The 288,358-nt window shown below is 42.7% G+C and overlaps 1 protein-coding gene across 1 annotated transcript; it reads left to right on the forward strand.

The window, feature by feature from the left end:
- The first annotated feature begins 102,838 nt into the window (after positions 1-102,838).
- On the forward strand, positions 102,839-226,361 carry SDC2 (syndecan 2). The gene is made up of 5 exons (XM_055431713.2): positions 102,839-103,399; positions 206,875-206,986; positions 215,562-215,698; positions 222,688-222,823; positions 223,948-226,361. Exons 1-5 carry the CDS (start codon positions 103,340-103,342, stop codon positions 224,109-224,111), a joined length of 609 nt encoding a protein of 202 aa, XP_055287688.1. The 5' UTR covers positions 102,839-103,339; the 3' UTR covers positions 224,112-226,361.
- Positions 226,362-288,358: the final 61,997 nt, after the last annotated feature.

The raw sequence follows: 288,358 nt of genomic DNA on the forward strand, positions 1-288,358 counted from the left end.
GGTCACGTTTTCTCATCGTGCTCGGGACCACTGAGGAGGAGGGGCCGTGTGGCAGCCCTTGATTGTTGGTGGCGCCTCTGGTTCCATCAGCCTGCCTTTGAGTGATGCTGGTGAGACACCGTCCTGTTCTCCCTCTCTGCTGTTAGGTGGGGATTATAGAAATGGCAGCGTCTCACACTCTTCTTTTCTCCGCCCTGCAGCCCTGATCAGGACTCTTGCCACATGTGCCTGGAAATACTGTTAATGTTTGTGAAATGATTATCATGTGCCTGGTTGTGGGCTAAATAGGGCTTTTCAGGGGGCGCTAGTGGTAAAGAACCCACTTGCCAATGCAGGAGACATAAGAGAGGCAGGTTGGATCCCTGGATCTGAAAGATCCCCTGGAGGAGGGTGTGGCAATCCACTCCGGCATTCTTGCCTGGAGAATCCCATGGACAGGGGAGCCTGGAGGGCTACAGTCCATGGGGTCAAACCAAGTCAGACACTACTAAATCGACTTAGCATGCACACATGTGCGCTAAATTCTAAACTTTAATCCTCCCAAGAACCCCTCGAGGCGGTTCCAAGGAAGGTCAAACACAGGTCAGGGAGTTTAAGTGACACGACCAGGTCTCACCTTCCCTTAGACACTTCATATTCAGCTCGGAACTGGCTTGACTCTTGCACCTTATCTGTTCAGGGGCCTCTTAGATGTTGAGGGAGGGTGTGGCTCTGGTCCTCCTCTCTTCCATCTGGGTTTCCTGAAAGCACATAAAGCGTCTAACTCAGGGCTGAGTATCGAGTAAGCTGTTAACGGAAGGTAGCTATTATTATTACATAATATGTATTGAATTTGCTGTATTAGGCCCTGTAAGTGGGCCAAGAAAACAGGACACAATTCCTGTCTTCCAAGTGCTTACGATCTATGTGGGGTGGGTGAGTTGGGGAAAAGACCCTGGTACCAGAGTAAATTGCAGATGCTTTTGGTAACTGCTGAAAGGCAGCCGAAGGAGAGATACGCCTGGACTGAGGTCATTCGGGAGACATCTTAGAGGAGGAGGAATGATGGAGAAGATTTCAGAAAGAACAGAGGTTGTCTAGAACAGGATGGAGAGACTCCATTCACAGAACCTCAGCAAGACAAGGGTCAGCGTGCGGACGGTCTTAAAGGTTTGGAACTCGCCCCTGTGATCAGAATCACTGGGTGTCCTGGCCTGCTGATGACAGGACGCAACGTGTGGCTGTGCCAGGAGCAGGACTGGAAGTCTGCCTGCGCAGTGGTGTCCAATGGCTACATTTCATCATGCAGAAGTTTCAGAGTTTATTTAACCGTTCATTTATTGTTAGGCTTTTAGGTTGTTTCTCAATTTCCCACTATTATAAATAAGGCAGAGGCAAGATGGTAATAGACACGGAACTGATCACCAAAGAGGTGTGTGTTTGAATTCTTTCTCTGCCACTTATAACCAATGTGACCACAGGCAAGTTACCTAATCTCTTGAAGCCTCAGGGTCATTATCTATAACATTAAAATGATAATGCTACCTAACTCACTGTGTTGCCATGAATCTGGGAAAACCACATTTAAGTGACAGATACTATCTGTATGTATTTGACTGCTTATCATGCGATTATTAGGTGCCTGACTCTGTTCTTAATAAGGCAGTTGTGAGGGCCCTATGCCTTTTTAAGAAGGCCCTGTCACTAACATCCTGGTGCTCGATATAAACGAAACCAGCAGGGGCTTATCCAAGTTCACAAGGCAGAAGGAGGACGGTACTGAAAGTTGATAATCACATGCCAGGGGCTTTCCGGGGGCACTGGTGGTAAAGAAGCTTCCTGCCAATTCAGGAGACACAAGAGATGCAGGTTTGATGCTCGGCTCAAGAAGATCCCCTGGAGGAGGGCACGGCAACTCACTCCAGTATTCTTGCCTGGCGGGCTCCTGTCCGTAGGGTTGCAAAGAGTCGGACAGAACTGAAGTGACTTAGCACGCACGCACACATGCACTCATGTGGCAGAGCCCACTTCTGCACCACCCCTCTGCTCTCCTGCTCAGTAAGTGCTAGCTGGTACTGTGTTTATCATCATCATGCTGCTGTTGGCATTGTAATGGATTTGGGGGAGGCTGAGGGAGGCTTTCAGTCACTTTCAGATTTTTAAGCTCCTGGTAGAAATGAGAAAAATGCCCAAACAGGGCTTTCTAACATGTGGCGTATTTTAGGTGTTTATGTTTCACACATTCACAGTAGTAAATGTTTATTAAAAAAAAAAAGTGTAAAAATGCAGCAATAGACCTAAGAGATAAGCCCTCGACTGAGTTTCCCTCCAAGGATGCACTGAAGCTTCAGTGTCCCTGACACCCACCCCAGAATCTCCCCCCAGAGAAGCAGTGTTGGGGTCAGGAACTGGGAGGCTGGGGCTGCTAACCTTAGAGCTAGGGGAGATGACCCCCACCATCGCTGCCACTGAACAGTCTTCTGCAAGGCTGGTTTGTGGTGAAGATGAACAGGAAAGTGACTGGAGGGGACTCGGCATGCAAAGTAAATGCTAAACATTTGTTGTGTAAATGTTAACATTTTAGGATCCTGGAAATAATGCCATCCATTTATTTACAAATACCCACTTTCGTAGCAGGCAGTTATGTCAGATTCCAAGCAGCTTTTCTAAATTTTTTTGAGCAATTGCCATCCTGTTTGTTCTTAGGGACCAATGCTGAAACCGCTACCTCATCCCCCTCCTTCCTTCCAAATGAGAGTATAGACTAGAACTCAGTATTTATTAAACAAATGCTATTTGCAAAGTCCTGTGCTTGGAGTTGTAACAGCAGCAGTGACATTAACCGCGGCATTTACTGAGCTCATAGTCGGCTAGGGCCCAGACTCCGTGCTTCCCACACGTGGGTTTTACTTAATCCTCAGGACAGCCTTATGAGGTCAGTGTGTTATCATCATTATTTTTCAGATGAGGAAAAGGAGCCTCAACGAGGAGGTCTATCAGATTGTACGTCTGTTGGCTTATTGTTGGGACTCTGCTCTTACTGAAAGGCCCAAGTGACAGGTCAGACTGTCCCTTTGCAATTAAGTTTTGACATCTGTAAAATTGGACTAGATTATTTCTAAGATTACTTCAAAATTCTAGCTTTCTGTAAGATAGTAGACAGTTCATATAATCTGGACGTTTTTCTTTCAAATTGTACTTTCCTGTGGATTTTTTCTTATTTTTCTAACTTTTATTTTAAACTTGTAAGCTACAGAGAGAAAAATGTATACATCTTGATGAATGAACAGAATGAAAACCCACGTGTAACCAGCACCTAGGAAAGAATCATAGGCTTCTATTTCAATTCCAGAGATCTTTATGTCACTAATTCACTCATCTAGTTAACATTCACTGAGCACCTACACTGTGCTAAAAAGGTGATGCAGAGTCAAGAGAATGAGAAGGCATGCCACAAACCGGGAGAAAATATTTGCAAAAGACACATCTGATCAAGCACTGGTGTCCAAAATATAAAAAGAACTCTTAAAACTCAATAAGAAAACAAACAGCTTGACTAAAAGATGAGTCAAAAGCCTCAAGAGCTACCTCATCAATGAATATATGATGCCCCACATCCTATGTCATCAGGGAAAAGAAACTAACACAATGAGATATCACCACACACCTATTAGAATGGAAAAGATCCAGAACACTATCAGTGCCAGATGCTGGTGGGGATGTGGAATAACAGGGATTCTCACCCACTGCTGGTGGAAATGCAAAAAGGTACAGTCACTGTGTAAGACAATTTGGCAGTTTCTCACAAAACTAAGCATCTGCTCCTACCATACAAGCCAGCACAACATTCCCAGGTATTTACCCAAAGGAGCTGAAAACTTAGGTCTACATGAAAGCTTCCACACAGATATTTATAGCAACTTTATTCATCATTTTCAAAACATGGAAGAAACCAAGATGTCTTTCAGTAGGTGAATGGATAAACTGAATTCAGACAATTCAGCGCTAAAAAGAAAGGAACAAAACAGCCATGAATAGACATGGAGGAACTTTAAATGCATATTACTAAGTGAAAGAAGCCCATCTGAAAAGCTACATACTGTTTGATTTCAATTATGTGACATTCTGAAAAAAGGCAAAACTATGGAGACAGTGGAAAAAAAATCAGTGATTGTCAGGGAGGTGGATAAACAGGTGGAACACAAAGGTTTTGGGGGCAATTAAACTATTCAGCGTGATGCTGTAAGGGAGAATGCATGTCACTATATTTTCCTTACAACACAGAATAAACAGGGCCAAGACTGATTCTGATTGTGAACTGTGGACTTTGGCTCCTGGTGATGTGTCAGGGTGGGTTCATGGATGGTCACGGATGTACCGCTCTGCTGCTGGATGTTGATAATGACAGGGGATTGGGGCCAGGGCACATGGAACTCTCTCCTCTCCTGGCTCTGTTTTGCTGTGAACCTGAAACTGCTCTACAAAATAAAGTCTATTTTTAAAAATCACACAGAGTGGAAATTGTCATGAGGAGCCCCTAGTTTTAGCCTTGCCACTATAAAACCTGGGACAGACTATTCAATCCTTTCTGGAAAATAAAGAAACAAGATTTGATAAGATGAATGCCCCCCTTTAACTCTAGATCTTGTATCAGAAAAATTATATTTAAGAACTTAAATCACTCCACAAAGCATTTTGGTTTTGCTTGAATTGAATCCCTCTTCATATTTAATTTTCTCCTGTGACTCTATCAAGAACAATTAATCAGAGGATGCTGTGTGCTGTGCTTAGTCGCTCAGTCGTGTCTGACTCTTTGTGATCCCATGGACTCTAGTCCTCCAGGCTCTTCCGTCTATGGGGATTCTCCAGGAAAGAATACTGGAATGGGTTGCCCTGCCCTCTTCCAGGGGATCTTCCCATACCAGGGATATTCCCAGGTCTCCCACATTGTGGCCGGATTCTTTGCCAGCTGAGCCACCAGAGAAGCCCAAGAATACTGGAGTGGGTAGTCTATCCCTTCTCCAGGGGATCTTCCAGAGCCAGGAATTGAAAGAGGGCCTCCTGCCTTGCAGGTGGATTCTTTACCAGCTGAGCTACCAGGGAAGGTAATCATATCTAAAACCTTCCTACATTTGTTGATAGTACACAGAGCACAGACTGCAAACAGAACAGTGAAGAAAACAAGCCTCCTGTTGCTGCCCCTCAGCTCCCCTTCCCCTCTCTTCCATCTCCCTGGAGCCTAGGTTCCTTGGGCTTTTCTTCCCACTTTAGAGAGACCTACTGTCAGGAAGGGCCCTCTGTAGTTCTCCCTGACATGGTTACTTCTCCTGGTCCATGAGGAATCACCGTGGCTCCTTCAGTTGTGCCCTGAGGCCTCAGACCCAGATCTGTGATAGCCTCAGAGGTGCGGGCCTCTGTTTCCACACCCAACTCCCTGACAGGACTCTAAGCCTCATGACGATAAGAGCCATCTCTTTCTCAGAGCACAGGCTCAGTTTTTATGTGTGAAAAAAGTCCCTTCCCCTCAAACTTGACACTGCTGAGAAAGTCTACTTTGCCCACCCACTATGGGGATACATTTTCTTCTCATAGTTCGCGGATCCTGTGTTTTCAAGTTTTCCCACTCACTGCAATGTGTTTGTAAGCTTACTCGTGTGTCTGTGGTCATTCAAGGACACGTGCAGAACAAAGAGGCACACCTGTGTCGGATGGTCTTCATTCAGGAGTGAGCTTCAGTACTGTTGGCTGTGAGTTCAACATTAATGAAGCAACACTATATGCTCAGTAAGGTGTCAACAGTATTTATCTATAAGGTTATGTATAGTCAGTTCATGAAAAAGTGACCAGAGCCCACAGGAACCTAACCCTCCTTTTCCCCTAGGAGCTCACATCAGTATTTGCTAATTCAGCACTTATGGTGACTTTATAGAATTACTTTACAGAACTACTATGAATAATGACAATCAAATGTGTTTGCTTTTTTTTTTACAGGTAGAAAAGGATTGACTTTCTTTATGGGAATCCTCTGACCATCACAAACAAGTGAGTTTATTTGGCCAACAAACAAGGTGGAGGGCATGACCAGTCCCCAGGTCCCTGAACTCATGGTCCTCCACTGAATACACATGATTTACAACATTCTGTCCATTTGTCCCTAGAACATTTTCCAGAGAAGTAAAAAAAGCAATCAAATGTCTTGCTGCTCCCTTTCCAGCATGTGATTTCACTGTGGGAAATCTAGACTTTGCAGTAAAGGAAAGGCCAATTGTTTTCACCACTCAACTCTATTAGAAACATCATTAATAAATAATCAGCTTTTTAAACAACTTACCATGAGAAAAACAAAATATAAATTCTTACCCAGTCCTCAGATCTGCAACACTCTAAATTCAGATTCTTTATTAAAGATTAAAAGACAATTTAAGTATTAAAATATGAATTGTACTGAAGCTCTGCACTGAAGATTAATATTGAGCAAAACAACTTTTTACTGCTCAGTAAATGTGAAGAAAAAAGTATCAAAATTTGCCACTTAGAACTTGAATCTTGGGTCCACTAATTTCAAAAGCTTTTTTTTCCCCTCAAAAGGCATAATGAATGAAGGCAATAGCTTTAAAAACAAATAGGAAAAATAAAAATTATAAACACAGATATTGTAATCATTCAACCAAACAGTTAAGTTTCCCGGGGCTGCTGTAAACACAACTTGGTGGCTTAAAATAACTTAGTAGAGAGAAATTTATTCTCTCTCAGTCCTAGATGCCAGAAATCCAAAGCAGACTCCGTTCCGTTCCGTTCAGTCGCTCAGTCGTGTCCGACTGTTTGCGACCCCGTGGACTGTAGCCTACCAGGCTTCTCCGTCCATGGGATTCTCCAGGCAAGAATACTGGAGTGGGTTACCGTTTCCTTCTCCAGGGGATCTTCCCGACCCAGGGATCGAACCCGGGTCTCCCGCATTGGAGGCAGACGCTTTAACCTCTGAGCCACCGGACTGAAATCAGAGTGTCAATAGGACCATACTCCCTCTAGAGGAGAAGTTGTTCTTTGTCTCTTCCAGCTTCTGATGACCAATGCATTCCTTAGCTTTTGACCTCATCTCTCTGGGGTCACCTTGTTTTCTTCTTTTATGTGTGTGTCAAATCTCATCCTATCTTTTTATTATCAGGATTTATTGCATATTGGTCCATCCAGATAATCCCAGATTTTATCTCCATCTCAAATTCTTTAAGTTAATCAAAACTACAAAGTTTGTTTTTTTTTTTTCCCTATATAAAATGACATCCACAGGTTCCAGGGATTAGGGGATTAGGACATATGTATCTCTTGGGATGGGGCATTACTTAGCTTGCCACAAGCAGTGAACCTAATAATTCTATCTGTGTACTTGTGACAGAGAGGTGCCTGTGAGAACACCCCCTCTGTTCCTGAGACCCCCATACTTCATAGTCAGTTGAGATTTTTTATGATAACAATGATGAAAACTTTATCAAGCACCAGCCATGTGCCTACTCCTGCTCTAAGTATCCAAGCCTTGTCCCACAGAATCCTCACAATGACCTTACATGATAGGACCGCCATGTTTTCACATTTTACAGGTGTGGAAATGGAGGAGGCTAAATCCATCAAAACAAGACTCAGTTTCCCCCTCAGTCAGTCTCTTCCATCAGGAAGCTTCCATAAGCCTCTTATCCGTATCAGTCAGAGGACCAGCAGAATGAAAACCACAGTCACAGAAAACTAATCGAACTGATCACATGGACCACAGCCTTGTCGAACTCAACTGGGTGTTGCTTTTGCTTTGGCTCTGTCACCTTATTCTTTCTAGGGTTATTTCTCCACTGATCTCCAGTAGCATATTGGGCACCTACCGACCTGGGGAATTAATCTTTCAGTGTCCTATATTTTTGCCTTTCATATTGTTCATGGGATTCTCAAGGCAAGAATATTGAAGTGGTTTGCCATTCCCTTCTCCAGTGGACCACGTTTTGTCAGAGCTCTCCACCATGACCCATCCGTCTTGGGTGGCCCCACACCTGTGTAGCAAAAACAACACCCAGTTGTGGATATGACTGGTGATAGAAGCAAGGTCCGATGTTGTAAAGAGCAATATTGCATAGGAACCTGGAATGTTAGGTCCATGCATCAGGGCAAATTGGAAGTGGTCAAACAGGAGATAGCAAGAGTGAATGTTAACATTTTAGGAATCAGCGAACTAAAATGGACTGGAATGGGTGAATTTAACTCAAATGACCATTGTATCTACTACTGTGGGCAAGAATCCCTTAGAAGAAATGAAGTAGCCATCATAGTCAACAAAAGAGTCCAAAATGCAGTACTTGGATGCAATCTCAAAAACGACAGAATGATCTCTGTTCATTTCCAAGGCAAACCATTCACTATTACGGTAATCCAAGTCTATGCCCCAACCAGTAATGCTGATGAAGCTGAAGTTGAATGGTTCTATGAAGACCTACAAGTCCTTTTAGAATTAACACCTGAAAAAGATGTCTTTTTCATTATAGGGGACTGGAATGCAAAAGTAGGAAGTCAAGAAACACCTGGAGTAACAGGCAAATTTGGCCTTGGAGCACGGAATGAAGCAGGGCAAAGGCTAATACAGATTTGCCAAGAGAATGCATTGGTCATAGCAAACACCCTCCTCCAACAACACAAGAGAAGACTCTACACATGGACATTCCCAGATGGTCAACATTGAAATCAGACTGATTTTATTCTTTGCAGCCAAAAATGGAGAAGCTCTATAAAGTCAGCAAAAACAAGACCAGGAGCTGATTGTGGCTCAGATCATGAACTCCTTATTGCCAAATTCAGACTTAAATTGGAGAAAGTAGGGAAAACCACTAGACCATTCAAGTATGACTTAAATCAAATCCCTTTTGATTATACAGTGGAAGTGAGAAATAGATTTAAGGGACTAGATCTGATAGACAGAGTGCCTGATGAACTATGGATGGAGGTTCATGACATTGTACAGGAGACAGGGATCAAGACCATCCCCAAGAAAAAGAAATGCAAAAAAGCAAAATGGTTGTCTGAAGAGTCCTTAAAAATAGCTGTGAAAAGAAGAGAAGCCAAAAACAAAGGAGAAAAGGAAAGATATATCCATTTGAATGCAGAGTTCCAAAGAATAGCAAGGAGAGATAAAAAAGCCTTCCTCAGGGATCAGGGCAAAGAAATAGAGGAAAACAAGAGAATGGGAAAGACAAGAGATCTCGTCAAGAAAATTAGAGATACCAAGGGAACATTTCATGCAAAGATGGGCTCGATAAAGGACAGAAATGGTATGGACCTAATAGAAGCAGAAGATATTAAGAAGAGGTGGCAAGAATACACAGAAGAACTGTACAAAAAAGATCTTCACGACCAAGATAATCACAAAGGTGTGATCTCTCACCTAGAGCCAGACATCTTGGAATGTGAAGTCAAGTGGGCCTTAGAAAGCATCACTACGAACAAAGCTAGTGGTGGTGATGGAATTCCAGTTGAGCTATTTCAAATCCTAAAAGATGATGCGGTCAAAGTGCTGCACTCAATATGCCAGCAAATTTGGAAAACTCAGCAGTGGCCACAGGACTGGAAAAGGTCAGTTTTCATTCCAATCCCTAAGAAAGGCAATGCCAAAGAATGTTCAAACTATCGCACAATTGCACTCATCTTTCAGTTCAGTTCAGTTCAGTTCAGTCGCTCAGTCGTGTCTGACTCTTTGCGACCCCATGAATCACAGCACGCCAGGCCTCCCTGTCCATCACCAGCTCCCGGAGTTTACTCAAACTCATGTCCATCAAGTTGGTGATGCCATCCATCCATCTCATTCTCTGTCGTCCCCGTCTCTCCCGCCCCCAATCCCTCACTTCTCCTAATAGCTCAGTTGGTAAATCATCTGCCTGCAATGCAGGAGACCCAGGTTCAGTTCCTGGTTCAAGAAGATCCTCTGGAGAAGGAAACGGCAACCCACTCCAGTATTCTTGTCTGGAGAATTCCATGGACAGAGAAGCCTAACAGGCTACAGTCCATGGGATCTCAAGAGGCGGACACAACTTAGCCACTAAACCACCACTACACGCTAGTAAAGTAATGCTCAAAATTCTCCAGGCCAGGTTTCAACAATATATGAACCATGAAATTCCAGATGTTCAAGCTGGTTTTAGACAAGGTAGAGGAACCAGAGGTCAAATAGCCAACATCCACTGGATCATCAAATAAGCAAGAGAGTTCCAGAAAAACATCTACTTCTGCTTTACTGACTATGCCAAAGCCTTTGACTGTGTGGATCACAATAAACTGTGGAACATTCTGAAAGAGATGGGAATACCAGACCACCTGACCTGCCTCTTGAGAAACCTGTATGCAGGTCAGGAAGCAACAGTTAGAACTGAACATGGGACAACAGACTGGTTCCAAATAAGAAAAGCAGTACGTCAAGGCTGTATATGGTCACCCTGCTTATTTAACTTATATGCAGAGTACAGCATGAGAAACACTGGGCTGGAATAAGCACAAGCTGGAATCAAGGTTGCCGGGAGAAATATCAATAACCTCAGATATGCAGATGACGCTACCCTTATGGCCGAAAGTGGAGAAGAATTAAAGAGTACATTGTGTATCTTCCACTATAAGTTCCTGACACAAGAGTTAGAGCCCTTAAGTATATAATGCATATAAAAAGAAGGAAAACAATAAAAACTTTAAAAAAATTGGCATAGATTATATCAACGTCAATCTCTTGGTTGTGATACTATACAAAAATCACCTAAAATATTATCATTGGAAGACATTAAGTGAAGGGTATTATTATCACTATTATTTCTCACAACAGTATGTGAATCTACAAAAATCTCAGAATAAAAGTTTTTTTAAAGGCACACACATACAAAAATAAAGTCAAAGAGATCTTCTTGGGAAGGAAAATACTAATATAGTAAAACAGCACATGGAACTGCTGGTAGCTTCTGAACACCAATGAGAGCAACCCACCCAGGGGAGCTTTGGATGTGACTAAAGGTTCAGCTGTGGGTCTGTAACCCACATTTTCACTGCAAAAAACAAAAAACAAAACCCTGAGAATGCTTAGAGCATTGATACACAAAGGAAAAAATGGAATGACTCAGATGGCGATGAAATTCTAAGAAAAGTAAGATTGTGAGGTTAGGGGAAGAGGTGGCTGCTGGACTATGATTCATAAGGGGTTTTAGATATCCCTAACACCCAGCTTACTAGCAAATAAATTTATGTTCTTTCATTGGCTATTGTAGGATACAGTGCTCTCCAGTGGCTTCCTTGCCTGCAGAAGCTTCCAGTGACGTTTCTAGCAATGTTCCTTGGATTCTAATGAATACGTGATATAAACTGCATAGCGAAATTAAACCCAGATATAGAGTAGGTCATGCTCAGGTCCTGATACTCAACTCATGACGAAACATGCCATCACAAACAAGTTAGAACTTACCAGCCTCTTGAAAGGTTTTTAACAATAGGACTAATGTAATCACATGTGTCATCTAGAAGATCTCTTTGGAAGCAGGATAGACAATTTATTTGGGAGGGGGTTGAAAGTTCAAAGGAGAAATAGTACGGACATCCACTAAAGGGGGAGTGGCAATAGAGAGGAGATAGATTCCAGAATTATTTAGGAAGCAAAAAACAGCTATCTTAATCATAAGAAATTCCCATTAGAGGTTGGCTCTTGAGTCTGCTGGGATCAAATTTGGCTGTAAAGCAGAATGTTCGATCGTAGTGGTTTAAACAGGATAGATGTTTATTTCTCTCATAAAAAGAAGTCTGGAGACTTCAGTTCAGATGTGATCTGGTGGCTCCAGAGTCATCAGGGTGTCAAGTTCCTTCTCTTCTGTTCTGCATTGCTAGTACATAGCTTCTGTCTTTAAAGTTACCTTTTGGTCCAAGATGGCTGCCAGAGCCCATCTAACTGGTCCACGTCACTGCTGGTGGAAAGGGGAGAGGGAGAAAACTGAGCCATCAACCTCCACAGAGCCTTCCCAGGACTTCCACATACATCAGTGTTTACATCTCACTGGGCAAAGCCAATGGCTACACCTACGAAAGGGGACGACAGGGAAATATATTCTAGCCCTGCTATGATTAGACTCTACACATGGACATCACCAGATGGTCAACACCAAAATCAGATTGATTATATTCTTTGCAACCAAAGATGGAGAAGCTCTATACAGTTAGCAAAAACAAGACCAGGAACTGACTGTGGCTCAGATCATGAACTCCTTATTGCCAAATTCAGACTTAAATTGAAGAAAGTAGGGAAAACCACTAGACCATTCAGATATGACCTAAATCAAATCCCTTATGATTATACAGTGGAAGTGAGAAATAGATTTAAGGGACTAGATCTGATAGATAGAGTGCCTGATGAACTCTGGACGGAGGTTGGTGACATTGTACAGGAGACAGGGACCAAGACCATCCCCATGGAAAAGAAATGCAAAAAAGCAAAATGGCTGTCTGAGGAGGCCTTACAAATAGCTGTGAGAAGAAGAGAAGCGAAAAGCAAAGGAGCAAAGGAAAGATATAAGCATCTGAATGCAGAGTGCCAAAGAATAGCAAGGAGAGATAAGAAAGCCTTCCTCAGTGATCAATGCAAAGAAATAGAGGAAAACAACAGAATAGGAAAAACAAGAGATCTCTTCAAGAAAATTAGAGATACCAAGGGAACATTTCATGCAAAGATGGGCTCGATAAAGGACAGAAATGGTATGGACCTAACAGAAGCAGAAGATATTAAAAAGAGGTGGCAAGAATACACAGAAGAACTGTACAAAAAAGATCTTCACGACCAAGATAGTCATGATAACGTGATCACTAACCTAGAGCCAGACATCTTGGAATGTGAAGTCAAGTGGGCCTTAGAAAGCATCACCACGAACAAAGCTAGTGGAGGTGATGGAATTCCAGTTGAGCTATTTCAAATCTTAAAAGATGATGCTGTGAAAGTGCTGCACTCAATATGCCAGCAAATTTGGAAAACTCAGCAGTGGCCACAGGACTGGAAAAGGTCAGTCTTCATTCCAATCCCAAAGAAAGGCAATGCCAAAGAATGCTCAAACTACCGCACAATTGCACTCATCTCACATGCTAGTAAAGTCATGCTCAAAATTCTCCAAGCCAGGCTTCAGCAATATGTGAACCGTGAACTCCAAGATGTTCAAGCAGGTTTTAGAAAGGGCAGAGGCACCAGAGATCCAATTGCCAACATCCGCTGGATCATGGAGAAAGCAAGAGAGTTCCAGAAAAACATCTATTTCTGCTTCATTGACTATGCCAAAGCCTTTGACTGTGTGGATCACAATAAACTGTGGAACATTCTGAAAGAGATGGGAATACCAGACCACCTGACCTGCCTCTTGAGAAACCTGTATGCAGGTCAGGAAGCAACAGTCAGAACTATACATGGAGCAACAGACTGGTTCCAAATAGGAAAAGGAGTACGTCAAGGCTGTATATTGTCACCTTGCTTATTTAACTTATAAGCAGAGTACATCATGAGGAACGCTGGGCTGGAAGAAGCACAAGCTGGAATCAAGATTGCTGGGAGAAATATCAATAACCTCAGATATGCAGATGACACTACCCTTATGGCAGAAAGTGAAGAGGAACTCAAAAGCCTCTTGATGAAAGTGTAAGAGGAGAGTGAAAAGGTTGGCTTGAAGCTCAGCATTCAGAAAACAAAGATCATGGCATCTGGTCCCGTCACTTCATGGGAAATAGATGGAAAAACAGTGGAAATAGTGTCAGATTTTATTTTTTTGGGCTCCAAAATCACTGCAGATGGTGATCGCAGCCATGAAATTAAAAGACGCTTACTCCTTGGAAGGAAAGTTATGACCAACCTTGATAGTATATTAAAAAGCAGAGACATTACTTTGCCAACAAAGGTCCATCTAGTCAAGGCTATGGTTTTTCCCGTGGTCGTGTATGGATGTGAGAGTTGGACTGTGAAGAAAGCTGATCGCTGAATAATTGATGCTTTTGAACTGTGGTGTTGGAGAAGACTCTTGAGAGCCCTTGGACTGCAAGGAGATCCAACCAGTCCATTCTAAAGGAGATCAATCCTGGGTGTTCATTGGAAGGACTGATGCTAAAGCTGAAACTCCAATACTTTGGCCACCTCATGCGACGAGTTGACTCACTGGAAAAGACTCTGATGCTAGGAAAGGCTGGGGGCAGGAGGAGAAGGGGACGACGGAGAATGAGATGGCTGGATGGCATCACCGACTCTGTGGACATGAGTTTGTGTGAACTCCGGGAGTTGGTGATGGACAGGGAGGCCTGGCGTGTTGTGATTCATGGGGTCGCGGAGAGTCGGACATGACTGAGCGACTGAACTGAACTGAACTGAAATGATGGAAGGGATATTTGATGAATACTTAGCGTCTCTGTCATGGCCATCAATTAAGTGAGACGCAGAGGAGGTGAGGATCCCCTGGTCCTCCAGGGGATGAGTCACAGAGCTTGGTGGACACTGTGCTATGGCTCCCAGGTCTCTTTCCAAGAAGCACTTGCCTCAACTGCATGGAGCATTGTTGACAGAGAGCTTTCATCTGTCAGACCCTTCTGAGAGCCTTTGCACCCAAGGAGCCGAGACAGCCTACACAGAATGACCATTGATACAGGAATATAAAGGCACGTCCACCTTCATCCAACTGAGAACAACTCAGAGGGACTATGCTAGCTCCACATCCTTCCTTGGAGTTGGCCAAGGCTATCATTGAGTTCCACGGTAGCGTGAATTTTCAAGCTAGAATCAAAACTCCTCAAAGAAATGACAAAGTTCCCTTTTCTTGCCACCTCTCTTTTCCCCCAAGAAGGGACTCCTACTTTCTTGCCCTCCCTTCCACAGCATGGAGGCCATGTTCACTCTTTAATAAACATCCTCTGTGCCAAGCTCTATATCAGAGTCTGCTTCCCAGGCAAGTCAATGAGGCAAGGAGGGAGGGTATATCTACTGACGGTGTCAGAAACTCTAGAAGGAGGCGAAACATTCACATTTATTGAAAGCAGGATGGGCTGGAGAGATGCAGACATGCTGCTGTGCACACATCCCTTTGTTCTGTTTCCTACTTGCCTTTCATGGCTGTCAATGTACATGTCTATTGCATCTTCTACATCCTTTCCAGTGTGTAACTATCCATCTAGGTTTCGATAACCAGATCCTCAAACTTGTTAAAACTGTGCGTTAAGAAAGGAAAATGGCTGGTGGGTGAGAGCTGAGTCTCCCTGGAAAGGAAGTGTCTGAGCGGACTTATGGTGGCACTTCCACCATTATTAGTAACGCTTAGAACCCTTTTCTTTTTTCATTCTTGGATCTTGGCTAGGCTCCAGAAAAGTGACATGGGACTCAAAATGCAATAAATAAGACAGGGAAAAATTACTCTAATTTTGAGGCATTTTTCTCTCTAACTCAGAAGCCAACTTTCCTTGCTCTATCTGGGAGTTTACAGAATTTGGCCTAAAACAGCCTGTAATTATAGACACACCTTCCCCTGGGCTTCCCTGGTGGCTGAGATGGTAAAGAATCCACTTGCAAAGCAGGAGACCTGGGTTCGATCCCTGGGTAGGGAAGATACCTTGGAGAAGGGACAGGCTACCCACTCCAGTATTCTTGCCTGGAGAATTCCATGGCCAGAGGAGTCTGGTCATCGGGTTGCAGAGTCGGACAGAAGTGAGTGACTAACACTTTCACTTTCCTCACTTTCTCTGGGGTTCTGTCTGCCCATTTGTGAAAGCTGGTCTGCACAAATGTTCACTTAGGATAGGAAGAGACCACCTGAGCACCCAGTCGTGTGTGAGGGGTGCTCATGACACAAGGAGAAAAATCACAGAGGGGCCAGAACCACGTCATCACCCAGCTCTCAGGCAGGTGGTCCTTCCCGCAAAGCCCCGCCTCCTCACCGATGAGGACCTATAGATATTACATATGCACCTAAAACTCCTTGGTTAGAAATGCTTTTCCATTTTCATGCCTCTGAGCAAACATTACTCACATCGTGCCTCTAAATACACCCACTTCTTGAAAAAAAGAGAAACTTGCATCAAGAAAAGGAAACTTTGCCATCGTTTCTTCCTGGAGTTTAGATTCTGGGTTAGGAAGTAGCAGCTGCTAGAAGCACAAGCCTGCGTGCCATGTGGCTTTGAGGTTTGCATAGGCAACAGGTCTGTCTGTCTCTTCCCATTTGTCTCTGTCAACAACTGACACTGCGGTCTTTATTCAAATTCTGAATTTGAGATAGCACCTTTTCTCACAAAAGCACTGCTCAGGACAGGGTGAGCAAGTAGTCCACAGCAGTTTTCTCCTGGTTTTTCATTTTCAAATTTTTTTAAAACATTGGGCTTTTTTGTTGTATTAATTTATTTATGGCTGCATTGAGTCTTAGTTGTGGCATGCAGGCTTACTCGCCCCACGTCACAGCGAATCTTTGTTCCCAGACCAGGAATCGAACCCACATCCTCTGCATTGGAAGGCAGATTTTTAACCACTGGACCACCAGGGAAGTCCCTCTTGGGGTTTATTTTAGAGAAAGGTGCAAGGAAAAGATCCTCTCTGTTTGAAAAAATCCTAAGTCAACTCACACAAATCTGTAAATATGTTTTCTTAGGAACTTTTATTCATTTAAAAATCTTCTAGGGCCTGCCACTTGGAGTATGGGAGACATGGTCGTTTCTTGCATGAATACGTGACAGAATGAAGGGAAGAGGTAAGGAAATGAACGACAATTAGTGAGTGAATATATGGAAGTGAGCTCAAGGAGCCTGCTGCTGGGAGGATAGATTCAGTTCATAAACGTGTGACACAGAAAAGACGGAATGCCGGGAGCAGGTGGAGGGGGCGGGCTCATCGGGTGAGATCCGTGACCCTCACACTGGCTGTATCTGGCAGAGTCGCCAGGAGGGTTCACAAATCCTGGAGCCCACCCTGTTAAATCAGAGTCTTTGGGGGTGGACTCAGGCAATGGTGCTTTTAAAAGCTCCTTAGGAAATGGCAACCCACTCCAGTGTTCTTACTTGGAGAATCCCAGGGACGGCGGAGCCTGGTTGGCTGCCGTCTATGGGGTCGCACAGAGTCGGACACGACTAAAGCGACTTAGCTGCAGCAGCAGCAGCAGCAGCAGCAGGAGATGCCAATGTTCAGCCAGAATTGAGAACACTGGGACAGGAGTATCAGAAAAGGATTCACCAAGGAAATGGTTTTTGAAAACGACCTTTAAGGATGGAGAGAGATTATTTTTTACTTTTTGTTTTCTATCGGGGTATAGCCAATGAACAATGTTGTGATAGTTTCAGGTGAACAGCGAAAGGACTCAGCCATAAATATGTATCCACAGGATACATGTACCCCAACCCCAGCCATACATGTATCCATTCTCCCCCAAACACCCCTCCCATCCAGGCTGCCACATAACATTGAGCAGAGTTCCATGTGATATACATTAGGTCCTTGATGGTCATCCATTTTAAATACAGCAGTGTATACATGTCCACCTCAAACTCCCTAGCTATCACTTCCCCAAGGATGGATGGAGTTTTGACTTGTAAAAATGAGCAGGAACCGGGGAAGATGTCCTGACCTCCTTTCCCTCCCAACTGCAGTTTTAGACAGTCTAACTGAATCGTCTAATCCAGACAGATGTTGGCAACTGGTAATGGTCACCTGGGCAGTGAAATGGCTTTCTCCCCTCTGGACCATCTAAGAACCTGGTCACTAGGGTCTGAGGGACTCAGGGGAGGGTCTGAGCATTGAGTATCCTGGCCTGAGGGATCTCCCATCCCAGGGAATGTCTGTTCAGTTCAGTTCAGTTGCTCAGTCATGTCCGACTCTTTGCAACCCCATGAATCACAGCACGCCAGGCCTCCCTGTCCATCACCAACTCCGTAGTTCACTCAAACTCATGTCCACAGAGTCGGTGATGCCATCCAGCCATCTCATTCTCTGTCGTCCCCTTCTCCTCCCACCCCCAATCCTTCCCAGCATCAGAGTCTTTTCCAGTGAGTCAACTCATTGCATGAGGTGGCCAAAGTATTGGAGTTTCAGCTTTAGCATCAGTCCTTCCAATGAACACCCAGGATTGATCTCCTTTAGAATGGACTGGTTGGATCTCTGTATCCACTGGTAAATCCCAACTCAAGAGCTGTATAGGGAGATTGAGGCCATTTCATCCTTGAGGTTGGTGTCTCATGAAAAGATAGGAAATGCAAAGCGTTCCTTCCTGAGGTGCCTTCACAGGGATGGGACAACCCATCACTGGTTCCGCTGCCAGCTCCTGTGGCAGGGACCCAGAATGCCTATCACTTCTCTTGAAAGTAATGCTACAGAAGGTTCTTAGAAGCTATACCCAAGCCCCAACGGGTAAACAAAGAAAAATAATACATTAAGGCTAACAGCTAGGGAGAGAGAAAGAATACACAAAGCAATCAGAATATAAAAAATAAAGACATAAAATGTTAGGGCTACTGGAGAAGATAGTCTACAAACTATACACAAATATAATAATAATAAGAGAAGCTGCAGAGACTTAAGAAAAACCTTCAGAAGACAGCCTGGCTTGGAAGCAGACAAATGTCATTTTTCAGATCGAAACAAACTGAACTAAGGAGAGAGTAGTTGAGATTCACCTTAGGGCCTGGAGGATCAAATAGAAGAAACAACCCAAACCACAGAAACGATGGCTTCTGTCAGGGAAAACAGCAACTCCAGCTGGAGAAGGAGGAACAGCTGGAGACGAGGCAACAATTAAACAATGATGCAAGAAAATTTCCTACAGATGAAGAAAGATCCATACCTGTCTTGCAAGTTTTCACCAGATTCTACACCCACGTGTATCTTGGTCAATTTCCAAATTCCAAAGGTAAAGCAGTCAGTCTTTCAGTTCACGGGTAAAAAGAATAAGAAGGGAGAATCACATTGGTGCTCAACTTTGCTGCACTAAAAACTAGGAGAAGAACATTTATAGACTTTGGAGAAAGAAAGGATTGCCACCTAGGATCCTATGCTAGCCAAGTTAGTCTTTATCGATCATCAAGAAAGAAAGATATTTGGGGTCTGCAAGAATTCAGAGAATGTATTATTCCCATAGCCTTTCTGGAGGAAATACTAAAGAAAGGGCTCTAATTAAAAAACAAATGAATCATAACAGAGAACTCAAGATCAGGAAAAACGGGTGAGTAAAAGGAAAGAGTAGTGAGCTATGAGCTATGGAGAAGGAAATGGCAAGCCACCCCAGGGACGGCGGAGCCTGGTCGGCTGCCGTCTGTGGGGTCGCACAGAGTCGGACACGACTGAAGTGACTTAGCAGCAGTAGCAGTGAGCTATGATGCTTGCTATTTGTATAAATATATGTAATATGTCCATCTATCACTGTAGGTTGCCTGAGGATGTGTAATATAAACTCCAAATAAGGACTCTTGAAATAGGCAATGAATGTTCCAAGGAAATTCTAATAATAATAATAATCTGGAATGAAGAGTTCTTCTGTATCTTAGCAAAACCTAGAAGTGGGAGAAGGATGGAGCAGCAAAGCAAAAACACTTATTATATCTCCTTTGGAGAGGGAAGGGGAGGGAGAGAGGAAGATTTAAGCCTTCTAAAGGAGAACCAGTAAACATGAAAGATGAGTGAACTAAATAGGAAAGAAAATCACATAAGATACTATTGATTAAATCCAAAGGCTTGTTCATACAAAGTTCAGTGGAACTGATAAATCCTTCCCTAGTCTCTTTAAAGAAAGACAGAACAAAGACATAAACAAGAACACCTGAAACTCGCATAATGGTATGTCAATTACACCTCAATTAAAAAAAAACAGACAAAATTGAGTGAAAAAAAGTCATCATACAGATACAGAAGAGATTAAAATAATTTTAAGAATGCATTACATGCTATTCTATGACAATAAATTGGAAGATCTAGAAGAAATTACCAAAATTAATCCAAGTAAAAACTTGAATAACAATTTTAGTGGGAGAGAAGAGAAAGGTTGTTAAAGATTAGCCATTAACAAGGGTATCAGGACAGATGATTTAACAGCTCAGTTTTCTAATCTTCAAAGAATAGATAGTATCAGTAATAATTAATTTATTCTAGACCATGGAAAAATTGAAAGCTTCTCAATTTATTTTATGAAACAAACATGATTTTAATGCTAAAATCTGATAAAGATAGTTCAAAAAAGGAAACTGTAGGCCAATCTTATTTCTAAATAAATATTAACAAATAGAATTTAGCAATCTGGTAAAAAAATAGCACACTGTAACAAAGCAGATTTATTCTAGGATTGCAAAGCACAACATCAAGAAATCTATCAACATGAATATTTTCATCAATAAATTAAAAATGAAAAACCATATCCTATCAATAGTTCCTGAGAGGCATTTGATAAAATTGAGCAGCCATCCTTATTAAAACTTTAAGGAAAGTAAGAATGAAATGGTCGTTGTTGGATATAATTGTCTCTTTATCAAAAATCAGTGGTCCATATTGTTCTTATTGGCCAAATACCAAAAGCATTTCAAAAAATCAAAACCAAACAAAAATGCCCACTGTTGCCAATTGTAACTCAACATTTTCTTTGAGATTCAGAGATTCAAACGAAGTGTGATAAGGTAAGAAAGTGAAGGACTGATGATGGAGCTCTAATATTTTGACCACCTGATGCAAAGATCCAGCTCATTGGAAAAGACTCTGATGCTGGGAAAGATTGAGGGCAGTAGGAGAAGGGCACAACAAAGGCTGAGATGGTTGGATGGCATCACCAACTCAATGGACATGAGTTGAACAAACTCTGGGACCTGGTAGAGGAACGGGAAACCTGGCAAGCTGCAGTGCACAGGGTCACAGAGAGTCGGACGTGACTGAACGACAGCAAAGACAATGAAGAGATTAGCACAAGCATGTAGAAGGGGAACTACGCATTGGAGTGTTTCTTTTTGGTCATGATTCTATCTCTGCATTTCAAATTTATGCCTGCTACTAGTGTTCCTGTTTAACATTGCCTTGAAGGTTTTTAAAAATAAAATAAGAACATAAAATAACTATAACCACCAGCACCCCATCCTCCCCCCTCCTAGGCTCCTCCAACGCAAAGGTGGAAACCATCTATTATCTTGACTAATACCATACTTTGCCTTCAATAGGTTTGGTTTTCAGTTGAATAAAATGTGCTTAGAATTTACATGGACAATAAATGTCCAGAAGATAAGAAAAATAGGGGAAAAAGTAACAATAAGAGACACCTAAGCTTAGGGGATATCAGAGCACTTCAAAAAGCCATTGTAATCAAACCACTGTCTGCAGGAAGGGACCAACAGTGAGAGGGACAGAAAAATCAATCCTGATGCATGTGAGCATCTAATACATGACAAGGTTGATGAGTCAAGTCAGCAGGGAAAGAATAGATAGTTTAATACATGATACTAGTCCAGCTTGCTAGAACAAGTTAAATCCCTTCTTATGCCATATCCATAAACAAATTTTAGACGTACACAGAACTTATTATATTTCTATGAAATAAAACAATAAATAGCTTAGAAGAAAATCTAGGTAAATGCATGGGTTGGGGAATCTTATCTGGACAGGAAACTCAGAACATCTGGAAGAAAGACATATTTGACTTATTTAATTGAAAATGCTGCTAAGATAATAGATTTGGAGGGGAAAAGTTTTACAGATAACTTGATAAATGATAAATAATGTCACTATATAAAGAGCTCCTACAAATTGCCCAATTAAACAAATTGGCAAAGAATATGATAGATAATTCACAGAAAAGCAAATCCAAATTCTCAATAAACTTGAAAAGATACTCAAGCTCACCAGTAGTCCACAGACTGCAAATTAAGTTTACAGCGAAATATCACTTTACGACGATCTGAATGGAAAGCACTGAAACAAGAGTGACAGAGACTGCTGCTAGTAGGGGTGTGGGTATTCTCCATACTGCACTGCTGAAAATATGATGGCCTTTTTGAAAGCAATCTGGAAATACATGATAAATTTTAAAATACACATGCTTTTCAAACCTGGAATCTATCTTGTAGAAGCAAGAACGTCAGCACATAAAGATACATGCATAATAATATTTATTGCTTCACTGTTTGTAGGGACAGAAACTTAAAACAAAAATATCTTATCAAGAGAAAGATAAATAATGGATAAATTATGAAAGAGTATCATCAAGGATTATTATGTAGCCAATAAAAAAAATGAATTAGAACCAGAAGACAGGGGGATGTCCACAAGGTATTTTTGAATGAGAATTGGAATATGTACAAAACCCATGACCTAATTTTTCCAGAGAAAGCAATGAACTACCCAAAATCCTACATAGAGATTCTATCCATTTATCATCCATCTATCTGTCTATCTATCTATCTAATCTATGTATTGTGTATATATTAGATACACAATATATGATACGACAATGTAGAAAGTTAAAAGGTTATTAGCACCTGGTCATCTGGGGGCAGGGGATTGGGGCACAGAGTTGGTGGGGTGAATACTTGAGAGGACTAAGAAGCGGGACATTGCAGGGAATCTATGGATGGGAGTGAATAGTTGCATTCATCTCTCAAAGGGATTTCAAGGGTTCTGGGTATACCCAAAGCTCAAACTCCAAGGATGCTGGTGGGGGGCTCTCTTGGGGGATACTACGGCCAGACTCTCCTCGGAGCATGTGGGTGCAGAACGTATCACAGAGCAAGTCTCTTGTCCTTCCTGACACCTGACCTGGTGAGATCACAACAGGATCACACCAAGCACACCCTGGGGCACCCCTGGTCTGGGATGTGCTGTGTTCAGGGTGAATGCTCCTGCAGGCCTCCTGCCTCGGGGCACCCTGGTAACTAACCATGGGATCCCTGTGTGTACAGAACCCAACAGCCCCGGGGCCCTTAGGACCCAGTCTGGTTAGGTCAAACTCCTATCGAAGTCCACAACTGCTACTTATTAAAAATAAACCCTAATTTTCACTTACATCTCATAAAAAAATATTCAGGGATCCAATCCCTATTCCATATCAACCATCTCAAACTACCCTATCTCGGGGTTTTACTTTGAGATGATAAAAATGTTGCAAAGCTAGGGAAGGTGGTGATTCCACAGCAGGGTGAATGTAACTAAATGCCACTTAATTTTTCACTTGAAAAGACTTAACTTTATGTTATGCGAATTTCACCTCAATAAATCATTTAAGGGGGAAAAAAATGCCCTTTCTCTCCCAGCCGAAAATTGCTGTTGTTATGTTACTCTCAGCTCCACCAAAAACATTCCTCAAAACCCAGTCCACAAACCCCTCCAATTCGTCCCCTTCTCTCTTCCCTCCTGTTTCTAGTTCTGTTTGCATTCATCCCCCATCCTCTATCTCAAAATCCCAAGAGACAGGCTGGAAAACATGGAATTCGGCACCCTGGTTGAGGAAAGAGGGGAGCTGAGGGGAAAAAGACACATTTTCTTTTAACAGGTGGTGGGAAGGCGAGGCAGGGCTGGTGTTACTCACTGGTGTCAGTGAGTGTGCCTCTTTCACATATGGGAGCTTAAGGTAATTTGGGAAGCAGCCACCCTCAGCAGCTTGCCTTCCCCACACCCTGAGTCACTGCCCCTGCCTGTCACGACAGCTGTTCTCGGACCCCTCTGTAACTGGGTGCCCCCATCTAAAAGTTACTTTTGGAAGGGGATGGGGAACCTCCCTTCTTCGGTGGGAGGGAGTCAGGTTGGGAGAGCTCCAGTGGGCAGCACGCAGTCTTGCAAAATAGGTAGCTTTGTTTACTTTTCTCCATGTCATTTGCAAAGCTGTACCCTTTACGAAAACAGCCTTGGGACTCAAGCACAACAAGGACAGGCACAGTGAGACGGCATTTCATTAAAATACAGAAATACAAGCAGTCAGAATCACGATGGAGCTGCAGAAATCGCCGCAAAACAAACATCCAAGCAGCCACTGCCATCTGGCTGCTCAGCCACTGGGAGGACAGGAGACGGGCGTGTCCGGCTCAGCCCTTCACCCTGCTCATCCCAGGCAGGGTGGAAAGGCAGGCCAGTCTGCAGGGTCTGGGCCTCCAAGGCTTCAAAATGCACCCCTCCAGCCCCTGCCTCAAATGAAGGTGGGTTTCCTGTGCTTTTATGGGTTAACTGTGGTTTTAGGGAATCAATCTGTTCATATTACTAATATCAAAAAACACTTTGAAAGTCATTACGGTACAACAGAAAGAGCTTCTACTCCCACTCTACCCTCCCCACATTATTTTATTTTTTTTAAGTTAAATTAAGTGTGAAGTGACAGTTACTCAGTCATGTCCGACCCCATGGTGTATACAGTCCATGGAATGCTCCAGGCCAGAATACTGGAGTGGGTAGCCATTCCCTTCTCCAGGGGATCTTCCCAACCCAGGGATTTCAAATCCTGGCTCTGTCCCTTACCAGCTGTGTTGAACTTGTACAAATCATGCCAATTCTGGAGGCTTCTGTTTGCTCATCTCTGGGGCAAGGTCAGAGTGATATCACTGGTTTACTAGGAGTCTCAGTTCAGTGGGGTCATAAACATGAAACGGTTTATTTTTCCTGAAATTGCTTCCAAACTCTCCATGCTACCCCTACCGCCCCCCGTTGACATTTCTCACTGGGTAGCATCTCCTCTGAATGACGAGTCAGCCCAGTTCCATGTGTTTCAGTCGCTTTTTATTATTAAGGGGTTATATTCAGTCCTTAAGATTCTGCTTTGTTTTAAAATTTCAGTCTTCTATCCATTTCAAATATTTTCCCTTCCCTCTTAAAATTGCCAGATGAGATGCAGAATGCCCGTGAAATTAAGAGTTTTAGATAAATAAGTTTTTAATATAAATACTTCTCATTTCACTTGTTAAATCTGGAAACCCTCCCCCAAGCACAGGCTTTAGGAAGGTGGTTCCCAACCCAGGCCATTCATTAAAAATTTCAATGCCTGTGTTCCATTCCAGATCAGTTAAGTAGGCATATCTGGGCATACGAAGGGGGTTGTTTTTTTTTTTTCTAAGTTTCCCTAAGGTTGAAACTATTCCAGGGTTTTGCAGGGTGGTCTGGCTTCCTCTGGCTCTACCAACATCTCCCACTTCCCAGCATGCTTTGCTTTGGTTTTTAGGTGCAGAGACAGGTGAGGCCAGTCTCATTTTATTAGACCACCGATTGTAAACTAGCAACCCTCTCCACTGGTCACCACGGTGCTTCCATTGACACCAACAGGCTATTTGTTCCCAGTGCGTGGTGGGAGTCCAAATATGGGCTCTCCTGTGAAGTGCATTTTGTTGGTTCTCTGTCAGGCCTGTGTGTGTGGGGGTCTTCCTTCTGAGTGCCCCCTGGTGTACTGGTGGTGGCGGTTTAGTGTCTGAGACATGCTGACTCTTCTGGGAGCCCGTGGACAGTAGCCTGCCAGGCTCCTCTGTCCATGGGATTTCCTAGGGAAGAACACTGGAGTGGGCCGCCATTTTCTTCTCTGCTCCCTGGTATAGAGAGCAGGCTTTATTTACCTCTCTGAATCAGCTCTCTGCTGGAAGTAACTTCCACCCCCAATAATTTCTTGCTGCTTGCTGCCCTCTTCCTGGTAGGCACCTTTCCGAGGGGAGGATACTGGCAACATAGCTTAAGCCACAGGGCCTTGTGCAGGGCCCAGTCCACCCACAGGGCTCCTCTCAGCAAGCCTGCACTGGCTGACACGGGGCACCTGCTATTCTCAGCCGAGGGTTCTAGTTCCCAGCTCCAGTACTCCGTCTGCACCCACCACCATGTCTGGCTCACGATAACTCAGGCTTGTCGAGGTTTTCAATGTGCCCTGCCCTGTGCTCACCTATTTCGAATGTTATCTTGCCTTAATACTAGAAACAGGGTGGATTCCCCACTTTTCAGAGAAGTAAATATTAACTAGCAGAGTTTAAGTAATTTGCTGAAGGTCATACAGCTAATAAAAATCAGAGTTCAAACTTGGCTCCAATACCTTGCCTTTACCACTGTAATTTATAAACACTCCTAGTGTAATGCAATTTATTAAGCTTATCTTGCTGTCTAGTACACAGCAGGCACTCAGTAGATAGTAGGTCTCTTCCTAGATAACCTCATACTGGAATCCATCATCATCGAGTACAATTTTATACCTTTCAGTCCAAGTTACTTGGAAACAATTTAAAGCTTTGTTTCATCATCCCCATGTATTAATCTGTTAACTAAGTTACTTTTTTAAAACATATAGTGTATGTCAGGTTCTGTGCTAGCACCAAGATACAGAGTAAGAAAACTTGAGCATTCGTTTCTTGTGGCTGCTGCTACAAATTACGACAAACTTGGTCACTTAACAGAAGTTTATTCTCTCACAGTTCTGGAAGCTGAGAGACTGAAATCAAGATGTCAGCAGGACCACACACCCTCTGAAGATTCTAAGGGACCATCTCCTCGCCTCTTGCAGTTTATGGTGAATCAAGGGATTCCTTGGATTGTGGCTGCATCACCCAATCTCTACTTTGGTCTTCACATGACCTTCTCCCTGTGTTAATGTCTACACTTGTCATTGTTTCTAGGATCTACCCACACAATCCAGGATGATTTCACACACCCTAACGGCAGAAAGTGAAGAGGGATTAAAGTCCCTCTTAATGAAGGTGAAAGAGGAGAGTAAAAAAGCTGGCTTAAAACTCAATGTTGAAAAAACTAAGATTCATGGCATCTGGAAGAGAAGGTAATGGCAACCCACTCCAGTACGCTTGCCTAGAAAATCCCATGGATGGAGGAGCCTGGTAGGCTGCAGTCCATGGGGTCCCTAAGAGTCAGACACGACTGAGTGACTTCACTTTCACTTTTCCCTTTCATGCATTGGAGAAGGAAATGGAAACCTACTCCAGTGTTCTTGCCTGGCGAACCCCAGGGACGGGGGAGCCTGGTGGGCTGCCGTCTATGGGGTCGCGCAGAGTTGGACATGACTGAAGCGACTTAGCAGCAGCAGCAGCAGCATGGCATTTGGTCCCATCCCTTACTGGCAAATAGAAGGGGAAAAAATGGAAACAGTGGCAGACTTTATTTTCTTGAGCTCCAAAATCACTGCAGATGGTGACTGCAGCCATAAAATTAAAAGACTCTTGCTCCTTGGAAGAAAAGCTATGACAAACCTAGACAGCATATTAAAAAGCAGATACATCACTTTGCCAACAAAGGTCCATATAGTCAAAGCTATGGCTTTTCCAGTAGTCATGTACTGATGTGAGAGTTGGGCCATAAAGAAGGCTGAATGCCAAAGAACTGATGCTTTTGAACTGTGGTGTTGGAGACTCTTGAGTGTCCCTTGGACTGCAAAGAGGTCAAACCAGTCAACCCTAAAGGAAATCAGTCCTGAATATTCACTGAAAGGACTGATGCTGAAGCTGAAGCTCCGATACTTCAGCCACCTAATGACAAGAGCAGACTCCTTGGAAAAGTCCCTGATGCTGAGAAAGATTGAGGGCAGGAAGAGAAGGGAATGACAGAAAATGAGATGATTTGATGGCATCATTGACTCAATGGACATGAGTTCTAGCAAGCTCCGGGAGATGGTGAAGGACAGGGAAACCTGTTGTGCTGCAGTTCATGGGGTTGCAAAGGGTCAGACAAGATTTAGTGACTGACCAACAACAACTCATCTCAAGGTCCTTAATTTAATTACATCTGCAAAGACTCTTTTTCAAAAAAGGTCATTCACAGCTTCCATGAATTAGGATGTAGCCGTATTTTTGGCAGGTGGAGTGTACTATTTAACAATACGAAATTATAATGTGGCTTCCCAAGTGGTGCTAGTGATAAAGAACCTGCCTGCCAATGGAGGAGACTTAAGAGATGTGGGTTTGATGCCTAGGTCAGGAAGATCCCCTGGAGGAGGGCACGGCAATCTCCAGTATTCTTGCCTGGAGAATCCCACAGACAGAGGAGCCTGGAGGGCTACAGTCCACAGGGTTGCAAAGAGTTGGACATGACTAAAGTGACTTAGCACACACAGCACAAATTATAATGTGGGGTGTTGGAAAGAACTTGAGTTTGGTCTCTGGAGTGAAAAATACATATATCAGATTCCACCCAAGGCATTAACTCAGGCACATTATTCATATTTTCTAACATGCCAGTTCAGGTCTTCTGAGAAACAGTCGGAATTAGATGTGCAAGAGGCTTGTTGGAGGACATCCCTGTGGGATTCCTCAGGGATCCTCACTTGTAGTTTCACCAGATAGACTGTTCTGCAATATTATATCTAGCTGCAAGGGAGTCTAGGAAGAATATATTGACTTCCCTGTCTTTATTGTACAGACAGGCAAGAGGGAGGGGGATTTTGAGTATCTGATACGTAACACCTAGATAATACAATGCCTCAGTAATACAATATTGGTGTCCACAGTGCCTGTGGCATGGCATTTGGAAGCTTCAGTTCCTATCATGGAAGCAAAGTGCCTAAATTGGCCTAAATCTTTGTCTGAGGAGGAGGGGAGGGTCACCATGGTGATGTTTGGACGTGTACTGGTTTGCCAGATGAATGAGGACATTTCAGGAAGAAGATGTGTGTATGCAAAGATGCAGATCTGTGGGTCAGAAAGGCCTGCTGAAGAAACGGCCAGCAGTTTGGGAAAGTTAGACCATAGATAATGAGGTAGAGAGTGTTGAAAACTGATGAAAAGCACATCTCACGTCTAGAAATGTGGACTTTATCCCGTGACACAGGATCGCCAGCATTTTGATTGTGTCATTTTAGTCATTAAAAGTCTTTTTGGCATGTACATCCCTTGTGTACATTTATTTATTTACCTGTAATTGCTGTACACCTGTACTACGATAATATGCCAGGTGGGATACAAGCTGTATACTAGAGGATAATCTCCCTGAGGGTGGGGATTTATCTTATTCACCACCTATCTCCAGAGCCTAGACGGCCCCTGGCATGGAAAGATACTTAATCCATACTTGTTAATAATGGAATGAAAATGTAAAAGAACTGTAGTTCTAGATTTCTTCTTGCACCCCATGGATCATCTTGCGACACTTGGCACGCATGCAGTCCTCCCCTGGATTTCACCAGTGTGGGTATAAGAGTTTCTGAAGGGTTTGAAAGAGTAATATGATAAGATCTCAGACATACCATTCTGAGTGTATGCAGGAGACAGAGAGCAAGTTAGCAGCTAGACTAAAACCGTAGTTCTTGAGCTTGTAGGATTTCATGGAACAAAATAAAGTTTACTGTCTTAACCATTGTCAAGTTTAGAGTTCTGTGGCCTTAAGTATATCCGCATTGTTCTGTGACAGCACCCCCACCCATCTCCAGAACTTGGTCGTCTTCCTTAACTGAAAATCTATGCTTTAAACACTGACTCTTCATTCTCCTAACCCTTTGCTCCTGGCAACAACCACTCTATTTTCTGTCTCTATGTCTGACTCTCCTAAGTACCGCATCCAAATGGAAACATATAACTTCTGTCCTGTAGGGACTGGTTTACTTCATTCAGCACATAATGTCCTCAAAGTTCATCTGTGTTGTAGCATGTATCCGAATTTCCACCTTTTGTAAGGCTGAATAATATTCCATTTGTGCATATTCTACATTTTATTTATCCACTTTTCTGCCAATGGACAGGTCTTTCCCACTTTTAACTATTGTTAATAATGCTGCTATGAACATGAATTTACCAATACCTGTTTGAATCCTTGCTTTCAGTTCTTTATGGTATATACTTAGAAGTGGAATTGCTGGATCATATGATAATTATACGCTTAGTATGTCGAGGAACTGCCATACTGTTGTCCACAGTGGCTGCACAGTTTTACATTCCTACCAGCAGTGCACAAGGATACTTTCCTCATACCAGCACTTGATATTTTCTGTTTTTTTAAAATATATAATTGCCATTTGTATGAGTATGAAGTGATATCTCATTGTGGTTTTAATTTGAATTTCTCTCATGATTAGTGATGCTGAGAATCTTTTTATGCATTTATTGGCCACTTGTACATTTTCTTTAGAAAAATGTCTGTTCAAATCCTTGCCCATTTTTTAATCTAATTGTTTTGTTGTTGGATTGCAAGACTTCTTTATATATTCTGGATATTAATCTCTTATCAGATTGATAATTTGCAAATATGTTTTTCCCATTCCATGGGTTATCTTTTACTCTGTTGATACTGTCTTTTGATTCAAAAAAGCTTTATATTTGGATGAAGTCCAATTTTTAATTGCTTTTTTCCCTTGCTGTCTATGTGCTTAGCAACACACCCAAGAAATCATCACTAAATCTAAAGTCATGAAATCTAAATCCCTATGTTTTCTTCAAAGAATTTTCTAGTTTTAGTTCTTATACTTAGGACCTTGATCCATTTTGAATTAATTTTATATATGTTGTAAGATAAGAGCCCAACTTCATATTTTAAGAGTGGACTATCAAGTTTTGAGCACTTTATTTTAAATAAATTTAGATATATGGAGAAACTCACTGCAATGTCTTTAATTTTGCTTTGCCCTGAAGATTGGTGCAAACTTCATCAGAGTCTGTGGGATGACATTCGGAAACCATAGTCTAAAGGTGATGGCCTGAACCGGAGCTGCAGAGTGGTGTTGATGGAGGGGCCCAGTGTGGGAGATGCAGAATCAACAGAGTATCATGATCTTTGTTGATAATGTTTGGGCATTTTTCAAACATCCTAATTTCCAAATATAAACTTCAATATATTCATGGAAACAAGCTATAGTTGTTCAAATTCCAGTTCTGCCCTTACTATAGGACTCCTTATCCATAAAATGACGTTAACAGTAATACCTCTTTCTAAGATTGGCAGGAGGATTAAGTCACTGAATATCTGTAAAACCCTTAGAAGAGTGCCTGACACATGGTAAGTGCTGCTTAAATAAAAAACTACAAACTAGAAGTTTCTGGGGTCCCCGATGGACCACTACATTTTATCACCTTTCCAGACACACGTCTGCCTCCTTCCTCTCCCGACCCAAGGCAGAGTCTGCTGGGCAGGCAGTCAGTTGACTCTCCCTTACTTCCACAGCATAGACTCATCTCTGGGGACCAAGAATAAATAGTTGGTCTGTTATTGATTAGACCTTGAGGTCACTCACTATTGATCTCTTTAGAACGCTATGCAGTCACTGATTTACAGAACAGCGTCCTGAGCACGCAGAGGAAGACACCCCGCCTAGAATGGCAAAGTTAATGGAACATTGCTCCGGCTGGGCAGAATCCTTCAGGGGATGCCAGCATTTAAAATCATACAAGGATCTATCTTAAATGCGGAGTCATTGTCTTTTTCTTAATGATACACTCAGACAACAATTCAATGTATCATGATGTTTATTAAATTGTAATTTAGAGCAATGAAAAATTGGAAATGGTTTATATGTCCAACACCAGGGGACTGGTAAATAAATTAAAGGCAGCCACGTGACAAATCTCAACAGATAAGATCTACGTTCCCACCAGCAGGATCCCTGGGCCGCCCTGGATTCTGTTCACACTGCATCCTGGTTATCAACTCTGCTTCAGTTTTGAGTGATCACCTTGTCTCTATCCAGTCATGTCCCCCCTGTGCTTAAGAAGGAAGAGCTAGTTTCTGTTGCCTGTAAATAAAAGGACTTTAATTAGTACCATTCCCTAATTGCTTTAGGGACATACAGCTTATATCTTCAAGTAAACGTTAGCGCTTCGGTGCTAAGGACTCTGTTTTCTCCGTACCTCTCAGAGTTGTAGAATAACAGGAAGGCAAACACTGTGGATTTCCCTCAAGCAGGTGGGAGGCCTGAGGGGGGAACCTAACAAACCACTCCTGGATGGTCGCCCGGTCACTGGGAGGCTTAATGTGTGGGGAAGATGACAGGAAATAAGGGCCACCTCCCGTCTAATCAGCTCTTTTCAAGAACAGAGCTAGCTTTTAAGAGGAGAAAAAGTCTGCTATATAAAAACATTCTCTTCACTGCTAGTCCTTAACCCGCAGGCCCAGCTCATGGAGAGGGTGATCAGCCCCTCAGGTCTTGAGCTGAATCCCATGCCATCTAATTAGAGAGGGTCCTGGGGACATTTCAAGGGGCCTTTCTGAAGTCAGGCTTATACATGCTTCCAAACTGAACCCTCCCAATCAGGTTTTCCTTTTCTTTGTTTTGTTTTTTTTTTTTTAATTATTTTGATGTGGACCATTTTAAAATACTGAATTTGTCACGGTATTGTTTCTGTTTTATGTTTTGGTTTTTTGGCCTCGAGGCATGTAGGGTCTTAGCTCCCCAACCAGGGATCCCCAACCACAGGCCCTGCATTGGAAGGCAAATTAGCCATTGGACCACCAGGTAAGTTCCTTTCATCTTTCGTTTTTTGGGAAGAAAACAATTTCATAGATGATATCTTCTGCACAATGAAGTTTTTGTACAGTAATATCCCTCCTCAAAAGAAGTACGTTTAGACTGGTAAACCTCACAGCCGCTAGCCTGAGCTAGGCAGCCTGCCCCTCCTGTGCGCCTATCTCTGTCCCTTTTGGTCCCTGATTTCCTCTTGGGTCTCGACTCCGCTCCCTTTGGCAGGAATGACAGGGCTCAGATTCCTTCCTGGCATCACCAGCCTAACACTCACCTGTTCTTCTGCTTAGATGCATGTCCCCCAGAAAGCCTTCTTGGATCCCACTCCAACCCCCACCTGCCTTCTCCCCTCCCCCATCTCTAAGCCTCCCCCCCACCCCCGGGTAACACACTGCTCCTGTTCACACGCTTCCCAGCACTTTCATACTGAAGAGCAGCGGTCTGCTTGTCCGTCTCCCCGCTGAACTGCATGAGAACTGCATGAGGCCAGGCACTGGGTCTTACCCCCGCTGCAGTCACCGCATTGGCGCTTGGTACAGAGTTCACTCATTCGCTCAGCAATGAAGACTGCAGCCTGTGTGCCACGCACTGGGAGCAAATGATGAACTGAAACAATGCCTGTGCTTATGGAACTGCCCTTCTAGCTCAGAAGACAGAGGTGAATCAAAAAGACACAGTAAATACTATGAAACATCTCTGAGGTGCTAAGCTCTGTGCTAGGTACCGGGACGCAACTGTGCACTGTGATCAGAGTGCAAAAATACATTTGTGATACAACAGAGAAAGGCACAGTGCCGCAAGGCTCATGACAGGGGACTTGACCTTGTCCAGGTGGGTGGTCGGGGAGGGATCTCCTGAGGAAATGACCATCTTAACGTCTTAGACCTGTGCTTGAGACACAGTAGGAGGGATGCTTATTGTGTGTGTGTGTCTAGATCTCCATGCCAATCTAGATATAAAACCAGAGCTAGAACTGGAGATGATAGAGGGATGTTCTGAGATGGGTGGGTGAGCAGCAGGTGGCTAGGCAAAGAGGAAGGAGCCTTCGTGGAGTGTGAACAGCAGGTTCAAAGGCTCCGAGGTGGAAGGGACTGCGAGGTGTCTGAGGCCCTGGCCGGCATGTAGCCCACAGTACAGACACGGAGGCAGATGGGCTGCAGAGACCGGAAGTCAGTAAGTCTGCGTTGGACGGCCAACGCAGAGCAGCGTGTTCACCTGCCACACTGGTTGGGGTGGTTCCTCTTTCAAGCAGGTGTAACCTCCCTGCTCTCAGCCTTTGCTTCCCCTTCCAGCTTGCTGATTAGCTGCTGATTTATTCCAGTTGGTTCATGGATATGGCCTCTCAGGGTTCAGGCCCACCCGTACGGACTCATTGGTACTTCCTACGTACATAGCTCTCTCCTCACACCCTGCTTTCTACTGCCTCCTGAATCCCCTTGTCACACAATCTGCTGTGCAGAGTGACATCAGGGAGCCAGACTCTGTTATAAAGGTACTGTGAAAAGGCATGCAGGTGGCTTAAGCCACACTCCTTAATCAGCAAAAAAATAAAGAGGCTGAATCATTTTCTAATTTTGCTCTTAAAATTTTCACTCCTACCTTATGTAAAGCTGAAGAAATCTTTAAGATGATAACTTGAATTTCCTTGAAGGAGTTAATGTAAGGCTTCTAAAGTTATCTGTGCTGTTATCTAAAGATTCCCTTTAGTTTGTTTTTCTCTTTTCACGTGTCTCTTTGACAGATCAAATAATATCCAGATGTTGGAGTGTGCTAAGTTGCTTCAGTTGTGTCTGACTCTTTGTGACTCTAGGGACTGTAGCCCACCAGGCTCCTCTGTTCATGGGGATTCTCCAGGCAAGAATACTGGAGTGGGTTGCCGTGCCCTCCTCCAGGGGATCTTGCCAACCCAAAGATGGAATCCATGCCTCTTATGTCTCCTGCATTGGCAGGCAGATTCTTTCCCGCTGCTGCTGCTAAGTCACTTCAGTGTGTGACCCCATAGACGGAAGCCCACCAAGCTCCCCCATCCCTGGGATTCTCCAGGCAAGAACACTGGAGTGGGTTGCCATTTCCTTCTCCAGTGTGTGAAAGTGAAAAGTGAAAGTGAAGGCGCTCAGTCGTGTCCGACTCTTAGCGACCCCATGGACTGCAGCCCACCAGGCTCCTCCATCCATGGGATTTTCCAGGCAGGAGTGCTGGAGTGGCTTGCCATTGCCTTCTCCGATCTTTCCCGCTGCTGCTGCTGATGCTGCTAAGTCGCTTCAGTCGTGTCCGACTCTGTGCGACCCCATAGACGGCTGCCCACCAGGCTCCGCCATCCCTGGGATTCTCCAGGCAAGAACACTGGAGTGGGTTGCCATTTCCCACTAGCACCACCTAATTGGCTCTAATTACTCTTTGCTTTTCCTTTGCAACTCATGGGCTCCTGGGACAATTCATTAAGATTTTGTGTATGAGCGCACTCCCCACCCCTCACCATGTAGGAAGCTCAGGAAGAGACAGCACAAAGAGTGAAAGCCCTCCATGACAGAAGTTGCTCGTCAAAAGGAAACCGGACCACTCGCCTTGGGGTGTCGGAAGGCTTATTTCCACTCTAGGTCCCCCCGGGGGACAGTGATCAAGTGATGGCTGGGCAAAGATGAGATGGCTTCAGTCTAGGATGAGTTTGCCAGCAGAGACAGGGCAACCATGGCCATCTTCAGCCGGGGAATGAAGACACAGGATGATGACAGGAGAGAACGGGACTTCTCCAAGCCGGAGGCATCACGAAGCAGGTGGCCGCCTAAGGATTTCTTGAAGGTGTCTTGGATCTTTAAGAAGATATTTTGTTTACATAAGTTCACCCCGGGTTTACATAAGTTCCCCCTCCTGAACCCCCCTCCCACCTCCCTCCTCCCTTTATCCTCCCTCTGGGTCATCCCCGCATGCCAGCCCCGAGCATCCTATAACATGCATCAACCCTGAACTAGTGATTCGTTTCACATATGACAACATACGTGTTTCAATGCCATTCTCCCAAATCATCCCACCCTCACCCTCTCCCACAGAGTCCCAAAGACTGTTCTATACATCTGTGTCTCTTTTGCTGTCTCGTATACAGGGTTATCACTTGCATCTTTCTAAATTCCATATATATGCGTTAGTATACTGTATTGGTGTTTTTCTTTCTGGCTTACTTCACTCTGTATAATAGGCTCCAGTTTCATCCACCTCATTAGAACTGATTCAAATGAATTCTTTTTAATGGCTGAATAATACTCCATTGTGTATATGTACCAAAGCTTTCTTATCCATTCGTCTGCAGATGGACATCTAGGTTGCTTCCATATCCTGGCTATTATAAACAGTGCTGCGATGAACATTGGAGTACATGTGTTTCTTTCAATTCTGGTTTCCTCGGTGTGTATGCCCAGGAGTGCGATTGCTGGATCACATGGCAATTCTATTTCCAGTTTTTTGAGGAATCTCCACACTGTTCTCCATAGTGGCTGTACTAGTTTGCATTCCCACCAACAGTGTAAGAGGGTTCCTTTCTCTTCACATCCTCTCCAGCATTTATTGCATGTAGACTTTTGGATAGCCGCCATTCTGACTGGTGTGAAATGGTATCTCATTGTGGTTTTGATTTGCATCTCTCTGATTATGAGGGATGTTGAGCATTTTTTCATGTGTTTGTTAGCCATGTTTGTGTCTTCTTTGGAGAAATGTCTGTTTAGTTCTTTGGCCCATTTTTTGATTGGGTCATTTATTTTTCTGGAATTGAGCTGCAGGAGCTGCTTGTATATTTTGGAGATTAATCCTTTATCAGTTGCTTCATTTGCTATTATTTTCTCCCATTCTGAAGGCTGTCTTTTCACCTTACTTATAGTTTCCTTTGCTGTGCAGAAGCTTTTGATTTTAATTAGGTCCCATTTGTTTATTTTTGCTTTTATTTCCAATATTCTGGGAGGTGGGTCATGGAGGATCCTGCTGTGATTTATGTCGGAGAGTGTTTTGCCTACGTTCTCCTCTAGGAGTTTTATAGTTTCTGGTCTTACATTTAGCTCTTTAATCCATTTTGAGTTTATTTTTGTGTATGGTGTTAGGAAGTGTTCTAGTTTCATTCTTTTACAAGTGGCTGACCAGTTTTCCCAGCACCACTTGTTAAAGAGACTGTCTTTTCTCCATTTTATATTCTTGCCTCCTTTGTCAAAGATAAGGTGTCCATAGGTGCGTGGATTTATCTCTGGGCTTTCTATTTTGTTCCATTGATCTATATTTCTGTCTTTATGCCAGTACCATACTATCTTGATGACTGTGGCTTTGTAGTAGAGCCTGAAGTCCGGCAGGTTAATTCCCCCAGTTCCATTTTTCTTCCTCAAGATTGCTTTGGCTATTCAAGGTTTTTTGTATTTCCATACAAATTGTGAGATTATTTGTTCTAGTTCTGTGAAAAATATTGTTGGTAGCTTGATAGGGATTGCATTGAATGTATAAATTACTTTGGGTAGTATACTCATTTTTACAATATTTATTCTTCCAATCCATGAACTTATGTAAACCCGGGGCGAATTCATGTCAATGTATGACAAAACCAACCAATATAATATTGTAAAATAATTTGCCTCCAATAAAAAATAAATTAATTACTTAAAGAAATAAAATAAAATTAAAGACCGTTAAAAAAAAAAAACAAACGCCCTGGGAAAGCGCAAAGAGATTCTTCCTCCTTCCAGCATGACATCCTAGATGAAGGAGCTGCACCCCTCAGAAGGACAGGCAGCCAAGTCCCAGAAGCTAAGAAATCTTTTCCTGAGCCATCCGGGGGGGGTCTTCCTTCCACCTCTGGACCCAAACATTTCTCATTTTTCTTTTTTTGCATGCTTCTGAGACTACAGTTCCCAGCATGCACTGAACAGAAGGCCGAGCAGGAGATTCAGAGATGAGTGTGTCCTGAACTGTTTATTTACAGGAGGACAAACTTTGGAAGACAGGATGGCAAGGTGAGACCCTTCGGGATAAGCTAGGCTGGGCATGGGGGTAGGAGAAAGTACGTTGGGAGATAGAGAAGTATCTGAGTCAATCTCTGACTGTATTTTACCGAAGGGGAGAGTAGGCCATGAAGCAGGTAATCGCTCTTCTAATTAGTGAACACTTGAACTCTTCATTTAAGGATAATTAATCTGAAAACTAATTTTTTTAAACTTTAACATAAAAGATAAAATGTTTCAGAAATGTATATATCTAAATAAAATCTACAATCCATAATGAAATTTAGAAAAAAAAAAAGAACATATTTTTAATTAGAGGCCAGGCTAAAATGACACCCCTGAACAGACTGGTATCTTCATTTTTCTTGTCGATGTATTTTTCTGTCATAAAAAGTGGCATATACAGAGGAAAAGCATAGACACAAATAATGTAATCCCATCACCCATAGCCTGTGGATCTTTCCCTAAAGCCTGTGTTAATCTGTGCATGTAAAAGTACCCTCAAACTTTCCCCCCAAATTAGGAAATCTCATGGCATATTTTATATTCTAACTTGCTCTTTCTTGCTTAAAAATGTTTAACGATGTTGTTCCATATCAATCCATGTAGATTTGTATGACTTTTTATGATAAAATAGTACCCAATTATATAAATTTTGAGCAATTTAATTCCCTCCAGCTTAGAAATTTGTCTTTTTGTGTTTTTTAATCATTATAAACAATGTTACAATGAAGTCTTTGCCAATGAAACTCAGTACATAGCCATGATGATTATCTCAGGGTAAATTCCTACAAGTAGAATTGCTGGAACAAATGGCATATTTTTAAAGAATTTGAATAGGATTACAGAGTACCCTTATAAAGATCATGCCAATGTATATTCCTAGGTCCTACTGGCAATGTAAAAGCATTCCCATTTTCTCCCATTCTCAGTAAAGTGTATCTTACAAGATGTTAATTCAGGAGAACGCTGGCAATACTAATTAGGCAGACTTGAAGAGAAGCAAGCATCAAAACTTTTTCATCCCAGTCCCCTTCCATCGTGAGCTTCCTCACACTCCTCTATTCTGTCTCCTTGTTTTCTCCTTGGTATGATTTGGGTCCCCATCTCTCTCCTGCATTAAGTCTTAACAGGTTTGAAGGTACGGAACATGTCTGATTCAATTTATATTTTTCTGTACTCTTAGGGCCTAGCACAGAGTTTTGTTGGTAACAGATTTGTTAAATATTTGTTTAATAAGGTAGGTTAATTGAATTAAAATGCATGATTTTGATCCAAAATAGCTCAAGAGACAAAGTGCCACAGTGTAGAAAAATAGCATTTGGGAAAATGAAAAGAGTGAAAATGAGTGTTTTATCTTGACATCCAAAAGCTGCTTAGCAAGAATCTGTACTCTTGGGTTCCTAGAAGAATCCCTGCCAGCGCCGCCCACAATCAACGGGCTCATTTACTTATTCGCTCATTTATTCAGTTACTAGGGGCCTGTCAAGCACCAAGCACATCAGTGAAATGAACCCAGCGGCTGCACTCAGGGATTTTGCTATGGAGCTGGAGAGCTGAAACATACACATTGATTCCACGAGAGATGCTGAGTACCCATGACGTGCCAGGCCCCAGGGATATAGAAATAAATAATATCTCAACCATGACCTCTAAGAGCTTATGATCCCGTAGAGCAGAGAAACTGTAGAGAAATCATTTCACCATGGTGTGATGAGGGCTCTGCATGTCGTAGCACTGCACCAGCGTGTGGAAGGAAAAGAATGAGCTTCAGGATCGGGCAGAGCTACATTTGAATTTATAATCTGCTTTCTAGTTCTGGGAACCTGGGCAAGCCACTTCCAGCTTCGGTTTCCTTATACCAGGTTTTCTAGGAAATAATGTGTGTGAAAGGCCTTCAGTATCTGTAGGTGGTTAGCAGGATGAGGGCAGGGAGTCACAGAGGAGCGGGTGCTAGGATTGGACCAGCAGGGGAGAAAGGGACATTCCTGGGCACAAAACATGGAGAAGAACATTTCAAGGAGAGGGAACAGCTTGTGCAAAGTGGAAGCATAAAAACCACTTGTCCATTTGGAAAATCGTGGTTGTTTAGTGATGTTGTACCAAACAATACAGAACAAGGAAGGGTAAGAAGTAAGGAGCAGTAACTGAGCAAGAGACAGATCACCGCACGGCTCCATGTGTCACAGTGAGACGCATGGATGGTACCTTCTATAGCTGATATGTCCAGCCCAGCAGCCACTAGCCCCGTGTGACCATGTCACTGTACGTGAGTGACAGACATAGAAAGCAGACTTACAGTTACCAGAGGGAAAAGTGGGGGGAGGGATAAACGAGCAGCTGGGGATGAGCAGATACAAACTACTCCATATAACATAGATAACCAACAAGGACATACTGTAGAGCACAGGGAACGATACTAAATAACTTGTAGACCCTTATGTGAAAGTATATGTAGCACCTTACATAAAAAAGAATATAGTTTGTTCCAGAACACACAATGAAGCTCCCAGCTGGAGGTCTGAAGCAAGCTAGGCAGCCACCACAAATGGGCTGGCATTGGCAGACGAGATCACAACGGCCCTGCAATAGCACGCAGGGTGGAGACTGGCACCAGCAGCTGCAGTGGAAAAAAATAACAGCCTGGAAGAATATATGATCCACCCTGTGCAAGGACTCAAGACCCCAGAAGTTCTGTTCCTGAAGGTGTTTTCTGCACAGAATGGGCAAATTGCAATCACCATTGATGAATAATTGAAGAAATGAAGCTTTTGACAGAGGATGAGATGGTTGGATGGCGTCACCAACTCGATGGACATGAGTCTGAGCAAACTCCGGGAGACGGTGAAGGTCAGGGAAGCCTGGGATGCTGCAGTCCATGGGGTCTCAAAGAGTCAGACGTGACTGAGCAACTGAACAATAACAAAGCTTTTGACATTCAGAGTTTTTACAAAAGTGCCAATATCTGAGATGCAGAATTCTTGGCTTCTTTAAAGTTAGCAATACAGACAAAATAGAACTCTCTATTTTTTTTGTCTGTATTTTGTCAGGCAATATAGACCAAGAAAAAAGAACTCTAATCTTCCAATTAAAAAAATTTCACATTGGGCTTCCCTGGTGGCTCAGTGATTAAAAAGAGATTTGTCTGCCAATGCAGGAGACATGGGTTTGATCCCTGATCCGGAAAGACCCCACATGCTGCAGAGCAACTGAGCCCGTGGGCCGTAACTACTGAACCTATGCTCTAGTGCCCAGGAGCCTCAACCACTGAGCCCATGTGCCACAACTACCGAGGCCCACATGCCCTAGAGCCCATGCTCCACAACCAGAGAAGCCACCGCAATAAGCCTGTGCACTGCAGCTAGAGAGTAGCCCCGCTCTGCAGCTAGAGAAAGCCCGTACAGCAGCAAAGACCTGGCATGGCCAAAAATAAATAAATAATTATTAGAAAGAATATATATAACTGAATTCCTTTGCTGTGTACCAGAAACTAAAACAACACTATAAATCAACTATACTTTAGTCAGACTGTGAATCAACTATTCAGTTCAGTTCAGTTGCTCAGTCGTGTCAGACTCTTTGCAACCCCATGGAATGCAGCATGCCTGGCCTCCCTGTCCATCACCAACTCCCAGAGCTTACTCTAACTCATGTCCATTGAGTTGGTGATGACATCCAACCATCTCATCCTCTGTCATCCCCTTCTCCTACCACCTTCAATCTTTCCCAGCATCAGGGTCTTTTCCAGTGAGTCAGTTCTTCATATCAGGGGGCTAAAGTATTGGAGTTTCAGCTTCAGCATGCCCTTCCAATGAATATTCAGGACTGATTTTCTTTAGGATGGACTGGTTGGATCTCCCTGCAGTCTAAGGGACTTACAGTTCAAAAGCATCAATTCTTTGGCACTCAGCTTTCTTTATAGTCCAACTCTCACATCCATGAATTTAAAAAATGAACCAAAATAAATAAATGTAAGTGATTAAATGAAATAAAATATAAAATTCAGTTCCTCAGTCACACAAGTTACCTGCAATATTCACACTTTATCCCAACATTCACATAAAGCTAGTGGCCATCATATTAGACAGTTCAGATAGAGAACATTTCCATCATCATAGACATTCATATTGGACAGTGTTTCTCTAGAACCCAAGTGGTCAGCAGACCAGAAGCATTGGTCTCATCTGGGAGCTTGTTAGAAATGCAGAGTCTCAGATCCCCACACCAAGTAAACTGGAATCTGCATTTAACAAGATGCACCCTGTCCCCTACCCCAACTCAGGTGATTTATATTGCACATAGAAGTTTAAGACACACGCTGTCTAGAATGCAGAGCCACTGAATGGGTTAAGAAGAAACGACATGGTCACACTCACATTGTTTTTCTTTATACTTTCTATTCAACATCCCCCCATGTCCCCCACCCCCACCCCTCCAGCAACCACCATTCTGCTCTCTGCCTCTGTGAATAGAGACAGAATTGTCCTTCTGTGCCCATAACACAGCAGGCTCATCCCTGTTGTGGCAAATGGCAGGATTTTCTTCTTTTTTAAGGATTTTTTAAAAGTATTTTCTTGTCTTCTTTTTTCTGTATACATATCTCTCACTTTTTCTTTATCCATTCAGCCGACGGATGCTTGGTTTGCTTCCATTCTTGGCTATTGTGAACAATGATATAGTGAACGTGGAAATGCAGGAACCTCTTTGAGATACTAATTTTATTCCCTTTGGATGTATGATACTTAGAAGGGAGTTTGTGGATCATACATTGGCTATATTTTTAGTTCTTCGAGGTACCTCCATACCACTTTCCATAATGGTGAACCAGTGTACATTCCCACACATTGTACAGGTATTCCTGTTTCTCCACATCCTCTCCAGTACTTATCTTTGGTGTTTTGATAACAGCCATTCTAACAGGTCTGAGATGATATGTCATTGTGGTTTGAATTTGCATTTCCTTGATGATTAGTGATGTTGAGCATCTTTTCATATATCTGTTAGCCATTGGTATGTCATCTCTGGAAAAATGTCTGGTCAGGTCCTTTGCTCATTTTTTTAAATAGGGTTATGTGTTTTCTTGCTATTGGTTATTCCTTGTACATTTTGGATATTAACCTTTTATAAGATATATGGTTGGCAAATATTTTTCCTATTTCCATAGGTTGTCTCTTTACTCTATTCATTGTTCCCTTTGCTATGCAGAAGCTTTTTGCTTGATGAAATCCCATTTGTCTATTTTTGCTTTTGTTTTCTATGCTTTTGGGGTCATCTTAAAAAAAAATATTGTCCAGACCAATGTCAAGAAACTTTTCTCCTACATTTCCTTCTAGCAGTTTTACAGTTTCAGGTCTTAATTTAAGTTTTTAACTCATTCTTGAGTTGACTTTTGTATATGGAGAGAGATGAGAGTCCAACTTCATTTTTCTACATATTGATATCCAGTTTCCCCAGGATGATTTACTGAAGAGACTGTCCTTTCCACATTGTGTATTCTTGGCACCATCATTGAAGATTGTCTGGTCATATATATGAGGGTTTATTTCTAGGTTCTCTTTTTCTGTTCCATTGGTATATATGTCTTTTTAATGTCAGAAACCATACTGTTTTGATTACTGTAGGTTTGTAAAATAATTTAAAACCAGAAGGTGTGATGCCTCCAGCTTTGTTCTTCTTTCTCAAAATTGCTTCACCTATTCAGGGTCTTTTGCGATTCTCTGTGAATTTTAGAATTTTTTTTTTCCATTTCTGTGAAAAATAACACTGGAGTTTTGATGGGAATTGCATTGAATCTGTAGATTACTTTGGGTAGTATGGGCAGTTTAACAATATTAATTCTTCCAGTTCATGAACACAGAATATCTTTCCAATGATGTGTGTCTTCAGTTACTCTCATCAATGTTTTCAAACCTCCATTTTAGAAGTTTATTCTCGAATGAGGATAATGAAAAGAAGGCAAGGCCAGCGGAACAGAGACTGGCTCGGAGACACTAGTAACAGAGCTGCTGTTGCCGCTTTTGAGTAGATTTTTAAAAGGCAATTTTTCTTCATAGAGGCAGCCTAGACAGGCCTGGTGAGCAGAGTGCAGGCTACATTTAAGCCTTGCTTCGGCCCAGGCATCCTTGTGCAATGAGCCAAGTGCGTGATCATATGAGGAAGCATCTTGGCAGTTGTCCAGGTGAGTGATGAGGGAGGTCTGAAGTTCTTAGCTTTAGGATATCGATCAACAGCAACAAGCACCACTATACGTAGCACTGCTTTGTAACCAGCCATGTGTGCTTTGCACATACAAAGCCAAGGCAGTGGCAGCTGTGAGAAAGTAAGAATCTGCACCACAAGGACCAGTCAGAAGGGCTGGCCTCTTCACATCATGTGCTAATGGGCAGTCCTGCCCTGTGGAGTGCCTGTTTAATTTCACATCAGGAAAGTGATTAAACTAATCTCCTCAGACCAATGCCGGTATTTCATGTGTATAATACCCATAATTTGAGGTTTGAACACAATTGCAGTAAATTATACTAATCACAGAAAAACTTCATTAAACTAATATAGGTTTATTCAAAAGAGTGTCGTTTTAAGCAATCAGTATCCTCAAGTTGAAATGTGCCTGCTTGTTTTATAATAAAGGAGATCGTATACTTCAACACTTTGTTCATAGGAAGCCTGGTTTTTCTAAAATAATCGGAGTTTTTACAAAATGTTAACTCATTTGGAGAATCATCACCTTTTAAATTGTGGGACATAATGCTGAAAGAGATTAAAACAAACAAGCAAACAAACAAACCTACAAGTAGCCTGAAGTGGAAAAAATCTTTAAAACAGTTCTCTGTAGTCTGAATACGTCTCAGACGAGGCAAAGTTTTCTTTATGCACTTTTCAATGACTTTATATAACATGAGTTGAGGCAGAGAAAGTGTCTACCATTTGCTACACAGTGTTGTACACACACACACACACACACACACACGCATAATTATATTGGTCAGAGTTCCTGCAGGCATTTGATTGGCACACTCAGCCAGGTTATTGGAGGAGTGTTGAATAAAAGGATCATTCACAGCTGTGTAGGTGGGCTGAAGGGAATCAGTGGGGACCGCAGCAGCACACTGCGTCTAGCAAAAGCTGAGAGCTGTTACCAACCTAGGCTGGAAGAGGGAAAGGGAGAAGGTATTGTTTGAAACTCTGCCAGCGAAGGCTGACCATAAGGAGCCTTGGCCTTTGATAGAAAGATGCAACTAACTTACTCAACCGGGCAGGAAGGAAAATGAGGGAATAAATGTCCCAGCCTCACACATCTCTCTCCCTCCCTTCTCCAGGCACTACCTGTTGGCCAAACCTAAGAGGAAGCCAAATGGTAAGAGAGTCTAATGCTGCAGTCCCTTCAGGAAAGCCTCCCCAAACAAAAAGCGATGTGGAGAAGGGTGAAGAATGAACAATACCCAGCACTCACTTCAAAAACACAGACACAGTTAAACACTTATTTTACATGTTCCTAACACCTTATGTATGGATGTAAGAGTTGGACTGTGAAGAAAGCTGATCACCGAAGAATTGATGCTTTTGAACTGTGGTGTTGGAGAAGACTCGTGAGAGTCCCTTGGACTGCAAGGAGATCCAATCAGTCCATTCTAAAGGAGATTGATCCTGGGTGTTCATTGGAAGGACTGATGCTAAAGCTGAAACTCCAGTACTTTGGCCACCTCATGCGACGAGTTGACTCACTGGAAAAGACTCTGATGCTGGGAGGGATTGGGGGTGGGAGGAGAAGGGGACGACCGAGAATGAGATGGCTGGATGGCATCGCCAACTCTGTGGACATGAGTTTGAGTGAACTCAGGGAGTTGGTGATGGACAGGGAGGCCTGGCGTGCTGTGATTCATGGGGTCGCAAAGAGTCAAACACGACTGAGTGACTGAACTGAACTGAACTGAACACCTTATGGTTAGCAAGGAATTTCAAATATCCTTCAAACATGTACCTCAGAGCAAATACTCCATATATATTTATTAAGTCAATGAGATATATTATTTTCAATTGATCTAATTTTTTTCTTATCCCAATAATTAGGTTTCTTTATATATTTTTATTATGGAAAAATATTCATAATTGACCATTTTAGCTATTTTAAGTGGCCTTATGTACATTCATGATGTTGTATAACCACGATTATTATCCAGTGCCAAAAGTTTTTCTTATCCCAAATGGACCCTGGTGGCTCAGAGATTAAAGCGTCTGCCTCCAATGCGGGAGACCCGGGTTCGATCCCTGGGTCGGGAAGATCCCCTGGAGAAGGAAACGGTAACCCACTCCAGTATTCTTGCCTGGAGAAGCCTGGTAGGCTACAGTCCACGGGGTTGCAAAGAGTCGGACACGACTGAGCGACGGAACGGAAATGGAAACCCCACGCTACAAGTTTATTTTTAAAGTGACAGACTTCTGGGCAAAAATTTGTGGAAGATAATTTGTATATAAGAGCTATTAAATGGTGTGACAATTTTCCTGTTAGGAAAGGATAAAGGATAAAATACTAACCCAAGTTTCAATATGGCTCTGTCTATAGATCCGTAGTGAAATACATGGAGTTACTACGTTGGTACAGATGTAATTGCAGTTTTGGACCATGAATTTTAAATCATTAAACTTGACTCAAATATATCTTTATTAATCAAAATAGTAACCGTTACAATAACACATTTTTGCCAATGAGAAATAAGCTTATCCCTGAAGCATGAAAATCCATGCTTTGGGATTCAACAACTCTTAGAAAGCATTTTCTGCCTCCTGCTGATTGTGGAAGCGTTTTCCCTACAGAAAGGTATCGAGATGCTTGAGGAAGTGGTAGTTGCTTGGTGAGAGGTCAGGGGAGTATGGTGGATGAAGCAAAACTTCGTAGCCTGATTCGTTCAACTTTCAAAGTGTTGGTTGTGTGACGTGCAGTAGGGCGTTGTCGTGGAGAAGAATTGGGCCCTTTCTGTTGAGGAATGCTGACTGCAGGCGTTGCAGTTTACAGGGCATCTCATTGATTTGCTGAGCATACTTTTCAGATGGAATAGTTTCACCGGAATTCAGAAAGCTTTAGTGCATCAGACCGGAAACAGAGCAATGACCGCTGACCTTTTCTTCGTACAAGATTGGCTTCGCTAAGTGCTTTGGAGCTTTTTCGCAGCCCAGCAACTGAGCTGGTCATTGCCGGTTGTTGTATAAAATCCACTTTTTGTTGCATATCACAACCCAATCGAGAAACAGTTCATTGTTGTTGCACTGAATAAGAGAAGAGGACTTGCTAAAATGATGTTTTTTCCTGATTTTGTCGGCTCATACGGCACCCACTTATCGAGCTTTATTCACCTTTCCAACTTGCTTCAAATGCCGAGTGACTGTAGAAAGGTCAACGCTGAGTTCTTCGGTAACCGCTCCTGTAGTTGTAAGAGGACCTGTCTCGATGATCCTCTCAGTTGGTCGTTGTCAACTGCTGACGGCTGGCCACTGCGCTCCTCACCATCAAGGCTCTCGTCTCCTTTGCAAAACCCCTTGAACCACCACTGCACTGTTTGTTCTTTAGCAGCTTCTGAGCCAAATGTGTTGTTGATGTTGCAAGTTGTCTCCACTGATTCACGACCCATTTTGAACTCAAATAAGAAAATCACTCAAATTTGCTTTTTGTCTAACATTTCCCTAGTCTAAAATAAGTACAAAATTAGTAGCAAGCTGAAACTGCAATACTTTGGCCACCTCATGCGACGAGTTGACTCACTGGAAAAGACTCTGATGCTGGGAAAGGTTGGGGGCGGGAGGAGAAGGGGACGACAGAGAATGAGATGGCTGGATGGCATCACTGACTCTGTGGACATGAATTTGAGTGAACTCCGGGAGTTGGTGATGGACAGGGAGGCCTGGTGTGCTGTGATTCATGGGGTCGTGGAGAGTTGGACACGACTGAGCCACTGAACTGAACTGAACTGAATAAGTCATTAGCAAAAATAAAGCAAGAAACGTGCATTAAAATAATGTATAACATAACCACATTTATTTAAAAAATGTATTCAATGTCAAAGGCAAATTAAAACAATGTGAAAACTGCAATTACTTTTGTACCAACCTAATACACAGAAATATTGGGCTTCTCTCATAGCTTAGCTGGTAAAGAATCTGCCTGTAATGCAGGAGACCTGGGTTCGATTCCTGGGCCGGGAAGATCCCCTGGAGAAGGACATGGCAACCCACTCCAGTATTCTTGCCTGGAGAATCCATGGACAGAGGAACCTGGCAGGCTACAGTCCATGGGGTTGCAAGAGTCAGAGATGACTTAGCAACTAAACCACCACTGATACACAAAATTGACACATCGACTGTAGTTAATTCAAATATAGGACTGGATATTTAAGGAAATAACTTCCTGTTGACCACCTTTATGACCAAATTGGCCAGAAAGTCGATCAGTGTGACTGTTCAGATGTTAATGCCTTCTGAGAGCCCTGCCTTCTTCCTTTTCCAAAGAGGAAATAGCCATATTCGATTCTCAAAACTTGTCAATGAGGCCAAAACAAATTCCCGAAGGAGTTTTGAGCAAGTGTAATTTCACAGTCGCAGCTGGCCTGTTAGTGGCAGGTGCGAGGTCCAATCATACGTCGGCCATTGACTAGCTGCGCATTGCAGAGCTCGCCCACCTCGCCTCCCTTATCTGTAAAACAGCAGGGCTGGACTTTGAGCCCTAAAGCACCTTGTGACTCCAGCCTCTGTCCAAAAACTTCTGAAGCTTTCACTGAAAAAGTCTTGCAGTCTAAAGACAGCAAATATCTAAACACAGGGTATTTATCCTTGTGATGAAATAGCCAATGTGGAATTTGACCCTTCTGACAAATCATGGAGGTGAAAGTCAACATTCTGTGCATGGAAAGCCAGTGGAGAAACAAGTAAGCCAGATTCACTGACTAACGTACTTTTTAATGGGTATTTTAACGACAAGGAGAAGCTAGTTCTGACCTTTTATCTGCAGCACCGTTCTCCCAATGGTGCTGGCAGACTGGCACTGATCCATCCCCACCTGGTCTCCTTGGTAACTAAGGGCCTAGATCTGTGAGATGCTTGCAGGACATCTGGCCAGGATTAAGGCGCAGACAACCATGATAAGAGATCAAGCCAGTAGCCCCGGCCTTTGAAGACCCCTTGCTAATTAGGGCTGGGATGTGGAGCAGCGAACACCGCTGGGAGTCAGGTTGATACATTGGTTGAGAAGGTAGGAATCAGACTGCTAGGACTAAATACCGCCCTGTCTCTCACTGATGGTGGAACCTTGGGCTAGTTTTAATTTGCCTCTCTGGGCCTCCATTTTCTCACTTGTAAAAGGAGTTTACTGAAAGTACCTTCTTCATGTGGTTGTCAGTATTAAACACATTTAAATACTGAAAGTTTCTAAGCAAGGGCTCAACATGAATTAGCCAGCAGTAGTAACAGTGAGGAGCTTCCCTGGTGGCTCAGATGGTAAAGACTCTGCCTGCAGTGCGAGAGGTCTGTGTTCAATCCCTGTGTTGGGAAGAGCCCCTGGAGATGGCAACCCACTCCAGTATTTATGCCTGGAGAATCCCATGGACAGAGAAGCCTGGCAAGCTACAGTCCGTGGGGTTGCAAAGAATCGGATATGACTGAGAAGCTAAGACACACATATTAACAATGAGACTGTTATATGACACTGATGAGAAAAACAGAGCTTTTTTGAGATGGCCACATCCAGTACTGTTTTAGGGAGATCCTAGCAAAGGTAGTGGGACTATAAAAAGACAGCTGGAAAACCCTCTGGTCTGTTCCTTAACAAATACACAAAGTTAGATTGGGCTTCCCTGGTGGCTCATTGGTAAAGAATCCACCTGCCAAAGCAGGAGACATGAGTTCGATCCCTGGGTTGGGAAGATTCCCTGAAGGAGGAAATAGCAACCCACTCCAGTATTCTTGTCTGAGAAATCTCTTGGACAGAGGAGCCTGGTGGGCTACAGTTCATGGGGTCTCAAAGATATGACTGAGCATGCGTGCACACACACACACACACACACACATACACATATGCACGCAAGGTTAGACTATCAGGGCAGGGTTATTTGAACAGCAGGAGAAGATTGTGAAGGTTGAAATCGATGGCTTTGGCAACAGACAGATCTAAGTTAGGATCCTAGCTCTGCAGATTACTAGCTGTGTAAATTTAACTTAATCTGACCCTTACTCTCCTCAAACATACAATGGGCAGAACCTACCTCAGAGGGTGTGTTGATGATGAAATGGATAAAGTGTGAAAAGTGCTCAGCACCCTTCCTGGGACATAGCAAGTGGTCAATAAATATTAATGTCTGTTATTACTAGGTCCCATCCTGCTCCATCTAGTCCAGTGGTCTCCCATATCACTAAGGTCATACACTTATTCATTCATTTCATCTGTCAAACAATTCCTAAGACTAGCTTTGCGTCTATTACCAAACCTGACCCCAGGAATTCAAAAATGATTCTGAGATGAGGTTCATGCTTCTGAATATCTAAACAGCATAAATATCCTCCTAAATATCCTGATGTCCCAATCTCATCTGGAAATGATCCGCCCAGTCACAGGAAAGCCACCTCAGAGCGCCCCATGTACTGGTGCGAGATCGAGAGGAGGAGCCATCAGGAGAGGGTGAGGGGGCCAGGACCAAAGGAGATGGCTGGAAGGTCTTGATGGCTGAGGAGACGTGGTGTGGTCTCGGGGTGAGGGGTGTAGGCCCGTTTCAGAGGCTGCCTTCAGCATCCCCGATCTCCTCCCATGAGCTCACACAACATAAGTGAAGTCGCTTCATCCCTCCCTGGCTCAGAATCCTGGGGTGTAAATGAAGCTTCCTCAGCTGTAAAATGGTGAAGTGATAATACGGTAAAGAATCTGCCTGCAATGCAGGAGACCCAGGTTCAATCCCTGGATCGGGTAGATCCCTTGGAGAAGGAAATGGCTACCCACTCCAGCATTCTTGCCTGCAGAATTCCTTGGACAGAGGAACCTAGTGATCTACAGTCTATGGGGTCTCAAAGAGGTGGACTAACACTTTCACTTTCAAGAATTAAATGAGTTGAAACTTGATGAAGCATGCAGCTTTTATTAAAAATTATTGTTATGGTGTGAGTGAGGGACAGGGAGAATTGTTCATGTACATAAGGTATCAGAAGCTTTGCTTTGTTTGTTTTTTAAATCTAGACATTGTCCACATAATGCTGTCACTGCGCCCCTTGAAGTTGAGAAAGGTGGATCCTCTTAGTTTATCCCCAAAGAAACCAGTCTTACTTGTGGCTTTTCAGAAACAATGGGGCTCCCAGAGGCCTGGGTGCATGTGTGAGTGCTAAGTTGCTTCAGTCATGACCAACTCTGTGTGACCCTATAGACTGTATAGTGCAGGCTCCTCTGTCCATGGAATTTTCCAGGCGGATTGTCATGCCCTCCTCTAGGGGATCATCCAGACCCAGGGATCAAACCTGCATCTCCCGCAGTTCCTACATCGGCTTTACCACTAGCGCTACCTGGGAAGCCCAAAGGCCCGGGGAACATACTTATTTACCTGCACTTGGGGCCACTTTGCAGTAAGAGCTGGCTCATTATTATGTGGGAACCTGGAAACCCCTGCTCTTTGGTCACCTACCCTCCCACAACCGCTTTCATCTCCCTAGGGTCCCGGCTTCATCCTGTCATTGGCCCTGAGTGGGAGCTAGTGAATGTCATCTCTCAGGGCTCCCCTCAGGTCCATGACTGAGATCCTGTTTGCCTATGTTTTAAAATTCTTCAGGAAGGGCACCCACTACATAAGTCAGACTCTTTCTTTTTAAAAACTATTTATTTATATTATTTCTTTGGCTGCACCAGGCCTCAGTGGTGGCACACAGCATCTTTGATCTTCATTGCGGCATGCAGGGTCTTTAGTTGTGGCGGGCAGGATCTATCTAGTTCCTTGACCAGGGACCGAACCCCAGACCCTCTGCATTGGGAGCAGGGAGTCTTAGCCAATGAACCGCCAGGGAAGTGCAAGTCAGGCTCTTTCAAGCTAAAACCAATCTCTTCCCAGAGGATAATCTGTATTTTATACTAAAGACCTCTTCCCTGCTAAGGGAGAACGGGAGGGACAATGGGAGTGAAAGCATTGACCCTACATAAAATATTAAAGTCCCTACTCGATCCTCCACACTGAAGTCTGGCAGAGAGACCGTTTTGTGGCTTGCTGTAATTATAAATTCACCCAATGCCAAGCTTAAGCCCCCAAGGTCTAATTTAGGAGGGTTAAGGGTTTAGTGGAGGCTTTGTATTGCTGAAGAGCAGCTGGAGAGGAGCATTGCCTTGGCCCCAGCTAGGATTCTGCTTTCCAGCAGCATCCAAAGAAAGTCCCATCGTCCCAGAGACTCAGTGGGCAGCGCGGGCTCAGTGTGTCACCACGAAGTTCATCACCGGATGCATTTGACTTCTCCGACCAAGTTCGGAAGAGCACTCTTATCGTTTGATGGTCTGGAGACAATTAAGGCTGTCTTGACCTTCTGTGCTGCTGGCTCATTTCTGTTTGGGAAGAGCAGACGCAGATAGGGCTTCCCTTGCCCTTGACAGCGGTGAAGGAGCCCTGTGGACTGATCCTTCCCATCATAGACAGGTAAGGACCAGTAGTTTAGAAGCGTTTAAACAGCAAGCAGCATTTCTTGAACAACTAATGCACATACTGCAAATGGCTTGGTCCAGTGAGGGGAGAAAGATGAGGAGAACACCAATCACAGTAAAAGGAGAAAAGACCAGAGGGAAAAGGTGTGTGGGAGGCCCTGGAGCTGAGAGAGCAAGAAACAGCTTCCCCAAAACACGCAAACTGTCTCAGAAGTAAGGTATAATTCATAGAGCATCTGTTTTGGATATTGCACTTATTTCAATTAATCCTCTCACCAGTGTCGCAGAGCCAATAAGTACCGAAACCAGGGTTTGAATCTAGGTTGGTTTGAACCCAAACCCATTTCGCTGCATCCTGCTGTCAAGGAACCAGAGAGGCCTGGGTAGGTGGCTTGGGCAATGGGACCTCAGGCCAAGAGAATCACCTCCCCAGGAGAGGGAAATCTTTGTGGGGTTGAAGTCAGACTGAAAAGGCCTGTGCAGAAATCCCTTCCTAGGTCTGAGGCAGGCACATGGCACTGCTTGTTGCTGGCCCCTACTGGTAAGGGACCTTAGAATTCCTCCTCAGCGGCACATAGCAGGGCCACTGTGGATCAGATGTGAAACATATTTGCCACATAGAAGAAGAGAATGGATCCGGAGGAGACAGAGATGTTCTAAAGGAACCTCACAGAGCCAGAGGCTCAGGAAGGATGACTTGAATTTTCTCAAGTTTCCAGTTGCCTTAGGGGGGGAAAAGTTAATAAAATTCCACTGTAAAAAGTTGAGGCTAATGCTTACTCAAGGAAAAGGACGCGAGGTCAGGATGATTTCTTTCTTTTTTTTTTTTCCTCTAGTCTCATGCTGAAATTTCACCAATACTACTGGTAAATACTTGTTGACTACCCCCAAATTCAGACTCCAGAATGGTACTGAAAGCTTCGGAGGAGTGCCCCAAACTGGGCCTGGGCATAGAAAACTTAACAGCAGAACAGATTCATACCAGCTGCTTGCTTGGCTTTCTCTAATTAAAGCACTCTCCAGTTAAGGAGAAATGTTAAAGACTACCCAGCTTTGGCTGAAACATGTATGTTGGACTGAACTAACCTGAGACATTACTCTGACTCAGCCAGACTTTGATTAAAAACCTACATCATTTTATGCCTCAAGTTTCTGAGCACTAGGTTGATGTCTGATACCCAAAAAAGGTTAATCTCCACACTCCATTAAGAGGAACAATGATTTCTCAGGTAGGTTTTTTTCTTTTTTTTCTGCCTGCAATATCTTTGTAATATTCTTCCAAGGGCTCCTGTGGGTTTAATATATACGACATTCAAAAAATAATAGTAAATGAATTTCTATCCATTTCACCGAGGGAGTTTTTCCCTCCATTTGTAATCGTTTTTTTTATGATTGTCTTTGCCTTGCAGGAAACAGAAGTAGAGGTGATTGGGGGCCATCTGTGTAATTCCGGGATCAGCTCTCTGTGATCAAAATGGAAACAAATCCCAGATGAGAGCTCCAACTGTTTCAGAAGAACATAGCAAAGCCCGGTGTTCCTGACCAAGTTGTCACACACAGAGCAGAACTGTGGATGAGAGCGGTACTACATCTGTTGCCTGGGTAACCATCCATCCACTGCGCCAGCCCTGAGTCATAAGTGGTGTGGGGAGGACGTCTGCTAGGACAGAGAGCAGTGCCAACTCTTCTCTTCCTTCCCCACCTCCATACATGGCCTAAGGACACTCTACAAGGTTAATAGGAAGCTGTCTTTGTGTGTGCTCAGTCACTAAGTCGTGTCTGATTCTGTGATCCCATGGACTGTAGCCTGCCAAGCGCCTCTGTCCATGGGATTTCCCAGGCCGGAGTGGGTTGCCATTCCCTTCTCCAGGGGATCTTCCTGATGTAGCTCCAGCGTTTCCTGCATTGGCAGGCAGATTCTTCACCACTGAACCGCCCGGGAAGCCCCCGTAGAAACATTCTAGATCTATATCCCTGAAGACCTAAAGACCCATCTTTCCCTAACCCTCATTCAAAGACTCATGGACCTCCATTAGTCCCATCATGAAAGCTCTCCAGATTCTTTTTTTAAAAATAATATATATTTTTTAAATTTTATTTTTAACAGCAAAACATTTTGTATTGGGATAAAGTCAATTAACACTGTTGTGATAGTTTCAGGTGAACAATAAGGGGACTGAGCCACACATATACATATATCCTTCCCCCCCACAACCCCTCTTCCATCCAGGCTGACATAGAACATTGAAAAGCTCCCCAGACTCTTATCATGCTAGTGCATTGTCAGTGCTAAGAAACACTGCTCACGACGCTGGTCCATGACTGGTGCTGCATCGTTCACACACCAGCATTTGGCTCCCAGGCTGCATTCTGAGTAGCACTTGAGCACCGATGCCTTAGAAGCACTATAGCAGTCCACCAGAGCTCACACACTGACCTGCAGGGACGGGAAAACCTACCATGTGGGTTTCCTTCCATGCATTTCATCACATCCTTGAGACTACACACAAATTTAGAGAGAAAAATGAATAAATGTGCCTTTGCTGAGTAATTAGTTCCGGTTTTCTAAAAACACCCATAAGTATATTCCCCAAAGAATTGAAAATAGGTATTCAAACAAAAACTTGTACACAAATGTTCATAGCAGCACTATTCACCATAGCCAAAAGTTGGAAACAATTGAAATATCCATTAATAGCTGAAGGGATAAACAAAGTGTGGTATATCCACACAATGAAATATTATTCAACCATAAAAAGGAATGAAGTACTGATATATATTATGACATGGATGAACCTGGAAAGGGTTTCCCTGGTGGCTCAGTGGTAAAGAATCTACCAGCCAATGCAGGAGCTGGAGGAGACATGGGTTTGATCCTTGGGTCAAGAAGATCCCCTTGAGGAGGAATTGGCAACCCACTCCAGTATTCTTGCTGAGAAAATTCAAAGGACAGAGGAACCAGGCAGACTCCATGGGGTTGCAAAGACTCATACATGACTTAGCAACTGAGCACGCATGTACAAACCTTGACAATATTATACTAAGTGAAAAACTGGGCACAAAAGGTCACATATTGTATGATTTCATTTATATGAAATATCCGGAAAGGTAAATACATAGAGATAGAAAGTAGGTCAGTGGTTGCCAGAGACTGAGATGTCATGTGAATTTTACCTCAATTAAAAAGGAGTGTGTATAAAAGAAAGGTGGAAAGAAAACGGATAAAAGAGAAAAAGACAAAGTACTCCCCAGAGTTGCACCACCCAAAATCAAACACTCTTCTCGCCTTGTTCCAGTTTATGTTCCACAGTAATAATTCATATTGCATTTATCATTTACGTTTTGTTTTCAAATTTAATGTTATTTCCAAAGTATTGCCTATGGTCTATATAGGCAATATAGAGCTTAAATACTGGGTAAAGCTCTTTGATACTTATTTTTAAATTGCTTCTTAATATTATTGTATTATTTATCTACAGATATCTGCAGTATATGAAAATATATATAGTCTCCTAAAAGATAAGAAAAGGGAATAGTGTATGGTTGTTTTAATACTATTTCATTTGCTTGTTAGTAAGGTTGTCATCCTACATTTTTCTTTTACAAATAATAAATGTTTAGTAGTGACTTCTTTAGCTTTGTCTTTGTCAGAGTAGAAGATAGCTAATTATTATTGTTTAGGGGAGAAGTTAATAGTAAAGGCTTTAAAAGATTGGAGTAGACTAAACTAGACATAGTTGTCCCTAAAGAAGGAACTAAAAAATTGAAACATTGATATGATCAAAACACCTGGAATTCAAGACTGAACACAGAGAGAAAATATGCAAGATAAGAACATACAAGATAAAAGTTTACAATCCTGGTGAAAATCAAGTAGGTTAGATCTGTGAAGGATCTGACCCTGCGTGATCGAGGAAGGCAGATAAACACTCTGCAAGACTACTGTCTTCCAGAATGATGCTGGAAGAGCTACGTTCAGCCCTGAGAGGTGCTGACAGAGAGTCACAGAAAGAACACAGATGAGCGTCAGGACAGACCCTGAGATGCGGGCTGTCCAGTCTCACACGTGCTCACCTGGTTATACCTCAAGGCGTGGAGTGGGGATAGTGCCAACAAGAGCTGTGAGTGTGCAGGCCACGTAGTCTGTCTTTTCCAGGAATTAATAGATACTAAATTCCAGGCCTGAAACTAACAAATAACAGCAATATAAAAATTTTAATGTAATCTGGAGCTTTATAGTATTGAGATGCTACTCACATGGAAATGTGGCAAAAAGCCACCAGGGTCACACTAAATTACTGAGCCTTGTTAATGAGTAGCTGAGGATGGGACATAGGCCACCATGTCACTGACTGGCTTTGGACCCTCGCCCAGAGCCTTGCCGATCCTTAGCTTTGTCTCCTTCCTAAGCCTCAGCTTGGTCTCCTTGCTAAGCATCCCTTTTCAGAAATGCAAAGAATAGCTGAAAAGAACAGAAATTTTAGCATTACAATGAACACTGCCCAACATTAGTCTTGTCTCTGCTATTCGTTAGTAAATCCAGGGGAGAATCTCACAGATTAACAAGGACCACTGTGGTGTTGGAGAAGACTCCTGAGTGTCCCTTGGACTACAAGGAGATCCAACCAGTCCATCCTAAAGGAGATCAGTCCTGGGTGTTCACTGGAAGGACTGATGCTAAAGCTGAAACTCCAATACTTTGGCCACCTCATGCGAAGAGTTGACTCACTGGAAAAGACTCTGATGCTTGGAGGGATTGGGGGCAGGAGGAGAAGGGGACGACAGAGGATGAGATGGCTGGATGGCATCACCGACTCTAAAGATGTGAGTTTGAGTGAACTCTGGGAGTTGGTGATGGACAGGGAAGCCTGGCGTGCTGTGATTCATGGGGTCCCAAAGAGTCAGAGACAGATGAGTGATTGAACTGAACTGAAGTGAGGGTGGTGGTCTGTCAAGATGTGGAAAAGATGACCCTCTCTTTTCCATTTTTGAGTAAAAATAATAGAAGCAGCTTTAGCATCAGTCCTTCTAATGAACACCCAGGATTGATCTCCTTTAGAATGGACTGGTTGGATCTCCTTGCAGTCCAAGGGACTCTCAGGAGTCTTCTCCAGCACCACAGTTCAAAAGCATCAATTCTTCGGTGATCAGCTTTCTTCACAGTCCAACTCTCACATCCATACATGACTACTGGAAAAACCATAGCCTTGACTATTTGGCCACCTCATGCAAAGAGTTGACTCACTGGAAAAGACTCCAATGCTGGGAGGGATTGGGGGTAGGAGGAGACGGGGATGACAGAGAATGAGATGGATGGATGGCATCACCAACTCGATGGACATGAGTTTGAGTGAACTCCAGGAGTTGGTGATGGACAGGGAGGCCTGGCGTGCTGTGATTCATGCAGTCGCGAAGAGTCGGACACGACTGAGCAACTGAACTGAACTGAACTGAACAGAAGCAGAAGATATTAAGAAGAGGTGGCAAGAATACACAGAACTGTACAAAAAAGATCTCCACGACCAGGATAATCACGATGGTGTGATCACTCACCTAGAGCCAGACATCTTGGAATGTGAAGTCAAGTAGGCCTTAGAAAGAGTCACTATGAACAAAGCTAGTGGAGGTGATGGAATTCCAGTTGAACTATTTCAAATCCTGAAGATGATGCTGTGAAAGTGCTGCACTCAATATGTCAGCAAATTTGGAAAACTCAGCAGTGGCCACAGAACTGGAAAAGGTCAGTTTTCATTCCAATCCCAAAGAAAGGCAATGCCAAAGAATGCTCAAACTACTGCACAATTACACTCATCTCACACACTAGTGAAGTCATGTTCAAAATTCTCCAAGCCAGGATTCAGCAATACATGAACTGTGAACTTCCAGATGTTCAAACTCGTTTTAGAAAAGGCAGAGGAACCAGAGATCAAATTGAAAACATCCGCTGGATCATGGAAAGTTTTCAGGAGAGCTCCAGAAAAACATCTATTTCTGCTTTATTGACTACGCCAAAGCCTTTGACTGTGTGGATCACAACAAACTGTGGAAAATTCTGAGAGATGGGAATACCAGACCACCTGACCTGCCTCTTGAGAAACCTGTATCTAGGTCAGGAAGCAACAATTAGAACTGGACATGGAACAAGAGACTGGTTCCAAATAGGAAAAGGAGTACGTCAAGGCTGTATATCGTCACCCTGCTTATTTAACTTATATGCAGAGTACATCATGAGGAATGCTGGGCTGGAAGAAGCACAAGCTGGAATCAAGATTGCTGGGAGAAATATCAATAACCTCAGATAGGCAGGTGACACCACCCTTATGGCAGAAAGTGAAGAGGAACTCAAAAGCCTCTTGATGAAAGTGAAAGAGGAGAGTGAAAAAGTTGGCTTAAAGCTCAACATTCAGAAAACTAAGATCATGGTATCCGGTCCCACCATTTCATAGCAAATAGATGGGAAACAATGGAAAAAGTGTCAGACTTTATTTTGGGGGGGGGCTCCAAAATCACTGCAGATGCTGATTGCAGCCAGGCAATTAAAAGATGCTTACTCCTTGGAAGGAAAGCTTTGACCAACCTAGACAGCATATTAAAAAGCAGAGACATTACTTTGCCAACAAAGGTCCGTCTAGTCAAGGCTATGGTTTTTCCAGGGGTCATGTATGGATGTGAGAGTTGGACTGTGAAGAAAGCTGAGCACCGAAGAATTGATGCTTTTGAACTGTGGTGTTGGAGAAGACTCTTGAGAGTCCCTTGGACTTCAAGGAGATCCAACCAGTCCATTCTAAAGGAGATCAATCCTGGGTGTTCGTTGGAAGGACTGATGCTAAAGCTGAAACTCCAGTACTTCAGCACCTCATGTGGAAAGTTGACTCACTGGAAAAGACTCTGATGCTGGGAGGGATTGGGGGCAGGAAGAGAAAGGGACTACAGAGAATGAGATGGCTAGATGGCATCACTGACTCGATGGACATGAGTTTGAGTGAACTCTGGGAGTTGGTGATGGACAGGGAGGCCTGGTGTGCTGCGATTCATGGGGTCGCAAAGAGTCGGACACAACTGAGCGACTGAACTGAACTGAACTGAACAGGAAAAATGGGTTTAACTTTAGTGTGCCCAAGGAGAAACTGTGATTGAACGTGACAAAATCTGTTGGAATAATGAATGCACGACAGAGGAGCGTCACCTTTGGTGAGAAGAAAGTATGTCCTCATTGGCTGTGTCTCAGTCCCTTGAGGACGAATTGTTGCGTACAGAAGTAGTTTCTCACTTTCTGTCACTCAGAGCGTGATATCCTGCAAGCCAGTCCTGTCTTTCAACCAGAGCAACTCTGTTCAAAATCATTTATATATTGGAATTGTATTAAGATACTGCTTGAAAACATAGTCCTACTTAAACTCAAAATCTTTTGCACAGCAAAGAAAGCAATAAACAAAACAAAAAGACAATCCACAGATAGGGAGAAAATATCTGCAAATTATGTGACCATAAGGGATTAGTCTCCAAAATTTACAAATAGCTTAGGCCAATAACAGCATCAAACAGCCCACTCAACAAATGGGCAGAAGACCTGAACAGACATTTTTCCAAAGAAGGCATACATATGGCCAACAGGCACATGAAAAGATGTTCAAAATCAGTAGCTATTAGAGAAATGCAAATCAGATCTACAATGAGATACCACCGCACACCAGTCAGAAAGGCTATCATCAAAAAATCAACAAACAACAAATACTGGAGAGGGTGTGGAGAGAAGGGAACCTTCCTACACTGTTGGAGGGAATGTAAACTGGTACAGCCACTGTGGAGAATGCTATGGAAGTTCCTTAAAAAAACTAAAAATAGAGCTAACATATGACCCTGCAATCCCACTCCTGGGCATTTATCCAGAGAAAAACATGATCTGAAAGGATACGTGCACCCCCGTGTTCACTGCAGCACCGTTTATGATAACCAAGACACGGAAGCCACCTAAATGTCTATCGACAGAGAAATGGATACAGAAGACGTGGTGCATACAGACAATGGCATATTACTCAGCCGTTAAAAAGAATGAAATGATGCCATTTGCAGCAACATGGATGGACTTAGAGAGTGTCATAGTGAAGTCAGATAGAGAAGGAGAAATATCGTATGACATTCCTTATAGGTGGAATCTAAAAAGGAATGACACAAATGAACGTACTTACAAAACAGAAAGAGACAAACAGACTTAGAAAACAAATTTATGGTTGCTGGGGGTGGGGAAGGGATAGTTAGGGAGTTTGGGAAGATCATGGACACACTGCTATATTTAAAATGGATAACCGACAAGGACATGAAACTCTACTCAATGTTATGTGCCAGCCTCGATGGGAGGGAGATTTGGGGGAGAATGGATACGTGTATATGCATGGCTGAGACCCTTTGTTGTTTATCTGAAACTACCATAACATTGTTAATTGGCTATACCCCAATACAAATTAAAAAATTTAAGGTTTGGGGAAAAAAATGATTCAATTAGAAAATTTAGTTAAGTAAATCTTGGGAAAGAAAGAAACACAATGGCATAGGTAAGTTAAAAATAAAAAGATGGGCAAAGTAGACCATGCTAACACTAATGCAAAGAGAGCTAGAATGGCTTCATTAATAACAGACAAAGTAAATTTCAGAGCAATGAAAGTTACCAGGGATAAAGATACACACTACACCACAATAAAAGTGTCAATTCACAAGGTAGACTCAAGCCTAAATGTGCACGCAACTAGCAATAGTTTCAAAAAACACTGAAACAAAAGCATATAGTACTAAAAGGAGAAATGGAAAAATCCACAGTTACAGCTTTAATATTCTTCTCTCAGGACTTGATAGAATAAATAGAAAATCCTCAAGGATATATGAACTGAACAATCAACCAACCAAATTGATGTAACATCAATTTGATGTAGTTGGCTTCCAACCACAAAAGCATGCAAATGTCTTTCAAGGAATTGAATATTCATCAACACAGACCATATTCTGGGTTCTAATGCAAACCTTAACACATTTGAAATAATTAAAATCATATAAGTTCTCTGGCCACAATGGAATTATATATCAATAACAAAAATATAACTGAAAATATTCAAATAGTTGGAAAGTCAAGAATATTCTACTAAATAATCCATGGATCAAATAGCAAGTCTCAAGAGAAATTAGAAAATATTCTGAACTGAATGAAAATAAATCTACATTTCAAAATTTGTGAGATAAAAATACTAAATTGTGTCAATAAATCATGATTCTCAATTTTGATTCACATTTGAACCACCTGGAGAGCTCTAAGAAATACTGATCCCTGGGCCCCACCCCAGACCAATGACATCAAAATCTCTAGAGGGTGAAGTCCATGCAAGGGTATTTTTGCAAAGCAACCTCAGTGCTTTTGCTGTCAGCCACCATTGAGAACTACTCTTTGAAGTACTGAAAACGTGATAGAAAATTATCTGGGGGCACAGATGAATTGCCAGGGCCCTGGCTTCAAGGAGGGTGTCACTGGGTTTGAAGAATATGCTTGAATTTATCTTGTGGGAAAGGATTAGGAGGAAAGGACTTCAGGCTTGGGAACAACATGCACCAAGCCACAGAGATATGAAAGGGTATTTAGGGAATGAAGTATAAAGTATCTCTATTGTGCCACCTTACACACACACACACACACACATGCTTGTATATATACATGCATGTATCAGTTCAGTTCAGTTCAGTCACTCAGTCATGTCCGACTCTTTGCGACCCCATGAATCACAGCATGCCAGGCCTCCCTGTCTATCACCAACTCCCAGAGTTCACTCAAACTCATGTCCATCGAGTCGGTGATGCCATTCAGCCATCTCATTCTCTGTCGTCCCCTTCTCCTCCTGCCCCCAATCCTTCCCAGCATCGGAGTCTTTTCCAGTGAGTCAACTCGTCGCATGAGGTGGCCAAAATATTGGAGTTTCAGCTTTAGCATCAGTCCTTCCAATGAACACCCAGGACTGATCTCCTTTAGAATGGACTGGTTGGATCTCCTTGCAGTCCAAGGGACTCTCAAGAGTCTTCTCCAGCACCACAGTTCAAAAGCATCAATTCTTCGGCGATCAGCTTTCTTCACAGTCCAACTCTCACATCCATACATGACCATGGGAAAAACCATAGCCTTGACTAGGCGGACCTTGGTTGGCAAAGTAATGTCTTTGCTTTTTAATATGCTATCTAGGTTGGTCATAACTTTCCTTGTATACTGTAATTCAAATGCTTATTTCCTACTGTTAGGGTGAAACTTACAAATGACCTAAACTTTCACAAAGCTCTACATGGAGAAGGGATAGAAAATATTTGAAGATAGGTTCTCACTGCGTAGGAGAAATTTGGGGAGTAAAAATTGCTAAAAAAACATTTGTTTGTATCTCAATTTACATACAAGGATTTAAATATTGTATGAAATTGTGGTAGACTAAAACACTCAATCCATAAGTGAAAGTGAAAGTCGTTCAGTCATGTCCGACTGTTTGCAACCCCGTGGACTGTAGACTGTCAGGAGCCTCTGTCCATGGAATTCTCCAGGCCAGAATACTGGAGTGGGTAGCCGTTCCCTTCTCCAGGGGATCTTACCAACCGAGGGATGGAACCCAGGTCTCCTGCATTGCAGGCAGATTCTTTACCCTCTGAGCCACCAGGGAAGCCCTAAATCCATAAAGCCCACCAGAATAGAATGTTTTGTGTTCAGCCTGGGTGGGTTTGGTTTTTCCTTTTGTTCCCTCTCTAGCTCTCTAGTCTCACTTCTGGCTAGTCTCCCTCTGCCTCCCATACCACCTTGTAGTTTATTCTTTAACAGTAGAAAGAACACTGGACAGAGTCACCTCCATACTTCTTGCTTCTGTGCCTTTGCTTATGTCATGCTCCTTGCCAGGAGGGTCTCACTCTCTGCCCCCCAGCCCACCCTGGTTAACCCTCTACTCTTCAACTCAGGTATCACCTCTTCCAGGAAAACTTCCCTGAATGGAAGTGCTTTGGTTGGGTCTTAAAGATCCTTTAAGATCTTTGTTTGTAAATTCAGAATACTTTGCATTTTTCTGCATTGTCTTTGGATATGCAGTAAAGTTTTATAATTTTATTTCTTAATTTTGAAGCACAGATCTGAAGGAGGTTCAAAAAGCTTATGTCATTTCTGAGTCTCAGGGGAGCAGCTGGAATCCTTCATTGTGGTTATTTTGCAAGAAGCAGATTTGAAAGATTGTAGCAAACAGACATTTGTTTGTCTTGGATATTCCAGAAAACATTGAGGAGGGCCTTAGAAAACAAAACTCTAAGCTGTGGCAGGTGGTGTTATTTCAGAGAAGAAATTAGGCATTAATAAGGTTGGTAACACTAGACCCTGATGACTATCTCCTCTTCATGTTGGGAAGTTGCTGGAAGGATGCCAGAATGCTCCATGGACACATTCTAGGCTTTCTAAGAAACATAGAATTGAATCCCCAGAGGCCCTTTAATGTAGGGTGAGGTTTGTCAGCTGTAAAGTTTTTTAACCAGAAGTGAAAACCCCAGGTAAACATTCATTCTCCCTCTCCCTGTGGCAGTGGACAGAAAGAGAGCACGAAAGTCTTAACAGAGTAAGGAAATTAACCTGGCAGCGGAACAGCCATGGTGATGAGAGTTTTTATGATGGGACATTATAACTATCATTTGTGATGCTAAAGCTGAAACTGCAATACTTTGGCCACCTCATGCGACGAGTTGACTCACTGGAAAAGACTCTGATGCTGGGAAAGGTTGAGGGCGGGAGGAGAAGGGGACGACGGAGAAGGAGATGGATGGATGGCATCACCGACTCTGTGGACATGAGTTTGAGTGAACTCCGGGAGTTGGTGATGGACAGGGAGGCCTGGCGTGCTGTGATTCATGGGGTCGCGGAGAGTCGGACACGACTGAGCGACTGAACTGAACTGAACTGTGACAGAACTGCATACTACCCTGCTTACATGATGTGACTGTGTAAGAACAAGACTCTGTTTGATAAGATGTTACGTGAAAATAAAAGCTACAGAATACTACGTGAAGAGCCGACTCATTGGAAAAGACCCTAATGCTCGGAAAAGACTGAAGGCAGGAGGAGAAGGGGATGACAGGATGAGATGGTTAATTAGGGTTTCCCTTGTAGCTCAGTTGGTAAAGAATCTGCCTGCAGTTCAGGATACCCAGGTTCGATCCCTGGGTCGGGAAGATCCCCTGGAGAAGGAAATAGCAATCCACTCCAGTATTCCTGACTGGAAAATCTCATGGACAGAGAAGCCTGGTGGGCTGCAGTCTTATGGGGTCGCAGAATCGGCCACAACTGAGCAACTAACACACACACAAATCAATGGACATGAGATTGAGCAAGCTCCTGGAGATGGTGAAGGACAGGGAAGTCTGGCTTTCTGCAGTCCATGGGGTCACAAAGAGCTGAACACGACTTAGCAAGTGAACAACAGACTACTAAGGTCTTCCTGGGTGACTCAGTGGTAAAGAATCCACCTGCCAGAGCAGGAGATGCAGGTTCAATTCCTGGGTCGGGAAGATCCCCTAGAGAAGGAAATGGCAACCCACTCCGGTATTCTTACCTGGGAAATCCCACCGACAGAGGAGCCTAGTGGGCTACAGTCCATGGGGTCGCACAAGAGTTAGACATGACTGAGTGACAAACAACAGCAGCAGATTATTCTACTTGGTGTTGTCCTAACTCTGTTTAAAAACAGGAACACAGGTGCCTTACAAAATCAACTGTGGAGAATGTCATCAACTTTTCAATAGTGATCGTCTATGGCTCTTGAGACTACAGGTGATTTTAAAGTCTTTTCCATTATGGTTTATTATATATAGTGAATAAAGTTCTCTATACTATGCAGTGGGACCTTGTTGTGTGTCCCTTCTTCATAAAACAGCTTACATCTGCCTGCCCCAACTTCCCACTCCATCCCTCCTCCAACCGCCTCCCCCTGGGGAACCACAAATCTGTTCTCTACAGGTAATTGTTTTTGCTTGCTTACAGTTTTTGGAATTTTATCTATTTTCTGTACTGAGCACATATTGTGTTTATAGTACAGAAGCAGAGAGCGTTATCCAATAATAGTAAATAAATAATAGTAAATTAAAATATGAGACTATGTGCAGGAAGAGGGCACAAGCTGGACCTAAGAATTAGATCAATCAAGCCATGAACTTGCAGAGGGAAGATGTGGACATGGTCGTTGCTTATTCTTTGCCAATTTGACAAATGAAAAAGGTAATAACTCAGTGTTGTTAATTTTTCTTATTTTAACACCAGTATTATTGAACACTTCTCTTTTGGAAAAAACACTGAGAAGGCACTGTGGGAGTCTGCCACATGGTATAATAGCATCAAAGGGGCACCCACAGTATTCTCTGTATACACAAAATTCACATTTCTATCATCAGGGAGTTTGCCTCTAAAATTGGCTGAGCTTCCAATGAGCGCATAAATAAGGTTTGTAGAATTCTATGTTGCACCAGGGAATCTGTGAGCCTCATGGAGAAAATCCAAATTCAGAGTGGGCCCACGGGTGGTAGATGAGGTGGGTGGGCTTTGGAGAAAAACTGACATACAAAGAGGAGAAGGCATTCCAGTGGCTACACTTTTCATACACAACTGGTGCCCAGGTACCTCCATGCCAGCATTTATGTTCCACCACTGGGCTAGGGCCAACCATCTGCCATCTGGACACTGTCCACCTATCAGAAGCGGGGTCAGTGACTTACAAAGAGTCAGGGCTTGATTAGAAAGTGACAAGCAAAAAGGAGGTGAATCAAACCTCACAGGTACTTCTGTGGCTCCTCCTCTCTGTTGCAGACCCATTGAGAGTTTGTCCAGGAAGCCAAAAGCTCATTCGGTTTCTTAGAATCACAGTGATGTGTCACTCCGGGGATTCCTCTGAAAGTCCTCGCCTCATTTTGAGCCACAACTTGTTGACGTTCATGCCTCTGGAAAGAGTTAATGTTAATATCGGTTAGGATCTCTCTACGTATACGAGCCACTGAGAAAATGATCCTGAGCTTCGGGATGCTGTTATCACACCTGGTATCATCATTACTAACTTCCACTAAATCGATTGTGTAATCTTCATAGCATTTGATGACTATCCTTGGCTGAATCAATTTTCTGAACAAAATCTTCCTAGTCTGACTGTGGAACTGGGTGAGGTTTTAGAACACAGCAAGCATGAGCTTGATGGCCACTACAGCAGGGTGTGGGAAATGAGAAACAGGAATACTTACAATTAGACAATGCCCAGTGACAACAATCATTTACATAACAAACACTCAGTGATACCAATAGCATTAATGACTACCATTTGAATTAATTCTATGTTTTAAATTCTCATGTAGTGAAATCAGCTGTGTGTGTTTCCAGCGCTATGCATTTCAATATCTGTAGGGATTCTCCCATCCACCAGCACATCAGGGTGCAGAACAAATCGATCACCTCAGAAAAGTCCCTATGTTGCTCCTCTGTAGTCACACTCTCCCCATCCTTACCCCTGGATACCGATCTGTTCCGTATAACTACAGTATTGTCCCTTGCGCTAAGTTGCTTCAGTCGTGTCTGACTCTGCGATGTGATGGGACTGTAGCCTGCTGGGCTCCTCTGTCCATGGGATTTTCCAGGCAAGAATACTGTGTGCTATGTCGCTCAGTTGTGTCCAATTCTTGTGACCCCATAGAATGTAGCTTGTCAGGCTCCTCTGTTCATGGAATCCTCCAGGCAAGAATACTGTAGGGGGTTGCCATTTCCTCCTCCAGGGGATCTTCTGGACCCAGGGATGGAACCCACGTCTCTTATGTCTCCTGCATTGGCAGGTGAGTTCTTTACCAGCAGTGCCACCTGGGAAGGTCTTATGGTCTTTTAGAGACTGTCATATAAGTGGAATCATACAGTATATAACCTTTTGAGATTTTCATTCAGATTAATGCTTTTGAGATTCATGAAAGTCATTGCATGTATTAGTAGCTGGCTCATTTTTGTTGCTTAGTAGTATTCCACTGCATGCCTGTATCACAGTTTATGCATCATTTGTGGAAGGACATTTGGGTTGTTTCCAGTTAGGGGAAATTAAGAATAGAGCTTCTCTAAATATTTGTGTACAGATTTTTGTATGAACACAAGTTTTTATTTCTCTAAGGTAAATGCTCAGGAGTGAGACTGCTGGGTCATATGGTCTATATTTAAAATTACAGGAAAGTTTCAGAGTAGTTGTACTATTTTGCATTTCCATCAGCTATGAATGAGAGTTCCAGCTGTTCCACATCCTTAGCAGCACTCTGAGTTGTCAGCAATTACTACTAGGCATCTACTGATATCTCACTGTGACCTCAGTTTGCATTTCCGTGATGGTTAATAATATTGAACATCTTTCCTCATGCTTTCTTGTCATCCTTGTATCCTCTTTAGTGAAGTATCTGTTCATCTTTTATCTGTATTTTAATTGGTTTGTTTATTTTCTTACTGTTGAGTTTTTTTTAAAATATATTCTGGATATAAATCATTTGTAGAAAATTTAATTAACCAATATTTACTCCCAGTTTGTTAGCTCCTCTTTTCATCCTCTTAATAAACAGTATATCTCACAGACAAAAAGGTTTTAATTTTGATGAACTTTAACTTATGGTTGCATTCTTTTATGAATCATGCTTTTGTGTCATCTCTAAGAACTAACCTCAAGTTAAATATTTTCTCCTGTGTTTGCTTCTAAAAGTTTTATAGTCTTAGATCTATGATCTATTTTGAGTTAAGTTTTGTATAAGGTGTGATGTTAGGTCAAATTTCTCTTTTTTTGCCTATGGATGTCCAAATGTTCCAACAAATTTGTTGAAAAGACCACCCTTTCTCCATTGAACTGCTTTTGGGCCTTTGTCAAAAATCAATTGACTGTATTTGTGTGGGTCTATTTCTGGGTTCTTTATTCTCTTCCATTGACCCATGTGTCTATATCCCTTTACCAATACCTCCACTGTCTTGATATCTAGAGCTTTATAGTAAGTCTTAAAATCAAGTAGTGTGATTCCTCCAACTTTATTCTTCTTTCTCAAAATTTCATCAGCAGGTTTTCAATGAGATTTGCTATGACTCCAACACCGTGCCAAGCACCTTATGTGAATGACCTCATTTAAGCTTCAGAAAAAACCTTTGAGGCTCTGCGTCGGTTCAAGTTTGCCAAGAAGCAGATGTCAAGGTGGATTAAAAGTTAAAAAGATTTATTGGGGGCAATTTCTATAGAGGGTGAAGGGGTGAGGAAGCAGGGGCAACAGGAAAAGGTTTCAGGTCATGATGCTGTGAAAGGTCCGACACTGTGGAAGGAACAGATCAGTTAGGAGACTCAAGCAGGAGGAGACTCAGACTGTAGCACAGCGTGGAGAAAACCTCAGCCAAGCTTACAGGGGACAATCTAGATCAAAACTTTCCCACTAGAGGAGCCCCACTTTGAGCAGTAATCTCCAGGCCCTTGTACCCGACCCCTACCCCATGTGCTAAGCTGTCGGTTGGAAGCAGCCTGAGGAATGTCTGACCTCTCTATAAATGCTGCAGAGGAGTTAAAACTCAGAGAGATCTGATTCTCTTATTATTTTCCCAAATGCAAATTTCATCTCACGATTAAATTTAATTGTAATATAACAAACAAATAAAATAATTTGAACCCCACCCCACCCACCCCCACCCCCAGCTCAAAAATGAAGATCTCATTGTTAAAAGAGTTAGAAATTCTATGACATTTTTCTACTCTGACGAGATCCAAATATTAGTAGAACTCAATATAGTGCATTTCTAATGGCTTTTAGATCCATTTCCCTGGCCACAAACACAGAACTGGACCTGGAATCTATTTCTTGCCCTGGTTCCTCATTAATTTATGTCTTTTTTTTTCCTTAATAACGTTACTCCTTCCTCTTCTTCCTTTCTTATCTCTCCGTGTAAATTTCTTCAAAGATCAATGTCAACATCCACTCATGTCCTCCTATCTGGTCAACAGAAGCCAGCTGTCTTCTGTTTTATTAAAAACTACATTCAGAATCTCTTTAATCAATATGCTCATTTAACATTTGTAATAAAATGCTAAAACATAAAAAGCTTCTGTACAATGTTTATCATTGACTGGCAAAACTTTCACTGCACTTTGATACTTTAGGGTACCCTGTTAAAGCATTCAAGATATTTCCATTTGTACAAGACAATTTTAGTGATATTTAAATGTGTATACTGACCAGCATCTGGCAAATCAATACTTTTTCTCCACTGATTTTTCACCAATCTTTCTATTCCTTAGGAAAAGAAACAGAAATGTAAAAGGTGTTTTAAGTAACAGCCATGATAACATCAATGTAATTCCCATTTTACAGATGAGCAAAGTGTGGACCAGAAAGTTAAAGTGACAACTAAAGCAGAGATTGTGATGAAAATCCAAGTTTTATGACTCAAAATATGTGCTCTCTTCTCTATACATGAATGTCTGTATATAGCATCATAATTTGTAAACAGAGAAGACAAACAAACCTTTAAAAAGTAAACAGTTTACAGAAGGTTTGGAGTGTTTGTGAGCATGGAACATGCTAGGCATCGCATGTTTATGTAGGAGCTCAACCACTCACGCTAATGAGAGACTAACCTCAAGAAGCTTCAGAAACAGTTGGATGAATGAACGAATGAATGAGGGCCTTCCCCAAACCCGGGCAAAGCCGCCACTGCCAGCATCAGGGTCCAGAGGGTGGCCTCGGAGTCCCACCTGTGTCAGGTCATCGCTTCTGTTCATGAAGTCACATTTTCCTCCTAGTTGCCTTAAAGGCCCTCCAGGCAGCCTCTGCTAAGAGGCAGTGAATGGAGAGGGTTTTCCCCCAGCCCTGGACAAAACGCACTTTCACCCTCTGGGAAGGCATGGGAATGAGGGGTCGACCTTTCCAGAGAGCATATCTATGTGAATTAAGTTCATCCAGAGCACCCTCCTTCTGCCCTGCTCCCTGTGACCACTGCCCCATCACTGAACTCACCACATTGTCTATGTGTTTGCCTCCTTCATCATTGAGTGAGCAATGTGATTTCAGAAGCACGCTCAACCATCTTTATTCCCTACAGCACCCATCACAATGGACTTCCCTGGTAGCTCAGCTGGTAAAGAATCCGCCTGCTGAGACAACCCGGTTCTATCCCTGGGTGGGGAAGATTCCCCTGGAGAAGGGATAGGGGAATACCACTCCAGTATTCTTGCCTAGAGAATCCCCATGGACAGAGGAGCCTGGCGGGCTACAGTCCATAGGGTTGCAAAGAGTTGGACACGACTGAGCAACTCACAGCACAGAGTGCCCATCACAGCTCCTGATATAGTTGACACTCCTTAAGCAATGGTCCAAATGAAGGAATGAGAAATAAATGATCAGTATTAGGGCTAGGTTTTCTAGTACTCTGATGAGGAAGAGGAGGACGATAAAATGATGATGATAACAATAATGACATCAGTTAACATTTATCAGCACTTTTTATATACCAGGCACTCTGCCACATGTTTCACACACACAATCTAATCTAATTCTCAAATCAACCTTTCAGTTCAGTTCAGTTCAGTCGCTCAGTCATGTCCGACTCTCCGCGACCCCATGAATCACAGCACGCCAGGCCTCCCTGTCCATCACCAACTCCCGGAGTACACTCAAACTCATGTCCATTGAGTCGGTGATGCTATCCAGCCATCGCATTCTCTGTCGTCCCCGTCTCCTCCCACCCCCAATCCCTCCCAGCATCAGAGTCTTTTCCAGTGAGTCAACTCGTCGCATGAGGTGGCCAAAGTATTGCAGTTTCAGCTTTAGCATCAATCCTTCCAATGAACACCCAGGATCGATCTCCCTCAGAATGGACTGGTTGGATCTCCTTGCAGTCCAAGGGACTCTCAAGAGTCTTCTCCAGCACCACAGTTCAAAAGCATCAATTCTTCGGCGATCAGTTTTCTTCACAGTCTAACTCGCACATCCATACATGACTATGGGAAAAGGTAGCAATTTCCACTGATCACATACACATCCTAGGAAGCTGGGGCTTATTAGGGTTGAATAATCTGCTCAGGGGGCTTCCCTGGTGGCTCAGAGGTTAAAAGCGTCTGCCTCCAATGCGGGAGACCCGGGTTCGATCCCTGGGTCGGGAAGATCCCCTGGAGAAGGAAACGGTAACCCACTCCAGTATTCTTGCCTGGAGAATCCCATGGACGGAGAAGCCTGGTAGGCTACAGTCCATGGGGTTGCAAAGAGTCGGACACGACTGAGCGACGGAACGGAACGGAATCTGCTCAGGACCACAAAATGAGTATATGGCAGAATTATGTCTGTTGGACTCCAGGGAGAGTAGCCTTAACATCTATGTAATTCTGCTGGTCATACTGTCCAATCCAGAAATGAATGCATGTTCCCAACCATGGTCTTTCAAAGAGGACAGGAAAGATTCCCTGAAAGATCTGGAAACCAAGTCACCTCAGCGGAGAGGAAAAAAAAAATTTAGTAGAAGTTAGGGCTCCATCTTCAAGGAGCTTACAACCATAATAAGGAGATGAGATCAACATGCATATTATATTAATGAGATAGTGACCCAGACACGTGAAACTGACTGTCTAGATATCCACCCATTTATCTAGACAGCCATACCTCTACCAGTCGGTATGTGCATCCTATATGCCCCACACTATGCTAAATGCTTTACATGAGTGCTTGTGTGCTTAGTCGCTTCAGTCGTGTCCGACTCTCTTCGACCCCACGGACCATGGCCTGCCAGGATCCTCTGTCCACGGGATTCTCCAGGCAAGAACACTGGAGTGGGTTGCCATTTCCTTCTCCAAATCTTTACATCTACTTTAAAACAATCCTTCCAACAACTTTTAGAAAGTAGATATTATCTTCAATTATAGATGAAGACATTCTGGTTAGGAAAAGTAAGCAATTTGTGCTAGACCACAGAACTAAGAACAAGTAGCGGATTTGAGTTTCTGAGCAAGGTCACGGTCACAAGACTGCAGACCCAAGATGACAAACCACAACCTCCAAGTACTCTGAACCAGGAATGGTAGAGATCTGGCAGTTACGCCATTAAAGGAGAATGTGTTTCCAAAATGGAGACATCTGATGAAAAATGAGGATTCTTAGCAAAGACTTGTAGATCTTGTATAAACAGTTCTTTTCCAGATTGGCTAATAATTCAGTCAGGATCTTATGTATGTAGGGAGCAGATAGATAATTTTATCTTCTGCCCAAAGGTGATAGACCTGGATAAGGGCCGCATGAGGCATCCTGAGTGATGGGGTGATGGAACATGAAGGGGGATAGAAGTCCTACAGCCCAAGGACTCTGGAAGCCTGCAGAGCAGCAGGGCTGCAGTTAATGAGGGAATGATGAAGGCCAAGTCCACAGTTTCACCAGGGACTGGCTCTGTTTAGGGACGTGGAAGAATCATGTCATGGAGACTTATTCTTGGAGGTTATTCTGCTTATTTTGTTATTCTGCTTACATAAGCAGAATATTGTCTAGTAAAAGAACTAACATTTTGGAGCCCTTAATATATGTGCCAGCGTTCTAAGCAAGTTTTACATGATTTCTAATTAAGTTTTGCATGAATTATACCTCATTAAATTCTCACAACTAGCTATTAGGCAGTTGGCTCTCAAGAAAATAAAAAAGGATTGAATAAATGAATACTATGTGTATTAATCTGTGCCTTGTGTTAATTTAACTTAATCTGTTTGGAGCTATTTCCAGATGAGCACACAATGATCTACTATGTTCTTTTAAATGGATACCCATGTCAATGTATGGCAAAACCAACCAATATAATATTGTAAAATAATTCAGTTCAGTTCAGTCGCTCAGTCGTGTCCGACTCTCCACGACCCCATGAATCACAACACACCAGGCCTCCCTGTCCATCACCAACTCCTGGAGTCAAACTCATGTCCACAGAGTTGGTGATACCATCCAGCCATCTCATTCTCTGTCGTCCCCATCTCCTCCCGCCGCCAACCTTTCCCAGCATCAGAGTCTTTTCCAGTGAGTCAACTCGTCGCATGAGGTGGCCAAAGTATTGCAGTTTCAGCTTTAGCATCAGTCCTTCCAATGAACACCCAGGATCGATCTCCTTTAGAATGGACTGGTTGGATCTCCTTGAAGTACAAGGGACTCTCAAGAGTCTTCTCCAACACCACAGTTCAAAAGCATCAATTCTTCGGCGATCAGCTTTCTTCACAGTCCAACTTTCACATCCATACATGACCACAGATAAAACCATTGCCTTGACTAGACGAACCTTTGTTGGCAAAGTAAGTCTCTGCTTTTTAATATACTATCAAGATTGGTCATAACTTTCCTTCCAAGGAGTAAGCATGTTTTAATTTCATGGCTGTGATCAGCCTCCAATAAAAAAAATAAAAATAAATAAATAAATGGATACCCATTGTTCTATAGTATTGATGTACCATGATTTATAGAACTATTCTCTTGTCGTTGGATGTTTATGACATTTCTGTTCTCTTTATACAAGCAACAATCCAATGAATGTTTTTGTTCATACAACCGTGTATACATTGCCAACATTTCCATGGGATAGACATCATCGTAGAATGTCACTATCCTTTTTTAAAAACTAAATACACAAACTTTATTCGTTGTTGAGTTGAAGAAACAGCTCTAACTTCTGACCTAAATTGGCTTTTGAAAGATTCTTTTTCTGTTTTAATATAAAGTTGAAAAACATTTTTTTAAAGATAGGAGGCATAAATTATAGGCCTTCTATTTTGGATAATAGACCAAAAAGCTACCCATAATCATAAAAGAGCTCTAAAATTCTATTCTGTGCTTCAGCATGAGGTAAATAGAAATTTTCAGAATAATGAATATAATTTGGGGTGTTTTGATGTCAAGTTTAGGCTTTACATCTTATAGTAATGCTTTCCATTAGTCCTATTTTCAAGCTTTTTTTGTAGTTTTGTTCTCTTATACATGGGATAACAACATATGCAGAGATATGTACAGTGACTCCTCACGTACTTTTTAAAAAAAACATATTTTGCCTCTGTACATACTTTGATTCAGCATCCCTTCCTAAATCCCCGAATTTGTCGTTTCAGAATTGGAATGCAGCAGTAGCAGCAGTGGAGTGGGAGGTATAAACCATTGGGTATAACACAGGTTCAAAGATGTATTGTATGAAACAGGGAATATAACCCCTATTTGTAATAACTGTACCTGGAGAGTAACATTTAAAAATTGTATACAAATAAAAAAATTAAATAAAGATGAGGAAAAGAAAAAGGAATGCAGTTGGTGACTAGAATCTGTAGGAGGTGAAGAAATAAGCCAAATGTAGCCTGTGGGGTCCTCCTCCTGTAAAGATGGCTCCTCCACCCTGAAAGCATTACAGATAAGCTACTCAAATGTGCATCAGCAGATGAATGGATAAACAAAGTGAAATATATACTCACAGTGGAATATTATTCAGTCTTAAAAAGGAAGGAGAGTCTGACACATGCTGCAACCTGAATGAACCTGTAAGACATTTTGTTAATTAAAATAAACCAGTCACAAAAATATACATGTGCTATGATTCCACTTACATGAGGCATCTAGAGTAGTTAGAATCAGAATCAGAATGTAGAATGGCGGCTGCCAGGGGCGGAGTGCAGAGGAAATGGACAGCGATTGTTGAATGGGTGTAGAGTTTCGGTTCTGTGAGATGAAAAAGTTCTGGAGGTCTCTTTCACAACAATGTGAATATACTCAACACTACTGAGCCGTATGCACACTTAAAAATGATGAAGATGGTAACTTTTATGTGTATTTTATCACAATTAAAAAAATTATAGATGGGGACTTCCCTGGTGGTCCAGTGGTTGGGAACCTGCCTTGCAGGGCAGGGGGTGCAGGTCTGAACCCTGGTCGGGAAACTAAGATCCCACATGCTGCGGAGCAGCTAAACTCGAGTGCTGCAACTGGAGAGTTTGTGCGCTGCAAGGAAACATCCTGCCTGACGCAACAAAGATCCTCTGCTCCTCAACTAAGACCGGAGACAGCCAAATAAATAAATATTTAAAATTTAAAAAATAAAAGACTTAAAAAAATTACAATGATTTAATCCAAATAACAAGGCATCTGCTAGACTCTGAGGCACCTACCCTCTAGTGTTCACATTTAAAGTTGCATTTTTAAGCTTAGTTATAGTAGTTGGTGTGTCGGGAAGATCCCCTGGAGAAGGAAATGGTAACCCACTCCAGTATTCTTGCCTGGAGAATCCCATGGACGGAGAAGCCTGGTAGGCTACAGCCCACGGGGTCGCAAAGAGTCGGACACGAATGAGCGACTGAACGGAACGGAACGGAGACCCCAACAAGTTGACGTCAAAAATGTCAAGTGGCTAAAACATAAAAGATCATTTGTCTCACAAAACAGTCACTGGCAGGCGGTAAGCAAACGTTAGTTAAATGAATGAATGAATGTGGCTGATGTGTATTAAAGTGAAAGTGGCTCAGCTGTGTCTGACTCTTCGTGACCCCATGGACTATACCATCCATGGAATTCTCCAGGAAAGAATACTGGAGTGGGTAGTCTATCCCTTCTCCAGGGGATTTTCCCAACCCAGGAATCAAACCAGGGTCTCCTGCATCGCAGGCGGATTCTTTACCAGCTGAGCTACCAGGAATAAGAAGTGTATACAAGCCCCAATACCAAGTATGAATCTCAGTTTATCAACTCAGATGTGAAAGAAATGAGAGCTTCTTCTTCCAGAGTTAAAACTGCTTGCTTGCTTAATCAGTTGTGTCCGACTCTTGGTGACCCTGTGACTGCAACCTGCCAAGCTGCTCTGCCCATAAGATTTCCCAGGCAAGAATATTGGAGTGGGCTGCCATTTCCTCCTCCAGGGGATCTTCCTGACCCAGAGATAGAACTCGCGTCTCCTGCATTGGCAGACGAATTCTTTACCAGTGAGCCACCTATAATTAAAATTAAAATATATTAAATCTTCCTTCTGCTAGGCTGCTGCTGCTGCTGTTGCTGCTAAGTCGCTTCAGTCGTGTCCGACTCTGTGCAACCCCATAGACGTGGCCAAAAATAAATCTGAGACTGATCTTTGTTACACTGTGGCAGTATGCTTGTGCTCAGCTACTAAATCGTGTTCGACAATTTTGTGACCCCGTGGACTGCAGCCCCCCAGGCCCTTCTGTCCATGGGATTTTCCAGGCAAGAATATCGGAGTAGGTTACCAGTTCCTTCTCCAGGGGTAGGCAGAATAGTGGCCCTAAAAGACGTCCACACCCTAATCCCCAGAATGTATGAATATGCTACTTCAGCAAAAAGTACTTTGCAGAAACGATGAAATAAGGGAAGACTATCCTGGATTATCTGGGTGGCCAAATGTAGCCACTAAGGGTTCTTACAATTGAAAGAGGGAGGCTGGAGAGTCAGAGTGAGAGAGAGTTGTGCCGATGCTACTCTGACGGCTTTGAAGAAAGAGGAAGGGGCCACGAACCAGGGGGCGTAGGAGCCTTCTAGAAGCTGGACAAGGCCAAGAAGCAGATTCTCCCCAGGTCCTCCAGGAGGAACTCGGGCCAGCTGATACCTTGATTTTAGTCCCATGAAATCCATTTCAAACTTCTGATCTCCCAACTATAAAATCATAAACGTGTGTTGTTTTAAGCCACTAAGTTCATGATAAGTTGTTTCAGTGGCAATAGGAAACTCATGCACACCATCCTCACTTTGCTGGCATGGCAGCTAAATTCTGGAAAGGGGAGGCACCAGTATGCAGAAAGGTCCTACAGAGCGCAAGGGCTGAGTAGAACTGTCTGGATTCAAAACTCAGGTCAGCCACCTCTTTGGTTTATAACCTGAGTGAAGTTACATAACTTTTCCAAGAATGGCTATGTCCTTACCTGTAAATTAATATTCTCCTCTGTAAACTGGGAATAAGATCAGTACCGATTTCTTTGGGCTATTGCAAAGAATAAATGTGTTCATTTAGGTACAGGACACAGGGTCTGGCATGCAATAAACGCTGTATCACTATTAGCTGTTATTGCGATTATTCTATTATCATTTGGTCTTGGGCCTTGACTGGTCCATGCTGGTTCCTGCCAAGGGAACCCTAGACCCAGGTCTGTCTGTGTTTCAGTTAATTCTCTTCCAGAATGTTCTGCCCACTCTGGAAACATGATGCTGATTCCCATAGCAATTTGAAACAGGTAAGGGACCCTCACCCAGACCCCTTGGAGTCCCTTTTATCTGCTGGTTGGTGTGCTTGTCCCCCTTGCTTCTGCTCGGGCTCCGACTAAACCCTCTACCCTGCAACCTTGTCCAGAGGATTGCCCTTGGGCAATGGAAGTCACCTTGCCCAAAGTGAAGATGCCCTCATCCAAGGTCAGAGCTCAGGGGAGGGGTATAAAGTCTTGCTCACCTGTTTGAAGGCAGGACAGACTCTGCAATACACATTATGCTCCAAAGCTTGAAGAGGACTGGATGGAACCCACCTCCTTCCTCTTCAGATCCCACTGCACCCCCCACCCTACAGACACGTCCCGAGAGAACTCCTTCACTCTATCACCTGCACGTGAAGTGCATCTTTGGCTCTGTTTCTAGGAAACCTCATCTGAAATGTGGCCTAAGTTCTCGAGACACTTAATAGGGGCTGTTTAGGGCACATGATAGGTGACCTGAGTGAGAGATGATAATAAGAGGCTGTGGGACCGCAGCGGAAGGAAAGATTTGGGCCTGAGGAGCAAGGAAGGAGATCCAACCAGTCCATCTGAAAGGGAATCAGTCCTGAATATCCATTGGAAGGACTGATGCTGAAGCTGAAGCTCCAATACTTTGGCTACTTGATGCGAAGAGCTGACTCATTGGCAAAGACCCTGCTGCTGGGAAAGATTGAAGGCAGGAGGAGAAGGGGACGACAGAGGATGAGATGGTTGGATGGCATCTCAGGTCAACGGACATGAGTCTGAACAAGCTCCGGGAGTTGGTGATGGACAGGGAGGCCAGGTGTGCTGCAGTCCATGAAGTCGCAAAGAGTCAGACATGACTGAGTGACTGAACTGAACTGAGCAAGGAAGGTGTCACAGGTGGCCTGGGCCAACATTGCAGCTGTACGTATCTCATCAAAAAAGCATCCTTTTAGACTGGGCTTTGTTCTGTCGGCCACCTTCAGAGGTCACTCTGTCCTATGCACACAGAATGTGTAATGCTATTTTCAACTCAACCTTAGTTGTCACAGAGTCATTTTTTTTCCCTCAAAAGTAATGATGCTTCTACCCTTTAAGTTTCTCCTTAAGTCCTCTATGTTAAAAGTAAGACTTAAAAGCTCAAATAATTTTTGTACCTGGAAACCAAATACAAAGCTTCTAAGACAAGTAAAATTATGTTTGTAGTTTTTCCTGAATAGATTTTTAAAAAACCAAATAAACCATTAAACTTTGAAACTTTCACCAATTCACACTATGATCTTGTTATCATCCCTTTAGGTGAGATACTTCTTAATAACTAAGCATTTATTGCCATTGTGTCTCAGAACTTCAGGATTTTACGTCGTTACATTTTCTGGGGTTTGCATGTTTCTGTTCCTTCCTGACATTCCCCACTACCCAAGACAACTCCTGCCCCCATTTCAACTCTTCTCTCTCACACTTGCCATACAAATGCTTCTCACGTGTATGCTAAGTCACTTCAGTTGTGTTTGACTCTTTGCCAGCCTACAGACTGTAACCTGCCAGGCTCCTCTGTCCAAGGGATTTTCTAGGCAAAAATATTGCAGTGGTTTGCCATGCTCTCCTCCAGGGGATCTTCCAGACCCACGGATTGAATGCACATCTCTTGTGTTTCCTGCATTGGCAGGTGGGTTCTTTACCACTAGTGCCATCTGGGAAGCCCCTGACATAAGCCTTTGTAAAGTTTTTAAACAGAAGAACAGTGGCCAATGGCAAGCCATTCTGGGAGTGATAAGAATATCATATGAATTCCCTGAGAAAGACACTGACTATATGTTCCATTGGAGGCACAGATAACAAACCTAAAGGACAGTGAACAACAAGGTCCTGCTATAGCACAGAGAACTATATTCAGTATCTCATGATAAACCATAATGGAAAAATATTATTTAAAAAAAGGATGTATATACATAAACATATATAACGGAAACATTTTGCTGTGCAGCAGAAATGAATACAACATTATAAACCTTACTCAATAAAAAAATCTAAATTAAAAATTTTAATTAAAAATCTATATTAAAAAGTCTGAAGGACAGTGTATTTCCCAACACATTAAAGTGTTCACTGAAAGGAAAAATCAACAATGGCCAATCACCCACCACTGAACAGGACAAGAAAAATGGTAAATAGTGACTCTCCACCACCCATCTGCTTCTTTGTCCCCTTCTTTCTTATGCATCGGCACCTTATATTTTCTGGACCGTTGCCAGGAACCAAACACGAACCAAACTGAATGGTGGGAACCGGCTCTGAGCTGATTCATTTTGGGAACACAACCCCTCCTCCAGTCCTGCTGGGGACCCCTTGGAGAGCGGCGGAAAGGCCACATGTCCTCCCCTGGACCAGACGTGTTGGCCCGTGAAAGGGGGACTCAGAAGGGCCTCCTTAGCTTCCCTTCTCTGTCTATTTCTCACTCAGAAACACACTCACAGGTATGCTTGCACACTTTCACATGGAGAGTCTCCATGTAATTCTTTGGTCTTTGCTTGAATGACAAAAACGATGCTTTTACTTCTCCCCATTTCTTTCTTTAAAATATACGTTAACATATGCTTTGGGGCTTTTGTATAGTCTTTTTTTTTAGTAGGTCTTTGCTTTCCTGTTTTTAGTTCTAAACCAAGAATGGAGATAGACCAGGATCCAGATGCCTTCTGAATCACTTCAAGGGCAAATAAGGAATTGCACTCATAAACATAGCATGTAGTAGTTAATCATACTGAAGTATTTTTATTTCTAACAAAACCCTTGTAAAATGTCATCTCCATTTAATATAGTAACAAAAGCAGATGAAAAATAGAATGATTTGTTCAAAACTCATCAGATTATGGCAGAGGCAAAGCAAGAAACCAAGAACTCTTTGATCCGAACCCAAAGAGCTTGTGTAACTTCCAGTTTAATGGGGCAAAAGTTGTGAGTACACATCTTTGAACATAAAACAAAAACAGAAATATAACTTCTAGCTCATTTACTAAGTCTCAGAGAATGCAGCCTCCAGTTTTAGAGTTTTAAAGTCTATTTCAGCATTTGAATGGTTTTAGCACCAACTTCAATTAGGGCTTTCTTTAGATTGCTATTAGCAGCATTCCTTTATAAGATACTTTTCTAAATAAAAGGAAATTAATGCTAACATATCATCCCCCTATCCCCACCCCTAAATGTGTATTTCTGTTTCCTTTTGTCCATAAAAGCAGTAAAGCTATCATCAACAACTTCCACCTTTATGACTCACTCCTTGGGTACCTGTCTTGAGAACACTAAAGCTGTGTGGAAGAACCATAACTCAAACGGTCCCTTAGAAAGAAGTACTATCTTTCAGTCTATGACAAAGAATCTGCAGTGAGAATGTTAAATGCAAGCAAATTGAGAGGTATTAAGAAGAAAACATCACCAAGGAAGAACACGAGAAAACAGCAGAAAGAGATGAAATAATTTATGACCTTCCTCAAAATTATCAAGTTGGGGTAAGTTTGTTGGATTTTAGCCATTTCTTTACAAATATGAAGATACTTATGACTTTTATTATTAGGTAAAATATCTATCCAAGAGTATGATCTTGTATTTGAATTGTAAGAAGGGCTTTCTTACTCTATTTTCTGCACATGATTGGCTAAAATAGAACTATTGCCTACTTAATTATTTCTGCCTCTTGTTTCCCTGTTATTTAAAGAAGTTCCAAGATTTGAGAATTAGCTTTAAACTCGTAGTTTGCAATTCACTTTTTGGCATTTGCTGGTGCTGTTATTGTGTAAAACAATTATTATTTCTAACTCTATTCATGTATTTATTCCCTCCCTTTGGAGGGCAAAAATAAATTGAGTTAGACTTAAATAAAATTAAATGGGTGCAGTATTTTTCAGGGCTTCCCTAGTGGCTCAGACAGTAAAGAACCTGCCAGCAATGCAGGAGAACGGGGTTTGGTCCATGGGTTGGGAAGATCCCCTGGAGGGCTATAGTTCATGGGGTCACAAAGAGTTGAACATGACTGAGTAACTAACACTTTTACTGCTTCTCAATATTTTTCAATTAAAAAAAGATAAATATTCTCTATGCTATTAATGATCCCTGCCATCACCGCATCAGTGCTCTGACTCTTATTGTCCAAAAGGGAAGCAAATGTTTTATAGGTCAGTGAAAGTTTTAATGGACAAGTGTTCAAAACCTTTATCTATAATTCTAATTTAAACTAATTTGAGTTTATGATCTTTAGGGAGATTTGTGATCCATGTGCAGATTATTATTACAATAAATTATTTTCCAGTAGTGTTCAATACAAAGGAAATGAGCATGATTCTATGACTAGGCAGAGGAGAAATTTTCTAAGAAAAACACCCAAGGGTTGGAATGAGAAATTTTTTCCCAGAGATATCTTAAAATGTGAGTCAGATACTAATTTGTCCTGGGTGATTTAGTTGAAGCATCTCTGGGGTCTGAGTGATGAATTATATGACTCTGAAGGCTCTTTCCATTCCTGCAATGTGATGATAAATTTGGGCACTGCATTAGATTTGTGTTCTTTCAAATGGGTGACATGGATTTCTCTTCTTTGAATCCAATGAGAAAAATATCTGCTGTGAGATTTTTCTTCTTAGGCTTTCTGTCACTTTCCCTATTTGAAAACAATGAAGACAGATACAATTATCTATTAAAGGAAACAAAGTGAAATTGAATCCCTACCTCATACCAAATAAAAAAATCAGTTATACATGGATTAAAGATTATTTGTCAAATGCAAAACTTTAAAACATTTTGAGTTTGCTAGGTGACTGACCATAGATCTTTTAAATACATCAACCTGTAATGGCTGTCAAATAAAAGCCTGAGATATTCACTACATTAAAACAAAGAACTTTGGCTCATCAAAAAGACTTCAGAAGTGAAAAGATAAGACTGAGGGAAGGTATCTGAAACATATATAACAGACAATATTGTTATTAAGGTATACACAGAACTCCTTCAAGTTAACAAGAAAATGACAATCCAATAGAAACGCAGGGAAAAGAAATGAAGAGTCACTTCACAGAGGAGGTAACATACACGACCAATGCGAATCAAGACTGTGAGATAGCATTTTATACCCATTTAATTGGCAAAAATTTAGAAATCTGACGATGCCAAATATTGGAAAGGATATGACTCAACAGAATCACCTCTACATTGCAAACAGAAATGTAAATCACTACATCTATTCTGGAAAACAGTCTGGCATCATCTTGTAAAGTCACGTCTCATGACCCTGCAATTCTACTCCTAGGTATATACTTGTGCAACTACCCAAACACTCATATTTTGGGGAATTAAAAAAAGGATACTCACAGGAGCCAAATAGATAAATTATTCTGTGACACAGTCATCCAGTAGAATGAATGAACTACACCCATGACAACATGGGTGAATTTTAGTTACGTAATACTGAGTGAGAAAAGTAAGTCTGAGATATTAAAAAAACAGAGCAAAATGAAACAACATGTTGTTTAAAAATAACATTAAAAGTAATAAATAAAATTTAGGATAATTGTTTCTGGAGTTGAGGAAGATAGCACATAGGTAGGTTTAACTTAGGGATCACTGTAGATCTTACATTGAATGGCAGGTTCTTAGATTTTCATTAAATAATTGTTAATAAAAAAATAACTGAGAAGAAAAGATAGTTATGCTCAAAGAGGAGAGTGTGAACCAAGTATTATGATTAACTAAGTTATATATATATATAAGGTCTCCCTAAGCTTCCAAAAGAAACAAAAATAAGACTAATGTTTTCACTATTTGATTATTTGTGCTTTTTTTTGTATATCAAGTCTTATAAAATACCTATGAACCTCCATTCATAGATTCTATACTACTTAACCATATGTACATCCACCTTCTCCCACTTTATTTCTTCTTAGTGTTTCCTTTTTGGGGTACAGTTGAAAAAACGGGCCAAAAAAATGCTTAAATGTTTTTCTCAAAAATTGGTGAGCCTAGAAAAATGACTTTCTAGACTTTTATCTCTACACCCAACAGCACATGAGTGCACCTCTCCCCTAATTAACAGCAGTGACTTCATAGTTCTCTGAGTTTTTCACTTTTGCCTACAGGGCCACTTTTTTCTTAATCAGTGTTGCTAGGGGGTAGTACTTTTATCAATCTTTTCAAAGAACTGACTTTTAAATTTATTTTCTTTACGGTTTGTCTACTTTCTATGTTGTTAATCCTGACTTTACTATTTTCCTTCTTTCTACCCATTTGAGTTTATTTTGCTTCTCAAGTTGAAAATTTAGGGAGTTGATTTGAAACCTTTCTTTGTTTCTAGTATAAGTATTTAAAGTTATACACTTCTTGGGACTTCCCTGGTAGTCCAGTGGTTATGAAACCACACTTCCACTGTAGATGTCATAGTTTCAATCCCTGGCATGGGAACTAAGATCTCTGCCTGCCGCATGGCACAGACAAAAAATAGAAAAAAAAAACAAAAACTTAAGTTATACATTTCTCTGTAAATGCTGTTTAGTTATATTTTAAAAACTTTCTCATTCACTCAAAAAATCTTTCTACTGTATCTTATGATTTCTTCTTTGACCTATCGGTTATTTAAAATTACAGTTTAGTTTCCAAATGTTTGGGCCTTTTCTAAGTATCTTATTGTTATTACTTTAAAATTTGTTATTAGCTTCTAATTCAGAGAAGGCAATGGCAAGCCACTCCAGTACTCTTGCCTAGAAAATCCCATGGATGGAGAAGCCTGGTAGGCTGCAGTCCATGCGGTCGCTACGATTCAGACATGACTGAGTGACTTCACTTTCCCTTTTGACTTTCACACATTGGAGAAGGAAATGGCAACCCACTCCAGAGTTCTTGCCTGGAGAATCCCAGGTACGGGGGAGCCTGATGGGCTGCCGTCCATGGGGTCACACAGAGTCGGACACGACTGAAGTGACTTAGCAGCAGCAGCAGCTTCTAATTAGTTTCTACTGTGGCCAGAGTACATATTCTGCATGATTTAAATTGCTTCTGAAACTTATAGATGCTAATTTTGTGTGACAGATTATGGTGTACCTTGGTGGATATAGCTTGAGAAGAATGTACATTCTGCAGGGGTTGGGTATGGTGTTCTGTAAATGTTAACAAGGTTAAGTTGAGAGAGAGGCTTGTTCATATCTTCCATGTCCTTATTGATTTTTAAAATCTATTTATCCTGTCAATTGCTGAGAGCATTAAATACCCAGCTATGATTGTCTTCCTTAGTTCTGGCAGTTTCACTTCATGCCTTTTGAAGCTCTGGTGCTAGTTGCATACATATTCAGGATTATATGTTTTCCTGGTGAATTGACCCTTTAACAGTATGAAAAGTCTTTTTTTTTTCTTTTATTTATTTTTTATTTTTTTATTAATTAATTTATTTTTTATTGGAGGCTAATTATTTTACAATATTATATTGGTTGGTTTTGCCATAAATTGACAGGAATCCACCCCGGGTGTACATGAGTTCCCCCTCCTGAACCCCCCTCCCACCTCCCTCCTCCCTTTATCCTCCCTCTGGGTCATCCCCGCATGCCAGCCCTGAGTATCCTGTAACATGCATCGACCCTGAACTGCTGATTCGTTTCACATATGACAACATACGTGTTTCAATGCCATTCTCTCAAATCATCCCACCCTCTCCCTCTCCCACAGAGTCCCAAAGACTGTTCGATACAACTGTGTGTCTTTTGCTGTCTCCTATACAGGGTTATATTTCCATCTTTCTAAATTCCATATATATGTGTTAGTATACTGTATTGGTGTGTTTCTTTCTGGCTGACTTCACTCTGTATAATAGGCTCCAGTTTCATCCACCTCATTAGAACTGATTCAAATGCATTCTTTTTAATGGCTGAGTAATACTCCATTGTGTATATGTACCAAAGCTTTCTTATCCATTCGTCTGCAGATGGACATCTAGGTTGCTTCCATGTCCTGGCTATTATAAACAGTGCTGCAATGAACATTGGAGTACATGTGTCTCTTTCAATTCTGGTTTCCTCGGTGTGTATGCCCAGGAGTGCGATTGCTGGATCATATGGCAGTTCTATTTCCAGTTTTTTGAGGAATCTCCACACTGTTCTCCATAGTGGCTGTACTAGTTTGCATTCCCACCAACAGTGTAAGAGGGTTCCCTTCTCTCCACACCCTCTCCAGCATTTATTGCATGTAGACTTTTGGATAGCAGCCATTCTGACTGGTGTGAAATGGTATCTCATTGTGGTTTTGATTTGCATTTCTCTGATTATGAGGGATGTTGAGCATTTTTTCATGTGTTTGTTAGCCATGTTTGTGTCTTCTTTGGAGAAATGTCTGTTTAGTTCTTTGGCCCATTTTTTGATTGGGTCATTTATTTTTCTGGAATTGAGCTGCAGGAGCTGCTTGTATATTTTGGAGATTAATCCTTTATCAGTTGCTTCATTTGCTATTATTTTCTCCCATTCTGAAGGCTGTCTTTTCACCTTACTTATAGTTTCCTTTGCTGTGCAGAAGCTTTTGATTTTAATTAGGTCCCATTTGTTTATTTTTGCTTTTATTGGAAATGAAAAGTCTTTTTAAATCCTTTGTAATATTTTTTGTCTTGACGTCTACTTTGCCTGGTATTAATACTGCTACGTTTGATTTCTTAGGCTTACTGTTTACCAGGAATGTTTTTTCCATTTTTAAAATTACAACCTATTTGGGGCTATATGTCTATAAATGCAACCCACTCCAGTGTTCTTGCCTGGAGAATCCCAGGGACGACGGAGCCTGGTGGGTGGCCGTCTATGGGGTCGCACAGAGTCGGACACTACTGATGTGACTTAGCAGCAGCAGCAGCATCTATAAATGCATTTCTTATTAACTTCCCATAGTTAAGCCTTATTTTATTTTTCATAAAACAGTCTGCTGCTGCTGCTGCTGCTAAGTCACTTCAGTCGTGTCCGACTCTGTGTGACCCCATAGACGGAAGCCCACCAGGCTCTCCCGCCCCTGGGATTCTCCAGGCAAGACCCACGGACTGCAGCCTACCAGGCTCCTCCATCCATGGGATTTTCCAGGCAAGAGTACTACTTTATTTGTTTATGGCCATGTCATGGGGCATGTGGAATCTTACTTCCTGGACCAGGTATCAAACCCATGCCATCTGCAGTGGAAGCAAGAAGTCTTAACCACTGCACCACCAGGAAAGCCCCAAGTGTTACTTTTTCTTCCAGGCTGATTTCTGCTTTTAAGTGATATGTGTAGTCAATCTGCATTTAATACAGGTATTGCTACAACTGGGTTTAAATGTACCATCTTGCCCATTTTATTTCATTTGCCTCAAATGTGAGATAAGGTGACTAAACATTCTGGAAAAAAACTCAGTTCCAGGCACACCATAAAAGTTTGCTTACCCTCAGGTCATGATATGGATCCTTACCTTATCAATATCAAATTCTAATTAATATTCTAACACTTCATATAAAAAGTCAGAGCCTTAGTTTGCATGCCATTCTTTTTGCTATTTCTCTCATGGATTTTACTAACACTAACAACACATTATAGATTCTAGACTAGAATTGTAATTTTTTTTTTACTATAAACAATCAAATGTTTTTTAAAAAATTAAGAGAAAAATAGGTTTAAAAGTGTATAGAGTTGACGCTTGAGCAGCATGGGTCCACTTATACGCAGAGTTTTTTCCCCAGTAACTATTACAGTTACACGATCTGTCTTTGGTTGAACCTGTGGATGCAGACCCACAGACATGGAGTGCTGAGTGTGGGGCTTGAGCATCCACAGTGTTTGGTACATTTTGGTGGTGGTTTAGTCACTAAACTGTGTCTGACTCTTGTGATCCCATGGACTTTAGCCTGCCAGGCTCCTCTGTCCACGGAATTCTCCAGGCAAGAATACTAGAGTGGGTTTCCATTTCCTTCTTCAAGGGATCTTCCAGACCCAGGAAATGAACCCGGGTCTCCTGTCTTGCAGATTCTTTACCGAGTGAGCTATGAGGGATGATCCTTTGTATATTTTGGTGGGTCCTAAAACCAGTTCCCCCACAGATGCCGCGGGATGACTGTACGTGTATTTACCATTCCCTGTGTTCTTTCATTCCTACCTGTAGATTTAGCTTCCATTTGGTACCATTTCAACATGAAGAATTTCCTTTAATATTTCTTACAGTGCATATCTGCTGGCAATAAATCCTCTCAGCTTTTGCTTATTTGATCATGTCTATTTCATCTTCATTTTTCAAAGATACTTTTACTAGATAAAGAATTCTGGGTTGATAGTTATTTTTTTCCCCTTCTAGCACTTTAAAGATAATTTTTCACTGTCTTCTGGCCACCAAAGTTGCAGAAAACTCAGTCAGTAATTTCTGCTGTTATTCCCCTGAGCCTAATGTGTCTTTTAATCTTGACTTCTTAAAGATTTTATCTTTATCGTTGTTTTCCATCAACTTGACTAGAACGTGCCTAGGTGTGGTTTGTTTTGTATTCATCTCACACACTATTTGTTGAGCTTCTTGACTCTAACTGTGGGAAGATCTCAGCCACTAATATTTTTCTGGCCCGTTCTGTCTCTCTCTCGCTTCCTCTTTTTATCCCCCCTTTTCACTCACCTCCCCTCCTGTTTCCTCTCTTCTGTCCTTTTCTCTTTTCAGACACTAATCTATATACATTAGACTACTTGATATTGTCCCACAAGTTAAACAGACTCTGTTCATTTTATTTTTACTTTTCTGATATTTAATTTTCTGTTCTAGAATCATCTAACTCTTCTTTTATAATTTCCATTTATGTGCTAATATTCCTTATTTGTTTAATCCTTTTCTTAATGTATTTTTAAATGGAGGATACTTGCTTTACAATATTTTCCATTTTTAAATGGAGGATACTTGATTTACAATATTATGCTGGTTTCCACCAAACACCAACATGAATCAATCATAGGTTTATCCATGTCCTCTCCCATTGAACATCCCTCCCCCGTTTAATTTTTACATCCAACTTTTCCTTCAAGCCCTTGACATATTTATAGTAGTTATCTGAAAGTTTTCATTGGCTAAATATAACATCTTGGCCACCCCAGGGTTAATTTTCACTGAGCACCTTTTTTTTTTCCCCTTAATTATTGGTCACATTTTTCTGTTTCTTTGTATGTCGAGTAATTATCGAAGGTATTCTGGATATTGTGAGGAACACCTTGTTGGAGTCTGGATTATTTTGCCTTCCATCAAAGAGTATTGAGTTTTGTTCTGGCAGGCAGTTACAGTAGCAGTAGATTTTCATGTCAGGCTTTAGGGTAGGTCTATTCTGATTTTACCTTTAGTCCTAAGGAATGGCTAGAACTTACTCTTCATTTATGGTTTGACTCTGATTTTCAACTGAAGTCAGTGATGTTTGTCTACTCTGGCTGGTCCAGGCATCCACATCAGCCAGCACTATGCAATCTCCCTTATCTCTCTTCTGCTCTTAGCTTCACAATAGCTGTTTCCTACTAGGCTGCTAGCCGTCTCCAAGCACATACGATGCACCCCCATCAGAGCTCCGGGGTCACCTTTGCCTAGCTACTTCCTTTCCAGGACTCTGCTCACAAATTCAGCCTTCTGCAGCCCCAGTCTTTCACCCCTCCTCCTCAGCTCAGCCAGACTGCTATTGGGCTTCCCCTTCCTAAACTACAGGCCAAAAATTTTCCCAGGAAGAAAACTAGGGTAGCCATAGACATCCTTTGTGTATTTCCCTTCTCTCAAGAACCACAGTCCCGCACTTCCCGTTAGCCAATGCTTTGAAACAGCAACCTCATTTGTTTAGCCCAAATTTATAGTTGTTTATGATGGAGTGGGGAGGCAAACGCAGTAGCAGTGACTCCATTCTGGTCAGAAGGAGAGGTGACATTACTTGATTCTTATAAGCTTTCATTCTGTTTTTATAAAACTTTGAATTTTTTATAGTGTTCCAAAGGAAATTGAATTATGCCTTATAGTCACAGCTCAGAGATCTAATTTCTCATGCTTTTGCAAAGCTGTCACATCCCAACTGCTCTAAGTTTTTTTTTTTCCTCTCAGTTGTCAGGATGTTTTTCTGGGACACTTGCGACCTTTCCTTCTACCCGATGTTTTCCTTCTCATGTCAAACTTAGGCTCACTACCCACAAAGTTTCTTATTGATATCTTCTGGAATATCCACCTCAAAATTTAAATTGCAAAAATCCTAAACCCTTTAAAAAAATCCAGAATTCAGTCATTATTTGTGCATTAGAAAAATGATTCCAGAATTTGTTTCTATTTTCAGTCTAAGCCATATTTGGGCAAAAAATCTCTAGTATGTGATTTTTCTTACTTTTATTTATGTTGAAATTTTACATAATAAAATGTTATACCAAAAACAAAAAGAAAATTCCAAAGTCCATAATTAGTTCTCTCTCATCTGTCCTGAAACTATTTCCTTCAAAACTAAGTGATGCTCTTAGTTCCAAGTCTAGGATTTGATGGTTGAGTATCTCTCCAAGATAATTTTCATTACTCTATAAGTATCAATCACTTTCCTGTTATCCTTAATCTTGTCTGAGCTTGACTATTTCATCTAATCTCTCCTAATTAGATAGCTCCTAAATCTGCAGGCATTTTTGCTACTTTTCTCTAGAACCTTCAAATGTCCTTTTATGTCTCTTTTAAAAGCACAGTAATCTCAGCTGCATCTGGTTCTCCAGGAGAGCATCCACGATGCATCTATACAAGAAGATAAACATCACCCAGTAAGAAGGTGCTGAGTCCACACCTTGAGTCCTCTTTAGCTTGATACACATAAAAATCTTCAAATTATGTTCTCTAATGACAAGTCATTTGACACTCGGTATTAAAAAATAGCTTACAAAACCTGTAAATAAGAAAACTAAAAAGTACAATAGAAAACAAAACTGGAAACTTCCTCAGTGAAATATTTATAAATTTTTGCCTAAGCCTTTAAACAGTTAGCAAGTAACTAGTGCTTCTAATTCCTAAGAAGAATTTATAGAAGAAACTTCATAAATTTCATAAAAATGAACTTTTTTTCATAAAAAAGTTTTAGACATGCTGGTCTGGGAATCCTGCCTCTAAAACTCAAAAGCTGAGTCGATTTGAGCAAATGAGGGAAACTCTCAGAGTCACAGTTTCTAATCTGTTATATGAAGACATCTCGGGGTTTGCACGAAGTTTTCCCTGAGACGTTCACCTTGCAAAGAACACTTGCTCTTTAAACCTCTGTTCTCACTAAATGGGTTTGAAATCCTAGACCTGTCTGACTCCATAGACGTTCTAGCTACTCTGTCATAATCTCAGTAGTGTATTTCATCTCGGAAAATATGAAACATAGGGCTTCCCAGGTGGCTCAGTGGTAAAAGAATCCTCTTGCCAACGCGGGAGATACAGTAGACGCAGGTTGGATCTCTGGGTGGGGAAGATCCCCTGGAGTAGGAAATGGTAACCCATGCCAGTATTTTGCCTGAAAAAAATCCATGGACAGCGGAGCCTGGCAGACTATAGCCCAGGGGTTGCAAAGACTCAGACATGCCTGAGCCACTGTGCATGCACACAAAAATAAAGAAAGAGGGACTTCCCTGGTGCTCCAATGGTTAAGAATTCACCTTGCAATGTGGGAGACACAGGTTCTATCCCTGGTGAGGGAATTAAAATCCCACATGTGGTGCAGCAACTGAGCCCACACGCCACAACTAGACAGTCTGTGCATTGCAACAGAAGATCCGTCATGACACAGCAAAGATCCCGTGCGCCACAGCTGAGCCCCGAGGGCAGACAAATAAATAAACAGATAAGTAAATATTGAAAATAAAATGCAAGATAGCTTAGGAGGGTCCATCCACAGAGAGTTTGGAGCCCAAGAAAATAAAACCTTGGACTTTGCTTTTCCCCTTCCACTTTTTCCCCTCCTATATGCCGTGAAGGGATGGGATAGGATGCCAGTGTCTTAGTTTTCTGAATGTTAAGTTTTACACCAGCTTTTTCACTCTCCTCTTTCACCTTCATCAAGAGGCTCTGTAGTTTTTCTTCACTTTCTGCCATTAGTGTGGTATCATCTGCATATCTGAGGTTGTTGATATTTCTCCTGGCAGTCTTGATTCCAGCCTGTGATTCATCTACCCTGGCATTTCACATGATACACTCTGAAGAGAAGTTAAATAAGCAAGGTGACAATATACAGCCCTGTTGTACTCTTTCCCCAATTTTGAATAAGTCTGTCATTCCATGTCTGGTTCTAACCATTGCTTCTTGATCTGCATACAGATTTCTCGGGACACAGGTCAGGTGGTCTGATATTCTTATCTCTTTAAGAATTTTCCAGAGTTTGTTATGACCCATAGAGTCAAAGGTTTTAGCATAGTCAATGAAGCAGAAGTAGATGTTTTTCTGGAATTCCCTTGCTTTCTCCATGATCCAAAAAATGTTAGCAATTTGACCTCTGGTTCTTCTGCCTTTTCTAAATCCAGCTTGTACATCTGAAAGTTCTCAGTTCACGTACTGCTGAAGCCTACTTTGAAGGATTTTGAGCATTACTCTGCTAGCATGTGAAATGAGTACAATTGTATGGTAGTTTGAGGATTCTCTGGCATTGCCTTTCTTTGGGATTGGAATGAAAACCGACATTTTCCAATCCTGTGGCCACTGCTGAATTTTCCAAATTTGCTGACACACTGAGTGCAGCACTTTAATAGCATCATCTTTTAGGATTTGAAATAGCTCAGCTGGAATTCCAGCACCTCTACTAGCTTCGTTTGTAGTAATGCTTCCTAAGGCCCACTTGACTGCACACTCTTGGATGTCTGGTTCTAGGTGAGTGATCACATCATCATGGTTGTCTAGGTCATTAAAGACCATTTTGTAGCCTGAGTGAGGAACATACATTAGATCTCACACCTGAAAATAAAACTGAGAAGAAAATTCATCTGAGAAGACAGATGGAAACACAAGTTTAAAAAAAATAAGTGCACTTAAAGAACTCGAATGCATCTGAAAATAAATAATAAAAATTAATACTAAAAATATGATCTCCTAATAAAAAATTCAGAAGGTGAAAAATGATCATTGCTAAGATCTAAAATTTATTTATTTATAAAGTAGGCTTTGTGTTTAGATGATTTTGCCCAACTGTAGGCTAATGTGTTTGAGCACGCTTAAGGTAAACAAAGATAAACTGTTATGTTCAGTAAGCTAAGTGTATTAAATACATTTTTGACTTATGACATTTTCAATTTACAATGGTTTTATCAGCACATAGCCCTATCATAAGCTGAGGAAGATCTGTATTAGCAAATATTAGCAAGTTCTCAAAAACTGATAGACTAAGATCAAGTAAGTTTTGTTAAAGGAATGTGGAAGTGGCTTGCTATAAAAAAAAATTACTCTCAGGGAACATCAGCATAATTTATTACAACAACTAGATAAAGGACAGAACCCATAGAATCTTAGCAATAAATCTTGGAACGGAAGGGCTTTCATCAAATTCAACAACTATTCCTAATAAAAACTCATAATAAGTAATGAAACATTTCATCTGCTAAAAACTACCCACAAACCAACCACAACTATTATTCTAAATGCTAAGATACACTAAATTATTTTCCTTCAAATCAGGAGCTAGGTTGGAATGCCTTGTTATCACCCTCATTGTTTATAACTTCTGTTGTTAAATAACTGGCATAAATATTAGAAAATATAATAAAACCACACTTTTTGCTGATGATATAATTGTATGCCTAGAAATCCAAGAGAGTCTATTAAAAAATATATGAGAGTAACTAAAGAATTTTAAAAGATGGTAGTATACAAAATGTAAGATAAAGCAGTTTTCCTCTAGCAATAACTTCCTAGATGAAATAGGAAAAACACTATAACAGTACTAAAATATATATTAATATGGGACTATCTATAAAAAGAAGCTCACATGATCTATAAGGATCTATAGGAAACTATAAAATCTTATAAAAAATGGAAAGATCTGAACAAAGTTGAATATAACATTTTCTGGTTTGAAATAACTTAATGTCATAAAAACATTAATTGTCTCAAAGCCAATAATAAATTTAGTTCAATCACAAATGGAATTCTAAAATGGTTTAATTGTCTAAAATATTCTTAGAATTTATATGGATTAAAAAACACCCAAAGATATCCAAGAAAAGTATGGGAAAAAGGAAAACAATGTGTAGTTAGAGAGTAGGAAGATTGGTTTTGGAAATATCAGAAGGCACTGTATTATCAAGGTAGTCAGATGATTATGGTATGACATGGAAACAGACAAATAAATCAGTTGTTAGGATAGTTAACTGGAAATAGATTACAGTATATATAAAAATATATGTAAGATGGATTAATACCACAGTTGTATTAATACCACAGTTGATGTATTTAGAGCAATTATACAAGGGCTCATATAAGAAAAAAGCATGTTACCATGTAGAAAAATGGGAAAAGGATACAAACAGACAATACACATAAGACCAACTCCAAATATAACAAATACAAACAATGCTTTAGCGACTTCCCTGGTGGTCGGTGGTTAAGACCTTGCCTTCTGAGCAGGGGGTGCAAGTTTGATCCCTGGTCAGGGAGCTAAATTCCCACATGCGTGACAACAACAAAAAAATAAACAATATTGTAACAAGTTCAACAAAGACTTTAAAAATGGTCAACATAAAAAAAATAAATAAATAAAACCACAAAAACCCAAAACCTTAAAAAAAAAGATGCCCTGAATTACTAGTACTCAGGAAAATGCACAGAACATTAGCAATGAGCTGTCATTTCATACTTATTAAATGGCCAAAAAGAAAGTTAACATCTATTGCTGGCAGCAACGTGGAGAAAGAAAAAGAATGCTCTCAAACATCCCTGGCAGAAATGTGAAAAATTTTTGTTGTTGTGAAACTGTCAAACAACATCTCATAAAATTAAAAATATTTATACTTTCCAACCCAACAGTCCCACTCTTAGGAATCTAGCCTCCAGAAAGAAAATCATCGTGAATTAAGGAAATATATAAATGGTATCACTTCATGGGAAATAGATGGAAAAATAGTGGAAACAGTGTCAGACCTTATTTTTTTGGGCTCCAAAATCACTGCAGATGCTGATTGCAGCCATGAAATTAAAAGACGCTTACTCCTTGGAAGGAAAGTTATGACCAACCTTGATAATATATTGAAAAGCAGAGACATTACTTTGCCAACCAAGGTCCGTCTAGTCAAGGCTATGGTTTTTCCCGTGGTCATGTATGGATGTGAGAGTTGGACTGTGAAGAAAGCTGATCGCCGAAGAATTGATGCTTTTGAACTGTGGTGTTGGAGAAGACTCTTGAGAGTCCCTTGTACTGCCAAGAGATCCAACCAGTCCATTCTAAGGGAGATCAATCCTGGGTGTTCATTGGAAGGACTGATGCTAAAGCTGAAACTGCAATACTTTGGCCACCTCATGCGATGAGTTGACTCACTGGAAAAGACTCTGATGCTGGGAAAGGTTGGGGGCAGGAGGAGAAGGGGACGACCGAAAGTGAGATGGCTGGATGGCATCACCGACTCTGTGGACATGAGTTTGAGTGAACTCTGGGATTTGGTGATGTTCAGGGAGGCCTGGCTTGCTGTGATTCATGGGGTCGCGGAGAGTCGGACACGACTGAGCAACTGAACTGAACTGAACTGATTTCCTGCAAGATTGTTTTTAGGAAACCACTGGAAACAGACTGAATGCGTTATTACAGGGAAATGACTGAATCAAATGTGAAATACCCATACCAAAGGAAACTATGCAGCCATTTTAAAAAAATGAGTGAAAGTTCTGTCAAGTGACTTGGTGGAATTTCTACAAGATGAAGTAAGTGTTTAATGTCATCTTTTTTTGCAAAACAAGTAAGAACAAAATTAACCAAAAAGCTTACATGTGTGTCCTGTATTTGTGTGTGTTTCTATGTAGGGTTATACGAGTTGGGAGGGAAAGGAAGACATTCGGACTGGGCTGTTGACATGAGCCACCTTGGGCTGTTGGAGCGTTGGGGTGTGGTGAGTGAGCAGGTGGGAAGAGCAGCTTTCACAACGCAACACTGGAGTGAAACCTGCAGAGAACCTCTCTTCCTTTGTGGTGGGGGCATTCCTAACAGCTCCAACAAGAGAGCAAACATTAGACATACTGAATTCTGACATTATGATACAGTGTATTTTTTCCTTCCCAGAAACATTTTCCTTATTTCTATCTGAATTCAAAAGAGTGAGGGTTTTTTGTTGAACAATTCAATTCTCTTTACTTCTCCTTTAGAATTTACAATTTTAGATTTTTACACTCCCTCTCTAGGTTTTTATGTAGGTTTAAATTTGTTACGGTGCCCATTTTTCTAAAGGTAGAATGCTGGGCTCTCTTGTTTACTATGCCCTTACTGATGCTCTTTTTCTTTTTTTGTACTTTTAGACACAATAGAACAGATTTCTATGAGCAAATTTTATTAACATTCAAATAGTCTATCCTAGGTTATAATTCATAGGTGAGAATTAAGTGTTAGAAGGACTGATGCTAAAGCTGAAACTCCAATACTTTGGCCACCTCATGCGACAGGAAAAGACTCTGATGCTGGGAGGGATTGGGGGCAAGAGGAGAAGGGGACTACAGAGAATGAGATGGCTGGATGGCATCACCGACTCGATGGACATGAGTTTGAGTGAACTCCGGGAGTTGGTGATGGACAGGGAGGCCTGGCGTGCTGTGATTCATGGGGTCGCAAAGAGTCAGACACGACTGAGTGACTGAACTGAACTGAAAGGTCTCTTTATTCGGTTGAGGGGGATCAGGGAAGGCTACCTGGAGGAGGTGTTGTGACACACAGTAGGCCTTCAAATGTTTGCCAATGAGGACATTTCTAAACTGACACTGAACGTTCAAGTAGGAACTAGCCAGAGAACTGGGAGTACAGATTGGTTATTTCAGACAAAGGAAACACTAGTAATGACAAGGGCATTTATTGGAAATTGACTACATACAAAATAACTCAATAACTGCTTTGATGCATGAGCTCACAGATTCTACACATTAACCTTATTATTTCCAATCTATAGATGAGGAAACTGAGACTTAGAGTCAATGGGCTGTTGGGTGTCAAGGCCTCTTAAGCACAATAAACAGTGGAATTATGAATCAAACTCCAGTCTGTGTTGCCAAACCCTGAGCTATTATCCACTGCAGTATACTAACAGCAGGTATAAAATGCAAGATTCTGTCACCTGAGTGTATTGAGTTAGTTAACAACTCACCCAGGCGTGACCATACTGCCTGCTTCACATTTCACTACCTGAAAGAATTTGGTAACATTTCACACCTGGATGTTTGTTTACTTTGCCATCTAGACCTTTTAGAAATATGTTCAATGAAGCAACTGCCAGTATTAGCCTGCAGGTGGTCCCAGTATTAATACTATTCTATTCAAAGAAGTATTTATGTATTCTATTCTGCTTTTAGAATATGTAAGATACCTAACTCTAACTGAGTTGGGGAAAATATTTTCCCCAAGGTAACTCAATGATTTAAATATCTTTTTCCTAATTTTCTTTTCTGAAAATCTAAATAACTTTTATGGTAGGTTGTCTTCACGAAAGCTGTTCTTCACTCACATATGTATAAAGCAGTAAATGGCAAGGATTCTATTCTATTTGAAATGAAGGAAACATAGTCAAAACTACCTCATTTTCAGCTCTGTCTTTGTCTGGGATCGTTTGTTTACCAGGAACAGAAATCCTCTAAAACTAGCTAAGGAAAAATGAGGACTTTACCTTAAAGACTTGACTTTACCATAGTATTTTGTAGATCCCAAAGGAATCGAGTTGATTTGGATCTCAAAAGAGGTTAGGAAAGGAATGGAAAAAAATCAGGAATCTTATGTTATTCTGGAGTTATGTGTTCTCTATTTCTGATTCTCTCCTCTCTGTTCACCTGCTTTATTCTTTCTACTGCAGATCAGCCCCTTCTGTTTCAGCACACAAGAACCCTTACTGGTTTTGGATAACTCCCAGGTCAATGTACAGTTGAGTTAGACTCTAAGTTCCCTAGTTTAAATGATCTGAAGGGTGAATCTGGCCCACTAATAAATTGCCTCCCCTAACATTCAGCCCCTGTCTGCATAATTTTGAGCAAGGGGATGTGGGCTTTTTATTATACAGTATGTAGGGTTCCCCTCCAGGGTCTTGGAGAAGCTGGATCTCTAAGAATAGTGGGGGGAGCGGGGCAGTAGGGCTTACTGCCATTAAAGTAATAGTCTATGCGGACAGTAGTAATAAGAGGAATACCATTTTACAACAGATCAACCAAGATTAAATATTCCTGTCCAATTGGAATATAAGTGCAGTGCAAATAATTTGAAGATACCTTTATGGAACCTTTCTAATTTCACATATATAGCTCTTAGGAAAATGTTGCTTGATGCCCAAGAATGATATATTCTATAAGTAACATTTTCTTTAAATTTTCATATCTGATTTTAGGATGAAATTTGACATGGACCTTAGTCACAGACTTGTGACTCGAGGACAACTCTCAGTTTAAAATGTGTTCCTGTAACATATTTTGAGAAGATTCATGTGCCTACCCCACAAGAACCAGGCATGTGCACGTGACTCATGTATATTTATCAAATGAACGGATGGCCAGTTTTGCCAGTCTTTCAAGAACCACGCCATTCTGCTAGGGGAGCCAAAAAGAGTGTTTTGCCTTCTGTGTTATTCATGGGATAATTTATGTCCTCTACGATTTTGACTTTCCTGCCTGTGTCCTGCTGCCCAAAATGTGACAATTTTGTTCAACATTAGCACAGACTCAAATTATGAAACTCAAATCAGCCAACATCCCTGGCAAGGGCTTGACAGAGGTGAACGGGGAGAACAGTGTGAAGACTGAGGCTAAGAATAGATTTTCTCGGATGGCCTGCAGATTTTCATCACGGCCTCCACTCACTTGCCATGATTAGCACTGGTAATATTTGGCTGGCTAGATTTTGTCATAGTCTCAGGTTCTGTTCTCTTCTGAGTGAATTTAGTCAGGGCTGATGCTACTAAATGGATTTCTAACCCAGAGCCTTGGGACCATTCCAGGGGATGTTGAGTGGAAGAACAACCAGTGGCATTTTTTTTCCCTCTGCAGTTTCCTGCTCTGACAGTTCACCCTGGAACACAGCACCTGCTAGTCCACAGTTATCATAGGATATGTAGATACAAAATAGGTTCTCGTTTTTATTTTTTATGTTTCTGAATCTTAGTCTCTACATTCTGTTCATTTGTTATATATTCTTTTGAGATTGTTGAGAAAGGGCATTTATTTTTAGCAATCAGTGAAGCTATTTGAAAAGTGATTGGTTTTGTTATTGTATTTGCTGTGCCCCTCAAAGCACAGTCCTGAAATAAGGACTTGAAAACATAGGTTAGAGAGGAGCCTCTGGCTCTAGTTGCAAGCTAGATGTACTGTATTTGATACACCCACCAAATTCTACTGAATTTTAGTTCATTATCAGTTTTTAAAAAATTCAATTAGGCAAAAGCACAGATAGGTGACTATCTATAGTGATAGTCAAACTCATATTGAGTGATCGTGTTCCCTGACGGCTCAGACGGCCAAGAATTTGCCTGCAATGCAGGAGACCTGTGTTCAATCCCTGGGTCGGGAAAATCCCCTGGAGAAGGGAATGGCTACCCACTCCAGTATTCTTGCCTGGAAAATTCCATGGACAGAGAAGCCTGGCAAGCTATAGTCCATGGGGTCGCAAAGAGTTGGACTGAGCAAATTTCACTTTCAAAGAAATCCTTATCTCCAAGGTGGTGGTACTAGGTGGTGGGGCTTTTGGGGAGGTGCTTGGGTAATGAGAGCATAGCTCGCATGGATAGGACTTGCACCCTTCCAAGAGGCTCCAGAGAACTGTCTCACCTCTGCTACTACATGAGGACACGGTGAAAAGACAACTGTCTCTAACCAGGAAGCCTCTTCTCACCAGACACTGCAGCTGCCAGCGCCTTGATCTTGCACTTCAGCCTCCAGAACTGTGAGAAATAAGTTTTTGGTGTTTATAAGCCTCCTAGTCTATGCCATTTTTCTTAAAACAGCTCAAATAAACTAAGACACAGGTTTTCACCATTTTTCAAGTTTAGACATGTGTCTAACACTGGGGACAACCTCACTCCCACTCAGCAGGGCTAATTTTTTTGTAGCCAGCTCTTGTGTAAGTGCTTTCACAGTCTGATTTTCCCACGGTCAGATTATCCTTTTGGCCACACCTGTCCATGCACTGAAGCACCAAGCCTTGAATATTTGTTATCATACACCTGATATCATGTGACTCTCAAAACAGTTGCTTTCGTTCAGTCACTATGGCGTGTCTGGCTCTTTGCAACTTCATGGACTGCAGCACGCCAGGCTTCCCTATCCTGCACTGTCTCCTGGAGTTTGCTCAAATTCATGTCCATTGTGTCGGTGGTGCCATCCAACCATCTCATCCTCTGCTGCCCCCTTCTCCTTTTGCCCTCAATCTTTCCCAGCATCAGGGTCTTTTCCAATGAGTTGGCTCTTTCCATCAGGTGGCCAAAGTATTGGAGCTTCAGCATCAGTTTTTCCAATGAATGTTCAGGGTTGATCACCTTCAGGATTGACTGGTCTGATCTCCTCGCAGTCCAAGGGACACTCAAGTGTCTTCTCCAGCACCACAATTTGAAGGCCTCAATTCTTCGGTGCTCAGCCTTCTTTATGGTCCAATTCTCACATCCATACATGACTGGAAAAACCATAAAAGAGTATCATCTCCTTATTACATAAATTCTCCTACAGATGATTTATTGAAAAATTACCAAGTCACTGAGAGTCTCAAAAATGCCAAGAGATTTGGGGTACGTCATCAAGTGCAAAGATGCATTCCTTTCACAGCTGCATCTGCTAATTCATTTTTACCAGTCTGCCTAAGCTGAAACAGAGAACAATCTCCATGCTCATTAGGTGGATGACCCAATAAATAGCAATAGCTGTGACAGCCAGTCAAAAAGTGCTTTTTCCCCTTTCACTAAAATTCTAGTTTATTTGATGGGTTCTTAACTGTTGGGGAGATGAGGGGAGTGGCTTTGCCCAAAGCCTGGAGAGCAGACTGGGTCTCTTTTGGGAATAGAGATGACATTTATATTGTTCATTGTCCTTTGGAAACTCATTTCAGAAGTCTCCCCATCTCAAGTAATTCTTCAACCTATGGATGAATTCTATGGAACCTACAGGTTCTGAAACCCAGAGACTGGGGTTCGAGTCTCCCTACTTGGAAGCTGCTGACTCTGCATGTTTAGCCAGACCCTTTTCTGTGGGGGGTGGTGGGAGTGGGGGTGGGAGGGGATGGGACATGGGGTGTTGGTGAGGGGAGCTAAGAATACCTTCATCCAGGTTACAGGATGACAGTGGCCCTTGGACTGGCAGCCCTGAAGAACTAGGAAAGGCCACGTTCAGCCGTGTTCAACCCACAAAGAATCCACCTTAAAAACACCATCATAGTTCATTCTCCCCAAAACCAAGCAAGACCCAGACCCACAGGTACCAGCTCAGTTTCTGTGGAATCAGAAACATCTGATGTTACAACTCCCAGTCTCTTGATATTTTTCTTTTCTGCCCACTCTTCCATTTTTCCAAATTACCTCTTGGCTGCCAACACCTTAGATTTGCCTCTTGGGAGCCTGGTAGTTGGGACTTTTAAACCAAAGAAGTGGACATCTCAGACTCAGTTCTTTTAACGTTTCCTCCAGTTCTCTAAATTTCTTTCTCTGAGATTTCTTCCGTGAAAGGTTACTAAGACATTATAATTCTCACTTAGAGTATGAATCTAATTTACCCCAAGTTCAGAATTTTTAACGGTCTAGTATCTGTACGTGCTCAGTCTTGTCTGCCTCTTTGTGACCCTTTGGATTGTAGCCCGCCAGGCTCCTCTGTCCACGGGATTTTTCAGGCAAGAATACTGGAGTGGGTTGCCATTTCCTCTTCCAAGGGATCTTCTCCACCCAGGGATGGAACACATATTTCTTGTGTCTCCTGTACTGCAGGCAGATACTTTTGCAGTTTTAGATCGAAGTTTATCCTAGAAATATTTATTGTGTGTTTTATGAAGCAGGAATGAGAATACAGTGGTGAACAAGACAGAAAGTTCCCTGGTTTCCTAGAGCAGCCATTCTAGGAGCAGAATGGCTCCATAATTCATTCACTTCAGAAGTCAGAGAGAAAAATAATGCTAGAAATACAAAGGAACTATGCATTTGCCATGTTGTTGGAGAAGACTCTTGAGAATCCCTTGGACTGCAAGAAGATCCAACCAGTCCATTCTAAAGGAGATCAATACTGGGTGTTCATCGGAAGGACTGATGCTGAAGCTGAAACTCCAATACTTTGGCCACCTCATGCGACGAGTTGACTCACTGGAAAAGACTCTGATGCTGGGAGGGATTGGGGGCGGGAGGAGACGGGGACGACAGAGAATGAGATGGCTGGATGGCATCACGGACTCGATGGACATGAGTTTGAATGAACTCCGGGAGTTGGTGATGGACAGGGAGGCCTGGCGTGCTGTGATTCATGGGGTCGCAAAGAGTCGGACACGACTGAGCGAATGAACTGAACTGAACTGAACTGATAGTGGTCTATAGACCCGGAATTGAAAAAAAGACTTCACAACAAAATATTTCAGACCGATTACTTCCATCCAGGAAATAACACTATTTTTTGCAAACTAGAAATTACTTTATCTCTCTTTTCTTTAAAGTTCTCTTAAATCGGTAATTATTCAAGGTCTCCATCCAATTCTTATCAAATTGCCCTATTTGTAGCTTCCTATTTCTGTGGTGAAATGGAGCCTATAAAATACTTTAGGGGCTTAAACTGTGTGAGGCAAAATGGTATTTAAGTCTTTAGTTGAAATTATAAGCTTTGCAAGTGTTGCATTTTTAATTTATGGGAGCATTCCTCCACTTCCTTTTTGGGGGGAGGGTGGTTAGAGAGAGTGGGAAATTGTCAATATACATTTACTACGTTTACTGTCTTCTTTTAAAAACAATTTTCATGAACTGGAGACTTAGAAACACTTCACACTGCTTGCAAGCATCTGTAAACTTCTTGGTTTCCCGCCCCCCCTCCCCCCAACTCTCAAAGCAGTTTCTTACCGCTAGTCCAATTCGCGCAGGCAGAAAAGCTATTAATAAATACATATCTCGTTTTTCACCGATCTTTCTTCCAGAAAAGCGCAAGTGAAAAGGAAATAGAGAAGAAGGAGAACGGAGGAGGAGAGAGGAAAAGGACGGAGAGACTAGGGGAGAAAGAAGCCAGAGAATGAAGGCGTAGCAGAGCGCTGGAGCACGGACTGAGGACGAGCGGACCCCGCGCAGCCGCGGCGCGGAGCCGCCTGTGGCCACTGGTCCCCGGAGCTGCCAATCCGGGCGTTTAATCCTGGAGGAATTTCTCCCGGGTTTCGCTGGGAGTCACACTGCCGCCTCCTCTCCTCGGGCGGCCCGGAGGAGTCGGGAGAAGCCGGCTGGGGAGGGAGGAGGGAGGGGGCGGGAGGAGGGAGGGAGGAGGGGGAGGAGGAGGAGCAGGACCCGGGGAGGGAGGCGGCGGCGCGGGAGGCGGCGGCGGAGGAGGGGCGCCGCGGCGGAGCCACTAGCCCGGCTCGGACGCGCTCCTCTCCAGATACCTCGGGAGCTCCAGCCGCGCGGATAGCGCGCCCCCGCCGCTCTGCCCCCAAACTTCAGCTGCAGCTACATTCCAAGCCATCTAATTTATTCCTCAAAAAAATCAGAAACGGAGCAGCGACACAGGGAAGGAGTCCGCGGAGGAGTAAAAGCACAGCAGAGCACCAAGAGCCTCCGAGCCGCCTCCCCCGCCCGGAGCCACACTCCGGCCTCGGGAGTGGAAGAGCCAACAAGTGAGAAGGCGCCGCGGTCCCGGGGCGCAGCCGGAGGAAGCGGGCGCTCCGGAGCCCCGAGCCCCCTCGAGTCCCCCGAACCGCGGTCGCTGCGGCAGCTCTGCTCCGGATCGTTCTGCGCGAGCAGCGCCGGGCGCTGGGCGAGAAGCTTCGTGTTCTCCCTCGTTGCAAGCGGGCGGCTGGGAGCCACCGGTCCCGGAGGAGTATGCGGCGCGCTTGGATCCTGCTCACCTGGGTCTTGGTGGCCTGCGTGTCCGCCGAGTCGGTGAGTTGGGCCGGGCGGGGGGCGCGCGCGCCGCTTAGGGTGCGGAGGCCGAGCCGAGTCCGCCGACCCCGCGGGGAATCGGGGAGCGCCCCCTGGGGGATACCCCCCAGCCCCCAGCTGCCAGACGTTTCGCTGGGGATCCCCCGGGGATCTAAGGGACGAATGCGCCCCACGCCTTCTCCCCTTTCCCTCCCGCGGAAAAGTGCCTCTCGCCGAAGTTACCCCGGGGTCCCCCGGGATGAGAGCGAAGGTATTGCCGTTTTGTCGAACCGCGGAGGCCGCTGAAGACGTTCCCAACTTATTCACCCTCCCGAGGGTCTTGCTGCGTGGCCCAGAAGGACCGATGGGGAAGGGGGATGGGAGAGAGGAAGCGTGCATAGGGCTTCGAGGGAATTGGTCGCCCCCGCGCGCTCCCCGAGACTCGGGGTCGGCCTGGAAACTTTGGGGGTCCCTTCCTCCGTGCACCCTCCCCCCCGCAGCCCCCCGTTCCCCGCTCCAGCTTCCCTACTGGATTGAATGCAGGTTCTGGGAAGATGGGGCTAAGCTTTTTAAGAAACCCGCGAAGTGTCCGGAGAGGAAAGTTTGCAAAAAAGTTCTTTTGTTTGACGTTCGCAGTGGCTGGGGCGAGGGAGCAGACACTACGGGGTAACGCGACCCGCGGAGGCGCGCAGTCCTGGGTCCTGCTGGGGAGGCGTGGAAAATGCGCCCGAAAATGCCGGGGTGCGGACCCTGGACTACCAGTCCCGGCGACCTGTCCTGCTTGAGGGTCGGGGGGCTCGCTGGCCATCAGGGGCGGGAGGGCATCTCTGTATGGATCGCGTTCGAGCGCGGCAGCTGGGCGAGACGGGGGTGCGGGTGGCACTGCGCTCGGCCTCGGCTCGCCTGGCCGCTCGCAGCCCGGAGCTTCCAGCCTGCCGCGCTCGCTCTCGCGGACCCCGGCCGGGGTGCCTCCAGGCCCGGGGGAGTCTCTTCTCCGGCCGCGCCGGCGGCGAGCAACCCAGCCTCCCTCCCCGGCCTTGGTGGTGGGAACTGGGTTTCCCCTCCTCTGGCTCGAGGGTTGGAGCTGGTTTCCCTCCGTCGCCCAGTGAGCGCCCTCTACAGGGAAATGCCTCCTGGGCTTGCCCTTGTGCCTGGCGGCCCCTACCTGGGCGCCCCGAGCTTTGTCCGGCTGGGTGGAACCCCGAAACACCCGCGAACCCGTCTGCAGCCTCAGCGCGGCCCAGGGCCTCGGGTAGGGAGGACAGCAGTTTCCACCCGCCTCTCGTTCCCCATACCTCCTCCCTTGGCTACTTAGCAACGTGTCCATTTCTAATAAACCGGACCGTCTCTTCCAAGACAAATCATGTCATCTTTAGGGGTGGTTTTGTGAGTTCTGTTGTTTTTTTTTTCCCCTCGCCTTTGGCGTGTTATTCTTCCCTTCTCTCCCGGCCCACTGCTTTTTTTTTTTTTCTTTTTATATTGATATGATTTAAGATTGGGAAACCTTTTTGGCACTGAGCAGCCGATGTAGCATTTATCATCAGTGCGGAGGGGCTCTGGGTGTGCTAGCAGGTCCCCAAACGTTACGCGAGATTGGAGAGCGTAGACCGAAAACATGAATATTTGGGTGCTCCGGCTGGCTGTAGAACTCCGAGACTTAACGGCATTTCTCTTTGGCGTATGATCGTTTTTTATCCGTTGGGATTGGTAATCTCCCAGCCAGTTATGAACTTTGGCTCTATGCACACCAAAAGAGACAGATTCTCTGTTTATTTCAGAAAATCGTTATTGCTCATCTTGTTGCAAAACCGGGCAAAGGGAGAACTCTATCTAAAGGTTTTCTGGCGAAGCCTGCCTTTTAAAAAGCTGTGCTGGGCTAAGGAGGTCCCTTTTTGCTGAGTCCTGTTTGGGGATTTGCTAGAAAGTGTTACTATTTGAGGATTCTAAGGGAAGAATGTCTCCTTGGGTTTTTTCTTAGATCCAACAGAGATTCATAAGGAAGCTTTTTGGCTGAACTATACCTGTCTTCTCCCGTGACACCCTCCCCGCTGCCCCAACTCTATATCTTTGGGGTTCTAGTATTTCTCATTTCCAACCAGAATTGGATGCTTTCCAGATGAGGTGTTTCACTGTGGTAGATACCATTTTCAGGAATTGGAATATCATTCAAAAGGGTGATTAGAAATTTTTAAAATGTCAACTGTAGCAGGCAGTTTTTCTCAAAGGAAGCTGTTTCAAGGCCCAGGAAGGCCAGTAGTTAATTTAAATTACTTTTCAGCCTCTATTTGTTTCAAGTGTAGCCACATAAATGAAAGACTTCATTTTTCAACATTTTAGCCATTCTAGTACATTATTTCCAGTACTTTGCATTTTAATGGGAAAACTGCAACTGTTTCCGGGGAGTCAGAAACAGTGATCATCTGAACTCAGAGCCTCTCTTTTTTTGGAAGGAAAAGTGTGGGCAGTTAGTGCATTCTTGAGTTTTATACCAAGTTCAAGGGGGAAAAGAAAAGGAGATTCTCAGCAACTAAGGCTCAAGGCTATCTGTCTGTGGAAAGGAACCAGTGGCCCTTGGTTTCTGCATGCTGGAGACAGCAGGGAGAGCCTGGTCACGGCCATGCATTTATACTTCTCCCTGACCATGCGAGGAGAAAGACTGGCAGAGTGTGGCAGTAGTGATATGCTGCTGTTTTTCTATCAGTTTTTTACATGATTGTTTATCTTTAGAAATAATACATTGCAGACTGCTATAAACACGTAATTTGAACTGGAGATATGTTTAAGAAAAGGAAGTGTTTTGAACTAGTGGAATTTCATACCCATGCTTAGATGTGTGTAAATTAAAAGAAACTGTCAAATCATTTGGACCCATGCATTACCTCTCATGTATTATGAAAGGCAGGCACTGGAAAGTTTGCATTCGAAGGAAAAATTAAATTGGAACCATATAACTTTTTGCAGTTCCTTGAAAAAATAAATTTTGGCTGCTCTAGTAATGTAGCTAATTATACTTGCTAGGGAATCTTAGAGGAACAAGGGCTCTTTCTCTGTTAGTTGGATTTTAGCAGTAGGTAGATGTCTCTTAGGAAGGAAAGATCTTATTAAGATCAGGCCTGTGGAAGAATGGGTGTCCAGAGGAATTTGAGTACACCCTCCAACTCCTACTTCTGGGACCTGGAACATGTAATTTTGATGGTGCTTGCCATTTGAGGGACTGCAAAACATGATTACACACGTGGCATCTTGAATAATCACTAGTTTGAAAAGGATTTCAAAAGATCATCTAGTTTTTTTTTTTCCCTCCCTGGGCAGAACTAGTCCTCAAGTCTCCAGAAGCCCCCCAGTGACCTCACTGGCCAACTTTAAGGGGCCAGGAGTCTACTCAAGTTGGCAAAGCCCAAGGTTGACCCAACCACACAGAGCCTGACCAGCTCTATCATTAAGGTTTATAGGGAGTCCGGTTAAGTCACTGTGCTATCGGCCTGTCTGCTGGCAGGGATCTTGGGTCACAAGAGGAATGCCATCTGAGTTTAGATTATCACGAGACTGTCTCTCCTCCATTGCCAAAAATCAAACCAGAAGATCTTGCCCATCATTTTCTTCTTCCTAAGACAGAAGACCTGCTGTTCATGCCACTGTTGAAGGTACATTCCTGTATTTCAAAACCACCTGATTCTTTCATGCACCAGAAGCCAAATAAAGTTTTAGAGAAAAGCAAGAAGTAATGAAGAAGGCGGAGGAGAAGGGGACGACGGAGAATGAGATGGCTGGATGGCATCACCGACTCTGTGGACATGAGTTTGAGTGTACTCCGGGAGTTGGTGATGGACAGGGAGGCCTGGCGTGTTGTGATTCACGGGGTCGCGGAGAGTCGGACACGACTGAGCGACTGAACTGAACTGAACTGAACTGAATGAAGAAGAACTGGCTTGTTTTTGCAGAAATAAGCTACTCTTTTTCAGTCGCCCCTGCCAATTAGTCTTAATTCTAGACTTTGAGATTTGAATCTTGAAGTCAGGTCCCTGATGCATTCATAGTTGTTGATTTTGTGACCAGCTGACCCCTGAATGCACCGACATGTTGTTCATTCCGTGGTATTCAGCATCGGATAAGTGTTCGTTGTAAAGGCGTGAGCAAACCAGGCAGCTCCTCTGTCTTCTTGGAGCTCATATGTTGCTGATCCAGGTAGCATTCCTTTTCATGTTTTTCTTTGTTGGGGCCGTGCCAGCATGCAAAGCTGACCTGGTGGCTCAGCGGTAAAGAATCCACCTGCCAGTGCAAGAGATTCCAGTTCAATCCCTGGGTCAGGAAGATCCCCTGGAGGAAGAAATGGCAGCCCACTCCAGTATTCCTGCCTGGGGAATCCCATGGACAGAGGAGCCTGGCAGGCTACAGTCTGTGGGGTCGCAAAGAGTCAGACACGACTTAGCAACTGAACAAGTCAACATGTTTCCCATGTTAGCAGCCATGTCAGCGTCCTTCCTGGCCCAAACATTTATTCTGTTGAATTTATTTACAGGATAAATTAAACAACACCTGCTCTTTGATTTATCCTGTAGCACTTTGTGTTTCCCTTGTTACCCTGGTATGGAGTCTGAGTACCTCTGCCTTTCCAGGTGACACTAGTGGTAAAGAACCTGCCTGCCAGTGCACAAGACATGACAGACCTGGGTTCGCTCCCTGGGTTGGAAAGATCCCCTGGAGGAGGGCATGGCAACCCACTGTAGTATTCTTGCCTGGAAAATCCCATGGACAGAGGGGCCTGGTGGGCTATAGTCCATAGGGTCGCAAAGAGTCGGACGGGAGTGAAACCAGTTAGCAGAGCGCACAGCACAGTTAGCCGCCACCCCGGCCCCATCAGTCTCCATCACGTCTCCCCGCCTCGCCCACTGGCCTCACTTTCATGACTGCTCGCTGGACGTGGCCACCTGTTCAGTGTTTCTCCTTTTGAATTCTGTTGCTTCATATCCACGCTCCAAGGGAGCGTTTTATGATGGATCTAGCCATATTTTTTCTCTTTCTGTAAATAGTAAGGCAGACTGACAATCTGAGTCACTGAACGTATGTAAAAAATAAAGATTTCAGGGCCTTCTAACAATCAGAAGCCTAAAAGGGGGTGGGTAATCTGTATTTTTATGAAGCATCTCAGATGATGCTAATCAAGTAGCCACAGTTGCTAACCACAGGTCCAGTCACACACTTTACCCCTTCTTACATGCTATTTTGTATTAGTCCTGAAGCTCCCCCCGGTTAAGAACCTGTGACCCTGAGGGCCAAGATAGAGACAAAGGACTTGGGATGGGGATATGTTGGTACTTTGCTGCTTACTTCCTGTTAGGACTTGGACAAGATACTAAATATTTGAGTCACTTAAAAAATTACATATGTATGTGTGCATATAAATTGCACTTGAGAGTACCCTTATAACATGATTGTTGTGAGGGTAAAATGAGGGAGCTTGGGAATGGTACCCAAGTGCAGGTATATTAAATATAAATAGTACAGATGTTTAAGGAGAATGTACAATTAATAGAGGTTAGTCTCATGGTAAGAATGACACATAGAACAAGATACCCAGTGAAAGGAAAATTATTTTTTAAAAGTTCTTGTCAAAAAAGAGTAAAAATGTATTTTTGTACAATTTATTGTTAAGTATAAAGGCAATGAAAGTAAACATACAATGTTGAAGGCAAAAGTGATGTTTTGCAGACACGTAATTAGCAATCATAATCCCTGTGGGACCTCAGCTTTCCCATCTCTAAAATGATGAAGTGAACTAGAAGAACTTTCTGTCTTTAATATTTATCTTTTTCTATGTGCTTCAGGGTATAATTGGAGTGATGTTAAGATTAACCTAATCAATAAGTAATTATTAAGCTCCTGCCAAATACTTACTATTCTATTACTTGAGCAAGGAATTTATTCATGTTACAGAAAAGCAAGTCATTTCTACTAGCTGGTGGTAATCAGTTAACTTGAGCTAAGTATTCATCATGTACTGGGATTATATACATCACTCTGAATATTCAGGATCTAATGTTTAGTGTTTTCCCATGTATGTTCTCATATAAGCCAGTGTATTATAGCCACAAGAGCAGTTAATGTGACAGAACTCACTTTCATTCTAGAGGAAGACAGCATGACTTGTTGATGTAATTTGGAGGGCTTTTTGAAGCATAAACCACCGAGGGGTTCTCAGGCTACTCTTTTGGTTTCTGGCCTTGACCTTTGTTTGCAGAGATGGGCCTTTAACTGCCTTCCCTGTGGGTTCTTTCTACAGCACTGGAGCCCAGCGTCCGTGCTGTGAAGACCAGAATCTAAATGAGCAGATGGTAGAGTGGCTCAGAACCTGGGCGTTGGGGTCCAGACGAGCCTGGGTTGGAATCCACTTACTGTGCCACCTTGGGCAGGTTTCTTAACCTCTCTGTGCTTAGTTTCCCCATCCGTAAAGTGGAATATCCTAAAATAGGGTCTTAGGACTATGTAAGACAGAATACATGGGAACTTTTAGCTCAGTAGCGTATCTACACTCTATGTCACGTGTTAGTCACTAGTCTTCTAATTCCTGGTTTTCTAAAGTGTGGGGATTTGACACACTATATGGGCTCATCTGGTAAGTTCCAGTCCAGAGAGCGACCCAGAATATGCATGATAGAATGGTTTTTCATAGCTGGGTTCTTTCTCTGACTTGGGGAGGCCTGGCTCTACCTTGAGATATTGGGGACATTTTTGTATTGATATACACAAGATACTGTGGGTTTGGTTCCAGGCCACCACAATAAAGCAAGTATTGCAATAAAGCAAATATCACAATAAAGCAAACCACATGGATTCTTTGGCTTCCCAGTGCATATAAAAGTATGTTTATACTATACTATATTCTATTCTGTTAAAAAAAATCAATGTACATTATCTTAAACAAAAATACTTTACTGCTAAAAAATGCTAACCATCATCTAAGGCTTCAGCAAACTGTAATCTTTTTGCTGGTGGAGGGTCTTGCCTCGATGTTGATGTCTGCTGACTGATCAGGGTGGTGGTCACCCAGGGCCGGGGTGGCTGTGGCAGTTTCTTAAATCAGACAACAGTCAAGTTTGCCACATAGATGAACTCTTCCTTTCATGATTTCTGTGTAGAATTTGGTGCTGTATGATAGTTTTACTCATAGTAGCACTTCTTTCAAAACTGGAGTCAGTCCTCTCATACCCTGGTGCTGCCTTATCAATTTAGTTTATGTCATATTCTAATCTTTTGTTTTCTTTTCAAAAAGCTCTTTGAAAGATCAAAAAGATCTATGAAGATATTCATAGTGTCTTCAGGAGTAGATTCCATCTCAAGAAACCACTTTCTTTGCTTATCCATGAGAAGCAACTCCTCATCCATTGAAGTTTTATCATGAGATTGCAGCAGTTCATTTACATTGTCAGGCTGTGCTTCTAATTCTAGTTCTCTTGCTATTTTCATCACATCTGCAGTTACTTCCTCCACTGAAGTCTTGAACCCCTCAAAGGGTTGGAGTCATTTTCTTCCAAATGCCTGTGAATGTTTATATTTTAATTCTTCCCATGAACCACAAATGTTCTTAATGGCATCTAAAATGGTTAATCCTTTCCAGAAGGTTTTCAGTTTACTTTGCCCAGATACATCAGAAGAATCACTATCGATAGCCTTACGAAATGTATGTCTTAAATAGTAAAAGTTGAAATGATCCATGGGCTGCAAAATGAATGTTGTGTTTGCAGGCATGAAAACAGCATTCATCTCTTCTCTCAGCAATCACCAGGTACATTGTCAATGAACAGTAATATTTTGAAAGGAATCTTTTTTTTTTTTTTTTTCTGAGCAGTACGTCTCAACAGTGGGCTTAAGATATTAAGTAAACCATGTTGTAAACAGATGTGCTGTCATCCAGGCTTTGTTGTTCCTTTGACAGAGCACAGGCAGAGTAAATTTAGCATAATTCTTAAAGGTCCTAGGATTTTTGGAATGATAAATGAACACTGGCTTCAACTTCAAGTCACAGGCTTTATCAGCCCTTAACAAGAGAGTCCTTGGAACTTTGAAGTCAGGCATTGACTTCTCCTCTATAGCTATGAAACTCCTAGATGACATCTTCTTCCAATAGAAGGCTGTTTCATCTGCACTGAAAATCGGTTTAGTGTAGCCACTTTCATGAATAATCTTAGCTGGATATTCTGAATGGCTTGCTGGAGCTTCTACATCAGCACTTGCTTCTCACCTTGTACTTTGGTGTTACAGAGATGGTCTCTTTCCTTAAACCTTAAGAACCGACCTCTGCTAGCCACAACCTTTTCTTCTGCAGCTTCCTCACTTCTCTCAGTCTTTGCAGAATTGAAGAGAGTCAGGGACTTGCTCTGGATTCAGTTCAGTTCAGTTCAGTCGCTCAGTCGTGTCCGACTCTCCGCGACCCCGCCACAGCACGCCAGGCCTCCCTGTCCATCACCAACCTTGGCTTAAGGGAATGTTATGTCTGGCTTGATCATTAAACTTTTTCTATATCAGTGATGAGGCTTTTTACTTTGTTCAAATTTGTGTGGTCACCTGAGTTGCACTTACATTTCCTTCAAGAACTTTTCCTTTGCATTCATAACTGCAACTGTTGAGCACAAGAGGACTGGCTTTTGGTTTCTCTTAGCTCTAGACATGCCGTCCTCAATAAACTTACTCATGTCTAGCTTTTGATTTAAAGTGAGAGACTCTTCCTTTTACTTGAACATGTAGAGGCCACTGTAGCATTATTGCTGCTGCTGCTGCGTCGCTTTAGTCGTGTCCGACTCTTTGCAACCCCACAGATGGCAGCCCACCAGGCTCCCCTATCCCTGGGATTCTCCAGGCAAAATACTGGAGTGGGTTGCCATTTCCATTTCCAATGCGTGAAAGTGAAGTTGCTCAGTCGTGTCTGACTCTTTGCAACCCCATGGACTGCAGCCCACCAGGCTCCTCTGTCCATGGGATTTTCCAGCCAAGAGTACTGGAGCTGGGGTACCATTGATTAATTGGCCTAATTTCAATATCATGTGTCTCAGGGAGCACGGAGGCCGAAGGAGAGGGAGAGAGACAGGGAATGGCTGGCCAGTGGAGTGGTTAGAATACATACAGCATTTATTAAGTTTGTTGTCTTATACGGGCAAAGTTTATCCCCTAAACAGTTATAACAGTAACATCAAAGATCACTGATCACTGTAACAAATACGGTAATAATGAAAAAGTTTTCAAAATGTGAAACAAAGACACAAAGTGAGCAAATGCTGGTGGAAAAATGGGACAGATAGACTTGCGAGATGCAGGGTTGCCTCAAACCCTTAATTTCTAAAAAATGCGGTATCTGAAGCACCGTGAAATGAAGTATGCCTATTCTCAGCCTTTTCTCTAAATGTGGGCAATATGAGAGAATGTGTCATTGATTATTTCCGGCCCATGATAAGTTTCTCCAGTAATTTCATCTCCACTAAGAAGACTCTTGAGAGTCCCTTGTACTGCAAGGAGATCCAACCAGTCCATTCTAAAGCAGATCAATCCTGGGTGTTCATTGGAAGGACTGATGCTGAAGCTGAAACTCCAATACTTTGGCCACCTCATGCAACGAGTTGACTCACTGGAAAAGACTCTGATGCTGGGAGGGATTGGGGGCAGGAGCAGAACGGGATGACAAAGAATGAGATGGCTGGATGGCATCACTGACTCGATGGACATGAGTTTGCGTGAACTCCGGGAGTTGGTGATGGACAGGGAGGCCTGGCGTGCTGTGATTCATGGGGTCGCAAAGAGTCAGACACGACTGAGCGACTGAACTGAACTGAACTGAACTGATACATATATGTGGTGGTAGTCATGGCTCAGTTGCTAAGTCTCATCCGACTCATGTGACCCATGGACTGTAGCCTGCCAGGCTCCTCTGTCTGTGGGATTCCCCAGGCAAGAATACTGGAGTGGGTTGCCATTTCTTTCTCCAGGGTATATACTATGTATTTATGCATCCACAAATCTATGCATGTAATGAAATTGCATAGAACTAGATGAACACAGACATAAATACAAATGAATGCAGGTAAAACTGGGGAAATCTGAAAGGAATGGTTGATTGTATCAACCTCAGTATCCTTGTTGTAATGTTTACTTTAATTTTATAAAATGTTACCATTGGGGGAAATTGGGTAAAGGGTACAAGAGAAGTTTCTATATTATTTCTTAACAATTTCAGGTGAATCTCAACAAAAAATTGCATTTAAAAAGTGGCACCAGATCTAGGTGATTTTACAAATAAGTTCTGCTGATCCTTCAAGGAACAGATAATTATTCCAAAGCTTAGAGAATGACAGAAGACTGTTCTTTCTCATTTCACGAGGTTAGCATTATGTCAAAAGCAGACAAGGTAAGCCCAAGAAAACAAGTCTTTAGGCCAGTTTCAATTGTGAACATAGATGCCAAACTTTAAAATAGAATGTTACCAAATTGAGTACAGAAGCTTACTGAAAGAATAGTGATGAGTTCAAGTCGCGTTTATCCAAGGTGTGCATCAGCATCAGAAGAGCCGTGCAGTCACTGAGTTTAAGGGAGCTAACGATATGATCATCTCAACAAATGCATGAAAGCATCTGATAGAAGTTTACAGAAATGTTCATGTAAGGGTCTAATATCTGCTTAAGTGAAGACTTACTGTAGAAGGCTTGGTACATCTGTGCTGAAGGCTCAATTCATCTGACATGTTTAGGAACCAGAAGGTCCACTGTTTACTGAGTTGTTAGGCAACAGTCTCTGTCTGCATGGATGACAGGTGTGTGACAGCGCAGTAAGCACGGGTCGCAACACATACAGCTCTGACTCACGTGCAGTCGTGCTTCCAGTGTGTCACGTCCCACTTGTGCGCCCTCCCAAATGAAGATAAGACAGGAGACGATATGGCAGGTTTTGGAATCAAGTACACTGTGGTTCAGTTTCCGGTATCACCCCCTGAAAGCCGTATGACCTTGGGGCGCAGTTGCTTATCATCTCTGGGCTCGTTTTTTTTTTTTTTTTTCAGTGTAAAATCGGGAATTATAATATTTTGCTTTTGGGGTTAATTTTCGAGACTCGCCTCTATATTGACTGAACACTTCTGCCAAAAAAACTAACCCATAGTAGATGTTTTAAACACATTTGGTTCTCTTTCCTTTCAGCGTTAAGTTCTGTGATTCTGGAATGTATTATATATGCATAGATATGTATGCATGTTTCCTGTTTCTCACTTGCATTTTGACCCTTGGCACCAAGGGACATACATTTTCACACAATTTATGACCAGTTTGGTTTTCATTAAGCAGGGTGTGATGCTGCATTGTTTTGGTTTTTTTTTTTCTTTCCTGCATCATCCGTTTCCTGGAGTATATTCAGGTGAAGCTCAAAATAGACTTGCATACAGGTTGGAAATTTAGTTAAAACTTGAAAAATCTGACCTAGTACCTGGCATTGTAAAATGCTTCAAGGTGGTCAGCATTGTAATCCTGTTGTAAACACTGATTCATCTGTTAGGTGTACTAATGAATTAAAATCTTAACTTCATATATGTCTAACCTCTTAACTCATTTAGATAAGAGTAGGGAGTATTTTAATTGTATTTGAGTTGATTAGATTTTGTAATTAGTTATTAGATGAAGATTTATATTTGGTAAGGCAGTTGTTGTTTAGTCATCTGACTCTTGTGACCCATGGACTGTAGCCCACCAGGCTCCTCTGTCCATGGGATTTTTGAGGCAAGAATACTGGAGTGGGTTGCCTGCCATTTCCTTCTGCAGGATCTTCCCAACCCAGGGATTGAACCTGTGGCTTCTGCCCTGTCTCCTACATTGTAGGCGGATTCTTTACCACTGAACCAGTGGGGAAGCTGCAGTGAGTTAGTTCATGTTACTGCATATCAACCAAAGCTCTTACTTGTCTCGTGAGTTAAAAAGACATGATACCTACCTTCAAGTCACTATTATCTATCTTTTGATTATTCAGGGTAGTTACAGATGGGTTGGGCCCATATTTAACATATGCATTCTCTGTAAACTGTGGATCACTTTGTTTTTGTCTGAATCTAGTTTGGCATATCTAGCAATCACAGTTGCCTGAGAACTATAGTTGAGAAGGATAAGAAGAACCGCTTGTAGAAGAGAAGTCACTGCTTTCCCAGGCAAAGAAAAAGCCTTGCCTGAAGTGGGACAGTGTCTTAGAGAAAAACCAGAATTAGACGCTGGGTTTTGATCCTTTTTTCTCTTCCTCCACCTGCTCTGCAAGGAAAGACTCCTGAATATTAAAATGTACAAAAGGTACAAAGAGCAAGAAATTGTTTAGAACCTGAGTAGTCTATTGATATTTACATCAGGGGAGAAAGAAATCTTATGTTTCATCCAGTTTAATTCTCCACACTCTGTAAGCTTTGAAATCTTAAAGATTAGAGCTAGACCTTATGTTATGTTTGAACAGTTGATCAAAAGGTCTTAGTTGATGAATGGAAGAGGTATAAAAGTGTTGGGATGATTTTCATTGTGTTCTTTTTGGATTCTGCCTTTTCAGTATGTAACAGTGGATTTTGGGGCTGGAATTGACTTGTGCAAGATCACATAGTTAGCTAGTGGTAGATGTATAAATTGGGCCCAGGCTATCTGATTTATTGCTGTTTTTTTTCTTACGATAACACATTTCCTATTTGGCTCCTTCTTCTTCATTCCCTGCACTAATGACTAGCACTTGATACACTTACTTCTGGCCATGTTTGATGAACAAATGAAATTCCAAGTGGAAATGTACATTATTTGTTATATACTCTGCATCAACATAGTTCATGTGTTTTTGTGCAAAATGCATATTTAAAGTGATGTTTAGACAGTTTCTGAATTTCTAGCTAGAAATGTGCTCCTGCTAACTCCTTTATTGTCTGTGAACCTTTTGGCTCATTCGGGGAGGAGGGCTGAGAGCACTGGGATCTGGAGGACCCGTAGAGATCAGGGACTGAAATCAATTTGATTTGTAAATCTCGGGAAGATCGTAGGCAGAAAAGGAGATAAAAGCTTCTTGGAGATTAGAATCATGGAGAAGGAAATGGCAACCCACTCCAGTGTTCTTGCCTGGAGAGTCCCAGGGACGGGGGAGCCTGGTGGGCTGCCGTCTATGGGGTCGCACAGAGTTGGACACGACTGAAGTGACTTAGCAGTAGCAGAATCAAAATCCTCATGAATTAATATCACATTTTATGTGAATAGCAAACTGCTGTTGCAGGTTGAGGGGAACATTCTTTGGATTTTTAGACTAAAATTATGTCGGTGCCTTCAGGGAAAAGAGTCTGTGGAACTGAGGGCCCAAGTAGAAGTGCTTTTTCTGGTGTTGGGTGAAGGTTTATCTTCTGACATCTTTCTCTTGAATACTAATGTTGTAAATCTTAGTGTAATAACATAAATACATTTGGGCCCTAGTTTTTCAGAAAATAAGTCTGTGGGATGATATTTTGAAGAAGTGAATTTTGTTAAAAGACAATAACATGGGATGTGACCACCCTGACCTACTGTGTGCTCAGGACTCTGATAGGCTCTTCCCATTTATTGCCTATAATTGGTGGTATTACTTGCCACGGCTGTATTTTAGGTGACTGAGCAGAAGTCAGATCCTCAGTTTTTCTGCCTTTAGATAGTCCTGGTTTGACAGCGTACTCTTTCAAGAGAGCAGTGAGGGTTTAATCACTTTTTAATGCAGTCTCTGATGGAGGCAGCCCCCATTAGTGATGGGTCTGACCCTTCATTTGCATTGTTGCGCTAATAGTCTAGGCCACCCATTTCCTAATTTCTTTACCAACATTCAGCATCTTACCTTGAAAGCTTTTCTCCACAAGCTTCAGCCTGGTAATGGTAGAACTGAGTGTAGAATTAACCGGAAACTCTTTGCCAGATCTGCTGGTACCTGGCTATAGGGCTTTCAGCAGGTTCCTTAGTTTTCTCATCTATGAAAAGGAGATGAGTCACAGTAGCCGTTCATCAAGATGCTGTGAGGATTAACGAGGATTTAGGAGAGAGCCTGGCGTAGACTTGGCGCTGGTCTCCGGCTGACGCGCATTGAAATGATGGCTAATAAGATATGTTGATCAAAGAACCTTTTTTGAGGTTTTAAACCTGAGACTGAGAAGAATAATGGTGCTGCTGACCAAATAGGGTAGACAAAAGGAGAGGCTGACTTTTTTTTTCTTTCTTTCTTTTTTTGTGGCTGTTGTGTTTTGGTGAGAAGAAGAGGTGTCTTTCCTCTGCAGCTCCTAGTCTTCTGTGAAGAACAAGTTCAGGATCTTTCCTGGGCATTAAACTCACCTAGGGAGCTTTTGCGGAGAAGGCAATGGCAAGCCACTCCAGTACTCTTGCCTAGAAAATCCCATGGATGGAGGAGCCTGGTAGGCTGCAGTCCGTGGGGTCGCTAGGGGTCGGACACGACTGAGCGACTTCACTTTCTCTTTTCACTTTCACACATTGGAGAAGGAAATGGCAACCCACTCCAGTGTTCTTGCCTGGAGAATCCCGGGGACGGGGGACCCTGGTGGGCTTCTGTCTATGGGGTCACACAGAGTCGGACACGACTGAAGTGACGCAGCAGCAGCAGCAGCAGCAGGGAACTTCTGAAAGCTTTCTGTGCCTGGGCCCCACTCAGGACCAATTAAACCAGGATCCCAGCCAGCTGGGAAAGCTCCCTGGGTGATTCTCATTTCTAAAAGATTTGAGAACTACGGTTCTGGATGCTTGTTTGATCTTCCCCCAGGTTCTAGGAAAGACTGAGGGCAAGAGGAGAAGGGGGAGACAAAGGATGAGATGGTGAGATAGCGTCACTGACTCAGTGGACCTGAGTTTGAGCAAACTCCGGGGGATGGTGAAGGACAGGAAAGCCTGGTATGCTGCCGTCCATGGAGTTGCAAAGAGTCGGACACGACTTAGCGACTGAACAACAATAACAGCTTTGAGGGAAGTCTGGCTTGCGAGATTTTGTCCTCTTAAACCACACTGTCCACTGCACGTGACCAGCCACGTGGAGTGCAGTGGCTTCCCAGGACAGATCTGCTGCTGGGCACAGTCTGGTTCAGTTCAGTTCAGTTCAGTCGCTCAGTCATGTCCGACTCTTTGCGACCCTATAAATCACAGCACGCCAGGCCTCCCTATCCATCACCAACTCCTGGAGTTCACTCAAACTCATGTCCATCGAGTTGGTGATGCCATCCAGCCATCTCATCCTCTGTTGTCCCCTTCTCCTCCTGCCCCCAATCCCTCCCAGCATCAGAGTCTTTTCCAGTGAGTCAACTCTTTGAATGAGGTGGCCAAAGTATTGGAGTTTCAGCTTCAGCATCAGTCCTTCCAATGAACACCCTGGACTGATCTCCTTTAGGATGGATTGGTTGGATCTCCTTGTAGTCCAAGGGACTCTCAAGAGTCTTCTCCAGCACCACAGTTCAAAAGCATCAATTCTTCGGCGCTCAGCTTTCTTCACAGGGCACAGTCTAAGCTACATACAATTGGGAAATACTCGCATCGTCCCAGGGCTTCCCTTGTGGCTCAACTGGTAAAGAATCCACCTGCAATGTGGGAGTCCTGGGTTCGATCCTAGGGTTGGGAGGATTCCCTTGGAGAAGGGAAAGGTTACCCACTCCAGTATTCTGGCCTGGAGAATTCCAAAGAGTCGGACACCACTGAACAACTTTCACTTTTCATGCCCTCCCAGCCTTTCCCTTTTCTACCCTGCTCTTCAACATCTCTTTCTGCTGGTTCACACTCTTCTGATGATTATGTTGGTGGATTAGGATACATTTGAGAACTCTTAGACAAGAGATTATACATATATATAAATTAAATTTGTCCAGGGGCGTCTTTAAAAATTTGAAATATGTCCCTCACCTTTTGAAAACTCTCCTCGATGGAATGAAGGGTGCCTGTCTTTTTGGTCCGGTTGCAGAAAAGCATGTTGGTCAGCTTGTTAGATTTGCCTGAGTTCAGGCTTTGAGCAGAGAGATGGTGTGTTTGACTGATTGGAAATGTATTCTGGGGCTTGTCTGCATGCACTCCTCATGTGTAAGCCGTCTACACGTGTCTTAATGATGACCCTCTTATTGTAACTGCACTTCAGTTCAGCTTTTTGGACCTGGTTCAAGTCGAATTAATTCCATGGAACTAGAATGTTTCCGGTTAGAGCCGGGAAGAGAGACTGCTTTAGGCTGTCCTGTGAATAAGACATCCGAGTTGTCTTTAGTTCTTGCTTAAGTAAAAAAGCAGCAGCCCATTATCTAATCTATTCATAGTTTACTTTGTTCAGATAGCTAATTCGGGAGCATATTTGCCCTCACTCAGCTCTAAAACACAGTTTTCTATCCCTTGAATAAAAGGGGGTATCTTTAATTCACTCAGGGTGAAAAAAAAACCTTGTTTAAGAATTCTGGAGTTCTCAAAGCTTTTAAAAATGGCTCCGCAGGATAACATTAAAATGCTGACCCTTTAGAAACTGCCATTCAACATGGATCTGTCCTACAATACAGTTGGAAAGAAGTATTATTCTGAGCAAGCTGTTAAAGTGAGCTGTTTGCTATGATTCATAGACTTTTAAACCTGATGAGTCTGTAATAGCCAGAATAAAATTCAGTATTATTACTGTTTATTATTTTGGTGAGAACAGGGTTAAATGTGTCCTTAGAAAAATATTAAGCCTTCACAGAGACTAGTCTTAGAAATTTAGGAAGCAGACATGTGAGTTCTTCTCCCCTCCCCCAGTGGAGGGTATGGCAACCCACTCCAGGATTCTTGCCTGGAGAATCCCGTGGACAGAGGAGCCTGGTGGGCTACAGTTCAGAGGATCACACAGAGTTGGACACGGCTGAAGCGACTTAGCATACACACATGCACGCACCCCCAGTGTATCCTGATAGATGTTCCAGAGCACCGATAGAATAAAACTGGCAGATAAAGGCATTTGCTCTTAGTGGAAATTTTGGTCTGTTGGAGGCATTATTAACTCTAGCATTTGCTCAGGGGTTCTCAAAGTGGACAGATCAGAGCTTCTGTATCACCAAGGAATGTGTTATACATGCGGGTTCTGGGCCTAACTCCAGGCCAACCAAATCAAATCTGTGGGTGGGATCCAGCAGTCTGAGTTTTTAAAAGCCCCTCCGGTGATGTCTGTGGCTCACTAGAGTTTGAGAACTACTGAAAAATGGTTCTCATCCCTAACAATCCAGGCGCCACTAAAGGAGGGCTCCTGGGGGAGCCCACATGTCAGTGGGCCTTTGTTTCGCTGTTTGTTTTCAGCTTCCTTGGTGATTCTGTTGTGCAGCCAGGCTTGTAGACCATTGCTTTAGGGCGTCACTACCAAAAATGTGGGCCCTGTTATGGCAGCCCGAGCATCACCTGGGAGCCCGTTAGAAATCCAGAGCCCCAAACCCCACCTGAGACTGCTGACTTCTAATTTGCATTTTAACAAGACTCCCAGTGACTCACAGGCACATTATAGTTGGTGAAACACTACTTTATAGAAATAGTGAGTCCCCTTTATAGAAGTCAGCCCCAAAATGCCTTTAATTTACAGTTCTGTTGAGGAGACAGAGTAGCTGCTTTGGCTTCTGTCTGGTGTTGACTCAGGGAAGCAGGCAGTGATTGGGAAGAAAGGGATGGCTTGGGAGATCCTCCTGGGACTGTTAGGCTTAATGGTAGCCCATAGCCATCGTCATTTAAGCAGTGAAGACGTGGTCAGGTGCAAGTAACAAAAATCCCAACTTGGATCAGCATGAGCAATAAACAGGAACTTTTCGACTAAGATGATGCAGAAGCCCAGGAGTAGTTTTGCCTTAGGTCTGGGCTGCATCCAGAAGCTAAAGTATCGGGTCTCAGGTTTTACATGCCTCTCAGTACAACTTCCCTTTCTTAGGTTTAACTCCCAGGACTTATACTGATCAAGGTAACAGCTCAGCTGTTGTTCAAAAGAGATCCCCAAATACAGTGTCTTAAAATAGCTGTTTGATTTCCTTTTGACATAACAGTCCAAAGACAGGGCTGCTGGGATGGTTCTGCTGTTTTCACAAGCAGCTCTTATCTGTGGCCCCAAGGTGGCTGCTTCATCTTTACTGTCTCCCAGCCAGGAGAGAGGGTCAAGGAGAAGATGGGCCCATTCCTCTTTTTTTTTGGCCTGGCCATACCGTGCAGCATGTGGGACCTTAATTCCCCAGCCAGGGATTGAACCAGCGCCCCCTGCATTGGAAGGTGGAGTCTTAACCATTGGACTGCCAGGGAAGTTCCTGTGCATAACTCTTAAGGCCATAGCCTGGAAGTGTATGCATCACTTCCACTTATTAATACACCCCATTGGTCAGAGTGTACAAGATGCATTGCAGGTTGGGAGATGTAGTTTCTCCATGGGCAGCCACACGCCTGGTAAAAATCTGGGGAGGTTGTATTACTAAAGACAGGAAGATTTTAGATATCGATGACAACTAGAAGAGACCACTCCCCTTGAGGTGGCAAGATGGGACTGGCAACTCCAGGTGAGTAAGCAGCTCGTCTTCTCAGCAGTTGTGGTAGAAAGAGCTTCTCTTTGCCGGTTATTCTACTAAGAATCCGAGAAGAGCTTGTCATTGACTCTTGATTGGCTTGACCTGACTGCGTCTGGCCTGGGTCACAAGCATCATCCCTGGAACTATAAGTGGAGGAAGAGGCTGAATCCCTTAGGTGGTGCTGGGAAAGGCTTGGCTCCCCGGATGAAAACGGGGGCACTGTTACCTGAGCGGGGAGAATGAACGCTGTCGGAGTGGGACACCTCGTCTTTCCTTCCCTGTGCTCTGGCTCTTACTATAATCACTTTTTCCTCTTTCAAGCCTGATCTTCACCTTACTTGATTTTTCCAGAGTAAGATGTGTGGCACACACAGCCTTGGGGCTTACACTCCTGAGGACCATGTCTTGGAAGTGGGCTCATATCTTGCAGCGGGAGAGGTGGTCATAACTGGGAAGGGGTCCTAACTGGGAAGTGGAGGTCATAACTTAGGTGTAGGTTCAGGCATTGCCCTTTATCCATGAAAACTCCTGTATCCATCTATTTAGTGACCGGTTAAATAGCAGATGCAGCACAGAGTAAACTTACTCTTTTAGCTGGCATTTGGACCCAGACAGGCAAGGGAAGGGGAGAACTTGGGGGTGCTAAAGCCAGGGGTGGGGGAGTGTTTACTGTCAACTTAGTTGTGTATGGAATATTTGAAGATTATTGGCACATTAGATAAAAGACATTTTAAGAGCAAATGTATTTGATGAGTTTAATAAACATAGGAGACTGCAGCATTGTACTTTTGATGTCTTATTTTAGTGATTGGTAAATATTAATAAAGGAGAAGATAAATTTGTTTATCTTTGACTGGTAAATGCTTTTTTAAAAACATTCTAAATAGTTTGCATCTTTAACAGTAAAAAATTAGCGGTCTTTAGAATATCAAACAGTGATGAATGTTATAAAAATGGTGAATTGTGCTGTTTTACCTCTCATTCTCAAGGTTTTGTTTCCTTTAATATGTATATTTTAGTAACTTATTCATTGCACGAAAGATCTGAGGTGGTTTCCAAGACTGAAAACTTTTCCACAAACTTTAAAAGAAATGGTATAAGTGGTTGAATTATATGCAAAAGGAGCATTTTTAAAGCATACTATGTTTAAAAACAGTTGTAACAGTTAAATGATAGAAAAATAATGCATAATATTCAAAGTAACATGCAGTTTCCAAGCCTCTCAGCTGAATGCTTATTGTCCTTTTTAATAAAAATATGGATTGCAGGCATATCTGATATAAATGAGTTAAAATTTCATTTGCCCAGAACTTGGTGTAGGCATATCTGATATAAATGAGTTAAAATTTCATTTGCCCAGCACTTGGTGTATTACGTTAATAAGATTTACCCAAAACGCTATTGTTGGTTTAATAAATATTAAGAGATGCCTCCTAGTGTTTGCTGTGTTTTTCCCTGGGCATTAGCTGCTCTTGTGAGCCTTTACCAGACTGCTTTTATTGTTTTATGCCTTGAGGTATAAATAGAGACAGAAAACCCAAAAGATTCAAACCAGTTCCATATCATAAACTATTTGCAGATGTGTTTAGTATTCATTCAGAAAAGCCTTTTAGTTAATTTCATATAAAACTACTCTCCTTTAGCATCTCCATGTGCGAGAGCTTGTATTTATTTTACCAGAAAATTTAAAAACAAAAATATCTTTCTGGAAAGCATTATTATCTTATAAGCACCAGGAAGACATAATGTGATGGCTTACATCTGACCCTTTGCCTTCTTAAATCTTTCATTGCTTTGGACAGTTAGAAATAAAAAGGGTGGTAGCTTCCAAGGAGACAGATTTTGATTGGATGAAAGAAAGCCCTCTCTGAAAGGCAAGCAGGGATGGAATAGGCCACTTCAGAAGTAGTGAGGCCCCAGCCTAGAAGTAAGTGAGCATGTGGTTGGATGGCCATTTGTTTGGGATCTTTAGAAGAGATTCAGAGCATCAGCTGGCTGGGAGGTTAGTTGACCTTTATTGCTTCCTTCTAACCTTAGATTCTATTGTTCTTATAATATTTTGAAGTTAGACACTGAGCAACTTAAAATAGATTTCCTTTCCTTTCCTAATAGCTTGGTTTTAGACTACACATTGTTTCCTTGGTCCAAGGACCAATTTTCTGTCCAACTGAAATTGGACAGATTTCGATTGACCAACTTTAGGGGACAGGGAAACTATTGAAATATGACATTGCCTCAAACTTCAAGGGACCTTGACAAGTACTTAAAACAGGCAGAATGGCCAGCTTGATGGCCTGATATGAGCCAGAGAGGTGTGTACCTGGGAGATGAGCAAACCCAAGTCACAGTGAGGAGCCAGGAGTTGAGGGCGAAGGAAGCATCTTCAAAGGATGAGAAGCAGCTGGTCTCCAAGCCAGCGTGGAGGGTGTCAGGGAAAGGAGCCAGCATCCCAGTGTGTCCCAGCTGTGGGAGGCAGGCTTAGCTGCCCATTCACTCCTCCGTCACTGTGTGACACAGCCAAGGTCCTTTGCTTAGACTGGATGAGGTAGTCATGCTGTGTCATGATCACCCATGACCTGTGGGCTGTGAAAGTCACTCAGTCGTGTCTGACTCTTTGTGACCCCATGGACTGTAGACCATGGAATTCTCCAGGCCAGAATACTGCAGTGACCTCTGGCACATCTCTTAGCCTCTCTGTCTCATTTTCCTTATTTCTAAAATCCATCATCTCTGCCACCGAACGTGCTATAGCTCTATAATGGCTGCACTTTTTTTTTAAAGAAAATAATATTTTTTTTCTCCTTTCTACCTACCGCCTCGGAATGAAGTTTTCAAAATTCCGTCCACATTGTAACATGGCGCTCTAGTCTCTTCTCCTTTGTCAGCTGAGCACACTGGTTCCAGTTGTCATTTAGAGTGCTGTAATCTTCATGACTAACCATTTCCTCTCTTGGAGACGCCAATCCATCTAGCTGCTGTCGCTCAGATTTCTTCCTCCCAGATAGGAGGATGGAGGTTGCTTCTGAATATGGGAAATAGACATTTTTTGGAGTAGGAGGTGAAATTCTCACAGTAGGGAGGATGGTCCACCTGCTGGAGGCAGGAAACAGCTGCAGTGTGAAGGCCAGCTGTCCTTCTGTGGATCACAGTTCCCAGCAGATTTCTTTCCTCATTTTTAGGCTCTGAGTATTATACACTACATGTATAGTTTCATTGTCCTGGAATCTAATAGTTCTGTTGAAAACCGGCAAGCCGATGCACTCTGGGAAGTTCCTGAGGCTTCGAGTAGCTCAAATATGATATTCTTGCGGGGCGGGGGGGGGGGGGGTGTCCCGAGGACTGACTGAATCTCCTCTTCCAAAGGTGGACATTTCACGCAGCCGATTCAGCCACAGATTTTCAAATTTGAATATCTCCCAAATGCCGGTGAAATTGATGGCCAGAATTATTATGAAAAATGCTGCCTAACTGTGATCACGACACACCCACTGATTTACAGCTCATTAGCCCCAGGACTGCCCAGAGATGCCTTTCCAGGTGGATGGGTCTCCTTGCTCAAGTACTGTCCTCACTCTGCCTGGATTAGAATCATTTTAGGGGAGGGAAGGGGTGGTTTATTCAAAGTGCACATTCTTGGCTCCCACCCTCGACTCTGCATTTTAACATCTAAATACTGAAGTTATAGAATAACTGCTCTAGGCTGGAGAACTAGAAAGCTTGGCAGGACTTTCCGTGGACTCCACCTCTCTGCTAATAACCTTTTCGGTGTTTTTATTTCTGGTCTGAGTGGTTTAGTCGTTAAGTCGTGTCTGACTCTTGTGATCCCATGGACTGTAGGCTGCCAGGCTCCTCTGTCCATAGGATTTTCCAGGCAAGAATACTGTAGTGGGTTGCCATTTCCTTCTCCAGGGGATCTTCCTGACCCAGGGACTGAACCCAGGTTCCTGCAAAGCAGGCAGATTCTTTACCGACTGAACTACCAGGGAAGCCCTGGTCTGCGGTCCTCTATTAAATACGAAATTGGACATTGAATTCAGGATCAAAACATACCGTGCATTATCTGAAAACAATTTATTGTTAAAAGAAATTGTTGGCTGGGCCACACATCGCTGGCAAGCAGTCTTTCTTTTTGCTCTTTGCAGGTGATGTACACCTGTATATTTCTGTGTGTGTGTGTATATATACATATATATATATATATATATATAAAATTTAACAGCTTTCTTAAGATATAACTCATATACCACAAAGTCACCCATTTAATGTGCACAGTCCAGTGATTTTGGTATTTGCACAATTGTGCAACATTTGCCACAGTTTGATTTTAGAACATTTTTCATCACCCCAAAAGGAAACCCTCTCATTCCATCAGCGTCACCTCTCGTTCTGCCCCCACTAATCTGCCTTATAATCTGTCTTTATAGGTTGTCTCTATGGATTTGTCTGTTCTGGACATTTTGTGTACGTGAAGTCATGTAATATGTGGTCTTTTGTGACCAGTTTCTTTCACTTAGCATAATATTTTCAAGGTTCATCCGTGTTGGTACACAGATGAGTACTGAATTTCTCTTTATTGCCAAATAATATTTTGTTATATGGATGTACCAAATTTTGTTTACCCGTTCATCAGTTGATGGACATATGGGTTGTTTCAACTTTTGGGCAATTATGAACAATACTGCAGGGCTTCCCTAGTGGCTCAGATGGTAAAGAATTGGCCTGCAATGTGGGAGACCTGGGTTCGATCCCTGGGTCAGGAAGATTCCCCTGGAGAAGCAAATGGCAACCACTCCAGTATTCTTGCCTGGAGAGTCCCATGGACAGAGGGACCAGGTGGTCTACAGTCCATAGGGTCACACCGAGTCGGTCATGACTGAAGTGACTGAGCAGGATGAACAATACTGTTCTGAAAATTCATGTACAGGTTTGTGTGTGGACATATGGTTTTGTTTCTCTTGGCTAAATACATAGGAGTGGAATTGCTGGGTCATATGGTAACTCTATGTTTAACATTCTGAGAGACTGCCAAACTGCTTTCTGAAGTAGCTGGAATATTTTATATTTCCACCAACAGGGCACGAGGGTTCTCTGCATCCTTGCTAACACTTGTCATTATCTGGCCTTTGATCATAGTCCTTCTAGTGAGGGTGTCATGGTACCTCATTGTGGTTTTTCATGATCCAACCAGTCCATCCTAAAGGAGACCAATCCTGGGTGTTCATTGGAAGGACTGATGCTGAAGCTGAAACTCCAATACTTTGGCCACCTCATGAGACGAGTTAAAACTGGAAAAGACTCTGATGCTGGGAGGGATTGGGGGCAGGAGGAGAAGGGGACGACAGAGAATGAGATGGCTGGATGGCATCACCGACTCGATCATGAGTTTGAGTGAACTCCGGGAGTTGGTGATGGACCTGGCGTGCTGTGATTCACGGGGTCGCAAAGAGTCGGACAAGACTGAGCGACTGAACTGGACTGAATGACTGATGATATTGAGCATCTTTTGGTGTTCCTATTCACCAGTTGTATTTCCCTTTGGAATCATGTCTGTTTCGATCTTTGCCCACTTTGAAATTGGGTGCTTGGTCTCATTACTGAATTCTCTGTATGTTCTGACTGCAGGTCGCGTATCAGATGCTCAGTTTGTGAATGTTTCCTCCTGGTCTGTGGATTGCCTTTTCATTCTCGTAGTAGTGCACTTTGAAGCACAGAAGTTATAATTTTTATTAAATCCTGTTTAATTTTTCTTTTGTTGTAAGGGATCCTCTCCTCACTTTATTCCTATGTGTTTTAAGAATTTTATGTTTTTAGGTCTTACATTTAGGTTTGTAATCCATTTTAAGTTAATCATTAATTTTAGCGTGTGTTATGAAGTAGGGGTACAGCTTTTTTTGCTTGTGGTTACTTGGTGTCCAACATGTTTTGTTAAAAAGAATATTCTTTCCTCCATTGAATTATCTTGGCATCCTTGTCAAAAATGACCGTAATGACCAATAGAACATAAATGTAAGGATTTATTTCTAAACTCTTGATTTTATTCCATTTATCTGTATGATCTATATGCAGTATTATATGGACAGATTTATATAAATATATATTTATCTGTTAAATGTATTTAATATCTATTAAATATATCGATTCAGTTCAGTCGCTCAGTCATGTCCGACTCTTTGTGAACCCATGGACTGCAGCACGCCAGGCCTTCCTGTCCATCACCAACTCCTGGAGTTTACTCAAACTCATGTCCATTGAGTCCATGATGCCATCCAAACATCTCATCCTCTGTTATCCCCTTCTCCTCCTGCCTTCAATCTTTCCCAGTATCTGGGTCTTTTCCAATGAGTTGACTCTTTGCATCAGGTGGCCAAAGTATTGGAGTTTCAGCTTCAGCATCAGTCCTTCCAATGAATATGCAGGACTGATTTCCTTTAGGATGGACTGTTTGGATTTCCTTGCAGTCCAAGGGATTCTCAAGCGTCTTCTCCAACACCACAGTTCAAAAGCATCAATCCTTCAGCACTCAGCTTTCTTTATAGTCCAACTCTCACATCCATAGATGACCACTGGAAAAACCATAGCCTTGACTAGACGGACCTTTGTTGAATATATCTATTAATACATATTTATTATCTATTAAATTTTATCTATGTAAATATGTGTGTCTCTCTATACAGACACATGTATAGAAGAGAATCTTCAGACAGACTTGGTTGTGATTGATGTCTTTCCTTTGGCTTTAATTTATGTGGCTAGGAAATGGGATGAATTAAAAAGTAGGAATGCAAGACAGTAACTCGTATCAAGAGACCTGACCGTGGGGTTCCTCAAGTCTCATTGAGCCCATTTGCCAGGAAATACAAAGAATAGGTAGCAGAGTGGTTGGATTGCTTTTAGTTTATAGTCTGTTTTTCTCCCTTCTGAAATGGAATGCATTTCTGAATGTCTGGAGTGGAGCGCATTTTAGATCTCTGGTCCCTGGCTTAGCCCTGCCAGTAAAAACTTGGTTAAGTGACCTTTCTGAGCTCTGACTGCCCTCCACCCTGCATACCAAGTCTCTGGGTTTCTTTAGGCATGAAATGTAGGAGCTTTACTGGATTCTAATACTTCCCTCCCAAGTCAGCTTGAAATTCTGTGATTTGTGTGCCTGAAAGTGTAGCTCAATCGTGTCCAACTCTTTGCGACCCCATGGACGGTAGCCTGCCAGCCTTCTCTGTCCATGGAATTCTCTAGGCAAGAGTACTGGAATGGGTTGCCATTTCCTTCTCCAGGGGATCTTCCTGCCTGAGAGGTCAAATTCCGGTCTCCTGCACTGCAGAAGGATTCTTTATTCTCTGAGCCTCCTACCTGGTGGCTCCCTGTGTGTGCCCGGCCACCCCTTAGACAATGTTATGTTTTATCATTGTTGCCTACACGTGTAACTGTATATCCTACTATTGATCTCATATTTTATTGGTAATTCTGGTGAGAAGAGGCTAGGAAGCACAAAAGAAGGGGCATTGAAGTGACCAGTGCTCTTCGTTTAATGGTATGAAAAGCCTAGTCATGTGCTCTCAGGATATTTCTTGGTTATTTTAATGTTCAATGACAAAATATGTGGCATAGAAAGAGTAAGAAACAAAAATTTGCTGTCACGCCATGTGCTTCTGCCTTGTGGTGATAGGAAGATGGCCTTACCTTGAGAGCAGTTACCTTGCAGATAAATAGCTGAAATTTCTTTCAGAAATGTCTTACTTTTGTTCTTGGGTTCCTGGGAACTTTACAGATACAGGCTTTTAATTGTTCACAGCTGGTGCATGAATATAGTGGTAATAATCATTAGGAACAATACGGTTCACCTCTTAAGTTGTTAGTTTTAATCCACTCAAGTTTTTTGATCTGAAGTCTGGCAGCGTCTTCCAGTGGGAACATTTGGAGGGGTTCCATCCTAGTTTTCAGTCAGGAAGTATGCATGTCTGCCTTGTCTTGCTAATTTGTTACAATGATTTCCATGGTTTGATTTTCATGTCTTCCACCTAAAAGCACACACACAAAACCAGCCCACGCTCAACAAAACCCATCCAGACATCCTTACTACAGGGCCCTAGGGCAGGTGCAGCAGGCACCATGAGCCTGGATCAAGCCCATCTGGGGAGCTTGCGGCCTCGGGTGTGGCCCCTTACCTGATGGAGATGGGAGCCTTGTTAGGAGAGGAAAAGTGAGTTTGAATTAAGTACTTGTGAATGGAGGCCAAACCCCAGTGTGGTTGATACTCATTACTTCCTTGGGATGAAAAGAACTTTTCCAATTCCCTAGATAGTAGAAGCAGTCATAAAGCTGATTTTGTAAGTTATTTATTCCTCCCACCTTGCTTTTTGTCAAGTCTTCAAATTCCAGAGTGTTAAAACAAGTTTCTGGAGGCATTCACTCTCCATGACTCCATCTTAGGAAAATTTTTCTAAGTGATAAATATTTATTAGCGAGTTTGCCAACAAAGATCCGTCTAGTCAAGGCTATGGTTTTTCCCATGGTCATGTATGGATGTGAGAGTTGGACTGTGAAGAAGGTTGATCGCCGAAGAATTGATGCTTTTGAACTGCGGTGTTGGAGAAGACTCTTGAGAGTCCCTTGTATCGCAAGGAGATCCAACCAGTCCATTCTAAGGGAGATCGATCCTGGGTGTTCATTGGAAGGACTGATGGTAAAGCTGAATCTGCAATACTTTGGCCACCTCATGCGACGAGTTGACTCACTGGAGAAGACTCTGATGCTGGGAAAGGTTGGGGGGTGGGAGGAGAAGGGGACGACCGAGAAGGAGATGGCTGGATGGCATCACCGACTCTGTGGACATGAGTTTGAGTGAACTCCAGGAGTTGGTGATGGACAGGGAGGCCTGGCGTGCTGTGATTCATGGGGTCGCGGAGAGTCGGACACGACTGAGCGACTGAACTGAACTGAACTGAAGTATGGACCTCCGTGGCTGTCCAGTGGTTGATTCTACATTTCCACTGCAGAGAATGTGGGTTTGATCCCTGGTCGGGGAGCTAAGATCCCACATGCTGCATAGCACAGCTGAAAAAAGAGGGGGGAAAGGGAGAGAGAGTATTGAAAAGTGTGTATTCTTGAACAGTGATTTCAGTGGAGGTAGTATTCTGAGAAATTTTAAAGCAACAGCAAAACAAATCTTGTCTGAGAACGTGTAATTGTATCAAATTGTTAAAAGATACCTCTTTCACCTTGGATACCTCGGGGGGAAAAAAATCTTAAATTGACATTGCATATGTGAAAGAAATGTAAATCCTAATTTTGGTTATTTTTAGAAGTTAGTAGTAGAACATTAATTACGAATAAATTTATAGCTTCTCATAATTCACGCTGACCCCTGGTTTGGCCGAGGCGGCCCACTCTTGTGTTCTGGAACTAAGTGATTTCTCCTAGCACATCCTCTTTGCTTTTCCCACAGGACTTCCTGGAACAAGACGGCGTTTGCCAGGTAGAGTTGATACAAGAATCCTGCCAAGATAACTTTGTGATGACAACCTGTTTTGCTTTTAAGAGTACACATTGTAGAAAAGCTCCCTTGAATCGACAAATAAAACCCATTTGTGAAGTTAGGTTATTATTCACATTGTGCTTCCAGGAAAGCAAATTGGAGTTAGTTTTCATTTCAGAGGGCTGAGAAAGTGAAGTGGAACAAGTCAGAGAGCCGTGGGAGAGGTTGTGACCTTGTGGAAACCCCAGGTCAGTGTTGGGGATTAGTGTGAGATCCCCAAATGCAGCAGTTTCTAAGTGGGTGATTTTTGTCATTTTATTCACTTTTGCAAGCTCATGGAAAATCATCAGCATGAACAGAGGGACAGCAGTAATCCCCTCTATAAGGAGCCCTTACGTCCCTGCCCCTCAAAGGCTCTTTTTTTTCCATCCCGACCTGTTTGTAGGTGATCAGCGTGTGGACACTGTATGTGCTTATGTCTTCTAAGTATTTGCTTCTGGAGAGCCAGCTTGAAAAAGCAAAACAGAAAAATCCATTGGCATTTTGAGAGTTGAATCCACAGAAGATGTTGTTTGCAATGTGCTGAAAACATAAGGTTCAAACAGCCGGAACAGGCCTGGTGCCAGGCAGTTTTACTGGGAGAGAAAGAGGTCTGAAGCAGTCCTTTTAGGATTATCTCCAACTCAGCAGCTGCTGTCTGAGTTTGATTATGCACATCCTGCTCCGGGAGACCTGCCTTAACCCTCGGGCCCCTGGGGAACCTCAGGCCTCTCTTTTAAACAAAAGGCTCTTCCCCTGGACACCCAAGGGCAAAAGCCAAAACAATATGGAGGTTAAAAGAAAGTGGAGCTTTTGAAGATTGGATTTGAGAGAACAGTCTAGGAAGGAAACTTGAGTGCAGAAGTTTGGAACTTGCAAGTGCCTTTTAAGACTCTCTGATTTTACAGATGAAGGAGCAGAGGCTTGGGGAACTTAAGTGACTTGCCCAGAGAGAACCAGTCAGAACTGAAATCCAGGTCTCCTCACTGCCCTCCTACCCCCCAACCCTCACCACCCCCTACCCCCTAGCCCTGGTAGGATCACATGCTTTAAAGATGGGATTCTCACATCCGTATAAATAACACATTGTATATTTTTGAAAATTGAGCCGAAAGAGAAGAAACGTTGAAAGAGCATTGGGAGTTATGACCTGACCAGGCATATTCAGATTTTTGTTTCAAGCAGCAGAGCTTCCCAAGTGTGTAAATAAGTGGACCAGTAAATAGATTATTCCAGTAAACTCTGCATAAGATTTTTAAAGGTCAGTTCCGTTCAGTTCAGTCGCTCAGTTGAGTCCGACTCTGCGACCCTATGGACTGCAGCACACCAGGCCTCCCTGTCCGTCACCAACTCCCGGAGTTTACCCAAACTCATGTCCATTGAGTCGGTGATGCCATCCAACCATCTCATCCTCTGTCGTCCCCTTCTCCTCCTGCCTTTAATCTTTCCCAGCATCAGGGTCTTTTCAAATGAGTTGGTTTTTAAAGGCAGAACCAGGCGTATTGGAGAGGTGTTGGGAGGGAAAAGTTGAATCTAGGAACATGGTTCTGAAAACTAGGAAGGGTGTTTGTGTAAGGAACTCTTTTATTCAATGATTGTGGTGTCTGGAGCTGGGCTATAGCCTCTGAGGATTTATGACCTCCAGTATGGAGAAGGTAGGTGGGCTTCCATTAACAGTGTTGAAGAGTGCGTGTGGCATCCTTGAGCCTAAGGCTGTCCAGGTAGCAAAAAGCTTTGTCAGAGAAGATGGCTGTCTCGAGTTCTTGGAGAAGAATGTGTGGTTGGTTGTTTCACATTTGTGTTGGGAAGTAAGAATTTTCCCCTGCTCTATGGTTGAAATAAGACAAAGTTTTCTTCCTTTTAAAGTATGGGAAGCTAATTTCTTATAGAAAATAATACTGAAATCCAGGGATAAGACTAAAATGTGGATCCTTTCTCTTCTTGCCTGGTTAAAGGATTGAGCTGGTAGAGTTTTGTTTGGTATAATAGCACCAGGTAACATTGTTGACCTAAAAGGGTTTTGATTAAACGAGAGAGAAAAATCAGAACGATCTTATTCACTAACATGCCAAGCGGATTTGCAGCGTATTTTTATACTTTTAATAGTGGAATTTTTATTCTCCTTTTAAGGTTATATTGAATGTGAGCTGAGTATCCTTTTCTACACCCCACCATTCTTTCTGCGAAACCTAAAAGAAAAAGACTACATTTAGGATACCCTGAGATACGCTGGGATGTGTTTCTTTGCACTTAATTCTCTTTCTAGGGTTTTGGTGACATCTGTAGCTGAAAATAAAAGGAGCGATGGGTGATCCGGAGCATATCTCAAACAGGCAAATGTGAGAGTCTTCTTTTAGAGCTATGCCTTAGGAATGTCTTTTATTTAGTGGCCTAATTAGGACAGGCCTGTGTCGGTTTATTGATTGACAAGCTTTTGAAGTACCTGTTGCCTGCAACTGTGAATTTTTAAAGCAGTTACCTGATTTTTTTTTTCCCTCTGACTGGAGAAAAGTTCGGGCACGAGAAGACGCTGTATATTATTTTCCTTGTTCTTCACCAAAGACAGGGTTTTGGGTTCTTTGGAAAAAGAAGTTTATCCGAAGGTCGTGAATCCTTTCCTCTTTTGTTTCCCTTAATTGATAGCAGCGGCTCTTTGTCCCATTGGGATACATTGTCTTAATGCCATTCTTATGCTGTAATGATATCAAAGGAGGCAACTAAAGTGATTTTCTCTGTAGGCAATTATTCAGTTTATAATATATTTTAAAACTTTTTGAAGAGCTATTTATACTCGTAAAGAGAGGGGAAGTAGCTTAAGGATCTGTGATCTTTATTTGAGATAGTTACTAATCTGTGTAATTGGATCTTTAGAGCAAAATGGGCAGTGTAAGATGAATTCTGTGTAAGTACCACCTCTGAATTGTCAGCTTGCCCAGAAGTGACATCTTCAGCTGGGAACTTTCTCTGGGCTGTTGTTCAGTCACTAAGTCATGTCCGATGATTTGTGACCCCACGCCAGCCTTCCTTGTCCTTTACTATACCCCGGAGTTTGCTCAAGCCCATGTCCATTGAGTCTGTGATGCCATCCAACCATCTCTTCCTCTGTCGCCCTCTTCGCCTTCTTTCTCTGGGAAAGGGGTACATATATATGTCTGTCTATTTCTGGATTAGTTTCACACAAGTGAAGTGTTTTTCCCACCTGTTGCTCTTTGCCTGGGGTTGGAATTTTTCCTTTTTACTGCTTGTCACTTGGCCTTTGAATGGAAATGTGTCCTCTCTTTCAGAGTCAGAAGATTCTGTAATTCATCAGGAGAAATTTCTCCGAATACTTTTAATTCATTTGCTCCATAGCAAACTCTGCACAGTACAGTGATAAACCTCTGAATTTGAAATCTCTTAAAAATTTTTTTCTTCCCAAAAGGTGTACAATGAATTTCTGAGCTGCTAAAAATCCCACATTGTATCGCACTGTCATTCTCTGTAATCTCTTTTTTGAGGATTTGGTGTTGTTTGGCTGCTAAAGCTAAACAACATTAACATGAAATTCAGGCTTTTGAAGTGTAGAAGCAGTGTGGGAAGAATAACGGGAGATCCTAGGTTTCCTTGAAGGAGAAAGAGGGATGTATGGTGAAGATACATGAATGTCCCTTCCCTGGGGCCTCAGATGGTAAAGAATCAGCCAGCAATGTGGGAGATCTGGGTTTGATCCCTGGGTTGGGAAGATCCTCTGAAGAAGGAACTGGCTACCCACTCCAGTATTCTTGCCTGGGAAATCCCATGGACAGAGGAGCCTGGTGGGCTAGAGTCCATGGGGTCACGAAGAGTCGGACACGACTGAGTGACTGACACACACACACACTCCACCATGTTGAAAATGTGACTTAGTAATTTTGGTTGGGAGTTAAACTTGTTCCCGGTGCCTTGGGCCTCTTCCAGGAGTGGCACTCAGAGTCCTAGGTACTGTTGGAGAGGAGCCTTTCATTCTTGGCGTTCTGGGGGAGATTTACGACTGTAAGCCGGATAAAAATACGTGGCAAGGTGATTAGTTTAATTGGCCCACTAGTATAATTATTCAGTAGGAGGTGACTGTGGGATGGCTATTCTAGCCCAAGATGCCTGGTAAGAAGGGGGAGGAGACTCACTGAAAACAGCAGCAAGGTTATAAAACGTTGGTTTTAATGTGCATTTAATAGCAAATTATCCTGTCACTTTAAGAAGGATGGAGGGATTCTTAACTAAGTGGGATTAGAGTCCAACACCCCCCCCCGAAAAAAAAAAAAGAGGTAGGCTTTTTTTGCAAGGATAATTGTGGGGAATTCTGCTAAGATCTCTCTCCCCTTAAGTAGTACCCGAGGGAAACAGAATTTAGTGGATGTAAACTCGCCCCAACCCTCAGCTAGTCGTCCTTCCCCCAGGTGTTGCGACAGGCAGGGTGGCCGCAAGCTGGTGTGGCCCCAGGAGTGGGGGTATCTTGGCTTCTTTCAGAAAAAGCCCAGTAGAAGGGAATGTGGTAACGCGGCGTCGTGTTTTTCTTTCACATCAAAGGGCAGGGAATGTTGTGCAGACTGTGAGCTAAGGGGGCGGGAGCAGCCCTTTCGGTGCGCTTTGGGAAAGTATGTGTGGAACGCGGTGGTTGGGGACCAGGGCCCCCCGCACCCCAGAGGGTCCAGGTGCCTGCCCGGTTGCTGTGTTCCTGGAGCCCAGTGACCGGAGGCTGAAATTGCAGCCAGATGAGCCAAAAATAAAATTGATGGCTTTATTGGACGTTCTTTTCGTGAAATTTAACTTTCTAATGTGCACATTTATCACTCTGGGGATGGCATTATCCGTGGCTGACCTTTCGTTTGGGGGAGCTGCCGCTTGCTGTCTGCTGCTCCCTTCGCTCTGCTTTGATTCCTCTTCACATCTGCTGGACATGTGAGATATATATATATATATATATGTATGCATGTATATACTTTTTCCTCTGAAGCACACTGACAACTGGCTGGAAAGATTTAATGAAAACTGGTCAGAACTAATTTTAGCTAGCTATTCCAGTTTAGGGCCCTGGCTCTCTGGTTTCTTTTCAGATGTAGTTGTTATGGCTTCCTACAAGTTGTGGGGGAGGGGGAGAGGGAGCACGGGCAGCATGGGGAAGGCTCCTTGGGCAGGGGCTGGGGGTCTTTGGCTTATTCCCACCCCTCTCCACACTGCCCCCCCTCCGTTAATGATTTGGTGGTGGCTGGACTGGGAATAATAAGCCTGCAAGGCTTGTTATCAACATGCTCAGTAATATTTAAAAATCTTCCTTTCTTCCCTTCCTCCTTTCCAGTAGGCGTCAGAGCATGGCTGTGGTTCTGTTCCGTTCAGTCGCTCAGTCGTGTCCGACTCTTTGCGACCCCGTGAACTGTAGCCTACCAGGCTTCTCCGTCCATGGGATTCATCAGGCGAGAATACTGGAGTGGGTTACCATTTCCTTCTCCAGGGGATCTTCCTGACCCAGGGATCGAACCCGGGTCTCCCGCATTGGAGGCAGACGCGTTAACCTCTGAGCCACCAGGGAAGCCCCTCAGTGGGTGGTAGGTGGTTCTTATTTTGAAAAGATGTGAGGACTGAGGACTTTCCAGTTATTACAGTCTTTGATGGGATCAGAGACAAGACTTAGGCCATTATTTACCAGGTCGTCGGAGCTTCCACATGAGCATTGGGAGTGCTGGAGGCATCAGGTCACAAACATAAAGTTGCACTCTGTGTTTCCGCCTGCTGCAGAGAAGTGGCAGGAACGCCTGCTCTCGCCTGTTCGGGCGAATCCGTCAGGATGTCGCTGTCACCCCAAGTGCTCCTGGGTGTTTGTGGCTGCCCGCTGCCTCTCCCTGTGACATCCTCTGTCTCATCTTTGGCCAGTATGGAGGCAGGAAGCGGTGGGACTTCTGGCTTGGGTGTGAGGTCACTAGGGCAGGAGGTGGCCTTGTCTCGGATGTGGTCATCCTCTCACATTGGGGTTGATGCAGCCTCCTTTCCGCAGTAGCTCCATATGCTCAGCCTCCCCTCTGTGCTTGGTGAATACTGCTTGGCCTTGTCACTGCAGCACTGGACGGTCGACTTAGGTCCCTTGACAGATTCCTTGTCAGAACACCCTTCCCAGTAGAGGGAGGCTGCACCCTCCTGCCCCTGTGTCCTGGAGTGACTGCATTATCTGTGAGTTGCTTAGGAGGTAGGGATAATGTGCTTGCCCTGGGAGCTAAAAGTCGGGCCCTGTTGCTCTAGTCTTTTCCTTCTCCTTAAAACTTCCTTATGACAAAATCTTCTGCTGGTCAACCCTCCAGGCAGGTTTGCTGAACTCAAACAGAAGGTAGTACTGGGAAGGGTTGAGACTCTCCTCCAAGATCATGCCTTACGACAAACAGGATTTCCAGGTCTTTATTGATTTCTGGGGGTTTCCCTTGATAATTGCATCCGGCCCCTCCCCGCCCCCCCCGGAAAAAAGCATTATTTGGGCTTACTTTGGCCATAAATAGAACCAGAAGGAGACAAGAAGATCATGGATCTGAAAGAGTGGTCGTCACAGTCCTCCAGAGGGGAGGACTCACGATGTTTGCATATCTCTTATCGATTTGCAGAGCTTTTTTCAGTTTTACAGGCTTATCAAGATCACTCATCACAGTGACTCTGTGGGGTGGGCGTCACTGACCTTGTTTCACACGGAAGGAAAGTAGGTTGGAGGAGAGGCTTAGCAAAACTAAACATTTGATCCAAAGTAAAGCATCCAGTGGTAGAGATGGTCTTGGCTCTTGGACTTGACTGGTAGTGTTTTGCCTTGGAGTATTTCTCTGTGATTTGGGCCTGGCCAAAGTGGCTTTGAACCGATTTCTGTAATAGGTCTGAAGTGAAGTGAAGTGAAGTCGCTCAGTCGTATCTGACTCTTTGCGACCCCATGGACTGTAGCCTACCAGGCTTCTCCGTCCATGGGATTTTCCAGGCAAGAATACTGGAGTGGGTTGCCATTTCCTTCTCCAGTCGATTCAATTTCAGTAAATATGTACTGATCATCTGTGATTCAAGATTTAAACATGGGAATCTTTAAAGGGACGGCAGACTTGAAGTTTTGTAGAGAATGAAGCATCAAACATCATTTTACAGAGGCAAAAGGAAAAAGTTACAAGTTTACATGCTTGATGTACAGACCGAAACCACCCTATTATTACATAACGATATGTGTTTCTCGTTTTGCCTCCCGTGGCCAAAAAATGCAGAAATTTCTTCATTCCCTTCTTTACATTAAAAAGGTGGAGCAAATGTCTCTAGCCTGTTTTCAGTGCTATAAGGGAGAGAGAGGAACTTCTTTCTAGATTATAGGAGTGCCAAGGGAATGGTCTCCTATTAACAGTGGATAGATTGTGCCTGGAGACCGCTGGAAATCCCATCCCCATTGAGGGGAGGAGAGTCAACAGTTGAGCAAAAAGTGAGGAAAGGTCTTTCCCATTTCTTTTGGAGTACGAAGGGCCTTTGTAAGAACTTGGGGCACATCGCAAAGACAAAACGGTCAAGTCAGGGAATCCAGAATCAGATTCTGTATTGATTCCCCTGCACGTCACCGTGGGTTTCGCTTGGCTCTGTTGACCCATCCGTAAAACCGGGATGGTGATACAGCTTCGAGGAAGGCTTGAAAGGCACTCACAGGGCTTCTGGATCTGCAGGGGGTGGAGGTTGGGAGCTGGCCACCAGCCTGGAGGAGAGAGGCTGGTGTCCTCTGGAAGGCGATGGCTCCATGCGGCTGTCTTCCTGATGTCTGTGTGGCTCCAGTTCCTAATATTTGGCTCTGTGCTTGCGTGTCAGAGTCACACTCTTCGTTTTCCATGACTCCTGTTGACTTTTGGCATGGATGCACCCAGGATTTATTTCTACAGCTAGCACGGTGATTGACCCAAATGGGTGCTCAGTAAAACTGGTTGAGCGAATGTACCCCAAGGGGAAGAGGGACAATGTGCCTATTCACAGGTGGGGAGAAACCACGCCTGGGGACAAGTTTCGAGCTTCATTTCTGCCTCTGGGGTGTTGGAACGCACACTTCATAGCAATAGAGGCAGTGCTACCATGCCATAAATAATGCCAGAATCAAATCAGTTTCCCACTGCGTTCTCCAGGTCACTGCTTATCAAGAACAGGTACCGAGGGAGGTTCCCGTCCTTCTCCCGCCTCTGCTGGATGCTTTCTGCCTAAGCTAGCCACCCATTCTCACAGTTATATTTGTCCTTCTCAAAGAGAAATCTGATCATGGCACTCTGCTACTAGTAAGTACCCTCAGTGGCTCCCTATAGCCCGCAGTAAAGTCCATACTCTTTGCTCCTGGGGCACAGGGCCCTCTGACTTGGTCCCTCTACTGTGTTGGATATCAGGACCCCCTTGGGCAGCCCTGCAGGCTGTTTGGGGGTGGAAGGCAGGGGGTGGGGGGGTGTTGCCCTACCAGATGGAGTTAGATCAGCTCGGTTTAACTGGGGAGTTTTAAAACCTGCTCTGAGTTTGGTCTCCAAATGAGCTGAAGATCAGCGTATTGGGGACACATCAGTACAGTATACTAAGAAAAAGGCATTGGCTGTTTGGAATAGGAGCGCAGTAGTTCACGTTAAGGAGAAGGCAATGGCAAGCCACTCCAGTACCCTTGCCTAGAAAATCCCATGGATGGAGGAGCCTGGTAGGCTGCAGTCTGTGGGGTCGCTAAGGGTCGGACACGACTGAGCGACTTCACTTTCACTTTTCACTTTCACACATTGGAGAAGGAAATGGCAACCCACTCCAGTGTTCTTGCCTGGAGAATCCCAGGGACGGGGGAGCCTGGTGGGCTTCCGTCTATGGGGTCACACAGAGTTGGACACGACTGAAGTGGCTTAGCAGCAGCAGCAGCAGTTCACGTTAAGGGACAGAGAAAATCATGATTCTAAAGGATCTTTGCATGTAGTCTTCAAAGACCTGTTTGATAAAAAGTGTTTTCAACTGACCCTATGGTTTACTTGGAAGAATATATGTCTGTCTGTATAGGTGCACAAGTATCTACACTTGCATATATCTTTTTAATTTGGAAAATAAATGAGACAGAGCCTTGTATTACTGGGAATTGAAAATTACTGTAAAGCTATAATAATAAAAGAGGATGATGTGGGTGTAAAACTGTACAAACAACCAAACAAAACAGCACCTCTCAAAAATTTTCAGTGTGTGGAATAACAATTATATGATCAGTCCTTGGGAGAAGGTACTGGTTATCTGGTAAAGGAGGTTGTGAAATTGGATACTTAAAAAAAAACCCACACCACGTGTTTAGATCTTTGCCTCAGGTCATCACCAAAATACCATTCTTGTGCATTGGGTTATGTATTTTTAAAACCCTAAACCAAAAAAATATTGAATGATATTTGATATCTGAGTAAGGGTGTCTTTTTAAGGCTGAAAGCAAGAAGCAGTGGTTGCTCAACTTGAGTACATAAAATTATTCCTTTTACTGAGGAATTAACCAATGACCAGTAATGATCACTAGTACCAAAAAATGCAAGCCCAAACAAGTATTCATTCTTCTAGCATCATATTAGGCAAGATTTAGAAAATGCAAATACTCAGTACTCATTAGGATATGCTTAGACATCCTTTCAGGAAAGAAATATAGTTAAAAAAAGTCTAGATATTTTTAAGTGTTTTGGATTTTATATATACTGGGGGAATATTTCTATTTAAAGACTAATGTAAATTATTTAAACGTGAAAATCTCTAGTTTTATAACCTTGGTTTTTCATCTTAGTTTTGTGGTTACTTTTTAAATAACAAAGGCCCTTTGGCCTTTGAGTTGTCTAAAAGAGAGATACATATAATTTAGTGCTTTTAATCATATACTATTTCATATAAATTAGGGCAAAGAGATAAACCATCAGGGAAAACATGGCTTATACAGGGGTTTTGTGACCCCTAATATTCCAGAAGTGAAGTCGCTCAGTCATTTCTAACTCTTGGCGACCCCGTGGACTGTAGCATACCAGGTTCCTCCATCCATGGGATTTTCCAGGCAAGAATACTGGAGTGGGTTGCCATTTCCTTCTCCAGGAGATCTTCGCGACCCAGGGATTGAACCCAGGTCTCTCACATTGTAGGCAGACGCTTAACCGTCTGAGCCACCAGGGAAGCTCCTTAATATTCCAGAAGACGATAATAATATTAGAAGACCATACTGAGGCATATATGTAAAAGACAAGTCAGCCTAGACTCCAGTTTCTGAACTGTTCACATTGTAAGTCACAGGGTGACTTGGAGCACACTGCTTTATCTCTCTGGGCCTTAACATCCTCATCTGTAAAAGGGGAGAGTTGAGTTAACTCACAGTTTCCCAGCTAGGATGCTGTGGCATAGCTGTGCTGAGATTTTGATGTGGCTGAGCCTTTGGTGGTGGAGGCCACAGGTCCGTCACCTCTAGCCAAAAATAGCCACTTCTTTCTACCAGTGGGTTGTGCAAATACTACCCCAAATCACACTTAACTGCATCAAACCTGGATGAAGCAAGTTGTTCTACTTTTAGATTCAAGAGGTGAAAGCTAGGTGAGGAAGGAGATAATTTCAGATAGCATGGTGAACCACTCATCCTTTTGACTCTATTCAGTAGTGTGTTTAAAAATGAACGGAAGAAAATATATTAGAATGTTATCAGTGACTGTTTTTGGTGGTGGGCTTATGGATAATTTTTTCTCTTATTTATAATATTCTATGTTTTTCAAATTTGCTGTGTTAGGAATGGGTTAAGTTTAAAATAAGAATAGTCAACTAAAAGCAAATTCTCCCTGTAGCCATCATTATATTCCAACTCCATGAGTACAGGTGGCCCCTGTGGCTGTCAGTGTTATGATTCTGACAAAATTAAAATACCAAACCTGGGACCCATTTCTCTTTATGTAAATGTCCTGGGGGATTTTCATCCCAGGGTTTCTTACTTGGGCCGGTTTATCCTGTGAGGAGTAACCTTTGAGCAGAAGGCCTGCTGTTGAGGGAGTTAGAAGCCTTCTCTTTACTCAAGGGTCACCTACCCCAAAAGTCATCTTCTTCCCCAAATGCTTTCTGCCCTTTCCCCCTTCCCTGAGATCCCTGGAATTACTGAGTAATTCTTCTTTCTTTGTTCTTCTTGATCCCCAGTGTGTATATAGTTAGATGTCCCTTGTGCCCGCTCAGCTAAGCAGTAGAGATTCTGTTTTTAACTTGTCCTCTCTATGGCAGCCCTTCTAGGTCCTTTGTCATTATTATTATTATTTTTTTTTCTTCTCCCAGCTCCCTCCTGCTTATTTACATCTTTCTGATAATGAGTTGCCTGGAACTTTCCGACCTAACAGTTTAAACCAGACCAGAGATTGTGGCTTTTTTTTCGCCTCTTGTTGGTTTTGCTTTACTTTGAGGGAAAAACAGTATAGACGTTAAAGGTGTTTAAACCCTATTTTCTCTGGCTTCTTAAAAAAGCATTTTTGATTGACTCCAAACATTTTAGTTCTCTGAAAAGTGTGATTGTTTTGTCTAAATGTTGGAGGTGGCAGGCCCATGGATCATGAGAAGTGCCATTATAATTCTTCAGCAAAATTTTAGAATGATTAATAGGGAGGCTACTCGGGCATATAGTAATGACTCATAAAAGTCAGAATATGCTATAATACTGTATGTATTAAAACTGTGCTAAATATTGACTCCTTCCTTTTATATCATCCTGTCTTACAGGATGCCTTGACCTTCTGAACAGAGGTAATAAACTAAGGTATTATGTGATAGAAATTTCCAGTTGGTGGAACGCTAGTAAAGGACGTTGTAATTATATATTTAATTTTTGTACTAATGTTGTTTTCTTCGAGTGATGCCACTGCAGTCTGAGCCATTGTAACGTGCTGAGTGTTTCCTGATCATGCAGCACCATGCTCTGCATAGACGCTGATAGTATCACTCAGTTGTTGGCCATGGGCCGTAGCTCAGACTTCCAAGATGTCAGAGTTAGTGGGGACCTTGAGGTCATCCAATCCAGTGCTTCCCAGTCATTTTCACTTCATAGAACACATTGAAAAGGTTTATATACTCACTGCGGTGAAACAAATGGCTGCTTTTGGCTGGAGGTGATGGTTCTGGGGCCTCCAGTGTGGGCTCTATACAGATGCCCCGAGGGCCCGGGGGCATCAGAAGCCTGGCACAGCTGGGCCAGCACATGCCAGTTGGGGAACTGCGATCTAATCCAACCCTCACATTTTACAAATGAGACATCTGTGTTTACACATAGAGACCTAGAGAGGTAAAACAGCTTGTTCAAGGTCACACAGTGAATTAGTGATGTTACAGTAGATAGAATTGGAGCATTTCCGAGTCTGAAATGGCTTCTCTTTTACATAGAATGATCTTTTTCAGGATCGTTAAGGACCATAAAGACCTTTTACAGGGCATGTTTTCCCAAAAGGTTTATTATCTCTTTTCCCTATTATATAAAAGAGAAGTATATGCTTAAGAGTAGTAAATTATACATATATGTCTTTTCAACAATCCAAAGAATAAAAGGTTGTTTAAAAAAAACCAGTAAAATGAAAGTTATGAAACTGGAAACGGCACAGTATATATAAAAACCACCAAAACCATTTTAAAATACTCTGTTTACACAAATCAAAAATATACTCAGTGTTTAAAAACTGTAAGTTTGGGAGATTGTCTTGCTTTTGAAATTCAGGAGATAAAAGTATGATGGAAAAGGAGATGAAAAATGTTAATAATCACAATGAACTGCCATCACCTCCATCCTTACATTTAAGCCCTTTGAGAATATTAAGTAGCTATGGTTCTCCGGGGTAGTTTTATGATTCAGTTCTAGTAGCTTCTGAGTGCTCTTTCCACCCCATGGTATGACCCAGTGATTCTAGTATCATCATGGCTTAGTTCAGACTTACATACGTGCATGTGTGTGCCATTGAGGATGGTATGGGAACAGGGCATCTCGTTTTCAGTTCCATGACTGAACTACAAGCTCTGTGTGCCAGTTTAGGACAGTTTATGGTATGCTAGAGTTGTGACATCAGATGGATTTGTTCCTTCATTACCTCAAGATGTCTAAGTCTAGACTAGCATCACCTACCATTTACAGCTGTATCTTAAGCTCTGTCTCCTTTTTCTCATCTATACAGTGGGGAAATCATAGTACCTGTCTGCCAAACTTTTGGCACAGGTTAAATACTTTTTATAAATGCAAAGACTCAAGAATAACATCTGGCACACAGTAAGCCCACAATAAATGTTAGCTACTGATATTATTTGCCACCATGATTGTCTTGGAGTTAGGGGCAGGTGAGGCCTTCAGGTGTGGGTAAGAGCTATCCTACCTTGTTAGTTTCAGACTAACACCTTTTATAAAAATAGCAGTCACCTAACTGAGTTCTTGCAGCACCAGGGAGTGTGAATCTTGCTAGGTACCTCCAGCAGGCTCCTTTTGAGGGGGCTTTTTGTTGGACTTTCTTCTTTGGAAGAAAGATAAAGAAAGCCTGCCTCCTGGGACATGGGGAAAATGTATTTCCCCCCATATTTAACGTTAAATTCTGGTAATTATTTTGCAGACTGTCATAGAATAAGAAGAGAGATAGAGATCCCAGCTTTTGACTTTCCTAAGACTTGCAGCTAACCAGTATCTTCAGAGTGGTGCTTTCTGAGTCATGCGCTCCTCCAGACGGTGTGGGGGGAAGGGCTGGAGCTTTGATTTCAAACAGGCTGGCTTTGGCTTCTGGCCACATGTGACTGAGCACAACCTGGCTGTGCCTTCCCCTTCTCTGGGAGTCCTCCAGGTGGGAGCCAACTGCTACAGGTGTATGAGCTATCAGAGATGCGGAGTAAGAGGCTAGCGAGGTGCCCGGAATGTAGGCTATTTGCCATGAACGTGCCTTGACTCTTCTGAGTTCATTGTTGCCAGAATTGTGGTTTCATTTTTTATTTTTTTTACCTGCATCTTTGTGTGGTAGCCCAAGGCTGTTTTTACCACTAGTGGCCTTTCCGTGGTGATTTTCAGTTAATGGTTCTCAAGCTCCTCGTCCTCTGCCTTCTTCCCCCACCAACTTTTAAGCATGGTACTGAGTTTCTTCAGCTCCTTTAGTTTTTTCACCCAGGTTGTCAGTCCCCGCACCACAGTCTCTGCCCTCACTGAGCTTCTTGCTGTCTCACTGTCTACCCCCTCACCCACACCATTGCCAGATAAAATACAGGATGCTCAGTTAAAATACAGTTTCGGATAAACACCTAATTTTTTTAACATGAGTATGCCCCTTGCACTATGTGGGACATATTTATACTAAAAAGTATTCATTATATGAAATTCAAATTTGACTGAGCATCTCTTCTTTATGACTCTTGACAACCCTATGAATATGTTACCAGTTACACTGCTGTGGTGTACTTTGGCGTTAAGAACACCAACAGGAGAAAGAGAGGCTTCCCAGGTACCTCCTGAGGCTGCGTTTTGACTGCCTTGAAAAGAAAATGCCTGACAGTTAAGAGGAGAATCTGACAGTTGGTAGGAAGCTCTGTGATGTCAGGGCAGGAGATACATATCCACTTTGATTCGGGAGATTGACATCATATTAAAAAAATGGTCATTTAGCAGCTCAGCGTTACATTAGGCAGTTTTATGAAACGTAGAAATGGCTTTTTCATGCAGCTCAAAGGCATGATGTTGAAATGGAAAACCCAAACAGGAATGATTTGTGTTCATCAACTGTGAACACTTATGGGAATGTCCATGGGGAATACCGAATCATCAGATGACATGGACTTACCCTACAAAGAATCTAATTTATGGGTGAGAAATTTGAAAACAGAATGGCTTACGCCAACCTTTCTTTTTCTTCTTTTGGTTTCTTCCCTTTCACTTCTCTCCTGAAAGACAGAACTAGAGCTGCCACAGCTATGGATAAGAATAATCTTGTGAAGGTTGGTTATGGCCTGAATGCTCCAAGGTAGGGGTTTCACTGGTGACTCTGTGATACTTGTTGAGTATCCTCTGGCTGTGGGTGGTCATCATATTTCCTGAGTGCCTTGTGTGTGCCTGGCAGGGCTGTAGGTGCCTGGGTTGCAGCAGCAAGTGGCCTAGACCCAGATCCTGCTTCATGGGGGCACTTTGAGAAATACAAAGATGTACCAGGTCGGTTGGAAATCCTGGCCTCCAGGAACCCGATTAGGATTGGTTCCTGTGTGCTTTTCCTCGTTCAATTAGAGAAAGAGTGCATCGTTGGCCAGAGCACTGGAAACCTGTCTGAGCATTGTTGTTCGGAAAGCTTATCAAACCTCAGGTCCCTCATTGGGGAATTTTATACCAGAATCTTCAGTCTAACCTGACAGTGGCGGACTGTAATAAAATAGCTAGTCAACCATCCAGTCAATCTGTTTTCACAAATAGCGAAGGTATCTTCCATGTTATGTCAGATAGCATTCCTGATAACATTGGCACATTAGCGGTACCTTCATAGGTGTCTACTGTTATGAAAAATGGTGGAACTTGGTTCATTCTAATGACATTATGATACATTTGAGGGGACTGAAAAGATTGTACTGTGATAGTTAGGTGTTTCTTCCTTACCAGGAGAATTTAGAAATGGTACAGAGTAAGAGAGAAGACTGGTGGTTCTGGAAGTTCTCAGTTTTTTTTAAGATAAGAGAAAAAGCCTGATTTTAAACCCCTTGGAGTCTGAACTCTTGCCTGTATTCTAGAAGCTTCTTGGGCTGCTTGAGATCCCCAGCCTGAAGTTTTTACAGGACCTCACAGTGTCCAGATATTTCAGAGTTGTCACAAAGTTCTCCATAAATTCCGGAAGCAATATACTTAAGGAATGAATGCATGCAGTGGCGTCCTTTTTGAGGCTCATTTCTCTGTGACAGTAATGAGGTGGTTATCAAAAAGACTGCCTAGAAATCAGTGGTTTTAGGTGTTCAGGGAAGTCAATCTAATAACTTTTCTTCTGAAAGATTTTTGCTTTGGGATATTTTGTTTATTTTGTACTGGTTTCAAATGCTATTTTAATGAGCTTAGTATTTTGCAGTGGGCCTATAACCTAGCCATGAATTTTAAGGACAATTTAGAGGGAAAAAGTTCGTTCTTCTATTCCTTAAGGGCTAATATACTTTAAAATATCTGTCAGCTTTGTCTTTAACATCTTTTTATTTACAAGTGACCCCTGACTTCAAGCCTAATTGGTTTCCGAACGTTTAGTCTTGAGGCCTGGCCATAATACAAACTCTTGTTTCCTGTAGGCTGTGTTGAATGTAAAGCTTATGTGATGTATTGGGCTTCCCTTTCTGGAAATCTGCTTTATAGTGTTAAAAATAACAAAATGGATATGAAAAATATCAAATTAAATTGTCCTTTTTAAAAGACAAATGTTTACTATCTTAGATGAAAGATAGTTAAAAAAAAAAAAAAAGCTTTGCTGTAAATAAATGTTACTTTGGGGAAATTTTCCTGCTTAGGTTGGATTGATTGAAGTTGTTAGTTAGGTATTTTTGCCATTGCTTCAAGTCCCTTAAAATTATATTATATAATCAAATGGTCTGCCTCAGATTCTCTTGTGCATGAAAATTGATAGAAATGCCACTAAGTTTCTTAATTGCTAAAAATTGAAGGAGGGGCAGTTGCCATAGCAACTTCTGTAGCCACCCATGCTCTGATATTTCAGAAGGATCTTCTTTGCTGAGCTGTGAATGAAATATTAAGAATTCATTCAAGTCTTCAGAATGAGCAATTCATGGAGAAATTCATTTGCCCTAAGTACAGTTAGAGCAGACAGCTAGCTGGAGCATCAGCCATGCCAGTTCACTGACCGAGGTGTTGACTGTCGGGGGTCTGATTGCTGTCAGTTTTGTTATCCCTGTAAGGATCTTATAAGAGGAGAGGCAGTTGCAAATTGAGCTGTCTTTGGGGTTTGTTGCCTGACCATTATTAGGATGTTCTCCTTTAATCTGTGTGTGTTTGTGTCTCAGAAAGTGAGCAAAACCAGTTTTGGCTAAGAGAACAAGTTTATGCTGTAATCATTTGTTGGTTTTTCTTTTCAATAAGAAAACAAAGCAGGGTTTGGCATTACTTGTGAAATAACCAGCACTGACCATAGAATTTCATGTTGGAGTTCTTTCAGAAGTGACATTAAAGGAAGATCTTTTATCTCCCATGTTGTCAAAGATGAAACACATCTAAGTGTGAATGAGATGATATTAAAGTATTTTCTTCAAACATCTTGGGTACTTCTTTTTTTCTTACAGATCATCTCATTTGGTTTTGTGCTTTGTAGAGTTCCATACGTGGGAAATTACTGAAGAATGTGTGGATGTGTTGACTTTCACTTTCTGGTTGAATTTTTGTTTTTAGAAAATTACTGAATTATGTTAAGAAAGGAAGAAAACCAATCATCTTGCATGATTGCTCATGGTCAAGGAAACATCAGTCTATAAATCAACATGTGTTAAGTATGGTAGTTATTTGCCTAGCACCAGACCACAGGGATCAAAGGAAAACATGAGCAATGACCTCTACTCCCCTTAAAGACTCCTGACCACTTATTAGTGATTAAAAAGCAATAAGACATGAGTTTAATGAGTTTTTCACTACCAGTGCATTCTACTCTCCTTTTTTTTGTTCATCCTGTTTGTTTGTGTTAGAATATTTCTGGTCTTCTTAGTATTGTGAGTTACTCCCCTCCTCAGAAATTGCAGTTTTCTAAGGTGTCCTTTTGGGATCAGGGTCTATTTTAACCTACCCTTTGGCAGGGCTTCCCGGGTAGCTCAACTGGTAAAGAATCCGCCTGCAATGCCGGAGACCTCAGTTCAATTGCTGGGTCAGGAAGTTCCCCTGGAGAAGGGTTAGGCTACCCACTCCAATTTTGTTGGGCTTCCCTGGTAGCTCAACTGGTAAAGAATCCACCTGCAATGTGGGAGACCTGGGTTTGATCCCTGAATTGGGAAGATTCTGGTAAAGAATCTGCCTGCAACACAGGAGACCTGGGTTCAGTCCCTGGGTGGGGAAGATTCCCTGGAGGAGGGCATGGCAACCCACTCCGGTATTTGTGCCTGGAGAATCCCCATGGACAGAGGAGCCTGGCGGGCTACATGTCATGGAGTGGCAAAGTTCCAGACACGACTGGGTGACTGAGCACAGCAGCATAGCACCCTTTGGGATGTCATATGAGAGGAACAAACAGAAGCAGTTTGGACCAATTAACATGGTTGGGAAAATAGGGCCATATTGACAGGAAGAGTTCCAGAAGAAATGCTTCTAAAACAAGTCATTATATTTAGCTTCATGGAGATAATTCAATCAGGCTTCCAGGAAGTGCCAAGGAGTAGGAAGAGAAGTGTCATGTTCATTATGAACAGCATCTCTATCTACGTGTGTCTGATGTCTGTTTAGAATCTCAAGATGGTGGAGGAAGGAAACAGAAGCCCCTCCAGGTGCGGCGGTGAATGCCTTGACGACTCAGAAGTCTGTCGCTCTCAGCAGGTCCCCAGTGCTCCTGCCTGCCTTGGAGGTCACCCTGTGGAGACAGTGGCTGCCCAGAACACCCCCCAGCCACACATACACACACACACACACACACACACAGCTTTATTTAAACTTCTGTGGTTTGTGGAAGTCAGGATTTGACAAGCTTTATCAATTGTTTATTCATTCTGTAGTGGCTTTCTCTTTGCAGATGAAGAGGCTACCCTCTTGGCCTTTGTGAAAATAGGTTTTCCTCCTGCCCTGAAACAGAAGCTTTAAAATATAAACTGATAAAAGCAAGGTGTTTTACCAGGAAAATCTCAGTTCACACAGGCCCAGTGAGTCATTAAGTCCCGTACTTTCATTGAGTGGTAGGGCATAGAAGAGAGCCTTGGGAAGCATTTTCTTACCTGTTTTTTTTTAAATTGCAAGTTCATGTCTGTTTCTCTGAAAAGTGAAAGTTGCTCAGTCATCCAACTCTTTGTGACCCCATGGGCTATACAGTCCTTGGAATTCTCCAGCAAAATACTGGAGTGGGTAGCCTTTCCCTTCTCTGGGGGATCTTCCCAACCCAGGGATTGAACCCAGGTCTCCCACATTGCAGGCAGATTCTTTACCAGCTGAGCCAGCAGGGAAGCCCTTAAGAAAGAGACTTGAAACTCACACTTGAGGAGACTGTGTTCCAGTCTCTGAGGTACTTTGATTCAAAAAGTATTTATTATAGAAAAAAGTACATATATACAATGGGTTATTACTCAGTTGTAAATAGAGGAAATCTGAGACCTGCTCCATGAATGAACTTTGACGAGATTATGCTGAGTGAAATAAGCCAGTCGCGAAAGACAGGTGTTAAGTGTTGTATGATTCCACTTTCATTTATGCGAGGCACCCAGAGCAGCCAGATTTCTGGAGACAGAAAGAAGGTAGAAGGGTGGTGGCCCAGCGACTGAGGGCAGGAGGAATGGGGATTTGTTTGATGGGTACAGAGTTTCAGTTTTGCAAGACGAAGAGAATGGATGGTAGTGATGGTTGTAAAACATAGTGAATGTAAACACTACTGAACCGTACAGTTGAAAATGGCTAATATGACATATTTTATGTTCTGCATAATTTCTTATGATTTTTAAAGATATTTATTGAACATCTGGTTTTGGGGTGCCCGTTATACTCCAGTGACTGACACAAGGGTCCCCAGGTTTAGGGGAGCTTTACCGGTCAATGAGCAGTGAGGTTGTGATGGCTGCTGGACTGGGGGTGCACTTACATCATGGTAAAGGATGCTTTGGCCCTAAACTCAGGTGAACCTGTGCCGAGCCATGACAAAGGACCACCCTGTTTCCCTGTGAGTCCCATTCCTGCCTGGCTTCACCTCCCAACACGTGGTGCTGCCTTGTCACTGTGTCCCCAAAGCCCACGCCTTCAGGATCACTCGAACCAGTTTTCTACTTTAACTGGTTTGCTTTTTGCTCCATTCTGAAATCCAGCTTTGCTCTTCCTCCTTGGCCTCTGTTTTGAATCACCTGTTTGGTGTGTGAGGATCTCCGATTTTACAGCCCATATCATTTTTCTCCTTTGGACTGTCCATTCAGAGAGGACGTGTGCTCTGTAGCCCTCTGACCTTGACAGCACCCAGCACAGTAAAATGCACTTAATGAATGTTTTGGATGAGCATGAGCCTCTGAAGTTGGAAGCTGATGTTGTTGATGCCTATTTAATTGAAGGTTATTAATGCCTCTTTAATAGTGAAGGATAGTCTTTCTTCTGTTTCTACCAGAGACCAACAAGCCCTCAGGTTTTTCCAGTGGTCCCATAGGATCGCAGAGTCGGACACCGTGGAAGCGACTTAGCACGCACGCGGGGTTAGCATATGTCCTGGGTTTTTATACCTGATTTTCTGGCTTAATTATTAATAGCTCCCCTCTTTCCCTCTCCAAAGTTCCATGGTTGAATGATAAATTTTATTGCTACTGTGGTTAAAACGAGGAACTTGCGGAGAAAATCAGTTATTAAGGAAAAATGGGGAGCAGAGGAAGGCAACTTGAAGCTGCTAGATAGCAGAGGAAGGCAACTTGAAGCTTCTAGATAGCAGAGGAAGGCAACTTGAAGCTGCTAGATATTCAGGAGGTGAGGAATTAGATAAATAGCTGCATAGTCTGGCATGTTAGGGGTTCTTTGGATGGAAAAAATTATTTGACTCTTAAATTATAAGCATGCTAGTTAAATTATAAAGCATATGCTAGTCTAATATGTTAGAATTTGAAAGTCTTGAGGGCTGTATGGGATCAAAGGAGGATTTATTTTAATCAGTCACATTATAGAATCCTTTAGTGCGGGTTAGCAGGTTAATCTGTTTACTTAGAGCTTCAAACATTTTTATGGTTAATGGCAAAAGAGTTCAATATAAGGTACAGATGTGTGTATGTGTCTTGCATTTGTTTCTTTAACTATGAAAATGAATTTCAGTTTGTTAAAATTCTGTTTTTTATGTGCATATGTATTTAACTTAGATAATTGTATAGTGGATATTCATTATTGATTGACCCTAGCTATTCAAAAAAGCCAAGATGATAATAAAGGAAACTAGGTAGGACCATAGCAATATCTTTATAGTTATTGAGGGAGCATCATGTAATCTGAAGAAAATAAGTGGTTTTTTTTTAATTGAATATCATTTAGGAATTTTTTATGTTGCAGATTTTAATTTAAACAAATTTGAGCTGATTTTCTGTTAAGGAGGTATCTTTGTTTATTAAACAGAAATACTAGCTGTAAGGTGCTTTCAGGATTGGTTTTCTAGCAGTCCAACAATTTTAGCATCATCTTGTTTATTTCCATTTTTCCGCTCTGGCATCTGCTTCTGCCTGAGCCTAGAGCTCCCCCTTGAACAGTCATATTATTTGAGGTTTGTTTTTTTTTAATTGAGACAATGTATACTTTAAAATATTTTTAAAACTTTTCAAAACTTCAGTTCAGTTCAGTTCAGTCGCTCAGTCGTGTCCGACTCTCCGCGACCCCATGAATCATAGCACACCAGGCCTCCCTGTCCATCACCAACTCCCGGAGTTCACTCAAACTCATGTCCACAGAGTCGGTGATGCCATCCAGCCATCTCATTCTCCGTCGTCCCCTTCTCCTCCCGCCCCCAACCTTTCCCAGCATCAGAGTCTTTTCCAGTGAGTCAACTCGTCGCATGAGGTGGCCAAAGTATTGCAGTTTCAGCTTCAGCATCAGTCCCTCCAATGAACATCCAGGATTGATCTCCTCTAGAATGGACTGGTTGGATCTCCTTGCAGTATAAGGGACTCTCAAGAGTCTTCTCCAACACCACAGTTCAAAAGCATCGATTCTTCGGCGGTCAGCCTTCTTCACAGTCCAACTCTCACATCCATACATGACCACGGGAAAAACCATTGCCTTGACTAGACGGACATAAACTGTGGAACATTCTGAAAGAGATGGGAATCCCAGACCACCTGACCTGCCTCTTGAGAAACCTGTATGCAGGTCAGGAAGCAACTGTTAGAACTGGACATGGAACAACAGACTGGTTCCAAATAGGAAAAGGTGTACGTCAAGGTTGTATATTGTCACCTTGCTTATTTCAAAACTTACCCAGTAATATTTCCTTACATTTTGAAAAGCTTTATAATTTTACCAAGGATGTTCACATCCATGTTTTGGAATAGCACTTTTATTGGGTGGGGAAATTATCATTTGCATTATACTTTGCATATGATGAAACAGAGTGTGAGTGACTTGCTCAATTCTAGCTGAAGAAACAAACTTGAACCCAGGTCTCCTGGCTTCGTGCCTTTGCTGTGCCAGAAGGCTCCCTCTCATTTCTTCTTGTCTACTGTATTCCCGAACATAGTTTTCCCCCAATTTTCTTTCCATGGAGGCTTAATTTGAGGTTGGGCCACACTATTGTTAGGCAAGAAAGAACCTGCGGGCCTTTGGACTGATTGGGCATGGTTTATCCATCAGCAAAGTGACTTGACGGATGTAAAGTCATCCCTGTCCTACTGGTGTACCCAGGAGAAGTCAAGGAGCGTCAGTTCAGTTATCCTTTCAACAACTCTGCCTCAATTGCCCGTCCCATCCCATTGCGATCATAAGGATTTTTCATCTGTGTTCCTAAGCTCTTGCCCTTCCTGCTTGCTGACTGTCCTTTCAGTCCTAACCTCAAGCACTGGGTGAACTGCTGCTGTTGTTTTCTCTGTTTATTCTGGTAATCACTGCCTCTCTCCTGAGCCCCTCTGGTACCTTGACTTTCTCGCATAGCACTTACCACACACTGCTTTGCGCTTTAGCTATTTGTCTTTATTATATCCCTTCCTACAAGACTGTGCCGAGTCCTCAAGGGCAATAACCATTTCTCGTTCATCTTGGTGTCCCCTCTGCGCTTAGCATGGTGCCACATATCTGGGAAGCTTTGCAGTTAGTTTTTTTGGACAAATGAGTAGATTTAAGAATGGTTATGCCCACTCATGGGCTTCCCCAGTGGCTCAGCGGTAAAGAATCTGGCTGCAATGTGGGATACACAGGTTCGATCCCTGGGTCAGGAAGATCCCCTGGAGGAGGGCATGGCAACCCACTCCTGTATTGTTGCCTGGAGAATCCCGTGGACAGAGGAGCCTGGCGGGCTACAGTTCATGAGATCGCAGAGTCAGACACAACTGAAATGACTTAGCACGCTTGCACACATGCCTACTCGTAAGATTTGAGGATTGAAGCTTTTGAAACACATGCATATTCTAGGGCACTTTATTATTGGTATAATTATCACCCGATTTGTGCATAACTTAAAAAAGTAATTGTATATTTTTATGCAACAGGTTATCATGTGGAGTTTTAAGCCTGCCCTACTTTTTATGGGCCTGTTGTTTAATTAGATGGCACAGGGGTTTTTGAGACGCTGCTGGGAGGAGGGGGAGGGGCAGAGTTGAGGTCTTTTCCAGAAGCTCAGTGAGCTGGCTCTTTGCACTGTCAGTATATCCTGTTAGGCTAAGCCCTGGCACAGCTGTCTCCACCTGACTAGCTTTGCTCTGGTATCTGGCACCCATTGCATTAGCAGAGAGAGCAGGTTTAAAGACTTTAACTCTTCTCTGCCTGGGCTCTGTTTCAGAAATATTTTGGAGGCGTTTCGGAAAGTAGAAACTCAACAGACAAGATTTTGGTGGTTTTGAGAGTTCTTTCTTTTAATGTTTACGTATTTACATTCATTCCATGTTCTTCCAATTCTGTAGAACCAGGACTGGGCTAATCACTGGTATTTTAAGGACAAGTGTTAGTCGCTCAGTTGTGTCCAACTCTTTGTGACCCCATGCACCGTAGCCTGCCAGGCTCCTCTGTCCATGGGATTCTCCGGGCAAGAATCCTGGAGTGGGTTGCCATTTCCTCCTTCAGGGGCTCTTCCTGACCGAGGGATGAAACCCAGGTCTCCCACGTTGCAGACTGATTCTTCACTGTCTGAGCCACCAGGGAAGCCCATTTTAAGGACTAGGTAGTTCAGATGTGTGAAGTTAGAGAAAAATTCCCTTTGAGAGGGATCAGAATAGATCAGTCCACGTTAGGGAAGGAAGGGCTTTGAGGTAGACCTCTTGAAATAGGTAACATTTAAGTAGGTAGAGAATATTCTCATATAGAGATAAGAAACAGAACAAAGTCTTAGGTGAGAATGAACATGTAAATTAATATTAGGAAGGAGGCAGGCAAAGAGAATCTCACCCAGGCCTCAGTGAAAGATGATTTGTGAGCCACGGTTCACAAACTGGTGCATGAGAAATATCCTCGAGCTCTGTAAGCACGCACATTCCTGCACCCTGCTCTGCAATTCGGTCAGTTCAGCGTGTTCTGAGGTCTGGGGGTGGCCTGGGCATCTGCATTTCTGACAGACATCCTGCTGACCATGAACTCCCCAGAGTGCTGGGACCCCTGCTTTGTGGAGTAAACAGGATACCCTGACAGGGTAGCAGGGATGACATTTTGGCATCCCTTCCATTTTTGGATGGGGTTTTGGGACTTAAGGTGGGGAGACCAGAGCTCTGGCTGGAGGAGTGGTTCTGGGGCTGCTGAGTTATCCTGGTGAGGTGGTACAAGCTGTGAGGGAACAGGGAGAGGGGAAGATCAGGAATTAAAGGGCAGAACTTTTCCCGCAAAGAAAGTATTAGCTGAAGAAGGAATTTGCCCTTCTGTAGACCGCTCAGAAATTGCAGAGGAATTTTCCACTTACATGATCTATTACACTTTTTAGAAAGGGAACCCCTTGAAGGGCCCAACAGTGGTCCCTCACAAAGTCCAAAATAGCCTAAGGTCAGAGAGTGATCCAGTTTGACTAGGAGTCCGTGAATCCTGAATGGAACCTAAGGATTTCATGAATTAACTGCCAGAAACTGTAGAATTTTGTATGGACATAGGGTGTGGGGAGAGTCCACAGTCTTTCTTACGTTCTCAGAGGAGCCCTTACTAGCATTTAGGGTAGGCTTCCCTGGTGGCTCAGAGGTTAAAGCGTCTGCCTCCAAAGCGGGAGACCCGGGTTTGATCCCTGGGTCGGGAAGATCCCCTGGAGAAGGAAATGGTAACCCACTCCAGTATTCTTGCCTGGAGAATCCCATGGACGGAGAAGCCTGGTAGGCTACAGTCCACGGGGTCGCAAAGAGTTGGACACGACTGAGCGACTGAACGGAACGGAACGGAATTTAGTAGAAGGAAATGGTAACCCACTCCAGTATTCTTGCCTGGAGAATTCTATGGACAGAGGAGCCTGGCAGGCCACAGTCCATGGGTTCACAAAGTGTTGGAACCGACTGAGCGACACACGCAATGACACGAATTTCGTCCTTGGGCTTCCCAGGTGGCACTAGTGGTAAAGAATCTGCCTGCCAAAGCAAGAGACATTAGAGACACGGGTTTGATCCCTGCAGAAAAGGGAAGATCCCCTAGAGGAAGGCATGGCAAGCCACTCCAGTATTCTTGCCTGGGGAATTCCATGGATAGAGGACCTGGCAGGCTATGGTTCAAAGGGTTGCAAAGAGTTGGACACGACTGAAGCGACTTAGCATAACACAGCATAGCACAGCAATTTAGTACTTGACTGACTGGCTGGCCTGCTGTCTCGTTCTTCTCTGTTTTAAAAATCTGAAACAAGTTCCTGTTAGTGAAAAAATTAGCCAATTAAAGAACACAGAAGGGTTCAGTTCAGAGAATGGAGTGATGGAGGAGACACAGACCCCTCTACAGAAGACCCTCTTTCTGTTGTGTGATGGGAATGCCGTCCTCATAGTAAACTGGAGGAAAAAGGGAATGGGGAATTTTTTGTAGAACATATGATGGAGTTTTCTGTTCCTCAGTGGTCTCAGCTAAAAAAAGTACAAAGAAAAGGAGGTGAATTATTAGTTATTGCTATCAAGTTTGGAGCTGAGAAAAAAGGCTGGTGTGTGAAACAGGACTATGTGTGAATGGATTTCTCAAGTGTTTCATTAAAGATTTGTCAGAATGGTTAGTCCTCTAACCGTCTAGAGTCCCTCACCTCTGATTCCTTATGTGGAATTACAAAATGCTTTTGGGAAGAGGGCTTGCACACGCCTTTTGTTTAAATTTCCGTATATTGATTAATGGGCCCAGCAGTGCATCCTGCCGTGAATCCCTCTGTTGATGGGAGCCCTCACAAAGAGCAGAGCTCTTCTGAACCAGCACTTTCCATGCAGACCACAGGCTGCTATATTGGGTGTGACCATTTTTTAAAAAGCCGCTGTGCTAGAATGAAAACAGGACCATTTCTAAATGGCCTATTGATTCGCAAAACCTTTTTGTGTGAGATTGAATGGTCTCATATCTGAGTTGAGTGGAAAGCGCGGACTATTTTCAATTTATTATTGTGTCTCAAAGGTTTGAGTTGATGGCGTTTAGGCAGTGATGTACCATCCCCCGCCCCCCGCCAACCCCCTGTTGAAAGTTCCACTCACATCCGATACTTCAGACGTACATATGAAAATCTGGTTCAGTAGCTTATCCTATAAAAGTCTCCCACAGCCATACTTACAGTGTGAGTCACAGTCAGTAAATATGGATCCAGGAGGCCTAATTATGACTCAGGCTCACCCATAAACCTGGGGACCAGCTCCCCACCAACGCTTTCCACCATTATTTAGAGAAGAAGCAGCCGGCAGTTGTTAGGGTCTGCCTTCATTGGCTGCATCCCAGTATTTAATTGTGAGGCTAGTCTGGACTCTTTATAAATTTGCACATGGTAGTAATGGTATCAGGGTGTACCTAGATAGAGGATTTTTTTTTTTTTTCCTGCTGATAAAGGATATCGAAGTGGCTCTTATGTAAAACTATGGGGTCTGAATTTAAAGGATACTTTGTCTTGATGGCTGACCTGACTTGGATGGTTCGTGGTTTGGCTTTTTATGCAAAGTTTTAGGCAGGTTTCATAGATGTTTGTTACAATAGCAGCGACAACAATAATAAAGGTAGTTGAGATGCCCACGCTTTATCTTTCCCCAAACATGAAAGGTCAAGGAGGAGGAAAGTTCTAAGGATCACAGATGCTTTTTGCTGCAGACTGCAGTGTGATCCATCTTGATAGAAGGATTCTGCTCCCCTTCAGGCAATCTTCCCTGCAGGGAGCGAGCTGCCATCCTTTCTCTGTTCTTAACCTATGTTTTACCCCATTATCTCAATGCTTCCTTTTTTTCCTTCTTGAGGCGACAGGAATATTCACGAAAGGTGAGGAACTACTGAAAGTAGCCATGACCTGAAATGGACCGATGAAATTGCTGGTCTGAGCCCTGTTTAAACTGTCAGTTTTAATGGGTGAGAATCTGCTTTGCAGTGAACGTAAAACAGGGAGTTTGCAGCTTTGAGGGCATGTGCTTCACTCATCTTGTTGTTGATTTTGGTGGTGAGCAGGACCACAGCAACAAACGAGCTCTGATCCGCAACTTTAGAGCATTCTAGACAAGAGTGTGCACAGAGAGTGGACATCATGTCGTGCGTTTTCGCAGCATATGATGTGTTGGGTGAAATTTCTTCTTATCACTGTTCTAGCAAATTGAACTCAAATGTGTCTGTGTACCTTTTATCTCTCTCTGTCAGAAGCATTTCTTGGGTATTCTGAGTGTAGGAATCTAAAAATGGAGTGTTAAAAGAGCACTCTTATACTGAAATTGAGATCCTTAGTTCTTCAGGTAAACTTAGGGAAGAGTGTTGTATGAAAAGAGTTTGGTATAGCAGTGTGTTTCTAAAGTGTTCTATTTTTCTCCTTTGCATTCATTTTCCTCCCAGGCGGAGGTCTTGATATGGGGGGAAAGCAAACAAATTCTACCCCCAAGGTTTACATATGTTTCCTGCTCTTGAGTCACAATCCCCCTTAAACAGCTGGGAGGCTTGAGGGCCCCCTGCCGATGTGGGATACCTGAAGAACAAGTCTTATCTGTTAGTCTTATCTCACTCAGAAAATGGAGCTGAAGTCTGTTTGAGAGCTGGCCAGCAACTGCTGTGAACTGAGAGGCCTTTTTAGAAATGAGTGGCTTCTGAGATGTTGGGAAAGGGGGTTCCAACCCTAATAACAGTAACTCTGGGAAGCGCTAACACAGCTTGTAGATAGAAGCAGTTGTCCTTCACAAGTAGGCCCCTTGGAACCAGTGATTTGGGGAATGTTTGCTAATTGGCCCTTTGTTTCTCCTTAGTTGGCGTGTCTTCGGGGACAATATGGTTTTAAAAGACCTTAAATCAGTTTTTCTTCTGAGGGCTATAGTGATAACTTATAGTGATGCATGTTTGCATACCCTGAAATGCCTTAGTATAAGGATTCGATAAGTACTGAATATTACTCAAGTAAGTATTCAAAAAATTATTGAATTTTATATTTTTAAATTCAATGAACATTGTTGAAAACAAAACTTATTTCTTTAGGTTGAACCAGAGCCTAAAAACTGTTGTAGTGGTTAACTGTCCTAGCCTTTTAGCTCAAAGAACAGAGTTAGAAGAACTTTTCTGATTCATCGGTTTTGAAATCCAACTCCCTTTCGAGATTTCTCTCTCACATTTTGGTTTGAAATTTTACACTTGGGCCTTTGGGGTTTCTGTAGTAGTGTATCAGTTCAGTTCAGTCGCTCAGTCGTGTCCGACTCTCTGCGACCCCATGAATCACAGCACGCCAGGCCTCCCTGTCCATCACCAACTCCCGGAGTTCACTCAAACTCATGTCCACAGAGTCGGTGATGCCATCCAGCCATCTCATTCTCTGTCGTCCCCTTCTCCTCCCGCCCCCAACCTTTCCCAGCATCAGACTCTTTTCCAGTGAGTCAACTCATCGCATGAGGTGGCCAAAGTATTGGAGTTTCAGCTTTAGCATCAGTCCTTCCAATGAACACCCGGGATTGATCTCCTCTAGAGTGGACTGGTATAGTCCCTCCAAATATGGGCAGCTTAGATAGCCTGGGACCTCTTGGCTCACATGAAAATTTGAACCCCCAACACTTGTCAGTGATCTCATATTTACAAGTGTGTGTAATGTAATCAAAGTGGAAGATGGGATAGTTTCCCCAGTCTGAGTGTAGGATTTTTGATAGAATCCAGCGATAGTTCAGTTCAAGCAGCTGATGGAGAATGTCAACAGTCATTCCCAGAGAGAGAAAAATTCTACTGAAGAGGAAAGCTTAGTGGCCACTGCTACTATCTTTATTGGCACACTTGTGTCAGCTGTGCAGTGAGGAGGGAGTTTTGATACCCACCCGCCCGTGCACGTGTAGCACCTCCATTGACTTGGGCCGATTCCCAACCAACAAACAGACCCCTGGAACCCTGGAGAAGTAACTCAGACAGCCCCAAATTAGACCCCTGACCTCCCTTCTCCAAGTATGTCTCATTAAAAACTAAAGTGCTCCACTGAAGGATATTACAATGATTCTTATTTAAACTGGCCAATCATAACAATTCCAGTGGTCATGTATGGATGTGAGAGTTGGACTATAAAGAAAAATGAGCGCTAAAGAATTGATACTTTTGAACTGTGGTGTTGGAGAAGACTCTTGAGAGTCCCTTGGACTGCAAGGAGATCCAACCAGTCCATCCTAAAGGAAATCAGTCCTGAATGTTCACTGGAAGGACTGATGCTGAAGCTGAAACTCCAATACTTTGGCCACCTCATGCGAAGAACTGACTCATTTGAAAAGACCCTGATGCTGGGAAAGATTGAAGGCAGAAGGGGAAAGGGACGACAGAGGATGAGATGGTTGGATGGCATCACTGACTCGATGGACGTGAGTTTGAGTAAGCTCCGGGAGTTGGTGATGAACAGGGAAGCCTGGCATGCTGCAGTCCATGGGGTCGCAAAGAGTCGGACACAGCTGAGCGACTGAACTGAACTGAATTGAACTGAATCATAACAATCCATTGCCCTTTTCTAACTATTCCTCATCAACATTTGGAGCTCCCAGGAACCTTTTGTGTGGGTCCTGCTTCTGGAGTTGCAGGAGTCAAATTGCTTCTCGTTGCTGAGTGACCTGATCATTTTTCTAGTCCTAGTATCATCAGCTCCTGGTTCCTACCCACCATCTCCGTGATCATCGGTCTGGAAAGTTCCCTGGGTTGCACATAACTCACAGGTTACGATTGAGGAGGACTTGAAACTTGTCTCGTGATAGCCAAGTCCCACCTGAGCAGGGCTGCTGGCAATAGGAGGTGTCCCCGGGGAGCTCCGACTTGCTTCTAGCCTTTTGACCCATGAACTCATCCCCTGGGAGAGGGATTTTTCGGCCCATGCCTCACCCAGGCAGGTGGCATAGGGCAGAGAAGACAGCTGTCAAATGCTTGCTGTGGGTTCCTCCAAACCCCCAGACATTCACCTCTCACCCACTAAATGGGATTAAGAGAGAATCTGAGTAAGAGATAAGAATCTTATTTCTTGATAAGGATAATTTTTCTTCTCAAACCCATCTCTACATAGGACATTAGAAAAGTCACTTCATCGGTAAAAAATTACTAGTAACTAATGCAGGAGATCCAACCAGTCCATTCTAAAGGAGATCAATCCTGGATGTTCATTGGAGGGACTGATGCTAAAGCTGAAACTGCAATACTTTGGCCACCTCATGCGACGAGTTGACTCACTGGAAAAGACTCTGATGCTGGGAAAGGTTGGGGGTGGGAGGAGAAGGGAACCACAGAGAATGAGATGGCTGGATGGCATGACCGACTCTGTGGACATGAGTTTGAGTGACCTCCGGGAGTTGGTGATGGACAGGGAGGCCTGGTGTGCTGTGATTCATGGGGTCGCGGACAGTCAGACACGACTGAGCGACTGAACTGAACTGAACTGAACTGAATGCTATGCACTGCTTATTTTGGTGCCAAGCAGCCATCGTAAGCGCTCCGTGTCTGTTCAGTGGTGGAATCCTCCCTGCCTTCGTGTGAGGCGGGTATACTGTTACCCAGCCCAAGTCACAGATGAGTTAACCAGAGAGACCCAGGGCACTAAGTCAGTTGCCCAAAGACACTGACCTTGTGGGACCAGGAAGTAGCCTAACCTGTCCAGCCCCAAGCTTTGTCCTTAAGCTCTTGTACCGCTCATCACCAGTGCAAACTAGTTTCAGGATAGGTCATTTTGGATTCTAATGGGCTTTTCAAGTGGTTGACTCTGGTTATTTCTGAGAGCAGGCAGATTGTTTTGAGACTCTATGGAGGAAGAGATACCGAGGAAGAAACCAGTTATAGAAAAACTTCTTAACTAGCTCAGCTAGCTTGCCAGGCCCTCTGCTCTGAGACTTCAGTCTCTCCACTCTGATTCCACCCCTGCCCCTACGGTGAACTCAGGTGCCAGAGTCTCTTGTGCCCATTTCCTTTTTCGTAGAATAGGTTTTCTCAGATATCTCCGTTTCCTTCAGTTCCCCTCTTCCTCCTTCCTCTTCCTTGAACAAGATCAGCCTGTGTTCACTCTTGGGGAGCAGGGTGAGTGCCCCATGAATCAGGGACTTGATCGGCAGTGTGAGGGACCAGTTCTTGCTGCCTTCTTGGAGGACTTGATGGGTCCTGATTTGGGGAAAGGAACAAACGTCAGCATTCTTCACAGAAGCCTTGGGTGTGTATTTGACTTGCCCCTGACTGGGTGGTGTTCTTCTCCAGCTGGGCTTGGCTTAAAGCCTTACTTCACCCAGACTTTGTTCAGGCTGATGTCTCAGTCTCCACGTGAAATAGGAATGAAATACAGATTTTAGTGTCTAATATTAAACTCTAACTGGTGTTTACGCAAGAGTTCTATCTTGAGACTCTGTCCTACCCAGAGGTCCCGAGGACTTTCTTTCCCTCTTTTGTTTTGACATATTAAAGTTCTTAGATTATATTCCATGTTATTGATCTTGGCACATATGGGTTTCAAAACTGAAAGGGAAGTAAATGGTGCAGTGTTGTTACCATGCATTTATTTGAATTCTGTCCAGCATCTGAAAGGAAGGCATTCTATCCAGCCACTGTTTTTTGACTTAAAATCAGTTTGCACTTTGCCTTTTAAAAAATGGATTGTTTCACTCAGTACATTTGATGTTTGTGTACCTAGGCGTTTATTCTGACTCAGTATCATTGTCAAGTCCTAACTTTTACTTAGAACAACATTTTCTAATATTCTTACTTATAGGCACTCTTTCTCTGCTTTCAAAGCTAAAAGGGACAAAGGAGTTTTAGGTTTTTGTTTCTAACTTCTAACATACAATTACAAGTATTTTTATACTGTTTTGCAGGCTGTCTGTTTTGTTCTGCGGTTCTGTTGTTCTGTAGAAGGGATACTTTACAATCCTTCAGTGTGTACTTAGTTAGCTTTTCCTAGAGTGGTCTCCCCTCCCCCGTCCCACGTTGGAAGATGGAATGATGAAATTCCTGTGGCTTCTTGAAGCTTCTTGCCTTTGTTAGCCGGTAATGCTTCTCCAGTTCATTAAGCTTGTAAGAGTTTTCTGGTATTGAATGAAAAAATCTTGTAGGTATTTCAGTAATTTCAGGATAGCTATTTTATAATCAGACTGATGAAGAGAAAAACGTAGTTTTAGGCTTGAAGTTAATATGTAATGAAAATTTCACATTTTAAAAATGATGCAAAAATCTGACACCTTTATTTTACAAAATTTTACACCATAAGTTTCATTTGATAAATAGTTGTAAAAAAATGTGTTTTATGAGGCATACTTTTTAAATAGACTCGATCCCTATAAAACCAGTATTAATTTCAGAAAATATTAATTACAGGCATTCAATTTTGATAACAAATCTGTAAGTATGCTATACTCATGGGTTGTTTTAGAATGTACTTTCATAAAATTTTATACTGTTTTATTATTTTGATTTTTAAAAAATATTTTTTTGAAGATTCCTGTAGCAGTTTTAGCTGTAAATGACCTAGAAGTTACATTGTATAATATGAAAATAGCCTAAACAGTGTGTGTGTGTGTGTGTGTGTGTGTGTGTGTGTGTGTGTGTCTACTGAGTCATTCCGCTTGCTAAATTTGATTGCTTTAATATCTTCCTTTTAGGAAGAGATAAGGGTCATGGGAAGTTGTAGAGATAAGCAAACCTTTCACCATCAGTTTTAGAGCACCCTGCTTTTTTTTCTTGCTTGCTATTTTTTGGCAGCAAGAACTGCACACACCAGGAACGAAGTAGATGATACAGTCATTTATCCATCATAAAGACCCACAAATGTATTTTTTTCTTTATGCTTTATTGCTCTACTTTAGAATATTGCCTTCAAACCATGAGAGCCACTTGTACTCACTTATGTCTAATTATATACAAGGATTGGTAAGCTTTCTGTCTAGTTTGGCACCAAGCTCTCTGTGTAATAAGATTATTGATTGATGACTTACAGTTCTGGATTAATACCAGAGATATTTCTTCTGAGGAAGTTTACATGGTGATTATTTAAGATTCTCGTATATTGAAGTATAATATGTGGTGTATTGAAATATATGAATAGTTGAAGAGCAGGCCATCCATCCATAAAAGGTCATAGTGTAGGTCAACATCTGAAATTTAATTAGGTCTTAAGTTTTGTAAGTATCATTTCCTTCAGTGAAGCACAGGTATGAGAATATTACCCTTGATGTGTGTTATATCCACCTGGGAAGCCTCCCACCTTTGGGCACAGGTTTCCTAATTTGATGTTAAAAGGAGAAAATAGAATTTATGCAAGTCATGGTTTCTGTTCCGACATCTAATTTAAATAAGCTGTAATCTTATAATGCCAGTGATTTGCTAAACACTTTGCAGAGCAACTCCACGCCCTTGACGCAGTGCATCCCTCCCCGGCTGCTGGGAGACAGGCCCTGGGCTCTTCGTTTGACTGAGGCAGAGGTTGGCACCCACTCGTTTTTGATCTGGAACTTGGGACTAGGACTCACTCGTCTGATCTGGGATCCGGTCCGCTTTCTCTCGTTGCTACGTGAAGCTTTTTGGGGTTTTGTTCGTTCTTCTTGTTTTACGTTAAGGTGTGGACACCCCCTTACCTACACGCTGCATGTCTGGCCTCTGCCTGCTTCTCCGCCCCGTCTCCGCGTGTTGCCTGCTCTCCTGTCACCCAGTAGCGTGGGGAGATTTCAGCTTCTCCTGGGGGCCACTTCCTCGCTCCAGGGACTTTTGCACAAAGTGCTCTTTCTTTTATTCTTTTTATGTTTCAGCCACACTGAGCAGCATATGGGATCTTAGTTCCCCGACCAGGGATTGAACCCTTGCCCCCCGCCCCCCTGCAGTGGAAACACAGAGTCTTTAACTGCTGGGCCATTAGGGTTGTTTGTTGTTGCTCAGTCTCTCAGTCGTGTCCGACTCTTTGCGACCCCGTGGACTGCAGCAGGCCAGGCCTCCCTGGGCTTCACCAACTCCCGGAGCTTGCTCAAACCCATGTCCATTGAGTCGGTGATGCCATCCAGCCATCTCATCCTCTGTCGTCCCCTTCTCCTCCTGCCCTCAATCTTTCCCAGCCTTAGGGCCTTTTCCAATGAGTCAGTTCTTCGCATCAGGTGGCCGAAGTATTGGACGGCCAGGAAAGTCCCAGAAACTATTATTTCTGTGTGAAACGTTCTTCCTCTCTGTTTCTCTTTTCTTCCTTCCTTTAGTTAAGGCCTGTCCACCTTCAGCTCTCAGAGCAGTCTCCTTTGACCACTCCTCCCCCACCCCCAACACACACACAGGCACACACACACTCTCTCGTGGCTCTGCTCGCCTCTCCTGGGAACACTTATTTCTCCGAGTTGTTTTCACGGCAGTTGATTGGCTTTCATTAGACCAAGCTCCAGAGGGATGGGGACTCTGTTCAGTTTCGCACCTTGTGTTATAAAGGGGGGCGTACGACCTCCTTGTGGGGTCTTTAGGGCTCATCACAAATGGCCGCAGAGGTTACCCCCCCCCCCCAGAGAGGCATATGAAATTAAAGGCGTTATCACACTCACAGGTCCTGGAAGAGGGAGGCCCAGCATACGGCGCAGGGGGCTGTGTGCAAGGAGCTCCAGGGAGCACACTCAGCCGGGCAGGTGGGGGCGGGGAGGACCCTGGTTGGGTGCCTTCACTGGGTTCAGGTGGAGAACACAAACACAGGAGGTGAACTCACTGGTGTGTTTGAATGTCACTAGCTCCCAGTTGGGGGAGAGCAGGAAGGGGTATGTGTGGTAGGGCCAGCTTTATTGCACTGGGGCAACTGGTCATCTGCACGAGGTTTTGACAGTCTATTTGTGGGGATGTTGAGGCAAAGGAAAATAAGAAGTTGGAAAGATTTGCACACATTATATTCTCAGCCTTTAGTATGGTGCCTAACACTTTAGAGGTTTCATATTCCTGGATGGGTAGGTGGATGGATGGTTAATACAGACTTTGTTTTGTCTCTTTTCTTAGGCCACTAGAATCATGGGGCTCTCAGTGTTCATTAAGAGTAGCTGGTGTGGGAATTCCCTGGCAATCCAGTGATTAGGACTCAGCCCTTCCACTGTGGTGGCCTGGGTTCAATCCCTGTCCAAGGAACTAAGATTCCGCAAGCTACAAATCAGGCCAAAAAAAAGAGAGTATCTTTTATGGCACTCAGCTAGATTTGAATAACTTAGAAACATTTTGTTTAGTTCGAAGTCCAGTCAGTTAACCAATGTCTGTTGAGTATGAGCCAGGGTGTGAAGTGTAGCTTTGTCGTCTTCTTTATGTCTCCATTGCAGCATTTACTCATAGTTTATAGAGCAATGAGAATGATTCAGGTAGTTGAAAGAAGCCACCAGGTAAACATGCACAGCTAATAAATACTGATATTTATTTAAGGGAGCTGCGTAAACATTTAAACGCAAAATGTATGTCACTGGAAGAATTTAATAAAGTCGGCTAGATTAAAATTTTTTCCCTCTGGTGTATAATACTTCATGGTCTTCAAAGTTTTCAGAAAATGTGGCTACTTCTCAGTTACTCCTGACAACACTTACTCTTCAGATTTAATAGCATTTTCTGCACCAATGTCCTTCCTTTGTTCATCTCTCAAACTCTCTTTATTGACCCTGCAATTTGAGGCATCCATACAAATCCACAGGCTTAACTTACTTGCCTGCTGTAGAGAAGGTTTGAGTTAGTATAAATTTTCTCTTGGTCTAAGAATAGTATATTTCCAGCTTGAGCTGTAATAAATTGTTAAACTTTTAGTGAAAGCTGGACCTCTCAACTTCCTCTTAAGCTTAGTTGTTAAAACATAGTTTGTTTGCAGTGAACTCTCAGAATATCACACAAACACATATGTTCAAATATGATTAAGTGGCATACTTGGAAGTCCAAGTATGAATTAGAAAATTTATGGTTTGGATTATTTTTGTAATATAAGTTCAGATTTTTCATCATTATATTTCCCTCTTTAGGGATGATCATTTGAGAAGTTAACTACATACAAGCCAGCTTTAAGAAATTTTATTATGTTTAAAAGAGAAAAAGCTAAACATGGAAATGATTCTTCCTCTTTGGCCATACTGCTGCTCTCATGCTGTGGATTTTAACTTTTAACCAGTTTTAAGATTGGATCAATTGAACATTTTGTCCAATGTGTGGTCACTCAGTGCCTTTATATAAGGATGGTGTTGTTTCTTGCTAAACAGTATTTCTATCTCTTTGATACCTGCCCCAAGCCCAAGAACACAATACCTCTGTTGTATAGTAGGAAGGTCCTAGAATGCCGGGCTGGGATTTTTTTTTTTGGCGGTGGGGTGGGGGGGATGTGTGTTTTTTTAAAGAAGATACACAAGTGCAAGAGGAAGGTCAGTATGTTAAACTGATCTTGAGGATACATGTCAGGGCGTGTCTGAACCATGTCTGCATTCAGTGTACTTTGTAAATAAAGCCCATAATTGGTACACATGAGTAGTTAGCAGTTCTAATTGCATGAAACCCGTCTGAGACGGATCCATTCTGTTCTTGGCGGTTGAGGAGATTTTAAGTGTAGGGTAGAGCTATGTGTCATTTAGAAATGGTTTGCTAGGGTTCAGACATGCTGCTTTTTTGGTGGGTGGAGATGGGGAGAGAGGAAAATAGCTGGATTTGTCTTGATTCTTGGGAAAGAAGAGGATTTATGATTCAGGCTCAAGGCTTTGGTAACTAGGAACAATGCCCAAGCAAAAGATATAGCCAGTGGTAGCTTCATGGTGAGAAGCTGAAAGACCTTCATTGATTAGGATGTTGCCTGTGTTGGTTGTTGTCTTCAATTGATACCTTGATGTGTATGGAGGAAACCTTTTCAAAGTTAACCCAATGACAACGTGTTTCTGAATGTTACCTTTTAAAATAGGCTTTGAGTTCTGATGACTAAATTCCTGACACCTAGTGGGTGCTATGAAATATTTATTGAATGGAAGAATGAATGTGATTTTTAAATGGAGTAAGTCCATATACAGCATATTAAAAAGCAGAGACCTTACTTTGCCCACAAAGGTCCATCTAGTCGAGGCTATGGTTTTTCCAGTAGTCATGTATGAATATGAGAGTTGGACTATAAAGAAAAATGAGCCCTGAAGAATTGATGTTTTTGAACTGTGGTGTTGAAGAAGACTTTTGAGAGTCCCTTGGACTGCAAGAAGATCCAACCAGTCCATCCTAAAGGAAATCAGTCCTGAATATTCATTGGAAGGACTGATGCTGAAGCTGAAACTCCAATTCTTTGGCTACCTGATGTGAAGAACTGACTCATTAGAAAAGACCCTGATGCTGGGAAAGATTGAAGGCGGGAGGAGAAGGGGACAACAGGGATGAGATGATTGGATGGCATCACCGACTTGATAGACATAAGTTTGAGTAAGCTCCGGGAGTTGGTGATGGACAGAGAGGCCTGGAGTGCTGTAGTCCATGGGGTTGCAAAGTATCAGACATGACTGAGTGACTGAACTGAATTGAACTGAAGTCCATATAAATCAAATATCCATTTTTGAAGCATTTCCATAAATCATGTGAAATTTTTTATTGTTACTGTGTAATAAGCTAAGTGATTCATGTTAGTTAAGCACCTCAGTAGAAAACTCTTAAATCATACATTGTCTTAAATCTCACCTATAAAGATAATTTCCAGATTATTTCATGGGTTGCTGGTGAACGAACTGGTTTATTTTTTGACTGTTTTGCATGACTTATTGGAGTTGGGGAGTGAGTCTACTCATGGTAGTTTAACGACTAAGTTATCTCCTTTATACACAGTTCTGATCTATGTGCTTGTCACAGGGGTTCTCCTCCCCAAAGAATGATGATGGAAGCAAGCTTACTGTATTTGGTACAAAGTTCAGTGGTGACTAGATGGGATGTAATGTGAAAGAAGAGAGTCAAGGCTGAATGGTCTGAAGGATGTGAGACTCGAGGTAGGCTTAAAAGATACAGGATTTTGAAGGCTAGTGAAAGTGAGTTGCTCAGTTGTGTCTGACTCTTTGCGACCCCATGGACTATACAGTCCATGGATTCTCCAGGCCAGAATACTGGAGTGGGTAGCCTTTCCCTTCTCCAGGGGATCATCCCGACCCAGGGATCGAACCCAGGTTTCCTGCATTGCAGGCCTGTTCTTTACCAGCTGAGCCAAGGGGGAAACAGGGAAGGGATTGCTGGAGAATCCCCCCTAACTTGGAGATGGAATTGAGTGTGAAACAGTGAGGAGGGCGACCGACTTGAGGCTTTTATAATAGATGGGAGATGATGGGGGGTGTGGTGCCAGGCAGAGAATTTGGAATTTAATAAGATAAATAATAAGGGACCATTGAACATTTCTGAAAAGGGAAGTGGAGGAATGAAACTGGTTTTAAAGATAAGCTTGACTTGCTATGTTTATGAATACTTCTCATGACATTAGTATACCTTGCTATTTCCATAGCCCTAATGACCAGTAATAATTTAGTGATTAAACCTTTCTGAGTATTAGGTTTTTGTCTCCATTTTTATGTCTCTTTAATTCAGAGTACAGATAAGTAAGTTCAGTCCCGACCCTGCAGGAGGAGAGGTAGAGGAAACTCAAGAGGTCTTCAGCTGAATTCTAGCCAAGCTGGAATTAATCCAGGAATAGTAAGTCAACTGTTCTCTTCTAGCTACTAATGACCTTCCTAATGTGAAATGAATTGTAAATACTTGGGGAAACAGAAACACCTAAGCCATGAGTTTTTGAGTTGTATTCATCTTGATCTTAAAGATGACAAAATATTGAAAATCGGTAGTCTCCTTTAGTGTTCATTTGATGTTGTAACAGCTTTATTGAGATATAATTCACATGCTGTACAGTTCATCCATCTAAAAAGTACACAACTCAGGGGTATTTAGTGTGTTCAGAGTTGTGTGGCCATCACCACACTCTTAAGTTGAGAACTTTTTCATCAAGCCCCTGAATGAAGACCGGTATCCTTTAGCAGTCACTTCCCTGGCTGCTCCTCAGCCCCAGGCCATTCTCACCTCATCTCTCATGCCTCCCAACTCTAGGCAACCACTAATCAACCTTCTGTCTCTATAGTCCATTTGATATTTATTTAAACTGGTAGTTTACAGAATGTTACCACAGATTTTGGCATCAGAAGACCTGGGTTCAAACCCCAGCTTTCTTGTACAATGACCTTCAGAAAAAAGTTAGCTTTGTAAGTCTGTTTTCATACTTTTAAAACATGAAAGCTACTTCACAGCTTTTTGTGAAGATTAAAGGACGTTTATATAAAAGTATTAAGTGAGGTATGCCTTCCACAGGAGGTATGTAACTGAATTATTAAAGGGTTTCAAATATTGATCCTTTAAAATAGTTGGTGAAACATAATACAATGCATAAAAATGTCTGGATACAAAAGGACAGAGTTTGTGTTTTTAAGGCTATAGTTTTATCATCGGTGTGACTTTAGGGTTTGACTTTTAAGATGGAAGAGTGCTTCTGGATTTCCTTTAGAACCAAGTAGAGTGCTACTTTAAGCTATTTTTGGATCCCAGACTCCTTGGAGAATTTGATGAAGGCCGTACACGTACACTTGATTTCATTTCTTTTAAAAATCAGGAGGCTGATGGAGCCTTTAAAACTATCCATACATTCCCTACATTGTATATTAAGAGTCCGTAGTCTTTTAAAAGAGAGAGAAAATAGCTCTTCAAAGCTAGAGTGAACAGTCCCACACACTGGCAGGAAAACACAACCTTTAACTTGAAGGGTATTTGTTGATCTTCTAGTTTTTAATATCCAGGTTAAAGTGTGCCCAGTATGTGTTTGGCCCAGCAAAGGGGACTTTCTTCTAGGCACAGAAATGTACACACATCTCACATAGAGAAGAAATGGAGGGTAGTGTTCCTGAAAGTCATTGCTGGGGAGAGGAAGGAAAAACAACCAGAGCATCTGTTATATTGTAAACAGTGCCTCCTCACCCACCCCCTGGGTCTGACCATTTTAAAACCCTTGTATAAACAAGCACTGGATTCCCACTGGTCCGTGGGGAAGCGGGAATTGACAACAGTGTGTGAGCAGGATGGCCTTGAGTTTATTCTCCAGATAGCTGCTGCTTGATACCGCTCCACTCTTGTTTGTTTCATTGCGGTTCTGTGGCCCTGTGGTGTGGCATCCCTTAGTAGATTTAACAAAGTTCTTATCATATCAAAACAGCAGATTTCTTCCTTATCGTATCTGTTTTCTTAGTTCCTTCCCTTAGCTGGAAATGTTTATTATTGTGGGAAAATATGTGGGTACCAGCAGCGAAAGGATCTCATGAAGAACACAGCCCAGAGGGTTGTGGTGGGGAGAAAAGATGAGCTGGAAGCGAACTGAATACTGGGGAACACAGAACGGGCAGGTGGCCCTGACAAATAGGACCACTTGCTGTCCAACCTTTGGCTCGTAATCCTCTATCAGATATGTTTTCCATAAATCTTGTCTCCAGTCTGTGGCTTCTCTTCTCATTTTCTTGACTGTGTAGTTTGCAGGGTAGAAGCTTTCAATTTTAATGAATTATTATCAATTATGTCTTCCATGGATTATGCTTTTGGTATTGTCTCTCAATAGTCATTCTCATACCCAAAGTCATTTAGATTTTCTCCTATGTTATCTTCCAGGAGTTTTGAGTTTGACATTTAGGTCTATAATCCACTCTGGGTTAATTTCTCTGAAGGACGTAAGGTCTGTGTCTAGACTTTTTTTGGCATATAGAGCTTCCCAGGTGGCACTAGTGGGAAAGAACCCACCTGACAATGCAGGAGACCTAAGAGACGCAGGTTTGATCGCAGGGTCAGGAAGATCCCCTGGAGGAGGTTATGGCAGCCCACTCCAGTTTTCTTGCCTGGAGAATTCCACGGACAGAGGAGCCTGGTGGAGGACAGTCCATAGAGTCATAAACAGCTGGGCAGGAGTGAAGTGGCTTAGCACGCATCCAGCAGCTCTAGCACCATTTGTCAAAAAGACTGCTTTTTCTCCATTGTACTGCCTTTGCCTCTTTGTTAAAAATCAGGTGACTGCACAGTTGAGCCTTGAACAATATGGGTTTGAATTGTGCTGGTTCTCCTATATGTGGTTTTTTTTTTTTTAGTAGTAAATATTACAGTCCTCCATGATCCATGGTAGGCTGACTGGCTGGCATGATAGACAGATGGGGAGGATACAGACAACGATGGATACAGAGAAAAAACTGTAAGTTGTTTGTGGATTTTCAACTGCAAGGAAGGTTGTCACCCCTAAACCCTTATGATGTTCAAGGGTCAGCTGGACTTCTGCGACTGTTTCTGGGCCACAATCTGTTAGTGACTCAAAGTGACAGAGGTGGTACAGTTATTGAACTGCTCTGCCTCCCTTGCTTGCTCTTGGCAGGACTTCTGCAGGTGAAGGTCAGCCAGAGGGCAGGGGGCTGACATGGCTGGGTCCCCCATGGTCTTAGGAGCTCTGGGAGTGCCCGAGGAAAAAGCTCATTGTTGCCAGGGTAAAAGGGAAAGGTTCTGTTATAGAATAACAGTGAGTCTAACGCTTATTCCTCTTGTTCCTCAGGTTCCCCATTCATAACACTCTCATTCTTACTGATAAGATAATTAGAGCAAAATTCTTTGTAACTACTAGAAGCAGGGATTCGTTTGAAACAAATATAATTGATAATCCTCACCTTCAATTCTTCATTCTAGGGCAACCTAAAATACAGTTAGGGCTGTTTTCACGCAGAGCTCTTGTGCTTATATTACCCCACTTCTCTCGCTCTCTATCTGCAGGCTGATCTTAATTCCAGATTTCCCACTTGGGGACTTGGATGATTCTCCTATTTGGTGATAGGTTAGTAAATGTAAGAAAGAAACTCACTGTGGAATTCCATTCTTTTTTTTTTTTTCTTTTCATTTGCCCCACCAATATCACTTAACTTCGTGGCTTCAGACCATCATTTTCACATGCCCACATCATTCCTAATCTATTTTTCTGGCTCTGTGCTCTTTTCTTTTTCACTGTTCTGATCGCCTGGTAGACATTTTTCTTGGATGCTCTGTTGGTATCCCAAACACCAAAACAACGTTGGCTGGTCTTCTCCCACACATACCGTTTTCATTGCTTTTTCTATAAATGGTGTCAGCAAATGTCTCTGCTGCCAAGCCTTACTGAAATTTCCAATCTTGAGACCTTATAAACCCCTTCTTTGTCCCTAGTTCATCATCTTGCTCTAGAGTAGCCTTCCTGACAGCCTCCCATCAAGACTTCCCAGCTCTTCCTAATCTACCCTTCTAAGGATCTCACTTCCTGCTCCCAGACTTTCAAGTATGCCAGCATTTTGGTTGTTCTTTCATAATTCCCAGTTCAGAGTTTGGGCACCCTGGGCTGGCACTCAATATCTTCAGTTTCCTGGTTTTTAAACCTAACTTTCCTCTTATTTCTAGAACATTTCCTCATGCTCTTTTCTACCTAATTGAGTGTTCTTTCTGTGTCTCACCCCATTTCCTATAAATATCTTGTACTTTTTTGCTTTTGTGTCTTCATTCTCTTCTAAGCTAGTGGTCCTCAGACTTCGGTGGGCATTAGAGCCACCTGGTAGTCTGGTTGCAGCACAAACCACCGAGTCCCACCCCTGGAGTTTCTGTTTCAATAGGTCTGGGTGCAGTCTAAGAATTTATGACTCTAACAAATAACATCATGCTAAATGCTGGGCTGGATGAAGCACAAGCTGGAATCAAGATTGCCGGGAGAAATGTCAACAACCTCAGATATGCAGATGACACCACCCTTATGGCAGAAAGTGAAGAGCCTCTTGATGAAAGTGAAAGAGGAGAGTGAAAAAGCTGGCTTAAAACTCAACACTCAGAAAACTAAGATCATGGCATCCGGTCCCATCACTTCATGGCAAATAGGTGGGGAAACAATGAAAACAGTGAAAGACTTTATATTTTGGGGCTCCAAAATCACTGCAGATGGTGACTGCAGCCATGAAATTAAAAGATGCTTGCTCCTTGGAAGAAAAGCTATGACAAACCTAGACAGCATATTAAAAAGCAGAGATATTACTTTGCCAACAAAGGTCCGTCTAGTCAAAGCTATGGTTTTTCCAGTAGTCATGTATGGATGTGAGAGTTGGACTGTAAAGAAGGTTGAGTGCCAAAGAGTTGATGCTTTTGAACTGTGGTGTTGGAGAAAACTCTTGAGAGTCCCTTGGACTACAAGGAGATCAAACCAGTCAATCCTAAAGGAAATCAGTCCTGAATATTCATTGGAAGGACTAACGCTGAAGCTGAAATTCCAATACTTTGGCCACCTGATGCAAAGAATTGACTCATTTGAAAAGACCCTGACGGTGGGAAAGATCGAAGGCGGGAGGAGAAGGGGACAACAGAGAATGAGATGGCTGGGTGGCATTACTGACTCGATGGACATGAATTTGAGTAAGCTCCGAGAGTTGGTGATGGGAAGGAGGCTTGGCGTGCTGCAGTCCGTGGGGTTGCAAAGAGTCAGGCACGACTGAGCGACAAACTGTTGAACTGAACAAATACCCGGGTGATGCTGATGGTACAGAAGTCCACCTTGTGCCTTGAGTATTGCTCTTCAAAGCAATTTTCAAAGCTGACACGTAAGTGTTACAGTCCCTATTTAATACATTTGGGTTAAATTTAACTCATCAGAAGGTTGTCCATTATCCACATCTGTGTGCACTGGAGTTTGTGTGCAGCAGTGCTAAAATGGAGTTTTGAACTTAAAAATGTGTATAATTTAAGCTCTTACTCTGTGCCAGCTGACAGGACCGTTGCCTGTAAAAGCACTGTTGAATTAAGGGTTATTCTTCTGTTTCCTTTCTGCATGCTACATGAGGATACTTGTCATCTTGACTCGTGGGCCACAGATGGCCTTGCTCTGTCATTACAGACCAGCAGGCTCTACAGCCAGTCAACTGCCAATTACCAAACAACAGGGCTGTACACCAAAAGTAATGCCAGCATCTTGGTTGTTTTCTGTTCCCAGGCCTAGGTACAGCCTTGTAGCTTGGTGGCTTGGTAATTACACCCTTTTAAAGACTCAGGTGTCCCCATTTGTCCTGATGAGGAGGCTTTACCTTTTAGTCTTATTTTTAAATGTAGGGATCTATCCTTGTCCCATTGAAAATGGATGTGTAAGCCGCCTCTACCATCAGCAGCGGGTAGGAAAAGAGCAGGTAGGAAGGTGGTGTGGCCTCCAGCTTGTTAGAGCCACTTCTGTGCTTTTCACTTTGCAAGGGCAAGTCCAAGCGTGCGTGAATTTGAGGAGGGTGTCTGGAAGAGAACTGGAACCTAAAAGAGGACTCTTCACTCGTCTTCTCGTTATAGTTACGTTCTCTGGGTCTAGCCTGCAGTCCTTTAAACTTCTAGCCTGTGGCCTGGCCTCACGCAAGGAGGTAAAGGACCTTTCCTTTCATGGGGCTTCTTTTGTAAAGTATTCTGAAGGGAAAGCTTGAAGACTGCTTGCTGCTGAGTGAATGTGCCTAAGATGTATACACCTCTGGACTTCTGATATCTAACCCCAAACAAAACATTCTGAGGAAATGTCTTCTGATTCTAGATATCTTTTTCTGTGGTTCATCTTAGAAGTTTTCTTATTTCTGTGTAGGTAGGTGATGAGGTTGACCTTGCTAGTGCTTTGGGAAAGTGCCTTGCCCATTGCTTTGGAAGTTGAACTTTGTGATCCGTTAGAAAACTAACTTCATGCCTTCTGTTGCATTTTAGTCATTCTTTGTCCATTCTTTACTTCATAAACTTTGAAAGTTAGCAAGCAATGGGATAGGTATCTTTTTCTGCCCAGGTATATTTATTTATTCTTTAACGTTGTACATTGAGGAAAGGAAAGTCGGTTTTAGGAAAATTAAGTTCAAGTTTTAAAAAATTCTCAGAATTTTTTTCTAGAGGTGAAAGTTTTATTAGAGATGCCCAATCTCTTATTTAATAGGTAAGTGCAGTGAGGTCCTTTGTTTCTTGTTAGATAAGAAATGGGATCTCTTTGGGCTTCCCTAATGGCTCAGGAGTAAAGAATATGCCTATGACACAGCAGATGAGGGTTCTGTCTCTGGGTTGGGAAGATCCCCTGGAAGAGGGCTTGGCAACCCACTCTAGTATTCTTGCCTGGAGAATCCCATGGACAGAGAAGCATGGCCGGCAACAGTCCATAAGAGTTGGACACGACTTAGCACATACATACACACATGTAGTGAGGCCCTGATAAATCAAACTGATTTCTGAAACCGCCCTGAGTCCGACGTTTTTATTCAGATGATATCCCAGGGTTCTGTGGGATTGTTGTACTGAAAAGAATCTTCTGTGTTTCTCTGTGTGGAGGAAATAAATTTAGGTTGAGTCTTAGTTTAGCAGCGTTGTGGGTAAACAGAGCATCACACATGTGAACCCTGGCACTGTGTTCTTGAGAGGTCTTCTAGGTTGCGGTAGGGACAGGGTAGGCGGTGGCCTGTGACGCCAGCGCCAGCAGCACTACTGTGGCTGTAGTGTTGAGAGTGTTGCCTCGTGGCTGTGTCTCAGGCTTCCCTGACTCCCATCGTACCCCCCGCCACACGTCCCACATAGATTGGGAAACGCTACCTTTCGTTCCACAGCCCTGCCCTAGGTGTGTCTGATCAAAAAGGCCTCATAGATAATGGTCATGAAGAAACTGAAGACATTTGGAATGTAATGGTGTTTCCCTTGGGGGTGGGAAGGGAAGGGCCCAGGGGTGGAAGGCTGAGGGATCCATGACCCAGAGTGTTGTGGAGTTGAGGTTCTGCAGCTGGTTGAAACACCTGAGTTGTCACTCCCTGGATGACTCACACTTTGAGTGAAGAATGCCATATGCATGACGCTCTGGAGATCTGGGCTTGAGTCTGCCTTCTTTTCTGCCCCTACATCACTTATTAGCTGTGTGATCATGAGTAGGATTCTAGACTCACATTTTTTTATATACTTTTTAAAAACATTTACATTTTATATTACAGTTGATTAACAATATTGTGATAGTTTCAGGTGGACAGCAAAGTGGTTCAGTTGTATATACACATGCATCTGTTCTTTTTCAAATTCTTTTAGCATTTAGATTGTTACATAAAATTGAGCAGAGTTCCCTGTGCTACATAGTAGGATATTGCACCTCTTTTTAAAAAATTAAAAAAATTTTTTTTAACTGTTTATTGGAGGCTAATTATTTTACAATATTATATTGGTTGGTTTAGCCATACATTGACATGAATCCGCCCCGGGTGTAAATGAGTTCCCCTTCCTGAAACCCCCTCCCACCTCCCTCCTCCCCATATCCTCCCTCTGGGTCATCCCCGCACACCTAAAGTTTATGTAATTTTAATTGAAGGATAATTGCTTTAGAGTGTTGTGCTGTTTTCTGCCAAGCATCAACATCAGTCAGCCACAGGTACACGTATGTCCCCTCCCTCTTCAACCTCCCTCCCCATCCCACCCCTTTAGGTTGGTACAGAGCCCGGGTTTGAGTTCCCTGCAGAGTCACTTTTCTTTTTTTCCAAACAAAAGATCTTATGTATTTATTACCAAGCCAGCTCACTAACACAGAACCACTGAAACAAAGAGCCAAATCATTTTCCCAGGAAAGCACATTCGGCTGTCCAGGCAGTAGTGATGTTTTCACAGCGATACGGTAAGATGCAGGTGACCTTGACACAGCTGATATATGTGTGCCAGCTCAGGTGCGCGACTCCTTACAGACCCAGCTCGGTTCTTCTCCGGTGTCTCCTCTTGGAGTAGTACCTGATTTTGTTATGTGTTTTCATCCAATCCGTTGAGGCGTTGGGACAGTTCTGCTTTTGTTTCTTGGCCATGAATCGCTTGATCCTGAAAGTCTTAAGAGAAGACTTGGTGAGAACAGAGAGAAGTGAGAGCATCTCATGACGGAGAAAAAGAGAGAGCACCCCTTTTGCTGTTGACGGTGCCCACTGCCTGTTCTCCCTCATCTGGGTGCCGGGAGCGTTAACTGCCTCACCTGGCTGTGGGAAGCCACCGTCGGATGATGCGGAGGCTTGGCATAAAGTGGCGAAATGAAATGTCTGGTGTTTTATCATGATGATTATCCTGGTTATGGTGTTTATTATATTGGTTGACTGTATTGTGAGTTTCTTAGATGCTTTCTCTTAAAGAAATCAGGAATTTTAATTTGAAAGCACAGTTCACGTAAAAGCGTTAGAGTTGACTTTGGTAAATTCATGAACTTAAACACTTAAACTCTCCCCCAGCCCTTAATTATTTCTTGATTGTTTAAGAGCATTTAATAATGCTATCATGTTATAAAACCATTAATAGTGTTATGGCTTTGGAAGCAAAGGCTGCAACGAATTCCTTAGAATGATAAGAAATATTGTAAAAGGGTTTTGAGTTATTCTACTCACAATATTTCTGGGAAAATAATGATGTATGAACCATTACAGATTTTATTTGGGCATGTTTTACATGTCTAAAGAAGCTTTTATAATAACCATTGTAGTTATTTGGTTCATGTGAAAGACAGCTGATGAGCATATGTAACATAACAGAAAATATTTTTGCTGATCTTAGTTTCCCTAAGATGTTAGTTGTCTTTTGTTTTAAGTCATTCTGACCTTGCAATCTGAGAAGCTTGGGCGTTATTTTCATATGTTAACCCCGTGGTAGGCATTTATATTTAAGAAGGGGTGTGTGTACGTGTTTGTGTATATATGCTCAAGTATATCTTTATTTCTGTCTACATAGTGAAAATTTTATAGTAAGCTGTCATGGCCATAACAGTTTCTATCAAATATCACCAAAGTCTGACTTCAGGAATTCTGGTAGCAAAAAGATAGGGAGAATTCTCATTTTTCAGTTGCAGTTTGAAGAGAAAATGGTTTCATAATGACTTCTTATGAAAGTCTCAAGTTTTGGCATGTTCTGCCATCTTTATTTTGATCAAGCGTTCACAAGGGTAATTTAGTAGTCATAGATATTTTTTTCCTAAACTTATTTTTTCCATGAAAGCCTCATTACCCAACTATATCCTAGGAAGTGGAGTGAGAGGAACATCTCTTGAGTCCTGACTGTGTGCCAGGCACTGTTACATATGCAGGTGGCATTGCACCGTTGCAGAGGTTTACTCTTCACATTTTAGGGGGAAACTCCTGTGAACTCTTGCTCTGCTTCAAGCCTAGGTCTGCACGTCTCTATTTTTCCCACTGCTTCCTTTTGTGCGTGCTCAGTTGTTCAGTCATGTCTAGCTTTTCACCACCCCATGGACTGCAGGGGCTGCCAGGCTCCCCTGTCCATGGAATTTTCCTGGCAAGGTTACTGGAGTGGGCTGCCATTTCATACTCCAGGGAATCTTCCTGACTCAGGGATCGGACCTGTGTCTCTTGCGTTTCCTGCACTGGCAGGCAGATTCTTTACCACTGCGCCTATATTGCCCACTCTATCTAATACGCTAGTAAAGGTGGTTCTAAACTAAGAAGAGAGGCGAAAAGCAAAGGAGAAAAGGAAAGATATAAGCATCTGAATGCAGAGTTCCAAAGAATAGCAAGGAGAGATAAGAAAGACTTCCTCAGTGATCAATGCAAAGAAATAGAGAAAAACAACAGAATAGGAAAAACAAGAGACCTCTTCAAGAAAATTAGAGATTCCAAGGGAACATTTCATGCAAAGATGGGCTCGATAAAGGACAGAAATGGTATGGACCTAACAGAAGCAGAAGATATTAAGAAGAGGTGGCAGGAATACACAGAAGAACTGTACAGAAAAGATCTTCACGACCAAGATAGTCACGATAACGTGATCACTGACCTAGAGCCAGACATCTTGGAGTGTGAAGTCAAGTGGGCCTTAGAAAGCATCATTACTAACAAAGCTAGTGGAGGTGATGGAATTCCAGTTGAGCTATTTCAAGTCTTGAAAGATGATGCTGTGAAAGTGCTGCACTCAATATGCCAGCAGATTTGGAAAACTCAGCAGTGGCCACAGGACTGGAAGAGGTCAGTCTTCATTCCAATCCCAAAGAAAGGCAATGCCAAAGAATGCTCAAACTACCGCACATTTGCACTCATCTCACACGCTAGTAAAGTCATGCTCAAAATTCTCCAAGCCAGGCTTCAGCAGTATGTAAACCGTGAACTCCCAGATGTTCAAGTAGGTTTTAGAAAAGGTAGAGGCACCAGAGATCAAATTGCCAACATCCGCTGGATCATGGAGAAAGCAAGAGAGTTCCAGAAAAACATCTATTTCTGCTTCATTGACTATGCCAAAGCCTTTGACTGTGTGGATCACAATAAACTGTGGAACATTCTGAAAGAGATGGGAATCCCAGACCACCTGACCTGCCTCTTGAGAAACCTGTATGCAGGTCAGGAAGCAACAGTTAGAACTGGACATGGAACAACAGGCTGGTTCCAAATAGGAAAAGGAGTGCGTCAAGGCTGTATATTGTCACCTTGCTTATTTAACTTATATGCAGAGTACATCATGAGGAACGCTGGGCTGGAAGAAGCACAAGCTGAAATCAAGATTGCTGGGAGAAATATCAATAACCTCAGATATGCAGATGACACTACCCTTATGGCAGAAAGTGAAGAGGAACTCAAAAGCCTCTTGATGAAAGTGAAAGAGGAGAGTAAAAAGGTTGGCTTGAAGCTCAACATTCAGAAAACAAAGATCATGGCATCTGGTCCCATCACTTCATGGGAAATAGATGGAAAAACAGTGGAAACAGTGTCAGACTTTATTTTTTGGGGCTCCAAAATCACTGCAGATGCTGATTGCAGCCAGGAAATTAAAAGACGCCTGCTCCTTGGAAGGAAAGCTATGACCAACCTTGATAGTATATTAAAAAGCAGAGACATTACTTTGCCAACCAAGGTCCGTCTAGTCAAGGCAATGGTTTTTCCCGTGGTCATGTATGGATGTGAGAGTTGGACTGTGAAGAAGGCTGATCGCCGAAGAATCGATGCTTTTGAACTGTGGTATTGGAGAAGACTCTTGAGAGTCCCTTATACTGCAAGGAGATCCAACCAGTCCATTCTAAAGGAAATCAATCCTGGATGTTCATTGGAGGGACTGATGCTAAAGCTGAAGCTGTAATACTTTGGCCACCTCATGCGACGAGTTGACTCACTGGAAAAGACTCTGATGCTGGGAAGGATTGGGGGCGGGTGGAGAAGGGGACGACAGAGAATGAGATGGCTGGATGGCATCACCGACTCTGTAGACATGAGTTTGAGTGCACTCCGGGAGTTGGTGATGGACAGGGAGGCCTGGCATGCTGTGATTCATGGGGTTGTGGAGAGTCGGACACGACTGAGCGACTGAACTGAACTGAACTGAACTGAAACTTGAAGGAGTTTTGTCAACTTTTCCATGACGGAGTTTTCTGACCATAGCTCAGGCTGCCATTTTGGAAAAGTGGGTCTCTTCTGAGTTTTCTCAGTTTTCTTTGCTTTGTCTTAAAAGTTATATGTGGTAGGGGCGAGGTAAACCCAATCTGCAGCAAACCCTGTGGGTTTTCCGTCTCTTACTCAGAAGTACTTAATTACTCTTGGCACATCCTATAGTGAAAGAATACATCTTGTGGGGGTGGAAAAAGAAATGGTAACTATAATGAATAAAATTGTTGGCCAGTCCAACAAGTGGGTTTAAACACAAGTGGGGAGGAAGCAGCTCAAGTGAATTTGCTTTTCATAATATACCTTTAAAACAAATCAGAATTTGTTGAAGATACTAAGCAATCGTCCAGTTGCTAAAATGGTTGGATGAGTACTTGGTGATAAAGCCCTGAAGCTCTGTCTGTATTAGCTAGACGGGCAAGCTGAGATGTCTGTGGGTCAGACAGGTTCAATGACTTGCCTGAGGGAAAACCTGGAGGTGGAACTCTCACTTGGTGTTCTTGATTCGTAGGTGGGAAATAAATACCACAGAGATTGAGTTAGAGGCATCTTTTCTTGTATCTGCAGGTTTGAAGAATGTGAACTGGTTTGATACTGTAGATTGAGCACGAGTCTGTTGAAGCCAGAAGCTGGTTGGTGTAATCCAGGTGGACGACCGTAGCTCAGGCGGCCATTTTGGAAAAGTGGGTCCTTAGTCCTAAGGAAAAAATAGGGGAAAAGTTAATTCATTCAATACACATGTCCTGAATGTTTTCTGTGCTTAGTAGGGAAGCAGGTGATGAGGGAAACTCTTCGTCTGTGGGGATAGGAAGACATAAATCAGAGTGTAACACAAATAAGAATCACCAGGAGTAATGAAAACTCATTATGTGTTCAGGGGAGGGTAAGGAGTTACGTGTGGCTGGTGCTTTAGGTGGAATGTTCTTTCATGTTCACTCTCCCTTCTTCCTTCTTATTAACTAAGCCTAGAGATCCTTTCCTCCATGAAGGTCTTTCCTGACCCCCTATACCAAGACCAGTTGGGGGGACCGAAAGTTCAGTATACCCCTCTAGCAGACATCTGCCCCCTGGATAATAGCTGACTCTTAACCTGACTTTAAGTTCCTGTGATAGAAAGGGCCATGAAGACACAGCACCCTTCAGTAGGTTCTTAAGTATTTGCTAAATGAAGTTATAAACGTTGGAATATAGCTGGGGAGGGCCCTGTAATAATAATAGATATTTGTTGAATGCTCATTATGAGTCCAGGCTCTTAACCAGTGTCCCATGCTGCCCTGAACCTTTTTGTGAAAGGGAACATCTGATTATTGGTGGTCACCAGGGATGTTGCCACTCCAGATAATAGAGGATCTCAGTGATATGTTGGAGATGGAGTCTTCCATTTGTAAAAACATCTGCTCTAAAGACATCTGTCTAGAAATATTTAAATGATTCTGTTCTATTTAATATATGCCCAGCTCAGAGCAGAAACAAAACAAACAAACAAAAAACAGAAGACACAGGCCCTGCCCTGAGGAGCTTATATTCTGCTGAGCATAGACATAAAAGTGAAAATAATTTTGGCTCGAGAAAAGTAAGTGAAAAAAGTTAAGAAGGTGATGTGATAGACCTGTGCTATCCACTATGGCGGCTACACACCACGTGAACATTGGGTTCGTGAATCATGGCCACTCCCCACCGTGAAGAACTGTCAGTGTAAGAAGCACACTGCAATTTAGAGACTTGGTATGAAAAGAAAATTACCAGTATCCCAGTTTTTACATTGAGTACATCTTAAAATAAATTGTTTATGTTTTTAGTCGCTAAGTTGTGTCCAACTCTTCTGTGACCCCAGGGACTGTAACCTGCCAGGCGCCTCTGTCCGTGGGATTCTCCAGGCAAGAATACTGGAGTGGGTTGCCCTTTCCTTCTCCAGGAGATCTTCCTGACCCGGGGATTGAACCTGTGTCTCCTGAATTTCAAGCAGATTGTTTACCGCTGAGCTGCCAGGAAAGCCAATTGTTTATGTATTGGGTTAAATAAAATACAATAAATAAATGACAGGTGAAATATGCTGGACACCAAAGGACAAATATTATTATATATTCCACTTATATGAGGAATAATCAGATTCCAAAGACAGAAAGTAGAATGGTGTTACCAGGGGCTGGAGGGACAGGAAATGGGAATTTCCGTTTGGGATGGTGAAAAGAGTCTGGAGATGGAAGGTAGTGATAGTTTCTTGACAGTGTGAATGTGCTTCATGCCATTGAACTATACACTCCCCACGTGGTTAAAATGGTGAAATTTATGTCTGCTTTAACCACAGTTTTTAAAAAGCCAAACAGATGAATTTAACTGGAAAAATTTCACTGCTGAAAATTTTAAGTTACACGTGTGTTTTGCATTATAGTCTTTTCAGAGTGTGTTGGGATAGAGAGTGGTGGGTAAGACGGTCATGAAAGGCCTTTTTGAAGAGATTTTCTAAAAGGAAGACGAGTACTCTGAACTGAAAAAGAATTGACCACACAGGAGCCTGAGGGTTTCAGGCAGACAGAGAGCCAGTGCAAAGACCCTGTGGTGGAGACAAGTGGGAATGCTTGCAGGGGGGCGAGCGAGATGAGGATGGGGGCAGATCCTGCAGTCTTACAGGCCATGGTGAAGAGTTCAGATACCACTTCTGCTCAACTTGAGAACAGAAACAAAGCAATTAAAACATGCAGATTCTGTGTGGATGAAACCATTTGAAGTTGCTGATGTTTCTGACCTACAAAATGGTAATTTCCTCTGATCAGACCTCGTAGTGGGATTTGTTTCACCCGTGATATGCCCTTTCTGCAAGCAAAGAATGCACTTTGATTGTTTCTAATTACTCATTCTTTGGTGGCTTCCTCAGAGGACAGCACCCCGTCCTGTTGGCTTGCAGAGCACAATGCCTGACAACCCATCTGTGTGGAAACGGAAGAAAACCTCGATGATCACAAGCTGACACTATCACATGAAATAAAAAAAAATCCTGAAGGCAGTCTCTGGAATGTTTCCTATTTTATAAAGCTTTGTCTTGGTCAGCTTGGTGATTTCTGGAACCTGGAAGAAGAAATAATAGTATCGTTAGTACCTTTGCATCTCTTGTCTCTATCCAGTCAACGGGGGCATTTATTATTATTGCACAAAGGGATTTTTCCTTCTGGAAAAGCCTTGGCTCAGGACAGGTAAATTGAAGGGTTGGCCTTCTCCGTAGTTGGAGAGGGTTGTTGGAAAGGCAAGTCGGGATGCTTTAACCTTGTATTAAAGACTATCAGTGCCAGCTCAGGTCGTATCTCAGCCATGCTCTGCTTCCCGAGGCCACCAAGGTGGTCTCGTGGCGTGTTATCACCTCTCCTGGAGCAGGGACCCGGGTACAAGGAGAGGTGAGCCCACCGGAGGTGCTGCAGGCCAAATCTTTTTCTTAATTGTCTTTGGTTCCAGAGCCCCTGGTGGAAAATATTTGTTCATATTAAAGAGGAAGATGGTTAATACCTAAAATCTTTCATTTTGTGAAAATGGTGTCTGGGCTTGGAAACCTCTCTGGCCACCTGCTGGGGACCACTGAGTCCAGCCAGGGATAAAGATTACTGCCTTGGGCCTCGGGGCATCTCAGGTGGTGGAGCGGGGAGAGGTGAGTGCAGATTTCTCGGGCTGTGTGAGGTGTTAAAAGTTGTCTGTACTTTGCCCTCTGAACCCCCGCTTTTGCACAGCTCTTTGAGGTTCCGCAACTCCTCCTTGGTCCTGCCTGTGAGGGGGATTTCCTCTTGTGTGAAAACATTTCCTCCTTCAGGACTCCCTCCCTCCCTCCTTTGGGGCAGAAGCTCAAGGCCCACGGAGCGGAAGGAGGGGGTTAGATGAACGGAGAGAACAGCATGGAAGCATATACACTAACATGTGTTAAATAGATAGCCATTGGAAATTGGCTGCATGACTCAGGGAACTCAACCTGGGGCTCTGTAACAACCTGGAGGGGTGGGAGAGAGGTTCAAGGGGGAGGGGACATTTGTACCCTTATGTCTGATTCGTGTTGATGTATGGCAGAAATCAACCAATATTGTAAAACAATCACCAATCAATTAAAAATAAATATAATTTTTAAAAAAGTTGGCTGGATGCGTTGTGCTCTCCTGGGATGACTGGACATCTTTCCCTGGGAGCCTAGGTGCTGTGCAAGCTAATTTTCTAAACACAGTAGAGGCGTGTGATGTAATTTTTGATATCTGAGCCACAGAGCAGGAATCTGTCCCTTCGTTTCCAGAAGATCTCTCAGCTCTGCATATTGTGATCTGTTTCTGTGGGTCACTGTTGTGTCATCTTTGTTTACTGTCAAATGGTCAACTAATAGAAGTCATGAGCTGCGTTCATTCACCACTTTCTAACCACACGAGGAACTCCATGTTCAGGTAGCTCATATGAAGGTGGAGTTGGGTTTAGGGTAGTTACAGAGGCTTTCCTTTGTTTTTCAGTCCTGATAAGCTTGTTTGGTTTGTTTTATATAAAGGTTAGCCAGATCATTGTGACCCCCTGGCTTCATTATGACACAGACTAATAAAGTTGGGTGACTCCCCAGAGTGGCCTGAGTTTGAGTAACAGTCTTTTTTTTTTTTAAAGTCAATAACATGGTAGCTGATCTGCCTAAAAGAGCAAATCTACACAATTATAAATAATCATCCGTTGGGTTTTTATTTTCCAGTTTATAGTGCTGGTTCACAGGTTGTCTCTCTTTAATTTTCCCATGAAATCCAGGAGACAGGCATTGTTATTTTCTCATCTTACCCAAAAGGAGATGAACTAAGCCTCTGAGTTTCTGTCTGGGTGCACTGATTTCAGGTTGGAGTTTCTTAAGCCCCTTCTAACTCCCGTGTTGCCTAACTGTCTGGCACGTGGCCCAATGGACTATAAAAATCCATTCATTCAATATAAGGGGAGGAATCTGTCACCCATCAAGTTTCATTTCTGATTCCTTCCATAGACGTGTCACTGGCACGTCCTGCTTACTCTGTCTCTAAGCTCATAAAATCTCAAACCACCTGCTGTGGGAACCCTATGCCTGCTTCTGCCTGTATTTCTGAGTCAGTGAAGGACTCTACCCCTCATTCCAATCCTGGGTGTTAGGGTTGTATGTGAGTGACGGTGGACTCACCATGTGATCACTACAGCTCAGGATTCTCCAGCTATAAAATGGGGCTAATTAATAGCTGCCCTGTGTTGTGAATATTTTGAGGTCTCATCCATTTAAATTTGGCACACAAATGCACTGTAAGGACAGCAACCACTATTGTCATTTTAAAAAGTCATTATATCCTCTTACCCCTCATGTAATCAGTTGGCAGGTCCTACAGATTCTACCCATGTTAATGCCATCCTGTCTATCTGCCTGAGACTTCTTACATAATTGCTGCCGTAATTTGACTCATCAACCGTGGCTCCAGTCCAGCCCCTCTAATCCATCATCTGTACTATATCCAACCTGATATTTCCAAAAGCACAAATTTGAACTTTTCCTTTAAGCCCCTCATTTACTTAGAGAATAAAAATTCTTTAGTTTCTCCCCAAAGGCCCTTCATGACCTGCCCCTTTATACAACCTCCTCACTATCATTCCTGTTCCTGGACGCACACACTGCCCTCCACAGGGCACACACTCTCCTCAGTGTAGAATTGAAGCTCCTCTGAATAACCTCCCTTCCGATCTTGGTCCCCTAAAAGCTGGCATTCTCTGCCTCCAGTTTCCCTTTCCCTCCCGCCCCTCAAACCTCCCCCGCCCCCACCCCATGCCTCGCTGGTGTCCTGTCACCTTCAGCTTCATGGCCTCAGTACTTCACATAGCACCCTGCATACAGTAGGTGCTCAAGAAGTGAACAAATTAACTCTTGGTTTCAGTGGATACAGGGTGGCCAGGCACCTTTAGCCCTGGGTCTTCTCAACTTTCCGGCATCTCTGAGGAGTTGGCAAGGCTGGACCACAGACTGGATCTTTAGGAAAGACCCTGGATGGGTAGCTGAGCCACGAGGAGACCTGGAGTCTGCCCTTGGGAACTTGGGGTGAAGAGAAATGAGTCGCTGTCACCACAATTCATCCACTTTATCACTGTATGAAAACCTACGTATGAATCGCATATATATGGCAGCGGACTGCCCTGGTAGCTCAGCTGGTAAAGAATCCACCTGCAATTCAGGAGACCCTGGTTCAATTCCTGTGTCAGGAAGAATCCCTGGAGAAGGGAATGGCTATCCACTCCAGTATCCTTGGGCTTCCCTGGTGGCCCAAATTGTAAAGAATCTGCCTGCAATGCAGGAGACCTAGGTTCAGTCCCTGGCTTGGGAAGATTCCCCTGGTGGAGAGCATGGAAACATGCTCCAGTATTCTTGCCTGGACAATCCCCATGGACAGAGGAGTCTGGCGGGCTGCAGTCCACGGGGCTGCAAAGAGTCAGACGCCACTGAGCAACCAAGCACAGCATAGCACGTGTACAGCAGCAGCTGTCTCACCAGGAGTTTATCCAGAGTTGTCACTTGACTACTCAGAATCCAGAATTGTCCCTAAATATTCCTGGCAGAAGCAGCCATCCACATCCTCCCCCTACCCTCAGCGACAACAAGCCGGGAGCGATCAACCGTGGTTACCGCGTCCATTAGCCAAAAAGTAACAAAGCCAGGCCTGCTGGCCCTGCAGGCTGTAGGCTCTTACCCTATTGTGACCGAGATCACACCTGTCCAGAGTCATCTGACAGCTTTCCACAGAAGATTGTGAGGTGTTAGTCTTATTGTTTTGTGAGAAAGACATTGAACACTTCTGTCCATATGTTATGGTCTAGAAAACTCAAGAACCACCTAGAACTTACTGCATTACATGTTATGTTTGAAACCTCTAGAAATCCAAGCCTCTCTCCCACTGTGGGGATTCGCTTTGTCCCTTCCTAAAAAGGATGCAAAGCCTGCTAAATGTGTTCCTGTGACATCTCTGAGTTTCATTGTTGTTCAGTTGCTCAGTCGTGTCTGATTCTTTGCGACCCTGTGGACTGCACCATGCCAGGTTTCCCTGTCCTTCACTATCTCCCAGAGTTTGCGTGCTCAGATATATACAAGTGCCTGAAAAAGGACCCCTCGATCTACCTGCTGTGGGTCTTAGAAATGCAAACCTGTCTTAAGAGAGAAGGCTATGACCAGGGGAAAGGATTTATTCTCTAAGACTCCAGTTGCTCTCTTTATTGGTTGGTTTGTTAGTCAGCTTTTTACTGAAGCCCAGTGCCTTTAGGAAAGGACACAAACCAGAAGTGTAGAGCTTGAATTTGCAAATCACCCTTTTCATATATTAATATATAATAATTTCTAGGACTCAGTGCCACCACCAATTTCTTATTGAATTAAATGGAGGGAAGGTGAGGATGGAAATGGGAAGTTCTGAATCCTTTTCCCTTGACACAGCTATTTGATAACCTTCCCGTTACTTACGTGCTCAAGGAGGTAGTTTTGTTTTCCTGGTGCTAATATTTGAGCCACTCACAGCCTGGGATTTTTGCCTCCAGTTTGGTTTCTTTTGCCTTATAAATGATGAATCCCATGAAGCCTCCCACCCCATGTATGAAAATGGCCTGTTCCTCTCTATGTGTGTCGGATACTTGTTTGTCCAAAGAAAGGACACCTAAGAGTTATCTGCACACTTGTTCTGATAAGGGAGTTCCTATCTAAGGTGAATTCCCCCCACCCCCCTTATTCTGAAGATGCCTTTCTTATCCCCATGTCTTTCCCTTTTCTTTCTTCAGAAGTGAAAATTCTTTAGGGCTGTAGTTTATCTCTCAAATTCACGACCTTCTTTTCTTCTGGAACATTTGTCTGATCACCTCCCCTCTCCCCATGCAGTCCAGTTAGTTGAAGCAACTGAACACAGGCTGTTGTACTTTTCAGTGAAGTTCAATCCACTCTTCCTCCCGGTTAGGAAAACATCACATTCTTGACCTACTAGTGATGAACTGTCATATGAAATGTTTTCAGCTAGAATTGTCTCCCCCATTACCCTGAAACTTTTTAATTATGAAAATTCTTAAATATACATAAAAGTTGAAAGACTGTCCTCCACCTGAATTCGTAATTGGTAGTCATATTTGCTTTATTTCTGTGTAGATTTTGGAGGGTTTTGCTATAGATAGTAAAATTCGTCCATCAGGATATTTCATGCCTGAGTACTTCAAGTATGCACCCGCTGTGAGCAACGACAGTATTTTATAAGAACACAGTCTTACCCAAGAGAGTTAATTATAGGTCCATACTATCTTCTAGTATCCAGTCCACATTCAGATTTCCCCACTTGTCCTAAGAATGTCTTTTATAGTTTTTTTCAAAACCAGGCTATACCAGAGTTTTTATTTCCCGTAGTTTATTAATGCATCAGAGACTATCTGGGTGATTGTGATGGCTCAGGGAACAGAACAGTGGTGCAATCGTGTAGACATTTCCCCAGGAGAAGATTGCATTTACCAGTTTGTTGTTGGCAGTTTCCTTCCTTGCTTGATGCAGCAGTGGCGGCAACAGTGAATTAATAAGCATGAATGCAGACACCCATCACTGCTGTGAATGGACCACTTATCACTCCTAGAGGTCCAGAAGGTCTCATTTATTACATGCAGCTAATTGTGTCTGCCGTTGCTTCGATGCAGCCATGTACACACGTTTTTAGCACCTAGGAACCGTCTCGTGTGTGCTGGTTTGCCAAAAACGTGTGTTATTCTGGAAGGGAGCATAGCTCAGGAGAGATATATGGGCAAGAATTCTCCAGAGATTTGGATTTCGTGATAATCAGTAGAGTTTATTTGGGGGAGTACATGTTAAGATGTGCAGAATAATTGAACAGATCGTGTACAGTTTCATGTATCTCCCAGCAGCCTGTCATTTTCCTTATTGCTGCACACATTGGTTGTAATTAATGAACCAATATCGATACATTATCATTACCCGTAGTCCACAGTTTGCATTAAGTTTCACACTTCGTGTTGTCTATTTCCATGGGTTTTCAAAAAGTGCTTATTTATTTACTTGGCTGTGTCAGGTCTTAGTTGCAGTACTCAGGGTCTTTAGTTGTGGTTTGTGAACTCTCAGTTGGTCCATGTGGGGTTTAGTTCCCTGACCAGAGCTTGAACCCAGGTCCCTTGCACTGGGAGTGCAGTCTTAGCCACTGGACCACCAGGGAAGTCCTCATTCTATGGGTTTTGACAAATGCCTCATATCAAGTATTAACAATTACAGTTTTCCACAGGATAGTTTCACCGCCCTAAAAATTCCCTGTGTTCTACCTGTTCATCCATTCCTCCTTCTCCCAGTTTTGCCTCTTCCAGAATGTCACAGTTGAAATCATACACTGTATAGCCTTTTCAGACTGACTTTTGTCACTTAGTAATATGCATATGTGTTTCCTCCATGTCTTTTAGTGGCTTGCTAGCTCCTTTTAGCTTATCACTGAATATTATTCCATTGTTTGGCTGTATCACACTTTGTTTATCCATTCAACTTGTTTATTCATTACTGTTACTTTTAAACAGATGATAGAACTTTTCGGCACATAGTCGGTGTTTGGCTAATCAGTAGTTATTTAATGGCTTAGACTGAATCCTTACTTTTTTCTGACAGGTGTGTAGTGCGAAGGGAGTGTTGTGATGGAAAAGGCAATTCTGTGTTAGGAACTGGTTTCTGCTAATGTGCAGTTATCGTTTAAGGAGAGAGCATTTAACCCCACAGCCGCTTAGCTCAGCAGCTGCAGACAACTTTGATATGCCCAGGCTTCTAACAACAGTTTAAACATTCTCCCTAGCATTTCAGTGTCCAATACAGTAGCCACTAGCCACATGTGGCTATTTCCATTTAAATTGATTAAAAATAAAATAATTCAGTGCCTCTGTTGCACCAGCCATATTTCAGCCACTTGATAACTCTGTGTGTCTAGTGGCTTCCATGTTGGACAAAGCACATCTAGAACGTTGCCATCATCACAGATAGTTTTGTCGAACAGCCCTGATCTGGAGCATTCAAATAGAGGGATAGGGTTGAAGTGAATTGACCAGGCTCATTCTGGTTTCTTTTTAAGGCTTAGCTGTTTTGAGCTGCAGCAGTTTTACAATGGAAGAGAGGAAGGCCAGAGATTTGTCTGCTGGAGCAAAGTTGCTTAAAATAACTTACTGGGGATGAAAAGGCTGCCCAGGGCAGTGAAGCTGTGAAATCCTCCTTGTGTGACAACCCCAGGAGGCCCAGCTTGACAAAGGTTTAGGCCCTTGATCAGCTAATGTTAAGGACTTTTACAGAACTCTGAGTTCTTGCTTGTTTAGTTTGGTGGAAAAGCAGGGGCCTTCTTTAATTTGAGGGGTTGGGGTGGGTGTAGAAAGGGAGTTAAACTTTTCAGCTAATAAGTTTGCAAATTGTTCTCGCATCCCTGAGTAAACTCCTGTGGTCCTTCGGCTCCAGGAGTGTGACTCTTGACCGAATATCACATATTTACCACAGAAATTGTAGCTCTCTCCGTTGAAATCGAAATGACTATTACTTGGGAGCAAAAGCAAATGGCAGTTAAGTTTTCTTGTATGTGGGTGTTTTTTTTTCCTTTTTTGCTAACTCTTGCATTTGATCAGATCTAATTTCATTCACATGGTAAGTGCCATGCTGACACAAAGTATTATGGGTTGTCAGTCTGCTTAGATCTCAGTTCTGTATTCGTTTTATGTATGGCATTTTACTGAAGTCTTCAGGTTTTTCTCTTCTACGTTGAAGTCCATATAACAGACATTTTATGAAATAGTGCTTTTTCTTAATGCCTAATCCTGAAATTGGCTGTTGATGCTGGTGAGGGTTTTTAATATAATTTTCAACTGAAAGCACCAAATTGCTCTGTTTGCACACTGCAGCTTTAAATATTGACTTTTCACCTTTTGGCATGCTCAGGCTTCTAAGGGGCCTCATGTGGAAAGGCAAATTTGACAGAATAATATATCAACCAGAATTCCTGTGAAAAGGCTTAAAATATTCTGGTATTTGGACGTCCAGTCAGGATGTGACCACTTGGAATCATGACTGTCTATAAACACAGGCTTAGAATTGATAGTTTCTCTAAGAATAGGCACAGAGAAAATAGTATATTATCTTGCAAATGAAGAACTGGAAATGTCAGACCTCAAATGAAGACAGATTTCCCTTTAATCTTTCAGCTAGTGTCACCTGCTAAACAACTCTCAGAAGAGTTGCTGAGATTTAATCAGCATTTAATAATTGTTGCATTTGTTCAATTGACTTTGCTTTAAAAACTAACACGTCAGCCCTCAAATAAAAGGCAGGATAATGGATGGGTTTCTTATATTTACTATGGTTTTCATTTAATTTTAAAAAGTATATTTTAATTTAGACACTGTTTCATGTTAGCAAAGTCTCAGGAAACTGATTATGGTTTCTTCACAAGGGGTTGTTTTCTTAAAAGCCATGCAAGGGGAAAGAATCAATATTAGAGCTTTCCGAGTGGCAGAGCCCCCCAGCACGATTGATTTCAGCTGTTTTTGTAAAGGATTTAAAAAGAACAATCTGTATTAAAAACCTCCTTCTTTGCTATGAGCTTGAACATTTCCAAGCGGGTTTCCATGGGGGCTGCGCTGCAGTGTGACCACTTGAAGGGCTTGTGGCCGCACCGGCGGGCCAGGCCAGTCGGATGGGAAAAGGCTATTAGGTGAGGGGGTGTCGGAGTGCATGCCAAAGAGGTTACCATGGCAGCTGCAATCATTCAGCCGAATTCCTCAGCCTCCAAAGCAGGAGAGGCAAGAAGCAAGTGACTTTTCTGCCAGTGGTGTGTAAAGCAGCCGGAAAAGAGAGATGAAGGTCAGTCTCTGTTCCAAAGCATTGGCCAAAGGCAGGGATGCTCAGGCCAAGTAAGGAGGCATAGAAATGGATAGCCCCCAGCTTCCATATCCCCAGCTGCTGCCCGGAGGCCGGTGAGGAGTGGATGCGGCTTCCGTGGGCCTCTTACACCGAGAACCAGGAGCGGGCTCTAATCAGGCTGCCCGCTGATGTCGTCCCAGTTAAATAGTAAACTCCACTCTGTGTGCAGAGGTGCTGTGTGGCGGCAGGGTGCCTGGGGCAGTCACATCTATCCGAAACCCGTCCCATCTTGAATGGCTGTGACAGGACCAAAGTGAGAGACTGTGAATGTGGGCTGGGCTTCCCGGGCTTTACTTCTCAGTAAGACCTGTGCTCTTTCGGAAATGAAGATGTAACAAGCAGCCCTGGGTGGCTGTTATCTGAAAAGTTGGGGCGTTTGACATAGACCTTGCCATGGGTTGCTTTGCAGAAGGCATTTGCAGGCCTGGGGTGGCCCGTTAATTTGGGAAGAAGTCAAAATCCTGGGGAATGTGGGAATTTTTAGAAAATATGTTACATTTAGTACCCATGAGTGCTAAATCACCCCATAGGCCTTTGGTATGGCTTGCTTTAGAACTGATGGAATCAGTTGGTAAGCAGCTTTTGTTACTGGATTTACTTGGGGGAAAAAATTCCTTGAGATAATCTGATATGTTTTTGAGTCTCAATGATTAATATTTGCTTTTCTTTTTCTCCTGTATTTTTAGAAAATGAAGTGCTATTTCTCTTATGAAATGTGCTTATGAATGTGTGTTCCAACTGAGACTTTTAATTATCACTAGGGAATTACCATGAATCGGCCTCACTTGGATGCAAAAAATAATAATGATAGGCTCTTTTTGAAAAAATATATTCTCAAAAGCATTTCTTAAATATTATATTTTAATTGAGCTTGTAATTTTACCATCTTGCAGGCTCCCCTTTTCCCTTCATCTTCCATACCCTTGTATCGTAAGAGTATAGGAGTCCATATACTCATCCATTCCAGGATGTTGGAATGTCTCCATAGACGCTGATCAAAAAGACAGAAGGCAGCGCTGGGTGGTGGGGATTAGGTTACCTTTTGGATTTTTGAAGTTTTTTTCCCCACATGTTAGTTTGAACAGCCAATGAAGTGTTTATCATTGTTGGGAAAAAATATGACTGTCCACACAGCTTCTTTCCTCTTCCTTTGGTAAGATTGTAAATGTTATCTTCAGATAAAACAACACTCGACAACACCACCATGAGTGCTTTCTCAAATGCATTCACATAAGAGATGGCACAGGTCACATGACTATAAACATACTCCCTGTGAAACAGGTGCTTTTGCCTGAGAGCTCATGTTTCATTTCTTGTGGAATTTTATGCAGGGTCCACAGTGGATTTCTCAATCAGTCTCTAATACCTTTAAATCTTTGCATGCTTCCTTGGTTAAGGAAATCATTTCTTTAAAGGCTGCTTGGCCTTCCTTGTTAATTGGTTGAAGAGTCTGGTCAGAAACAGTTCCTTTCTACAGCAAAAAGAAATACAAGGCCGGGGGCTATGAGTCTTGGGCAGAATCAGGATGTTTTTCTGGGAGATAATCAAGAATGTGATTACCTTCAGCTCCCAATACAGCCACCATTGTGATTTGGCACTTGGTATTAAAAATCCACCCTTCAGAACAGTTTGACTTCAGCTTTGAAATCTGTGGTCTCATCACCTTTGGAGGTATCTCCTTCTGTCTAGCTTTGCTCCTTTTATTTAGATAAGCACTGTCACGTTTTCAGTCTTCCAAGGTAAGGAAGTAGTCACATGTCATTTTCTTCATTGAAAAAGTCTCCTAGATCAGGTAGTCACCTTGGCAACCCAAGGCTTTCTAGAATCAGCAAAAGGAGAGATGGAACAAGAGGCTCCCCTTACAGACAGACAACATCGCTCCATCATTTCCGACTCTTTGCGACCCTATGGACCATGCAGTCCATGGAATTCTCCAGGCCAGAATACTGGAGTGGGTAGCCTTTCCCTTCTCCAGGGGATCTTCCCAACCCAGGGATCGAACCCAGGTCTCCTGCATTGCAGGCAGAATCTTTACCAACTGAGCTATCAGGGAATGTAGCAGGATGGGCCCTGAAAACCAGGAGCAACTCAGAACATCTTCAGGGCTCACTGGCACGTCAGCCCTGGAGTGTGTCCAGGACACAGTGCTTCCAGGTCAGATAGGGGCCACTGCAGGTGGGGACTGGACAGGAAGGGAGATTCTTGACTGGGGCACCAACAGCCACACCTTGATATCATGGAGTGTCTTCCCTGCTTTAAATAACCCAGAAGCAAAGAGTAACTAATGAGGTTGGTAATGAGACCCAGGGCATTTTAGAACCCAGGATTTTGTGATTAAATATCCATTTTACTGGAACTTTCGCCTTTATGGCTTTAGATAAACTGGATCAGGAGTGACCAAAGCACTGTGGTGTGATTCTGTGGCACTTTCCTAAAGTGTGCACTTTTTTTTTTTTAATGTTTGTCACTTATATACCTGTATACTTCCATGATGCATTCTTTAGGCTCTCTCTACATGTATGTACCTGTCTGTTTAAATACATTAGCTGTTAAAAGTACCGTTGATGTTTGGAAGCTGGTTCCTGGCCATTTCCCTTGTTTGTGTCTTTAGCAGCGTATCTATGTTGGGAAAATGCAACAGTAATTAGGAACGAGATCGTTCACAAGCCACCAGCCTCACCAATTAACTCTTCATTTTTCTACTGATTTGAAATTTTTAGAGTTGTAATATTAGAAAAATTAAAGCAATATATACTTTTTAAACACAGTGTGTTGTCCAAACGTTTCCTCGTTGTTCTGTGGGATATGATTTTTAATGGCTATGTTGAGAAAATGAATGCACGATACATAATTGACATAGCTGTCCTTCTGTAGTTGCATTTACATTGTCTCAGTGGTTTTGCCTTAATTCAGTAGTAAACATTCCACCTTGCCTTCTTTTTAGAATGTTTCCTTAGGTTAATTCCTGAGAGTAGAAATATCTGATCAGATGGTAGAAAAGATTTTGTATCTTCTTAAAACACATTGCCAGTGTGCTTCCCAAAGGGCTCGTGCCCATTTCTGTAAGTTGGCATCTTTTACATAGAGCTCCTCTTTAAAGGTAAAGTGTCCGTATCAGTGGTCAATCTCAGTGCTAGCTTAGACCTGAAATAGGCTCAGTTGGAAATTCCATCCACCAACTGCCCCTCTTTTCTTGAGAGCAGGTTTATTCTCCAGCATTAGTTGGAACCTGGCAGGGTTGTGGTCTGCCCTTTGGACCTGAGGTCTTTCCCATTTTCCTGTCCCATAGGCATCCTGGGGCACTCCGTCAGCTCCCATATAGTGTAGAGAATATATGAGGTTGTGCCTTGGGGCTTAAAATTGTAGCAATTGAAAAGCCTTTAGGGTGAATTATTGAATCTAAACCAGAGCCTCTTGGCTTCCTGTGCTTGACTTGGAGCCTATTCCATTATGGTAGTTTTTACAAAACACTTCTGAATGAGAAATACATTCCAAATCTCTTCCCTCCGCCCCCCGCCCCTCCTGCCAAATGCCACCAGGAAACAGAATCTGGTTATTTCAGTTAGGATATATTAATCCTGACCCTCTCCAGCCCTTGGGACTTTTCAGGTTAGGCCCACACGGCTTTTATTTTTACTCTAGTCTAAACTGTGGTCATATGGATGGCAAAATAAATACTAGAATATTTTAGTTCAGGAGGGAGAGAGGCAGCAGTGCTTATAATAACATGGCAGCAAACCTCTCTCTTCCCTCTGTTTGATATTCCAAAAAAGGAAGAAAGCGCCACTCAGAGCACATCTGTAAGTCATGAACATTTTCCTTTTGTGTGTCATGCATATTCAACATAACCCCCCTCCCTGCACAGCCCAGGCGTTGCTTTAATATCCCTTGCTCCAATATCCCTTGCTCCATAAGAGCCCTAGTTTTGGTGCTGACAAATTTAATTCAAGACCCAGGTAACTTCCCTTCTCTCTTTGGACCAAGAATCCAAACCCTTTATCACAAAGAGAGGTGCAAAGTTGTGGCGTGTTCTGCTCTTGTCCCCCACTGCCCACCCCTCACCCCCTACCTCCTTTTTGGCATCCATGTCCCCGAAGAGGAAGACTGGTTTGTTTACATTTGAAAAGACCCTGATGCTGGGAAAGATTGAAGGTGGGAGGAGAAGGGGATGACAGAGGATGAGATAGTGGGATGGCATCACTGACTTGATGGATGTGAGTTTGAGTAAACTCCAGGAGTTGGTGATAGACAGGGAGGTCTGGTGTGCTGCAGTCCACGGGGTCGCAAAGAGTTGGACACAACTGAGTGACTGAATTGAACTGAATCCTAGGAAGAAAATTAAAAAAAAAAAATGGATTGAATTTCATAATATAGATGTTTCGAAACTCACAAGTTACAAACGGACATAAAGTGAAAACTCTCCAGGTGAGAGATTTTCCATTTAATTAGTTGACCCTGTAATTTTCTCTAGGTGACAAAGCATAAAGTATGTTAAGAATTTAGGTGCAAGGTTTAGATTTCTTTCTGCTCAGTTTAGCTGATGGCTTTTCTTCGTGAAATGGTGGCCTATAGAGACTGAGGGCTGTGGAACAGGGGCTTTGTAGAGTGATATGGCTGTGATATGATTATTGGCAAGGGAGCATATTCTTGCATATTGGCAAGGGAGTGTCCGTAATCAAGGCTATTTGTTGTTACCAAGGCCTAGTTTAAAGAGAAATGGGACCGAGGCCCTGAATCCTGCCTGTTCTATGTCGTAATGCTTGGGGGTGGGGTGGGGCGGGGGAGGGTGCAGAGGAGAATTGCATCCTTCAGTTAAATAAGCATACAGGGGCTTCTGGGTCCTCCTATTTGAGATATTGGTTTAAATTTACCCACCAAACCATTTACTGAGCCAGGACCATACTGTAGACTCAATAGACAAACCCTGTAGGAATAAAAATAATTTTGAAGCAGCTACGCCAACATACCTATGGTGAGACATCTTTTGTGACAATGATATGGATTCTTTTGAATCATAAATATACATTGAGATGAGCCAAGTAATCCTTTGGTCAGATTTTTTTGATATTGTTTTTCTTAACATGCTGATTGTTGGGCTGAGCGTTTTATTAGAGAAAGATTTTATTTGTGCTTTGTTGGCTAGAAAATCGAAGTGCTTTGACCCACATTCTGTTCTTTTTTTAAACAAAGAAGAAAATTTCTACTGTGAAGCACACTAACTCAGTGTTACTTTTTAAAACACTTTTCAGCCATTCCGATGTACTCCAGAGACTACTCTTGTGCCTGGCTCACTGGAGGCATTCTTAATGAATTGGCGAATTCTTTTAAAGTCATCCTTAACTTTCCGTTAGTCCTCCTCAGAATATAAGACTAAATTCCAGATTGCCCTTTTCATAAGGAGACCTTGTAAGAGTTCATGGATTGAGTTTTCCCCGATGTGTTTTAACCAGGTAACTTGTTTAAAATATGTGGTTATTTTCTTTCACCCAATGGCTTCAAGCGTGCAGCCTTTCAGAAAAATGTGACCTCGCCTACTCTTTGTTGAACCTTTACCCATATGCTGGCTCTGAAGCAGTAGGAGATACAGAAAACACCAGATCTGCTCCTGGTTCCTCAGCCTCTTCAAGGAATGTACATTCTAAGGGGTGAGGTAAGCTTACCACATCCAACAGGAAAATCTGCCATGACTAGTAAATTCTGAATGAGTGGTTCAGACCTGCAGGATTATAAGTAGTTACTTGTAGGAATTCTGTCATCTCCCATGCTTTGGTTTGTTTCAAAAGGTTCATGGAACTGGTTGAATTTTTTCACAGTTGCTGATGAGTTGACTCTCTTAGAGTTTATTTTTTGATGTGACATTTTTATGAGCAGCCCAGTCATCTTTTTGCTTCATACTTCACACCCAAATGTGATTCTGCCTTCATAAACCTGATTTTTTTCTTTCTAGAATTGGGTTTATTTTCCTAATAGACACAAGTAAATAATTTAAACTAAATTCCCACTTAATGGAAGGCATGCTGAAGTGTTTCTTAAAGTTGCTGCTGCTAAGTCGCTTCGGTCGTGTCCGACTCTGTGAGACCCCATAGACGGCAGCCCACCAGGCTCCCCCGTCCTTGGGATTCTCCAGGCAAGAACACTGGAGTGGGTTGCCATTTCCTTCTCCTTCTTAAAGTTAGAGACTAGCTTTTTATGTAATTAAGGACCAGTGTAGGTGTTTGAAGCAGGTCTGAGCTTAAAGAACTTTCTTAAGGATTTCTTAAGTAGGAATTTAAGAATCTGCTTTCATGTGTGACCTCAGCTTTTGTATGAGTTACACACAGGATGGTAGAATAAGTCTAGGCCATTGTTAGATAGCAGAGCATTTTCTGTAAACAAGTCCTTAGAATAAGTGCTTTGTAAATACAGTAGCACTTGCCTGTAAATATATAATACAGTCATATCTCACACATGTTCAGGGACCACATTATGTTTCCCAATAGTAAACATAGGTTTCTTTCCTTCCATTACATCTTTGGTTTGCATGGGACACCTAATAGAGATGAAGGTGTTACTAAAATTGAATGAGTGACAGTTGGCTTCCTTCACAGGGGCGGTGTGCAGGATGTGAAGCAGAGAAGAAATCGTTAAGCTAGAATTCTGACTCTTCACACAGATTTTCCCCCATCTATAATGCCAAAAACACTAGTTCTGAAAGATGTTAAATAGATTTTCAGGGCATGTGGGGAGAATTTCCATGGCCAAAATTTGAAAGTGTTGGATCAAGCAGAGTTCAGCAGACTCTTGTATTACAGTTCTTCTCAGGGCCTTTATTATGATTACGTGTGAATTACAAGGCAGGGTCGGGGGGGTGGGTAGTGGGCAGGCCCAGCAAGGCCAACACTCTCAGTGAGCACACACTCTGAAGCCCTGACATGGACATGAATCCTTGTTCCCCACTTCTGAGCTGTCTGTCTTTGGACAAGCCTCAGTTCCTTGGTCTGCAGTGGAGATTGTTGAGATGATTAAATGTGCCAGTGCTTATAAAACACTTCACACAGAATGCCTGGCACATAATAAACACTTAGCATTTAGCTACAGTTAATCCTTTTGAACCCCAGGCTGACTAGCTCTGATAGCTTTGCGTTGTGGGGCATTACAGTTCAATAGCAAGAGCCCAGAATTTAGGTGGCAAATGTTTTGGGCTCCAGTTTGACCACCAACTAGACTGGATGATTTTTAAGTGACTTTATCACTGTGGTGGTCAGTATCTTCACTTTTGATATAAATAGGTCATCCGGATGCCTATAGTGTCCAGTCAAGCTCTAAGATTATATGTTCCCATGGGCTCTACCTAAGCCAGAGTTGGCAAGTTCATCTTAAGGGCAAGTATATCATCCCTGTGGGACTATGTAGGAGAAAATCTTAATTATTATTTCATTTACAGTGTGTGTTAACTAGTAATAAAATAGGTTATTAAGTCATCTCTGGAAAAATAAGCTAGAGTTACAGCCAGTTTCGTGCTTTGTAATCACCATGAAAGTAAATAAGCATTTGAGTCTTTGAGTCCAAGTCAGGACTGAATGTGCCTTTATGCTAAAACTAAGAAACATCATCCAGGTGCCTGTTTTCTATGATGTGATTCAGAGTGTCATAACAGGCCACACAAATATTCAACCTTTACGTCTGTAGGTTGGGTTTGGGGTGGTGGTATCCATAAATAGACTTTCTACTTTCTGGCTTTGCTATCAGCCTAAGTTTCCACCATGTGTGCGTGCAAGCTAAATCACTGCAGCTGTGTCCAGCTCTTTGCAACCCTATGCACTGTAGCCCGCCTGGCTCCTCTGTCCATGGGATTCTCCAGGCAAGAATACTGGAGTGGGTTGCCATGCCCTCCTCCAGGGGATCTTCTCGAACCAGGGATCCAACCCACATCTCCTGCAGCTCCTGCATTGCAGGTGGATTCTTTACCACTGAGCCACCAGGGAAGCCCAAGTTTCTACCATAAGGTGAATTTAACACCTACTGCTTTGAGCTTTAATTATCTTGACCACTGTTTATCGGTTGCAGTAGTTTAAGGCATTTAGAGGACATCCATCTAGTAGATAAAGCAGTGTATCTTTTAAGGAAGACCTCAAATTTCTAAATAACAGATTTCTACCCTGGCAGTTTGAAACATGATATTTGCTGGATGTAAGCTTTACCTCATAATAAAAAAAAAAAACAGCAAGTAGATTTATTCAGTTGCCATCTCACAAATTTTCTTTGCTGAGACAATGGGAAGATTTGTGATATTTCTTATTTTGAAATTAGTGCACTTGTGGTCTTCTATGCACCAAATCAGCATTTTCTCTGTTCATTTTTGTTACAAACATCATATATGTTTGGGCTGAACTGTTTTGTCAGAATATTGGTTTTCATCATTCTCCAGTACACGAGCCCCTCAATTTTCTGTCCTTGGAGGAGTTTATTTCCTCTTAAGGGTTTTGTATAAAGTAAATTGATGTCACCAGATCTGCGTGGAGACTTTTTGTTGTTGTTTTTGATTTGTGTGTGTGTGTGTCATGGAACCTGGGGTTTGGGTAGAGGAAGTGGCAGTGCCTGACTGGAAATGCAGGTGAGGTCGTGTGGTAGAAGAATGTCTTTTAAGGCCAAGGAGTTTTTATTTTATCCAGTGGAAGATAGGGAGCCAAGAAAGGGCTTTTTATATTAGCAGGGGAGCAATGTGGTCATGTTTAAGAATGGTCCCTCAGGAGATGATGGATTCAAAGACAAAGCCCTGAGGGGTGGCTGAGGAAGAAACTGTCCAGGCCCAACATGGCACAGTTGCTGCAGTTTGAAGGGTTGGGAGGAAGTGATAGAGTTGGGAGACAAAGGTAGATTTTACCACCCTTGGGGCGTTACCTCCTCTGTGGCGATAACTCAGGGCTCGGTTCCCGTGGCTGGACCTCCGTTTTGTTCTGTGGTGGCTTTTCCTCCTCATTGTACCTCGTTGCTTTCCACATCTTCCCTCTGCTCTCCCACAACATGTCTCGCATCAGCTGAGGGGAGAAAGGTCTGAAAGACTTGTTTTTCTTCCAGCTTGTACTCTGAGCCCTGTTAGCCAACAGTATTGACGCTGCCCCTTGGTCATGGCCAGTCCCGAATGAAACAGATTCGATAGGAAATCCTGCTGTTGGGCTGGGCCTCTGCATGTTTCCTCCCCGTTGGTTTCTTTCATCCAGTGGCTCTGTCTCATCGAACACGAGAGTGTTCCGTGTGTCTTGGGATTTTCTGCTTAGTGAGGCAAATCACAGTTGGCTGGTGTAGAAGCCGTAGTCTTGAGTCACCCCTTTTCTTGGCTTTTGCAAGATGCGTGTCTTGACCCCAGGGAATGTGAGTGCAGAATTCATTTGCCTTTCTGGGCATGTTAACTGCAGCAATCCTTTCTGCACAGAGTGTGGCGTCTTCACCAAAGGAATTGTCATGTTTGCAAAGATTTTTATTTAGAAGAAAAGACAGTGGAGGTTTTCTTTGAGCGTTATCTGCTACTGTGGGAAAAGAAGCCTGATTATATCAGACTATGGAAGGGGGTGTGTGTGTGTGTGTGTGCACACGTGTGCTAAGCTGCTTCAGTTGTATCTGACTCTTTGCAACCCTATGGACTGTACCCACCGGGGTCCTCTGTCCATGGGATTCTCCAGGCAAGAATACTGGAGTGGGTTGCCATGTCCTCCTCCAGGGGATCTTCTCAACCCAGGGATCAAATGTGCAGCTCCTGTGACTCCTGCATTGGATTTTTTTTACTGCTGAGCCACCAGTGAAGCTGTCTATGGAAGGATGCTGCTGCTGCTGCTGCTAAGTCACTTCAGTCGTGTCCGACTCTGTGTGACCCCATAGACGGAAGCCCACCAGGCTCCCCTGTCCCTGGGATTCTCCAGGCAAGAACACTGGAGTGGGTTGCCATTTCCTTCTCCAATGTGTGAAAGTGAAAAGTGAAAGTGAAGTCGCTCAGTCGTGTCTAACCCTTAGCGATCCCACGGACTGCAGCCCACCAGGCTCCTCCATCCTTGGGATTCTCCAGGCAAGAGCACTGGAGCGGCTTGCCATTGCCTTCTTCTTCTTCTCTATGGAAGGATAGATATTGGCAATTCCTCTGAGGTGCTTGGTGCCCCTGACGTCAGAGGAGGAGATAACTTTTGGTGTGAGGTCATAAGTATTTGTACCACATCAGACAATGGAGGAACAAATCCTTTTAGCTGTCCTTAAATTAAATGTCCCATCAGCCCCAGGACTGCCCTGGAGCCTTGCAGAGCCTGAGGGGCTGCGGCCGTGCCAGCTTCTTTACATGTGTCCTGAGCCCAAGTCTTGTAGCAATTCAGGTCCAACAGCCTCCTCCTAAGGAGCTGGTTGTCATAGAGAAGTGAATTGCTTGTCAAGCCAGCCTGTGTGGTTGAGTCGTGAGGTGGCCACCGTCCTCTGGGAGACGTGTTTTGGCCCATCTGCCTGTGCGTATGACAGACGTGCCCGTCTAGCACCTGGGTCACCTAATGAATAGACTTGCAGTTTACAAGTAGGGATTAAATATTACGCGTGGCCCATGCCACCTCCAACTTCTTTGACAGAGCCAAGAGGAGAAAATCATTCAGTGTTGAGAAAAGGCAAACAGGTTTCTGTTTTTAAGCTCAAGTTGTGCAAATAGGTCCCTGTCCCCGTGTACAGTTTGGGACTGATGATCTCCGAGGCTTCGGATGGAAAGATATCAACTGTAGGAGTCCTGGGGGTCTCGTGACATGTGTTAACTCTGAAGCCTGAGTCAAAGGCCAGTTTGTTTTAGGTCATCTCAGTCAGCAAATATTTATTGAATCCCCATGCCTTCCGAGAGGGCCAGCGAACTCAGGTCATTGAGGCCCAGCCTTCTCCAAGTGTGCTCTGCCGAGGGGCCACAGAAAAATGCACACCAGACAATTAACAGTAACAGCGAGCCTTTGTCTTCAATTGTTCACAGGTTACAAAACCCAAAATAGTTTCTAACAAGGGGACACGGAAGGTCTGAAAAAACAGAGCCTGTTTTGTAGACTGGACTTGGGAGAAAGAATGAGAGGGTTCTGCCGATGGAGTTCATAGGACCAAGTTTAGTACACACAGGACAGCAGACGGCCCAAGCGGTGTTTGCTGAGCACCTGCTGCCCACCAGATCGTGTGACTGTGGGGGGTATGAAGCACAGTTCTTGCTCTCGTGGGAGCTAGGAGACTGCCAGGGTCCGTGACGCCGATGGTGGGGCTGGGAACCCACGGCTCCTGATACTGTAGGTGCACGAGCTTTGGGAAACCCGGCCCGGACTGGTAAGAGCCTTGGAGACTGCTATCATGCAGCATGGCCTCCGAGGGCAGAGTTAAGCTCTGACTGTTCTAGGAAAATTCCAGCACACTCTTGTCTCAGGGTGGTCACTCAGTGCCTGCCAGCCAGGCCACTGGGAAACCAGTGCCTAATTAAGGTCTCAGCTCTCAGAATGTGCCGATGTGGCCGTTTAAGCAAAGTGGGCATCCATATCTTCACGGTAGTTGTCATTGAGGCCTGGAGGACACTGACTTGGGTTGAGAACACTTCAGTCTCTCCAGTCAGCTGTCGAAACCTGAGAGAAGAAAGTGGTGCCGTGATGAGGTGGCTCCGGCATCCTCCTTGGAAGGTTCCAGTCCAGTGACAGCTGGAGCAGAAGAAGGCTTTATTTTATCAATAAAAGGAAATCAAAGGAAAGCCACTGTAATGAGGGAAACAGTTTTTTGTCATTCCTGTTAAAAACAAACATTGTGTTTGTTTTTTTTTAAAAAAAAGGACAATAATGAGTGCTGCCTTTTTCCAAACACAAGTGTTTTTTAGAAGCTGACAGGCTGCTGTGTTTGTTTCTGAGCTTTCATGAAATACTGGTGGTAAAATATCAGTTTACTGAAACCATTTAAGAAAAATTATACATCTATTCAGCCTCCACCTCATGAGAGTGACTCTCTTGGCAGGATTAGGTTGAATTTTAATACTAAAACTCTTACCGAAGAGCTAAGAAGCTGTGGAACTCGTCGACTTAGTAAATGATCCCTTTCCCTATTCAGTGTGTGATTTGCTGTTACCCAGTGCCAGGAGTATAAAAAGAATGCACTCGTGTGGGTTTATCTGCATTTGTCATTAAGGCTCCACTAAGCCTGTGGGCCCCAGATGCGGCTCGCCGTGGGCTGTTGCCCTGGTCCACAGCCTCGCGGGCCCTACTCCTGGAGGGGTGTGGTGCTGGCCTCTACGTGGCCCCCGAGAGCTCCTAGACATGATGGTGCCTCTCTGAGTGTGGCCAGGCCTGTAAATGTCCAAGGGACCTTGACACATCCCTGGGAGGTGATTTTGCCCAAGCACCCCTAATACTTCCCCAAGGAAGTCTTAAATGAGTTGACTGTCTTGTAGCTTTTCCAGCCAAGGAGCCTCACGGTGACTTTGTGAAAGCAGCTGGCTCCAGCTAGCACTGGGGCCACTGGAACTCAGACAGCTTTAGTGGGAAATGAGGGAATAAGCCCGTGATAGGTGCTGCTGGGGCATCTTCTGAGGATCCACTGGGTTAGGTTTCCCTCAGGAGCATTGTCTGTGGTCAGCCCTTGCCGTCATTCGACCTGTCAGGGTGTGTCGAGGAAAGGAAGGGGCAAAAATGTCGGTTTAGAGGAACAGGAAAGAGGGACAGGTAGTCACCGAGGTATAAGCCTGAACAGTGAGATGAATGAATAAACTCATTTCCTAATTTCTCACCGTCCTGAACCCCTTCTCTTTCCTTTCTCAGCGGGCAGAGCTGACATCTGATAAAGACATGTACCTTGACAACAGCTCCATTGAAGAAGCTTCAGGAGTGTATCCTATTGATGATGATGACTATGCTTCTGCATCAGGCTCGGGTAAGGCTAGCTACATCCACACTCATCTCTGCTCTCCGTGTTTGTGTATGGACGCGCACACACACACACACTCTTACACACACATACGCTCACACTCTACTGGAACATGCTTCAGGGAAACAGGCAGGAGGCATAATTGTTAAGGGCATGCTCTGTAGAGTCACAACACCTGGGTGTGAATTCTAGCTCCAGCTACTTGAGCTATGAGATCTTGGGAATATATTTAATGTGGCTGAACCTCAGTTTCCTCATTTATAGAATGGAAGATAATAATAATCCCTTCCACATAGGGTTGTCATGAATCTTAAAGGGATGATATATCTGTAGCTCTTACAGCTTGCTACTTGGCCTGTATTCAGTGTTCTGTCAACATTATCAGAGTGATGCCATGAAAACCACCCTCAAATACTAGTTTCATAAAACTGCCAACCCGACCTTAAAGCTTATAGATGAGACCAAGAAGAGTTATACTTTCTTACTACTAGTGTATTGCTCAAAAGTAGGAGGGAGACTGTAGCAGCCAAGTAAAATGATTGTCCACGGATATCTTCAACTCCTATGGTGTATCAGTTACCTATTACATCAGTAATGCTTTGTAACAAACCATCCCAAAGTGTAGTGGCTATAAACAACAGTCATTTTGTTTAGCTCCTTATTCTTCAGGGTGGCAGTTTAGGTGGCCTGACTGGGCTCTTTCCCATGCCAGTGGTCAGCTGCAGGTTGAGTTTGCTGATCTTGCTGGGATCTGTCATATTTGTGGGGTAGCTGGTCAGACATGGCTCTGGTCACTGTGGGCTCTCATTCTCTAGAACGGCAGCCATTTGTCCACAGGGAGGAGATAGAGATCCCAAGAAAGCAAGTAGGAGTGTGCAAAGGCTCTTGAAGTCAAGGCTTAGAATGGGCACGATTTCACTGCCACGTTTGATAGGTCAAAGCCAGTTGTAGGCTCAGCCCAGACTCTGCTTCCTCGTGAAGGGAGCTGTAGGGTTGTCACAGTGCAGAGGAAAACACTACAAGGAAGAGAAAGGATTTGATCATTTTGCAATCAGTTTCCCATAGGGACATATTTCACCTGTGCCAGGATTGGCTCCCAGGAAACTGAGAAAGAGGAGGAGCTTGTGCATGTTTTAATGTTCAGATCAGGAAGGTGAGGTCAGCAGCATGCTAGGGAAGTCTTATCCAGGATCTTCCTTGATTTGAGTTTCATTTTACATTAAACATTTGGTAAAAATCTGTGTAGTCAAAGCTATGGTTTTTCCAATAGTCATGTGCAGATGTGAGAGTTAGACCATAAAGAAGGCTGAGCATCAAAGAATTGCTACTTTCAAACCGTGGTGCTGAAGACTCTTGGGAGTCGCTTGGACAGCAAGGAGATCAAACAAGTCAATCGTAAAGAAAATCAACCCTGAATATTGATGCTGAAGCTGAAGCTCCAATACTTTCGCCACCTGATGTGAAGAGCCAACTCATTGGAAAAGAACCTGATGCTGGGAAAGATTGAGGGCAGGAGGAGAGGAGGACGACAAAGGATGAGATGGTTGGGCTGGTCCATTGGACCGACTCAATGGACATGCGTTTGAGCAAGCTCTGGGAGACGGTGAAGGACAGGGAAGCCTGGCATGCTGCTGTGCATAGGGTTGCAAAGAGTCAGGCATGAGTTAGCAACTGAACAAATGCTGAATGTAGATGTCTCATAATCAGACCAGCGTGGGCTTCAGAATAACCCAGAGCAAATTAAAATTGTGTCCTTGGGAGAGGACACAATTCTTAACTATATAAGAATGAGTATCTTAGGTTGGAAAGTGGCAAGTCTGAGAAAGACAAGAAGGGCTGTGGCCGACCCAGTTAACAGTGAGCTTACAATGTAGTCCTCGTGTAAAAATAGCCAGAGTTATTCTGGGGAGAGTGGTATATATCACACACGCAGGATGAGTGTGAAAAGTTGTTCTCGTAGCCCACAACTCTATTAATATTGTTCACTCATGGCACCTCTTTTTTTTTTTGTTAACACCTCAAAAGTGCTTTGTAACTGTCTTCTTCAAAATGTCTCAGGAAATTTACGTATACATACATTTTGGTCCTCATTTCACAGATCTTAGAATCTGAGAGTTGTTAGAGACTTCTAGAGCTCGTCCAAGTCATTTTTCTGATTTCTGCTAAGATTGTCCTTAAATTTAACATAAAGAATGCAGATTCAGTCCCGATCCTCTGGAAGCACCCCATGTCCCCCATCCAGATGGAAGGGGATTGAAGTAGTCGTTTGAAATCCTGAACCACTCATCCGACAGATAGAGCTCAGACTTAAATGTGGGCCCACATTGCTTCTGCCTTGGCTGCAGCCTTGGGCAGATCATTGCTGCAAAGAAGTGTATTGGTCTCGATTTTGGAAACCTTCACTATCCTGGGGATGTTGATTTTCAACTTAAAGGTAGTAGAAGCTATAACTAAAATTTATAAAGCCCTTTACTTATTACTTATTTACTTCATGTCAGACACTGTTCCTAGTCTTATAGCATCTCTATAAAGACAGATTCTGTAATCTCTGTTTTTCACATGAGAAAATCTAAGGCTTGAGGATTGAATAGCTTGCCTCAGATCACGCTGTTGGAAGGAAGTGGAGCTGGGATAGGGGCCAGGGAGCTGGGCTTGAGAGTGTGTTCTCTTCACTTCTTTGCTCTACTGCCTCCTTGTGTCCTGAGACCCCACTCTAGAATGAGGAGACCCTGCCTCGGTGACGCACAGTCCCTGGTGGAAACTGGGATCTCCTGGGTTTTGGCCAGTGTTCCCTCTGTCCTCAGTGCTATCATGCCGTTCAGTGGAGGATCACAGGGACTGCAGGAATGTCCCAAGACCCAGAGGGTACCTCCCAGGGGAGAAGATATATCATCCTCATACTATATATGTGGACTCCGGGGTGGACATTGACAGACATGAAAACTTCAACCATCCACTTAAATGCTTTCATGGACATTCACTGGGTGCCAGATGCTTGACCATATTCTTTGGACACAGAGAGGAAAGACTGGGTCTTTGTCCTCAAGGAACCAAGAGTCAGATGAGAAAAATGTAGAAATGAGAAAAAAAATAATTGTTACACCATGTCATGGGTGATATAGCATAAGAAGGTGCTGTACAACAAAAGTGTAAGAGTTAAATGCAGAGTTCTGGATAAAGGTGGCGGATTGAAGGTATATACCTTCCAATACCCAACTAAACTGACCATAAACGAATTGGGCCTAAACTCATGAGGACAAATGGAACAGTATAGGAGCCAAAGGCCACAATGTTTTGAAAACTGGGAGGCTGATGGGCTTGTAGTAACAGACTTGGCAGACATGAGAAAGCGGAATTAGCCAACTGTGGGGTGCGGATGGGGAAAGGGTTGGGGAAAGCAAAGAAGCAAACTAATTTACACGGCAGAATCCCCACGGGACCCTGGAATTCACGCCACTAGATGGAGGGTGAAGATGGTACTAAACTCAGGATGACTGACTGAAAGTTAAAGAAGTAAGTGGATTTCCCACCTGAAACTATCACAGCATTGTTAATCAACTATACTTCAGTTCAGTTCAGTTCAGTCGCTCAGTCGTGTCCAACTCTCTGCGACCCCATGAATCACAGCACGCCAGGCCTCCCTGTCCATCACCAACTCCCGGAGTTCACTCAAACTCATGTCCATCGAGTCGGTGATGCCATCCAGCCATCTCATTCTCTGTCGTCCCCATCTCCTCCCACCCCCAATCCTTCCCAGCATCAGAATCTTTTCCAATGAGTCAACTCTTCGCATGAGGTGGCCAAAGTATTGGAGTTTCAGCTTTAGCATCAGTCCTTCCAATGAACACCCAGGACTGGTCTCCTTTAGAATGGACTGGTTGGATCTCCTTGCAGTCCAAGGGACTCTCAAGAGTCTTCTCCAGCACCACAGTTCAAAAGCATCAATTCTTCGGCGATCAGCTTTCTTCACAGTCCAACTCTCACATCCATACATGACCACTCGAAAAACCATAGCCTTGACTAGACGGACCTTTGTTGGCAAAGTAATGTCTCTGCTTTTTGATAGGCTATCTATCTTGGTCATAACTTTCCTTCCAAAGAGTAAGCGTCTTTTAATTTCATGGCTGCAATCAGCATCTGCAGTGATTTTGGAGCCCAAAAAAATAACTATACTTCAATACACAATAAAAAATTTTAAAAAATGTGGATTCCCTAATTCCTTCCCATCAGAATGCAGCCAAGGGATTGATGCTCCTGACCTGAGAAGAAAACTGATTTGTTATCTGGAGAGGAAAAACAGAGGGTCTTTGGACTGGAAATGTACCAGGCACATTTGGGGATGGGGGGCCCCACATTGAAAACAGGGAGAACAAGTTCTTAGATTAATGCTTAGGTTACTCTGTGGACATGAGTTTGAGTGAACTCCGGGAGTTGGTGATGGACAGGGAGGCCTGGCGTGCTGTGATTCATGGGGTCGCGCAGAGTCGGACACGACTGAGCGACTGAACTGAACTGAACTAATGGAGAGATTTTCCCAGTTGTCTTCTCCCAGTCGGTTCCCAGAACTTGGCCTTCACCCTCTCTAGGGACTTGAACCAACTCAAAGAAAAGAACTCTAAGATACTGATATTGGCATTTGACAGACTTCTTCTGTGTGCCCAGAACTTCTAGTCAGCTGTTCAACCTTTCCCTCTTAAATATGAGAAGACAACCAAGGCTCCCTGGACATTCACAGGAGGACTTCTGAAAGATCAAGACCTTCCTATACCCCCAAATTGGAAGAGAACAGAAACTCACAGTGAGAACTTAGAGAAAAACTTATTAAATTTGTAGAGAGAAGGTGCTTTAATGTTGAAATAAGAAGAGGATACTATTAAAAAGGAACATTGTGAGAGTGCAAGAGTCCTTGGAGAGTAAAACAGTTATGTCAGAAATGAACAACTCATTAGGAGAGGAGATGATATGCAGATATTTATTCAATTCATTCAACAAGTATTTAATAATGACCTGTAACATGGAAAAATAGACACCATTCTAGGTGCTAGGGACACTTTAGTAATTAAAATCTAATGATTCTTTCTCTGGTGGAATAATTTTATTTATTCCTTCCTATATTCTCTATTTCCCAATTTTATCTGTGGGAAAAAAATGCATTTTTTAAAAGATGTATTTCTTCAGGAGGTAGAAGAAAATGTTATTTTTTTTTTTAAATAAGAGACTCAGTGAACAGTGGAAGCAGATAAAAATAGTTCCATGATGGAGAAAGAGGGGATGACACTGATTTTAGGAATGAGAGTTTAAGCAGGAGAGTTTCCAAGGTGGAAACAGGCTTTGGGTTCAAGGCTAAGCTGTTTCAGGCACAGGGGACGGTGAAAGCTGAAGTCGGAGGTGAGGGGGGTGTGATCAGTGGGGTCGCCAGATGTCTGGTTTGGGCAAGAGGGTCAATCTTTTTAATAAAGTTGATAAGAGCCGCCTGATTTAAGAAGTGCTAACTTGAGAGAATTTTCTGCTTTACAAAATCTCTTCTTTCACAATAAATTTTCCTAACTCCTAATTTGGCGATTTGTAACTGTTTTAAGCCAAGAGAGTCTCGAAACCCTTAATTGAAAAATTTTCATTTCTCATTGAATTTTTTTCCTAAGAAACAAATCAGTCATGTTATATATAAAATTTTGATGGAAAATCAGGGAAGCTGATGTGAGAGAGCAGTGTACTTGGACCCATCATTATTAATGACTTATTTATGTAACATTTTATGTACACAGAATGCTTTCAAATATATATATATATATATATCATGTTTGCACCTCTGAGAATTAGGGGTTGTTATCCCCATTTTACTGATGAAGAAACTAACTCAAGCATTATTTGTCCAAGGACACAGAGATAAATGCCAGAACGAGTACTCAGTTTGTTTAATGCCAAATCCCATATTTATTTCAATATACTCTTCACCATTTTTTTTCTGTATAATGAGTGTACATGCTGGAGTAAATCAATATATTAAAATATTTAAAATGAGTCATGTTCATAGCTTTGCACTTTTCCTAGTATCTTACCTCATATTTTTTGAACTGCTTGTTATTTTAACATGATTCCATGCGGAGTCTGGGGCCATTCATCACTTTTTCCTGTCTGGGGAAGCAGGTTAGTTTGAGTTACAGACTTTGAATTTTTTGAGTTGTTACAAGTTTGACAAATGATCAACTTAAGAAGAATGCTGTATTTGAATGTGAACAATTCTCAAATGTTATTTTTGTAAAAAGGCAAAATGAACAAACAAAAAGACATAGTGCCCAGTTGGAAGTCAGTGGTTAGTCCTTACCACACAGATACTGGGTCAGCGCCTGGAGGTGTTGGGATTTTGTTAGACACTCTGTTGGGGAGCCAATCGGATGCAATCCCTCAGCCATAGGAAGCTTCGCTCCCTCGTCCATCAGGGGAAACGTTAGTCAGTCATCACGCAAACAAATGCATTGTTACAAACTTGTGATAAATGCAGTCTTTGGGTAAGAAAGGTGGTGCTAAGTAAGCAGGTGATGCAGACTCTAATGTGGAAGGGAGGCCTTCTCCAAGGAATGACATTTGTGCTGAAGTCCAGAGGTGAGGTTTAGAAATTAACTAGGCAAAGACTTCTGGCTGAAGATCAGGGGACCACAGCTGGAGTCTAGGGGATAACAGGATAAATGATGCTGAAGGCCGGGACTGGACTACACAAGAAGAGGCGGCGGCGTTTTATATTCACCTCGAGAGCAGTGGAGTGCCACTGTTACAGTTTTGGACGGGAGAATGACGGGGCTGCAGCCCGTCTGTGCAGAGCGGACTGGAAGGAATGAGGAGGGAGGGAGGTCCAGTGACTGATGGGAAGACTGGACGAGGGTGGTAGCCCGGGAACCATAGAAAGGTGTTAAGAGTGGAGACACACAAAGAAGGCAAAATCCGTAGAACTGGGTGATGGATTCAGTGTGGTGGTGAGGAAGAGGGGAGGGAGCCAGAGCTGTGATTTACAGGAATGGAGGGCTCCACTCTCTGCCAGACAACATCAGGAGAAAGGACTGCGTTTGTAGAGGGAGAGGCAGGGAAATCATGAGTTCTAGTTTTTTAAAATTTTATTGAAGTATAGTTGATTTACAATATTGTGTTCATTTCTGCTGTACGACAGTGATTCAGTTGTATATATTTTTTCAATATTCTTTTCCATTATGGTTTATCACAGGAGTCTGAATATAGCTCCCTGTGCTACACGATATGACTTTGTTGTTTATCCATTCTATGTGTGATAATTTGCATCTGCTAATCCCAAACTTCCAATCCTTCCCTCCTTACCTCCTCTCCCCTGGCAACCACAGGTCTGTTTCATGAGTTCTGTTTTGAACGTGACTGAGATGTATTTACTACCTTTGAGTCATTCAAGTGAAAATGCCAAGTAGGCTGGTGGATATGTAGGTCTAAATTTTGGAGGAGTGGTAGAAGGAAATCACTTGGGTTAGCTTGGGTTTCATTTGTATTTAGATGTTACAGAAGCCGTGGGTGTGAGACAACATGTAGAGTAAGGCGCAGCCTGGGGCTCCGCCTTAACGAACTTTTCATATTTTGTGTCCAGGTAGAAGACAATGAATCTGCAAAGGAGACTTAGAAATAGCCAGAGAGGTGAGGGGAAAGCCAGGAAGTCAAAGTCATAGAAGCCCAAAGATAGTGTATCAGAAAGGAGGTGGGAGTTGACAAGCGGCCAGTGATACTAAGAGGTTCGATTAGATGAGGACCACTCTGGAAAATGCCACTGGATATGGTATGTGGAGGGGAATGGTGACCTTAAGAAAACAGTGCCAGCAGTGTGGTGACAGGGAACATTCAACTAGGGGGAGTAGAGCAGAGAGTGGAATAGATGGTGTGGGAAGGAGCTGGTGAGTCTGCAGAACACCACTCGGAAAGTCTGACTATGAACAGCAGGTCACTCAGATAAAGGGTCGGTGTTCCCTTTTCGTTGTTGTTGTGATGGAAAATGGAAAATATAGCATATTTCAGCATAGAAGGGAAGCAATCTCTTGAGGAGGAGACACTGAACACACAAGTAAAAGAAGGGCTACTTGAGGGTCTTCCCTGGTGGTCCAGCAGTTAAGAATCCACCTTGCAATGCAAGGGACATCGGTTCGATCCCTGATGGGGGAACTAAGACCCCACGTGCCATGGAGCTGCTAAACCCACGCACTGCAGCCAGAGAGCCCGGGCGCGCAACTACTGAGTCCACGGGCCACTACTGGAGTCTGTGTGCCACAGTGAACATCCCTCATGCCACCACTAAGACCTGATGCAACCAAATAAATTATTTTTAAAAGGGCTACTTGAGAACATTTGGGATGATAATAATATAGAAAAAAATGCCAGACTGCCCACAGATCCACTTTGAAGTCACTTCTTTATTGCTCTGTAGACTGCAGGGAGGTTTATGCTGAGCTGCTGAGGAGCAGGTATTGTGAAAAAACGTGACTCTGTCATTGTCAACTTTAGCCCATGTAGCCTGATACTGTAGAATTCGGTGTCGTGACTCATGTGCTTAGCTCGTCTTTGCTTATTCTTCCAGGAGCTGATGAGGATGGAGAGAGTCCAGAGCTGACCACGCCTCGGCCCATTCCAAAGATACCGTTCACTAGTACTGCTCCGAGACTGGAAACCACGACGCTGAGCAACATACAGGACAAGATCCCTGCTCAGACAAAGGTGTGTTTTATTTCACACCGCGTCATCAGGTTATTGTCAATGTGCCTTTTAAAAAAATCGTACAGAATGTTCCTTTTAAGAGGCACCTTTTAAAACTGTGTAAGGACAACTGGTCTTTTCATTATATTGTAAATGGCTCTTCCTTATTCTTCATGATCATTTTGACATTTGCCACCTACTGCTTTTTTGTTGTTGTTGTTAAATAGGCTTTGTTTTTCAAAGAATTGAGTTGGAAGCACAGAGAGTTCCTGTGTACCACCTGCCCCCACACATGCTCAGCTCCCCCCCACTGTCAACATCCTGTGACAGAGAGGTACACTTGTTGCAACTGGTGAATCCACATTCAGTTCAGTTCAATGGCTCAGTCGTGTCCAACTCTTTGCGACCCCATGGACTGCAGCATACCAGGCTTCCCTGTCCATCACCAACTCCTGGAGTTTACTCAAACTCATGTCCATCACGTCAGTGATGCCATCCAACCATCTCATCGTCTGTCATCCCCTTCTCCTCCCGCCTTCAATCTTTAGCATCAGGGTCTTTTCCAATGAGTTGGTTCTTTGCATCAGGTGACCAAAGTATTGGAGTTTCAGCTTCAGCATCAGTCCTTCCAGTGAACGTTCAGGACTGATTTCCTTTAGGATGGACTGGTTGGATCTCCTTGCTGTCCAAGGGACTCTCAAGAGGCTTCTCCAACACCACAGTTCAAAAGCATCAATTCTTTGACTCTCAGCTTTCTTTACAGTCCAACTCTCACATCCATACGTGACCACTGGAAAAACCATAGCTTTGACTAGGCAGACCTTTGTTGGTAAAATAATGTCTCTGCTTTTTAATATGCTGTCTAGGTTTGTCATAGCTTTTCTTCCAAGGAGCAAGAATCTACATTGTCTGGTCATAATCTTCTAGAGTCCAGAGTTTAACTTAGGCTTTGCTCACCGTGATGTATTACATTGTATGGGTTCTGATACATTTCTAATGGTCGTGTATCCACCATTAGTGTAGCCTGCAGAATAATTGCATTGTCCTAAAAGTCCTCTATGGACAAGAGTTTGAGTGAACTCGGGGAGTTGGTGATGGACAGGGAGGCCTGGCGTGCTGTGACTCATGGGGTCGCAAAGAGTCGGACACAACTAAGCGACTGAACTGAACTGAACTGAAAAGTCCTCTATCCCCTACATGTTTGTTCCTCCTGCCCTCCCAGCCCCTGGAAACCACTGATTTCTTTTAATATCTCCGTAGTTTGTGCCTTTCCAAAATGTTGCATAGTTAGAATCATGTAGTATGTAGTCTTTTCAGATTGGCTTCTTCCACTTAGTAATATGCATTTACAGTTCGACAATGTCTTTTCATAGCTTAATGGCTAATTCTACCTATTATTTTTATCACCCAAGCCCAGCTTATAAACAAATCTTTTTTACAGGGTGCTTCTTCTTAAGGAACTCACAGCCCAGTTAAAAAGCAAAACCTTTTCAGTTTATGTGATGTACATTAAGAAAATTTGTTTTTATTTCATAAAGAATTGGTTGTGAGTTAAAACCATTGTAAACTTTACATCTGCTGAAATAGGTTATGGACTAAGAAGACTCCAGGTACTAATCTCAATAAGTGTTTTCCCCAAGTCTTTTCAGGCCCACCACCAGTGGTATGTAAACTTCAGTTCTTTCAGTGATAATGATGAATGTGGGTACATCTCTATATTTATTTTGAGAGCTGTCTTATTAAGAAATAAGGTCTTTGGCCTTAGAACAGAGCAAAGGTTTCTAATGGAAACTAGGGGACTGGTGATTTTGGCTTTATTAGCATGGTATTGCAATTAGCTGACCAGCTACTACTAGGTAAGATACTTAAGTTGGAAAATGCATGCTACAGTCTGAAGAAGGCTGAAGTTTCAAATCCTGTTGTTGTTCAGTTGCTCAGTCATGTCTGACTCTTTGCGACCCCATGGACTGCAGCACACCAGGCCTCCCTGTCCCTTTACCATCTCTCAGAGCTTGCTCAAACTCATGTCCATTGAATCGGTAATGCCATTCAACCACCTCGTCCTCTGTCATCCCCTTCTTTTCCTGCCTTCAATCTTTCCCAGCATCAGGGTCTTTTCTAATGAGTCTGCTCTTTGCATCAGATGACCAAAGTATTGGACTTTCAGTTTCAGCATCAGTCCTTCAAATGAATATCCAGGGTTGATTTCCTTTAGGGTTGACAGGTTTGATCTTGCAGTCCAAGGGACTCTCAAGAGTTTTCTCCAACACCACAGTTCGAAAGTATCAATTCTTCGACCCTCAGCCTTCTTTATGGTCCAACTCTCACATCCATACACGACTACTGGAAAAACCACAGCTTTGACTAGATGGACTTTTTTTGGCAAAGTAATGTCTCAAGTCCTAGATCTGGTCAAGTGTCTTAGCTTCTCTGACCCATTTCTCTTGGGTCCTTGGGAAGATTAAATGTGAGGGCATGCAGCATGGCACCTGATACCCAGCAAGCATTCGGTTAGAGCAGTAGAGACTGAGGCAGTTCACCAAGGGAAAGTGTGGAGTAACAGCGGCAGGGGACTGCAGACAGTGGAGGATAGCATGCTGCTTAGGAGAACTTGGAATCACAAGTATCCCTGTTTGTTGCTCAGCCGTCTGTTGGTTAGAAATGAGACGCTGCCAAGGTTTAACAGCAGACAGCATGTGGAAGACTGTGTCATGAAGGTAGGGACAGGCTGTCTCTGGAGACAGAAGTGCCCCCTCTGCAGGCAGGACTGCACATGGGCTTCCAGCCAGATGGCCCCCCTCCCTTTCCCATAGTACATTTGTTCTTCCCCTCCCCTTCCCACAGTGCACTTGTTCTTCCCCTTCCCACAGTGCACTTGTTCTTCCCCTCCCCTTCCCACAGTGCACTTGTTCTTCCCCTTCCCACAGTGCACTTGTTCTTCCCTTCCCCCGCTAACCTTCTACCCACCCCACTCCCCACGCAAGCGCACAGGGTGGTGAGGAACAGGGCTGGGTAGGTTTCTTCAGAGGTGGAGCAGCCAGGGCAGTCCTCTTCAGACCGGAGTGCTCTCTGTTGGATGAAGGAGGGCCTGTTACCGTTAGCAGTAGACCAACTTCACAGGCCAGGCGCTAGGAGAAGGAGGAGCTGTGAGCCATAAGGCAGACCTATCTGGCTCCCTGCATGGTAGCTGCTCCAGAACTGGATTCTGTGGAATGAATGAAAAGAAAAAGGGAGAAGAGGAGAAGTGAAAAGCAACAGGTGCAGCTGAGGGTAGGTCATCCGGGGCGGCCGCTGAAAGACGCATCTGACTCTACTGCACGTATATGTGACCACTTGTCGTGACTGAGTTCCCTGAGGTCAGGAACCATTAGGACTCACTAGTTGGAGACAAGAAACTCAGTTTTGGCTTTTTGTGGTAGAGTTTTTATCCTCAGCAAAACCTAATTTGACATAGAGCTGCCTGGTCAGTTGGATTGAAAATTGATGTAAGTTTTTAAAAATTGACTTTAAGGGAGTAATTGTGTCAGATTGAAATAAAGAAGATAGATATTTGGCAGATGAGCTCAGAAATGAAAGGCCCCAAAACATTTTAATGTATTCTTGGTATCATTTGTTTTTGATGTAGTAATAATAAAAGTTCATCCATTTGTGGGAGATATTATTGAGTGCTACTCATTGTGTTGAACACTTTTTGCAGTACTTATTGTTATAATATTAGTGATTAAATTTTCTATTTTGTAATTACATGGCACAGCTAAATTAAACATTACCTTTCGGATACCGTTAATACAGACTTTGCTTTTGAGTGGGTGTCACAGTGACATTGATGTCACTGTTACAGATACTCTGGCCAGTTTGTTGTAAATTTATGTGACAGAAATAAAAAGAATACAGGTATTTGTTCAAGCAGAGCATTGCTTGTAACCTTTTACTCCGTTACGTTTTCATGGTATCCAAACAGCCAGACATGGATATGACAGATCTTTCATTGACTTCATCTAATTATCTATGCTGCCTTTCCATAATTTCACTTTGCACACGTGTATGAGAGTCCAGGCATTTCAGATTAGTTCTGTACTATAGAAAGTATTCTTACTAGTCAAACTCTTCCTTTCATACAATAAAACTTGTAAATCTAAAGAGTGACTGTTCCATCCAGAACACCTAGAAGCTGTGCAGTCATTCCTGTGAGTACGTGGTAGCCCCAGTTCTGTGGAGACCTCCTGTCCCCCAACCTGCAGATCCCCTGAAATGCAAGCTCATTCATGGCTGTTGGATCAGAAGCTGAGTCGGATGGAAATGTAAACTCTCTCAAAAGATTTTAGGTACTGAAAAGACCTGAGAGGAACTCATGTGATCTGTCATATAAATGAGACAAAGATGACATGGATGAATTAAATTCCATCTCTAATGTCACAGTAGCTACTTACCTTCACCTCACTCACCACCAGAACTCACTTCCTCTTTCCCTCATTACAAACCTGGATATCAACCTACTTGAGTTTTCTCTTCCCTTTCCTAACTCTCCCTTAACTGCTAATGAGCAGTGAGAAGTGTAGATTAGAATCCAGATAATTCATTTTCTCATCTGTTGAGTTCTGTCCTACCAGGCATCCAATTAATGATGGGCTTTCCATGAGAAGAATGGAGGAATTGAGGCAAAATGCTGTCAATGAGCTTTTCTGTTTGCTTTCCCTTGGTACAGGAAAGCCAGGGGAGACTTTTATTTTCTTCTCTCACAATAATGTAGAGAATAGTGAAATTTGGAGTGCACGTTGTATGGCAGTGAAATGATCATTTTCCTGTAGCCTCTGTTCTTTGTAAGTCATGACGGGTTGAGGGTTCAGTCAGTACAAGGTTTTCATGTAGCTTGGGAAAGTGAGACAGGAATTCTTTATCATGCTCTATTATACGTTGTCTTCAGTGGAAACCAGTCTAGTGCTCTGTCCACTGAGGCAAGGCCCACTGACCTGGAGCTCAGATAGATACACCTAGTGATCCTTCTTGGAAACACTGATGACCTTAAGGCACCCCAGAAAGGCGAGGTCTCTATGCTTTTTAACCTTCTAGGTTAAGTAGCTAGTGGCCATATTGGATGAATGCTGGCCTTCAAAAAGCCATCAGGCATTTAACTGGGCTACACCTAATGAAGGTGGTTGGCTGCTCTTAGGAAGAATAGTAGAGCTAAAGAATATTTTTGTCTACAGTAAGAGACCAATGGAATTGACAGTGTTTTTCGTCAGTAGTGTTGGCCAACAAGAACTTGAGCCTGATAGAGAAGAACAAACTCATTTGAACTGAACTTATCTAATTCAGTGGTTCTCAAACTGTAGAATTATCTGGAGAGCTTTAAATAAGTACCAACAATAAGCAGTGCCAGTTTTACTCAGTCCAGATCAATGAAACAGTCTCTAGTGGTTCTTTTATATATATATATTTAACTTTTCAGGTGATTTCAGATTTCATTGTAATCTTAGGTCACTTGTACATGATGGCCAACATTGGTACTGAAGGTTAGAAAGCCAACAGATGATTTATGTGATGGTATAATGGGCTATAAAGTGTTCTGGGGTTTTTGAGAGGTGGAAGATCTGGGCTTCATGAAAGACAAATGGACAATGAAAGAAGTGAAAATTTTGTATTGGAGTTAGAAGAACTGTGTGAACTGAGGCACAGATGTTAGGAATCAGCTTTGGTAAGTAAGTGGCAGTAGAGATGGCTTCTTAGGGCTTCCTACTGGAGATTAAGCAGTGGCCTTGTGAGATGGATTGGAAGCCACCCAACACATGGAGTTGGGTATGATGTGGTAAAGACCTAGATAAGGTCTCAGGAATGAGAATCCATGGAAGACACTGAATTTGAAGGAATGTTGAGAGGCAAATTGAAAGGACTACATATATATGTATATATATGATATATGAGGTATCACTTAGTCATGTCCACCTCTTTGCGACCCTGTGGACTGTAGCTGGGCAGGCTCCTCTGTCCATGGAATTCTTCAGGCAGGAATACTAGAGTGCGTTGCCATACCCCCTTTCAGGAGATGTTTCCAACCCAGGGATTGAACCCAGGTCTCCCATATGGCAGGCAGATTTTTTACTATCTGAGCCACCACCAGGCAAGCCCATTGAAAGGACTGTGACATACCAAAACATATAACTTGAAATGTGCCAAAATAACTTCGGGGGCCCAAGAGAATAGTAGTTACTATTGATGAAAAAGGGGAGAGGGTCGATCTGTTATGATGATACAGCCAAGGACGAGGGTCCTGTAGGGTGCTGGTAGGTAGGAATAATGCTGCCTGGAGGTGAGATGGTGAGAGTTGTAAAATACTCAAGAAACTGAGAGTGCCCTTCACTGGACAGATAGAAAAAGTGAGGTCCAGAAAAATAGTGGATCAGGGCCACAGAGGAGCTCCTTACAGAACCCAGGCCCCCTGAAGTCTAGATTCTAATCCAGGGTGTGGTGAAGGTGCAAGAGTGAATAAATAGTGGGGATCATTACAGATGAAGCTTGTTGGCTGTGCCCCACAGAGTGGTAGCAAGCAGAGCCCTGGGAGAACACTCCGAGAGAATGCCTGCAGGGAAGCTGCCATCACAGTACCCCATGTAGCAGAAAGGTGATGAAGGAGTGAGTTGAATTGGGTAATGTTGTTGGGTTGGAGCTGCCAGAAGGGGATGGTGGTCTGAAGACTGAAGAGTCGTAGAAAGCTAGAGATCCTTGTGAAATGTCAACTTAGAGAACCTAACCGTGCCATTAGGATTTATTACGAACTCAATGAATTGTCCATCTTGCCTGTACATGTGATGGCTGTTATATAAAATCATGAAGAATGCGGATCCACCATAGGACTCACCCATGTGTATACACATCACTCAAAGGGATTGTTTCATTTATTTTCTAAACCCAGTGTTTGAAAAAAAACCAAAACTTGGGGAAGTACTTACTATTTCTTCCAGCACATTAAAAGAAGATTTTTATAATCTTTTTTTTTTTTTTGCCTGTACCAGTCACCTGAAGAAATTGATAAGGAAAAAGTTCACCTGCCTGATTCAGAAAGGAAAATGGACCCAGCTGAAGAGGATACAAATGTATATACTGAGAAGCACTCAGATAATCTGTTTAAAAGAACAGAAGTCCTGGCAGGTCAGTAGCCCGGTGGAGAGTCCTTAAATAGGCTTCTGTTTGTCTGAGTGATGTTCAGAAGTATCAGCAGAGTTTGCCGGATGTTACCTTACTACTGAAAACCATCTGGAACATCTGAATCATTTCAGAGCAAGTGAGACAAGAGTTAGGCAAAGGTTGTCTCTCTTTTCTGTCAGCTCCCTCCACCTACCTACCCCTTGGCCCGCCATTTGGGTTGGGGTGGGGAGAGGCAAGAAGAAAGTTAAGGCCTAAACTGGTCTAGAACAACTGGGTGTCAGGTATGGCAGAATGTGAAGCTCAGTCAGGCTTGATCCAAGTCCTCCTGATCTCAAGATAAATTTAAAAGAAGAGAAGGTTCTTTATGGAGAGGGCCGTTGATACAGTGCCCATGGCACAGAAGGATGTCTCTAATCATAATTTACCTGATGAAAGGATTAACCTTTGATTTTACAGGGGAAGATTTGCAAGATTTTAGAACACAGTCCTTTTTAAAAATTTTTATTTTATTGAAGTATATTTGATTTACAACATTGTGTTAGTTTCTGATGTACAGCAAAGTGATTCAGTTATACATATAATTTACATATGCTAATCCCAAACTCCCAATCCAGCCCTCCCCCACCCCCACCCCTCCCTTAGCAACCGCAGATCTGACCTCTACCTTTGTAGAATACTTGATCCTTGAGAGGAAAGTCCCAAATCCAAGATGGCAAAGGAAATTTGCATGCTTTTTTCACAGTTCCCTTTATCAAATTTAAGTCAGTTATATCATGTTCTGTGTTTTCATTAAAAAAGCAATTAGAAGATTAGATTACCAAAATGTGAATGCTGAAAAGACTTAAGAGTTTTAATGTATGGAACTAGTTGAGATCACAGCCAGATTTTTTTCTTATTGAGACTTTTGGGTGATATTATTAATGCTAATCAAAGCAAATATTATACCTCTTGAAGAATGTCAGCTTTGCTTAATTACCTGGTTGCTTCATTGAATCCAGTTTTCTTTTAGGTTTTGGGTTTTCAAATTAAGCTTTTTATGAGAGTGTAGATAAATTGGCCTTAACAAAGCTAATTTCTGCCATCCTTGAATCTCTTCTGAAAGTAATCTTCCTTTTGGTGTGTTTCAGCTGTCATTGCTGGCGGAGTTATCGGCTTTCTCTTTGCAATTTTCCTTATCCTGCTGTTGGTGTATCGCATGAGAAAGAAGGATGAAGGAAGTTATGACCTTGGAGAACGCAAACCATCCAGTGCTGCTTATCAGAAGGCACCTACTAAGGAGTTTTATGCGTGAAAACTCCCATTTAGTGTCTCTATTTATGAGATCACTGAACTTTTAAAAATAAAGCTTTTGCATAGAATAATGAAGATCTTTGTTTTTTGTTTGTTTTTTTCATTAAAGAGCCATTCTGGCACTTTAATGATAAAAATCCCATTGTATTTAAATCTTTTCATGTATTTCTATAGAACAACATAAAATTCAAACTTAACATCTGCAGTGTTCTGTGAATAGCAGTGGCAAAATATTATGTTATAAAAATGCTCAATGTACATGGAATCGGTTTAAATTTCTATGCGCAAATATGAAAAGAGTGTTTTTATCCAATGGTTCGGAGATGAAAGCTATTTCATTTGTGTCAGCATGTCTCAGAGTGACCTTATCAAGTTGGTCTTACTTTGTTAATTTATCTGTTGTTCCCCTCTCCTCTGCTTGCCCTCGAAAACAAAACAAAACTCTATGCCTTTTGTAGCTGTTACGGTGCAATTTGTCTTTGGGTAATTCAGATAATGGTAATTTAGTGTATATATGATTTTCAAATATGTAAACTTTAACCTCCACTTTGTATAAATTTTTAAGTGTCAGACTATCCATTTTACACTTGCTTTATTTTTCATTACCTGTAGCTTCAGGCAGATTTGCAACAGCAAATTAATGTGTAAAATTGGATTATCACCACAAAACTGTTTAGTCATGTCAATCCATTCAGATCTTCTTTTGAGAGGATTTGATGTGAGTTACTGACAAGCCTCAGCAAACCCAAAGATGCTAACAGTATTTTGAGAAGTTGCTGCAGATTCCTTTGGCCACTGTATTTGCTAATTTCTTGCAATTTGAAGGTACGAGTAGGAACTTAAGGAAAAAATCAGTTTTTGTTCTTACAAATGCATTTAAGTTGTAAACGTCTTTTTAAGCCTTTGAAGTGCCTATGATTCTATGTAACTCGTTGCAGACTGGTGTTAATGAGTATATATAACAGTTAAAAAAAAAAGTTGGTATTTTATAAGCACAGACAATTCTAATGGTAACTTTTGTAGTCTTACAAATAGACATAAATTGTAATTTGGGAATATAAACACTACTGAATAAATCATGTGGCCTAATATTGAAAATGTCACTCTTATAAATTTTGTACATTTTCGATCAAATGTACACCTCCCCTCTGCTAATGACCGTCTGCTCTCAAGGATGTTGTGGGTTTGATTTCTGAGTGTTCCATGGTGTCTGTAAATCAAAACCAAAGAGCTCATTTGATGAGGCTGTTTATTATCAGATTCGCTTCTGAATTGGCCAGAGGAAATCTGAATGTATCATCCTGTGTGTGTTTGGATGTAGTTTTTGGAAGGCTGCCAGGGAGGGAATTGTGAGTTTCACAACCTTTATAGAGATAGCTGATGGCAATATTGAGATGGATACCTGCCCTGGCAAATAACTTTTAGGACTATAATTTCCAAAGAACTAAAGAAGGCTTCCCTGATGTCGGTATCTATGGTTTAGTTCTCTGGATTGTTTTACCTTTGAAACTGTGCTCCGAATCTCTCCTGAAGTTTAACCGAAGAAGTAATAGATGGAATACCATAGTTCACACTATGGGGAAGGAGAGTCCCTCAGAGAGGTTCTAGGCATTAAAAGGAGGGCTTCGCTGCTTCGGCATGAGGTTGGCAGAGAGCGGTGATGCCTGAGGAAGAGATGGAAATGTGAGGGTACCCTGGCGCCGTGGCTGGGGACTTCCTTCTAACTGAACATTTCCTTTTTCTGTTTTACCACCAATTTTGTTTAAAGTGTGAGCTGCCAAAGTAGGAAGAAGACAGCAAAAAACAGCAACCTTTCCAACATATAATTTGCTTTTAATGAAGTATGAATACTTCATTTAGAGAACATTCCCTGGAATTGCCTCAGAACTCAATAAAAAAAATTTTTTTTTCGATGCAGCACTCAGAACAGTGTTTACTTAAATTCTTAATGGCCTTAATTCTCAAAGTCCTGTCCCATCACTTACAGAATCAGTCTACTGCAGAGTGATGAAAAGGAAGTGATAGCACTTTCTAAAGCTGCACAATGTCCCTCGGTTATGGAGGTTGTGAGTGTAGTGGGTATACCTCTAACTGTGCAAAGCATAGCAAAGTTCAGTTCATAGAATATTAACTGCTTGGAATATTCATGCCAGGAAAAGGAAATTTCTGGCAAATATTTTGTCACTGCTGTAAAGCAAAATATTTGTTAAAGTGCCAAAATAAAGTCTGTCATGCTGAAAGTAAAAAATCATTGTATAGACTGACATCCAATTTTCTTCAACTCTACGTTTTCTGCTCAGTTTTTTTTTTTTTTAAGATTCAGTAATACTACTATGAAAAGTGTTAGTAATGATTACCAAGTTCAGGAAAATTTGGTAAAATATAAATATTAAAGCCAATGTGAAAATTTCCTGTTTCCTTAACCACATCTAAATGATTTCCTGTGTGTGAATATGGCTTTCTTTGAGAAGCTTGCAGTATTCAAACTGTCCCATTTTGAGCATATGTGGGTAATGGTATGAGCTCATTTTAAAAAAGTTTCACCTGCAAGTGCCTAGTACCTGAACTTCAGGATTAAGACATGGTTAATAAAGTTGAATTTAGGTTAGACAAGATTGCAGAGATTACCATCTATTAACATTAAAACAATATTTTCAGATCAGATGTTTAAGGAATTATATTTTGGTAATTATTTTTTTTTGCAAGTAAAAGACAATAATATACACTTGCTTATTAAGGATATAGACTGCTTGTCTATGGTCTATGAGACAGCTAAATAAGGAGAACAAAATTAATTTACCTTGGTTGCCTTAAAAAACCAAAGTGTACAATAACTTTGTAGTTTTTAAGAATTTATTTCTTCGATATCTCAGACATTTTGAAACCATAGGAAAATTTTTAAGTGAGGAGCAAAAACATAAAACAAAAAATATGTAGGATTAATTTTATAATCCTATAGGCATGCTCAGTTGTGTCTGACTCTGTGACCCTTTGGGTTGTAGCCTGCCAGGCTCCTCTGTCCATGGGGATTTTTCAGGCAAGAATACTGGAGTGGGTTGCCATTTCCTTCTCCAGGGGATCTTCCCAACCCAGGAATGGAACCCACATCTCCTGCATTGCAGGCAGATTCTTTACTGTTGAGCCATCAGAGTAGCCCTAATTTTATTTATTATAAATAAATATTCTTTACAGCTTTATTATAATTACATAATGAAATGCTTGAAAAGTGTATTAAAATGTATTTGGTTTAAAAAGGTAATGACTAAGCAAAATGACCCCTAACTTGAGTTTTTTAAGTTCTAAGCCTCTGGCAGACAACAGTGAGACCCTCAGAGGTTTCCAATTAAAATAAATCAAGCCAGCTGATAAATGGATTTATCTAAATTAAGTAATCACCAAGGTTTAGTTCAACGCCAATATTTTATGACCATAGTGAAATCAGAGGTTTGCTCATTTCTGGGGAATTAGATTTAGTTGGCATTGAAAATTTGAAAAAGGATAAAACAACTATCTGCCATTATCAGTTGTCACTTAGTCCTGTCTGACTCTTTGCAACCCCATGGACTACAGCACGCCAGGCTTCCCTGACTTTTACCAACTTCCAGAGCTTACTCAGACTCGTCCATTGAGTCAGTGATGCCATCCAGCCATCTCATCTTCTGTCATCCCCTTCTCCTCCTGCCCTCAATCTTTCCCAGCATCAGGGTCTTTTCCAATGAGTCAGTTCTTCGCATCAGGTAGCCAAAGAATTGGAGTTTCAGCGTTAGCAATAGTCCTTCGAATGAATGAATATTCAGGATTGATTTCCTTAGGGATTGACTGGTTTGATCTCCTTGCAGTCCAAGGGACTTTCAAGAGTCTTCTCCACAGTTCAAAGGCATCAATTCTTCAGCATTCAACTTTCTTTATAGTCCAACTCTCACATCCATACATGACCACTGAAAAAACCATAGCCTTGACTAGATGGACCTTTGTTGGCAAAGTAATGTTTTTGCCATATAGAATTGATAAAACAATATCGAAATGAATTTTGTTCCACTATGTCTCCTAACTCTGGGTAACTTCACTGTTATGATTTATGGTTCTAGGATTTCGTTCCTTTTTGTTTATCTGCTGCATATGGTCTTAAGCAGAACTTTTTTCTGACCAAGAAGTCGTGGTAACTTTGGGAAAATTGGTTTCCTGTGAATTAGCTGGAAGGGTGTAACCTGAGCAACAGTCCTAACCCATAATAGCAGAGTGAAACTTTAGGCTTTGATGCCTCAGATGTGCTGAGTGCAAGACTCATTCATTCCAATTGCCTCAACAAAATAGCACGCATAAGCCACAAATGCTATGTGCAAGGCATTGGAGGTTTAATCAACAGATATTTTTCTAGTGACTTGTCCTGGGCTCCCTCCTAGAAGCTGGGGGTACAGTGGTGAACTAGGTAAACAGAAATCCTTCTCTCATGGAGTTTAGAGAGGGTTGTATAAGACAAAATTCACAGATAAAATCAACAAGTAGAAATTATCACTTGGTGGTAGTATTTCCACGATGGACCTGACACAGGCTGATCTAAGGGATTGAGGGGTTATTTCAGTCCAGGTGGACTAGGTATGCTGTGGCCACCATCTCAAAGTCTCAGCAGCTTAAAACAGGAAACATGTTGCTCATTCCACGAGTCCACGGGTTGGCAGAGAGTGTGGCTCTGAACAATTGTCATCTTCACTCCAGGTATGGGGCCAGTGGAGGAGCCATGATCTGGAACGCTGCCAGTCTCATGGCAGAAGAAATATCATGGTGAAACACACAGTGGCTCTTGGGCATCCCCTCAGCGGCGATGTATATCACTTCACCCATGTTTCATTGGGCGAAACAAATCACATGGCCACAACCAACTCCCCAGGTGCAGAGAAGTACAGTCCCACTCTGTGCCCCTAAGGACAGAGGTGGGATATTTGTGAACAGCTGTAATTACTACCACCTGGTCAGGAAAGCGCTCCAGGAGAGTAAGGCCTGAATGATGTGGAGCCAAATGTGCTCACATTAGGATGGACATCCAGGCTGTGGGATGGCTTGCAGGGGGAAGGGGCGTGGCATGTTGGAGGCACAGTGAGACGGCCATTGGTGGCTGAGCAAGTGCGCAGGTGTAGTAAAGCTGGGTCAGAGCGCTGAGATGGGGAACTGCCTCCCGATTTGGCTTCCTTCTTCCACCTTTCGTCCCTTCTATTTTAGTTCCCACGAAGAATCTAGGCTGGTCTCTTCACGATATAAATTATTTATGTCACTTCCTTCAGTAGCTCCTGTGTTACTGAGAATAACATCCTGACTCCTTATACTTGCCCTCCAGATCTTTAGGAACCGAACCCTGGACAATGGATGTAAGGAGAAAGGGCGGAGGTTGGGTGGGTGGGTAACCATGGCCAGTTCAGAGGTCATGATTGTTACCTAGTGGAGAAATGATGGTGGCTTGGCCTAAGGTGGTGACAGTGGAGACTCAGAAGACTGGAGAGGGACTGTTGGGGAGGTGAAATCGATGGCTCTTGCTAGAAGATTGGAAGGAACAGAGAGGAAAGAAAGGAATAAGAGGTCACCCATATTTTTGACTGAGTTGGGTGATCCACATTTTGAGAAGGAGAGACTATCAGGGGGAGTTGGCTGTTAAAACAAGATCTCTTTGGACCACGTTAAGTTAGAACTGTTAGACACCCATGTAGAAGTGTCTGGTGAACAATTGAATGTGAGAATCTGGAGCCCAGAGAAGGGGTCTGAGCTGGAGATGTAAATTTAGCAGCAGTGTCCATCATTGCCTGTTTGCACTCTGACTCACTTCCTTCTCTTCCCTGCTCTGCATGGAAATTGAGGTTGGGGTGACCCATGCAAGCGATATTCCCCAAATTTCCCTGCCAACTGACTTCTGAGAAAGTCTGACCAGTGGTTGCAGAAGGCTAAAGGTCAAGAGGCAGGGAAAAGCCAGAGTACTTTCCCCTCTCCCTGCTTCGAGCAGCATTTCCAGCTTTAATGCATCTCCTCTATGGTTGGGATCCCATTGGTCTGACTCTCCTCCAAGTCCCCCACCACCACCACCCTGCACTATTCCCAAACTCTCGTAAACCCCACTTTGCCCTCCTTGTCTCTCCAGCCTCAGGAAGGGTCACAGCTTCCTGCTGTTGCTCTTCTCTGAGTTATCTGACTCTCCCCGGTTTGCCTGCACAGATTTTCCAATGTCTTTGTCAGTAATTCCCTGGATTAAATTCCCTCTGTTTTGTTACCCCACGGGGGTTCTATTTTCCTTCCTGGCCCCCAACTGATGACACAGGAGTGAACAGCATGCAGACGGTATTAAAGCCATGGGACTAGATGAGATCATTAGAGAGGTAGATAGTGGAGCAGGAGGAAGGCCCTAGGCCTGCCTACTCACACAGTCCTTTTCAGATGAACCACTACCAGATTCGCTCTTTAGCGCTGGTCACAGGACTGGATTTTCATTTTGGCAGATGCTTAGCAGGAAACAATTTTTAATTACCGGAGGGGAAGAAATCCCCATAATGCTTGATAGGGTGCTCATTTTTGAGCATGTTAATAATCATGTTAAAGTATCTACTTCTAACAGGTCATTAATAACATACACGATGGACTGTTGTTAAAATTGAAAAAAGTCATTGGGAAATAGTAAGAACTATCTGAATATTCAGGAAATATCTCTGTCTTCTGTGTTTACAAAGAAAATACCAGTACACTAAACAGTAATTCTCCTACTTGTAACCTTGTCCTGGGATCATTGAAAGCAGAGCTTTATTTGTTCCTTGATTACATTCTGCTCAGGTAAATACCAGAGTAATCTGGCATTTCCTCTGCCCAGACCAATTGCAGCAAAAACTGGTAAAAATGGTACAAAATGTAGATGGGTTTGGCTCCCTGTCAGATGCAGAACTTGGAGATTAGGAAAGATTTCCTTTTTTGATCACCCCGTATCTCCATTCTCTCCCCGCCCCCTTTTTTTTTAAAGCATCTATTACTCTTCTTTTTCTCATTCAGTTCACTTTTTCACATGTAAAATAAAGATGATAACATACACTGCATGACCTGTTGTGGGAATTCAGTGAGGCACCGTTGGTGAGGTAATGCACGTAATACACTTTCTGGTATGCTTCTGGTAGAACCTCGTTTCAGGACCATTTATTCATCCCTTCACCAACTGCTTCCTGGGCACCCACTATGTACCAGGTACACAGGTCCAGTCCTGGGAATACAGGAGCCAATGAAAAAAAGTTCCTGCTCTCAAGTAACTTACATTCTAGTGGGAAGAGATAGACCATAAATATGTAATGTGTCAAAAAGAAAGTGACATTTGAGCAGAGAAGAAGGTGGGGAGGGACTGAGCTATGGTGGGTGTGGTAGGAGGCCTGGAGCGCTGGGGAACATTCTAGGCAGAAGGAGCAATAAATGCCAAGACCTAGTGTATGGCCAAGGAGCAAGTGGTTAGAGACAAGTGATGGGCTGTCAGAGAAGGGTCCACATGCCAGATGATATGTGGATGGCCTTGTACCTGAACCAAGGAGTGACATTCCCTCTCCTATGCTTACAATTCATTCTCAAAACTTAGGAGGCCTCAGAATCAGCAGGAGGGCTTGTTGAAACAGATTTCTGGACCCTGCCTCCAGAACTTCTGGTTCTATAGCTGAGGAGAACTCAAGAACTCTCATTCCCAACAACTTCCCAGCTGCAGCTGCTGCTGCTAGTCCCAAGGACCCCACTTTGAGAACCACTGCTTCAGAAGGATTGCTTTGATTATGGTGTTGAGAACAGATTGGTTGTGGATGGTGAATGTGGGGAAAAACACAAGCGGGAAGACTAGTGAGGCCGTTTCAGTCCTCAAGAAGAAGACACGACCATCACGGATGGCAGTGGCGAGAAGTGGTGGACTTTGGAGAGCCAAAGAAAATGTTTTAGTCACATCTGACTCTTTTGTGACCACATGGACTGTAGCCCACCAGGCTCCTCTGTCCATGGAGTTCTCCAGGCAAGAATACTGGAGTGGGTGGTCATTCCCTTCTCCAGGGAATCTTCCCAACCCAGGGATTGAACCCAGGTTTCCCAGATTGCAGGCAGAGTCTTTACCGCCTGAGTCACAGGCTCTTGCAGTCCTCGACAACCACAGAGAGAAAACCATCCTGGAAGGTAGTGGCGAGAAGTGACGGCCACGTGCTACATGCCTGCTTTGGCTTCAGTTTTCATTGTATTGAGGGACTAGATCAGGTATGATTCATTTTGCTGCTTCCCAGCCTGAGCACACCTAGGCCAGTTCTGGAGAGCCACGGTGGCCAAGTCTGAAAATCCAGATGAATACAAAATAAGTGGCTTATTGACATTATCTTTTAATACCTGATTACATTCTACAATTCACATTTCCATACTTTATGGCCACCCCGTATTTTGAAAGCATAGCAAACAGCAATCACTAATAAGCCCTGGGTGACACTCTTCTCCCAGAAGGCTGCAAGCTCCTGACTTTTCCCTTTTTCTTAAGATATCAGGAACCACTGTCATGATCCAGTCCCCAATCAACCCACTCCTCCCTCTTCACTCCTACAACTTTCAACATGTACCTTTGTCAAGCCTCATGTTACATACCTGCTTTTGCTTCAGTTCTCAGTGTATTGAGGGACTAGATCAGGTTTGATTCATTTTGCTGCTTCCCACCCTGAGTACCTAGGCCAGTTTCTAGCCTTGGATAATGGACACATGCCCATGTCATCAGCTTTCTTACTAGCTGTTACAAAATTCCTCCTTGAAATGTAGTAAGGCACCATATGTCTGGGACATTCAGCCAAGCCAAACCAAACTAAACAATCTATATCACATCAAAAATCTAAACAGAATCCAAGCAAGTAGGTGTTCACAGATATTTGTTAAGACCTTGGGCTTGAACATACCCCACTTAAAACACGGAATGTGCTCTTGATGGGTTAATGGTATTCTTGCAGATACACTTTATCATTTTGTAGATAAATATTTAGCATTTATACAGGGAGCTGATTTGTGTTTTCTTCCTTTGTTCTCTCAATATTTCCGTTATGGTGCCACATAATCACCAAGCTGGATCCATGCTGTCCTGAGATCAAAAACTACCCTTTTTATGACCTTCCCTCCCATTTATGTGAAAGAGGCTGGGCTGTAAGCACGGTATGAAAAAAATTCTTATATGCCATCTTGATTGCTAACATCTGTTCAAATTTCCATTCATAAATTTAAAATTCAGGCTTCTGCAGCCATCTGTTTTCTTGCAACAATCTGAAAAGAAGAAAAGCCCAAGGCAGATGTGCAGGTGGGAGAGAAGCTTTCGCCTGGCTCGGCCAACTTCGCTGAGTTTCAGCTTTGCTTTCTTTCACCTCCTCAGCAGAGGAAAGTGTGACTGTCATTCCTGCTGGGAGGCATTTCAGCCCCTATGTCACAGTTTCCTGTTGTACTGGGACAAGGGATTAGGAAATGAGCAAGGTGTTCTTTTTCTCCACGTTTCTCTTTTTAGTTCATTTAATCATGTTAACCTCATATTCTGGACAACTTGTAAAAAAAAAAAAGCATTTATTTATTTATTTTGGCCTCAAGGTTTGTGGGACTCAATCGAACCTGCGCCCTTAGTGGTGAAATCCCAGAGCCCCAACCACTGGACCCCATCCTCTAAAAACGTTTTTTGTTCATTTTGTCATTGCTTTCCGGTGCCCTCTTTGTCACTCCTTGGGTGGAGTGCCCATTTTATGAACAAGAGGACAGGAACTGAACTCTTCTTACTGATCTGCTCTGATCAAGTCTGCCTGGCAGAAGCTGGAGAACTGGAACCCATTGCTTGCCGGATCCTGGGCGATTTTGTAGCTTGCTGGGCCACTGGGCCTCTCATGAGGAATTTCTCCGAGGATGGCTTTGGCATGGTTAATGGATATGATTTGGCAGCTGTAGGACCCAGATGTCAAGCTAGGCAATGGTCCTTTCTGATTTTGCTCTTGGCATTGTTGTCGACGTCCAGGGGACTGGGCTGCTTCTAGCGCCGCTTGGCTTTATTCCATCAGTGCTGTTGCAGCAACTGTGAAATGCCTTTGAAAGCTGACATGACATTTTGGAGGCCTGCTGGGCTACAGTACTCTTTTAAATGCAACCTAGCCTGGGACTCACTTTTAGCTTTATCTAATTTTTTTTTTTCTAGTTTATCTTGAGAAATAAGCTGTCAGCAAACCACATGCAAAGTCAATTTCACATTCTTCTGTGCCTCTCTGAAAACCTCAGCAGTATGAGCAAGGATCCACCCATCCCAAACCCTAGTTTAACAGTCCTGTACGTAAGCTGGTGGTTTGTGGGATCTTCTTGCTGGGCTCTATGTACTTATTTTCATTCTACTCTGACATTGCTTTTATATATAACTCATGACTGATCTCATTGTGTGACCTGGGATGAATCATTTAACCATTGTAACAACTTCTTGAAATAAATGCCATGAGAGTAGACAGAAACTCGCCTCCCTTAGGCTTGCTCTTGGAGATCGTTGGGGAGATGTTTGCATGTATGGGGAAGGGCTAGGCCAGCATGACTGACACACAGATTCTCAACTTGCAAGTTACCGTGATTCTGAACAGCTGTTGTCACCCCACCAGAGGAGTCCTGGCTGCTAATCTCACCCTCCACCCCTGCTGTCAATGGAAGCCTTGAGCAGTTTCTGCCTCCCCACTTTGGTTCTCAGAATCCCTGCCATGTCCCTTTCTTCCACTCCCTGGACTCCTCAGTACTCAACAGTGAGACTCATCCAGAGACAGGGTTGCAAGCCTCAGTTTACAGCTTCGTGTCCGAGTGAAACAAGTCCAGAGCAGAAACAGCAAACACCCAGCTTTAGGGTCTCTCTTCTTACATCTCTGTTCATGGAAGACATTATTAACTGATCCTGGTCTGCTAAGGACAACCTCAGAATTCTTCTCTAGACAGCATTCACTGCCTTGTACACAGCAGCTAGTCATTGATTAGAATTGAGCTGGGAGATACAACCTCTTCACCATCCTTTGCCCAGAGCGACACTGGTCTTAAGGCCATAGTTGTTATCAATCAGCTGTGTTGTTAAATAAGTTTGAAATATTTAAAAAGGTTGGCCTAGGACCAAACAATTTGCAGTACTGTTTTGGTGGGAAATATATTAGAACTTAAAATATTAGCTTGCAAGTGAACTTTTGGAAAGCAACTGGCACATACATGTGCTTCCCTGGTGACACAGTGGTAAAGAATCTGCCTGCAACGCTAGAGACGCGGGTTCCAACCCTGGGTCAGGAAGACCCCCTGGAGAAGGAAATGGCAACCCACTCCAGTATTTGTGCCTGGGAGATCCAATGGACAGAAGAGCTTGGTGGGCTACAGTCCATGGGGTTGCAAAGAGTTGGACACAATTTAGCGACTAAACCACCACCACCACATAAATGTACCAGCGCAACATCTGTACTTTGGTTTTGTGGTGGTAAGAGCGGCCACGTGGGTTGAGGTTAAGAACTTGGACTGCCTAATTCTAATCTTGTCCCTGCCTCTCACTGGCTGTGTGGCTTTATACAGCTTAACCTCTTTGGGGCTCAATTCAACTATAAAATGGGGAAGGTAACAGGATTACCCTTCTCATAGGATTATTATGATGATGAAAAATGTTTTATTTGGGACTTCCTTGGTGGTATAATGGATAAGAATCTGCCTGCCAGTGCAAGGGATACAGGTTCAATCCCTGGTCCAGGAAAATTCCACATGGGCAATTAAACCCGTAACTACTGAAGCCTGAGTGCCTAGAGCCTGTGCTCTGCACAAGAGAAGCCATCACACTGAGAAGTCCACACTGCAATCAGGAGAAAGCCCACGTGCAGCAACAAAGACCCAGTGCAACCAAAAATAATTAAATAAACCATTTTTTAATGTATTAAAAATGTATTATTTGTAAAGCCCTTAGAATGTGCCCAGCATACAGAAGCTACAATAGAAGAGTTCATGAGTTAAACTAAATGCCACATTCCAGTCTAAACTGGGAGGCTCTGTTTCTTTTCTGTTTTCTCTTTTCTGCCTAGGGATTGTCTGGCTATATTAGTCCATTTCAATACCATAGAGAAGCATTTCAGTTACCTCACCTGTAAAATTGGAATTAACGCCCAGCTGCAGAAGGATATTGGGAGTGCTAAATGAGTTAATACATTTGTAAAGTGTTAAATGGGCTTTTCAGGTGGCTCAGTGGTAAAGAATCCAAGAGCCAAGCAAAGGACTCGGGTTCTCCTATAACCTGAGAACTTGGGTTGTATTCTCTTTAGGAAACAAAAAAAGAGATTACTGCAAATTCTGTAGTTGCATAAATGAGGTGCTGTGTGTACCTATTAATAATTTATTTAACACTCTTTTTGTTGTTCAGTTGCTAAGTAGTGTTCAATCCTTTGCAACCCTATAGACTATAGCCCAGCAGGCTCCTCTGTCTATGGGATTTCCCAGACAAGAGTCCTGGAGTGGGTTGCCACTTCCTTCTCCAGGTGATCTTCCTGGCCCAGGGATCTAACCTGACTCTCCTGCTTGGCAGGTGTATTCTTTACCACTGAGCCAACTGGGAAGCCCATTTAACACTTTGCAAATGTATTAACTCATTTGGTACACTCAACATCCTTCTGAAGTTGGGCATTAGTTCCAATTTTACAGGTGGGATGACTGAAATGCTTCTATATAGTGCTAAAATGGACTGATACAGCCAGATGCACCCTTAGGCACCTCTCAGACATATGGAACAGAGGTGATCACCCCATTCCAGAGACAAGCAGATGCTTCGAGGATTTCACCCAACATCTTCTATAACATCAACACATCCCGGCTGATAAAAATGTGAGTTATTCAAGGTTGTGCACACTGATCCCATTGATTCTTTCCAGCTAGTTCTTTTATTTAAATTTTACTTAAAAATTATCTTTTACTATCACAGAAAGAGGGCATGGACATTGTTATATATTAGAAAGTTTAAAAAAAAATAAGAGAATAAAATGCCACTCAACCAGTACCAGTACTAAGTTTAGTATTTATCCTTCTAGAACTTTCCTTGTATTTCTGTTTTTGTGTGTGAAATGAGATGAATCACATGATTCATACTACTTGTTCTATGTAACCTGATTTTTTCCCCCCACTGGTCAATGATGTCCATTTCAGCACGTTTCATCTCATTTAATAACAAATCATATTTACATTACCCAGTCATCTCCAAAGCGTGCTTTGTTGCTGTTTATCCAAATCTGAATCCCATCCAAGACCATGTTTGCATCTGCTTGTCGTATCCCATAAGACTCTTTTAATCCATCCCTGTTTTCATGACACAGATTCTTTGAAGAGACTGGCCCAGTTGTGCTGCATCCTTGACCTTTTGCTTTCTTAAATTTGAGAATGATCCTAAATTTACAGATACATTACAGTACAAATAATTTGTATTTTTTTTTCTGAAGCATGTGAGAGTGAGTTGCTAACATGATGCCCCATCACATCCAGAATTTAAGTGTGTATTTCCTATATATATATTAAAATAAAGACATTTCCCTACATGACCACAATGCCATTAGCAAATCAGGAGATCAACACTACTACATCACTACCAGCTAATCTTCATATCCTCTTCAAGTTTCTTTAATTACCCCAGTAAAGCCCTTCAGATGAGGGATTCAGTCTGGAATAACATGTGGAGTTTTGGTGTCATTTAAGTCTCCTTTGATACAGAACATTTTTCTATCTTTCCTTGACTTTCATGACCTTGACATTTGCAGAGATTTGAGGGTTTTGTAGAGCATCCCTCCACACAGATTTGCCTGATGTGTCTTCCTGATTAAATTCAGGCTGTGTGTCTTTGACAGAAATATCATAGAACTGATGCTGCCTCCCATCAGGTGTCAAAAGATTTAGATTTGCTCCATTACTGATGATGTCAGGGCTCAGTGGTAAAGAATCCGCCTGCAATGCAGGAGATGCACGAGACATGGTTTTGATCCCTGGGTCGGGAAGATCCCCTCCAGGAAGAAATGGCAACCCACTCCAGTATTCCTGCCTGGAGAATCCCATGGACAGAGGCGCGTGGCGGGCTGTAGTCCCGGGGGTCGCAAAGAGTCAGACGCGACGAAAGAGTCAGACGCGACTGGGAGAGGAAGCAACAGTGCAGCGTGATGATGAGGCTCACACTGACCATTAAGCTGGTATCTGCCTCCCGGGCCTCTTCCCCTTTGTAATTAGTCAGTGCCTCATGGGGATTTATTTTGAGACTAGGGAAATATCTCATTATGCTATTTCTTTTTGAAAATATTTCTTTATTTGACTGCACCAGGTCTTAGCCGCGGCATGTGGAATCTAGTTCCTTAACCAGGGATTGAACCCAGGCTCCCTGCATTGAAAGCACAAACCTCGTTGAGAGCACTGGACCACCAGGGAAGTCCCTATACTATTTCTTATCATACCTTAAAATTATTTATTTATTTATATCAGTATTGATTCATGAATTCCTACTTTAATGGGTCATGATCTGTAACTACCTTTATTTATTTTCATGTTTCGTATTATTCCATATTTGGCTAGTGGGAGTCCCTTTAAACTGGCTTCTGTGTCTTTTTGATGTGACATGACTCTAAATTCTTTGATCACTTTTCAACTTTCTGGAACAAAAAGAGGTTTCAGGGTGATCTCCTCCAGGAGATCCTCCCAACCCAGGGATCATTCGAACCCAGGTCTCCTGCACTGGACTCTTTACTGTCTCAGCCACCAGGGAAGTCCTTGTAAAAAGATACACTTACTTATTTGTTCTTAGTGAATGAGTCACAGTTCCTGCTCTCGTGAAACTTACTCTCTAGTGAATAATAGTGAAATGTGGCAGAGAAGTCTTAGCTGTGCTTGTGGTGGGCAAGTAAGAAACTACTTTCCCTAGCACCTGTGTAACTAAATGAGGCTATGACATTATATTTTGGGTAATTAGATGTGAACAGAAGTAATGCATGCAACTCCCATGTCAGGTGACTGAAGAATCTCCTTTCTCTCATGTCTATTGTCTCCCTTCCCACAGAGGGAAATGTGCAGATATGGTGCTGGAGCCTACCTTCAACCATGGGTAAGAACCACACTCTAGCAGCCTATCTCAAAATCAGATCCCTGTAAGAGAAATAAGTCTTAGAGAAAATGACTCAAGTAACTCTGATCTCCATTATTCCAAGGATGGTACAAAGCTATACTATTCTAGATACATAAGAGAAAGGTTAATTCATTACCACCATGGATGCTTTATAGTGTTGAACCTTAATTCTCTTGATTGGAAAGGGCTGCTTGAGGATGTTGAAGAAAAAATTAAAAGAAACCTACATTCCTGGATGTCCACGTGGACCTCAGCCTCCAAACCATTTTGACTGTGTGCTCATTTTGAACAATATGAAAGAGAACTGATTATCATTATTATTTGAGCTTCTATATTTTGTGCTGTCTCATATTCAGCAGCTTAGCCTTTTGCCTATCTAATTTATGCCAACAGGAGAATGAGCATTGCCATGGGACTCAAGAAAGCTGGGTTCAAAGAGGTTTTTGATGTTGGGCCAATTGGTCTCAATCTGAGAAGATAAATAAGAATAGCTTGGGGGTTGTCCTTGTCACAATGCTTTGGCCAAGGGAGCCCATCTGGACAGAATGGTGGTTACACACTCAGGGAGAATGTCTGTAAACCAATGCCAGGAGGTGTTTTTCCCACTTGCCTCCTGCCCTGCTTTGTCCGAGATCCTTGTGGGGCAAATACCCCTCTTATTTATGAACCAAAAATTCAAACTGCCAAGGAGTAAAGTGAACATGTAAAAGAGCTGTCAGACCAAACACATATCATTCAGCTGACTTTCTCTGAAAGACACACCTTTCCCCAAAGACAGAAAGTTGTCATTGCTGGCAGAGAGGGTGTTAGTGGTCATCTTAGGGGAATGCTGTATTCTGGGTTCTACTCAATTTTTGTTTCTCTCCAATATGTTGACTTGGCAGCACTAAAGTCAAACCACTGATCTCCCTTCTCATACTTCTTATCAACAGCCATGGCACATTGTAGATAGCTAGCATTGGTGCCCCCCAAAAAAAGCCCATGGAGAATATCATGTGCAAGTCTTGCAATCACAAGGTGGGGGAGATATCAATCTATATTTTATGAATGTGAAAGCTGATGTCTAGAGAACTTTAAATAACTTTAAAAAGGCCACAAAGATATTAAGTGATTGGCTCCACAACTGAAGTTCTTTCTATAGACCATGTAGTCTCTAAATATTGAGTAAAAATGTCCTCCATGGTAGATTGAACTGTTTTTTAAAATGCTTTGAGACTATGCCAATATCATACTTTTTAATTTAGTTTACTTACTTGGCTGTGCCAGGTGTTAGCTGTGACCTGACCAGGAATCGAACCTGGACTCCCGGCATTGGGAGCATGGAGTCTTAGCCTCTGGACCAGCAGGGAAGTCCCCTGGATTGAACTATTGACCCCAGTTTTCACTTCTGCTTGTATCTACATTCTTTACAAGTGAGTTGATTATTTCTCTCACTAGAGGCACAGCGTACTGCCCTGCCTCTTTACTTTGGACTCAGCTGTATGACTTCCTCTGGCCAATGGAATGAGAGTGGACATCACTATGTCCCTGTTCAGAGCCTCGGGCTTCAGAGACATCACAGTTTCTGCCTTCCCCCTGGGACTTCTGTCATTGCCATGGAAAGAAGATGCTCTGGATGGTCAACTGCACCAAGGAGGATAAGAAGCCCCCATAGGCAGTACTTCCCCAGGGCCCAGAATTAACACACCTGGATCAGATGTGGAGGCCAACCTACAGCAAGGGACTGAGCCCAACAGACTTGCAGAGCAGAGCAGCCAGCTGAGCCCAGCCAAGAATGGACCTGGCCAGCCTGAAGACATGAGCAAAAATAAATGAGTTGTTTTAGACACTGAGATGATCTGTTATACATCAATAGCTGGCTGAGACAATCTCTTAGAACACTTTTTATCCACTGTAGAAATTTTTGCACTGTCCTGAAATTGGGATGAGAGAGGTAATTATTCTGCTTGTTAAAGTTCCCTGTAGCTTCTAGGATAAAGTCCACACTCTAACTGATCTCCAAATAGTGTTGGTTCTTATACTTGCCTAACTGTCCACTTTATTGCCTCTACACACTCGCCATGTTGGATCCCCACGTTGATCATTATGTTTCACACCTTCATATCTTTGTGTATTCAGCAGCCTCTCCCTGGAATGTCCTGACTCCTCTGCCTAATTAATTCCAATCATTTTTTCAAGATGAAGCAAAACATCACCTCATTCGGGAAGCTTTCTTGGCCTTCTGGTATGATTTAGATGCCTCCTTAGGAATGTTCACCTTTAATCTAGCCCTTGTCACACCGTCTCGAAACCATCTTTTCACATGCTTGCGTTTTCTACCTGCCTCTAATCTCCTTGAGAGTAGAGACAGTGTTTCACTTGTCTTTGATTCCTGGAATCCACCACAATACTAGGCTGAGGACAACCTCCACAGGGAATGAATACTAAGAAAAATACATGAATATCAAGCAATCACTTAAAGCATTCCCGAACTAAGAAATCCTTCTGTATTTAAGAGGAGGCTCTTTTTCCTCAGTAGGAGAAGGATTTTTAACTGTACATGATCCCCCAGGCCCCACACCAAGTACTTAAGGGCTGCCACTATGCTTTTTTTAAAAAATTTAATTGAAAAGGAAATGGACATAACACAAAATTTGCCATCTTAACCATTTTTAGGTGTACAGTTCAGTAGCACTAAACACATTCACATTGCTTTGCTACCATCATCATTGTTTATCTACAGAACTCTCTTCCTCTTGCAAATCTGAAATTCTGTACCCCATAAACAGTAACTCCTCATTCTCCCTTAACTCCAGTCCCTAGCAACTACCATCTACTTTCTGTCTCTATGAGTTTGACTACTACAGATACTTCTTATAAGTGGAATTATTAGTCATTGTCCTTTTATGACTAGTTTACTAAGCATAATGTCCTTGAAGTTTATCCTTAAAACATACATCAAATTTTCCTCGTTTCTGAGCCTGAAAAATATTTCAGATTTAGCTTTTTTTGGCTAATATTTTAGAAAATCCTAATCTACCATTATGTTTTAAAGGTAAAGTAACATCTCATGAACAATGAGACCAAAAAAAAAAAAAAAACCCAATTGAGATTTGGTCCTGCAATTCTGGGAAAACTAAATTGTTAATCAGATAATTGGAGGATAGCACATTCAAAATAAATATCAAGCAATTCCTTTGAAATTCTGGTGTTGGAAAACAGGGCCACCACCTGGTATATTCTATATTTATTTGGTTTTCGGGAGTGAATTTGGCTGCAGTTCACTATAATTAAGAACAGTGTTATAATGGAGTTTAGCTCAACTCATATATTGGCTTTGACTTATGTGACACATGTTATCGTTTGGATTTGTTATGTGAGCCAAAAGCTTTATTTCAAACATGGTTTCTACCATAGCATTGTTCTCTGCTGGGAATGGAGGAATGTTTTGAAGTATAACCCATTCCCTTATATTTAATTTCTTTCTTTTTTTGGCAGTGCCACACGATATGTGGGATATTAGTTCTTGACTAGGGATCGAACCTGTGGCCCCTGCAGGGGAAGCATGTAGTCTTAACCACTGGACTGCCAGGGAAGTCCCTATACTTAATCTTACCTCTCAGTTCTTATAGGGCTCTGCAAATCAATTTACTTTTCCCTCATGGTTATCCTGGCCAGCTCAGTCTTAACTATTACTAGGACTTACAACACGAATATTTATTGAGTGCCTACTATCTGTCAGACAGTGTTCTCAATGCTGGAAATACAGTAGGTAAAACGGAAAACTATCTGCCCTTGAGGAATTTTCAGACATCATATGATAAACATGATAAATAAATACTATTACATAGTATGTTGGAAAATCTCATGCATGGGGAAAAATTGCAGAGCAGGTTAAGGGTGGTTGGGGCTGGTTACAGTACTAAATAGGTGAAAGTGAAGTGAAGGTGCAAGTCGCTCAGTCGTGTCAGACTCTTTCCTCCTCCATGGGCTATATAGTCCATGGAGTTCTCCAGGGCAGAATACTGGAATGGGTAGCCCTTCCTTTCTCCAAGGGATCTTCCCAACCCAGGTCTCCCACACTGCAGGCGGATTCTTTACCAGCCGGGCCATACAAGGAAAGCCCAAGAACACTGGACTGGGTAACCTTTCCCTTCTGTAAGGGATCTTCCCAACCCAGGAATCGAACCAGGGTCTCCTGCATTTCAGGAGGATTCTTTACCAACTGATCTATCAGGGAATCCCATACAGTAGGTAGCCAGGGTTAACCTTATAAAGAAGATAAGAAGTGACCCAAAACCTGAAGGACATGGCTAAGGAAGAGCTGGTTAAGTCTAGGAAGAGGAGCAGCTAGTGCAAAGTTCCTAATGCGGGAGTGTTTAAGGAGTGGCAACAAAGAAAGCAGTTTGGTTGGAGAAGACTAACCCTGGGGAAAAGAAGTGAGGATGGAGGCTATACCATGCAGCATCCTGTAGGCTGTTATTAGCACCTTGACTCTCTGGATACAATGGGAAGTTACTGGAGAGTTTTGAACAGGATGACATTATTTGACTTTCACTGTTAAAACTTCTATTCCAATGTTTAAATTTAAAATGCTTTAATTATGGTAAAAAAAAACATGGAACATAAAATATATGACATATACATTTTAAGCATACAGTTCAGTAATGTTGGGTGCATTTCCACTGTCGTGCAAATCTCCAGATCTTTTGCATACTGCAAAACTGAAACCTATACCCATTAAACAACTGTCCATTTCCCCTTTCTGCTAGTCCCAGGCAACCATCATTCTACTTTCTGTTTCCATGAATTTGACTACTTTAGTTACCTCATATAAGTGGAATCTATGAATATTTGTCTTCTTGTGAGTGGCTTGAGCTTCCCTGGTGGCTCAGTGGTAAAGGATCTGCCTGCCAATGCAAGAGATGTGGGTTCAATCCCTGGGCCAAGAAGATCCCCTAAAGGAAGAAATGGCAACCCATTGCAGTATTCTTGCCTGGAAAATTCCATGGACAGAGGAGCTTGGTGAGCTGCAGTCCATGGGGCCGCAAACTTAGCTTAATGTCCTCAAGATTCATCCACCTTGTAACATTTGATAGGATTTCTTTCCTTTTTAAGACTGAATAATACCCATTGGATCTATATACTGAATTTTGTTTATTCATTCATCCACTGATGAAAATTTGGATTGCTTCCACTTCTTGGCTCTTATGAACATTGCTGCTATGAACATGGATGAGCAAATATCTCTTTGAGACTCTACTTTCAGTTCTTTTGGATATATACCCAGAAGTAGGATACCAGGAACCTATGATAATCCTATTTTTACAGTTTTGAGCATTTTTCTTTTTTTAATTTAATTTTTTGACACTTCAAAAATTTTTTTAATTGAAGGATAATTGCTTTACAGAATTTTGTGGTTTTCTGTCAAACATCGACAAACTCAGCCATAGGTACACCCATCTCCCTTCCTCCCATCTCCCTCCCCATCCCACCCTTCTAGATTATCACAGAGCCCTTCTATAGTGACTGCACCATTTTACATTCCAACTAACAGGGTGCTACTATTCCAATTTCTTCATAAACTTGCCAACACTTGTTATTTTCTATTTTTGGTTTTGTTGTTGGCTGCACTGTGTGGCATTTGCGATCTTAGTTCTCTGAGGGATCGAAAACATGACCCTGCAGTGGGAGCTTGAGAGTTTTTACCACTGAACCGCCATTGAAGTTCCTGTTTTTGTTTCTGTTTTTAAACAGTAGCCGTCCTAATGGGTATGAGGTGATATCTCATTGTGGTTTTGATTTGTATTTCTGTAATGATAATAAGCAACTTTTTATATGCTTATTGACTATTGTATGTTATCTTTGAAGTAATGTCTATTCAAGTTCTTTGCCCATTTTAAATTCAGTTATCTGGGGGGTTTTTTGTTGTTGAGCTATAGGAGTTCTTTTGATATTTTGAGTATGAGCCTGTTATCAGATACATGATTTGCAAATATTTTCTACTGTTTTTAGGGGGAAATTTTAACTCTGTTGATTGTGTCCTTCAAAGCACAGAAGTTTTAAATTTTGGCGAAGTCCAGTTACCACATTTTTACTGTTGTTGCCTGTGCTTTTGGTGTCATATCCAAGAAATCACTGCCAAACCCAATGTCATAGAAATTTTTTCCAAGGTCTTCTTCTAAGAGTTTCATAGTTTTAGGTCTTATATTTTAGGGATTCAATCCATTTTGAGTTAATTTTTGTATATGGTATAAGGTAAGAGTGGAATTTTATTCATTTGCACGTGGATATTCAGGTTCCCAGAACCATTTGTTGAAGAGACTATCCTTTCTTTATTGAGTAGTCTTGGCATCTTTGGCAAAGAACATTTGGCAGTATACATGAGGATTTATTTCTGGGCTCTCTGTTCTAAGCCATTGGTCTATATGTCTGTGTACATGCCATCGAACATAAAGGAGTCAGATATAAAATAATATGAATCGTATGGTTCCATTTATACAAAATTCCAAAATGATTTAATCTATGGTGTTAGAAATAAGGGGGTATCCTTGTGGTGGGTAACAGCTGTAAGGGGCCTGAAGGGGTTTTGGTGGTACTGGTAATATTATTTACTGATCTTCATGTTGATTATACAGGTATGTTCACATGAAAAGTCACTGAGTTATACACAGGTATTTAGCATTCATAACTATCAGACTATTTAATATAATATTAATTAAAAGTGGCTGCCTAGAAACAGAGAAATATGATCAAAATCCATTGATTCTATATGGCTTCTAATTATAATGACACTCATTTTCCCCCACTGGATTTACAGTAGACACGTTAAAGGAACAGATATAAGTTTCAGCCTTTCATCAGGGAGATCTCTTTTTCACATACCTGGGAGAGTAGTTAGAAGTGAGTGATGGAAAGGAATAAGTAATATTTCTTATTGCATTCTTTGAAGAATCAACATAATATTGACTTTTGTTAGCTGACAGCATTTGATTATAACACCTTCTCTAATTGCAATATTCTGATGATGCCAACTTTGAAAAAAAACACTTTTTTTTTTCACAATGCCAAATTGATCAAGACCCACAAAAGTAAGGACCCACAGTTATTCCTGCAAACCCACGTCAAGGGAAAAAGAAGGTGTAGACCTCTCTTCAGTAGCTTGCATATTCCCAATCAGTGTGCCTTGGCACACTGTGTGCTGGGAATGAATTACATGTGTATGGAGGCCGGATTCTACTCAACCTTCAAGCGTGGTTAAGCCAGGCCTGAAGAGGAGGAAATTACTGGGCTGGTCATTCCTACAATGAGATACCTCATTCTTCAAATCCATTGTTTCCTATAGATATTTTCTCTGTGTGCAGTAATGTACAAAGGGTTGGAAAGTCAGTAATGAGAAAAATAATAAGAGACTCCTAGCACAGTGAGGCAATGGCAACCCACTCCAGTACTCTTGCCTGGAAAATCCCATGGACGTGGATGGAGGAGCCTGGTGGGCTACAGTCCCTGCAGTCGCGAAGAGTCAGACACGACTGAGCGACTTCACTTTCACTTTTCACTTTCATGCTTTGGAGAAGGAAATGGCAACCCACTCCAGTATTCTTGCCTGGAGAATCCCAGGGATGGGGGAACCTGGTGGGCTGCCTTCTATGGGGTCGCACAGAGCTGGACAGGACTGACCTGACTTAGCAGCAGCAGCAGCAGCAGCAGCACAGTGAAGAGTTCCACTTATAAACAGAAAATTATTTCTAAATTCTGATAGTAACTGACCTTTCTGGATGGGCCAGAGGAATCTCTAGAAAGAAAAACAAGGTATAGTGGTTTCCAGGGAAAGTTTCCAGGGAAAGTCCAAGTACTTGTTTTTGAAGGATGGCTCTATCATTAACCACTTGCTTTGAAAGGTACTTGAAAAACAAAATGACACTGCCCTGTGCCTCATTTTCTTCATCTATGATTCATAGAAACTGACTTCAGAGAGTCATATGAAAATTAAATTCCATTAGCTCAGTGTTTAGCATATAGTAAGTGATCGAGAAATATTAGCTATTGCTAACACTGGAAGAAGCACAAGCTGGAATCAAGATTGCCGGGAGAAATATCAATAACCTCAGATATGCAGATGACACTACCCTTATGGAAAGTGAAGAGGAACTCAAAAGCCTCTTGATGAAAGTGAAAGAGGAGAGTGAAAAGGTTGGCTTGAAGCTCAACATTCAGAAAACAAAGATCATGGCATCTGGTCCCATCACTTCATGGGAAATAGATGGAAAAACAGTGGAAACAGTGTCAGACTTTGTTTTTTTGGGCTCCAAAATCACTGCAGATGCTGATTGCAGCCATGAAATTAAAAGACGCTTGCTCCTTGGAAGGAAAGTTATGACCAACCTTGATAGTATATTAAAAAGCAGAGACATTACTTTGCCAACCAAGGTCTGTCTAGTCAAGGCAATGGTTTTTCCCGTGGTCATGTATGGATGTGAGAGTTGGACTGTGAAGAAGGCTGACCGCCGAAGAATCGATGCTTTTGAACTGTGGTGTTGGAGAAGACTCTTGAGAGTCCCTTATACTGCAAGGAGATCCAACCAGTCCATTCTAGAGGAGATCAATCCTGGATGTTCATTGGAGGGACTGATGCTAAAGCTGAAACTGCAATACTTTGGCCACCTCATGCGACGAGTTGACTCACTGGAAAAGACTCTGATGCTGGGAAAGGTTGAGGGCGGGAGGAGAAGGGGACGACGGAGAATGAGATGGCTGGATGGCATCACCGACTCTGTGGACATGAGTTTGAGTGAACTCCGGGAGTTGGTGATGGACAGGGAGGCCTGGCGTGCTGTAATTCATGGGGTCGCGGAGAGTCGGACACGACTGAGCGACTGAACTGAACTGAACACTGACTACTAATGTGTACCATTTATTGAGTACCAGGCTTGAGTGGAGACTTGCAAAGAATTTTTATAAAGTTTATTTAATCTAATCCTCAAAGTAGGTTTATTATTTCCTATTTTATAGATAAGAAAATTAATGCAGAGAGAGGCTAAATGACTTGTCCATGGCTTAACAGCTAACAAATGGCAGAGCCAGACTTTAACTTCTAGGTCACATAAACTCATGGTCTTTCAATGTTTTTGCTAATATACTCTTTGGGACATTAAAAAAATTACTTCTATGATTTTCATTATAATTATAATAGTTACAAAGAATACAATTTCCAGCATTGTGAATACTGGTATTTCAAAATAAAACTGTTATATCACTCTTCGTATCCAATGGCATTTAAATTTCACAGTGATTGGCTACTCACCATCCTCCATTTAAAAATACCGACTCTGTGCGACCCCATAGATGGCAGCCCACCAGGCTCCCCTGTCCCTGGGATTCTCCAGGCAAGAACACTGGAGTGGGTTGCCATTTCCTTCTCCAATGCAGGAACAGGAAAGTGAAAAGTGAAAATGAAGTCGCTCAGTCGTGTCCGACTCTTAGCGACCCCATGGACTGCAGCCCACCAGGCTCCTCTGTCCATGGGATTTTCCAGGCAAGAGTACTGGAGTGGGGTGCCATTGCCTTCTCCTGAGAAAACTTATAATAGTTATAAATTTTACACAGTTCCTTTCCTTCCATGAACTTATTTTTCCATCTCAATGCCCTTATTCCAAGATTTTATCCCCCCAGTTTTTATGATTCAAAGTATTTTTTGGCTTCCCTATCTGTCATGATTCTTTACATTAATCAGTACACATAAATTTCCTGTGACTATAAGGTCTTGTGTTAAAATTTTTTTCTGAATTGAATTATCATTATATTTACCAGTAGTTCAAAATTCATTAAAACATATTATGAATTCACTAACTATTGAATACGGGCTTCCCTGCTGGCTCAGTTGGTAAAGAATCTGCCTGCAATGCAGGTGGCCCTAGTTCAATACCTTGGTCGGAAAGATCCACTGGAGAAGGGACAGGCTACCTGCTCCAGTATTATTGTGCTTCCCTTGTGGCTCAGCTGGTAAAGAATCCGCCTGCAATACGGGAGACCTGCGTTCGATCCCTGGGTTGGGAAGACCCCCTGGAGAAGGGAGTCTATCCATTCCAGTATTCTGACCTGGAGAATTCCATGAACTGTATAGTCCACGGGGTTGCAAAGAGTCGGACACCACTGAGCACCTTTCATTTCACAACAATTGCATATAAATGTAAGATACTGGAATGAAATAGATGGGGGTCATGTAGATCTGTAGAACTCTGATTAAGGGCATTATCAAAATGTCCCTTAGCTTGCTCAGGGACATCTCTTCCCTCAGGACAATGCATTTTAGGGAGATGAGGGATATGTAAGAGGAATTCTTTCTTGAGCTTCTGGATCTTAAGCCTCTTCACGCCTGTCTGCCTCTTGGAAAGTCCTTCATCACTAAGATGACTACACATTCCAGTTTATGCCTGTTATTCTGGTGTAAGTATTAACAGAACCCCTGTCACTCTCTTAAGTATCTCTGTTTGGAGGATAATATTGATCACCCCATCAAGTACCCCTTGTGGTTCCCCAAGTGAACATTATTCAGATCTGAAGACCACTCTTATAAACCAAGGTGCCTGACTTTCTTTTCTCCTGTTAAACTGTAAAAATATTCATTGTACGCTTATGTTCCATGTACTATATTAGTTACTCTGACATATCTTGCCATCAGAATATACCCATTTTTCTACCCCTCTTTTTTAACAGATAAGAAAACTGCAAACCCAGAGAGCTTAAATGACCTGTCACAGGTAGTAAGTGACTAAACCAGAACTCAAGCCTTGCTCCCTGTTTCCAAACCTGTGCTTATAATCAGGTGTAATCTATGGGTCTCCAGCCTTGCGTTGATTCCCATCCCTCAGGCATGGGGGTCCCACCTTATTGAAACTTGGGTTGTAGTTTAGGTCTGCCAAGCTGCCCTTTGGCCCAAATCTCCACATCAAACACTTCCTACCAGGCTCCCTTTTACAGTTCTCAGCACTTTCTCTCATCCTTATCCTTGTTTTGTTCACCAGCATCTCTGCTCTAGGTGACCGCACAGTGTCCAATCCATTTAGCAAAGGAATACAGTCTCTCCAAATGTCAGCATTCTGCTCACCTTCCTAAGCCAATGTGGTACTTCCCATAAAGATGAAGTCTGAACCTCTTAAGATTTACCAGGCCTTTCTTCTCAAATGCACATGTCAGCCCTACTGAACTTTCTCCTTTTTCTTCTCCAACCTCACCCAGTTGGCCTGTATTTGTCCCACACATATACCCACCTCCCAAACCCATCTTCTGTTCATGCTGGGGGCTTGCCTGGTGGCTTAGATGGTAAAGAATCTGCCCACAATGCAGGAGACCTGAGTTCAATCTCTCGGTGGGAAAGATACCCTGGAGAAGGGAATGGCAACCCACTCCAGTACTCTTGCCTGGGAAATCCCATGGACAGAGGTGCCTGGTGGGCTATAGTTCATGGGGTCACAGAGAGTCAGACATGACTGAGCAACTAACATTCAAACTTGAGATCTTAGTTAGATCTCCAGGCAGCTTGGTTGGACTTTGTGAGCCACTCTGTCCCACAGCTTGGTGTCCTTCCAGTGGTGTGTTGGAGCCAACTGGAACAGTCTGTCAAAGCCGATCATTCACATCGTTTCCCAAGTTCAGCGTTGCATGACGTCAGGTTGGCATCCTGAAACTGGCCCCAGTGTAAGTATTCACACAAGGGAAATGGACAAATGGTGCAAATCAGGGTCTTTTTTTTTTTCAACTTATTAGTCAACATTTATCAGAACAACACTGTGACCCTCCTGTATTTTCATAATGCTTAGAACACCATTTACTTTATTCATTCAATGAATGTTTACCTACTTCCTACTACATGTCAGATACTGTTATTATTGATGAGGCTATAAAGGTGGGCAAATAAGATAATCCTTGCCATCACAGAGCTGACAATGCTGAAAGGGGGAGATTGACCTTAGTCAGGTATCCACATAAATTAAAAATGATAATTATGTTGAGACGGAAAAATGCTTTAAACATCTACAATAGGTGGGGCTTCCCTTGTGATCCAGTGGTTAAGAATCCGCCTCCCAATGCAGGGGACATGGGTTCTATCGCTGGTTGGGGAACTAAGATCCCACATGCCCTGGGGCAACTAAGCCTGCCTGTGACAACTAGAGAGTCCATGTGTCACAGCAAGAGAGAAGCCCGGGCACTGCAATGAAGACCTGGCACAGCCAAAACATAAGTAAGTGAAATAAAATGGAAAGAACATACACGAAAAAAAAATCTGTAACAGGATATTTGACCTAGTCTAAGAAGGTTTTCCTGAGCTAAATTCAGATGAAGCATTGCTGGGAGCCAGCGAGGGAAATCCTACCCGTGGCAAAGGTCAACTGGGGAAGAGGCCTGACGGGCAAAGGCTAATCAGGACTCGAGGAACCCCCTGGACTTACCTGAGCATCTACCCCAAAGAAAATCGGAGTCTGACTGCCTTACTATCTTACGCCTCTTATCAAGTCCTCTAATACTTACGGGGGCTTCCCCCCAACCACCTTTCTCTGAAAACATTAATTCAGAGCTGTAGTTAAAAAGTTCTCCTTGGCTTAATAGGAGTGTTCCAATCCAAGCCCCTCTGATAGCTTTCTAACTTGCATGACAAGTTTGTCCGGGCTCTTACAACTATGAGTGTGACTGTTTATAGCCTCCCAGCCATGCAAGGACAGAAAGCCTAATATTCTAAAATACAGGAATCTGTTGAATAAGTTAAAATCATTAGGATAGTACTAAAAAAGATTTCATTGTTGAATCAATGCTTGCTGCAAAGTTTCCTCTATCTATTGTATCCTTGGAAATACATTAATCACATATAGAGAATATAAGTAGTAGCCTTTGATTTAACCACATCAGATCTTAAGTTAATAAATTCCTTTCTTGTAGCTCACTACACCTGTGCCTTATAGGAATGTAACTTTGTCATGTGTCTAGCACCTGACTTTAGGAAAATCATCTTAAAAGAATATAAGACTTTTTCTAGCTAACTAACCTTTGTTAGGAGAGAGGGCCATAAACTGTTAGCAGGCCACCTGGCCAGAAGATGATGTAAACCACCCAAAACTTTTGTATATCATGAGACATACAAAAATGAGCCCTGATCCTGATAAGGGTCAAGACTGCTGACCCCGAGTGATTTTGGCGTGACTCTATACCTCCCTTTCTCTGTTTCTTATGTGCACAACTTAGGGTATAAAAGCAGCACTGGAAAATAAAGTTTTGGGCCTTGCTCACTGAAGCTTGGTCTCCCCGTGTCGTTCTTTCTCTTTTTCCGTCCTTTTCTCTATTCTCCTTTTTCTGGTTGAGATCCTTGGAGCGCTGGGCCCTCTGAGTTTACTTATCTGCCTGGGCTTCTAAGACCCACTCGAGGGGGTGCCCTGGTGGGGTGCCTCCAGTGATTCGAGAGGGCGCCTGCGGCCTACGTAAACAGAGCAAACCCCGTGCTGGGGTTTTATTGGTTTCCAGCGTAAACCAAGGAATCATCAGCCCATGTGTCTCTGTCTCTCTCTCTCTCTCTCTGACGCCGACGCCGTTCATCCCGAGGATACCCTGGGCCATATCGAGGCTGGTCCCCGATAAAGCATAAGTGTAGGTTTAGGAAGGAGCAAGATGAAGGAACATTCCAGGTCCAGGAAACAATATGTGCTACGGTTGGAGGGAGCATGACCCTCAGGGTCAAGGGAAAGAGGACAAGTGTGGCAAGTGGGAGCTTGGTGGGAGATGCAGCTGCAGAGTTAAGGTTACCAGGGCTTTGCAAGCCTCACCAAAGAGTGTTGTCTTTATCCTAAGAGCGATGGAAAGTCACTGAAGTGTTTTGAGCAGGTAAAGCACATCGAACAAGTGGAAAATCAGCATAGCTTGGCAGTTCAGAAATCAACTCTGGAGCCAGGTTGCCTAGCTCGAAAGCCTGACTCTGTGACTTACTAGCAGTTTACTAGTAACTTCTATGTGCCTTAGTTTCTTCATGGGTTAAATGGTGATAAAATCTACTCTGCAGGCTGTTTCAGTTCAGTTTAGTTCAGTCGCTCAGTTGTGTCCGACTCTCCACGACCCCGTGAATCACAGCACGCCAGGCCTCCCTGTCCATCACCAACTCCCAGAGTTCACTCAAACTCGTGTCCATCGAGTTGGTGATGCCATCCAGCCATCTCATTCTCTGTCGTCCCCTTCTCCTCCCGCCCCAATCCCTCCCAGCATCAGACTCTTTTCCAGTGAGTCAACTCGTCACATGAGGTGGCCAAAGTATTGCAGTTTCAGCTTTAGCGTCAGTTCCTCCAATGGACACCCAGGATTGATCTCCTTTAGAATGGACTGGTTGGATCTCCTTGCAGTCCAAGGGACTCTCAAGAGTCTTCTCCAGCACCACAATTCAAAAGCATCAATTCTTCGGCGATCAGCAGGCTGTTTATCAGGTTGTAAAGCTCTTAGAACAGGACATAGCTCATCATAAATGCTAATGAAAGTGCTTGTTCAATTAAATAAACAAAAATATCTTTGGTAAGACAACTGAATGTTGTGGGAGGGCTGTGGTCTAATAGGGGATGCAGATAAAAACAAATCATTATAAAATAGCATGGAGTAAGCACGGAAAATAGTGGTAACACAAAGATGAAGATGAACTTGGTTTCCAGTTATTAGGAGCAGAGTCAAACGGCACCCCACTCCAGTGTTCTTGCCTGGAGAGTCCCAGGGACGGGGGAGGCCTAGCGGGAGGCCGTCTATGGGGTTGCACAGAGTCAGACACGACTGAAGCAACTTAGCAGTAACAGTAGCAGCAGCAAGAGCATAAAGGATGTTCCAGTTGGAGAGAGCAGCACTAAGAGGGGTGGAGATTCACATATGTCACTGACTCTGATGCGATGCTTAAAGCCAGACATCAATAAAAACCAATGAGGGGGATGGGGGTGCAATGGTGGAGGTTGAAATTCCTGGTTGTCCAGTGGTTAGCACTCTAATGGTGGGGCCAGGTTCCATCCCTGGCCAAGGAACTAAGATCCTGCAAGCTGCCTACAAACAACAACAATAAAAACACCCCCCTCCCCAAACAACAATGAGGGGAGAAATGTTGTGGTAGAGGCACTAAAGTGTGATTAATTTCAACTCCAAAGCAAATGTGGAGGCTTTATGGAGGAGGGCTCCCATTAAGGTTGACTGCATAGGCCGGAACAGGTCATGGAGCTAACTCTGCACCTCACTATTTTGTGATTCAACTTCTCTGATTCTTAATGTCCTCATCTGTAAAGTGGGAACAACAACAACAACAACAATAATAATAATATAATAACTCATAGAGTTGTTAAGAAGTCACAGTTAATGCATTAAAGTCTTAGCATAAAGTGCCCAATAAATGTGAAGCTATTATTATTATTATATTATGAGTTGAAACTTGAGTGAGAAGAACTTTGATTGGCACTAAAGGAATAAAAGTTCCCGAAGTCAGAAAGCATGTGACACATCTGAAGAATAGCAAGTCAAAAGGCACTTTAAAGTATGGTCATCAGAGCCAATCTATGAACAGTTTTTACTGGTCCACGATGAGATAAATATAGCAATTGAGAGCAAACATTTAGAAATTAAAAGAACACAGAAATAACACAGTAATTTTATTGGTATGCCTGCATCCGGTCCCATCGCTTCATGGCAAATAGATGGGGAAACAGGGGAAACAGTGGCTGACTTTATTTTTCTGGGCTCCAAAATCACTGCAGATGGTGATTGCAGCCATGAAATTAAAAGACGCTTACTCCTTGGAAGGAAAGTTATGACCAATCTAGACAGCATATTAAAAAGCAGAGATATTACTTTGCCAACAAAGGTCCGTCTAGTCAAGGCTATGGTTTTTCCCGTGGTCATGTATGGATGTGAGAGTTGGACTACAAAGAAAGCAGAGGGCAGAATTGATGCTTTTGAACTGTGGTGTTGGAGAAGACTCTTGAGAGTCCCTTGGACTGCAAGGAGATCCAACCAGTTCATCCTAAAGGAGATCAGTCCTGGGTGTTCAGTGGAAGGACAGATGTTGAAGCTGAAACTCCAATACTCTAGCCACCTGTTGCAAAGAGCTGACTCACTGGAAAAGACCCTAATGCAGGGAAAGATTGAGGGCAGGAGGAGAAGGGGACGACAGAGGATGAGATGGTTGGATGGCATCACCGACTCAATGGACATGGGTTTGAGTGAACTCTGGGAGTTGGTGATGGACAGGGAGGCCTGACATGCTGCGGTTCATGGGGTCGCAGAGTTGGACACGATTGAGCGACTGAACTGAACTGAATTGAAAAGACCTGTAATGAAAATTGGGACTTGTGTTTTTTTTTTTTTTTTCACTTTTCTAGCAAGTTTTAAATTGTATCTTATAAAAATGACAGTTCATGACTTATTGGAAATAAATAAATAAATAATAAATAAACTATCTTTACCTCAGATAATTTGAGAAAAAGTAATACTACAGAGCTGGAGATAGCAACATAGAGATGATCCTGGTGGGCCAGGGTCACCTTTGAGGAACTATTTTGAATGTCTGAGTTCACACTTTATTCAATAGGCAACGGGGTTACTAAAAGTATAGACAGATTGTTAACTGAGGGTTAAGTGTACGGAGGTAAATGGACATTGCAAATTTTGTACTTTTTAAAGTTCCCAGGAAGCATGTGTTTTTTTTGTTGTTGTTGTTAAAAAGGAGACCTGAATTGCTCTGTGTCTCACAAATATAACTGTTTGTATTTGATAAGAGTGTGGTTATACAGAGGAATTCAAATTTATCAAAACAGAAAACGTCGGAAATACGTGAGCACACACTGTGTGACCAGTGATGCGAGTGACTCGTTGATACAAAAAGGTACACCAGGTCATCAGGTGAATCTCCTTTCTCCGGCACCCTCACACAGCTAACGCATCAACCACGGAGGCGGGACGCTGCCGGGTCTCTCCCAGCTCGGGTCTTCTCGTCCACCTTCATCACCGACGGCTCTCCAACAGCCCTGCGGGGCGGGACGGGGCAGTAAGGCTCTCATCACCCGGGAGCCGTGGGGGGCGTCGGACAGCTCACCTAGCCCGGGGTTTCCAGACTCTGCCCTCATCCAGGTGCTGAGACAGCAAAGCCTTAACCCTGTCCTCTCAGCTCCTCAGCCACTTTCTCCGCCCCCTGCCCGGCCACCCCTGCAAGCATTCGACACCTCGGGTGAGCGCTTTGGCCGCCTGAGGTCACACCTCAGGGAGGCCCTTAGGTCACTGGAGCTCTTGAAAGCCTCGTGGCTCCGAGGCCGTGGGCGGCCGCGAGGCCTGAGAGCGCCGTTCTGGCCGAAGGACTCCAAATAAAGACGCAAGACTGCGGGGGCCCCGGACGCTGTGCAGCCAGATCCAGAAGGTGAGGTGACGGCCGGCAGCCCGCGGGCCTCAGGTTGCTTGAGTCGCAGCGACGCCGTCGTCTGGCGTCGTGAGGCGGCGCTTGGCTTCCCGCCCGCGGACGCCGGGAGTCCCGGGCCGCGGCGCCTGCCTTCTCGCCGCAGAGGCCCGGGAGCCGCCAGGGCCAGGTCGGGGGGCCGCGTCGCGGGTGTGGCCGCCGCCGCCACTTGAAGGCTGGGCCCTGGCCCTGGCCCTGAGCACGGCCACCCCCGTCGCCGCCGCCACAGCTCCGGCGGCCGACCAGGTGCGTGCGCCGCCCGCCCGGCCCCGTCAGCCAACGGCTGGGCCTGGCTCCTCGGAGCGGGCGAGCCGAGGCGGGTGGCCGACCCCAGAGTGAGGGGACCTTTCCGAGTAGCTCGTTCGTGGGAGCGACTGACGTACGGGGTGGGAAAGGCGCCGGGAGACCGGCCTGGCCTGTGGCTTCCGCAGCGAAGGCCCAGAAATGAGGAAATCGAAGGAGGGCGCCGGGATGGAGGAGGATGCTGGGCGCAGAGGGCAGGAGCCAGGCATCATGGCTCCTGTTCCCTCTCGTCCCGGGACGCGGGAGGGGGTGCTCCGACCCCAAGCTGCCCAGATGCTTCTCTCGGCCGCATCTGGAAGCAATTCCTAGTTCCCCCTTTATCGGGAGCTCCTTTGTGGTTCTTTTCACCTTTTATCTCGTACTTTCATTTTTGGTGTGCAATTCTAGGCTTCACGCCGGCTCTTAAGTTCCACGGGACAGAGCCCCTGTTGGACTGGTCAGGTCCTCAGTGTGGTTCAGCGGTAAAACATCTGCCTGCAATGTGGGAGACCGAGGTTCGATTCCTGGGTTGGGAAGATCCTCCGGAGAAGGAAATGGCAACCCACTCCAGTACTCTTGCCTGGAAAATCCCATGGATGGAGGAGCCTGGTAGGCTACAGTCCATGGGGTCCCAAAGAATGGGACACGACTGAGCGACTTTACTTCCTTCTTCTTTCGGTAGTACTCAGTGAGGAGTTGAGCGAACAAGTGAGTTCCTACGGAGGAGAACTGGTGAATTAAAGTCAGTGAATGAATACACTTGAAATAGAGCTGAATGAAGGAATACGTGAGTGGATATAAATGCACACAACGTGGAGGCAGTGAAGACAGGCTTACAACTCTTCTGGTAGTTTTCCAAAAGCTGTATAGATGTTGCACTCATAAACGCGGTCATTCTGATTGTGGCTATTTAAAAGTTCTATGGTGCATTAAAATAATCCGCAGAAGCACCCTTTCATATTTCCATTTTAGGTAGATTTTCCTTTATGCGTTGCTTAAAGTGAAGTACGTCTAGGCTTCTGTTTTTTTTTTTTGCTTGTATTTTGTTTTCTGACTTTGCAGAAAACTTCACTATAATATTTTTAATGTATCTATGAAAGATAAGAGTGACTCTGAAGGCAGTACCACGTGACTCTGCTTTTAGTAATTTGTAAAATTAGACATTTCTTTGAATTCAGGATTGTGGAGGATCTTGTTTGCTTTCCCAAGACAGGTGCTGGCTGGTTTGTGGGTGACTGAAGAAGGCTGACTATAGTTCAGAGAGGAAAAGAGAGACATTTATCTGTGTGCAGACACTTTGGAAGTGACACTGGTGGAGACTACTTTAATTGATCCCTGCTTCAGTTCCAGGTTTCCAGGCCCGGGTTTCAGAAAACCTGGATGACTTTAGACTTGTTCCTTGATCTCTTTAGGTCTGTTTCTTAATCTTCCAAATGCAGGAGGTTCAATATGGCCCCTTCCTGAGGTAGACTTCCAGGACTGTCTTTTATTAGGTAAAAGGTGAAATTGCAGGTGATTTTATGAAAGCTTAACTCACTTCAACTGCTCTGCTTGGGATTCTGTAGAATCTTGGCCCCACTGTCTTATCTGCAAATCACAACTCATTCCTCATCTTCTTCACATCTGCTGCAGAAGGACCTGGGAGTTTAAGATGAGAATTATAGACTCTGGGCGGGAGGGGAGGAAGGAGGGTAAAACTGTTTTGTGTGTTGCCACAGGCTCCCCACCCTGGGTCTAACTTCTTTTCAATGCACCCAGCCTGACAGTGCCATATATTTTCAGTATATCTAGGGGATTATCACTTTTAATTTGCCTGCATTTGAGATTAGTTATCATAGATCACAACATTTTAGAAATGGAAGGACCTTAGAGATTTTTAAAAGTCACTTAAAAAGTCATTTTGCATACATATTAAAATATTTCTTGCATGCTACATTTCACAAAGTCCCAAACGTGTTAAGTAAAATAAAATTAATGTTACCAACTTCAGTTCTTTCAAGTCTCTTGGGAGAAGTGAAGTCAGATGTGGTGCTTGGTGGAAAAAGAAACACAACTTTTTGTGACTCTGTTCTCAAAGATCCAGTCGTTGGGTCACATGTGGTTCCGACATGGAATGTAACAGAGATGATATTTATGGGGCAATGACCACTCACCAAGTACTGTTACATTTAACCTTTTTACTTGTTTTGCCCCATTTCATCCTTACTGTAAACTTAAGTGCTACATACCTTGTAATCCCTATTCCACCTTCCAAAAATACAAACAGTGCTTGGAAAATGGGAAGGTCAGGTATTCAAAACACAGACAGATGGAGGCAGGGTTTCTCCCAGAAATGTAGACAATCCCTGCTAGGAAAACTGTGTAACATTGGAGAATGTGGTCTCTGTGTGTGTTCCAGGATATGTATTAAAACTCTGGGGCATTGTGGATAAGGGTATGTAGAATGGGAGCTCAGGAAGGGGATAGTTGAGACTGAATGCAGAGAATTGGTATAGCATTTTGAAAATTATTGAGTTCCATTGGTACTCTGCAAGACGCACATTTTACATAGGTGCACATACATTCTAATGTTAAATGTGCTCAGATTTAATAATCCAGGGAGTATAAAAAGGATCAATGACATCAAGAGATATATGGGTGAGTGGCACCTACGGACATAGAACTGAGTACAGTGTTGTTTCTTGGGCTAGCTTCTGATCCTTGATAAGTTGCTACCTCCCAACCTCCTTCATTTATAAGAGTGACAATTCCTAATGCAAAGTACAATGCCTACCTTGCTGTAATCTAGGGGCAGGAATGCAGGATGAGTTTCCAGAACTCTTATAATTAATTGACAAGAGGAAAAGAGAGGCCCATAAAGTAAGTGGTAAATTATTTTGTTTCTTCTTTGTCAGTCGAGTTTCACAGAAGGCAGAGACCAGTTGCAACTGCTTGAAAAACTGAGCGTGATGCCAGTTTGATTTAGCTCAGGAGGCTGAAACTTTCTGCCCTGAAGGCTGGTGTGATGGAATAGACCTTCCCATTGCTCACAATATTATGAAAAAAACATTGAAGCAACAATTTTTATTACTTGCCCTGGAGCTAGAGCTTTAAAATGTACTTTCTTCTCCCCCTGCCCTCCCTAAACCACTTAGGTTTTTAAAGCAAACAACCCATTCATGTGTTTGCTACATCAGATTATTAGTCCTTTCCTTTATTCTTGGGCCCTGTTTCTTTAGTGCAGCTGAGATGAAGGACTGGTGTGCTTCTATGGAATTTTTCTTTAGTTATTACTTTTATTCTGTGTGTGTTAATTTCAGTAACCGTTTATTGAGTGCATACTGTGTGCCAGATAAAGATGAGTGAGATACTGAGTTTATGGAGGGAAGTGATCCATCCACAAATAATTGCAGCACAGGGTGATGTGGAAGTAGTGGCCACTCATTCTCCCAGGAGAGAGGTTTGATCAGAATTTAGGAAGACTTCACAGAGCAGGTGAGTTTTGAACTGGGTATTGAAGCCTGAAGGCCAAAAGGAGGGAGAATAGTGTTCTGAGCACAGAGAACAGGATAGGCAAAGAAAAGAAGGCAGTTTGAGCATGGCACTGCCAGGGAGAGACACGGATTGGGGGAAGGGTCTTGTGAGGTTGGGGCCAGAGAAAGAAGGTCCTTGAATGTCATGTTGTTTCAACTTTATCACAGCCTAGAAAATTTTATTTAAGAGTTTTAAAGCTAATTTTTAATAGGAATACTATAATTGGACTTTCTTTAGAAAACAGCTCCAGCAATAATATTTTGGGGAAACTAGAGACGGAAAGCTGGGAAGCCAGAGGAAAATGAGGATGCTGGTGCTATAGTCCAAAGGAAATAGGATAAGGGTCTAAACTAGCATAGGTTTGAGAGAGATTCAGCAGATAGGGAGAGCAGGGTTTAATGACTAGCTGGATATAGGAAGTAAGGTTGACAATAATTCTGAGGCTTCACTTCAGTATTGCTTACCTAGGTGGATGCAGATGCTAGGAAGACAGCGAGTAGAGACAACTCACTGTGAGATGTGAGAACGTGTAGGAATATCCACGGGAGATCCTTGACGTATACCCTTGACTAGTGACTATAGTTGTACTGTGACATCATATAGCCAAGAGCGGTCAAATTTTATGACAGATCCGCAGTCTCAATAGACAAATTAATTCAATAAATCATGTAAAAAGAAGGAAAAAAACACATTAGACTTTACTAATGACGCTTATATTTCAGGTGAGTTTCTTAGAACTCTAATTCTTATGTCAGTTCTACTGAAAAAAAAAAGATACTCAAACAATCAGGGGTTATTAAAAATTATCAAGAAGACCAAACTAGAGTGACACAGAGGGAAGTGGGTGAAATGAACACAGATAAGCAAATGGTAGAAGTGTAGCTGAGAGGACTGATTGCTCAAGACACAAGTACAGGCAGATTTGGAATACAGAGATGATATTTGAGCTGGCTCTTCCAAATAATGTATTTCTTTAGTGGTAAGAATATCACAAGCTTTGGTTTCTCATCTAATTCAACTTGTTCAGTTCAGTTTGGTCTCTCAGTCCTGTCCGACTCTTTGCGACCCCATGGACTGCAGCACACCAGGCTTCCCTGTCCTTCACCAACTCCCGGAGCTTGCTCAAACTCATGTCCATTGAGTCGGTGGTGCCATCCAACCGTCTCATCCTCTGTCGTCGCCTTTTCCTCCCACCTTCAATATTTCTCAGCATCAGGGTCTTTTCCAAGGAGTCAGTTCTTTGCACCAGGTGGCCAAAGTATTGGAGTTTCAACTTTAGCATCAATCCTTACAATGAATATTCAGGACTGATTTCCTTTAGGAGGGACTGGTTGGATCTTTTTGCAGCACAAGGGACTCTCAAGAGTCTTCTCCAGCACCACAGTTCAAAAGCATCAATTCTTTGGCAACCAGCTTTCTTTACAGTCCAACTCTCACATCCATACACGACTACTGGAAAAACCACAGCTTTGACTAGACAGACCTTTGTTGGCAAAGTAATGTCTCTGCTTTTTAATATGCTTTCTAGGTTGGTCATAGCTTTTCTTCCAAGGAGTAAGTGTCTCTTAATTCAACTTGTTAGGGAGAGACAAACAGGTGATTGTTTAGAGGTACTGTGCAGAGGGTTTGTTCTTATTTTGCAGATAAAGTGTAGGAAGACTTTGAACTAAGAGAGAATAACAGAGTAAGATAAAATGAGAAGGGTAATAATTAGGAATTTTCAGAAAATTTCATGAATTCTGAGAAATAGTTGCTAACAAAGAAAAAGTTAGATTGATGTAGTGTTCTCTAAGGGTCATGGCATTAGACTTGCTTGGGAAAAAGGATATATTAGCAAAGAACCTTATATATTAAAAAGAAGTTTTACATTTGATTGTTACATGAACCCTCAGAAGCATGTGCAGCCAGGCACTATTAATCTTTCTTTTATAAACTAAAAATCTTGATATGAAAGAGGCTGTAGCAAGCACTCCAGGCCTTCTAAATTTCAGCCCACTGCTCTATCCATTGTTTTGGAATCTTGCTTGCCTGGGAACCTTGATGTATTACAGTATGTCCCCTCCACTCCCACCATGTCCATCATGTAAAAATAAAAATAAAGCAGATGATATTTGAAGGTCAAGAAAACCAAGATTGGAGAGAGAGTCAGTGATGGAAAGGCTCCTTACCGCCAGCTGTGCTACATGCAGTAGGGATGGTCATGAAGTCTCTAGAGAATATCTGTGGAAATCAAACAATACTTAAAATGTAATAGGAGAGTCTACAATATAAAACAATTTTATGATTAAATCTTCTAAGAGGCAAATAACCCTTTAATTAAGTGGCATGTTAATCACCACTAGGATCTGGTAAAGGCAAAGATCCTTCCCTAGAGCCCCCAGAAGAAATGCAGCCCTGCCAACATATTGATTTTAGCTGGTAAGTCCAGTGTTGGATTTCTGACCTACAGAACTATAAGCATTTGTTTTGTTTAAGCCACCAAGTTTTGTGGTCATTTGTTACAGCCAGCAATAGAAAACCAATGCATTATCCTATAGATTTGCTGTAGGGTTAAGAAATGTAAGCATTTAGGAAAGGCCTTCTCAGTCAACACTAGCTACTGTCATTATTATTTTTTTCATTGGTACTTTCTCTTCTGTCTTTGCCTTTTTGTAATAGCTGTCCTGTGGTTACCCCAGATTGTTGGAAATCACTCCCCTCCTTCCCTGAGACTGTGACCTTAGGAGTTCCTCAATCCCAGGGTAGCCAGTATTCAGTCTCCAGCAATTTGTTGCAATTACCATTCAGGTATTCCTACATTTTATGGGTTCAGTGTCTTCTGCTCCAGATAAGCCAGATCTGGGCTGTGACTCTCTGGATTTGCCTATCTCTGTAGATTTTAGGGTGGTGGTTTGCTTTTTACCCTCGCTTCTCTGCTCTAAGGGGAGTGGTTGTCAGTTTGTTCAGTTTTATTTCTATAAGGATAGGAGTAATGACAGAAGTGAAAACAGTGCTCTCAGTACCCTATAGCTATAATGAGCTCCTCTGTTCTTAAGAGAATTCCATCTCTATACTGGATCTCTTTCTGTTCTTTGGTTTTCAACTCAGTTTCGTTCCAAAAAATGCTTTCTGGGTTTTCTCATAGATTGAGATATCATTAACCAAAATAGGAAACCCAGAAAGGATTCTGTGATGTATCTGAAATACAAGGTACAAACAGGCTCAAAACCTGGGGAGGTTAGCCTTTTTTTTTTAGTTGCTCAGTCGTGTCCGACTCTTTGCGACCCCGTGGACTGTAACCTACCAGGCTCCTCAGTCCATGGAATTTTCCAGGCAAGAGTACTGGAGTGGGTTGCCATTTCCTTCTCCATCTCTTCCCTATTCCTCATCCTCACAGATTTTAAGTCACCAAATGCTGTTGTGTCTACCTTTGACAGCTCCTGAAATTTTCTGTTTTTTAATTGTCCCCGTCCTTTCTATCCCCTTCATGGATCACAGCCTTGTTGGGGCGAAGGGGATTGAGTAACTCAGTGAAGCTATGTGCCATGCCATGCAGGGCTACCCAGGACAGATGGGGTCATAGTGAATAGTTCTGACAAAACGTGGTCCACTGGAGAAGGAAATGGCAGCCTACTCCAGTATTCTTGCCTGGAGAACCCTGTGAACAGTATGAAAAGGCAAAAAGATATGACACTGGAAGATGAGCCCACCAGGTCAGAAGGTGTCCATTGTGCTGCTGGGGAAGAGCAGAGGGCAATTACTAACAGCTCCAGAAAGAATGAATGGCTGAGCCAAAGCAGGAAGGGTGGTTAGCTGTGGATGTATCTGGTGGTGAAAGTAAAGTCCGATGCTCTAAAGAACAACATTGCATAGGAACCTGGAATGTCAGGTCCATGAATTAAGGTAAATTGGATGTGATCAAGCAGGAGATGGCAAGATTGAATATTGACATCTTAGGAATCAGTGAACTAAAATGGACAGAATAGGCAAATTTAATTCAGATGATCATTATATCCACTCTGTGGGCAAGAATCTCTTAGATGAAATGGAGTAGCTCTCATAGTCAACAGAAGAATCTGAAAGGCAGTACTTGGGTGCAACCTCAAAAACAACAGAATGATCTCGGTTTGTTTCCAAGGCAAACCATTCAGTATCACAGTAATCCAAGTCTATATCCCAGTCACTGATGCTGAAGAAGCTGGAGTTGACCGGTTCTAGAGCTAATACCAAAAAGAAAAGAATTTCTTGATGCTTTTGAATTGTGGTCGCAGAGAAGACTTTTGAGAGACCCCTGGACTTCAAGGAGATCCAACCAGTCCATCCTAAAGGAAATCAACCCTGAATATTCATTGGAAGGACTGATGCTGAAGCTGAAGCATCAATACTTTGGCTACCTGATGCTAAGAACTAACTCACTGGAAAAGACACTGCTGTTGGGAAAGATTGAGGGCAGGAGGAGAAGAGGGCAACAGAAGATGAGATGGTTAGATAGCATCATCAGCTCAGTGAACATGAATTTGAGCAAATTCTGGGAGACAGTAGATGACAGAGGAATTTGATGTGGTGCAGTTCATGGAGTTGCAAAGATCTGGATGCGACTTAGCGACTGAACAAGAACAGCAATCCTTTCTATCATGGCTCTAGTCATATCCTTTATTGTTTCTTGCCTTGGATGGGCAGAATCTTTTAAATCATTTAATCTTCCATACTGCTTCAAGAGTTGGATCATAGGCCAGATCATATTATTTTCCTTCTCAGAAGACCTCCATTTTGAGAAATTACCTGTGAAATGAAGTAGAAACTCCCAATATGACGTTTAGGGTTCTTAAAGATTTGGCATTAAAATGTATTTCTCAGTGCATTCCTAGTGCCTTCACTCACTGTATTAGTTCTCTAGGCCTGTCATAACAAAATACCACTGACTGTGTAGCTTAAGCAGTAGAAATGATTTTCTCATAGTTATAGAAGTTGAAAGTCCAAGGTCAATGTGTCAACAGGTTTGGTTGCTTCTGAAGCTTCTCTCCTTGGCTTGCAGGTGTTCATCTTCTTGCTGTTTCCTCTTATGGTCATTTCTTCTGTTCATGTGCATCCCTGGTGTCTCTATATGTCCACATTTCCTCTTCAATCAGGTTGTATTAGCCCACCTCTCCCAATGCCCTCAGTTTAACTTCACTACCTCTTTAAAGTCCCCATCTCCAAATATCATCACATTTTGAGGACTGGGTTGTAGGGCTTAAGCATATGAACTGGGGTGTGGCACAGTTCAGCCCCCGTAACATCTGTAAGACCCCTCCATGTATTATTCTATATGTGTATATTGGATTGCATCATGGGTGCACATCTTGACATGGGAAGATTTGAAAGATTCTAATTCCTGGGTCCCACCTAGCTGTGGGTTCTGAGCCACTATGTCTGAAATGGACTGGGGGTGCATTTGTTGTGTGCGTGTGTATGTTTCAGTTTTCCCCTAGTGCTTTATAATACTGCAGCTTTTTATACCCCAGACTTTTTAAAATAAGTAAGTTCTGGAGACCATGTTATAAGTGTTCACATCTTTGCTTACGGTTGTTCTTTAACTAGAAAGACCCTTCCTACTATACAACTGTGAAAATTCATCTATCCTGCAAGGCTGAGCTGAAATACCATCTTCTCTGTTATTACTTCCTTGTTCTCTCCTGTGATAATCCTGCCCAACTTTATTATTACAGTTGACCCTTGAACAACTTGGGGATTAGGGGCACCAATCCCATAGCAGTCAGAAATCTGAGAATAACTTTATATTAGCCCCACCTATCTGTAGTCCTCAGATTCAACCAACATTTGATCCTGTAGTACTGTGGTATTTATTGAAAAAAATCCAGATGTGAGTGGACACACACTGTTCAAACCCATGCTGTTCAAGGGTCAACTGTACTTTATTGTTAGTGCTTGAGAGTCAGTTTCCTGTTTTGTGTATGTGTCCTAGTCATTTGCCTTCATCTTTCACCTGCTTCCTAAGGCCTAGGCCTGGGATGACATAGTCTTTATCTCTGTAAATCTGAAACAGTTGTAGTTGCTCTGAGCACAGTAGGTAACTGGTCACTGTCTGTAGTATGAATAAATGAACTCATTAATAAATGCTAATAATTTTCTTTTTCTTTAAGTGGGTTTTAGAAAACTGGGCTATTGTTGCTTTACAATTTGATAAGCTTATTTGTTTTATCTAATGCTCTCCACTGGATAAAAAGTCATAGGAAAATTATTAACTTTACAATGTAAAACTCGTGGCAGATTTTACTGTTGAATTGGGTATCCTTAACATGATACAAGAACAATATTCTTCATGTGTATTTCCCACTTAGAACTTTAAACATGTAAAAATTTTTCCTGTAGAAGGTGTTTGATAATAGGAAGAGATTATAGTGAAGGCATCATAACAATTTGTGATAATGACAAATTTTTCTTTTTGCATTGCAATTTCAAGGGAGAGTGTGGATGGTTCAATTCTTAAAGATGAATGATTTCCTGGCATCCACGTGTATATCCTTGTTTATCCTCCCAATCAAGAACTGGTTCCTTTTAGGGGGGCTATGTTAAGGTGAAATCTATTAGCTGAGCTAATACTAAGCTGTGTTTTTCTGGGCCCGTGAAGAACAGAAACAGCTCTTGAAATAATTACATCAGCTAAGACCCAGTTTCTGAGTAGGGATCAAGAGTCCAACTTATCCTTTGTCAGTCTTCTCAAACTACTAAAACTTCTAGAGATGGAGTAATCGTCTCTTAAATAATAGCTCCAAAGCCTTTTCTGAACCAGAGCAGGCAGTTACAGGGATTGGCAGGGGAAGGACTGATGTCTACGCATGAGGGGAAAAATGACTCTGCCTTGAAAAAACAGATGAGCCTTTGGATGTGGAAATTTACAAGACTCAGAGAGCCCTGAAACATCTTTAGAAGCTGAGCCCAGCTGAATAATGGGAGGCTGTGTGCTGGCTTGGCATGGGAGCCTGTCTGGCACAAACTGCACTGTAAACAACTCTTCAAACATTTGCATCTGCATACATGACATTAGATTCTCAAAATGTCCAATTAAACACTTTTCAATAAAAGAAATGTTTGCTTCCTCAGTTGACCTGATGTCAGCCTGGCCTTTCTGATGGGGAAGGGTTGCAGCTGATACTGTTGTATGCCTTTCATTTCTGGATCCAGTCACGTCCTTCTGGTGCTTAGGACTCAGTGCTCTCATTGCCGTGGCCTGGGTTCTATCCCTGATCAGGGACCTAAGATGCACAAGCCGAGTGGTGCAGCCCAAAAAAAAAAAAAAAAGGTCTTCTTGAAAGCTGTGGAAGCTGGGTCAACCTGTGGGCCATGGGATTAGGTTTGGTAACTAGAGGAAAACACTGAGGCAGTGCGTGCTTTTCAAACTCAAGAAAACTACTCAGTGCTTTAGTTGTTTTGTCCTTTGAGCTTGAAAAATTATAAAAGTTATAATAGTAGCTGAGAAAGTGAAAAAGGGCAGTGGTGATTTATTTTTAAAATATTATTCTCTAGAGAACTATATATAATTCAGTTTTTCAACATTTCAGCAAATATATATATATATTGAATAAGTGTTAATGGTGTGTAAGTATGTACGTCTGTAGTGGATGCATTTCCCTGCCTGTGCTGACAGACACGGAACTGCTTGAACTGTGACTGGTACAGCAGTGAAGCTTTTGGACACACGACATAGATGCACAGAGGGAGAGAGGAAGGAAATAAGAGAATCAGATTTAGATTATTCTTCAGAAAAGCGGGCATGTATAAGGAAGTGAAATTGAGTAAATTTTTCAATGCTACTAACTTCAGTTTCCTAGTCTGTAAAATAGGGAATATAATATCAAGAACATCAGAGTTTATTGTCAGAATTAATTAAAATGATCTATATAAACGGCTTACAAGTTTCCCAGGTGGTCCATTGATAAAGAATCCTTCTCCTATTGCAGGAGACGGGGGTTCAATCCCTGAGTCAGGAAGATCCCTTGGAGGAGAAAATGGCAACCCACTCCAGTATTCTTGGCTGGAAAATTCCATGGACAGAGGAGCCTGGTGGTTTATAGTCCATGGGGTTGCAAAGAGTCGGACACTCTGAAGCAATTGAGCACGTATGCAAACTGCTCACAGTGGCACTGGCCACATTGTGAATGCTCAATCAATGTTAGCTAATGATGAAACATTAATAACTTTCTGGGCAGAGGAGACTTAAGCATTCCTGTATGGTAAAGGGAGGGAGCCAAGAAGAGGGGAAAAACTGGATAGTTGGTGTGTGGCTGTACCACACTGAGTCCATTTTGTCAGCTCTATTTGAGGTCCACAGTTCTAACCCCTACCCCCCTTTTTGTGAGGCTGAGCTTTAGCTTAATTGACAAGGAATTCACCCAAGGCAGATATGTTCCCCATCAGTGTTTACCCATGTCTTCTGGTATGAAAACTGGAAGGCTGCCTTATGCTTACACAGATGGTTACTGGCCATGAGATCCCTGGGGAGGGAAAAACTCCCCTGTCCCCATCGGCGTGGTCATGCTTGTCACTCGATAGTTGGATTCTGTTGTTAGCTTTGGCCCCTTTAGATTCCCTGTACCCCTTTCCGTGGTGCAAAGTGCAACTGCAAATGCCTCCAGGTCATCCCATCTGCCTGATCCTTCCTGCCTGTGTGTAGGTTACCCACGGTAGACTTCATGATTGCACTCAGTGGGATTGCTTGCTTTGTTTTCTGGTCTCAAAGTTCCTGGTCAGTTTGGAGGATATTCTTCAGTGTCTCTGCCTCCCAATAATTGCTACAGTATGGATAGAAAATTTGACTTTGGAAAGGAGGGTGCACAATTCTTTCACGGAGATGGGAGCTGAGAAGAATTGTGTAGATAAAGGGATAGAAAAGTTTTGGTCTGAGGATGAAGAAAGCCAAGTCATCTCATGGTCATAATATCATATTCTCAGTTATGCAGAAGAGGAGAGCTTTTGCTGAGCATGAGGGGAGTAGAGGTTGAACCTGGGGCTTAAGGAGAGTGGAAAAACTTTTTAGCAGCTGCTGTGGGGAATTTGATAGGAGTCATTTATAGATAAATAGAAGGGTTGCTGAGCAATGCAAGGGACCCAGCTGAGATCAGACAGCCTTAGTTCATAGTGGAGATATTTGCCATGGTTAAGAAAATGTTGATGATAATATCATGGAGCAAGTGCAGTTTTGAAGAACTGGCAGCTTAGATGAAGAGGAAAGGCACAGGTGTTCTAAGGTGCTAGTGAAAGCTTTCTTGGAATCATTAACCCCCAGGTGATGTTGTGAGCCAAGATTAATCTGAAATGGTTTGTTGGGTAGAGAGAAATACAGTCAGATTGGAGGCAAGGAAGTATCTTAGTTAGCTCCAGCTGCTGTAACAAAGTGTCATAGAGAGGGTGGCTTATGCATGGCAGAAATTTACTTCTTGCGGTCTGGAGGCTAGAAGTCTGAGATCAAGGTGCCAACATGGTCAGGTTCTGCTGAGGACCCTCTTCTGGGTTGTAGACTGCCACTTTCTCTTAGTATCCTCACATGGCAAAAATAGAAGGTGCCCCTCTTACAAGGGAACTAATCCCATTCATGAGGACTATATCCTCATGACCCAATTGACTATCAAAGGCCCCACCTGCTAATACTGTCACATTATTATGGTGGTATTACATTCATTTTATGGTGGCACATTCAGTCTGTTGCAGGAGGCTCTTCACTCAGCTGGCATCAATCTAGCTGCTACTCTCTGCCACACATGAGCTGAGTGGCAGGGACACAAGGATGAAGAAAACACAGTTCACTTTAAAAGCTCAAAAGCGTTTATTGAGCTTCTGCTGTATACTGGGCAGATCATACATAGGACATTGATCTTTCCCTTGAAAAGCTTTAAGACTGGTGACATAAATTTTGATTCAGAAGTGGTAAACTTTAAAGGAGATAAGCAGAGGGTGCTAGAAAATGGTAGAAGAATACATGCAACACATTCTGTGAGAAGAGGAACCAGGTCAGGAAATGCAGCTGGGAAAAAACCATGCCTGAGTTGACTCAAAAAGATTGAGTGAGAGTGGAGATGGAGAAAAAGCAGAGTGAGGGGATTTCAGATAAGAGAAGATTTCAGAGAGAAGGTGATCTTTGAGATGTGTGATGTATGATAGTACTGCTAAGGTAGAAAAATGAAAGACCAGAATTGCAGTGGTGACATTTCTGTTGGCAGGGAGAATAGGAAGGGATGTCAGAGGATAGAATGATAAGATTCAGTGACACTGAATATTTGGGGGAATGAATAGATGAGGCTGAACGATAGGACAGTTATATTTGCATTAACAGAAAGAGGCAAATCCCCTTTCTGGGTTAGAGAAGATTCTAGGGAAGGTGATGAGCTTGGAGATTTTGAATCAGAACATCTGGTTAGAAGTGAAAGCAATCTAACAAAATGATACTAAACCAAAAGGAGAGATCTGTAACTTTCATAACTGGAAAGTTCAGAGATACTCTTGGCATCTCTGCTACATGGTGTTAGGTATGGCAGGACTCAGGTGACAAATGATGTGATATGGGCCGACCTCTAGCCCCGTTGTCTCTGTCTCTTGGCTTAGCTTGTCCTGTTTAGCTTCATTTTGCAGACAGGTTCTCAGTATACAGTAGGCAAAATGGGTACCTATAGCTATAGATTCCCATCCTGGCAATCCCAGTCGACACAAATTTCTTTTTTCACAATTTTATACATGAAGACTTTATTTTCAGTTCAGTTCAGTCTCTCAGTTGTGTCCGACTCTCTGCGACCCCATGAATCACAGCACGCCAGGCCTCCCTGTCCATCACCAACTCCCGGAGTTCACCCAACCTCATGTCCATAGAGACAGTGATGCCATCCAGCCATCTCATTCTCTGTCGTCCCCTTCTCCTCCCGCCCCCAATCTTTCCCAGCATCAGAGTCTTTTCCAGTGAGTCAACTCGTCGCATGAGGTGGCCAAAGTATTGCAGTTTCAGCTTTAGCATAAGTCCTTCCAATGAACACCCAGGATTGATCTCCTTTAGAATGGACTGGTTGGATCTCCTTGCAGTACAAGGGACTCTCAAGAGTCTTCTCCAGCACCACAATTCAAAAGCATCAATTCTTCGGCGATCAGCTTTCTTCACAGTCCAACTCTCACATCCATACATGACCACGGGAAAAACCATAGCCTTGACTAGACGGACCTTTGTTGGCAAAGTAATGTCTCTGCTTTTTAATATACTATCTAGGTTGGTCATAACTTTCCTTCCAAGGAGTAAGCATCTTTTTCTTTTTTTTTTAAGTAATTAATTTATTTTTTATTGGAGGCAAATTATTTTACAATATTATATTGGTTGGTTTTGCCATACATTGACATGAATTCGCCTCGGGTTTACATAAGTTCCCCCTCCTGAACCCCCCTCCCACCTTCCTCCTCCCTTTATCCTCCCTCTGGGTCATCCCCGCATGCCAGCCCCGAGCATCCTATAACATGCATCAACCCTGAACTAGTGATTTGTTTCACATATGACAACATACGTGTTTCAATGTCATTTTCCCAAATCATCCCACCCTCACCCTCTCCCACAGAGTCCCAAAGACTGTTCTATACATCTGTGTCTCTTTTGCTGTCTCGTATACAGGGTTATCATTTGCATCTTTCTAAATTCCATATATATGCGTTAGTATACTGTATTGGTGTTTTTCTTTCTGGTTTACTTCACTCTGTATAATAGGCTCTACAAAAGGAAGAAATGATGAACCCCAGGGTCAGTAGAAGGAAAGAAATCGTAAAAATTAGGGCAAAGATAAATGCAAAAGAAACAAAAGAGACCACAGCAAAAATCAACAAAGCCAAAAGCTGGTTCTTTGAGAAGGTAAATAAAATTGACAAACCACTAGCCAGACTTATCAAGAAACAAAGGGAGAAGAACCAAATCAATAAAATTAGAAATGAAAATGGAGAGATCACAACCGACAACACAGAAATACAAAGGATTATTAGAGAATACTATCAGCAATTATATGGCAATAAAATGAATAACCTGGAAGAAATGGACAAATTCCTAGAAAAGTACAACTTTCCAAAACTGAACCAGGAAGAAATAGAAAATCTGACAGACCCATCACAAGCACGGAACTAGAGGCTGTAATCAGGAATCTTCCAGCAAACAAAAGCCCAGGTCCAGACGGCTTCACAGCCAAATTCTACCAAAAATTTAGAGAAGAGCTAACACCTATTCTACTCAAACTCTTCCAGAAAATTGCTGAGGAAGGGAAACTTTCAAACTCATTCTATGAGGCCACCATCACCCTAATCCCAAAACCTGGTAAAGACCCCACAAAAAAAGAAAACTACAGGCCAATATCACGATGAACATAGAGTCAAAAATCCTTAACAAAATTCTAGCAATCAGAATCCAACAACATATTAAGAAGATCATACATCATGACCAAGTGGGCTTTATCCCAGGAATGCAAGGCTTCTTCAATATCCGCAAATCAATCAACGTAATACACCACATTAACAAACTGAAAAATAAAAATCATATGATTATCTCCATAGATGCAGAGAAAGCCTTTGACAAAATTCAACATCCATTTATGATAAAAACCCTCCAGAAAGTGGGAATAGAAGGGACATACCTCAACATAATAAAAGCTATTTATGACAAACCCACAGCAAACATTATCCTCAACGGTGAAAAACTGAAAGCATTTTCCCTAAAGTCAGGAACAAGACAAGGGTGCCCACTCTCACCACTACTATTCAACATAGTTCTGGAAGTTTTGGCCACAGCAATCAGAGCAGAAAAAGACATAAAAGGAATCCAAATTGGAAAAGAAGAAGTAAAACTTTCACTATTCGCTGATGACATGACCCTCTACACAGAAAACCCTAGAGACTCTACCAGAAAACTACTAGAGCTAATCAATGATTACAGTAACGTTGCAGGATATAAAATCAACACACAGAAATCCCTTGCATTCCTATACACTAATAATGAGAAAATAGAAAGAGAAATTAAGGAAACTATTCCATTCACTGTTGCAACGAAAAGAATTAAATACTTAGGAATATATCTACCTAAGGAAACAAAAGACTTGTACATAGAAAACTATAAAACACTACTGAAATTAATCAAAGAGGACACTAACAGATGCAGAAATATACCATGTTCATGGATTGGAAGAATAAATATTGTAAAAATGAGTATACTACCCAAAGTAATTTATACATTCAATGCAATCCCTATCAAGCTACCAACGATATTTTTCACAGAACTAGAACAAACAATCTCACAATTTGAATGGAAATACAAAAAACCTCGAATAGCCAAAGCAATCTTGAGGAAGAAAAATGGAACTGAGGGAATTAACCTGCCGGACTTCAGGCTCTACTACAAAGCCACAGTCATCAAGACAGTATGGTACTGGCATAAAGACAGAAATATAGATCAATGGAACAAAATAGAAAGCCAGAGATAAATCCACGCACCTATGGACACCTTATCTTTGACAAAGGAGGCAAGAATATAAAATGGAGAAAAGACAGTCTCTTTAAAAAGTGGTGCTGGGAAAACTGGTCAGTCACTTGTAAAAGAATGAAACTAGAACACTTCCTAACACCATACACAAAAATAAACTCAAAATGGAGTAAGCATCTTTTAATGGCTGCAATCAGCATCTGCAGTGATTTTGGAGCCCAAAAAAATAAAGTCTGACACTGTTTCCACTGTTTCCCCATCTATTTCCCATGAAGTGATGGGACCAGATGCCATGATCTTTGTTTTCTGAATGTTGAGCTTCAAGCCAGCCTTTTCACTCTCCTCTTTCATTTTCATCAAGAGGCTTTTGAGTTCCTCTTCACTTTCTGCCTTAAGAGTGGTGTCATCTGCATATCTGAGGTTATTGATATTACCTTTTCTCAATTATAATTTTAAAATTGTAAATTATTTCAAATGTTCAGTATTCAGTGTAGTCTGATTGAGGGACAACTATAATTGTCTTCCAATCATTTGAAGTTAAAGACTTTTGTATTTTCCAAATTTATTTTATTTCCATCAATCTAGGAAACTTTTAAACATCTTTCTACCAAGTTTCTTGAATTTTTACCTCTTTATTTATTTATGCTGTTCAGAGGTTAAAGCGTCTGCCTCCAATACGGGAGACCCGGGTTCGATCCCTGGGTCGGGAAGATCCCCTGGAGAAGGAAACGGTAACCCACTCCAGTATTCTTGCCTGGAGAATCCCATGGACGGAGAAGCCTGGTAGACTACAGTCCATGGGGTCGCATAGAATCGGACACGACTGAGCGACGGAACGGAACGGGATCACACCTTATATCAGATTTTTCTGTTAATTTTCCCTAATCAGAAGACTCAAGAAAATCCTCCCTTTAAAATAATTGCATTTACATTGTCATTTGTCATTGCATTTATTGCAATCAATGCAATTAAAAAGTAATGCAACCAATATTATTTGAGCATCTTTTTGATTTCAGACTTAAATATGGAGGAAATCAAAATACATAGTTACATAAAACAAAGCTCTCTGTTTTCAAGACAGTCACAGTCTAGCATCACAGACAAACATGCGAACATAACTCTTGGATGATCAGCAGTGATCCTAGGGAGGAAAATGAGCAGAGGGCTCTGACGCCCACAGAACAGAGAGGCTTGCTTCTGGCCCAAGAGAAAGGCCCCAAGGGCTGCACAAAGATAGGGCAGAAGCAATGCAGGGGCCAATTGATGTGCAGGATTTGAGGGGGATGGAAGAAGAGAAGGCTGCCCACCAAGTTCTGAGAATTTATATGTGGAAGGATAGTGTGTTCTATCATGAATGGGAATCTAGAAAAGACGTTAAGGAGAAGGGGTTAGGCTTTGAAGGTATCCACAAGTTGAGATGCCTCCCAGGCGCATTTAAGAATGTAGGTCTGGTCCAAGAAAACAAACACAGGGTTTGGGATTAGGTGCAAAGAGACACTGAATATTGTTTGGGTGAGAAAAGCATTTGGGTAGGAGAATAAGAGCAGCAAACTCAGTAGATCTTAGAGGGATCCAATGTCAGCACAAAAGGAACCTTTAGAAAACAAATCCCAGTGATAGATGTGTGTCTGAATTCCCATCTTTTCATTGCAAGGAGAGGCTCTTCTTCCTCCCTCCCTCCTTTCCTTCCTTTCTTTTTACACATAAAAAACATAAATTGTTCACCCATTTCTTCTAGTCTTAAACCCTTGCCTGTGGCAGCCACCAGTTTGTTCTCTATGTCTATGAGCCTGTTTGCTTTTTAGTTTAAAGTGGAATGGCATTTATCTTTGTCTGACTTATTTCACTTGGCATAATGCCCTCATTATGTCTATGTAGAAATGTCTCCATTTCTAATTGTATTTTCCTGTTATGTTTCTCACCCTGGAGAAGTGGCTGTCTGTAGGGGATGTCCTATGTGTTCCAGCAGTATACTCCCCTCTCAACCCAAAGGCCAGGGACCAGCTGGTCCCAGGGTTGGTTCTGCTCTGTGTTTGTGAACTCAGTTCTCCAGCATGCTAAATTGTAGCTTTCTTGCTTCTGCTGTCTGGCTTCCTGGTGGGAGGGGCCAGTCCTTGGCCACTAGTGGGCAGACCTGGGCCTGGGTGCTCTGGTGGACAGGGTCACATCAAGGGGTGTCTAGAGGTGACTGTGAGTTCAGAAAGTCTTTTGGTAGCCTGTCTGCTGATGAGTGGGTCTGTGTTCCAGCGCTGTTGGTTGTTTGGCCTGAGGCATCCCAGCACTGGAACCTACAGGTGTTCATTGGGGCCAGGTCTTAGCCACAAAATGCTGGCCTCCTGATACCTCCACCACCAGTGTTCTTGTCCATAAGTGAGTCATAGCCATCCCCTGCCTCCCCAGGAGACCTGCTGAGACCAGCAGGTAGGTCTGGCCTAGGCTTGTATGAAGTCCTGGGTCCTGGTGCCCATGAGACCTTGTGTGTGCCCTCCAAGAGTGGAGTCTCTGTTTCCCCCAGTCCTGTGGATCTCCTGCACTCATGCCCTGCTGGGCTTCAACACCAAATCTTTGGGAGCTCCAGTTCTGATGCCAGACCCCCTGACAGGGGAGCCTGTCATGGGACTCAGAGCTCTCACTCCTATGGGAGAACTTCTGTGATATAACTATTCTCCAGTTTATGGGTTTGAAATGACTTAGCAGCAGCTGCAGCAGCAGGAGCAGCATTGCTCTAACCCTCTTGTTGTGTTCCTTCAAATGTCTTTAGATATACAATATCCTCTTTGGTAGGTTTCAGTCTTTTTTATCAGTGGTTGTTCAACAGTGTTGTGATTTGGTGTGCTCAAGAGCGAAGGTGAGCTCAAAGTCCCACCCTACCATTTTGTTGTTCTGTCAATTTGGTGTAATGCCCTTGAAGTCCATGCATTTTGTTGAAAATGCTAAGATTTCACTCTTTTTTTTTAATGGCTGAAGAGTATTCCATTGCATATATATTGCAGTTTCTTTATCCATTTACCCATGGATGGACAATTGTTGCCAGTATATTGGCGAATATAAATAATGCTGCAATGAGTGCATATATTAAGTGTTTTGTTTTCTTCAAATAAATACTCAGAAGTGGAATTGCTGGATCATATGATTAGTTTTATTTTTAATTTTTTGAGGAACCTGTTTTCTATAGGTTCAGCAATGGAATGCAGCAATGGGAATTCCTCCCAGCAGTGCACACAGGTTTCCTTTTCTCCACATCCTTGCTAACACTTATCATTCTAGTTGTTTTGATAGCAGCCATCCTAACAGGCATGAAGTGGTATCTAATTACGGCTTTGATTTACATTTCCCTTGTGATTAGTATAAAAGCAAAAACAATACCCTGTTGTGGATGTGACTAGGGATGGAAGTAAAGTCCAATGCTGTAAACAGCAATATTGCATAGGAACCTGGAATGTTAGGTCAAAGAATCAAGGCAAGTTGGAAGTGGTCAAGCAGGAGATGGCAAGAGTGAACATCAATGTCTTAGGAATCAATGAACTAAAATGGGCCGGAATGGGTGAATTTAACTCAGATGACCATTATATCTACTACTGTGGGCAAGAATCCTGAAGAAGAAATGGCGTAGCTCTCATATTCAGCAAAAGAGTTCAAAATGCAGTACTTGGATGCAATCTCAAAAATGACAGAAAGATCTCTGTTTGTTTCCAAGGCAAATGATTCGTTATCACAGTAATCCAAGTCTATGCCCCAACCAGTAATGCTGAAGAAGCTAAAGTTGAATGGTTCTATGAAGACCTACAAGACCTTGTAGAACTAACACACAAAAGAGATGTCCTTTTCATTACAGAGGACTCTAGTGCAAAAGTAGGAAGTCGAGAGATATCTGGAGTAACAGGCAAGTTTGGCCTTGGAGTACAAACGAAGCAGGTCAAAGGCTAACAGAGTTTTGCCAAGAGAATGCACTGGTCATAGCAAACACCCTCTTTCAACAACACAAGAGAAGACTCTACACATGGACATCACTAAATGGTCAATACCAAAATCAGATTGATTATATTCTTTGCAGCCAAAGATGGAGAAGCTGTATGCAGTCAGCAAAAACAAGACCAGACGCTGACTGTGGCTAAGATCATGAACTCCTTATTGCTATGTTCAGACTTAAATTGAAGAAAGTAGGGAAAACCAATAGACCATTCAGGTATGACCTAAGTAAAATCCCTTTATACAGTGGAAATAACAAATAGATTCAAGGGTTAGATCTGATAGACAGAGTGCCTGAAGAACTGTGGACAGAGGTTTGTGACATTGTACAGGAGGCAGGGATCAAGACCATCTGCAAGAAAAAGAAACGCAAAATGGCAAACTGGTTGTAATGAGGAGGTCTTAAAAATAGCTGAGAAAAGAAGAGAAGGAAAAGGCAAAGGAGAAAAGGAAAGATATATCTGTTTGAATGCAGAGTTCCAAAGAATATCAAGGAGAGATAAGAAAGCCTTCCTCAGTGATCAATGCAAAGAAATAGAGGAAAACAATAGAATGGGAAAAACTAGAGACCTCTTCAAGAAAATTAGAGATACCAAAGGAATATTTCCTGCAAAGATGGGCTCAATAAAGGACAGAAATGGTATGGACATAACAGAAGCAGAAGATATTAAGAAGAGGTGGCGAGAATATAAAGACAGACTATACAAAAAAGGTCTTCATGACCCAAATAACCACAATGGTGTGTTCACTCACCTAGAGCCAGACATCCAGGAATGCAAAGTCAAGTGGGCCTTAGGAAGCATCACTATAAATAAAGCTAGTGGAGGTGATGGAATTCCAGTTGAGCTATTTCAAATCCTAAAAGATGATGCTGTGAAAGTGCTGCAATCAGTATGCCAGCAAATTTGGAAAACTCGGCAGTGGCCACAGGCCTGGAAAAGGTCAGTTTTCATTCTAATCCCAAAGAAAAGCAATGCCAAAGAATATTCAAACTACTGAAAAATTGCACTCATCTCACACTCTAGCAAAGTAATGCTAAAAATTTTCCAAGCCAGGCTTCAATAGTACATGGAACGTGAACTTCCAGATGTTCAAGCTGGTTTTTGAAAAGGCAGAGGAACCTGAGATCAAATTGCCAACATCTGCTGGATCTTCAAAAAAGCAAGAGAGTTACAGAAAAACATCTATTTCTGCTGTATTGACTACGCCAAAGCCTTTGACCGTGTGGATCACAATAAACTGTGGAAAATTCTGAAATTGATGGGAATACCAGACCACCTATCCTGTCTCCTGAGAAATCTGTATGCAGGTCAAGAAGCAAGAGTTAGAACTGGACATGGAAAGAATTATGTCAAGGCTGTATATTGTCACCCTGCTTATTTAACTTTTATGAAGAGTACATCATGTGAAATGCCCGGCTGGATGAAGCACAAGCTGGAATCAAGATTGCTGGAAGAAATATCAGTAATCTCAGATATGCAGATAACACCACCCTTATGGCAGAAAGTGAAGAGGAACTAGAAAGCCTCTTGATGAAAATGAAGGAGGAAAGTCAAAAAGGTGGCTTAAAACTCAACATTCAGAAAACTAAGATCGTGGCATCCAGTCTCATCACTTCATAGCAAATAGATGGGGGAACAATGGAAGCAGTGAGAGACTATTTTGGGGGGCTCCAAAATCACTGCAGGTGGTGACTGCAGCCATGAAATTAAAAGACACTTCTTCTGTGGAAGAAAATCTATGACCAACCTAGACAGCATATTAAAAAGCAGAGACATTTCTTTGCCAACAAAGGTCCATCTAGTCAAGGCTATGGTTTTTCCAGTGGTCATGTATAGATGTGAGAGTTGGACTATAAAGAAAGCCGAGCTCTGAAGGATTGATGCTTTTGAACTGTAATGTTGCAGAAGACTCTTGAGAATCCCTTGTACTGCAAGGATATCCAACCAGTCCATCCTAAAGGAGATCAGTCCTGAATATTCATTGGAAGGACTGATGCTGAAGCTGAAGCTCCAGTTCTTCGGCCACCTGATGCGATGAACTGACTCATTGGAAAAATTGCTGATGCTGGGAAGGATAGAAGGCAGGAGAAGAAGGGGACAACAGAGGATGAGATGGTTGGATGGCATCACTGACTCAATGGATATGAGTTTGAGTAAGCTCCGGGAGTTGGTGATGGATAGGGCAGCCTGGCGTGCTGCAGTACATGGGGTCGCAAAGAGTTGGACATGACTGAGTGACTGAACTAAACTGATGATTGATAATGTAAAGCATCTTTTTGTGTACCTATAGGCTTCCTGTATGTCTTATTTGGAAAATATTTATTCAGATCTTATACCTATTTTTTAATTGGAATCTTTTTATTTTGTTATTAGGTTATATGAGTTATTTATATATTTTGGATATTTAGCCCTATGATTTGCATATATTTTCTCCTATTCAGTAGATAGCCTTTTCATTTTGTTGATGATGGTGCTAGTTTTAAGTTTTTGAGGAGACTGTTTTCCATAGTGGATGCACCAATGTGTATCTGTACTTTGCTGTATAGAAGTTTTTCAGTTTGATATAGTCCCACTTGTTTATCTTTGCTTTGGTGTCAGATTCGAAAAATCATTCCTAAGACTTATGCCTAAGAGCTTACTGTCTATGTTTTCCTTTAGGATTTTATGGTTTCAAGTATTATATACAATTTTTAAATTAATTTTGGGTTATTTTTTGTGTGTGGTGAAGATAGCGGTTCTGTTTCATTCTTTTGTATGTGGTTGTCCTATCTTCCCAACACCATTTATTTAAGAGACTGTCCTTTCCTCATTGTATATTTTTGACTCTTTTGTTATAAATTAATGATCATGTATGCCAGGGTTGATTTCTGAGCTCTCTATTCTGTTCCATTGATCTATGTGTCTGTTTTTATGCAAATGCCACACTGTTTTAATTACTATAGTTTTATATAGTATGGTTTGAAATCAAGGAGCATGATGCCAGCTTTGTTCTTCATTCTCAAGATTTCTGTGGCTATTTGGCATCTTTTGTGGTTCTGTACAAATTTTAGGATCATTTGTTCTATTTCTGTGAAAGATACCATTGAAATTTTGGTAGGGATTGCATTGAATCTGTTTATTGCTTTCGGTAGCATAAACATTCTAATAGAATTAATTCTTTGATTACATGAACAAAGAATACCTTTCTATTTATTTGTATCTTTTTTAGTTTCTTTCATTAATGTCTTATATTTTCAGTGCATATGTCTTTCATCTCCTTGGTTAGATTTGTTCCTAGGCATTTTATTCTTTTTGATGTAGCTGTAAGTGGGATTGTCTTCCTAAATTATCTTTCTGATATTTCATTATTAGTGTATAGAAATGCAGTATATTTGTGTGTGTTGATTTTATATTTTGCAAATTTACTGTGTTTATTCTAGCAGTTGGTTTGATGGAGTCTTTAGGGTTTTCTATATATCTGCAAAGAGTGGCAGTTTTACTCCTTTTTTGCTAATTTGAATGCTTTTTATTTCTTTTTCTTGCCTAATTTCTGTGAGTAGGACCCCCAGTAATAATTTTTATTTGCAACATCTGTATGTTTTAAAATCTGTTTTATTATTATTCAGGTATGGTGAGGCCAACAGATCAGGAAATGATTGCCAGTGAATCATGTTGCTCACAGTTCCCAGGAGGGAATATGCCAATGCTGCTCACAGTTCCCAGGAGGAAGGGCATGCCATGCCACGCAGGGTCACATAGGGAAGCATCAGGATTGGTTAAGAGGTGAAAGGAATGAGGGGGAAACATGGGCAAAAGACTTGATTGTGGTTTTGGCAGAAAAGAATGGGTTAGGCTGGGTAAGCAGGCTTAGTGTTGGCTAATATGAATAATTTCAGTGGACTCTCAGGTATTGGAACTGTCCCAAGTTGTTTTGTACCTGCTCCTGGGTTGATTAGGGCAGGGAAAAATTGGTTTGGCCTGTGAGAGTTAGATAAAGGAAGTGATTGAACAGTATGGGCTTTAGAGTGGTTGACTGTATATGAAAGGGATGTTCATTAAGAATTCACTAACCCTGGGAGGGGTAGTTCTCCCAGTCTGTGAGGTGTAAGATGCCAGAGCTTCAAGAATATAGACAATAAGAAAATATAGTTGTTATTTTACAATATCAACATCAATGAAGGCTCTGATTGGGTCATCCTATCTCTGTAGTTTGGGTATGGAGTGTGGATAGGAATGGTACTGAGATTGACAGCCAGTCTAGACCAGAGGATAAACATAAAGCAAAAGAAAACAGAAAGGAGGAAGCTCTATTGGGAAGCCAAAAACTATAGTTACTGACGTACCCTACAAGGTGCCTGTAGCCATTGTGGTTGAGCTGAGCAGGTTGCAGTTCAAATATGGCTCTGGGCTTCCAGACTTCAGACAGGTTAGGAGTTTGTCTTTGTCTTAGCAGCTCTCATTGCACAACATGCACTGTTCCCTGGTTTGAGGCCTTTCCTTTATCTTGCGCTTCTATAAGTCTATAGAGTTCCTGAAACTCAGTGAATACATGTATGTTTTCCAGTCCCTTTGACTAGGTACCAGTGTTCTCCTCAATGCTTACAACAGAAATCTTAGCTTTTTCTTCTTGACGCCTTTCCTTTCCCCTCTCTCAAGTCATCTATCTCTGAATCCCTTTTAGATTTATCCCTTTCTGATGCATATTTTGCTGCCGACTTTCTAGTTAGGGTCTTCATCCGTTTTCTAGTCTCTTCTCTTTAGTCCATCTTTCTTCATATTATCAGATTTATCTCACTGGGGTTAAGTCAGCTCCTACTCCTGAGGATAAACCACACACCACCCCCCAACAAGTTACTTGAACATTATATAGAGAGAATGGTGTGAACATAGCACAAGTGTGAATGTCTGAAGATTGAAATTCAAGTCACCTCCTCTGCATTTCACCAAAGATATTTTATGGCTTAAATGAGAAAATGCTTGCTTAAAAAATCTTTATAAACTGTAACGTTCAGATGATAGTGGTTTCTTTCTTTCTCTTTCTGTGCTGTATGAATTCTAAGTCTTTTCCAAACTAATTTTCAGCCTTTTCTCCTCTTTTTAAGTGAATTCCTTTCTGTCTCCACATTTAGCCCACATTTGGTTCTATTTTCCTATACTGTTGCTAAACCTGAAATGCTCTTCTCTTTGCTCTTCTGACAACTAAGTCTTAACCATTTTTTTTTTAAAGACCTGACTAAAGTCCTGCCTCTTTTATGAAGTCCTTTTTAATATTCAGGTCACACATATTCTCTTTTTTTTTTTCTTATACTTCATTTTTCACTATTGATCATTTACTCTTTAATTCTGGTTTATCTTTTAGTCTATATAATGTGTTTTATACTTCTGAGGGCAGGAATCCTAACTTTAACTACTTTTGTACCATGCATCGTTCTGGTCAGTTCATTTCAGTTCAGTCGCTCAGTCATGTCCGACTCTTTGCGACCCCATGAATCACAGCACGCCAGGCTTCCCTGTCCATCACCAGCTCCCGGAGTTCACTCAAACTCATGTCCATCGAGTCGGTGATGCCATCGAGCCATCTCATTCTCTGTCGTCCCCTTCTCCTCCCGCCCCCAATCCCTCCCAGCATCAGAGTCTTTTCCAGTGAGTCAACTCATACAGTTTTAAATAAATGACTGATAATTAATTGTTAATTGGGAGAAAGTGCTAATCTGCAATAATTGCACTTTGGATATGTTTAGTGAGCTTCTCTTTTCCCCATAGGAATAAATAATTGTGGATTGATTAGACTGACAGATGCAGAAACAGCTTAGTCCAACTTAACAAACCCTTATTGAGTTCTGGAACATATGGAAAGTGCTGAATAAATGTTCATTTGTTCACTTATTCAGTCAACAAATATTTGTTGAGTGTCTACTATTTCCCCACACTGTGAGTTATTGTAATACAGGTATACTATTAGACATTCAGACATCGAGAATCCAAGCATGAATCTGACATGGTCCTCATTGTCAATTTGCTTTACTTCAGTGACCAATGATGACACTGTTGGATGATTGTAAGTCATTTTAGAAAAGTAAATAATATGCTGTGGGCACAAAAAGAAGGGAGCAATTCATTCTGACTTGAATAGTTCAGGAAAGGATTCACAGAGGAGAAAACATTTAGGAAAAAGATGAAGTGGGCAGGAAGGTAGCTTTGACACTCCTCTTTGCTTTGTGACAGTTTTGTACTTTACATAGTGTGTTGTTAAAAATTAGCATGCTGGGAGTTTCCACTTCCGGGAAGATGGAGTAGCTGTACTTTTTTCTATTTATCCCACTAACTACCACTAAAAAACCTATCTGTTTGTCTGTCTACCTACCTACCTACTCCAACATAATAAGATTCTGAAAGGTGGACAGAAGGTAGACCAGCTGCAGATGTTGCGACCTGAGTTCCTTGGGTTTTCTTTTTGTGTCATGTATCTCAGACTTGGAGCTGAAAAGCTGGCAACTTGGAAATACCAGTGAGTACAGAAAACAAACTAACTAACAGAAAAGAAACCCCACAAAAGTCTCTTCTCTCTAGTTGAAAAATCAGGAAAGGGAGAATCTAATAAGACAGAAAACTTTTAGAAATGAATCACTCTGTTCTAGTCAAACCTTACAGAAAAAAATGTAGCCCATTGTGACCCATGCCAATAAAGACTGAGTGGATACCTCAGACTTCTACCCTCCTAAGACTGTTACGGGATATCCCAACATGCCTACCAGGTGGTGTCACGGAAGACCAAACAGGGAACCAGGACTTTCGTGCCCACCAGCCACAAATGAGCCTCCCCACCCTCAACTCCATCTGTAGAGTATGCAGAGACCATGTGGGGAGCCGGGGCTGTGACCCATTTGGCAACAATGTACCCCTCCCCTTCTCTGCTGGCATGGTGTCAGAGGCGATATTCTGAGGGTCAGTGCTTTCACCATTGCCAGCAGTAATGAGACCATCTCACTACGTAGTGAAGACTACGTGGAAAATCCAAAACGCCCATCCTCATTCAGAATTTATTAGGAAACCCCTCTCTGAGTGTCAATGGAGGCCAAGTGGGAGGCCAAGTGGGAAACCTGGACTGCTATCTCCAATGGCAGCATTGGCTGCAGCATCTCCAATCCCTTTCTACTGCTATGGTATCAGAAGAAAAAAAAAAAAAACAAAACAGTTAAAACAGAAGGTTTAAAAAAGATCCAGCCCTGGTGGCTCAGATGGTAAAGAATCTGCCTGTAATGTAGGAGACCTGTATTCGATCACTGAGTCAGGAAGATCCCCTGGAGAAGGAAAAGGCAGCCCACTCCAGTATTCTTGCCTGAAGAATTCCATGGACAGAGGAGCCTGGCAGGCTACAGTCCATGAGGTTGCAAAGAGTTGGACATGACTGAGTGACAGACTTTCACTTTCAAGGCATAACCAGCCTGTTTCCAACAGTCTTGACAGCCACCTCAACCCTAAAGGGAGATTATTATTTTTGCTTTTTGTCACTTGGATGATATGGGATGGAAAATAAAACAATATTTCAGGAGCTTCCAGGGTAAGGGGATGCCAGGGAAAAAAACAAACGGCACATGTGGGAGGACACACCCAAACTGTAGAGACAGGATGATCCAAGTAAACCAGTCAGACATAGTATTTATTACTATGACGCGCTGTGCTGTGTGTTTCGTTGCTCAGTACCAAATGGCAAAAACAGTTTAAAAAAAGAGAGCTACAGACAAATGTCCCTCCTACATATAGACACAAAATCCTTAACACAATATTAGCAAATAGAATTCAGCAACACAGAAAAAGAACTTTATTCCAAGGATGCAAGAGTGATTCAGTATTTGAAAATCAATCAGCACTGTGATGGCTAGAACTATTAGGAATACAATTATAGAAGCATACAATTTACAGTATGTGCAAACCTAAAGTGTGAGTGTGTTGGTGAAAAGCATATGCAAGAATGTCTAGTAGAGTAGATATAATTCTTCTTTTACATTATTTCTAATGTTGCGTTGTAAATTGTGAGAGCTATACAGTAGTGTAACATGGCATTTGTAATATTATTTAGCCCTTAACTTGCCAAGAAGAATATCCTCTCGTGAGATATAGAGCTTCACTATACTACTTAACCACTGTTTTGTCATATCCATGTGAATTATGCAAAACAAAAGATAAACAAATGGTCTAGCTAAGGTTTGGCAGCTGCAGCAAGGAACCCATCAATTTGAAGTTTGTTGTAATGGATTGCATTTAAAAGTAATTCTAAGTGCTTGAAATGAATGAAAAATCTACAACTCATTTCCAAAAATTGGAAGAATAAAGAAAAGAGAAGTCTTGCCAACTTTTCCTTGATTTGTCTTTATGAAATATATGGAAGTTTAGCATTTTAGATTCTTTCCTAATTATCAGTTAATTTCCTAATTATCAGTTAATTCACTACTATGATATTTAGGAATCTAAATATTTTTAGGCAGAAAAATAGATTCAATCACATCTTATGATTTAAAGGAATTCTTACAGATTTAGGTGTAATAGATTTTTGCTTTAATAGAACCAGATAATTGTCTTTCTATTCAGTGTTGAATTGCTGTTGATCAATTGCTAAGTTGTGTCCAACTCTGCGACCTCGTGGACTTTAGCACACCAGCTTCCTCTGTCCTCCACTGTCTCCCAGAATTTGCTCAATATCCATTATCAGCTTCAGTTCAGTTCAGTTGCTCAGTCATGTCCAACTCTTTCTGAACCCATGAACCGCAATATGGCAGGCCTCCCTGTCCATCACCAACTCCCGGAGTTCACCCAAACCCATGTCCATTGAGTCAGTGATGCCATCCAACCATCTCATCCTCTGTCGTCCCCTTCTCCTCCTGCCCTCAATCTTTCCCAGCATCAGGGTCTTTTCCAATGAGTCAGCTCTTTGCATCAGGTGGCCAAAGTATTGGAGTTTCAGCTTCAACATCAGTCCTTCCAATGAACACCCAGGACTGATCTCCTCTAGAATGGACTGGTTGGACCTCCTTGTAGTCCAAGGGACTCTCAAGAGTCTTTTCCAACACCACAGTTCAAAAGCATCAATTCTTCGGTGATCAGCTTTCTTCACAGTCCAACTCTCACATCCGTACATGACCACTGGAAAAACCATAGCCTTGACTAGACAGACCTTTTTTGGCAAAGTAATGTCTCTGTTTTTTAATATGCTGTCTAGGTTGGTCATAACTTTCCTTCCAAGGAGCAAGCGTCTTTTAATTTCATGGCTGCAATCACCATCTGCAGTGATTTTGGAGCCCAGAAAAATAAAGTCAGCCACTGTTTCCACTGTTTCCCCATCTGTTTGCCATGAAGTGATGGGACCAGATGCTATGATCTTAGTTTTCTGAATGTTGAGCTTTAAGCCAACTTTTTCACTCTCCTCTTTCATTTTCATCAAGAGGCCCTTTAGTTCTTCTTCACTTTCTGCCCTAAGGGTGGTGTCATCTGCATATCTGAGGGTATTGATATTTCTCCCTGCAATCTTGATTCTAGCTTGTGTTTCCTTCAGCCCGGCATTTCTCAAGATGTACTCTGCATATAAGTTTAATAAGCTGGGTGACAATATACAGCCTTAATGTACTCCTTTTCCTATTTGGAACCAGGCTGTTGTTCCATGTCCTGTTCTAACTGTTGCTTCCTGACCTGCATACAGGTTTTTCAGGAGGCAGATCAGGTGGCCTGGTATTCCTGTCTCTTTCTATGTAATAAAAATGAAACCAAAAGTCAAAAAGGAGGCAAAATAAAGCTTCATGGACATCTGAAACTATTTGTGAAAGCTGCTATATTAAATATCACAAAGCGCTAGTTAACAAACTCTGGATGCCTCATCAGGACTGCACCACTGTGTCACTCCTAGACCTTGTGATGATGTCCTCTGGGGTCACGTATTACACAGTCAGCTCAGTTCTGTGTAGCAGCCCTTACACCTACCACATGCCTGATACTCGTCTAGGTAGTGGGGATACAGCAGTGAACTAAACAAGTGAAATCTCTGCCCTCAAAGAGTTTCCTTCTAGACTGGGAATATGGACCATAAGCTAAATGGATAAGTTAATTTTATATTATGTTTAGAAGTGACATGTTCTGTGCAGAAAATAAATTGAGGGAGGAAGAGAAGGACTGGTAGAGTCAGGGAGGCATTGGAATTTTGAATCTGATGGTCAAGGAAAAAGTGAATTTTGAGCACAGCCTTGAAGGTACTGTGTTTATTTTGAGTAAGAGTGTTCCAAACAGTGAGAACAGTTAGTACAGAAGTTCTGAGGTGCGGACTTTGTACTTTAGCAAGGAGACCAGAGTGATTGGAGCTGGGGGAGGGAGTGGGAGAGAGGAGGTCTGAAAGTAGCAGGGACCTGCGGGTATCTGAGCGAGATGGGGAGCAATTTGAGGTCTTTAAGCAGGGGAACATCCTGTTTGACAGCTAACCTTGGCTTGAGTACCATATTGCCTT

This window comes from Moschus berezovskii, chromosome 16, assembly GCF_049115385.1.
Source record: "Moschus berezovskii isolate FMDL1 chromosome 16, NW_MosBer_1.0, whole genome shotgun sequence".
NCBI classification, from domain to species: domain Eukaryota; kingdom Metazoa; phylum Chordata; class Mammalia; order Artiodactyla; family Moschidae; genus Moschus; species Moschus berezovskii.

What these genes read in the sequence shown, in the direction of transcription:
- SDC2 (XM_055431713.2), top strand. Translation starts at nt 103,340, where the DNA reads ATGCGGCGCGCTTGGATCCTGCTCACCTGGGTCTTGGTGGCCTGCGTG. An exon ending in CCTGCGTGTCCGCCGAGTCG is followed by an intron (nt 103,400 to 206,874) that starts GTGAGTTGGGCC and finishes TTCCTTTCTCAG; the next exon opens with CGGGCAGAGCTGACATCTGA. An exon ending in AAGAACAGAAGTCCTGGCAG is followed by an intron (nt 222,824 to 223,947) that starts GTCAGTAGCCCG and finishes GGTGTGTTTCAG; the next exon opens with CTGTCATTGCTGGCGGAGTT.